This window comes from Ascaphus truei, chromosome 10 (assembly GCF_040206685.1).
Source record: "Ascaphus truei isolate aAscTru1 chromosome 10, aAscTru1.hap1, whole genome shotgun sequence".
In the NCBI taxonomy this organism is placed as follows: Eukaryota; Metazoa; Chordata; class Amphibia; order Anura; family Ascaphidae; genus Ascaphus; species Ascaphus truei.
In genome coordinates this window covers 37,963,666-38,250,115 of record NC_134492.1, presented here as the reverse complement: position 1 = coordinate 38,250,115, position 286,450 = coordinate 37,963,666, and the positions used below count along the sequence as shown (strand labels likewise).

Below are 286,450 nucleotides of genomic sequence, written 5' to 3'. Positions count from 1 at the left end.
ATGTTAATGCATCTGTATCTTTGTATCATTTATTAATATATAAGAATAATGGAACATAGAGGTATGAATATGTTCTTAATGCAACAAACACGCTTCATTTATTCCCTAAAGGGTCTCCTAGTGCAAGACTAAACACGTAGGTGCCCAAACATTTTGGTGGGTGGGTGGGTGTTTGTTACCTTTCTTCATGGCACATTATATTTATTTCTCTATGCAGGTCTTCCAGAGAAGGAGCAATGGGAAGGTTGATTTTTACCAGCGCTGGAGGAATTATGTGGAGGGCTTTGGAGACGCCAGTGAGGAGTACTGGCTCGGTGAGTGAAGCCCAATGAACAATGGCAATGTTAACTTTATGGGGACCCATCTGCAGGAAAATAGTAGGGGTCCCTTCAACCACTTGTCATCTCAACCATTAATTACACAAACACTCATCCCGTTATGGACTGAAATCAGTGACATTTAGGGGTTCCAGACAAAAATATGGGCATTTCAATGGAAAAGTACAGATTGTTATAACTGAGACCAGGGCCACTGATAGGTTTGGACAGCCAGTGCTGATGTCCCATGCCCGTTCAGTCAAGGGGCCCAGCCCCCTGCCAGCACCTCTACTGTATATGGTTTGCCTCTGCTCTGCTGGCCATCGCCTCTATAGGCCCGACCCCCTTCCCCTTTCCACGGGCCTCTGATAGGCCCAATCATTGGCCCTCCCCTTTGCTGACTGCCGTCCCTCCAACCTGAGGCCCCTTCCATAGGCCTCCAGAGGACCCACTCAAGAACTGCTGATAAGCCCACCTATGCTGCACATCTGTGCACTATGTTCTCTGCATTCCAGGCCCATTACCTCTTTATATCCCCCTCCAAGCCCATTACCCCTTATCATTCCTCCTCCAAGCACATTACCCCTTATAATTCCCCCTCCATCCCCAGTACCTCCTTATACCCACCCGCCCCCCTTCCAGGCCAAATACCTCCTTACACCCCCTTCCTGGCCCATTATCTCTTTATACCCCACCTTGGCCCATTGCCTCATTTTACCCCTTCCAGCCCTGTTACCTCATCATACCTTCCTCCCCCCAGGCCCATACCTCCTTGTACTCCACCTCCCCTAGGCCCATACTTCTGTATACCCTCACCCATACCTCTGTACACCCCCCTCCCCAGGCTCATACCTTCTATTCCTTCCCAACCCCCCTGCCCCCCAGTGCATGAGTGGGTGATCTGTCCTTTTCCCAATGATTTCTGTTGTTGGCCCTGGCTGTGGACTCCACTGACATTCAAGACCCCAATGTTAAAACCAGTGGCACCCACTCACAGAAAATCAGTAGTTGTCAGGTCTGCTGAACTTACAAATTAAAAAAAGGGAAATGTCAAAGATCTTGTGTTGTTCAGGGCTGGCTTACTTTAGGCACAATCAGGGCCTCTCCCCTCATTGTACCTTATAGCTCTCTTGGTCCATGAACTCAAGTGAGTGGGATTTGAGGTGCTGCTGGCCAAACATCAACTCCCTTGCTTCCAGAAAGCCCTACCATGCATTGCTGAGTATACTGATATATACTGCAAAGCAATGCATTGTTGGTTGTATATTGAATGAATCAGACAATCTACGGTTCGACATACCTGCAGTCGCCCCATTATTTGGGGTTAACAAGTCCTGCGTCTCAAATGGGTTAGCAGGGAGTTTACTGTGTTTGGACTGATAATTTGTTTCTAATGTATTTTTTTTTAATTATCATGCTGTGTGCCCGGACTGGATTGATATTCTAGAAACGTCCAGGTTTCAGCAATCATTTCCAGGCTTGGCAGCTCTTCAGCCCATAATACAGTAGAGTGAGAAGTTGGGTAGTGTATCATTTCCAATAAAGTAACTTCCATGAATGTAAGTCTATCAATTTCTGGACTGGTTAAGGATGTGTGCAAGGAGACAAGAGCTTAGCACCTCTTTGACTGGACAGTCCAAGCATTGGGTGCAAGGACACATACTCGATCACCTCCAGGAGTCAAGTGTAGCAACTTAGTGCTTCTAAGACTGGAGAGTTCAGGTAACCGGTGGAGTGTCACCGATTGTCACCTCTAGGACTGGAAATTTCACGTGACGACTACAGAGGCATACAGACTCTGTCAACTCTGCCGCTGAGCTCGCTCATGCTTGAGAGCAGTGACGTCACCAGCTCTCCAAGCATGAGCGCTCTGCGGTCCCGCAACATTTTTAGAGCAGGAGCGGAGGGGCGTGGCTATTACAGGAGGGGGCGTGTCATTGGCTGGATCGGGGCTGTGTTTGTATGTGTGTGTGTCTGTCTCTGTGTGTCTCTCTGTGTGTCTGTCTCTCTGTGTCTGTGTCTCTCTGTGTGTCCCTCCATTTTCTCTCTAAACCCTTCCCTCCCCCCCTTCCCTCCTCTCTCCCCCCCTTCCCTCCTCTCTCTCCCCCCCTTCCCTCCTCTCTCCCCCCCTTCCCTCCTCTCTCTCCCCCATTGCTTTCTCACCCCCTTGCTCTCTCTCCCCCCCCATTGCTCTCTCCCGGCCCCCCAGCCCCCCTCTCTCTTTCTCCCCCCCTCTCTCTCCCTTCCCCTACCTCTTCCTTCCCCTCTCTCTCTCCCCCCTTCTCTCGTTTCTCTCCCCCTTGCCTTCTCTCCCCCACTTCCCTTCTCTCTCCCCCCCTTCCCTCCTCTCCCCCCCCCTTCCCTCCTCTCCCCCCCCATTGCTCTCTCTCTCCTCCCCCTGCTCTCTCTCCTGCCCCACCTATGCTCTCTCTCCTGCCCCCGCCCTGCACTCTAAATCTCTCCCGGCCCCCCTCTCTCTCCCCCCCTCTCCCCCTTCTCTTGTTTCTCTCCTCCCCTTCCCTCCTCTCTATCCCCCTTCTCTCCTTTCTCTCCCCCCTCTCTCTCCCTTCCCCTCTCTCTCCCTCCCCTTCTCTCGTTTCTCTCCCCCCTTGATTTCTCTCCCCCCTTCCCTCCTCTCTCTCCCCCCTTCCCTCCTCTCTCTCCCCCTTCCCTCCTCTCTCTCCCCCTTCCCTCCTCTCTATCCCCCTTCCCTCCTCTCTATCACCCTTCCCTCCTCTCACTCCCCCATCCTCCTCTCCCCCCCTTCCCTCCCCTCTCCCCCCTTCCCTCCTCTCTCTTCCCCTTCCCTCCCCCTTCCCTCCCCCTTCCCTCCCCCTTCCCTCTATCCCCCCATTGCTCTCTCTCTCCCGCCCCCCTGTGCTCTCTCTCTCTCCCAGTCCCCTCTCTCTCCCGACACCCCTCTGTCTCTCTTCCCCCTTCTCTCGTTTTTCTCCCCCCTTTCTCTCCCCCCCCCTCCACCTCTTTCCGCCCCCCCCTTCCACTTCTCTCTGCTCCCCCCCTTCCTCTTCTCTCCGCTCCCCCTCTTCCACTTCTCTCCGCCCCCCCTTCCACTTCTCTCCGCTCCCCCCTTCCACTTCTCTCCGCTCCCCCCCCTACCACTTCTCTCCGCTCCCCCCCCTACCACTTCTCTCCGCTCCCCCCTTCCACTTCTCTCCGCTAAATTCCATGTTGTGTTTGCTTTGAAAGTGACAGCACATTAAAACACGCCTTCCCTCCTCTCTCTCCCCCCATTGCTTTCTCACCCCCCTTGCTCTCTCTCCCCCCCCCTTCGCTCTCTCCCGGCCCCCCAGCCCCCCTCTCTCTTTCTCCCCCCCTCTCTCTCCCTTCCCCTCTCTCTCTCCCCCCTTCTCTCGTTTCTCTCCCCCTTCCCTCCTCTCTATCACCCTTCCCTCCTCTCACTCCCCCATCCTCCTCTCCCCCCCTTCCCTCCCCTCTCCCCCCTTCCCTCCTCTCTCTTCCCCTTCCCTCCCCCTTCCCTCTATCCCCCCATTGCTCTCTCTCTCCCGCCCCCCTGCGCTCTCTCTCTCTCACAGTCCCCTCTCTCTCCCGACACCCCTCTGTCTCTCTTCCCCCTTCTCTCGTTTTTCTCCCCCCTTTCTCTCCCCCCCCCCTCCACCTCTTTCCGCCCCCCCCTTCCACTTCTCTCTGCTCCCCCCCTTCCTCTTCTCTCCGCTCCCCCTCTTCCACTTCTCTCCGCCCCCCCTTCCACTTCTCTCCGCTCCCCCCTTCCACTTCTCTCCGCTCCCCCCCCTACCACTTCTCTCCGCTCCCCCCCTTCCACTTCTCTCCGCTAAATTCCATGTTGTGTTTGCTTTGAAAGTGACAGCACATTAAAACACGCCTTCCCTCCTCTCTCTCCCCCCATTGCTTTCTCACCCCCCTTGCTCTCTCTCCCCCCCCCTTCGCTCTCTCCCGGCCCCCCAGCCCCCCTCTCTCTTTCTCCCCCCCTCTCTCTCCCTTCCCCTCTCTCTCTCCCCCCTTCTCTCGTTTCTCTCCCCCTTGCTTTCTCTCCCCCACTTCCCTTCTCTCTCCCCCCCTTCCCTCCTCTCTCCCCCCATTGCTCTCTCTCTCCTCCCCCTGCTCTCTCTCCTGCCCCACCTATGCTCTCTCTCCTGCCCCCCCCCTGCACTCTAAATCTCTCCCGGCCCCCCTCTCTCTCCCCCCTCTCTCTCCCCCCCTCTCCCCCTTCTCTCGTTTCTCTCCTCCCCTTCCCTCCTCTCTATCCCCCTTCTCTCCTTTCTCTCCCCCCTCTCTCTCCCTTCCCCTCTCTCCCCCCTTCCCTCCTCTCTCTCCCTCCTTCCCTCCTCTCTCTCCCCCTTCCCACCTCTCTCTCCCCCTTCCCTCCTCTCTCTCCCCCCTTCCCTCCTCTCTATCCCCCTTCCCTCCTCTCTATCACCCTTCCCTCCTCTCACTCCCCCATCCTCCTCTCCCCCCCTTCCCTCCCCTCTCCCCCATTCCCTCCTCTCTCTCCCCACTTCCTTCCTCTCTCTCCCCCTTCCCTCCCCCCTTCCCTCTATCCCCCCATTGCTCTCTCTCTCCCGCCCCCTGTGCTCTCTCTCTCTCCCAGTCCCCTCTCTCTCCCGACACCCCTCTGTCTCTCTTCCCCCTTCTCTCGTTTTTCTCCCCCTTTCTCTCTCCCCCTTCTCTCCTTTCTTTCCTTCCCCCCCTCCACCTCTTTCCGCTCCCCCCTTCCACTTCTCTCTGCTCTCCCCTTCCTCTTCTCTCCGCTCCCCCCCTTCCACTTCTCTACGCCCCCCCCTTCCACTTCTCTCCGCTCCCCCCCTTCCACTTCTCTCCACTCCCCCCTACCACTTCTCTCCGCTCCCCCCCCTTCCACTTCTCTCCGCTAAATTCCATGTTGTGTTTGCTTTGAAAGTGACAGCACATTAAAACACGCCCTCTCTCTTCCCATTGGTCAGAGCAGGGTCATGTGACCCTGCTCTGCGCTCAAAACTCAAACGGAGGTGTCTCCCCAAGCACCAAGCTTGGGAGAGCATACGTGCCCGCGCGCTCCGCGCGAGCGGGAACATCCACATTTAAATAGCGAGCATTTACCTCGTCAAGCACCGCGCGGTCAGCGGGAGCGTGGCCGCAGCCTTAGGCTGGGAAGCTCAGGAGATGTCTGCAGCAGCACAGCATCCACTAGGCAGAGCAGAACACATACGTGCAGCTTCACCCACTCAGCCACTGCCTATTTCCGTAGGTCTGGAGTGGCTTCACAAAATAACAGCCGCCCCAGCACAGTATGAGTTGCGTGTGGACCTTCGTACTGAAGATGAAGAAGCATATGCCAAGTACACCTCCTTCAGTGTGGGCTCATCTAGAGACAAGTACAAACTGGCTATCAGCAACTACACGGGCACAGCAGGTATGTCTGCCATTGTGTCACCTTAACCCTTTTGTCTCCTCCTGGATCTTGCAACTCATTACAACTGTCCAGGGGCCACAACAAATGTATTGATGTAGTGATGCTGCTGTTGTTTTTTGGCAGGGGATGCGCTTACCTATCACAATGGATGGAAGTTCACCACCTGGGACAGGGATAATGACATAGCGCTCACTAACTGTGCCCTCTCACACCGCGGAGCCTTTTGGTACAAGAACTGCCACCTCGCCAACCTCAATGGGCGATATGGAGACACCACTCACAGCCAGGTATGTGAGAACTGCACCTCAATACTGCACAGAACCCCTCATATAACACAAAGATACACTACATATAAGACACACAATCCCCTCATGTAAAACACAGCTACCCCTCATGTAACACACAGAACCCCCTCATGTAACACACAGAACCCCCTCATATAACACAGAACCCCTCATATAACACAGAACCCCCTCATGTAACACAAAATCCCTCATATAACACAGAACCCCCTCATATAACACACAGAACCCCCTCATGTAACACACAGAACCCCCTCATATAACATAGAACCCCTCATATAACACAGAACCCCCTCATATAACACACAGAACCCCCTCATGAAACATACAGCTACCGTGCATCCACACAAACATAGCAGAATCCTTTTGATAAAGGAATTTAATATAGATTTGCCGTTCACTTAATGGGCCCTCCTGAAATCAGCACAGCTACTTTTTACAATAGCAATCGACCTATAAATGTAGGCAGAGATATATACATACGGCCCCAGCACGCAACAATAGAAGCAATGAACAATAGCCAATTGGAATAAGTCAAAAGTGTATTTGAAAAATTATTTAAGCAGCTATACATGGAACCCAATAGCAGGGTATGGAGACAACCCCCTGCAATGCTACTGATACACAATGATATAACTAAATCGAGGCATGTCTCAGTATTAAAAGATATTGATAAAAATATAGATGGTTTGCAAATGATTCTATAATTGGAATTATACTAGGATTGTATAGCTCAATCTCTTAATACCTGTCTCGCTGTTTTAACAACCATACACACATCAGTGTTGATAATAACAGCCTCTCTGCTATCCACTACTGGGTCACAGCATTAGAATCATTTGCAAACCATCTATATTTTTATCAATATCTTTTAATACTGAGACATGCCTCGATTTAGTTATATCATTGTGTATCAGTAGCATTGCAGGGAATACCGGGTACGCTATCTATACAGTAAATAAGCGCAATCCTCCCAGTGAGCAATACCAAGTTCCTATTGGATAAATAGTTGCCATACCAATGGAGGACGCTATTTAAGATAGGCTCCCGGCACCCTTGTCAATTACTAGCCTCTGACGAAGCTCCTTTAGGGAGGGAAACGCGTAAGGCGGGACATGCGGTGACGTCATCGGACGTGGAACGTGGGACGTGGTGACGTCATCTCAGGGGGAGTGCCAGACTCTGTGTATCGAGGCTGTTGCTGCTGGAAGGTTGTATTTGGCTGATATGTAGCACCGCTGTGTGCAAGATTGTTACAAGTGCCTACCATTGTTACTTTTGTTAATCTTGGGTATGAGATGATGCAGCAAGTACTGGTTGTAACATATTAATGTTATTGAATACCTTATAACCCTCTGCTAGGGTGGTCTATTGAAGGGGAGCGCAAACTTTTTTCCCTGCGCCCCCCTGCTGGCTGTCCCCTCACTCCCGCGCCCCCACAACCCCAACTTACCCGCGCTCCGGCGTAACGACGTCACGTTGCCATAGCAACGTGACGTCACATGACCTTGCAGCGTCCTTTTGACGGCGCGTTGCCATGGCGACGCAGGGAGGAAGCCGCCGGAGCCACGGTAAGTTAGGTTTACAGAGGCCCTGCAGCTCCCCCGGCACTTAATTTAAGTGCCTTCGGGAAGCGCGCGGGGCCTCTGTAAACCCCGCGCCCCCGTCGGCAGTCTCGCGCCCCCCCTGGGGGTCGTGCCCCCCCAGTTTGCATACCGCTGGTCTATTGGCTGAATATTTTACCTAGTGATTTTATGGCATGATTGTGCTGTAACAGCTGTGTATCAGTGGGTCAGCAGCATAGGATCAATCCACTTACCTCTCACCATCTATTGTGTTGTGTAGTTCACTTTAATATAGGGCACGGTTTATTCCATCTATTGAAATTGGTAATCTTTATATTACAAGTAGGTGAGCGTACAATTATACAGTGATGCTAGAACTGTGCTATGATGTTCATGGCGTTTATATACAGTGAGGTTATTTGATAATAATAGAACTATATCAGTTACCACTAGCAGTAACACCCAATTGTGTATACACCTGTTGGTGCAATCTATGGTGAGTATTTAGGTATGCTGCGCTGCTGACCTACCTTCCATTTACCAGTGCCAAATGTCAAATAATCATGGTAACCAATTAGACATTACATACCCTTGATAAATAGCCACTTCATCTTACCGGTGGTATGGCAATTTTTGGGGGGAATTAACCCCTATCAGCCCAACCTCAGCATCTGCCTAGAGCAGGATACACTAACCCATCGTCGTGGGATTGTTATACATAAATATCACATGACAAACATAACCCTGATGGGTATGTGTTCATAGCACAGAGCCTACTATTTGCACCCCCCTACTATACAAAGTTTTTAAAGAATACGATACACACAGTTGATTTTTTGATGACAAATTTATTTCGTATGTGTACCATTATTTTCATCATGGCATAAATAAATGTTACGTTTTAACAGCCTACTGCACCGACACACTTTATTCGAGCAAATACCCAGTATGTACCTGGCAGATACCTGGAATGCGCCGCTCCTCACCTCTGACAAGCCCCGTTGCGTTTGCCTTCCCAGCCTGGGTTCATGCCTGGCTGACGGGCGGCTGATCTGTTAAATGATAATGATTAGGATTTAATAGGCTGCAATGCTTCGCGTGTCTACCAGATGGCATAAATTCATGAATGGTAATGCAGTATATATATATATATATATATATACTGTGCAGTATTGCAGCCAGCGGGAATAAAATGCTTCAATCCCTGCGTGGAAAATACCTCAATGCACTCGGGCAGAAAACAGTCACAAACCTCAATACACCCGGGTATACCCGAATTCGTGGGACTAGCCGAGCTCGAATAAAGTGTGTCGCCAGTGTAGGTGTGCACCATAAATGTGCTTCTTGCTGGAGAAAGGCTTTTCAACATAAAGCCTCTCTCTATTTTGAAAATACAAGAATAAATAGCACACTAAAAAAGATCCCTCCAAAACTCTTCCCTAACAAAGGTGTTTGCAGGAGCACAACATCTGCCTTTTACTGTATATTTGCATTATTGGGTGGCCCGCACCAGTCAGAAGTATGATTGTTTGTAGTACATAAAATAAACCCTATTCAAACATAGGATTAATGTCTGCATTGTCACTGAGGCCAGCAACAACTTGCAAATCAATGCGTTACAATCTACTCTCGGGCCTGTATGTGGTGAAGCTGCCTTCCACTTGCTAGGGTAAGTTTTAGCTCCATTCGGATGTTGAATACGGGGCTCTGCGAAAGAAGGGGTTACAAGCAAAAGTATTCAGGAGCGCTTGGATCACAACAATAGTGTTCTGGGGCCGGGGGGCTCAACTCCAGTCCTCAAGACCCCACAAGAGATCAGGTTTGAAAGATATCTCAGATTATGCACAGGTGGCTCCATCAGTCCCTGCTTCAGCACAGGTGGCTTAATCAGTGGCTCAGTCTTTGACTGAGTCACTGATTGAGCCACCTGTGCTGAAGCTGGGATATCCTTAAAACATGACCTGTTGGGGGGTCCTGAGGACTGGGGTTGAGCCCCCGTGCTCTAGGGAGAGTGAGACTCTTGGTCAGATTGTTCACTGTTACTTAATCTTCTGTCCCTCAGAGACACTGTCCAAATATGATAGTATTGCAAATTTTTTTGACTCATGTTCTCTCTTTGATATTTCCCAGGGAGTAAACTGGAAGCCATGGAAGGGTCATTTAATTTCTATTCCCTTCGTGGAAATGAAGATCCGGCCCATTGTGGCCCCAGGAGGCAATGTCTAAAATAATAATAATAATAATAAAATAAGTTCTCCAGTGAATATGGTGAAGAAGATGATGTGACCCAAGCTGTGTCCAATGGGTGCAGGCCAATTGGGAAATGAAGTTGGCTTGAAGTGTTAAAACCTATCACAATCCATGACATGATGATTCACTGATCCAGCACTGCAGTATCTCACAACCATGCTAGGATACCGTTATGCCAAAACACCACAGTCTCACCATGCCGTTCTGGTCTGGGTTCCAAATGCAAGGAAGTAACAGTCCAGTACATTGTTGCATTTCCAAAGTAATGTCTAGTGCGTCCAAGAATCCTATGCCAACTGTAGAAGCCACTGTGTTTTGGCTCTCATTATTGTATGCACCATGACAATGTATATGCTTGTATTTAACCATTGTTCTGTAGTGTTTATTTAAAGCAGCAATCTGCACGGCATGAATTATATCCATGTCTACTGGTGTATGAATGCACCAGTTTTACTCACTAGCACACCGGATGTGTACCGTAAACATAGTTTTTATAAAGCATCTTTCTTGATGGCAGGCGAACCACTAACCATAGTGTCATTCTTTCTGGTATATGTCTATTTTTACGCAGAACTTTACTTAACATGATTAGACAGAAGAATTGTAATACAATTCAGCGATAAATGTTCAAAACATAAAAATAAACATTTGAAGATTATAACTTCTGCTGATAGGATCTTAGAATCTTCTTGACTGTTTTCACATTTGAAGAACTATACAATTAAACAGAGTGAGGGCTTCAAAGGTAGTCTCTCACCTGATCACCATATTGACTAAGGATGGCCATGGTGTTGTCAGTCTTACTCTTGGCTTTAATTTTAGGCTATCAATCGTAGCTCAGAACTCTTAGAGATGTCAACATCTAAGGACCCAAATCAGGGGGACGAAAGTTTAGGACCAAAGAAGTAGAATTTTTACTGGAGACTATTAGACTGTAGTGACACTGACTTCAAAGCAGCGAGATACACAGACAATAAGAGACAGTTGACAGGTCTGAGTCCAATTTCAATAGAAGTATAGGACTGTTGAGAATCACAATGGTCTGGGCTTATACTGACATAGGAACATTGGTGATGCATCTAGGCAATATTGTGACTAAATAGTAACCCCTGGACAGTCCACCTTTTGACACTCGTATCCTGCGGTCCTGACAGTTGAGTGTGATTAGAAAAGAGTTCCGTGCTGAACTTGGGACCTTCCCATAGTTGTCCATCAGGGACACATTGAAGGCAGCGGCCTTTGTCTCTCATTCGCCTTCTAGACTTCATAACTTTAAGGGTTCAGTTATACTTTTATCGCCACGCTTGTTCTCTCTCTTAATAAAAAAAATTCTCTCAAAATCATATATAATCAAGAGTGTAGAAAAGATGAAAAATAAGGGATGCGCATACAAATATTAATCCAGATTACTGTATTCAGGTGTGCAGGTTTTTTATTTAGCACAAAACCAAGACAGGAAGCACATCGCAAAACTTTTTGGGGGGCGAAACCCCTTTTGTCAGGTGCCCACAAGTGTCCCCTGTGGGCACCTGACGCCTGTGGGTACCTGATGAAGAGGGTTACACCCCCCCCCCAAAATGTTGTGTGATAGGCTTCATGTCTTGATTTCTGCAAAATAAAAAATACCTATATTGGTATGTGCGGCAGAGTATCTCTTCTATTGGATATTACATGAAGTGGACAAGGGACCACTTCTAGCTCTGGTTCCTGCACTACTACGAAACACTATATCTACAGAACAGTGTTCTTATGATTATGCTTAAGGCAGTACAATTGATGTGTATAGAGGCTGGGGATTCCTGTGTACAGTATGTTTAAAGGTTATCAACCATTCAGAAAATACAAATGGTACAGTCTACTGTAATTTTAACAGGTTTGTTGACTCATTGTACTGTATGTAGATTGTAAACTGAAAATAGACAATAGACTGGAAAGTCTTAAACACGATAAATTCCCTATACCCCTTTGCTGCCAGAACTAATTCGCTGTAGGCACTTCTAACAGCAAAGGAGTTAATTAACTTTTATGAATGGTCTTCAGAAGTTGTGTGTGTGTAAGAGCTGAAGAAAAGTTACGCAAAGATTATTGGTCTAATTATCTAAACCAGTGTTTCTAAACGAGAGACAGAGAGAGACAGAGAGAGACAGAGAGAGACAGAAAGAGAGATCTTCATCTCAACATAGTGCAGGATGTGTCTGCTGAGATGTTTGAGGTGTGTATGTGTGTGTGGGGGGGCGGAGAGAGGGGAGGTGTTGGGGTTTTTGTGTGGGTAGAGCGAGGGAGCACAGTGCGTTTGGGAAGGTATGTAGTGTAAGTAAGAGAAGGGGGTTGTATGCGGGGGTGTATGATTAAGGAAAGTGAGGGGACTGTGTGAAAAGGGGGGGGATGTGTGTTGAGTATAAGGGTGACTATGATGTGTGAGGGTGAATGCGGAGTGTGTAAGAAGAGGGTGGGTGGGGATGTAGAAAGAGATGAGGGGATGAGTGAGGTGTGCAGAGAAAGATGCCCTGAGATTTTAAAAATCTTTCAGGGGTAACCCCAGTTCAAAAAAGGTTGAGAACCAACCACTGATATAGAGTGTGCAAAAGAGTGTGGGGGGTGAGTGCTTGTGAAAAAGGGGCTGGGTATATGCGTGTAAGCGAGGAGGGGATGAGTGAGGTCTGAAGAGCAGGGGGGGGGGGGGGGGCCCTGCAGGGGTTTAACCAGTATAATGAAATATGCAGAATAACGACTTGCAATACACACAGCTGCCACAAGATGTCTCTAACACTCCATGTATTATTTACAGACAGAAAATTAAGTTATGAATTTCCTTCTCATAAAATGCCAGGCCGAGTTTATGATGAGAACCATCTATGGCCATAAGTTAAGTCTTGAATGCTGCAGGCTAAGTTCTGGAGGGAAACAAAGTAGGAAAAGCTTCTGTTGATAATTGGCATTTGAGTGAGATGCCAAATGCTAATGACCCAAATCAATTCAATTTGAGTCATCTGAAGGAAATAAATTGCATTTTAATGGAAATGTACTGTCTTTAGTGCATGAGACTATTGAACTCTGTGAGACTGCTGATACTAGAAAATTAGTAACCCTAACACCAAATCAGGGAAGACCCAAAGAAAATCGATGAGACCTGACAGGTGCATTACTACAGTTTAAGTGGTCAAAGCAAGTTGCAGTGAAATAATAATTCCTATATTTGCCAAGACAAATGTTGATGATCAGCAAAGTGATGGCAGACCCATTCTCAAACCGGATCCAACCTATCATCATTTGTCTTTGGATGAATACTACTGCTCCTGCTCCTCTGGGGGAAAGAAAAGATGCAATGGCAATTTAAACATATGAGTAAATCTGTATCTGACTTGTAATAGAACTATGACAGTGGTTATCAACTTTTTTTTAGTTAATGAACCCTATAATTATATTGTTAAATTCTGCGGAACCCCAACCCTCTCTAATAGCGTGTCTGATATCAGAAGCATTGTAACTAACCCCAACCCTGTCTAATAGTGTGTCTGGGATCAGATGCATTGTAAGAACCCCCAGCCCTCTCTAATACTGTGTCTGAGATCAGATGCATTGTAAGGAACCCCAACCCTCTCTAATGCGCGTCTGAGATCAGATGCATTGTATGGAACTCCCAACCCTCTCTAATAGTGTGGCTGAGATCAGATGCATTGTAAAGAACCCTAACTCTCTCTAATAGTGTGTCTGAGATCAAAAGCATTGTAAGGAACCCCAACCCTCTCTAATAGCGCGTCTGAGATCAGATGCATTGTAAATTATTTTGTATTTAGTACCATTTTCAAATGGCCTCAAAATTGCAGGGAACCCACGGGTTCCTAGGAACCCATGTTGAAAAACACTGAAATAGAATGTGGAAAAAGAACTGTTAGTTTGGATTTCAGGAGAATGGGAGACATCACTGTTTGTTGGTACGGTAAGACAGGATGATAAGTTATTTGACATAACCGTCTTTAAGGATAATCATAGGAAAGATAATGGATAAATGTTGAGATTAACCTGTGTTTGCATAAAGCTGTTGAGCATTGGCTGAATCACTGAGTGGTAGTGTGGCTGGTTCAAGATGCTACATGGTTAGGCCTGTTTTGCTAGAAGCAGCACTGAAGTCTGTATGCGAACTAGAAGATGTGGATTTTTCATTACAAATGCTCTGAAAGCAAACTGGGCCCAAAGCCCTCTTTTTTTCATTGAGAGAGATGACTGAAGTGGAGGTGCCGTATTTACACATGGGATAGTATAGAGCGGCCTGCACATAAGGATGAGACTTCGCTACCAAGAAGAACAATAAACACATGAATGCGACTTCATGGAGAGGAAAGGCAGCATCATCAAGAGACACATTTTAGCAGACTTTTAACCATATTGGGGTCTACATACCAAGGCAATTTTGGCGCAAAATTGCGCACTTTTTATCCTGCCCCTATCATGTATCAAAGCATTTTGCTTCAATTTTGCTGCTTTTGCCCCAGCTTGCGACTTGGGGAGCGTCAGTGGGAGGAGATGGGGAGACGTGACACGGTGCAGATAAGATGCATCACATTCTGCGTCTCTGTGCACTATTCTTTTTCCCTTTTATTTGCCCAGATAACATTTTCCATATCTCATGTGGTGTAAGTCTATAATTCTGCATCAGATGTAAGAAACGGTTCTTACATATGTCACAACTCTCAAAAACAACAACAATACAGTGCGTCGAAACACGCTTCTCTACGGTGATACACAGACCCCAGAAACCCCCCCCCCCACTGAAACCACTGTGGTGTTTTTCATCACACCTGACAGAATTCAGCAATAGAACAGAAGGACGAACAGGCGTGACTTGACCAGAACTGATGTGACGTGGCCAGAATTGGCATGATTTGACGAGTTTTCCAAACACGACTCAGATACAACGTAAAATTATAATGTGGATCATCCGAGGCATATCCAATATCTCTGGGAATTTTCAATGATATGTTCACTTAATCAAATAAAGCAAGTGTAATAATAAATTGCGTTAATAAACTTTCTGATCATAGCGTCTGGCTGTTTGCCTAGTATAAAAATGAATCCCCTTGGTTGCAAATGGCAGAGATCCTAAGTTGCCACTCTCCAAACCACCCATAAAATACACTCGTGGGTGGATGAGTCACACATGAAAATGGTGCCTGTGAAGTCTACTGGTCCTTAAATCCCAGAATGGAGCAGGCAGAGGAAATCTCCCCAGTCTCGCCATGTTTGCAAACTCACTTAACAAAATGATTTCAAAGTACTAAATGCTATGAACAGCGCTGTGCGCCTATAAACACTACATGTAACAATTACTTTATTGATACTAATTGCTACACTGTAATGACAGCATGCTCCTATTGCAGCAGCAAAGCAGACTGGCACTTCCTGTTTTAAATAGGCCTGAAACCAGGAAGTAACTGGGTCGGACAACCAGTGCAAACCCTGGGAAAACAGAGCCGGCCAAAAGAGATGTCTCCAGGGAAAGCATACGAGGTCCTTGCGAAGTAGTAGTCGGGATATGACATATATGGAATGTCCCCACTTAGTAAAAATGCCACTTTGGATGATAGTCATGTAGTCACGGTGCAGGACGTCGCACCCAATTATGCGGTAACTGCCACTGACTTGAATGGCCGTTACAGTACCACCGGATCGGGCATGATGTCTCAAATTGCGGGTTCATGACTTCTGGCCTCTGTGTCACCATATCATCTGTGGCAGGGGTGGCCAACTCCAGTCCTCAAGGGCCACCAACAGGCAGTGGCAGATTAAGACCCTCTGGTGGCCTTAGGCACCGAGACTTTGGGGGCCTTTCCTCGAGCCAATCCTCCTCTTGCAGCGCACCATCATACTGTTGCTGCATCATGGGACATTTCGTTGTCATGGCATGGTAATGTGATGTCTGGTTACCATGACAACATGACACTGCAGGAGGAGGGTCGCTCCGGAGAAGGTAAGATACACCCCTCTCTCTATTACACACGCACACCTTACCTTGGGTGAGGTCCAGGGACTCTGCAGCTCCCTCCTCGAGCTCCCTTCTCCGGTTGGGCGGACGTTGGATCCCGGTGTCGTCAGGAGGAAGGAGAGACCCCTAGGCACTTGCCTAGTGGGTTATCCGGCTCTGCCAACAGGTCAGATATTAGGGATATCTCCAGCACAGGTGGCTCAGTCAGAATGACTCAGTCACTGACTCAGCCACCTGTGCTGATGCAGGAATACCCTGAAAACCTGACCTCTTTGGTGGCCCTTGAAGACTGGAGTTGGCCACCCCTGATCTATGGAGAGCTGAAAGGTTTGTAAAATGACACTGATGTCCTCAGGGCCGGGTGGGATGTTTGCGGGGCTCGGTGCAGGGACATGTGCAGTTCTTACCTTCTCTGGTGGCCTCTCCTCAGCATCCCATCATCATGGCTCCGCGACGTGAAATGGCGTTGCCATGACAACATGACGTCACGTGATGATGGGACCCTGCATGAGGAGATGCCGCAAAAGACTGTAAGAGTGTTACAGAGTAAGAGAGTTACAAAGTAAGAGAGTTACAAAGTAAGAGAGTTACAGATGCCCCGCACTGTCCCCCGGCAATCAGTTTAATTGTTGTGGGGGAGAGCGCGAGGTCTCTGTAAGCGCATGACTTGGTGTACAGGCACCGCCGGCAACGCCATCAAGTTGACCCTGTTATGACCATTGGAATTTCTGGTATCATAAATGACATTTCCAAAATGGCAACACATTAGCTCCCAGCTCTATCTTATTTAAACGTTTGGAATTGGAGAGTGCTTTCAAAAAAAAAAAATTAAAAAAGAGTTAAGTACAAATATATTTTTTTAATCATATACATCTCTATATTTAGGTCAAACAGAGCTGTTTTGCCAAATAAACATATTGTGGACGCATTGGATTACAAATACAAAACATCAAGCAACATTAGGCTGACAGCAGCACGGCTGTAAATGAGGAACCACTAAGATAATAATACATTGCTGAGTTGTTTCAGTGCAGATGAATAAATGTCGGAGTGTGTGTATTTAACTGACGTTACAAATGCCATTAGTATTCAGCTATTACTGTGGGGCTATGTATTAGATTCATTTAAAAATGTAATTTTCAAAGTAGAAAAGACTGAGTCGTAATGAGCGGTTGATTAAAAGCAGCAATCCACACTGCTCGTTAAAAAAAAAAGTATATATTTTCTACTCTAATTTATTCTCCTGCTCATTGAAACCATGATTTCACCTTGAATGGGTTATCTTGCGCTCAGGAGATATGAGGTGTGAAAATCAGCATTCGCATTACTTGTTAAGAAGATAGGTTGGTTCTAACCTTTAAAAAAATGTGTGTCCTGTTTCAAAGGTCTTTGCTTTACCCTTTCATGTTTCATTGCACTCGGGCAAATATAAGACCGTGAAAATTAGACTTTTGAGGAGTTAATGTCCTGGGAAACTTCTTGACCATTGAACCAGATTAGCCGCTGGTGTTGGTGGAAATGAAATACACTTGTGTTTCAGTAATCCTCAGACACTCCACAGATTAACTTGGAAGGAGAACTGGCTGAGTTATACACAAACAACTGTGTGGTGGGTCGGTGGGTACGACCTCCAACAGCTTCCAAGGTTATCATTGAGACATCCAATGTTCAACAGAAATAGCTCCTGTAATGTAACCTTCTACGACACTATATGAAGTATTGCTAATAACGCAAGTTCAATTCTACACGTGGATTGTCGCTGTTATTAATATACTGTACCATTCAGATCTGCACAGATTTTCGGGACAGTCTGGGCCACTCCTGGTTTTCAGTTCCCATCCTAAGATTTCTGAGATTTTTTAGTACGCCCTTTTCAGTATAAAAAGACTACAAATCCCTGAAGAGTTAGGGAAGGAGTCAACAGCTATAAAGTGGATGGGAATGTGGGTAGAAAAAAATCAGGAGTTTATTGTCCAGCAATAGGTACGGGGACCATCTGGATTTAAATCATCAGCGAGAGTCTTACCCAGCCCTGCTTTTAAATATCGAACATCAAAATAATTTGTCCTGGGCAAACTAGGGTAAGCGCTGTAAAAACTGGATTTCTACGTTCAAAGTTACAAGCAGTCAGTGTTACACTGTCAGAAATATCTACATTTCACTGCTACCATAAGAGCAGACACATACAATATTGCTAATCTCTCCCATCCCATGTTTGTCAGAGTTTAAGAACACAAACACTCGGGCGCCAGACCAATGATACTATAAAGTATTTGTGATGGAGGGAAAGAAATCATGATGGTAGCCTTAATAAATGCGACCTGCAGCCAGTTTCGCCTTCAGCTATTTTGGGGCCTGTTTTCTTGGTTCATGTAGGACCAACGGGTAAATTGTAGCTTCCACCAAGGCCACAGGGATTTCATGACAGTGATATGTTTAATGGGTTAACTGTTAAAAGGTCAGGCCCTTATAGGACTAAGGTGACCAAATGGTGCTGATGGGTTATAGGGTCAATGCCACATAGGACCAAAGTGACCAAACAACGATATGTTGAATGGCTAAAAGGCTCATTCTCACGTGTGACCAAGGTGACATTATGACAGTGATATGGATTGTGGTTAAACAGACAATCCCATATAGGACCAAAGTGATATAATTACAGGGATATGTTTAATATCTTAACAAACCAGTCCCAGTTAAGACCAAAGTGACCTAATGACATTGATCCCCCAGAAGTTCAAGGGATAGACGTGGGAAACCAGTCTGTCCCGCTAGTGTCCCATTTTACGGGAAACCTTTCAGGCACCAGCCTTGACCAGAGCAATGTAATATTTTATTTTATTTCCCGCAGCACCGTCACTTTCACTTTGAGCTGCAGCAATTTCTCACACTATAATGAGGGGACAGAGTATATTTATTTTTAAAAAAAAATGACTTTTTAACAAGAGTGAATGCACCAAGGAGCATTTTAATGGGATTGAAAAAACCTGAACAAGTGATGGATGAAAGCCATAAAGGGGCGTGGAGCCGTCCACATGGTGACTCTTTCTGACAGGAGAAAGCCGAGCGTCTGCGAGTTTACACTTTTAATATTCATTTATGGTTCTTCGTGACAGCATCCGTCATTTTAATGCCATATGGAAACACTAACTGAAATGTGACCTGTAATACTTTTTTTTTTTTTTACTCCATCAGTGCGCCGGAGCCATTGAGGAGCAATACCAAGCACCTATTAATAAGAAACTAGGAGGTTATCCTAAGGATGGTTAACTCCTTTATTCACAGAGGACACGCAACACGTTGGCCAATCAGTGGTAACGAGTTAATATTCCGGAACTGGCAAAGCAGGGGTTAGATAAGCATAGTTTGTAGGCAGCAGGAGCCATACATTGGCAGTGTAAGGGAGGTATGTATTAAAGTCTTGACTGCAAAACTGCAGCAGTAAAGTGCTCCATATTTATCAAAGCCCAAAATTGGGGTTTAAGTGTCAACATGGAGGGAAGGGGGGTTTGATGCACTGCTCCGTTGTTTGGAGCAGAGTTGCGTCATATGGAAGAACAGTTTCTGATGCTGAATTGTAGACACTTCAGATGTGGCAGCGTTTTGGGGGCAACATAAAAGGGAAAGAGAATGGTGCACAGAATGGCAGGACTTGGCAATTACAGAACATTAAAATCTGTGCACCATCTCCTCCCCAACTCCTCCTACTCGCACTCCTTAAGCCGCAAGCAATGGCACAGGGGTGAAATTGGAGCAAAATACTTGGGATACATAGGTGAAGGATGACAAGGACCCACAATTGCCTTCATCCACAGACCCTGTTGTATCCCATGAGGACTACATGGGGTGATGTTTTTGCTCCTGAAAAGGAATCCAACTGAAAGCGATAGGAGTTTTTGATAAATCTAAGATAATGTATTTGCACTGGTTTTGTCTCTGTTTTGCAGCTGGGAGAGCTTACTAAATAATTCCGTAAGCATTTCTAATGGTGAACGACTTAAGTTCTTTGCCAAGAAAGTATGATCTATTAATGCCAAAAAACTTAGGGCCACATTATCTAAGCAGTGCTTGCTTGAATGGGCCATGAGGAGCATTATGGCATAAGACCGCTAAGTAAATACAGTAGTAGGGTTTTTTGTATGAAAGTCTCCTGGCTGACAAACTAGGGGGGGGAGGGGGAATGGAGCAAATACATTGCATCAGATTTATCAAACAAAAAGGTCTCATGGGAAACAATGGGTTGTTTTCCTTTGATAAATATGGTGCATTTTGCCCCAATTTTCCAACCACGAGACTTTGATCCATAACCTGTAATGGTTTTAAGATTATTTTTCTTTAATAAATATGGGACTATTTTTGGCACTGGTTTTGTCCATCGATTTGCAGCCATAAATCTTTAGTAAAAAGACCTCTTATTCTTTAATAAATTCCTGAGATACCACTTGTGACTTATATAGTAACAAGGCACTGCGGAAGTTAGGCAGCCACTTAGTAGGCATCCATCTTTCAGGCACCTATGCAGCTGCATGGGGAGCAATTATATAATAGTCTTGCGCCCTCCACATTAGCTGGAAAATGAATCGGATGAGGAGATAATTTGGCACATTACTTGGCTGCACTGGACACCATGTCTCATGGCCAACGACAAGGCCAAAGATGGACAATCCTGAGCTGCGTCCTCAAGTTTTATTCATGACTCTTAAACCGCACAGTCCATGTTTGGTAACACAATCAGTAGTACACTGCAGAACACTTTATCTCCAGCTGGAGTCTCCATCCTTTCTTCACCTCCAATGGATTGAAGGTCCACATACTCTCATCTGTCTGTCTCCATAGTCACAAACATCATACAGAAAGTGAGGGCACCTTCTCCAGCAGAATGGACTTGGGTTGAGGGGCGGAAATCCAAAGATCCTCCTCTTCGTTTTTCTTTTTCTTCTTTTTCCCTGCCTCGTGTTTGATCGTTTTACTCTTTCTGGCCCCGCCGCAGCAGCAGTGACAGCAAATGATGCTAACGACCAGGAGCAGAAGCAGTGGGAGAGCCAACAGCACGCCCAAGCAGATGCTGTTGTAAATGCTCTCCTTATTTTTAGCTTCCACCATTTCAAAGATGGATTGGAAGAAAGCAGTTATTTGGTCCGTGACGGTCATGATGGGGTTGTAGGTTTGCTTTATAGCTGACCAGTTGCCCGCTCTGCTGATCGATCTGGTTCAGCACCTTCTCAGCACTGGGTGCACTGAAAATGCATTGAAGTAAGTTCATCTGAGCAGAGTCATTTCTGGACAGATACAGCTGCTGTGCCGTTTTCTTGCTCCCTGCAGGAATAAAGAAGAAATACAAGTTTTTTTTTGGAAGAAAACATGGGATATTAGAAAAATAAGCTGCACGAGACCCTTTGCATGTTCAGTATCTCTTTAATGCAATGGATTTTCCTTGTCATGCAAGAAAACAACTGTGCAATTGTTATCATGAGGGGAATACCTTGCATCGAAGCGCTATTAAGAACTAAGGAAATGGCATTTAAACTCTCAAGCACCACTAACTTTTTTCATGCAGAAGATTTGTGATAGAAATGCAGGAGATTTTGAAAATCTCCATTGATTTGCATTAGGACGAGGGAATTATTTTCAGGGAGACGGCAGAAAAATAACCCAATTTACAGCTAATAGTCGGCGGCCGGGTTTCCCTGATAACCAGAGAGCGTGCATTAAAGCAGTCGTTGATATGACTGCACATCTCGAGAAAATGTAATTTCTCAAAACACAAGACAGAAAACAAATTGAAGGTGGTGTTATTTCTCATTGGTTATTACTGCAGGTAAGATTAGGGCTCCTCAATTAAATATCAGAGGATTAAGTATCTCAGGAAATCTCTCATTTTGCTACCAAATCTCCCTGCAAATTTTGCCCACGTTGTACAGTAATATACATATGATTTACCTCACATGATTGATGTATTCTAAATCATTTTTAAATGATCATTGTTAAAGCACCCATACAGGTTTCATTTTTTTTAAATTAGAGGATTGAAGCAGGGTGTCTCCGGAGCTGGACTGTGTTAATGTCATCTCCGGGGAACCCCTGCTTCCAGAGATACGTGCCTCCATAGGGGGTGCCGGTATCTCTCTTTTCAGTTTAAATATCCCAGTCCCTCGGGAGAACAGGAAGCCGCAACGGATGATGTCACAGCTTCCTATTGGCCCACGTGATGCGGGTCATTTAAATGCTGCCATTATGTTAGGCACGCAATTTCTCTGACTGCAGAGATACCGCCACCCCCTACGGAGGAGGTATCTCTGGAAGTAAGGGGTTCCGGAGTTGAAATGAACACAGTTCAGCTCCAAAGACCCTCTGCTTCAATACAACAACAACAAGTGAATTCCATATTGCTACTTTAAGTCATATGGACCAGACAATTAGGCACATGGCTGGACAACTCCATTGAGTGAAGTCCTGAGTTCTTAATTCAAATGGTAAGAGGAGGGTGTAGCTGCTGAAGTTCTAGGTGATCCTTTTGGTTCCAGGTAAAGAGAGGATCCAAGCATGATCGGACACAACATAAAAGCAACATGAACTCCATCTGCAGTCTCTCTATATGGCAGGGGATGGCAATTATATTGGCTGTCGGGCCACTTCACCAGCTGCATACACTGACCGTAGATCAAGTCCTGCAAATTAGGTTAAATAAAAACAAATAATTGAGCAGAAATGTATTCGATATATGCAGTACATTTACATATAGGTGAGGATGTGAGAAGCTCGCTCAAAAGAAAGAATGAAAATGGCGATGTACACTTGAAAAAGACGTAAAATAACATTTGGTTAAATAAAAGGTAATGAAATAAAATAAAAATGAAAACTTGGCTAAATAAAAACAACTCATTGAGCAGACATTTATTATTAGTTATTCAATAACTCATCAAATATTGAATAAATATCTGCTCAATGCATAACTGTACCCTGTGGTCCAGATCCTTCCGTGGCGGTGACAGCGACAGCCCACCCAGGCGGTGATTGTGTAAGTTTGGCCTGACTTCCAGTAGGATCTAACTTCTGTGTTAGGACCACCTGGGTGGTCTCCCTCCGCTGCTGGGTAAGGACCCGCATGGGGGTGGAAAGAGCGAGGCCCTAGTTGGGGCAAGCCAAATAGAATCATTTGGCGGGCAGGATGTGGCTGCGAGCCCATATTTTGCCCACCCCTGTGTATGGGCCACTTTCAGATATATTATGTTTACGTAGAAAATACTGTTTAAGGAGTGGTGCTGCAATACACGTGAAGGAATGGATCTGTGAGACGTCGAAAGATCCGAATAATTCCATTTATGAAGAACTGTCAGGTTGGTCACTATAAAGGTATCACAACCCACAGCAAATCTCCAGGACCAATACAACCACTAGAACTTTGGATTATGTCTAGAAAGAACTCTGGGGACTGCAAGTTCTTAGTTTTGCCAGGTCTTCAGAAAACATAAGCATTTGCTGCAATAGTAAAAAAAAAAACATTGCATACGGAACATTTGGTTCATTTTTCTTTGAAAGCATTTGCTCTGAATGAGTGTTACACTTCTCTTTTAGAAGTAGACGCCATCGTCCCATATTACAAGTCTCCCCAGGCCAGCCTTCTTTTATCTCAGACTTCAGCTCTGAACGGCACACATCCTGTTTGTGTGAAACTTGGCAGCGACTGTAACAGCACGCTCAACTCCTGTTTACTTCTCAAGACAAGAAGGAAAAAAAAAACCCCAGCTGAAATGTGTTTTCCTGCATGTTTGCGTTAAGCCACACCTTGGGTGATTACTGAGTTATAGCTATTTTTAGCGGGATTTTTTTTTAAACTTTTCTGAAGTCTTTGGATTTCCTGGAACCAGATCGCTGCTTTCTTACAGCGGCCTTCCCGGTTCGGTTCGCAAAAATGTTGTGAATTTTGTAGGAAATATAAACCAGAAAAGTAACATACTTTTGCAAATGTTCCCTTATTGCTTATAAAATAGCAAAGTTCCTCCCATGTTTAACTTTTGCTACCATTGTTGTAAAAGTTGAATCAAATTCCACACATTCCATACCTTTCTTTTGAGAATGACACTTTGGTTACTGTTTCTCTGGCTATAAATATAACAATAATAATATCTTTTTTTTCTAGTGATGTCCCAGCACTATACACAGAATTTTGCAGGCCCTGCGATTCCTGCCCCAAGCTGTTTATAATCTAATTTGTGGTGCACGGGGCACACAGAGATAAAATTACTTTTCCAAGGTCACAAAGAAAGCCGACAACTGGGATTTCAACTGTGTTTACCTGGTGCCATGACAGAGTTATTTATTAGCACTAAGATACTCCTTCAACGTGGCCCCATATACAGTATGTGAATATATTTTACCTTTACCTCAAGGCATCATCTGCTTAAAGGCACAAATCAAAATGGCCACCAATGCCAAAATTACTAGCGAGCCAATGAATACGGGGAATGCTACTTTGATGTGGAGTGTTCCAGTTCCTCATTGTCCATTTGTGTACTGTACATGAAAAATGTGGGTCTTACTTAATGTTTATATTTGTATACGTATGTATATATTTGTATACATGTCTCTTTATTTTTCCATATTGCTACTGTACATGGAGCTTCAGCTAGCTCAAAACAGCAATCCCCTCAGAAACCCATGGGAGTTTAACTCATATAATGTTATGATCTTGCCCCTGAGCATGTCCTGCTCTGTAAAAATAATGTACTTTTCCCCTTAATCGCTGGATTTTAAGGTTACCATGGTAACCTCTCTGGGCAGAGCGCCATTTTGACCTCCTGAACACTTAATATTTCAAACGCTTAAATCTCCTGAACGGAGCATCAGATTATAAAAATAAAAACAGTGTTGCAAAGGGAAAGGACAGATTATCTTAACCCTCTGCTCCGGAGTGCCATGGCCCCTCCGGCGCAGTGTGCGGTCATGTGACCGCGGGGACCATTTTGTACGAAACATAAGAGGAGTCCTCCTCCGTTTCCTCACTGGGCAGATTGTGTCCTGAGCTCTATGGGAACGCAGGACGCGATCTAACTGGGAGAAAAACCCTCCGTTGGGCGTGACATAGTCACAACGTCATGGGACCCCCACAGGGTTAAATAAAATAAAAGGCCCCCACAGGGTTAAATAGAAAAAAACGACGATCAGCATGAACTGCCGCTCTAAAAATAAGTGAATAAATGAATGCATTCCTCCAAGTATGTGTGTGTTAATTGTGTGTTTTCCCCTGTATGTGTGTAAGGGAATTTGTCCATGTGTCTCAATATATTTTTTTAGCATGTTCTTGTATAGCGCTGCTAGTTTTACGTAGCACTTTTACAGAGACATTTTGCAGGCACAATTCCCTGCCCCGTGGAGCTTACAAATCTATGTTTTTGGTGCCTGAGACACAGGGAGATAAAGTGATTAGCCCAAGGTCACAAGGAGCCGACACCGGGAATTAGAACCAGGTTCCCCTGCTTCAAACTCAGTGCCAGTCAGTGTCTTTACTCACTGAGCCGCTCCTTCCCCATATGCATTATGGTGACCTCCCGACCTTCAGCACATTCTCATCCCAATACATCTTTCCTTGGGAGAAAACTGGCAATCAAGATCAGGCAGTGATCCAATTGCACATGCACTTGTTAATCACTTTACCACCGGAGGGATCAAAACGCTATTGATTTACAATGAAGGAGTTGAAGTATTTTTTGTATTTGTCTGCTCGGAAGAAACCTCTATACAGAGATGGCAACCTCCAAATCTTGGAATCAGTGAGATCTCAGGGTAAGATGCTAAAAAAAAAAAAAAAAAATCAGCAAGGCTGACTCCAAATCTGTGAGACTCACAGAAAAACAAAAAGAACGATTCCTGCGCTCCTACCAATTAGGCTAAAAATAAAATAGTAATCTCTTCTATAGGGTGGAGTGCGGTAATATGTACGGACTCAGAAAACCAGGGAGAATGGACATGTGTTTATATTACTAGTTGTGTGATAGACATGGCTTCTTTATTGATTCACTGCTATTTAAAGGTACAACTTCAGGAGCCACGCGGTTCATTTTTTACACACTTTAGACCAGGGGTGGCCAACTCCAGACCTCAAGGGGCCACTAACAGGTCATGTTTTCTGGATCTCCCTGCTTCAGCACTGGTGGCTCAATCACAATGATTGAGCCACCTGAGCTAAAGCAGTAATATCCTGAAAACCTGACCTGTTGGTGGCCCCTTGAGGTCTGGAGTTGGCCACTCCTGCTTTAGACCAACCCGCACTGTAGTTAGTGAAAAGCTCACATCACACAAAACCGATATTGCAAATCTGGAAAAAGTCTGTATATTGTGTGATTTGATGTAATAATTCCTCGATGAACAAGCACAGACATGAAAGCTTCATTTCTTAGCATCGGCAATACAAAACGTCATTGTTTCCTCAATTTTGGGGGGAAACTGTTTTTCTCTGTGTATTAAAGGAAGGGGACCCTTGCCTTGGTCCCCCCTTTTTTTTTACATGGGTGGTAAGCAGGGGGACCCTTAAACTGGATCGTGTTCATCTCAGCTCCAGGGACCCCATGATACTTATCAGGAGAGGTTACTTCCTGGTATTTAAATCCTTGCACCACGCAGGCCAAAAGGAGGATGCAACAGGTTACATGGGAGACATCACCGAGGAGATTCAAAGAACTCCCCCGGAGCAGGGGAGCGACAGAGTGATATGGAGGGGATTGAGTGAGTGAGAGGGGGGATTGGGATTGAGTGAGAAGGGATTGAGTGAGAGAGGGGGGATTAAGTGAGATGGAGGGGATTGAGCGAATGAGAGGGCGATTGAATGAGTTGGGATTGAGTTTGAGTGGGATTGAGGGGGATTGATTGAGGGGGATTGAGTGAGTGTGAGGGAGGATTGAGTGAGTGAGATGGGGGATTGAGTGAGTAAAAAGGGGGATTAAGTGAGTGAGATGGGGGATTGAGTGAGTGAGATGGGGGATTGAGTGAGAGGGGGGAGTGGGATTGAGTAGGATTGAATGAGAGGGAGGACTGAGTGAGAGGGGGCTGAATGAGTGAGAGGGGGGATTGAGTGAGTGAGAGGGAGTATTGAGTGAGTGAGAGGGGGATGGAGTGAGTGAGAGGGGGATGGAGTGAGTGAGAGGAGGGATTGAGTGAGGGCAGATTGAGTGAGAGTGTGATTAAGTAAAAGGGAGGGGATTGACTGAGTGAGATGGGGTATTGAGCGGGGTGGGGATTGAGTGAGAGAGGGGGATTGAGTGAGAGGGAGGGGATTGAGTGAGTGAGAAGGGGAATTGAGGGAGCGAGAGGGGGAAATTGAGTGAGATGGGCGAGTGAGTGAGGGGGATTGGGATTAAGTGAGGAAGATTAAGTGAGAGGGAGGATTGAGTGAGAGGGGGGTGAGTGAGTGGGCGGATTGCGTGAGTGAGAGGGGGGATTGAGTCAGAGGGAGTGGATTGAGTGAGTGAGAAAGGGAATTGAGGGAGTGAGATAGGAGATTGAGTGAGATGGGGGAATGAGTGAGATGGGGAATGAGTGAGATGGGGATTGAGTGAGGGGGATTGAGTGACTGAGAGGGAGGATTGAGTGAGTAAGGGGGGATTGAGTGAGGGGGGATTGCGTGAGAGGGATGGAGTGAAGGGGAGAATTGAGTGAGAGGATGAGTGAGATTGAGAGAAAGGGAGAGAGTGAGGAGGGCATGAGTGAGTCAGAGGAGGGGGGAGAGAGGAGGGGGTGGGAAGAGGGGGGGAGAGAGGAGGGGGTGGGAAGAGAGGGGGAGAGAGGAGGGGGTGGGAAGAGAGGGGGAGAGAGTGATTGGAGCTAGCAGCGAAGTGTTTAACGTGAGTGTGTCTAAATATTCATAGGTGTAACAGGGGCTTACTGTATGTTCACTGGGGAGCTGTTGCCACGAGGATTTCTCATCTAGAGGTATCTGTCTGAACGACGGCATTTCCAGACTATGGAGAAAGGCCCTTTTCAAACAGGATTGTAAAAAGTCAGTGTTACCATTGCAGGCAGTGTGAGCCAGAAGTGCAGTCAGCTGGTAAATAGCCTTGGCCTGATTCACAGCCACAACCCTGCACTGGAATGTGGTTTCTTCATCTGCACTCAGCACCTAAAAACAGCAACACCTTTTCACTTCAAGTCTACTGTTAAGCTGCTGTTTGAAGAAATCCTACCGCTATGCGTGACTGTGTGTACTGTATGTGCAAAGTGTCTCTCCCTCTCCCAGTGTGGATGGTTAACTGTATACATGGAAGTGTGTGCAGATTTGGCTCTGTAGATAGGTCTGTCTATTTGTGTGTATGTCTGTGTGACATTGTGGTCCATATACAGTACGTGAAGGTGTGGTTCCGCCTTGGGTGTTTTTTTTGGGTAGGGGGTGGTTTTCTTGTAGGTATGAAGCTGGGGGTCTCCAGTGCTGAACCCACATTAACTTCAGCTCTGGGGACTCCCTGCTTCCCAGGATACCTATCTCCAAAGGCCCCGGTAGCATTCCCGGCTGGATAAACTATACGGAGGTTTAAATCTCCCGCGGCACAGGAGCCAATAGGAAGCTGCAACGTCATCCGCCACGGCCTCCTAACGGCCCTCGTGCCACGGGAGATTTAGTGATCGTGGAGCGCCGGCAGCACAGACGCAGGTAAGTATCTCCGGAAGCAGGGGGTCCCCCTAGCTGAAATGCATGAGGTTCAGCTCCGGAGACCCCCTGCTTCATACCTATATAAAAATCTAATTGGTTGGAGTGCTGCTTTATCAGGGCTATGCCGAAGGACACGTTTTGGGCTGGAAGGCACATTACACACCATTCATATGAATAAGTTGTAAGGTGTCTTCTGGTTCTAAAACAAAGTCATGTTTTGGTTCTAGTTTTTGCAAAAACTTGGATTTGTTTGATTTGGGATTTAAAAAAACAACAAATTATATATATATATATATATATATATATATATATAAAACAAGATACAAACAGCGCAAATCTCAACAATATGTTAGCGCAGTAAATTGAAAACCACACTTATAGCCAAATCAGTCAATTAAAAGAGGTATAAACCCTTACAATCTACTAACCCTACAAACTGCAGCCACGTAGGTCTACGGCTCCACAATTGCCGGCTGGAAATGTATGGGAAAGAATGACCTAGGCGCAAATATGCAGGGAAAGAGAAAAAGAAAGGAACATCATAGGGCAATATATCTAAAAATCCAGATATTATAATGGTAAGATATGCACTTACACTAGTGGAACAAATAACAGCCTTTAATCCACTTAGGGACTCGGGAACTCAGCTCCTGAAGCTTGTCCTTTTCTGTATCTGGCCTCTGGTTCTTTGGGATCGTTGTTCACATGAAGCATCAACAGCAATCACGGTGTATCTGTTACACAGATTGTACCTGACAGACAGATCTCGCAAAGAGGATGGGTAGGGAATAAAAGGAGAAACAGGGATAGTGTAAAACCTTTTAATAAAAGTGTAGCTCAAAATAAAAAATGTAGGTAATAAACTCACATTCTGTGAGTTAAATATAGGCAGTAGAGAGTATTAGCGAGTCTCTCACACTCGTGGTTAGAAAACGCCGGTTACCAGCACTCTTCACTCCGGCGGTTACTTCCGCATCACGTGGCCCGGCTCTCGCGAGATTTGGTCTCTGATGTTTTGAGAATGCACTGCCTCGGCTCCGTTGGGATCAGTCTCTCCGCGTGTCTCTCACTGAACCTACAACGCTTGCCCTACGCGTTTCTCCAGAACGGCTTTGTCAAAGCGTTGTAGGTGCAGTGAGAGACACGCCGAGAGACTGATCCCAACGGAGCCGAGGCAGTGCATTCTCAAAACATCAGAGACCAAATCTCGCGAGAGCCGGGCCACGTGATGCGGAAGTAACCGCCGGAGTGAAGAGTGCTGGTAACCGGCGTTTTCTAACCACGAGTGTGAGAGACTCGCTAATACTCTCTACTGACTATATTTAACTCACAGAATGTGAGTTTATTACCTATATTTTTTATTTTGAGCTACACTTTTATTAAAAGGTTTTACACAATCCCTGTTTCTCCTTTTATTCCCTACCCATCCTCTTTGCGAGATCTATCTGTCAGGTACAATCTGTGTAACAGATACACCGTGATTGCTGTTGATGCTTCATGTGAACAACGATCCCAAAGAACCAGAGGCCAGATACAGAAAAGGACAAGCTTCAGGAGCTGAGTTCCCGAGTCCCTACGTGGATTAAAGGCTGTTATTTGCTCCACTAGTGTAAGTGCATATCTTACCATTATAATATCTGGATTTTTAGATATATTGCCCTATGATGTTCCTTTCTTTTTCTCTTTCCCTGCATATTTGCGCCTAGGTCATTCTTTCCCATATATATATATATAAAATAAACCTCAAAATAAGCAGGAGATTTCTCAAATAGCACAACAAATCATGAAAATCCTTTAAATAAGTATGAAATCCTAAAAGCAATTGGGAAACTAAAATAATAAAACTGAAGAACATAAAATAATTAAAAATGTATATGTTGACAAACCCCCCCAGTTCTAGTCTACCCTACTGTAGAGATGGGCACTTGTTATAATAGTAATGTTTGGGGATACCTTAGTAGATAAGCCCCTCTATGTTTACAGGTGTCAGCGGACCCCTTCCGTCAGAGGAGAAAGAGACCCCGTCTGACCTGACTTCAAAGGTCAGATAAGCCCCTTCCTCCACTAGCCCATGGCAGCTCTGTGAGTAACTATGTCTGTATGTGGTATTGTGTCTGCTTTTGTCACTGTGTGTGTGTGTGTCTGACTGTATATATATGTGTGGCTGTATTTTTAGGCCATGCTTATAGTGATGGCGACGTCGCCCGAAAACAAATACATTGCCGCCGTCGTGTGCGCTTATAGTGCGCGCGACAGCGACGGAGCAACGTCGCGAAAACTGGAAGCCGGCAAAATTTGATTTTTCAAGGGCTGTCGCGTCACGTGACGGCCCTTGAACAAATCAAATTGCCGGAATCCCGCGACCCCGCCGAAACATAACTTTCGCCGGTGGTGACGGCGACGGGTGACGTCACCCACCGTGTCGCCGTCGCCAACGACGGCACCATAGGCACGGCCATAGTTTGCATGTCTCTGTATGACTGTGTATACCTCCAGTAGTTGTGTAACTTTCTGTATGGACATATGTGACTGTCTGTGTTACTGTATATCTGAGGTGAGTGTACATCTGTGTATGAACATGTCTATCTGTATTTAAAGCTTGTGTACTCATGTCTGGCTTTGTGTAGGGGTGTGACTGTGTGTGTTTGTTTGGGTGTGTACAGTATTTGTTTAGAGAGCTTCTAACTAATGTTAGACCTAACCTCTGTCCGGACACAGATTTGAAATCAGTCCTGTTTGTCTGGTATTAAGTACAATCTATTTACAGAGGGAAAAATAAATAAGTACTCTGTTTCTTCACTCTAAACATACATGTTTATTTTGAGTTGCGTGCACTTTTGTTGCTCAAGATCAACCTGTTTGTTGTATTACCAAATATTTTAGATACATGTAATTTTTACCCATGGTTACATGACACTTGGTTACACAAGGTCATCAGTGATGTCATAAATGAGGATTAGCTAAATACTACTGTGCACATGAGTTAGCTATTGGCTATTTCTGCTGTTCTCTTGTTCCTTCCTTTGGTTTCCCCATTTTTTGGAAAAGTTTTGGCCATTTTTTGGCTTTTTCCAAAATTGTCATATTCCGTACTTCATTTAAAATACTCGTGGGATTATTTATTAAAGTCTCCTGGTTCTACAATTTGGGGGAAATTGTAGCAAAACCCAGCATCGGATTTATTAAAAACAGCACAAAGCAAAGCACCATATGTACCTAGGGTTGCCAGGTGGCTTCTCCCAAAATACTCAACACAATGGTGAAAGGTAAAAGGTGCTTGAGAGACACACACACACGTCTCGTCACTCCATGCTGTTTCTTCCTCTACTTGGCCCCACCCCCTGGCTCCGGACACCACCTCCTGATTGGCTGCATTACCCAGCAGCAGCCAATCAGGATGGAGGAAGCCGCCCATCCCCCTAGCAACAGTCCTGCTCTCTCCCTGCTTGGGGAAATCCCGCTGCCCCCCCAAGCCGGTCAGGTCACTATGTCCAGAGAAGTAATACCGAATGCATACAGTACATGTCCATTATTACTTCTAATGTTTTACTGGGCAGAGTGTCCAATTACAGGACAGTCCATTTCAATACTGGACACCTGGCAACCCTATTTGTACCTGCAAAACTGGGTCAATAAGTAGTGCACAAAATAGCCCCAGATCTATCAAGGGAAAAGAGCCCAATGAAAGCAACAGCAAGTTTCTTTTTGATAAACGTGGTGCTATTCTTTTTACTTAGGGTAAGGAACAAAGTTCATCAATAGTGCTCAAATGACCATAGAGGAAACAGTTTTCATAACATCCTTATAGGATTTCTTGATTGAAGATAGAGTGAAGCAGGCGTATAACACTTAAGTGAGTAATGGTATATAGGTGAGCGTAATGTATTGGACATATATATTGAAGTCCTAGGGGTGCTGTGAATGGAGAACGATTAGCTCCACCACATCACACCTAATAGGGACAATGTCACATACGCTTGCAACCACCTAATGTATACCTTCCAGTATAAATAAAGGGTAAAACTTACATGAAAAAAGCCTGTATTCTTCTTGTCTTGAGGCGTGCATCCGAAATGGCAGTAGATAGGTGAGGATCCGAAATGGCAGTAGATAGGTGAGGATATTTTTTTTACTTATGCAGCCGGAAGACTTGGATACATATCCGTATTGTATTTTTTAAATTTTGACTCCGGTTTAGTCGTCAAGGACTTCGATAAAATGGCACCAAAAATATCTATCTACTAATGTCTCCCGGCTGCAAAAGCAGAACAAACCCACTGCATAAAACACAGCCATACGGGTATTCGTCAGAGAAAAGTAAGGCCTTTGAAAGCACTGGGAGAGTTTCAGGGACACTAGCCCGTACCTAATGGGCTTTCCTGCCGGGCCAGAAGCCCTGAAACCCTAGTGTTACTAACTCCAAGTACTGTAGCTATTCTGTGTCAGTTCAGGAAATGCTTGTATTATACTTGCTATGTTGCTGTGATATTTAAATGTTCAATTTATATTCATATGAAACAAGACTTCTTTTTTGTAAACGTATTACATTCGTTTACTAGCTTTTTTTTTTGATTGATGATTATATTTGAGTGCAGATTTCTTCTGCACCCAGAGGGTGTGGGACTTCAACACCAAAGATAATGACATTTTCAAGACTGATGGGGAGTGCATGTTCTGAATAACTTTTGGTATATTACTAATAATAGCCGTACTGTAAAGATAATACAGCTATATTGAAACATCCGTGCTGCGTCCAATAATATTCTGGGTTGATACATGGCCACTTAATTCTGAGCTATTTGGAGTTTTTCTAGGGTTTGCGTCATGTTGAACGATTGCGACGCACGTGTCATTTATTTTTTGCGCAAAGAAATACAATTTTTTAGTATATACCATGGTATGGATGGCCGCCCGGACGTGTCCGCGATCAGACTGCCTCAAGGCAGTGATCGCGTCTGTACGGGCGCGTGCGCACGGAGGCAGGAGGGGGCACGCGCGATGCGCGAGAAATCAGTTAAATCTGATTTCTCGCACTATAGGGTGGTCACGTGAGCGGTTCGCCCAATGAGGGCAAACCAGCTCCGTGATGTCACTGGGAACGCCCCCAGGAACACCCCCCACGGCTCGAGTACTATGGACAGAGAAAGCACCCGCTTTCCCTCAGCCTCCGCGCGCCTCCGCTTTCCCTCAGCCTCTGCGCGCCTGCGCTTTCCCTCAGCCTCCGCGCGCCTCCTCTCTATGGACGCAGCCTAACTCATGGGACAAAGTTATTACCGAATTGGCCCGAATATAGTGAGAGGTTTTTTGCCGAAAATTGCCCTGCCAAAACCTGCACTCGCACTGTAATAACAGCCTAGCATTTAACATGGGGGGAAAAATCCAAGATGGCCGCACACGCCCCGAACAGAGCAGGGCACTGACCGGAGGAGGAGGTGAGAGTCCAGCAGGGAATCGCCTGACTGGAATCCGGTCACAGCGCTGTGGGAGGCTGACAGCCTGTGGAGCTGCAGCGGAGGGCCCACAAGACAGGCGGCCATTTAGTCCTGGCGCTTCACTGCAGGCTCGTTCCCCCCCTTCCCTCCCCCTGCTCATCAGCTGTTCGGCTGATCTTTGCCTGTTATTCTATTTCCTACAACTGTGAATTTCCAATCTGTTTTTTTCCCCTATCTTTGCAATAGTTTGTTGGCAAAACAGTGAGAGTCGGACCAAACCCTTACATTTGGTCAGGCAAAATCTAAGGAATAAAATAAATACAACAGAGGTAATTACAGTATATTGAATTGGAAGATTACTATGTTAAAATTAATGTCAATGTAGTTCATTAAAAGGGATTGCAAACAAAAAAGAGCGGGCGATTTCTAGGCCTGTGCATTGGTAACGTTTAACTGTGTTTTCATTTGACATCTCAGTCATATCAGAGCTCTCTTCTACATTGTGTCCATACATCAAACTGAATTATCATTAGTATGTAAGCATATGAAAATATACATACAATATATGTCTCGTGTGTAATGCTAATGAGAGGATTAATTCCAGTTTAATTGCAATTGCAGCCATTGCGATGTCTTCTCTCCACTTTCCGAGAAGATCGGAGGTGACTGGTATAGCGATGCGGATGTTTTTAGAGGCGTGTCTGTTAGGGCAGAAATGAGGTACATTGTCAGAACCGTGCATACGTACGATAGTAAGGAGTGCCGCGGGGCAGGAATGGGGTGCACTGGCACACCCGTGTGTGTCTAAGAGTTTATAGAGGAACAGTAAGGAGTGCCGCAGGGCAGGAACAAGGTGCATTGGCAGAGTGTGAGTTTGTACATTAATAAATAGTCATCATTGTTGCAGGAATGACATGCGCCGGCAGAGCGATGAGAGGGAGAGTTTATAGAGGTGCAGGACTCAGGTGAACTGGTGGAAATACAGGTGCGTGTGGCAGGTTATGAAGAAATAGCAAATCACATTGCTAGGGGGAAGAATGGGGGCTGAGGGAGCATTGGCAGCATCATATAGGGTGTTGGCTGACGATAATAATATTTTGACGGGAGAATAACCTGTCCTGCTAGTGACAGATCTTTGGGGACAGGTATATTTTGAAACATATAGTTTCGGCTTTTACAATTTCTTTTCCTGTAGCCTCTCTGTCTACAAGGCACTCTCCCTCCTTGGTTCATTAAAAAATATACATTTCTACTTTCTCTCTGTAAAAAAAAGCTCCCAAGTGCAATGCACGTCAATGAAGATATCTCCCCCGTTTTCCAAACAAATGTCCCGGAGAGGATTTTTTCATGTTGGTCAAGTGTGTTACAAATCCTTGTGTATCCGAATGATTTATTAGAATTCCAACTATTAGCAGAATTATTAAGTAGTCACGCACACGATCATTACACTTAAAACACGTCGGCCAATGGGAATGGCAGTGGGCAGCAGGGCATAGGAGAGAATGGCAAGGTGTACAGTAGTGTTAGAAAATGATGTATTGGCATTGGTGTTGTATGTATATAAGAGTTTTTGCAGCAATGTTAAAGGCAGGCAAAACTCTGAAAATTAAATGTTCTCCTTGTTCTTTTTATACTTTTCAAAAGCTTATTGAAATTGTAAAAAAAATTTTATATAAAAAGGAGACATGGGGGGTGCCATGATGGCTCTTTGGTGATGTGATTCATGGTACAGTAAGTCCATGTACCATAGACATCATTGTCATTTAATATACCTTTTAGCTCTCTGTATAGGATAGAAATATACAATGTTACTGAATTGTCTAGCATCAGACACCACGAAGGCCGAGTCCATAGAAGGACAGTCAGTGCTGAGCCGTGCGGACTCTCAGCGCTGAGCCCCTGTATCCTCAATGAGGATGCCTTGAGAGGGGGCTCACGCGAGTGTCCGCAGGCGTGCTGAGGCGCTGGATTTTTCAGCCGACAGCCAAGCGGATTTTCAGCGCGCTGTCGGCAGAAAACATCCAATCAGCCTGAAGCAGCGTCAACGTCACGGCGCCGTGACGTCGGCGCCATGACGTTGACGTCAGTGCGTCGCGGGCGATTGGCCCAGCGACATCACTGCCCCGCCTCCAACCACCCCCCCCCCCGGCTCCCTTCGCGCACGCTGGCTCGCCTGCAAGTCCGTGCAATCGCGCAGATTTCAGCAGGCGAGCCTCAGCGTCAGCGCGGCTCGGAACTCCTCACCCCTCTATGGCCCCAGCCTAACACTGGGGATACACTACTGCTAAATAAACTCATTCTGAAATGAACATTTTGTATTAAAGAAGCAACTCATGCGCTTTAAAAAAAAATATTATTATTATTTTAACATAGGATTGAAGCAGGGGGTCTCTGGAGCTGAATCCTATTCATTGTAGCTCTGGGGACCCCTGCTTTCCGAGATACTTATTTCCAAAGGGGGTGCTGGTATCTCGGCAAAGTTTAAAGCTCCCGCGTCACACGAGCCAATAGGAAGCCGAGCCTGATGACATCACGGCTTCCTGTTGGCTCACAGGGCGCGGGAGCTTTGAAACTCCGCCATTACGTAAAAACCTGCTAGCCGAGCTGAGCGGCTACCAGCGCCCCCTGCGGTGCCACAGCCCCTCCGGCACTTAGGAGCGATCACGTGATCACTGCATCGCTGCCTGCCTGCGTGCAGAGCGCGATCCTAGAACTTAAAAGTCATGACGTAGACACTACGTTATGGGGCCCCTGGGGTGACAGCCTCCTTGACGTGGTGGCTACGTCATGGGGCACTCAAGGGGTTAAATGAAACTGTTCTCCAATGAAACAGTCCCTGTCGCCGGCAGATTTATAGATGACGTCACGGAATATGGCAGTTGGACAGTTGGACAGTTGGACAGTTGGACAGTTGGACAGCAGAGAGATGGAGAGCACTGATCATGGCGGCACTCAGAGGGAAACCAGGAAGTACATTGCTTGTTTAATTTAGCTTGATTATTTGATTGATCTTTAGGCCTTTTTTAATGTATTAACACACAGTAATCCTCTTACATTAAAATGACAGTTTTACTTAATAGGGGTATAACCGGCCTTTAAATGGCATAGTAGATGATGTTATCACAGATCTCTGCACCTTTATACGTCTGTATGACCTCTGTACTCCTAATACTCATCTAGCTAGATGTAGCTTTCAAACATCTCAAACTCTCTGCCAGCATTAGGCCGCGCGTATAGTGCCCGCGACGAAGACGCATGACGTCACCCGTCGCCGCTAGCGAAGGTTATATTTCGCTTGGCGGCAGCGTCGCGGGCGACCAGGCCATTGCTTGGTGCAGGGGCTGTCACATGAGATGACAGCCCCTGAAAAATCAAATATTCCCGACTTCAAAAAATCTATTACAATAATTATTAGAAGCGCACGCGCCGGCGATGCATTTGTTTTCGGGCGACATCGCATCGCCCGCACTATAAGCGCAGCCTTACATGTGCAGTACGACTGTTTCACAATCGTTGCCTATCTGAGACTCTCTAGGTCAGGGGTGGCCAACTTTACCATTTGGAAAGGCCCACGTGATGATACTTGGGAATCAGCTCAGGGATCAGCCACTCCGCGGGGGTGGGAACACCACCGATTTCCTCCTTCAGCCCCCAGGGCCTAGCTGCAGGGTCCTAGTGCTCCTCAGCTGCGGGGCCCTGTCCAGCATATTCCCCCCCAGCTGGTGCAGGAAGTCAGGCCCAACTTCTGCATCTGTCCCGTGGGGCCCCAGCTCCCCTCTGCCGCGGGACAGGAGGTCTGCCCCCACCCCCCGTATTACATTTTTAGAGGGAGGGGTAGTTGAGTGAGAGGGAGAGGGGAGGAAATTGAGTCAAAGAAAGGCGGATTGAGTGAGAAAGGGGGAGGTTTGAGTGAGCGAGTGATGGGGAGTAATTGAGTGAGAAGAGAAGGGGATGGAATTCAGTCAGAGGAGGAGGTGGGAACTGAGTGAGAGGAGGAGGGGGGGGGGTTGAGTGAGAGAGGAGGAGGAGGTGCAATTGAGTGAGAGAGGAGGGGGTTGAGTGACAGAGGGTGGAGATTGAGTGAAAGGAGGGGGAGGACAGGAAGACAGCGGCCCGCCAAAAATATGTGCCCATTTATTGGCACACCTGAAAAAAAGGTTGCCCACCCCTGATCTAGGTCCTAAAGTACCTTCTTTACAGATCTTTGATGTCCGCTCTTTTTTACTGTTCCAGAACAGGTAACTGTAGTTATCTCTGAATGTCCATCAAAGAGAATAAGTCACTTTATATCACCTTATCATATCCATAGTTTCTGTTAAAAAAAAACCCATGTAAGAAGAGGCCTAGGGGTAAAAGCTCTATGTTTATAAAGAGAGAACTCGGTGAATATCTGGGACTGTGGGGAAATCCCTTTATTCGCCTGAACCTCAATTACCAAAAATTAGATTGCAAGGACTATGGGACAGGGACCCGATTTTGGCCAATATGTGAAAGGGCCTAACAGGGAGATTTTCAGGGTCAATGGGGAAGTTCTCTCCAAGTTCCATCACCTAACATTGGGACGAGGGAACTATTATGAGGGGGAAAACAGGAAGAGTATATTTTTCTGTTAGTTAATTATCAGGGAGTCTTTATTGTAAATAGGAGATGAAGTCTACTTTGTATAGCACTGTGTGTTCTGCCAGCACCATGGCACTGTGTGTACTGCCAGCACCATGGCACTGTGTGTACTGCCAGCACCATGGCACTGTGTGTACTGCCAGCACCATGGCACTGTGTGTACTGCCAGCACCATGGCACTGTGTGTACTGCCAGCACCATGGCACTGTGTGTTCTGCCAGCACCATGGCACTGTGTGTACTGCCAGCACCATGGCACTGTGTGTACTGCCAGCACCATGGCACTGTGTGTACTGCCAGCACCATGGCACTGTGTCTACTGCCAGCACCATGGCACTGTGTGTTCTGCCAGCACCATGGCACTGTGTCTACTGCCAGCACCATGGCACCGTGTGTAAAGCCAGCACCATGGCACCGTGTGTACTGCCAGCACCATGGCACCGTGTCTACTGCCAGCACCATAGCACTGTGTGTACTGCCAGCACCATAGCACTGTCTACTGCCAGCACCATAGCACTGTGTGTACTGCCAGCACCATAGCACTGTGTCTACTGCCAGCACCATAGCACTGTGTGTACTGCCAGCACCATGGCATCGTGTGTTCTGCCAGCACCATGGCACCGTGTCTACTGCCAGCACCATGTGTACTGTCAGCACCATGGCACTGTGTGTACTGCCAGCACCATGTGTACTGTCAGCACCATGGCACCGTGTGTACTGCCAGCACCACAGCACTGTGTCTACTGCCAGCACCATGGCACTGTGTGTACTGCCAGCACCATGGCACTGTGTGTATGGCCAGCACCATAGCACCATGTGTACTGCCAGCACCATAGCACCATGTGTACTGCCAGCACCACGGCACTGTGTGTACTGCCAGCACCATGGCACTGTGTGTACTGCCAGCACCACGGCACTGTGTGTACTGCCAGCACCACGGCACTGTGTGTACTGCCAGCACCACGGCACTGTGTGTACTGCCAGCACCATGGCACTGTGTGTATGGCCAGCACCATGGCACCGTGTGTACTGCCAGCACCATGGCACCGTGTGTACTGCCAGCACCATGGCACCGTGTGTACAGCCAGCACCATGGCACCGTGTGTACTGCCAGCACCATAGCACTGTGTCTACTGCCAGCACCATAGCACCGTGTGTACTGCCAGCACCATAGCACTGTGTGTACTGCCAGCACCATGGCACCGTGTGTACTGCCAGCACATAGCACCGTGTCTACTGCCAGCACCATGGCACTGTGTGTACTGTCAGCACCATGGCACCGTGTGTATGGCCAGCACCATAGCACCATGTGTACTGCCAGCACCACGGCACTGTGTATACTGCCAGCACCACGGCACTGTGTGTACTGCCAGCACCATGGCCCTGTGTATACTGTCAGCACCACGGCACTGTGTGCACTGCCAGCACCACGGCACTGTGTGTACTGCCAGCACCACGGCACTGTGTGTACTGCCAGCACCACGGCACTGTGTGTACTGCCAGCACCACGGCACTGTGTGTACTGCCAGCACCACGGCACAGTGTGTACTGCCAGCACCACGGCACAGTGTGTACTGCCAGCACCACGGCACAGTGTGTACTGCCAGCACCATGGCACCGTGTGTACTGCCAGCACCATGGCACCGTGTGTACTGCCAGCACCATGACACTGTGTGCACTGCCAGCACCATGGCACCGTGTGTACTGCCAGCACCATGACACTGTGTGCACTGCCAGCACCATGGCACTGTGTGCACTGCCAGCACCACGGCACAGTGTGTACTGCCAGCACCATGTGTACTGTCAGCACCACGGCACTGTGTGTACTGTCAGCACCATGTGTACTGCCAGCACCACGGCACTGTGTGTACTGCCAGCACCACGGCACTGTGTGTACTGCCAGCACCACGGCACTGTGTGTACTGCCAGCACCACGGCACTGTGTGTACTGTCAGCACCATGGCACTGTGTGTACTGCCAGCACCATAGCACTGTGTGTACTGTCAGCACCATAGCACTGTGTGTACTGCCAGCACCATGGCACCGTGTGTACTGTCAGCACCATGGCACCGTGTGTACTGTCAGCACCATAGCACTGTGTGTACTGCCAGCACCATAGCACTGTGTGTACTGTCAGCACCATAGCACCATGTGTACTGCCAGCACCATAGCACTGTGTGTACTGCCAGCACCATGGCACTGTGTGTACTGTCAGCACCATAGCACTGTGTGTACTGCCAGCACCATGGCACTGTGTGTACTGCCAGCACCATAGCACTGTGTGTACTGTCAGCACCATAGCACTGTGTGTACTGCCAGCACCATGACACTGTGTGTACTGTCAGCACCATGGCACTGTGTGTACTGTCAGCACCATAGCACCGTGTGTACTGCCAGCACCATGACACTGTGTGTATTGCCAGCACCATGACACTGTGTGTACTGCCAGCACCATGGCACCGTGTGTACTGTCAGCACCATAGCACTGTGTGTACTGCCAGCACCATAGCACTGTCTACTGCCAGCACCATGACACTGTGTGTACTGCCAGCACCATGGCACTGTGTGTACTGCCAGCACCCACTGTGTGTACTGTCGGCACCGTGTGCACAGCCAGCACCATAGCAGAATACATGGTTACTATTTATTATGTGCTCAGAACACCGTTTAACCCTTTCGCTGCCAGAAGCCAGCCGCGCATTAAAACCGTAATGACCCCAGAAACGTGCAGTGAAAGGGTTAACCCCATTCTTCTTCATCCCTAGGCGCAAGCAACCCATTTTATTTTGGTCCCAAGTACTCTCAGATTGTCCATATATGGGGTGGCCGGGCTGGGGTTTTTTGGCTTTATTGACTGGCGGCGGTACACATTTTTCCTATAAATTGTCATCCCAGGATTGTGCAAAAGCCCGAGGGAGAATAAACTCCACGTACTCCAGAGCCTGCCCCGGTGTAAGGGCGGTGGGGGGAGAAGAGTTGTTTACCCTGAAAGCTATTAGCGAAACAAACACAGGCGCCTGTGTAAAAGAGGAGAGGTACAGATTATACCAGGGGTAGCAGCCAACCCTATTCGACTGAGTCACTGATAGAGCCACCTGTGCTGAAGCAGGGATATCCTGAAAACCGGACTTGTTGGTAGCCCTTGAGGAGTGGAGTTGGCCACCCCTGAATTATTCCATACCGAGAGTCCGTATTGAAGAAGAGACCAACAAGGTTTTTAAAAGCGCTGCACACTACAATTTAATCTATGAAAAACTCTAACGCGGGTTCTTAATCATCTGCCATATAGAGCGGGAACCACACACATATGTGGTAGACTGCAGCATACTAAGAACCGCGACCCTCCTCACCAGTTGTATCCATGTGAATGCATGTTCCCATGTATGTATATATTATAACATGTTCTACCAGGAAGAAATCCATTGAGAGTTACCTCTCGTTTTCAATTATGTATATCTTTATTTATACGGCACCATGCATGTACATCGCGCGTCACGGCGGCGAAACACGTGACATAATAGGAAAAGGCGCTTCATACATAAAAGTAGAGATTCGCTGTGCTTACTGTATACTGCACAGCCCTGCATATTGGCTTCTTGTAATAAAATGCAGTTATTAACCCCTTTGCTGCCACGTTGCTGGAGGGTGGTGCGCACAGGGTGAAATGTGATGGAAGCCCTTTCTGTGACATAAAAAAGGGTAGTGGATGCATTGAACAGCCTTCCAGCCGCGAATGCAATCTCCTTACATCTGGACACTATCAGTGGCCAAAGTGGCTTAAAAAAAAGTAGTGGTAGTGGAGTCCGTACCCCCTAATGCCACCCCACACCAATCACTGGGCTGCATTGCCTCTATTTAACACAGTAAAAGAAGATTTGAGTCTTACCTGGGTCAGGTTAGATCCATGCAGCACTGCACAGCTTTTGCTTTGTAAAGTTTCGTTTTCGTTGCCCAAACCTTCCGATAAGTCAAGGAAACAGTAAGAAGCTGTTTTGCTCTGGGGCTGTCAGATCTCTCATAGGTTCCTTCTCTCCCCCTCCTTCGCCTCTCCCCCCCCCCCCTCCCCATGTACGTTTCCTCCCCGGCTCCCCTCCCCTTTACTCGCTGGTACCTGGAGGTTTTTGTGTGAGTCACAGCTCTGTGAAGCTTCCCTCTGTTCCCTGTGTTGTGTTTTCCTCATGCTGGTTCATGCCATTACATATTTGAGGGTGGAAGGGAGCCAGGGTTTAGGCTGATGTAACTGTGCTGGATTTGCAGGGCTTGGCTGAGTGCAGGCACACATGGGGTGTATTTACCAAGGCTGCCTCCCCGCTGGCGCCGAGCGCGCTCATGCTGGAGAGCGGTGACGTCACCAGCTCCCTAAGCATGAGCGCCGGGTGTCCTGTCTATTTCGCGAGCGCGGACGGGGACGGGGGGGCATTGGGGAAATGTTGAGAGCGCTTGAAAATCACTTTTTTTTTTTTTGTCTCAAGCACCAATCTTGGGAGAGCGTGCGTGCACGCGCATGAGCGCCGGCGCAACGCGTGAGCGGGGACGTCTACATTACAAGTACAAGAAGAAAAAGCGGCAAGCGCCGAGCGCACCGCACGCTCAGCGCCAGCGGGGACGCAGCCTTAAGTTTGCTGGCGGCCAAACTGGGTCAAAACCAACACAAAACAGCACCCGATTATCAAGGAAAACGAACCCTATTGAATGCGCGGGGATTTATTCCTGTGATAAAGCTGGTGCAATTCCATTGGCTTTGCTACAGTAAAAAATACTTGAAATAACTCCCTCTGGGCTTGAAACAGAACCATCCTGTGTCTCTATGGGGGCATCTTGACTGTAAGGGAAGTGGTTAGTTCAATTAGAGCTTAGTTTCACACCTTTTTGATGCATATTTCACAGGTTTACTTTGTTTTGAAGGTTTGAGATATGTAGGGTTGAGGTCCATCCAATAACCTAGCGGTGCGCAAATTGGGGGGCGTGAGACTGCCGGCGGGGGGGGCGCGGGGTTTACAGAGGCCCCACGAGCTTCCCGAAGGCACTTAAATTAAGTGCCGGGGGAGCTGCAGGGCCTCTGTAAACCTAACTTACCTAGGCTCCGGCGGCTTCCTTCCTGCGTCGCCATGGCAACGCGGCGTCAAAATGACGCCGCGAGGTCATGTGACGTCACGTTGCTATCGCAACGTGACGTCATGACGCCGGAGCGCAGGTGAGTGGAGGTTAGGGGGGGCGCGGGAGTGAGGGGACCGCCGGTAGGGGGGCGCAGGGAAAAAAGTTTGCGCCCCCCTGCAACCCATATTCAATGTTGATGACTTGTTTTGTAAAGCATACAGGGTTATTAGAATATCACCACATGCTTTATTCACTCTGTTGCCAGGTGTCCAGTAATGAACCGGACTGTCCTGTATTTGGACCCTCTGACCAGGAAAAATTAGAGATAATACTGGACATGTACAGTATGTGTCCGATATTACCTCTATGGACATAGTGACCTGACCGGCTTGGGGGGCAGCGGGATTTCCCTGAGCAGAGAGAGAGCAGTGCTGCTGCTAGGGGGCTGGGCAGCTTCCTCCATCCTGATTGGCTTCTGCTGGGTAATGCAGCCAGTCAGGAGCCTGGGGTGGGGAAAAGGAGAGGAGGAAACAGCATGGAGCAGAGAGAGGTGTGTGTGTGTGTGTGTGTGTGTGTGTGTGTGTGTGTGTGTGTGTGTGTGTGTGTGTGTGTGTGTGTGTGTGTGTGTGTGTGTGTGTGTGTGTGTGTGTGTGTGTGTGTGTGTGTGTGTGTGTGTGTGTGTCGAGCACGTCATACCTTTCACCATTGTGTCCAGTATTTTTGGAGAAGCCACCTGGCAACCCTACTAATAGTGCCAGATCCCCAGAGCTCTGTTAACTCAGGGCTCATAACGTCCCGTTACCTGAAGCAGACGTTATTTTACCGGAGGTTACCGCAGATCCACAAAGCTGATTATATGCAAAAACAACGGCCGTTGTATATCTCATTAGCATACAGTTAATTAGCACAAAAGTGCGTTAGTTTTAAATAAGGTGGCGTTAAACATGCCTCAGCTAAAGCTGGCGTTACTCTCATCCCGACCCTGAAATATAGGTTTTGCTGGAGAGGAGCTTTGTGGATAGGTGTTAGGGGGGAAAGCCTCTTGTGCATATAATTATTACTAATGTTCATTATAGTTAACGCAATGCTGTTTCTGGGAGGATTTAATGTTACCTTATTCTATCAGCTTTGGGGAAACACATTAAAGCACTGGGAGGCAACATGATATACCTCAAGGGCCACATGTGAGCCACTTCCTCAAGTCCTCAAAAAGGGCCGCGCATTACGTATTAAGAGATGGGCGTAACAGTCCAAATCCGTTTCCCGAAATTTCCTGAGTTTTCCATGCAGAATCCGTTCCGCGGTGTAAAATCCACCGACGGATTGCTACAGCTTCAATCCGCACGGATTCATCCAAAACCGCCATTGGATACAAACCACTAGCGAATTGTAACAATCCACGTGCGGATTGCTGAATCCACGGAATGTATTGTCAACAATACCAAAAATTCCGCAGAAGGCGATTTGCCCATTTTAGATTGATCCGCGGACCACAGGAAACCGGACGATTCACGGTGCATCAAAATCCACCCCCCAAAACAATCGCCCATCATATATATATATATATATTACAGTATACAGGTACAAGGCACATTCGAGCTGTGGGCAGAAGCTTCTTCTCGTCCCCTCCAATCAGTTCTTAATGCTGGTGCCCTACCTAGTGAATACTGTTCTGCTCTTCTTGTTACGCTGGGAACTAATGATTAGCACAGGAGAGGAGCGGGGCAGTGTTTACCAGCGTAATTAGGCAGCTGAGGGAGTTGCAAGAAGCTACAGCCTATACTCTCTCTGCACTGGAGGGAGAGGGAGAACGGATTGCCGGGGTTCTCAGCTGCTGGGGGTAGCAGGTGAAGCGCTCGGGCCGCCTGTTGCCCACCAATGCGTTAGGATAACACATCACATTAAATCACTTAACGGGAGTGTAGACGGACGTTCACAGAGGTACACACTTGGAGTCGTTTATAATGTGAAATTATAATAAGGCTTTATTGTGCCTTTTCCTTTTCATCAGGAAATTCATCCAAACACAGGGGGGGGGGGGGAACAAAGCTTCTATTCACTTGGGAGTATTTCTAGTGAAATCCTATGCAATAATTCACATCTCCCTTAGTCAAGCAGTTCTCGCAGCCCCAAAACATATAACATGAAATAAGCAGATATAAGCAGTCTCTTAAGAATAAAAGTCTTATCTGTTTCTTGGAGGGAAAATCTTGTCACTTCCTGGTTCAGCTTCAGGTGCAATAGTTTTCCCTGTGTCTTGAAATCAGCTCTGCTGGGCAGAGCTCAAGACTGGTCAGCTCCAAGGGTCAGCTCTCAGTCAGAGCTAAGGAGTCCCTTCCTGTCTGAATAGACAGGTTTTTGTAAACAATCTCAATCAGGCAGGTGGTGTTTAGTAATTAACTACCAGAGGTTAACCACCACACTGCTGGATTAAAGGCACATTACTGAACAGGGAGAAGTCCCCTGTTACAGGGAGCTCTGTGGATTTTAGTCTCATTCATTGAAATGGAGCTGAACTTTTATCCAGTGCTGGGAAGTGGTTTTACAACACATTGAATAGGAACCCTGTGAGGGAAGAGAGGAAGAGGCGACAAACACCATTTAATTGGGAGAGCTGAGATACTCAGCACTCTATGCAGGGAGAGAGCGAGACAGAGGAGAAGCAGGACTGCGAGGACACAGTATATGAATATTGTATTCCCTCTGAATTCCTCACCCCTCTAATTACACAATTGTGTAATTATAAATGTCTTCCGATTGCAAAACTGGATGCACAGCTATTGTTCTTTTCGCAGTAGATTTACAGCGAGATACCTGTGACCTTTGTGGATTACATCTCCTCTGAAGAGATTATTTACTAAAGCCACATACAGTGTCTTCATTACAGCAGCAAAACAGCAATGGGTTAATCAAACAAAAACTCGCTATGCTTTCAATGGAGGTTTTCTTCATTGCAAAAGCTGGAGCCGTTTTATTGCAGCTGGGAGACAGAATTGTTCGCCTGGCTTCATGTCCGCATGCTTCATCAGTGTTACTCTATACCGGTACGGTGCATTCTGGTTTATAAACAGTCCTGTATCTCTAGCGACAATGGTGAATTGGAAATACAGAACTATAGTTCAGTATCATGATTACCATGCCAATAAAAATATAACTTGTGAGCACATTCACACGTCTCAAACTGGTCCTCATCCCTGCTTTTCTCCATTTGCTCTTAGCATACAATGCTTCCACTGCAGCCAGGGATTCTGGGTAATGACATGCAAATGAACACCCCTACAAGTTTATGCCTGCAACATTACACAGCTTTTCAGCACAGTCTGGGTTAAAGAAGTGCAGAGCCACAGACAGCTGTTTTGACCTTTTGGGTCTCATCAGTGTGAGGTTGATTACTAGCATGATACCATATATGTAGGTTGGCAACACTTTAATAAAGAGTCCCCAGGCAGTGTTGCAGTGTCGCACTAAGGCATGAAGGGCTCAACAGGTGGAAACCAATTGTAGGGGCCCACTACGTGGGAAAACAAAATATTTAAAATATAATTATAATGTGAGGGGGGAGAGAGTGGGTGGCATGAACATGGGGGTCAGAAAGCAAGTGACATGGTGGAGGGAGAGAGTGAGACATGGAGTGGGTGACATGGGGGGCTGTACCTGTGCTGCTGGGGGCTCCTGATGCTGCCCGCTGTTGGACTGGGCCCTTATGCTTCCTCTGCCCCCTACACTGCTCCGCCTCATCACTCAGCCTCCAACAGCGCAGTGTGGCCTGCAGCCACGTGATCGTGATATTGTAAAGAATGTACCCCCCTCCCCCCCCCACACACACACAGCAACTTCTTTCTCCCTCCCAGTCCCTAACAGCGCATTACATTGGCTGCACTGCGGTTTGCACCTACGGGAATGTGGAGATGCAAGGGTTTTCCCAGTTGCCTGGCAGGCCAGTCCGAATCTGTCCCTAGGACTTGCTACATCTGTGTCTCCTGTCTCCTTCCCTCCTAACCTTTTACCTACCCAAGAAGCCCCATTAACGGTAATGCCAAACAATAATGTTACGTTATTTAGGTCATGCCGAAACTTGGCATTGCTCTGATCCAGACACTGAAATAGGGAAAAATCGGTAGATAAAACCCAATCTCAGCAGGTTTAGGTATGACCAGTGGCGGATTTCCCGATAGGCCTGGGCCTAAGGTGGCAACATTTTTGGCCGGCAGAATTTGGAGGCAGCATATGCGACCGGCGCTTGCCAGCTGCTCATGCGCATGTGTGATAGACACTTACCGTCTGCGCGTGCACGTGTGTTGATTGCGCATGCACGGCCGGCAACATGACATCACACGGCGTCATGTTGCCATGGCAATGAGACAGCGCGGCGCTGGAAGAGGAGGACGGCACCAGTTAAATGTCTAAGGGCGCCATGTTTTTTAATCCGCCAATGGGTCTGACCTAAATAACATAGTGTTACTTTCCTGCATTATTTCCCTCTCCTATCCTTTAAAAACCTTACTTCAGTTTCTGGCTGGAAGTAATGTGTCATGGAACAAGAACTGCATTTCTGATTCACCCCCCTCTTTCCTTCGCAGCTTCTGCCTGTCAGTTCTTATTTTCAGCTGCATGGAGTTTGCACACACATACTGTGCCTGTGTGATATGTAACAATGTTGCATTTCTTGCCTCTGGGCATGTAATCAGTGAAAGGCTACTGCAGCCTCTGAGATCCTCCAAGTTAATGGGCTTTCCCATTTCCCCCCCCCCTGTCCTTGCGGACAGTTAGTGCAGTCTCACTTCACTTTTAGTGTGACCCTTGCCCCTCTCTTCCTTTTCCACTTTCACCACCGGCTGAGTAAGTACCCTGCTGTAACTGCTCTAGTGGTAGTATTACCCTTTTCACCTGCCCTTAACTACAAGGCACCCACAGAGAGACACTATCTAAACACCAACATCTCTTCACAAGTGCCTGTCTTTTATGCTACTTTCCCCAAATAAAGTAAAGAAAAGAAACAGAACTTGTTGTGCTTTGAAAAGAGGGCCGAGTTGAAACTATCTGGGCTAATCATCTTACACATGACCCTGGCCTCCAGAATATAATGCCAAGACTTAAACAATGTCACGTTATTTGAAGATAACATAGCGATGTACTGAAATAACATCCTGTTAACTAGCTAGTGCTAATGCGCTCCAGTACGGATGTTATTTTCCCATATATTTTGTGAGTACGGGGTAAAACATAGACCAAATAATGTCCATTCCTGATTTAGGTAACACCATATTTTCCCTGATTTAGGGAGTATACCGAGTCGGTGCCTTATACTGCACGTTATTTGGGGGAAGGGTTCCTTATTCCCATTGTTAACTATTATGTTTTGTGCATGTATCTATGTTATAATTCCTTTGTGTCTGCTTTGTGAAGCTCTGTGTATTTGGTTGGCACTTCCTCAATACAAGTACATGCATACAGTACAGTACATACATACACAGAGTATTGGTTCTCACTGCATCACAAGGGCCAGAATAAATGACACACTTGGCCATCCAGCTGCAGACAGACACACGCTCCCTCTGTTTCCCCAGATGTGGCTTGGGATTGTACAGCTGCAGGAACTGGCTGCAGTGACAGGGAGGCTGACTCATGGAAAGTCTGTCCTGCTCAGACGGCTGTTACATTCCCAAGTTCTGGGAGCCAAAAGGGGGTTTAACTTCAAGTGCAGCCTAAAAATAGAAAGCTGTCTTGTTACTCTTTTAAAGGATAACATTGAAGTGGATAAGGGAGGGATGGAAATGAATCAAAAGTGGATCTGCAGGGCAGAACTAAGATGCAGTAGCACAGCTGTGAGAAGGAACGATTATTACAGGACTATTTAAGGGTTCTGCAGGGACAGAGGCCCATATTCACTAAAGGGTGCTAAGCTTTAGCACGACCTACTGTAACTCCCATTCATGTGAATGGGAGTTTAGGCGTGCTAAAACGTAGCACCCTTTAGTGAATACGGGCCAGAGATTCCGTGGCTTTATATGGTTGCGTGTAATACTTCTGCTTGTAGTAAAGTCGTGTTTCTCTGCAGGTACAACACTATTTGGTCTATTTACAAAAGTCTCCTGACTGCAACACTGGGGCAAAACCCAGTGACAAATACTTACACCAAATTTCGCAAATTAAAAACGCTGCTCGATTCATTTTCTTTTATAAAGGTGGGGCTGTAATTTGCATTGGTTTTGCTCTAGTAGCTAGGAGCCCTTAGTAAACAGAGCCCTATTCATTAATCTATGGGAAGCACCATTGCAAGCCGTTACAGCAGGGGTTCCCAACTCCAGTCTTCCAGGTTTTCAGTATATCCCTGCTTCAACGCAGCTGGCCCCATCAGTGGCTCCCTGCTTCAGCACAGGTGGCTCAATCAGTGACTTCTATGGCCTAAAATAGTAACTGACGATATTTCCTCTAAAGTCAACACTTATTTACAGAGCTATATATATGAAAACAACGGCTGCTGTACATCTCATGAGCGGAGCTTAACGTCATGTTATTGTAGCCTAATGCAGAGCTAGCTTCCAATAACATGATGTTTAATATGTCTTGGGTACAAGGTACAATTTCCTGTATCAGAATCCCGGGGTAAGAAGTTCCGGACAGCTGCGGAGACACTAACTTTTGGGTTTTATTGGACTTGATACTTCTAGGGTAGAAATTGTAAGGGCAGGTGCTGGAATATCTTTGTACTGTATATATGTTGCTATATATCTTTATTTCTATAGCGCTATCTATGTATATAGCACTTTATAGCAGTAATACACAGGACATAATAATATAACACAGAATGGGAATAAGCGCTTTAATAAACATTACCTCTAGAACAGGATATCTTGAAGTATAGGTGTAGGAATGTCAAGGCAAGGCCACCTGGATGCCCGCGTCCTGTAGCCACCATTGGACGTCCCTTGTTCTGTATTCCTTCTTGTACATGCGCATTATCGCCATGCTAGTTACTTTGGTAATTTTTGGGGTTATTGCTGCTTTTCCGATGGACTGAACCACTAATGAATGTGTATTCAATGTGAATCTTCGTTCTATGCTGTATTGTACAGGTAAAGCAACAGGTACAGGCATACACCTACGTTTGACACCTTGCAACAGTAGACAACCAATCACTAATGTATCCCCGCCCAACATTAACACCTAGTGCTGGATGCTGGCCCTGTGGTGTCAGTGATACTGTACATAAATTCTCACAGAAATTGCATTGCCACACTCACTGATCTAGATCAGAACTAAGGCCGAGTCCACAGAAGGACAGGCCACGCTGAGCCGTGCGGACGCTCAGAGCTGAGCCCCTGCATCCTCAATGAGGATGCCTTGAGAGGGGTCTCACGCGAGCGTCCGCAGGCGTGCGGAGGCTTTGGAATTTTCAGCCGAGCGCCAAGCTGTTTTTCAGCGCGCTGCTGGCTGAAAACATCCAATCAGCCTGAAGCAGCGTCAACGTCACAGCGCCGTGACGTTGACGTCAGTGCGTCACGGGCGATTGGCCCAGCGACATCACTGCCCCGCCTCCAACCACCTCCCCCCCCGGCTCCCTTCGCGCACGCTGGCTCGCCTGCAAGTCCGTGCAATCGCGCTGACTAAAGCAGGCGAGCCTCAGCGTTAGCGCGCCTCCGCTCTCCTGAAGCCTCTATGGCCCGGGCCTTACTCTTGTTCTCTTGTGCTTTCAGATATCTCTTTAGTTTGAACGATGGATCGATGCAGCTTCTATGGATGCAAGAACCTGCTTGCTGCTGTTCCAGTGTAAATCCTCAGAAAGCAAAAGATGCCAGCTGTACCCGAGATCCCCAAAAGACAAAAAGGCTAAAGTGGGGAAAGAAAACTGAGCAGCGCCCAAAAGCTCCAAAGGTGAAGAATCCGGGACTAACGTGGAAAAAGAAGTGTAACGATGCTCGTCTCAAGCAGGAAGGGGACCCGCCGGGCTGAGGTAGGAAGGTGAAAAAACCGACCTAAGCCGAGGGACAGGGTCCTGATAGAGTAGTGAGTAGTAGGCCGAAGGTCAGGGCTGGCAGCAGAGTTGCAAAGTAAGTGTCGATGCAGAGGACGAGGCAGGCTGAAGACAAGGACAAACATAGTCCAATCTATTTGGATTTCCACCCTGTAGGGGTGTTATTATGGCAACATAAATTTACTCCATGGTGTTAGAATAAAATGCTGCGGGCCAATAGAATCCTGCGAGCCAATAGAAAGCCGCAACATCACCAGGTTCGGCTTCCTATTGGCCTGCGTGACGCGGGAGCTTTAAACTTTAAAGCTCAGATAGCTTAGTCGGAGCAGCTACTGGTGGCTACTGTGGAAGTAAGTATCTCCGGAAGCAGGGGGCCCCTGGACCTGAAATTAATGGGGGTTAGCTCCAGACAGCCCCTGCTTTAATTCTGGGTAAAACAAATAAAAAAAAAATATATATATATTATTTTTTAAAAGGTGGTTGGATTTATCCTTTAAGTTGCAAGCTGATGCAGAAGGCATGTTGAAAATGCATCAATATAATAGCAACGGCCCATTTTTGAGTTTGATAGATGACCTCTGATATATTTTAGGGTATAGATAGGTAAAGGTGTCACCTCCATAGCTAAATATCTGTGCGCTCATTTTTAGAATACAGAATGTGTGAACTTTAGGAAGATTTATCTTAAATCTGCAGTTCAAGCTGTCGTTTTGTTTAAAAAAACAAAAAACTTTTATTCAATATGTGCATCAATACAATCTGCACAAGTGATTAGCTAAGTTGCCGATCAATCCGCGAAGATTTGGCTTGAGGTTCACTAAATGCATTTTTGGTCCTCTTCTGCTGCGCTGACAGCCAAAGTTCTGTGAGGAAGATCATGTGACCAGGCAGGCACTAGATTCAATTGGTTCACTGCTAGAGAGAGGACAGGGCTCAAAAAGGTGATGCTGTTTCAGAAGGGGAAGGGGATGTGACTTTGTAAATGGTTGCTATAGGAACAAAAAGGCTTGTTACATTAGAATACATTAAAAATGTCTTTAAAATTGTTTTATTTTTTTAAATGCTACAAGTATTTTCTCTTAAGTACAGAACTGATTTATTAAAAAAAAAAAACACACGTAGAAAATTGCTTGAACAGCACCTTTAAGTTAAGACTAAGACTTGAGTAATGACAAGGCTGGCTGTGAAGATGGTATGAAAAGCAGAAGTGAGTATTGTAATAAGTCGGGTTGGGTAGATTGGGAGCTCTGTGACAGGATGCATGCAAGGGCTCAGCAGGATGAGTGTGGTACACAGAGGAGAGGTGTGTGAAAAGCAGGTGCGGAAGCTGATGTGTGGGCTTTTGTGGTTGTGTGCCTTCTGTTTTCTGTGCATGAGTTACCCTCATTAGCTGCTGGGCTGGTACTGTAATGGCTTCCCACAAACCTTCAGCCCAAACAAAGAATACACAAATGGGTCAATCATATGAACAGGAAAACAAAACAAAAAAAATACCAACCTTGTGACATTTAATGCAGCTTCACAGCCTGCAATACAAATACAATGAACCATTTCTTATCTCTTAATTCTATTCGACATGCTGCATGAAAGCGAAATATTTATTGATAGCGTAGGACCTAATATTTGAGGGTTGCTTTGCCGGAGGAAGTAGGCCTATCGGCGGGCTACATATGTATCAATGCATAAATGGTGTCATACTGGAGCAAATCAAACTGCACTAGATGTATCAATAAAAAAAAATGTCACAGTGCTAAAAGAGAGGATGTTTGGGTGGAACGGGCTGGTGGGAGGGGATCCCAAGAGAGATGCTATTTTGGGGAACAGTGAAGAAATGCAGATGGGTGTAGTGAACCATGAAGAATCAGGGTATTATTATTATGTTCTGTAGGCACCCCTTATTAGGGCCGCTGACAGCTTTCCTGGGGCCAGGGTCTAGAGTTTGCACAGGGCCCGTTGTCGGTGGCTTTGCAAGCCCCCCTCGAACACCTCCTCGCTCTCTCCCTGATGAAGTCACCACCAGTGACGAAACACGTCAGGACGCTACGTTGTGCGTAGTGATGTCACTCCGGTCCGCATGCACGCTATCACGGAAGCACAGACACGAGTGTAGCTGGAACCTGCAGGCGATTCATGGACATCTTACCAACGGGGGAAGGCAGGGAGCTCCCTAAGTACAGCACCGCTGGAGTCCGGTGGGTGAGGAGTTGCTCAGGAACGTGTTTACTACTCTCTACGGTTGAGCTCTCAGGTACCTCCCAGTATCATGACATTGGTATTGTGCATGCCTCTCTGCTTCCACCACACATCAGACTAGTGATTATTCTACTGCTGGCAAACAGACTGCTGTATACCCTAATAGTGACGTCACTACGATTCAGATTTTATCTTACAAATGCTGGTTATATTTGTTCTTTTGTGAGTGCGGGTCTAAGAGACCTTCTTTTTTGTTTTTTATACATTAATAAATTTCCCATACAGTATCACGCTATGGAGCTTGCGCTTCTTTTTCTCTTTTAGGTATTCTTGGTGTGGTAACACCACTACTGAAGCCATAGCCTGCTCCTGTCTGGATTTACCACTATATCTGACATTGGACTATTTCACATCATTTCGTCGTTTGGTTTGAATACATTTTACGATTTGTATTACGTCTGTCATTAAGTTTTTTTTATATGTGTTGTACTATCTAGGCTATTTTATAATTATTTGGGCACATTTATACGTGGCCCTGACTGTCTGTCTATCTCTCATATACTGGGTACACCACCCTACAGCCTTATTTTATTTCACACATATTTAGGAAGTACATCTTAGCGCTACTTTATTGTCTATCTATCTACCTATCAAGCTAGATATGTCTGAAGTAAAATGTGATTTCTCCAAAGTGGAGTAGGTTTTTCTTTTATGTTTATGTTTTCAGTGTTTGCAGTGTTTAAAGGAACAGGTTCAATAAAGCCTTATTTTAATTTCACCTTAAAAACGGTCTCCATTGCATACCTCTGCACACATCTCTTACAGAGTCTAACCTGGTACTGAACAAAAAAGCATAGCGAATGTTTAAGACTCATTGTCTGTGTAGATTTATCAAGCGCCGTTACTGACTTGACGAATCTGTTGCATTGACGTCTATTTATGAAACCTGGTCCAAAAATTACGCTAAATATATGAAATAAAAATATCCCCAGTATAAACAATAAGATTTGTTTCTTTGATAATTCTGCTGCGTTTTTTTCTCTCTACTTTTGCTGCTCAGAGACTTTTGATATATGATTCCCCCCTCCATTGTATATAAAATCAATTCGTGCTGATATACTTAATTTATTCTATGCATTCTAAAAATGTTAAATAAAAACTCTTTGCAAAGTGAGTAATACGTACGTGGTTAATTCTACATTATAAAACATATTTCTACAAGGTACGTAATTGACGAGGTTGTAGAGGTGTCTGTGAGCATTCCGAGCAGGTTCTGAATATTCCATAACTAGGATTCAGATGTTTTTGCAACATTCTAAAGCTTGTTCTGCGCATTCGGTAATTAGAATTGCAGTTGTTCTCTACATACTAAAACATGCTAAACATTATGTAATTAGATTTCACCAAGGTGATCTCTAAGACTTCTCAGCCGCAGGCAATGTACAGTAAGTAGCAATCGACTCACACATCTACAAATTATACAGGTTACGCCCTATTTTGAAATGTAGCCTCAAAGTGTAAAAATTAATTATCTCACCTTCTCATATATAATATAAACACATTTACATATATATACATAATATGTATACATAAATACACTTAGGCCCAGATTAACTAAGATCCATTAGCCTACTGAATGTGATATTAGCCTAAGTTAATGCATGTCAATAGCAACGCTGTATTTACTAAGGGCGTACAGAGGTGCAACTAAGTATCTTTCTTCCCGGGACAAGGTCCTACTGCTGTGCCTCCCACCCACCCACCCTTATTTATAGAACCAAAGCAAAAAAAATCTGTCATTTTTAACTGTAGTTGTGAACCTTTTGTATTTTGGTTAGACACATTGCCGGTTAATTTTGTTGTCGGTGAGGATCACCATTGCTTCCATCAGAGAGAGGTGGATCTCTGATATGCCCATATGCCCACGAAAAATCTGTGAGTGGAACTAATACATTCTCATAGTTAGGATTTCACTTTTGAAATTATTTGTATTTTTTATTCCACATATCTACCACGTGGTTTCCTATCCGCTTCCCTTACCTGAAAGAAGTATGGAGTTCCCTTATTAATATCTGCTGTAAAACCCAGACCTTATTTCTTTTGTATTTATGACAGCCAAATGTCTATCCCAAGCAGAGACAGCTTGAAATTTAGCGGGGCTCGGTGCCATGGGAGAGCACAGGGCACCTTACTTACTCCGCCATCTTCTGATGCTCTTCAACTCAGTGACGCTGCGGTGTCATATAATGTAGCGTAACGGGATGCTGCGATGTCGCAGACATGAGGAGCAGGAGGAGATGCCCGAGAGGAGAAGCCGTATAGAAGGTAAGAGACAGTTACAGAGGCCCTTCGCTCTCCCTCGGTAATCAGTTTAACTGTTGTGGGGAAGAGCGCAGGGGCTCCGTAAGCACAGGGATCAGTGCGATTGCACCGTTGGAACCGCTATCAAGCCGGCCCTGATCCCAAGCATGTGAAATATAGTTGGTGGGTGGTCACAGCCTCAGGAACTCAGCCGGATACAAAATGAATAAAAGCAATTTTATTGCACTGTAGTGCTGCACATCACATCACAAAGAACACCTCTGACGCGTTTCGTTCCGTTCAGGAACTTTATCAAAGAGTACTCTTTGATAAAGTTCCTGAACGGAACGAAACGCGTCAGAGGTGTTCTTTGTGATGTGATGTGCAGCACTACAGTGCAATAAAATTGCTTTTATTCATTTTGTATCCGGCTTAGTTCCTGAAGCTGTGACCACCCACCAACTATATTTCACATTCTTGCAACTATCGGTGTGGAGCACGCAGGCTACTACGCAGAGCTGGGAGCTGACCCTCAAGATTTCCCTCCCCCTGGTGAGCAGACTCCTATCTTCAATTCTGCCTGCTCACGGAGACACAGGATCGCTGAGACGCAGCATTTTTCTCCACACGTCCGTCGCATAGCTGTCGGCCCTCGGTGATGACGTCAGACGCCAGCGCGACGCCCGAGGAGACGGGACCAGCCAGGCACAGGCGTTGAAGAGACCGGGTCGGGTAAGGGCAGCAGGCATCTCCAGCGTGAGTACTCGAGAGGGGTAGCCTGCGGTTGCCCCTTCTCTGGTCTCGGATTTCCCCTGTGCACTAGCCCCCCACCCAGGTTGCACCTGATATCGTTATCTGCCAGAGCCTGGCTGTTGTTTCCCCTCTGTGCAGGATATTCATGCTTGCCTAGTAGCCATTCGTTTTGCATACACATCAGAGATTTTCTACTAAACCAGTCCTATTGTGGACATTTGGAGCACCGGACATTTGGGGTTCATTCCCCCATATACTACCAACTGATCCCAAGCATGTTTGAAATCCCTTAATGTATTGTCTCCAACACATCTGTTGGTGCATACTCCACGAATTTACCATCCTTTCCATGAAGAATCTCCAATCTCTCTTCTCCCAATACTATCCAAAGTCATGGAAATATATGTCCACTCGCAATTAAGAGATTACTATACCAAGACAAATTTCCTTAGCCAACTCCAATCTGGCTTTCGCCCCAAACACTCCATGGTAACTACCTTGCTAAAAGTTTGCAATGAGATCCAGTGTGGAATGGAACTGGGACAACTCACTGGTGCAATATTCCTAGACTTTGCAAAGGCTTTTGAGACTGTTGATCAGATTATCTTGCTTAACAAACTCCAGTGCTCTGGAATAGGGAAGCATGCTTTCAACTGGTTTCATTCCTACCTATGAGGTAGATCCCAACATGTATCAATCTCAGGCACTAACTCCAGCCCCTTGGATATCACCTGTGGTGTCCCGCAAGGCTCTGTTCTGGGGCCCCTACTCTTCTCAGTGTTCATCAATGATCTTCCTACACCTTGTAAGTGTAAGGAATCGGGGAACGCGTCCCCCGCGGCGTGTTCCCTCCTTACCTGATGCTACACACACCTCCGTGCCACTTACAGAGCGCGCGCGCGCACACAGAACTCCTTGTACCCAGCCACGGAGGTTGGCTTCGCCCCTCTCCCGCGATGTGCATCTGTCACGCGCAGCGCATACATGTGATGTCGTGCACCACTCCTCAGCTGCGAGGCAAATCTCTGCCACCTGTCCCCTGCACCTTGCAGCCAATCTCTGCTTCCGCGGAGGCCGCGCCTCCGCTCCTCTCCTCTGTCTGATTCGCCCAGCTCTCCTATATATGCTCAGCTGTCTCACTCCAACATTGCTGAGCATAGTTTCTGGTAGCCTTGTGCTTTCCACGTCCTGTTCCTACCCTCTGCCTTGCCTTGTCCCTCTGCTGTTTGTTTTCTTGTTTACCGACCCGGCTTGACTTAGGACCTTTCTCTGGATAACGACCCCGGCTTGCCTCTGACTACGTGTACCTCTCAATCCCAGACCTCGGCTGTTGGACAATCTACTACCCTACTGGCTCCAACCCTTCACCTCGGCATTACGGACACTGACCATCCCACTGGCTCCTCTCTACGACCTCGGCAAGTATCGCAACTAACTCGCTCTCTCCAACCCAGACCCGGCAACGTGCCTCCGCTGCTGTGGGTGCGCAGTTTTACACTTTCCCACCTCTGTACCGGTGTCCCGCCTAATTTATGGTGTGCGCAAGAGTTACAGTAAGGGAGCTTCAATACACATGTATGTAGATGACACAATCTTATATGAACACAGCCCTAGCCTCTCTGACCTTGAACATATACTTCAATCTGACTTTTTGAGACTTGAAAATTGGATTTCCCAAAACAAACTGTTTTTAAACACTGACAAAACTGTAACAATGGTATTTGGGACCTAGGCTACATTTTTAAAGCTTCCAATGACTGAGCTCCAAATCTGAACCAACACTAATACTACAATAACTTCTGTTACTATTTTTAAATACTTGGGCATATGGTTTGACTCCCATTTAACATTTGGGATGTGCATTGATATCCTGACTTCCAAGACCTATGCCAAACTAGGTGCACTTTACAGGAACAAATCCTCCCTAAGTCTCCTGGTCAGAAAGCGTATTGCACAGCAAATGCTAATGCCAATTATCGACTATGGGGACATAGTATACAGCTCTGCACCCCAAACTCACCTTAGCAAACTTGACACACTTCTACAATTCAATATGCGGTTTTGTTCTCCAATGCAACTACAACACACATCACTTCGAAATGCTCAAAGAACTATATTGGTCATCACTTGAGTCTAGGTGCAAAGTTCACCTTTCCTGTCTTGCCTTCAAATACTTTCTGGGCAAGCTACCCATCTATCTGAACAAGCTCCTCACCCCTACCACATGCAGCACTTATCATCTAAGATCTGACTCCAAAAGACTGTTCATGGTCCTGAGGTTCAGCAAAGTATCCGGCTGCTCCTCCTTCTCTTACCGTGCACCCCAAAATGGGAACAATCTACCGGAGACTCTCACAGCCACTACCAGTCTAAGTTATTTCAAAACTAAAGCTGGCTCACATTTTAATCTGGTCTGTAACTGTTACATACGCCTTTAATATATATATATATTATCTCCAACTGTGCATGCAATGTCTTGTATATAATGTACTGTATATGAAGTGTTGATCATTGGGAAGAGCAAACATGTGGAAATAAAAGAAATATTCTGATGGTGCAATATTTTTGTGATAACAGTGTAACTGTTTTCTTAAAATCTTTAGGTAAAATACTCACAAGTGTGAGATGGAATAAATACACGTAATGGTATCTTTGGCTGCGATGGTATGGATGTAAACCTCAGTATGCCCACGGGTACTTTATATGACCAAAAGAAAACCGGACATAGTGCAGACTGTATGCAAACATTTATATGTGTAGCCGGGACCCCGTTTTCACCCCCCAATTGTTGTTGTGGGGTGGGAGATGTTGCACCTAGAGAACGCTCCGATAACGGAGGTTCCGCGTAGAGGGAGCCGCCATGTTTAGGTTGGCGCCGGCGCAGACCTGGTCCGGCAGGAGGTTGCACATGCGCAGAGAAGGGTAACAAAACCCGCAGCTCTTTTCTCTAGAAAGCACGTCAGAAGAAGATGTCCGCCAAGGATATCGGCTAGTACCAGAATTCCGGGATTGGCCGACCGCCATTCCCCGTCGAATTTATGTGATGGTCCAAAATCTTTCGCAATTTCCCATGGCCATCGACGCGGGACAGAGGATAGGGGGGATCTACCCCGTCAGCTTGGTGGATGAGGCCGTACAAGTACAAACTGCCCGAGTGGAAGATCCCGGATCGCCGTTAGACTTCGACTTTGGCTCGTCCGGACTGTCGGATACCTGGAAGGAGTGGTTGCGAGTACAGCTGGAAGAGAGACAACCAGTATTCTCTACAGGGGAGATGGATGTGGGGTGTAGCCGACACGCCCAACACACCATTCGGATGACTGATACCAAGCCCTTCAGGGAACGTTCCCGTCGGCTCACTCCTAGGGACATGGAAGATGTATGAGCGGCCCTCCAGGAGATGGAAGAAGCCGGAATCGTCACGGAATCACGAAGCTCTTACGCCTCACCCATAGTGGTAGTGCGAAAGAAGAATGGGACGGTGAGGTTATGTGTAGACTACAGGACTCTCAACAATCGAACCTTACCCGACCAGTACAATCTCCCCCGCATAGAAGAAATCCTGGACGCTCTACATGGAAGCAAATGGTTCAGTGTACCAGGTACCTATGAGTCATGAGGACCAAGAGAAAACGGCGTTCATTTGCCCATTGGGGTTCTACCAATTCACCTGTATGCCCCAAGGCATATGTGGTGCCCCCGCCACTTTCCAGCATCTAATGGAGAAGACTTTAGGGGACCTGAACCCCCGAGAATGCCTTGTGTATTTGGATGACATCATAGTCTTCGGGAAGACCCTGAGGAACACGAGGCTCGACTCCTGAAGGTACGGTACTTGACCGATTAGCTCAAGAAGGACTCAAGCTCTCCTTAGATAAATGCCGGTTCTGCTGGATATCGGTGACTTACGTGGGACACATAGTGTCCGCTGAGGGAATCGCCACGGATCCAGCCAAAATAGAAGCCGTCGTCAATTCAATTGGCCCCGACCTGACAACGTGGGGGAGTTGCGATCGTTCCTGGGGTTCTGCGGATACTATTGCAGGTTTGTGGAGGGGTACTCCTGACGGGCCAAAGCCCTCAACGGCCTCCTCAAAATATACCCAGAAGACACAGGCCGGAAGGCTACGCCTGCCCGACAACCCTTTGGGGACAAATGGACGACAGAGTGCGAACAAGCATTCAGGACCTAAAACAGAGTTTAACCGCGGCCCCCGTGTTGGCCTATGCAAACCCCGAACAACCATATATATTACATGTGGATGCTAGCCTGAGTGGACTAGGGGCGGTGTTACATCAAAAATATCCAGAGGGACTACGACCCGTAGCTTATATCAGCCACAGCCTTACTGTCAGTGAACAGAACTACCCCGTGCACAAACTGGAGTTCTTGGCCCTCAAGTGGGCCATTGTCGACAAGCTTCGTGATTACTTGTACGGTGTGTCGTTTGAGGTACGGACCGACAACAATCCACTTACCTATATTATGACCTCAGCCAAACTCGACGAGGCCGGCCATCGCTGGCTGGCCGTCCTGTTCAATTACAATTTCACCCTGAAATATAAGCCTGGCCCCTTGAACATTGGAGCTGACGCCCTGTCTAGGCGACCGGGGCTGGCCGCTACCCCCGATGAAGACCAATGGGAAGAAATTCTGGGACCCGGAATAAGAGCGCTATGTTGTACCGCTGCCATAGTCAATGATCAAGTGGCATTCTCGGAATTAAGGGTGGCTGACTCTCTAGGATGCGCATCCAATGCTATCCCGGAGGCTTATCGGGACCCCAAGTGGCATGCATGTTACTCTCGACAAGATCATAGCCTGGAAAGATATGGTACACTACCAAGAGCAAGACCCGGTCGCGGGGGCCATTCGCTATGCTATCCGGCAAAATCACCCGGCCCTCCTCAGACAGGCTCCGGGGGATGTAGGAGGTATACTAATGCGGGAAGCCGACAAGTTCGAAATAAGAGACAATCTGCTGTACCGAGTGGTAGAGTATCATAACCACCCGAACAGGAGACAATTAGTACTGCCCAAAAGACTACAGTACTTGGTACTGAGGGCTCTACACGATGAACATGGTCATTTGGGGGTTGACAAGACTTTCGGCCTAGTGAGAGATTGATTTTTCTGGCCCAAAATGAGAGAAGCAGTAGAGCATCACTGTCGACGGTGTGTGCGGTGTATTCAGCGAAAGACATTGCCCACCAGGGCCACCCCAATGGGCCACTTAAAAAGCACCGGGCCTATGGACTTAGTGTGTATGGACTTCTTATGTATTGAACCTGACAGCCGCGGCACAGGCAATGTGCTGGTCATCACGGATCATTACACCCGCTACGCCCAGGCCTTCCCGACCAAAGATCAAAAAGCCATTACGGTGGCCAAGGTGCTCTGGGAAAAGTACTTTATGCATTACGGGCTCCGTAACGACTTCATTCCGATCAAGGAAGAGACTTTGAAAGCAACTTAATAAAAGAACTGCTGAAAATCTTGCACATCGCTAAGTCCCGAACTACCCCATACCACCCCGAAGGGGATGCATTGACGGAACGATTCAACCGCACGTTACTGGACATGCTAGGCACATTAACGGGGGTCGAAAAGACTGAATGGAGTCGACACGTGGAAACACTAGTGCATGCCTACAATTGCACCCGACATGACTCCACGGGATTCTCTCCGTACTTCCTCATGTTTGGGCGAGAAGCACGACTGCCGGTGGATATACGGTTGAGAGTCTCCACCGATGGAGTGCATAATACTACTCATTTCCGATATGAACAGCGATTGCAAGAGAATCTGCAACGAGCCTACATGCAAGCTGAGAAATCTACCGAAAAAATGAACGCCGGTAATAAACGGCGGTACGATGATAAAGTTAAACACAGAGACATTAAACCAGGCGACGCAGTACTCCTCCGTAACCTGGGAGTGCGAGGGAAACATAAATTGGCTGACCGATGGAGGGAGTGTACGAGGTAGCCTCACAAATGCCCGGCCTTCCGGTCTACCGCATTAAGGACTCTGAGGGTCGGGTGAAGACATGGCACCGAAATCATTTGCTCCCTATTCCCCGAGTGGAGGAAGGGGATTTGGAGTGGTCTGCATCCTCCTTGGATGGGGAGACGACAAGGGAGGAAGACGAGCCAGGGAACTCAGTATGTCAGGAAGGTCCACAAGAGGGAACCTCTCAAAGGGGCCCTCAACAGAGAGCACCTCCCGGCGGAGCTACGGGTAAAGGGCTCGGGGAGCGCTCGCCCCATGGGGTGGCTCCGGAAAATTCGTCACTGGACCTGCTGAGTCCGTGCTTTGTACCAAGTCGTGATCAATTAGAGACTGTAAACCCCTCAAGGGAAGAACTCGAGATTCAAGACCAAGATAGTCACTCTCCCAAGGGAGTGACCGAGCAACAGTTAAGGCGAAGTCAAAGGAGTGGGCAACCTCCAATGAGGATGGCCTATGATCAGTTTGGGGCACCCCATTATGAGGCTCAGCAGTGGGCCCGCAGCCGCGTGAAATCAGTGATTGTGATGTTTAGCGAAATGTACAATCTGATTTAGAAGAGAGAAATGTCGTATGTTATGCAATTTTTCATTATATAAACGTTGTACCAGTTTAAAGGTATTGTCCAAGCGGGGCGTTGGAATCCACAGGGGGGAGGATATAGCTGGGACCCCGTTTTCTCCCCCCAATTGTTGTTGTGAGGTGGGAGATGTTGCACCTAGGGAACGCTCCGATAACGGAGGTTCCGCGTAGAGGGAGCCGCCATGTTTAGGTTGGCGCCGGCGCAGACCTGGTCCGGCAGGAGGTTGCGCATGCGTAGAGCAGGGTAACAAAACCCGCGAAGGAGGAGAGCTCGGGGAGGAGGGGAGTTAGGGGACTAAGGGTCCCAGCAGCCCCCGCGGTCCCCCCGTGACACGCCAGAACCAATCAGGTACGAGGATAGGGAGGAAAACGAAGTGGTGGGGCGCACGAGGAGTCAGAGCTAGCTGTCGGAGGAAGGAGAAGGAGCTCCTGTGTAGGGAGGCCATCCGCCCCTACCTAGGCCGCATGCCCCAGGCCCAGTTAGGCCCTGAGCCCCAGTAACGTGCAGCTGAGCTAGGGACTGGCCATAGTCAGGTTCCGGATCCCCTTAGGTGATACGATCGCTACCGGGACAATTCTAAATCAGCGGGAGGCCTGGGATCAGGCCCCGCTACTAAGTCGAAGCGTGTCTTGGTGGGATCGCCCCGAACACCTACGGGTGACGTTATCTACGCCCACGCCGATCCTTTGTGAAGATAGTTGCAGAACCGGGTACAGGAGTGCCCGGCAGGTAAACTTCAAGTGCACCAACGGTACCATTTTCACTCCGGGACATGGTGGCTGCGCAGTCACACACTTATACATCCACTGACTCACTTGGGGGTGGGGGAACGTATTCCAAGCGGGAACTGGACACAGGGTGGGATCACCCGGTGAAGGGAAAGGGAGAGTGAGCGTTCAGCAGGACGCTGGTAGTAGTGTCTCCTCTAGGGAGGGACACCTGTTAATTAAGCTGTTGGTTGCTGCAAGTAAAGTATATTGGTTAAGGTATATCGCTGTGTGTGTGTTCATGTACATAAGTTCCTGCGAAGACTCACTTCCCCTAGGGCGGAAGCTGTCGCAGGTGGAGGCGCTGCACCAAGTTATAAATATTGTGAGCACCCCAGGCTCTCCGTGGCAGAGGCTTAGGCCCTGTGAGCCTACAGGTTATACAGCATATGGTGGTGGCCTGTGTTCGATAGGAACCAGGGCTACATATGGAATAGGTAAGATGCATTGCACTCACATGATAAAAGAATTAAACAGGCATTTAGATCTCACAACTGGATCTCGGCTGCAGGATAGATTGATTCTCTGCTTCCCCTGTGCTCTGCTTCCTTGTGTCGTGTGCGTCTCACGGATGCGTTTCAGCGATACCAGAAGTGACGTCAGCAGGATCCAAGGTTCCGGTCAGCTGTGAGATACGTTTGCTAGCGACACTCTACGCGTTTCACCTTCCTTGGTTTCTTCAGGAGTCTCTGAAGAAACCAAGGAAGGTGAAACGCGTAGTGTCACTAGCAAACGTATCTCACAGCTGACCGGAACCTTGGATACTGCTGACGTCACTTCCGGTATCGCTGAAACGTATCAGTGAGACGCACGCCACACAAGGACGCAGAGCACAGGGGAAGCAGAGAATCAATCTATCCTGCAGCCCAGATCCAGTTGTGAGATCTAAATGCCTGTTTAATTCTTTTATCATGTGAGTGCAATGCATCTTACCTATTCCATATAAATGTTTGCATACCGTCTGCACTATGTCCGGTTTCATATAAGGTACCCGTGGGCATACTGAGGTTTACATCCATACCATCGCAGCCAAAGATACCATTACGTGTATTTATTCCATCTCACACTTGTGAGTATTTTACCTAAAGATTTTAAGAAGACATTTCCACTGTTATCACAACAATATTGCACCATCAGAATATTTCTTCTATTTCCACATGTTTGCGCTTCCCAACGATCAACACTTCATCTACTTCACATGGGATTGTGAGAGAAATCCCTCCACCGGAGCACAGCAGCAATCAGCATATGTGTTTGTATATAAATGTGTTGTTTTCACACCACTGCACTGATTTTTGTTGCACATAGATAACTAGAGCGCCACTGTTGATATATTCACTTTTCACTTGTATATAATGTATACCCTGTTCACTTATGTAACTATGTATTGTAACCATGTATTATTTCAGGAGCGCACAAACTTTCTGTGCAGGGCCCCCCCTGCCTGCCAGCCCCTATGCTCGCACCCCCCCCCCCTACCCAATATCCAGCGTCAAATGACGTGCGGGGTCACGTTGCTATGGCGCGGCGTCATTTGAGGATAGGTATGTGAAGTGCGCGCCCCACCAAAATAATCTTGCACCCCCCTAGGGGGCCCCTTGTATTATTTGCCATCTTAACTCTATGCCCAGGACATACTTGAAAACGAGAGGTAACTCTCAATGTATTACTTCCTGGTAAAACATTTTATAAATAAATAAGCACTTCCTCACATTCCTCCTTTGCCTGCCAGCGCTCCTCTTTCTCTGAAACATCCTTCCCTTTGGTACTTTGTTGAAATGCTTTATGTATTTGACATTTTCAATCAAATCCCCCCTCTCTCTTCTATCCTAAAAGCTGTACATTTTAATGTCCTTTAGTTTTCCCTGATAACTTTTATGCTATAGATCATGCAACATTGTAGCAGTCCTCCTTTGCACAAATCTCCAATTAATTGATGTCCTCCCGGAGATTCGGTTTCCAGAACTGAACACCGGACTCTAGGTGAGGTCTTACCAATGATTTATAAAGTGGAATCACTGCCTCTCTCTTTCTGCTGCTAATACTATACCTCTCCCTAGCATCCTGCTGGCTGTCCCCATTACTTTGTTACATTGCTTGCTACTAGACTTTTAAATCCGCACATTTTAGTGCTTTAAATCCTGTATTCTGACTCAGGATTTTTGTGAGCCAAGTGCATTATGCCAATAAATTGTAGTTGCCACACTCTTGACCATTCCTGCAATCTACCTAAATCATTCGTCATTTTGTTTAACACCCCCTTGGAGTGTCAATCCTGTTGACGATTTTAGTGTCCTCTGCAAAAGTCCCTCCCAGACCGTTTGTAATGTCACTAATAAATATATTGAAGAGCACCGTTTCCCAGTACAGACCCATGAGGTACTCCACTGGTCAACTTCCCCTCCTCTAAATAAACACCATTACATTAAAAAATAAAATAAAAAGCTCTGTTTGCCTATCCTCCAACCAATGTTTTATCTATTTAATCACTCTAGAATCTAGTCCCAAGCACTGAAACTGAATCAGTGTCAATGACCTAAGATCTAGGTAAGCTACATCTACTGCGTCACCCTGATCTATTAAATTACTAACCCAGCCACAAAATCAATTAGCTTTACTTGACATAATGTCCCCCCAGGCAACCCATGCTGCCTGGGATCTAGTAAATTGCTGGACTTTAGATACTCAACAATCCTTTCCATTAATTTTCCCACTACTGACGTCAGACTCACTGGCCTGTAGTTACCTGCCTCCTCCCTATTTCCACTCTTTTGAAGTGGGACCACACTTGCTCTTTTCCAGTCGTCTGGAACTACACCTGTCAATAGTGGCTGGTTAAATAGTTATCAAATGGGGTTACCAGCACACCCACAAGCCCCTTAATATGCTTATAATTATCCCATCTGGCTCCATTGACTTGCCCACTTTAAGTTTTGAACGTTCCAGCAGAACTTTCTCTTCCGTAAATGCACTTACGTCCTAACTACTTTAGTAAGGGGTCAATATATCAAGAAACTGATCTGCATAAAAAAAAAGTAGAAAGCTTTTTTTTTTTGTCTGAAACGTGACATGTATTAAGGGTATTTCTACTGTTGTAGAATTTGCTATGTGTCACGCTAAAGAAAAGACTTACAGCCCCTTTAAGACAACAGAGAGAACCGGCAACAAAAGCCGTACGTTTCTTAGCATAGACCCGCGCCAAAATGCAAATGTTACTCCGCCCTAAATCTTCCCACTTACTCCAAAAATCCCTCATCTCATCGCAGAAAGATGCAGATACCCCAAAATGGCTAATATTATTACATAGACGCAGCCAGGCGAAGGCATTTTACAGCGTGACTTGCGACAAAATAATGGCTTTGCCCCTAAATGTTACCTTTCCTACACAGGGGCAATTCTATGTACGCCGAAGTGGCCTTCGTGCTGTTTTGACGGGAAATTCCCGTTAAACTTTACAGGGATTTTATTTAGACCAATAAAGGCCCAAACGGCTGCGTTGTGCATGTTTGGCACATTAGAATAAGACCCGCAGTGCCCTGTCATCACCAATTGCTTGAGAGGTGCCCCTTGCAAGCACTTTCGGATGTCCCGACTTCTCCTTCTTCCTTATCTCTGTAACATGGTGTCGGTCTGGGGATTCCCGGTCTGGTGATGCCACACACCACAGTAAACTGCATTGAAACCCATATTGGAAGAATGGGAGTGCAGGGCAAGTATTACCCCTTTCATTTAGATTGTAAGCTCTTCTGAAGCACTTATTCCCATTATGTGTTATATTATTAGGTCCCGTATACAGTATTACTGCTGCGAAGCGCTATGTACCTGGATGGCACTATATAAAGATATAAATACATTTAATGCCACAGTTAAATAATGCTGCGTTATTTGAAGCTTATGCAGCGTCATCGTCAATCCCTTTGTGCTAATCCTATACTTCTGAGCTCCATTGTGGTATTTATTTTTGCATATACTGTACTTACCTTAGTGTAAGTATATGACAGCCATTCCAGTTTCACATAATGTCAAGTCATTTACCCTAATTTAATGGAGCGCAGAGAATCTCTCGGCCTTTATGCCTTTGCTGCCAGAGAACTTTATGTCCCGCGGAGCCCTAGGGCAGTGAAGGTGTTGAGGGCGTTACACGCTATTATGTATAAAATAAAACGATTATTCTACACAAGGTTCTAGCAGGCACAATTAGATGCTTAATATAAAAGTATCTGAAATACTGAATGAAACCACCGCCCCCAGGATGAAGAGTGAAACCTCAGCCAGTTCAGTCTTTTTAAATAATTTTTTTTAAAAAGAAGGGAAAAGGAACGTGGAAGAGTAAAGGTATATAGGGTACACTATATATTCAGAACCCAAAACTATACATTATACTGCAACGTAGTTTATATCGAGAAAAAAATTCAAATGTAGTAAGCCAGGAATAAATGGATATATTCGGAGTGATTCTGTCCAAGTGCATACCATAAAAACATCATTAGTCATGTCACTTCATCTTATACACATAATTTAAACATATGGATGAGGTGTCGCTCATCTCACATCACTAGCCGGTGCCATATCAAATATATATCATGGTCACAGGCCAGCCTTTAAATCTGCAGACCAAGCAATATTCTACATGTGTTTTTTTTGTTTTTTTAAAATATATCAGTTCTGTACTATGAGAAAATACTTGTAGCGTGTTTTTTATTTTAAAAACCACTCTGAAAGACATTTTTTATGTATTATAATGTAACAAGCATTTTTTGTTTCTATAGCAACCATTTACAAAGTCACATCCCCTTCCTCTTCTGAAACAGGCTCTGCACACCCCCTTTTTAGCCCTGCCCTCTTTAGCATGCACCAGTTGTATCTAGTGACTGCTTGGTCACATGATCTTCCCTACAGAACTTTGCATCTTGGGTCTTCTTCTGCAGCACTTTATTGAACCCCCGAGCCGAATCCTCGCTGATCGATCACAGGAGAACGGATCGATCAGCAACTTAGCTAATTACTTGTCGGTGTGTAGATTGTATTGATGCACATATTAAAGGGGGGGGGGAAACGCCAGTTTGGTCTGCTGCTTTGCTGCTTTACGTCAATATGAATCAGAATAATCATGTTACAATCACCTACAGTGGCGGCCGCCTTTAACCTAATGCGGCTTTCTCCGCAGGAATTTTTAAACCTCGTGCAGACGCGGGCTTTTTTTTTTTTACTTTCGGTGCTAGTTTCGGCGCCGCAGGCGCTCCATTGTTCAGCGCGCCTGCTCCATTGTTCAGCGCGCCTGCTCCATTGTTAAGTGCGCCTGCTTCATTGTTCAGCACCATTAGCGGTGAACGGGAGATGGGCTGGCGTGCGGCCGAGATTCAGCTGGCGAGCGGCCAAGTTCGGCTGCAAAAGAAAACAGCCCCGAACAATTCCGGCTAAGTGGTAGATTAAACGTGGCTGCAACAGCAGATATATCCCTGAGATATGAAAGGAGACTATTCCATTCTCCATATACTGTAGTTACTGTTGACGAGATAATAGTCCACAATACTGAGAACACATTCAAAGTCAGCTTGATAATACTTATCCTCCTTGGGATGAAGGGTGATCTCAATGGTACTACACCTCCTGCTTAGATGCCTTTGCTCAACTGTAATGTAATACCTTTGGCAACCTGCAGTGTGTCGTTTCTAATTTGCTTGTTCAGGTTCTTTTACTGGATCACCGTTAGGGACATTTTCCCCCCCTCGTTTCTTACTCCTTATGATCTCAACGTTTCTTTCCCTCCATGTCACGGAAGTCAGTGCTGGACATCCATCACTCGTCCTAATCTGAGGGATCACAGCATAACCTGCCAACACACTTGTTGCCTTTCACATAAAACGGGGCTTCATTCGGGGCACTGCCCTATTATCTCGCCAACAGAAACTATAAGGAGAATGGAATACACTCATTTCATTTCTCAGGGATTGTCACGTACGGCACACCTGTGAGTACGTGACCTGCATACAGGACAAGGGTTAATACACAGCTCTCTAGTTGGACCACTTTTCGCCTTTGCAAAGGTCCCTCAAATTAACAATAACTCCCCTCAATCCATCCCCATATACCATCTATCACGAACAGCACACAGGTGAGCGTGTGACTTAGATATGCAACATGGGTTAATACACACGGCTACTCTTGCCAACTAGCCTTTCTCCTACACAAGGTACTTTCAATTAGTTAATATTAACCCCTTACTCGATTGCAATCATAGCTATACGCTGCCACCACCCAAGAAGTATCAAATAAATTTGCAGTCTCGGGTCCCTGTTTATTATAGAAAAATCTATGCACTTAACAAACAAAAATCTGCTCTAGCAAAATGTGTTTGAAAATGTAAATACTCTCTACAAAGCGTGCAACAGTTAATTCAGAGCCCCAAAGCATTACTTATTAAAGATTGTTTTTATATATAAAGATACAATGCTTTAGATTACAGTAACAGATTATTACAAGAACATACAATAACAATAAATTAAGAACAGTTTCTTAAACTAAAATGATAAAACAGAAATCCCTATACATTACATTACCATATGTCACAATGGTCTTTCGCAGAAAGGTCACTGGAGTAGAAGATGAAAATTCACATGTCTGATCCCAAAACACACGTCTTGTTGAATTCCAACTTATAATAAAAAATAGGGCTTTTTATTCTAACTTCCCTTCTTTGAGAACACCATATGCCCACCCCTGTTGTAAATCAGTTACAGATACAGTTTATGACTTAGAAAAATAGAAAAAAATCTGTCTAAATATATGAAAGACCTCATAGCTTAATTTCTCTAATACGTAGAAACGTGAATAATATCAATAGATTCAGGTGAGTTTTCTGAATATAATGAGACTAATTTTGACAGACTTGAACCCTAAGTTTGAGCAACAAATATCTATCCCTTATCACCTCCAAGAATAGATATTAAGGGTTTAGCCTCATTTGATTTGTTTAATTTCAATATTTACAAATATCTATCTGGTATACTTCAGAATAGATGTCATCACATGATATCTTCATTTTTTAATAAAGTCCTCCAACTTAGTGGCAACCTGGTTGTCACCTCTCTCTGTGATGAACAGGGGGTATCTCAGGAATGATAGTTTCTTTTGGGGCTGACAGCCCAGGATCAGGCCATCACATGTCACTATTGGTGGGCCAACAGTGATAGTCCTCCCAATTAAGCCCTCTTCGTAGATCAGCACAGACCCAGAAAGATCCACGAAGAGTCTTGACCTGTCATAAACCTGATATGTTGTATTTTTAAGACAACTGGTAATCACAGAAAACCCTGAAGAACCAGACCGATTAACATACTTAATATCGCATGATATTATCGTGACAGGGATAAATTTAGGTGTTTTAACAGGACTGTTGTGATATATATTATGTGATATGTTTAGAATATGTATATAGGATGAAGGGACATCACTAATTATGTTTTTTATGGTATGCAGTTGAACAGACTCACAATATGTATTTATTACTGGATTCATCAATTAGATTATTTTCAATAAACTATGTAAACAAATGATTAAAATCATAGTCTTGAGTTCCGAATAGTTAGTGTTCCCTAGCTACCTTTACTCTTATTTTTTTCTTCTTGTTCTTGGTTTTAAACCAATTGGTCCACTTTCAAATAGTAGCTTGGATGGACAGAGTGATCAGCAGACAAGATGATTGGCCCTTTCCGTGGTTGGGAGGCCTACATACACTGCACGGAAGGAGTTGCAAACCAATTGATGGAAACACAGTCTCACTGTTTGCGGACAGCATTATTGTCTATCCCAGGCAGTGTGGTGGACAATAGAGAGCTGGGAACCCCGGGCCCCTTCATTCTGTAGAGTTTGCATTCAGTTTTTCCATTTTATAACCGTATCATTTTGTAGCTCTTTTTTTGGCTTATGACTTCGGGTATGTGGGGGTGAGATCTTTGGGTATATGTGTGTGCTGCACTGGTGGTTTTGTTTGTAGGAAGAAGCACACAGGCTCAATCAAAAAGTGATTTATTAAGCACAAAAACATCCAAGGTTTCGACTGCCACACAGTCTTTGTCAAGGTGAGGGTCCTCACCTATTCAGACCGTGTGCCTGGATACCTGCTTCTTCCTTCGCGACTTGCTGGGGTACAACCGGATTCTCCCCATTTCCATGAGCACCGGCAGTTTACCTTCAAGTTGATTATTGCGGAGACTTGTGCTTTGCTATTGCTGTTGAGGAGTCATCTGAATATCAAGGGCACAGCCGTAATACTGCGACCCATATTTACCAGGTAGCCTCCTGCCCAAAGACACTGTCCGGTGCTGGAAAACAGCTGAAAGCCCATGGACTTGAAGGCGGCTTAGTATATATGGCCCTGCAGCTCTATTAAGAGTCACAAAAATACATGTATTTTGTTTCCTGTTTAATAACGAAAATACTAGATTGTGTTAAGTGTGTGTTCTCACTTAATTGGACCTCCAACTTTTAGTGAACCACTTAACTAAAGTAAATGAACATAGAGACACTTCTACATATAAAACTAAAATAATATTTGGCTTGTGCTTTAACATGTGTCTTTCTCCTTGCATTCACCACTCCCAGAGCAGGTTGTCATCTTAAGCACAGACCTGTAGTTCTCCTAACGAGACTGCCATCTCGTTATGCAAATTGCCCAATTTACTGCTGGCAAGTGGCTCAGCCTGACTGTGTCCCAAGCTAATATTATTCTCGCTATTCATTACACTCTGGTTCCCGCCTGAAGACTGCACGCTAATTATGGTAATGAGCATATCTGTGACACTTCAATTAAAAAGTAATTATAAATAGCACTTATCTCTCACTTGCACCCACCTGTGGTTCTACCTGGCAGCAAAAAGGTTAAGAAAGTAGCGTGACTGATAGCACTGCCAACAGTATCCAAGTTTGCAGAACATATTGATTTTTTTGTTCTAAAAAAAAAATTGTGATTTAGTAACCTCTTTCCCTATTAAAAAGGAAGCACCAGAAAAATATCAATATGTCCTCAGGTTTATGAAGCCTCACTAAGTCCGTCTCTCTCGTTCCCATCATTATTGACTTAGGAGGTGACTCACTAATCGCCTGCGTTATTAACTCCCATTAACTTGACTAGCAGTAAACGATGGATTAGCCATGATAACCACTAACAGATTTTAGTGAGTCACGTCCTTCAATTGTAATGGATTGTCCGTCCTTAAATTTTGATGTATTCCATTAAAAAGGACATTTTGGGGGATCCAAAAAACCCAACACTGTGACAGTAGGGGTAAATATGGCTGCTGTTAATAAAGGTTAAGTCTGCCATTACCACAACCTGTCAGTATTACATTGGTATTGTATTAAATGTTATGTATATATGTATGTCTTTGCTTGGTTCCAGCACGTCAGGAATCAGGGGTTAATATGTGTTGCAGGAGAATTGTTGCAACTTGGTTTGTGACCTTTCCCTGTATCCAGGTTATGTTGCAAATGTTATGTTGCAGTTCTACCCACCAATCAGGGCCTGGGCATGTAGGCAGCACCTGGCCCTGAGTGTTGCAATATTATGTTTTCAGTGTATAAAAAGGTGGGGAGGGAGACCCCTAGCAGACAGAGCCTGCAGAGCGTTACAGAGGTTTTGCTGTGACAGGGAGAAACTGCAGTGTCCACTCTAGTGCTGGTCTCAGGCCTGAAAAATAGTCCTGTAGGCACTGGGCAAGAAGAGAGAACAGGGGAAATCTCTGCAAGGAGGTTCCTGCATACCTTGGGTGTCCCCCAGTTGGGTATGTGTGATGTTTGTGTGTTTTGTATATACTTTTCGAATAAATAAATTTGATAAACTCTCGTGTTCTGTCTGGCGATATTGATCCCTGGAAGTAGTCCCGGTCTCCCATGACACTCACTCATTTCTGGCCTAGTGGTTCTTGAGAGCTGCGAAACCTCTTGCGCTGAAGACTCATGTTCCTAATGTTCGGATGGATCCAGATTATGCATTCACCAGACTTTTCTGTATTCAGTATCAATATACTGTAGAATTCCCTTAAGTGAAACCGCATTGAATGCTGCTAAGCAGGACTGTCACACTTCAATAGAGTGAATGATCAAACTATCTATCACTGTTACTAAGGGACTTTCGATATTGTGAAAGCAGCAATGTTCCCTACAAACCAAACCATAATACAATTATTACCCCCTTCTTATATCTTATTTTCTAAGCTCTGCACGTGTTGTTTTCAGCTCTCTTTTGCCATCCATCTCTATTTAATCCCCATGAGTTCCTCCCCTTCACAGTGTCAGGGGGTCACATTAATTTCCCCATTGTTAACCAAAAGAGAGCAAGACTGCCTAAATAACAATTAGGAAATTATCTTTAAAAACGCCAGGTATTAAAATCAGAATTCAATGTGCTCCACCTGTGTATTGGTGTGTAGCGGGGCTGTCACACGGGTGGCCCACATAGTGTCACCATAACCCCAATAGTCAGACAGACAGACAGACGCTGCGCTGAAAAGCTGCAGAGTGCGAGCAGATGAGTCCATCCACCCGATCACCCCCATATCCGATCTCTCTGATCAGCACCCCGCCCCAGAGTAGAAGGAGGGAGAGAAATTGGTTATGGGGAGAGAGAGAAAGAGAGGTGATGGGTGGTAGAGAGAGGATGGAGGGAGATAGAAGGGATGGGGACAGAGGGGGATGGGGACAGAGGGGGGGGAAAGAGAGAGGGGATGGGGAGAGAGAAAGAGAGGGGATGGGAAGAAAGAACGGGAGAGGATGGGGAGAAACATTTCCTGTATATCATACCGTATACAACATTTCCCCTTAGTTTTTTTTTTTCAACCAAAAAAGTTTTTATTGAGTGCACGGTACGATCATCACATACGCTACCAACCTATTGTCATACATAATGGTACCCATAACAGCTCATTTTGTATTTGGGGTCACAAAAGACATACCGGGGATACGCACAGACCCACCAGACTTACGGCCAGACTACACCGGGAAAAAGGTGGGGAGGGGGGGTGGGGGGAAAGGGTGGGGCTGTCCCAGCCCGGCTCCGAATCAGCTGGGCTCGTCCTGGCAATCACAGCCACAGAGAGGCTCCGGATCATTTGGGTTTTGGAGGCTTCAGGTTCGTCGGATCTCGGGCTCGCTGCTATCTTATTGTTTGCGGACGTTGCGAATATGTACACTAGACCCTGTTCACTCACTTTGCTACCAAGTTTAGTTGTTCCTCTTTGTTGACTGTATTCTATGTCTCCCCGTCAGCTACACTCGTCCAAGGAGAACGCGCCCAGAGCTATTAAAGCAGTATGTTGGAGGCATTGATCCCTGGGATATCGTTCAGGGCTAACCATGGAGCCCAGACTTTTAGAAAGTTTGTGCCGGTGTCGTTAACCAGACTCGTTAACTGTTCCATCCGGCAAACGTGCCAAATTCGATTTCTGATTTTTGGGATATTTGGTATTTCGGGCTGCTTCCACAATGCTGCGATTTCGCACCTCAGGGCAGTTGCAAAATGTGCAATTAATTTGTGCTCCGACCTGTTTAACCCCGGGGTGCGTCTGGCCAGCAGAAACAACCAGGGGTCCAAAGGGATCGAGCAGTCGAGAATTCTCTGGAGCCAATTTCTGATATCTTCCCATATTGGGAGTATCTTGGTGCAACCCCACAGCATGTGCAGCAAGTCTGCCTGCTCCCCACATTGTTTAGGGCACAATGGAGGGTAGCCCCTGACAAACTTTGATAATCGTAGTGGGGTCAAATACCACCGCATCAGGACCTTATACGCGTTCTCCTTCAACGTCGTGCAGATTGAGCTCTTAGCTGCCGCCAAGACAATATAGTCCCAGTCTTCGTCCTCTAGTGTGTCCCCTAAGTCTCTTTCCCATCTATTCTTATATTTTAACGTCACGTCGGCGTCGGGAGTCGGACAGACCACCGCTTTGTACATTGTAGAGATAAGTCCCTTGGTTCCTGTTCCAGTAGAACAGAGCTGTTCAAAATTAGTGCGTTTAGCGCGAATGGGAAATTTGTCATAGAAAGCTCTTAGCTGGAGGTATCTAAAGAATTCTGAATTTGGAATTGACTTTTCAGACTTAATTTGCTCAAACGATTTAATCGATATTCTACCCTCCAGGTGTCGAAGGCGAGTATAGCCCTTCTGCGTCCATATAATAAAATCTTTCTTCTGCAGGCCTGGAGCGAAATCAGGGTTTCCCAAAATTGGGGTCATCAAAGAGTGTTGTCTCATCAGGACGTGTTTATATTTGCATTTGTCCCATACTGCCAAAGAGCTGACAACCGCGGGGAGCGGGTGTGTGAAGTCCTTGCGGACCTTATTTGGGAGCCAGATCAGGTCCTGCAGTGCCACCGGGGCACAGCAGGCCGCCTCCAGTTCCACCCATCGCCTCCGAATAGGATGGGTGTGCCACTGGATAATTTGGGTTAATTGGGCCGCTCTGAAGTATGATAACAGGCAAGGTACCGCTAATCCTCCTCTTGTTGTGGGTCGAATTAGTGTGCTAGTTTTGATGCGGGGGGTTTTATTACCCCAGATAAACTTCACCATTGCGGACTGTAACCGAAGGATATCTTCCCTGATTATAGGGACCGGAAGAGTCTGAAATAGGTACAGAATTCTGGGAAGGAGATTCATTTTTAGAGATTGAATCCTGCCAATCCAGGATATGTTGTACCCTGCCCATTTCCGTAGATCTTCCTTCAGTGTCCGTATTAGTCTGGGGTAATTTGCCTTATACAGGGTGCCTGATTGCTTCGTGATATTTATCCCTAAATATTTTATGGAGGAGGTTTGCCATTTGAATTCAAAGTTCACCGTGATCAGTTTCTCGGTGACCTTAGGTAAGTTGATACTTAGGGCTTCTGATTTTGCTTGGTTAATTTTGAACCCAGATATCGCATTAAATTCCCCTAATAATTGGAAGACGTTTGGCAGAGAGGTGAGGGGCTGTGATAGCGTGAGTATCACGTCATCAGCGTACAGGGCCACCTTATGTGGCTGATCACTAATTTGGATTCCTACTATATTCGGGCTGAGGCGGATGTGCGCCGCTAGGGGTTCGATGCATAGCGCAAAGAGAAGGGGTGACAGAGGACAGCCTTGCCTGGTGCCGCTCTTGATCTGGAATTCTTCCGAGGGGAAGCCCTGGTGTCTGACCTTTGCCGTCGGTCCCTGATATAGAGCGAGAATTGCCTCTACCATTCTCCCACCTAGGCCAAACGCCCCCAACGTCTCTCTCAAGTAGGGCCAGTCAATTCTGTCGAACGCTTTTTCTGCATCTAAACTAAGCACCATAGACGGGATATTCTTTCTTTGCGCCAGATCAATCAAATCTATAATCCGTCTGGTGTTATCAGCTGCTTGTCAACCACATATGAACCCCACTTGGTCAGGATGGACCAACTTGGACAACACCTGGTTAAGGCGGTTAGCTAAAAGTTTGGAAAAGATTTTTGTATCCGAGTTTATTAACGAAATGGGCCTGTAGCTTTTACAGTCCGCTGGGTCCTTTCCTTGTTTGTGGATTACTGAGATAGACGCCTGGAGCATCGAGCCCGGGATGGGGGCACCATCCAGGAAGGAATTACATAGTTTTAGTAGATGAGGAGCTAGTAGTTTACGAAATTTCTTATAATAGAGATTGGAAAAGCCATCTGGGCCTGGGGCCTTGGCTGCTTTTAATGACTTCATTACCTCTAGGAGTTCCTCGATAGTAAAGTCTGCCTGTAGTGCGTCCCTCTCCTCTCTGGTCACTTTAGGCAAATGAGCCTCTGCTAAGAACGTCTTTAGTCGTGTTTTTGTGGTTGGCGTGTGTGCCACCTTCGCCCCATCGTAAAGGGTTTCATAATATGTTTTAAATTCCTGAACTATTTTTTTGGGGTCAGAGGTCAGATCCCCCTGCTTTGTCCGAATTGTCTGAATTTGGGAGACTTGGTTTTTGTCTCGTAATTTGTTGGCAAGTAGGGTATCTGGCCTGTTTGCTTTCTCAAAAAATTTCCGTTTCGACCATGTCAGCTCCTTTTCAGCACGGGAGGTCAGCAAGATATTAAGTCTGGTTTTAGTGTCTAGCAACTCCTTAAGGGTCATTGCATCTTTACTATTTTTATGTCGAGCTGAGAGGACTGCCAATTCTTCTCGCAACTGATTGATTTTTTTGTCCTTCTCCCTCTTTCGCTTGCTTGCAATCCTTATGAGCTCTCCTCTCAGAGTTGCCTTATGGGCCTCCCATAGGGTAGCCTGCGAAGTCACGCTTCCCATATTCTCTTGAAAATATTCCCTGATTCTATCCCCTACCTTTTGTGCAATATCGGGGATTTTTATTAAAACTTCATTAAGTTTCCAGTTCGCTCCTGGTCTGTCTAGAATAAAATCGGAGCACCGCAGCTCTATCGGCGCGTGATCTGACCACGAAATATCGTGGATGCCCGAGTGGGAGATCTGCGAAACCATTCTATTGGATACAAAGAGGTAATCTATCCTACTATATCTGTCATGTGGGTGGGAGTAAAATGTAAATCCTTTGTCCTGGCGGTGTTGTTCCCGCCATATATCTAACAAATTATTAGCTCTCAGCCCTCCATTCCAGGTTTGTCTAACCTTTGATTGAGCTTTGCCATCCGGGGTGCATCTATCCATTACTGGATCTAATGTCTGATTAAAATCGCCCCCTAGTAGTATGCATCCCTGTGCTATCCTCTGGAGAACTGAGAAAAACCTTGCCAGGAAAGCTTCTGTGCCTTCAGTTGGTGCATAAACGTTTGCCAGTGTGATCGGCTGACCTCTTATTTCGCCGATTATAATTAAAAATCGGCCGTTGTAGTCTTTTTTAATGGTCTTAATCGCAAAGGGCAAACGGTTATGCAGTAAAATAGCTACTCCTCTTTTTTTTTTGGTGGCTGAGGCTGAGTACCAATTCCTAAATCTATGATCTATATATTTTGGTGAGCTAGTTTTGGAAAAATGCGTTTCTTGTAACAGAATTATATCAGGGTCCGTTTTTTTATAGTCCGCTATAGCTAATCTGCGTTTCCCTGGATTGTTAAAGCCTTTCACATTGTGTGAAATAATAGTGATCCCGTTACTCATGAGTGCATTGCCTAACCTTTTCGCTAGTGTAATCAACCGTCCGAGCCCATGGTGTGACGAAGGCTGGGGCGCTTATCCAGGATCCCTCAGACGTCTGCTGGTATTGAAGACTCTTAGTGTTGTCATGAACTCTGCTGGCCCAGTTGTGGGGCTTGGTCCTCAGATCTATCTCCGGGTTCTGTTCCTTGATCTTGTTTCTGGACTCGCGGTCTGCATGTGGGAAAAACAGAGGGACACACACCGGGGAAACATGGGGAACACGACATAGACAAATAGAACCTTTGGTGTACAGACGGGGTCGACCCCCCGCTGTCACTCTGGTTGCCCCTCCTGGGTGTCCGGTCAGGTCTCTAGCCCGGGTGGTTTTCCTCCCGTCTCTAGAGCCCCCTCCCACCGGCCCAGTGGGGTCTTGCATGGGCTCCCTGAGGGATAGCCCCCAGGTGTCCACGTGGAGTCCCATGACGATGGTAGGCGTGAGCTCTCCTCCCTCTCCTTCCCGCCAAGTAATGCTATATAAAACAAAAACAGTAACCACTTCCTCCTCCCCCCCCCTTTCCTTTTGTCTTCTCCCCCCTTTTTGTGTTTTTTTTTTTTTTTTTTTTTTTTTTTTTTTTCCCCTTTTTTTTTTTTTTTTTGTAAACCGGAACTATTGGTAACTGTAACTCTCTCTGCTTATGTCTGTATTCTGTATTCTGGGATGTGTCCTATATCTATAGAGCTATGGACCTCCTTACTTTCCCCCCCTTACCTCTAGGGCCCGGGAAGCCCTATTAATTCTCTTAGTGTTTCTGAATTACGCTCTGTATATAGTGAGCTGTGTGTGACTTTATTTTTATGTGGACTGGTGTTGATGTGACTGAGTTTAGACTGTGTTTAGACTGTAGTTCATGGCCTCGGTGGGTGCTTGGACTACTCGCGACATTGTCCGTCGCGGGTCTATGACGTATGTCCGCTTTTGGCCTCTTGCCTTTAGTCTGTACCATCTCTGCCTCTACCAAGATGGCCACCGGGCCATATCCTGTTACGTCCTTCCGGTCGGCGCCATTTGCTCTTCGGCTGGTCACAGAGATGGATGCCTTCCCGCGTTGTCTTCCCGCCATTGGTCCTTCTTCTTCCGGTGCTGATTTCTCCAACTGCCATGGCCAGGAACGCCTCCATCTTGGTCAGCTTGCGTTTCACCGCCATCCACTTTGACCCGCTTCTCTTCTTTCAGCCGCCCGGCAAGGTAAGTGTATCGTTGATCTTCTTTTTCAGCTCCTCGGACAGTGTGCAGCCGCTGCCACGTATTTTTAGGGGGATATTTTTGACCCATTGCTGGGCCTCTGGTGGGGGCTGTCTCTTCACTGCTTAGGTTGAAAGTGTATATTAACAGCGCCATTTTGGCACAAACTGGGTCCGCAACTGCGGAAACTTTAGGTTGGTTTAAACTGAGTTACTTGAAGTAAAACGCCTTGCAGTGTCCACTGTTTAATCGGTATCGCCCCTCTGCGGCTCCCGCCTCTGTTTGGGGCTAGCCACTCTCTGCCATTCCACCTCTCGTGCTGGCTCCTCTTGAGGCCTGTTGATCGGGGCCTCTTTCACTCCCAGTTTGTGGAGGAAATCGTCTCCCTCCTCTGGTTCTCTCATGGAGATGGCCCTCCCGTTCTTTATGACAAGTAGGCCGAACGGGAAGGTCCATCTGTATCTAATGGCTCTGTCCCGGAGGAGCCTCGTGACCGGCTGCAGTTTCTGCCGTCTAGCCAGTGTGAGAGGGGAGAGATCCTGAAACAATTGGAGGGTAGTTTCCTCGAACTTGCAGGCATTTTGGGTGCGTGTCTTCTGGAAGAGTGATTCTCTGGTACGGAAGTAATGCAGTCTTGCTATTACATCGCGTGGCTGTTGATTAGCCACAGGTCTGCTCCTGAGAGCTCGATGGCAGCGGTCCATCAGGAGCTCCTGTGTAGGGGTGTCGGGCAGCAGGGACGCCATCCAGCGAGAAACAAAGTCTTCTATCTCTGTAATCTCTTCAGGGATGCCGCGGATCCGTATGTTATTGCGGCGATCCCTGTTCTCTGCATCTTCCTGCCGCTCTGCTAATTCCGTGATTTGGGCTTGTAAGTGTGAGGATCTCTTGTCAGATTTTCGTATGGCTTTTGAAGTTGCCGCCATTTTCTCCTCCAGCGCCCCTGTGCGCTCCCCTACTCCCTGAACCTCCTTGCGCAGTTCCTGTATTTCTGCCCGAAACAGTTTATGCATGTCATTATAGAGCCGGTCAAAATCACAGCGCCTTACCGGCAGCTGTTCAGGCTCCTCCACTGCTTCCTCCTCGCGGTCGGAGTCCGACCCCGCGGCTGATCTCGCCGCCATTTCGGCTCCGGAGCCCTTTGCTGCAGATCTGTTGAGGTATCTGCGAAGATCGCCCGTGGCTTTCTTTTTATTAGGTTGCGGGGCCATCGCTGAGTGCTCTTTATTTACTGAGTATAAGTGCCGGGGATTAAAGATCGCAAAAAAGTGGTTTTTTCAGCTTTTATGAGTTGGCGGGGGACGGAGCTCTAGGCTTAAGCAGCCATCTGCCTTTCCATCGCGCATGCGCCTCCATTTCCCCTTAGTTTTAATGAGTTGACTAACTAATGCAAATTTAAATGTAAAAATTGTGCTTGTTTTCTGTTTAACTGTTTTCTGGCTATTTATGCACTTATTCCCTCACTTGCTATCTCTGTAAGTTTCCCAAACATGCCACTTAGATTGTAAGCTCTCCGGGACAGGGATTCCCTTTCCTATTATCTGACGTCGTTGCGCTTATTGTATTATAATTCCCTGTACTTTATTGTCTTTGTAAAGCGCTGAGAACACTGCGAGTGCTATATAAATAAAGCTATATACAGGTGCAGTCAGGTGTATTGTCACTCTGCCCCGCACATGAGCTGGGGAACCGCGGACCAGGTGCAGGCTGATCACTGCCAAGTGCAGAGCAGGCTGGAATTGCCCATCAGGTTTAACACATCGGGCGTCTCTGCTTCTGAATGGGACTTCTGCTGTGTTAATCCTACCGGGTCGCATCAGACTGGAAGAGCTGCCTAGTGAGAGCAGACAGAAGCGGTCCCTCTCTCTGCACAGCTTTAACAGGCGATTGCAAGTTTTTATTTATTTATTTTAATTACATGGTATTGAAGCATGGGGTCTCTGAAGCTGAACCACATTCATTTCAGCCCTGGGGACCCCCTGCTTCCTGATTTACATGCCCCGTTATGGGGTGCCGATATCTCCTGCAAGTTTAATTCTCCTGCGTAATGGCCTACGTGACAGGGGCATTTAGACTTGCAGGAGATACCGGCACCTAATTCAAGGGTCTGTATCTTGGGAAGCAGGGGTCCCTAGAGCTGAAATAAATGCATTCCAGCTCCGGAGAGAGCCCCCACTTCAATACTATGTAATTAAAATAATAAAAGTAGCTTCATTATCTTAGTGGCTATCCGCTAAGGTAATGAAGGGGTTAAACAGAAACACCTGGTTTGTTGGGGATAGAAGGGGTGGGTGAAGAAGAGGGTATTTGCCTCAACGGTGCGTAGTTAGGCCTCCTATGTGGGTAGCAAGAGAGGTTAACACCTGAATTACCTTAGCGGTAGTAACCGCTTAGATTGAATGATAGTTATAGAGATCATCAACATCTAGACATACTTTCCTCAACAAGGCATAGAACAGCGCCTTTTCAAGTCCACCAGCAATGTGAGGGATCATCTATTGATGAGCTCCACCAACCACAGAATGACTGCATCAATGGTCTCTTTCAGAAGCCATGATAGACAGGGATCCAGGTCACAAGTGGTCCAGTTCATCCCAGACGTGATTTAGCGGAAATACGGGATTGAGATGATGATGAACTCTTCCAAGACAAGTTTTGGCTGCAGGGCGAGGCAGGCCACGGAGTCCATCGGGGGATGAATAGTGGCACGCATGCATGCAATCTTATCGTCAAAGAATTACAGAAGTTCACCACATCACTCCACAGTTGGACAAACTATGATGCAGGAGCAGTCTAGGTAAACAATGCTGCACACCATCCTGAAGAGGTCCACTGGATGACTCCTTGCAGAGTCGATCCTCAGAGTGACTTAGGTTTTCTTCGCCCTAAAGACCACACACTTATACCCCCGTTGACATACCTTTAAGGCTGTCTGTTTAGCATCCTGGCAGGTTCTCAACCATTGGCACTGTTTCGTTCAGAGAGCCTGTCGCAGGTCCTGGAGGTTGTGAGAATACCACTGCGCACTTATGGATCTGCGAGCAGGCATTCTCTGAAGAGGTCCAGTGCAAATGGGTTAGTGCAACGCACAGCACTAACCCATGCTGTGCGTTGCACTAACCCATTTGCACTGGATTTCTCCCTACTGGCAACTGCACGCAGATTGAGAAGGACTACTGGTGACACAATCGTGAGTAATTACCTGGGGCCAGCCCAATGAGGTTAGGGGGGGGTGTCTTTGTGCATTTACCCCTGCCTTCAGGGCAACTGGAGCTCTTTGAAGGTTTTATATCTCATGTCCCAGAAGTGTCCCCCTCATATACTCAGAACAATGGGATTCCATGCTTGAGCACCAAATCACCTTTACTGTATATTCTCTGAAGAGGGGCCACTACGTCCATAGTTGCATGGAGAGCTAAGTTGTACTTCTCGATGCAGAGATGTTGTCGTACGGTGCAAATGAGGATATATGGGCTCCAAGGGCAGCCCTAAACCTAATGGGCTCAAGCAGCCTCCTAGGCCATACGCAAGCTGCCTCGGGCCCACCACTCCATTTAAGGGGTGGTGGGGCACCTCCAATCTGATCCGGGATCACTTGATAATCTGTCAATAGAGGAGAGGACAAATTCACCTCCCCAAGTCATACCCCCAGCGCGAATATCAAGTCAAGTAGATGACCATGCTCATGTGTCAGGCCATGCACAAATTGACTAAATCCCATAGATTCCATCGTATCCAAAGATCCCTAACCTCAGCATTGTCTGGAACATCGACCCGCATGTTTAGGTCCCCAAATACCACAGAGGAAGGGAACTCCATTAAATTGGGAATGACCACATCCGACAACTGAGACATAAAATCACCCCTGTGTCCTGGTGGCTTATACACCAGGGTGAAATACAAAGCTTGATTGTCATGCATGGCACAGTAAATGGTCATATACTCAAAATACTTGACCCTGGGCTTAGGGTGGGAGGTGCAGATAAGGTTGGATTGAAATATCACGGCTACTCCTTCCTCCCTCTCCTTACCCTCCCTAGGAACATGCAATGTTTATGTGAAACACAGAGTATCCGTCAGGGTCTAGGTCACCTAAAGGAATGTCAATCCCAGCAGTTAGCCAGGTCTTTGTGATAAATACTAGATGCGATTGACCCAAGACAATCGTCTCATGCGGATGTGGATGAGGGTGCGCAACTTGGCGCAGCGCATGCTCGCCTGCAGCAGGAGAGATTTCCTGTCCTGCAGGCAGAGGCGACAGGGAGGTGTGTCGGGGGCATGTGGGGCGGGGGGGCAGCTGTGACGTCATGGAGCTGGTTCGCCCTCATTAGGTGAACCGCCCACGTGACCCAGCCGCTGCCGATAAATTCAAACTTGTTTATAGCGCGAGGCGCCGGTCTTCCCGTCGTGCATGTGATTGCACACATGCGCACTATACACAAAGACATTGTCGTCATAGTGTTTGTTTTTGGCGCGAGCTACGTAGCTCGCGCCTTCTCCTGCACTATGGATGCAGTCTAAGCATGATATCCAGATCGGGCTCCTTTAGTTTGTCGACAGCTGATATCTGGACTCCTGTTCCCGGCTGGTGGGGGTTGATTTCAGGACCTCAGGCCACCAGTCTTCAGTTACAGACAACCTCCACCTGGGGAGACCAATGAGGGCAATGGACTGTCTCAATTCTCTAAATGAGGGCAGAGGATGAAGGTACTCCTCCCCCTCAGCCCAAATACCTGCTTCCTACCTCCACCCTCTCACTGAGGAGTGGGAAGCACACAGCCAGGTTGGCAACCGAATACCCCATACCACAGACTGGCAGCACGACCCCTTACACACACATGTCCTAGGGCAACAAGACATACAGTTCTCCTAAAACAGAGACAATAGATAAAAGGAGACGAGTGATCACTTAAAACAGGCAATACTTGTGGATACATATACTAGGCGATAGCTGGGTGCCCCAGCCTTGACCCACCCGTCCCAAGCAAGTAACATCTATAGACAGCACCCTAGAGATTTTGCACAAGTCTTGTTCTGCAGCTGTTTGCAGAAGGCTTGGAGTGCTTGCATGGATGGAGTAGTCATGGGAGGAATGTACAAGTGGACGAGGAGAAGTTTTGGGGAGACTGCTATAGGTAAGGGGGGGGAGGATGGGGATAACATGGAGCAGGCTACAGTTGTAGAACATGAGTGTAGAATAGCAAGCTCAGCAAAAGCTGGCCATTAGTATGAATTTGCAGATAAAGTTGTTAGCAGATCCAGAGAGACGTCCACCTCTTGTCTAAATCCTGTATAACTCTATCAGTCCCTTATTAATGTTCCCATTGAAACAGGCCCACGTGAAATACAATGCTATACTCTCTATCTCAATTTGAAGTGGGTATTGTGCCACAAAACTATATTATAACTGTGCAGAATTTGAGTGCATACAAGTAGGGGCTTTTTTTAGACTATCATCTCCTTCTCTCTGGGCTGTTATCTTATATGTTTCGTGTACAGGTATATATTACTCCCCTAGTGCACCTTCCTTACGTACTACGAAGACTGAGCAGACACCACACCCAGTTGTGTCTTAATAGAGTAATGCTCTGGAGATCTTTATATGAGGTAAGTATTAATGGATCGATTGATTGCAGGCTCTCTCTAAGAAAAGATGCAAATTAATATTGCTTTGCAGGATAAAGGAAGGGAAGAGTTAACAGAAAAATTCTCTTCTTCTCTATATAAGGGAAAAGTCAACAGATCAAAATAAATCAATGGAGCAGTGCTCCAAATGTCTTCTTAGCAGTGAAAGCTCAAGGGAGCAGGCTCTCTGAATAGAAGCTTGTTATGAAATGATGTTCTGTAGTTAGTAATGGAGTTAGGTGACACTCTACTGCCCTCCAATGAAAGAGACTCAAACACACAGACATCATCCCATAGGAGTCTTTTATTAACGTATAGAAAATGCATTAAAAAAAGGATCTATACATCAGCTAACAGCATCCAGGACTAGCGATAGAAGTTTAAAGAGGGCAGTTAACCCTTATATAGGGACCTCTCTCAGGAGTCTTATATATGGCAGTTAGTACCCGCTTCCCAAAACCCTTCTGCACATGAAAGTAATCATTCATTATAGGTGTTGGGATATATCAATGGGTAATAACTTCTGGGATTATGCAAATATTACCACAACTAATGTAGTGCCTCATCACCAAGATTTTATAACCAGTCTACTTAACCTGAGGGAGAATGTTATTACTGAGACCAAAGAGGACACAATGGTGAGTGGTGGGAAATGGGGACACAAAAACAAACAACACAAAAAACAAACAACACAAGAGATTTGGGTATTGATAGGAAGGGCAATTGGAAGTCCCAGGATCATCCTTATTAAACCCCTAGGCTGTAAGGCAAGAAGGCAACTTTGTGCCTTATTGACCAATTCAAGTAACTGGTGACAATCCAACATCTTATGTTTCTGTACAGAGATTCTGGGCCGATACTATGGATGCTGGCAGGGAAGGGGTTTATGGGTCCTGGGTTGCTGTGGCTTCAGTGCTACTTGGGTAAGGAAGCCCCCTCCCTTTGCAGTAGTCATTTAACTATACAAAGGGAACTCCATTGTTCAAAAGGATTTGGAGCTGCAATAGGGAGAGAGGCTAGAGTTTGGCACACCACATGTTAGAGAGCCCATTATTCCCCAGACAGCAGAGCATATTAGAGCTCTTGGGCAGTAACAGGGCAAGGGGGTTGCTGGTTCCACAGAGGGCTATTTAAAAAGGAGTTAATACTGCACCAAACCAATTTGGAGAAGGTAGAGACCCGAGCTGGGCAGGTGAGGATAGGACAGTGCTGGATAGGGGAGGAGAAGACAGGTCAGTGCTGGACAAGGGAGAAGATGAGTCAGCGCTGCACAAGGGAGGAAAGGATGAACAGAGAATGAAAGGTAAGTGCTGGATAAGTGGGGAGCAGTACGATTTTGAAGGAATAGTGCTAGGTATGGGACTGTTGTAGAAGGACTTTGCTGGACCAGAGTGTGTTGCAGGAAGTTAATGTTGTACAGATGAGTGTTAGGAGGTCAGTTTCAGCCAGATGAGTGGTAGCAGGTCAGTGCTGTATAGCTGTGTGGGAGAAGGTCGATGTTGCACAGGTACGTGTGGGAGGAGGTCAGTTCTGGAAAGGTGTGTGTGGGAAAAGGTAATTGCTGAATAATAGGTGTGTTTAGGAGGTCATGTGTATGTTGTGGAAGAGGGCAGTGCTAGACAGATTTGTGTGGAGGAGCTCTGTGCAGGGCAGGTGTGGTGAGCTCAGAGCTTGAGGGACCTCCTTTTCATGGTGCGGTGATTATATGGCCTCATCTTCATCTCCACAAATGGGATGGAAAACTCATGACCCTTCCAGTGATACCAGTTTATTCCCTAGGGAAGAAAGAACAAGATAGAGATAGAAAAGCAGAGAGAGAGAGGAAGAAAGAAAAGAAAAAGAGATAAGAAGAAGAAACATGTAGACAAAAAAAATGAATGTATCATAATTATTTTGGTGGTCTCTCTCTATAAGCATTCACAACGGCAGTACAACCCTAGCCAGTTTTTACAGGGTTGAGGACATGGGCACTGGGAGTTTTACAAGAGCTTCGGTTTGGTTCATTTTAATAACAAATCCTAATTTCCACCACAAATACAGTACAATTGACCTCTTCACTGACGGGCATGCAATGCTTGTGCAGAAGAACGAGTTAATGGCCCCTCCAGCGCCAATGCTACAGAATTGGAGTATAACCTCATAAGTCCGGTGACTCTATGCTTTCGAACCCCAGACCAGCCTCCCTCTTACCTGGCTGTGTCTGGACTCTCCGTACTTGCCATTCAGGTTGGTGCGGTGGCAGTTCTTAAACCACCACGCTCCTTTATACGACAGGGCACAGTTTGTAACGGCCACATCATTGTCTCTGTCCTTGGTAGAGAAAGGGCGTCCCTGGTGGTAGGTGAGGGAATCCCCTGCAGGAAACCAGATACCCCCAGTTTAGTAGACAGACATGGATCATTTCACAACAGCACAACGACTGCATTACATTTTGCAGTAATTAGTGGCACAGAAACTTATAACTGATTCATTCAGTGTTCAATGTTAAAGTGTTAAATTGTGCAATGTTAAAATATGAATGTGTTCAACTCCTTCAATGTTAAGGAGCCTTTTAAAACTCTCAACTACAATACTACAGTACGTGTTCTTTAAAACTCATTGTACAATTTCAATGCAATGAAAGTCCTGGATCAGAGGATCAGCTGGAAATCTCTTTGGTCCTTTTTTGTATTTTAAAGCAACAAATAAATATACAAGACAATGGACAGACTTGCTCAAACTGTTAGAGGAAAAATAGGGTGCTACCCAGGATTGAGTTTACAGAGGCGCTGGATTAATGCAACACATAGAAAGAGTAGAGAGAATAATCCTTTTAGATAGGAGCACACCTATAAATGAATGATGTAAATCTACTGATTCGGAACTATTCACAGCCAGTTAAGCTCAGATGGGCACACCTATACCCTGAAACTTCAAGCAGACACTTACTGTGATGGACATATATGATACCTTTGAAAATATAGAGTATCGGTGATGGATAAAGATGACTGTGATTAAAAGGGGGTAGTTTAATAACAAATATGATGTATGTATGTATGTCTTTATTTATATAGCGCCATTAATGTACATAGCGCTTCAAAGTACTAATACACGTGGTAATCATATAAATAACAAATAACTACAAATAACAGATCATGGGAATAAGTGCATCAGACATAAAAGTAACATTGTGGAAGAGGAGTCCCTGCTCCAAAGAGCTTACAACCTACTGTAATTGGTGGGGAGAACGTACAAAGACAGTAGGAGGGCATCCAGGTAAGTGCATCTGCAGGGGGCCAAGCTTTATGTATCGTGTATAGTATTAGCCATGGTGCTACTCATATGCTTCTTTAAGCAAGTGTGTCTTAAGGTGGGTCTTAAAGGTGGATAGAGAGGGTGCTAGTCTGGTATTGAGGGAAAGGGCATTCCAGAGGTGTGGGGCAGCCAGTGAGAAACGTTTAAGGTCGGGAGAGGGCTTTAGATACAAAATGGGTAGAGAGAAGACATCCTTGAGCAGAATGCAGGAGTCGGGATGGTGCATAGCGAGAAATTAGGGCTGAGATGTAAGGAGGAGCAGAAAAGTGTAAAGCTTTAAAAATGACAAAATAATGATAAACATGAGCTGAGGGTCACAGGCATGGGCTAGACAGGTAGAGTCTAGATAAGTGGTAGGAAATACAGAGATCCACCGCTATAGTCGCTGTTGTGTCTTCGGATACATGGAGAACCAGGATAGAAAATAAGAAAGTACTTAGATGTAAATAAACAGACAACCCCTAATAAGAGTATCTGCAGATGAGCACAACATGATTGGCACATAATGCATACATATACCAGTGACTTTGTATCTATTATTAGGGTGTGCTGGATTTTCTTCAGTACTTTATAATGCATACATAGACAGCTATGTCAGTAGGTGCCCCACAAATAAGTGTACTGCTGGACTAATGTACAGTATGTAGTGCTCAAGGTGTTCTCTTGGAGGAGAGAGGGGGATAAACAAACTCCCTCAACTGGCTATATGCTGCCTGTCTATATTTAAGCAGTAAGGGCTGCATATAAGCACATACTGAAGCAGACCCTATTCCAGACAGACACCATGTTTAACCAAACCAAATACCTCTAGGCACACTCCGGATACTAAGTATTGGTCTACTGAGTCGTAGGTAATACAGAGATCTATCTCTATAGTCCTTGTTGTATTTTGGGGTACAAGGAGTAGCTGATGAGAAAATTGTATCTACTTAGATGTAAATATACAGACAACCCAAATAGAGTGTCTGCAGACGAACACTACAGGTTCAACACACAAAGCATACAGCTATATCAGCAGGTACCCCACACAGAGGTGTACAGGGATTAACTGCTAGACTAGTGTATGTAGTGCTAAAGTGATCTCTTGGATGTTGGGGAGGGAAGGGTTTAACAAACACCTTTAACTGGCTATGTGGTGCCTGTCTATACTTAAGTAGCAAGGGGTGTATATAAGCACATACTGGAGAAGACCCTATTACAGACAGACACCATACCTGTCCAAACCATGTCCCTTGTAGGCACAATCCGGATACTAAGTGTTTGGTCTACTGAGACTACTTTCAAAGGTATCATATATGTCCATCACAGTAAGGGGCCTATTCCAGTAGATTCGATAAGTGAATTATCGAGCATTTTGGGCACTTCTCGAATGAGTTTGCAAGTGTAACTATTCAGAAAGCTTCGACAACATGGAAAATTCTCTCGAGAAGTGCTTCTCCCCGATCGGTAGCGCTCCCGCACAGACAAATCGTGAGGGAGCTCAACAAATGCTCAAACTTCATTTTTTTTAAATATCGAGCAGTTCTAGTAGTTCCAAGATTCACATCGTGGCTGCAACTCGCAGGTTCTGATCTCACCACCTCAAGGTGAAGAATTTCTGAAGAAATGTTTTATTTTTACTGCATCGGATTGAAGCCGAGAGCCTCCGGAGCTGACACGCATTAATACCAGCTCTAGTGACCCCCTGCTTCCATCCGATGTAATGAACATACATTTACATGCAGCTTCATTATCTTGGTGGCTAACCGCTAAGGTAATGAAGGGGTTACATACCAGTGCCTGGTTTATTGGGGATAGAGGGGGTGGGTTAAGGTGGTATTTGGCCGTGGTGGGTATTTATGCCTATTGGGAGTGTTACAGGAGGAGTTAACCCCTTCATTACCTTAGCGGGTTCTACTGCTAAGGTAATGAAGGGGTTACCCCCTCCTGCTACCCACCCGGTAGGCATAAGCAATCACCATGGGCCAAATACTGCCTTCACCCACCCCCTCTACCCCCAATAAACATTAAAATACAATACAAACACCAATACTAGCCAATATACCCATTGATTGCCAATGATGTTACCTATGCCCTCAATGGGAGCAAAACCCCCAATAGCAATGAATGGGCACCCTACTACCAACCCCTCTACCCCCAACAACCCCCCCCCCCTAAAACATACATTACAGTAATGGGTAAAACGCCTATTATACAGATCTGGATAATAGTGTAAGGAATCGGGAACACGTCCTCTGCAGCGTGTTTCCTCCTTACCTGCTGCAGCGTGCTTCCCCGCTCTGTTTACAGAGCGTGCGCGCACCCGCAGCTCTTCACTCCGTGCCACGGAGCTTGGCTCACGTCTCTTCAATCAACAGAAGATCATGAACTACTGCGCATCAGGCTGATGAGGAGCATTGCATCATGGGTCAAGAGTTGGTGCCATAGTAGGATGATGAGGGTGATCCCGGCAAAGGTAAGAAACACATTAATTGTATTTTTTTCATTGTGTTTTATTTTTTAGGATGCCCATTGACTGCCAATGTGTTTATCTATGCCCCTTTCTGGGTATAGAGAAGCACAGTGACAATCAATGCTTTTTTGGCAAATGCTTGTTTTTATTTAATTGTTATGTATTGTATGTTTTGTTATTTTTTTTTTTTAGGTTGTCCATTCATTGCCATTGGGGCTATCCATGCCCATATTGTGGGCATGGTTTACCACAGTGACAATCATGGGTAGGGGTGGGGGTAATTGCCCCGGGGAGGTTGGTTAGGCCTCCCGGGTGGGTAGCGGGGGATGGAGGTTAACCCCTTAATTACCATTGTTGTTAGTAACGGCTAAGGTAATTAAGGGGTTAGTGGCCAGCAGTTAGTTTTTTTTAATTTTAATGTTGCTGTCCACGGAAGACGCAGAGGATGTGGAGGAAGATGAGGATGAGGATTTTAATGTTTTTTGGGGGTAGAGGGGGTGGGTGAAATGGGCGGGGCCTGTAACTCGGGAATCAGGAAGTCCCAGAGGCTGAAATTAATGCGGTTCAGCTCCGGAGGCCCCCTGCCACAATACTGTGTTATTAAAATCAAATAAAAACAGTGCGATTGCCTGTAAGAGCTATGCAGGGAGATGCAGCTCTCTCCATGCAGTTCTTACAGACTGCAGACCGATTACACGGGCAGAACGTAGAAAAAGGCTGAGATAAGGACACTGCTATCCCGAGCGGTATTGGCATTTTCCTATCTCACGGTTTCTGACTTGCGATAACTCTTTCTAAATACCGTGATAACACAAATGGCAGACCGTGAGGTAGGGTCATGCCAAACCGTTCGATTTAGCAGGGATAACATCGAATCTACTAGAATAGGCCCCTAAGTGTCTGTTTGAAGTTACAGGTTATAGGTGTGTCTATCCGAACTTAATTGGCTGTGGAGAGTTCCTAATCAGTAGATTTACATCTTTCACTTACAGGTGTACTCCTATCTAAAAGGATTATTCTCTCTACTCTTTCTATGTGTTGCAACAAAAAATATCTTAAAAAGTAAACACCATTTTTAGTGAATTGTCTGGGTGAGGGATTGCATCTTTAAGATCACAATGCACTGTACAATTCCCACCCATAATGGTCTGAAGTCTTAAGGTACGTTATGACCATTCCACTAATATATCTCACATGTAAGTTGGATTGGGCTGTGATTCCTCTAGCATTGAAGGGAAGAGGAACAACAAGATAAGAGTATACCTGCGGTGCCATTGTACTCCCCGATGCGCAGCTTGTACATACTGCGTGCGTCCCCCACAGAGAACGTGTTGTAATATGCATACACAGCCTCCTGTCCATCACGCATGTCAATCCTCATCTCATAGCGGCCCTGAGAGGTCAGCTGATGCAGGGTGTCCAGTCCTGTGGTGGGACGGCATTAAAACAGAAAAGTCAGATCATTGTGCTACCAACTTTTAAACAGGGGTGGTGATTATTGATGGCACTGTTAAAATAACACTTGACTATAGCTGATTCAGGGGTGACTGGTACAGTAGCTAGTTTTTTCTTCTTCTTGGTATTACCACTGAGCTTCCTCTTTATAGACTAATAACCAGATGACCTGCCTTCCCTTCTCTATCTCTTTCCTTGTATTCCTCCTTCATTGCATCTACAGCCCGTGGGGCCTATTACGGAACTCAAGGACCAAACCCTATTATACAGAACTCTGAACAATCCCTACAAGTGCATATACACACCCTATTATATTAGAACTTCGAACAATTACTACAAATTCAGGACAACCCCACTAAATGCATGAGAGCTAACAACTCTACATTGTGAATACCACTCATATCTTTAATTGGGTAGCTCCTGTAACTCTGTTCTTAATCCTAGCTTGGCTGGGCAAGATTCTTACTGCAATAGGCTTAAGCTTTAAGGATAATTGTGAAATAGTAAGAAGCAAGAAGTGACACATGACATTCAGTATGGCTACTACCAAGTTTGGGAACTTAGTACACACCCCTCTTTGTGTGTCTGCTTGTGTAATCATGGTATATTTCATATATGAAATTATGTGACTCAGCCTCACCCAGCCAAAACTCGTCCTCGAGGTTACCGAAGCCCACACCGTAATCTGCCCACTTGCGGAAGAAATCTGTCAGCCCGTTCTGACGTCTCTGAAACACCTTGAAGGACAAAAGTAGATTGCAGACTAGCACCCTGTAGCAAGAGGGGAGTGGAGTGATACATGAACAGCTGGATTAAAATAAACTGTGCCCTACAGATCTTTTTAAAGATCAGAGGGTAATAGAGCTCTGCAGGTCTCTGTAGCTGCACAGGGGTTAAGACGCTGTGCAGAAAAAAAGCAGGAGACCTTTTCTTTACAGCACTCTGTAGGGAAGAGATTAAGGCCCATATTTACTAAGTGGTGCTATGCCATAAAACACCTTCTGCCGCTGGAAGACACCTTACACTTCAACACTTGAATGGTCTGTAAGAGGTCTTCCAGTGCCAGAAGATGTCTTGTGGAACAGCACTGCTCAGTAAATATGGGCCTTTATGTGGTCCATTAAGTCAGGGGAGCGCAAACTTTTTCCCCTGCCCCCCGCTGCCGGCAGATCCCCTCTCTCCGCGCCCCTTCCCCCCCTCTTACCTCGGCTCCGACGTCAGCGTCATGATGTCCCGTTGCCATGGTAATGTGACATCACATGACCTTGCGGCGTCATTTTACGCCGCCTTGCCATGGCGACGCGTCTAAGAAGCCGCTGGAGCCACGGTAAGTGACGTGTACAGAGGCCTTCGCTGCTTCCCCGTCACTTAATATAAGTGCCTTCGGGAAGCGCGTGGGGCCCCTGTAAACCCTGCGACCCCCCGCAGTCAGTCTCGGGGGCATGCGCCCCCCAGTTTGCGCACCGCTGCATTAAGTAATACAAGTTATATGGGGGGGGGGGGGTTTAGGCTCTATATTTATAGCCTGCATGAGGTTCACAGCGTGGCTCAGTTTGATACAGTAAAAGCCAAACCCCACATTTGACATGCCAGAGGCATGGATAATGTTGGTCACATGTGTGTTGAAGGATTAAGGATCTCATGTTCTGCAGACCTCCAAAGCGTGGAAGAGAGCAATGCTGGGATACACTGCAGGACTCGAGCACTATAGCGGGTAATGGTAGCACGCACTGCAGGCGGCTGTAGTAGGGACATGATTCATTATGACAGATGCTGTGCATGCCCTGCAGCACAAAATAGGTTAATAGTGTGATTCTCTCCGAGGCCCCTATATAATAAGCAGTAAAATCACTTCCCAGGGCTGCAGAAGAGATCAACTCCATTTAAATGAATGGGACTACAGTGTTCTCCTGCACGGGGGGCGGGGGGAAGACTCTGCAGTACAGTATATTCAATAAATCTCTACAACAAAGATGGGTTTACGGATATGAAAGGACTAAAGACAAGCAAGTGGAAGGGACTCCTGATGGTATGACCTGGAAGTCTCTACAACAAGGAAAGGATTAATGATGTGATGCTCTGCCAGCGCCCCCCCCCCTCCCCTCCCAAACTCACGATCCAGCCTCCCCCGTCAGTTCTCATGTCACAGTACACTGGCACGCTCTGGCTCTGCTCCCCGTTGATATAGACGGTGTACACTCCACCCTGTGTGTCTCCATTCAGCAAGTGCTGGGCACAGTCTTGGGGATGGGAAAACACCCTCCCTCCTGTCCAGAGAAAGAGGGATAGAGGAACTATTAAAGCAGCGGTGACACTTTTGAAATAGTGTGAAGCAGGGGGTCTCCGGAGCTGAACCACATTGATTTCAGCTCTGGCGACCCCCTGGTTCCCGAGATACTTGCCCCTGTAGGGGGTGCTGTTGGCAGTTCCGGCTGGGCTATGTGGGGATATCAAAATGGTGGCTTTACATTTCATGCGGGACAACAGGAAGCCGTGACGTTATCCCTGGCGGCTTCCTATAGGCCAACATGGCCAGGACATTTAACCCTGCAGAGAGATCCAGGCACCCCCTTCCAAGGTAAATATCTATGGAAGCAGGGGGTCCACGGAGCTGAAATCAACACGGTTCAGCTCCAGAGACCCCCTGCTTACAACCTAGGGGGCGGGACATTTGTTTTAGGAGCAGGTTCTCCTTTATGAACAAGGCCCAGGGTCACAGAGCTTGGGGGATTGTGCAAGGTACACTTACGTTCAGATGGCACATGGATGTGATACCTGGGACCACTGGGGCAGGAGGGTTCTGGTACATACTGAGCAAATATTGAGATTAAGAGATCACCCACAATTCTTCTTATCTCCAAGAGAAAAGTTTCCACATGTAACAACTAAGCACCAACACTCTACATGAGTATTATACTTACCCAGGGGCACCATATATCTGCTGATTCCTGTAGGTGTCCCCCACCCCTGTATCAGCCGCCGATACTATACACGAGATGGCACGAATCTAGTGCATGCGCAGCTCATGTCCATAAGGTCTCTCTAAGGACGTTTAGAGCAGCGCACAAGACACATGCGCAGTATACAAACCACACTCTTGATAGGCTCTTTTGACACAGTACAAGTGCTTCACTGAGCTACCAGTACCGTAGAACATAGCATTGTCAGCACCTCTCTATTTATGTTTATTTAGGAGCAAGCACTCACCCATACATCTATAGGGAGCCACAAGATAGGCCCACAACACTTACAACATCACCAAGAACCACCAAGATGTGTCCCCCCAGTGTGGACACAGGTACAACACAAGTATAATATAGATCGCATACACCATTACTGACAGTATACACCAATCTGAGACTAAAGGGGAGTTTAAAAGCGATCACACTGTGTGTACTAACACCAGTACCTTACTATATGTACCCACCTCATACATAGACAAGGTGATGTGACGGACGATAAATATCTTGTTTGGCCAGGATACCTCATAGACCAGCACACTAGAGCTCAGTGTGATTTCTGGCGGAGTTCTAATAGACGTTAGCTGTCTATCTTTTATTTAAGTATATGGGACTCTACTATTTACTGTATACTGTTTTATCACACGCTTGCACAGCAATTTAATAAAGTTCACTACATTCACTACATCCACCCCTGACCGTCTATACTATAAAGGTCTGCGGTGCGCCTAAAAAGGGACTCTGTAGTGCACCTTCTTTGGTACACTTTTCTGGTCTTTAGTCAATATGACCCTAAAATCCAATTTTAGTGAATGAGATCTAATGTGTCTTTTAACACAGAAAAGGCCTGATTTAGAGTTATTATTGTGACAGTAGGGGCAATGCGGCTACTATAATAAAGGTTAAGCCTGGCCATTGCCCCTAACTGTCTGAAGGGATACTCAAGGGTTAACTCAGTATCCCTGTGTATAATGCGATTTAGTTTCGCTATGTCACTGTATAGGTTAGGATGAATATTTTTTTGATGTTGCCTTTGTTTGCAGGGCTGGTAATTCACGCAGACAGCCTTTGCACAAAGAGATAGGGTTCGGCTATCCAGAATGGGGAAGGTGGAGTGCTTCGGACATTGTTAGGAATGGGGAGGGGTGCTGACTCAGATCAGGGGGGAGGGGGGGGAAACAAGTGGTGCCATTGTTTAGTCCAGACTATGAGGAGCCTATCTCTGCGGGAGATATTGGGCTGGCTGTGGGAACCATTGCTGGTTATGACTCCTGTAGGAACGAATCTCATTGGCCAGTTTGAATGTTCCACTCCTCGTCAAGCCTATCTCTGTGGGCTGTCTTAGAGGCAAGGTTGCCTCCCACATCCTAGATTGGCTCATCACAGACGAGCCTCTGCTTGGTGATTGGTCCGTTGCAGCATCCGCAGATTACATAGGCTCCCCGTCTCCATAGAAAAGCATGGGAACCGCGGTGCCGACCAAAGAGCTGCCGACTTCAGTTCCACAGACTATTCTGGTCCTAGCGTAGTAGGTGTCATCCGAGGTTTGTGCCGGAGACACCGAAGCGAAGCTCATAGTGTAAACGAGCGGGTTATTTGAACTTGCTATAGTGCAAATAGCATCCAGGCACCACTCCAGTACCCAAAGCGGACGGAGAGTGGAAGCTGCCCGGGTAAGACTTGGAAGCGACGCCCGGCACCTAGTTGAGTTAGGATTCACCCCGTATTCCCTGTTTTGGATGAGTTTGTACCGAACTGTGTGAAGTGCTGTGTCTGTCGACTACGGTCGAAATAAACTTGTTTTATGTAACCTCCTGCTCTGTCTGGTGTCTGCGATCCCGGTGTGAAGTGCCCTGGTCTCCCATGACAATTGTTATTATCGCTTATTTGTAAAGTGCCAACATATGCCGCCACGTGGTACAGTGAGGGTACAGAGTGACATCAGTTAAATAAACAGAATGACATGCAAATACAAATAACGGCAAACAAGTTGTGTTAGAAACGCAAAAATAGCATTGACATAAAATCATGACACAATTATACGAGATGTGTGTAACAATGGTGCTTTTCAGCACGAAAGGTGTCTTATGAGGTAGCACTGCTTAGTAAATATGGCCCAGAGAGCATGGTACTGCTAAAGCTGGAGGGATACTGGACTGTCGCATCATATCACAGCAATGTGGTCTGATATAAGATTACAGAGGCAACTGGAGCTGGGCGACAACAGATGTGGGATAATCAACCTATCTCCACTGCCAGACAGGCCGGAAACACATCAATCAGGGTGTAATTAACTCCTTCCCTGCAGGGCTTTTTGGTCATTGCATGCTTTGCTCAGTGACCGAAAAATGGCAACATACAGGTGCTAAAGAACACATCAAAATGTAATCTGCATCAGTACTACTGGAAAACAGCCCTTTGCATTGCTAAAAACACGTGTCAAATGGATTCTACTTCTGCAGTCTACAGTGTCATTAAGGCCCCGCTCACACAGCGCGCTACACGACGTGCGTTCGCTTACGTGCGCGTGCGTTCGTCACAGACTCCTGGCGGCAAATGGTAGTGTTCAGTATTGAAACTACCATTGGCTGCAAAGTGCGGCGTCGACGCTGCTGCAGAAGCGGGAGTCTTTTGAATCAGTGATTTCCGGCTGCAGCAGCGCGACGTCAATTTCAGCAGCCAATCAATGCCCAGACGTTTTACATTGATTGGCTGCTGAAATTGACCAGAGACTCGGCGAGGGAGCGAGACAAGCTGTTACCTTTCTGAATTGGGACATTTTTAATGGGCCATCTCAAGCTTGAATGAAACAAAGACACAGAAAGCAGTTCCGGGCAGTGACATCGGAGCGTTCTGCTCTTTTGCACACTGTGAGATGCTGGAATTGCTTTGCACAGTGACTGTATAGTGATCCTTCTATAAATCCGCGACTGTGTGAGGCGTTTAAAGTGAAACAAACATTATTTTATAAAACCAAAGTATAGAAGATATAAGAAATGGCTAATTTAGTCGAAGATATTTTATTTAGCGCTTTAATTATTTTGTATTGCTTTTCTTATCAAATTGAAAGTACAAGGTGGCACTTGTTTCCTTCCTGGATGTCGCCTTGTGCCGGATCATTCTGTCTGCTGGGGATGATCACACATCGCCCAGCAGAGGGAGGCGCGCACTCTGCGTCGCGAAGCCCCCTGTGTGAACGCGGCCTAAAGCAGCAGCCCATGCTGATTGGAGTTGATTTGCATGTTATACAGTATTACTACATGCGTGTATGTATGTATATTTTTATTTATATAGCACTATTTATGTGCATAGCGCTTCACAGTAGTAATACACGTGATATATAATAATATAACTCTTAAGAGGAAAAGCGTTTCAGACATAAAAATAACAATAGGAAGGGGGGTCCCTGCCCCGAAGAGTTTACAATCTAAGGCTGAGGACCCGCTGCACGTGTCCGCACGGTCGCTTTGCTTGCTGGCGGCGCGTGCAAGTCACTGCACCGCGATCTGCGGTCTGCAGCTGACTTTTTTCGGCGTGGGGAGGTGGGGGGGGGGGGGGGGGCGTGGCCAAACGAGTCAGGGGGGACACAGCCATTGAGCCCAGGGAGAGGGGTGGAGGAGGTTGTGGGTCTGCAGGAAGGGGGGTTGTGGGTCCGGGAGGAGAGGGTTAGAGTGGGCCATGTACTTTGCACACACAGGCACACTTCCCTCCCGTAGCTCCTCTCCCTCCCGTAGCTCCCCTCCTTCCCTCCTCATTGGCTGACTCGTGCACCACGTGACGCATCAGCGCTTCTGATCACCAGAAGCTTGCAGCTCCGGCCGGCTGACGCGTCACAGCACGCAGTCAGCCATGTCTGAAGGAGCCAGCGGGGACCTCTAGACTGGAGGTAAGGGGCTGGTGGCCCGCGCGCGCCGACCACAGCGGGTCCTTAGGCTAAGTACTTACTTACAGAGATCTCTTCTTGCCTTTTCTAACACTGTTTTTATTTTTACAATCTCATTCTCCATTCAGGAGATTAAAGGCGGTTGAAATATTAAGTGTACAGGATGTTAAAATGGAGCTTTCCCCAGAGCCCAGTGCAGTCTAAAGGTTAGCAAGGTAACCTCCAAAACTAGAGAAGAAGAAAATCGGGATTTTTTTTTAACGTTTCTTTGTTTATCTTAAAGAGCAGGAGATGCTCGGGGTAAGCTACATTATGTGGGTTGAACTCACATAGGATTATGAGGGGCGTAGCTGCTTTAAAACTAATGATGCTAAAATGCTCCACATTATTGGGGTGAATTGGGACAATCTCTGCTTTTTTTTTTTTGCATCCACTTTTTAGAAAAGGTCAAACATGGTCACCAGTGCAAGAATGGTTTGAGCCACTGATTGAGCCACCTGTGCTGAAGCAGGGATATCCCTAATACCTGGCCTGTCGGTGGCCCTTGAGGACTGGAGTTGGCCACCCCTGCTGTAGGAAGTGTAGAAGAATACTAGGGTAGAGCGGTATTCTGCACACACGGAGAGTTATATGAATGTCAGTGCGTGTGTATGAAAGACACTGACCTGTAGAGAACACTGTGTGAGTGACGGAGCTCCTCTCCCCATCCTGCACAGACAGCAGTGTCACTGTGTATTCAGTACTCTCCAGAAGACCCTCCAGGCGGATCCACGTGTCCTCAGCATCCACAATCAGCTCCTTCGAGGGAGACAACCAAACATCCCAACGAACCACATGACAGACAAGGAACCCTAAACCTCCGGCAACAGGCAACCTGATATACAGGGTCTGTATTCACATCTGATCTGTATACCTGCGGTGCACTGTGTCTGTCTGTGTCATTCATAGAGGTGACAGGGTCTGTATACATGCACTGGTTGTCCGAGGAGCACCTGCATCTCTGCACCTGTACTCTGTTCTGCACATCCCTATGAATATCTCTGCACCTCAAGCAGTCCACTAGCAAATATTTATTTACTTAGAAAATGGTTTACTAGGAAGCAGGGCCGCCAACAGCGGGGGAGAAAGGGCACTGGTGTCCCGGGGCCCCGTGGGTCACGGGGGCCTGGCCGTCCGGGCCCCCTGCACAGCCGGGCGCCAGTTAAAGCAATAAAGTTCAGTCAATATCCTGCATGTGTGTTTTTTTTAATAAATCAGTTCTGTAGTAAGAAAAAATACTTTTAGCATTTTCTGTTTTAAAAAAAACAACTTTGAAAGACCAATTTTCTTGTATTCTATTTTAACAACCATTTACTAAGGCACTGACCCTTCATGTCCTGTCACAAGCCCTGGCACACCCCTTTGTCAGCCCTGGCACACCCCTTTCTCAGCCCTGCCCTCCCTCTAGCACATGTCAGTACAGGAGTGCTCAGGAATATTCATGAGCTTCCACTGAGTGACAGAAACAGAGGAAATACATCCCCCATATTTAAATATGTCGCCAAACTTTGCCGATCAATAGACGGAGAACGAATTGACCGGCAGCTATGCAGTTCTTTAGGTAAGTAGAGATTGCCCACATGAAACTATTGAAGTAAAAAAAAAACTATAATTTTTTTTTTAAAAAGCCTGAACTGTAATTAAATAAATAATAATAAAAAAAAGTTTAAAAAAAATGGCGGCAATTCCCCGCAGTCCCGGCACGCATGCGCAGGGCAAGCAGGGAGCGCATGCGCAGGGCCCGCTCCCCCCCCACACACGCTCCCAACGTGGGACGGAGGGGGAAGGACCAGCTCCTCGTGCGGCCCGCATCTCCCCCACCCGCTCCCAACGTGGGATGGAGGGGGAAGGACCAGCTCCTCCTGCGGCCTGCTTCCCCCCCGCTTACCCTCGCGGCCAGCTTCCTGCGTTCCCCCCGAGCCCACCTCCCGCGCCCCCCCTGAGCCCACCTCCCGCGCCCCAAAGCCCACCTCCCGTCTCGGGCAGCTGCCGCGGGGATATCGGGGGCAGGAGAGGAAAGCGTCCGGCAGCAAGCTGCACCGACCCGGTAAAGGTAAGTCATCCCACCCAGTCACTGTCACCCACTGTCACTGTCACTGTCATCCTCTGTCACTGTCACCCACCCAGTCACTGTCTCACTGTCACTGTCTCACTGTCACCCACCCAGTCACTATCTCACTGTCACCCAGTCACTCTCTCCCACCCAGTCACTCTCTCCCACCCACCCACTGTCACCCAGTCACTGTCACCCACCCAGTCACTGTCACCCAGTCACTCTCTCCCACCCAGTCACTCTCTCCCACTCAGCCACTGTTACCCAGTCACTGTCTCCCACCCACCCAGTCACTGTCTAAACCGTCATTCACCCACCCACCCACCCACCCACATTCAACATTAACCCACCCACATTCAACATTAACCCACCAACCGTCATTCACCCACCAACCCACCCACTGTCATTCACCCAACCCATTGTCACCCAGTCACTCTCTCCCACCCAGTCACTCTCTCCCACCCAGTCACTGTCACCCAGTCACTGTCTCCCATCCAGTCACTGTCTCCCAGCCAATCACTGTCTCCCACCCGTCACTGTCAAAGTCACTGTCTCCCACCCACCCACCGTCATTCACCCACCCACCCACATTCAACATTCAACATTAACCCACCAACCGTCATTCACCCACCCACCCACTGTCATTCACCCACCCACCCACTGTCACCCAGTCACTCTCTCCCACTCAGTCACTGTCACCCAGTCACTGTCTCCCACCCACCCAGTCACTGTCTAAACCGTCATTCACCCAACCCACATTCAACATTAACCCACCCACCGTCATTCACCCACCCACCCACATTCAACATTAACCCACCAACCGTCATTCACCCACCAACCCACCCACCCACTGTCATTCACCCAACCCATTGTCACCCAGTCACTCTCTCCCACCCAGTCACTCTCTCCCACCCAGTCACTGTCTATGTCACTGTCTCCCACCCACCCAGTCACTGTCACCCACCCAGTCACTGTCAAAGTCACTGTCTCCCACCCACCGTCATTCACCCACCCACCCACCCACATTCAACATTAAACCACCAACCGTCATTCACCCACCCTCCCACCCACTGTCATTCACCCACCCTCCCACCCACTGTCATTCATACTGTCATTCAACCAACTGTCATTCAACCGTCATTCAACCCATCCACCCACTGTCATTCAAAACTGGTATTCACCCACCCACTGTCATTCACCCATCCACCCACTGTCATTCACCCCCCACCCACTGTCATTCACCCACCCACTGTCATTCAAATGTCATTCACCCACCCAACTGTCATTCAACTGTCATACACCCACTATCATTCACCCACCCACCCACTGTCATTCACCCACCCACCCACTGTCATTCACCCACCCACCCACTGTCATTCACCCACCCACTGTCATTCACCCACCCTCCCACCCACTGTCATTCACCCACCCACCCTCTGTCATTCACCCACCCACCCTCTGTCATTCACCCACCCACCCACTGTCATTCACCCACCCACTCACTGTCATTCACCCACCCACCCACTGTCATTCAACCACCCACCCACCCACAGTCATTCAACCCACTGTCATTCACCCACCCACCGTCATTCACCCACCCACCGTCATTCACCCACCCACCGTCATTCACCCACCCACCCACCGTCATTCACCCACCCACCCACTGTCATTCAACTGTCATTCACCCACCCACCCACTGTCATTCACCCACCCACCCACTGTCATTCACCCACCCACCCATTGTCATTTACCCACCCACCCACTGTCATTCACCCACCCACTGTCATTCACCCACCCACTGTCATTCACCCACCCACTGTCATTCAAGTGTCATACACCCACTGTCATTCACCCACCCACCCACTGTCATTCACCCACCCACCCACTGTCATTCACCCACCCACCCACTGTCATTCACCCACCTACTGTCATTTACCCACCCACCCACCCATTGTCATTCAGCCACCCACCCAACCACCCACCCACCATCATTCACCCACCCACCCACTGTCATTCAACCACCCACCCACCCACAATCATTCAACCCACTGTCATTCACCCACCCACCGTCATTCACCCACCCACCGTCATTCACCCACCCACCCACCGTCATTCACCCACCCACCCACCGTCATTCACCCACCCACCCACCGTCATTCACCCACCCACCCACTGTCATTCAACTGTCATTCACCCACCCACCCACTGTCATTCACCCACCCACCCACTGTCATTCACCCACCCACCCATTGTCATTTACCCACCCACCCACTGTCATTCACCCACTCACTGTCATTCACCCACCCACTGTCATTCACCCACCCACTGTCATTCAAGTGTCATACACCCACTGTCATTCACCCACCCACCCACTGTCATTCACCCACCCACCCACTGTCATTCACCCACCCACCCACTGTCATTCACCCACCCACTGTCATTTACCCACCCACCCACCCATTGTCATTCAGCCACCCACCCAACCACCCACCCACCATCATTCACCCACCCACTGTCATTCACCCACCCACCCACTGTCATTCAACTGTCATACACCCACTGTCATTCACCCACCCACCCACCCACCCACCGTCATTCACCCACCCACCCACCCACTGTCATTCACCCACCCACCCACTGTCATTCACCCACCCACCGTCATTCACCCACCCACCCACCCACTGTCATTCACCCACCCACCCACTGTCATTCACCCACCCACTGTCATTCAAGTGTCATACACCCACTGTCATTCACCCACCCACCCACTGTCATTCACCCACCCACCCACTGTCATTCACCCACCCACCCACTGTCATTCACCCACCCACTGTCATTTACCCACCCACCCATTGTCATTCAGCCACCCACCCACCCAACCACCCACCCACCATCATTCACCCACCCACTGTCATTCACCCACCCACCCACTGTCATTCAACTGTCATACACCCACTGTCATTCAAACCGTCATTCACCCACCCACCAACTCACTGTCATTCACCCACCCACCCACTGTCATTCACCCACCCACTGTCATTTACCCACCAACCCACCCATTGTCATTCAGCCACCCACCCAACCACCCACCCACCATCATTCAGCCACCCACCCACTGTCATTCACCCACCCACCCACCCACTGTCATTCACCCACCCAGCCACCCACTGTCATTCACCCACCCACCCACTGTCATTCACCCACCCATCCACTGTCATTCACCCACCCACCCACTGTCATTCACCCACCCACCCACTGTCATTCACCCACCCACCCACCCACCATCATTCACCCACCCACCCACCGTCATTCACCCACCCATCCACTGTCATTCACCCACCCACCCACCCACTGTCATTCAACTGTCATTCACCCACCCACTATCATTCACCCACCCACTGTCATTCACCCACCCACCATCATTCACCCACCCACTCAATGTCATTCACCAACCCACTCACTGTCATTCACCCACTCACCCACCCAGGCAGGCAGTCACATGTCTTTTGTTGAAAATATAAAAATAAACAGGTTGCATTGTAATGTTTTTTTCTGTATCACAATAAGAAAACAGTTAAGTAAAAATTGCGCGCTAAAAGATATTTTTTTGTGGTAGGTGCGCTATGGGTTCTGGGGGGGGGTGCGTTATGGGTTCTGGGGGGGGGTGCGCTATGGGTTCGGGGGGGGGGGGAGCCCTGCTCCTTTCATTTGTCCCGGGCCCCATGATTTCTGTTGGCGGCCCTGCTAGGAAGTAATACACTGAGAGTCACTTCTCGTTTAAAATAACCCAAACCAGTCAGTTTTTTTTGGGGGGGGGGGGTTCTGGACCAAATGTACTTTCTTCAGTTAGTGAGACTCCATTAAAGTCTATGAGACGGCAGGTGCTGAAAATCAGTGCCACTGATTCTATAATCAGTGACACTCACAATCGCAGCCAGTGAGCGCCGACTGCAATCCTAGAGATGCGGTGCGTCTTTGCACCCATAACCGAGATATTTCCACCTCTCACCTTGCGGGTCCCATTAGTAGTTTTATATGTTAGGACGTAGTTTTCAATAGTAGTGATGGGCGGCTGCCAGGACACCGTGGTGCTGGTCCTCGTCACCTCCGTGGCTGTCAGATTCATGGGTGGATCCAGCACTGCAATAATGGAACAGGGGGGTAAGTAACTCTTCAGTAATGAAACCTTCTGAGGTTCAAACCAAAGAGATTCACTTTAAAGTATAGGGTTATTTGTAGCTGATTTAAACCCAAAGTAGTTTAGTCTACTCCAGGAACCTGGAGCCATTTCACAGCATTAGCTTCTATGCTACTCTATGGTGCAGTAACAGTCACAATCATGTAATAGGGTCTTGTATGCAGAGGCGCCAAATGTCATTTTGCTGGAAAATTGATGCTGAGAGGCATTTTAAATGTGTCTCTTATCAAGAATGTATCAAGCTATGGTGCAATTATTTTCTAAGTTACACGGCAGTCTGTCCAACGGTGTCAGCTGGAGGAATTCTGCATATAGGGCAATTGTTCGTTTCCCCATTTCTTGGCTACAGAAAGCATGGAGAGGACAATGTAGAGTAAAACTCTGATAACCAGACCAGTGTCTAATATAAGAAACTTTATGAACTCAATTCTTGGCACGTCTCTTGGAATATCTCCTATGGCAGATTGCGCACGGCTCCTGTATTTCCTTATGTTAAAGTTTTCTGCTCACTAATAGGGAGTTTTCTGATGAGAAACTAACCCCTGAACTGCCTTATTGACACTATAATTGCAATAGGCTGTGATAATGGATTAACAATAGGGCTTAATCGATGTGATAGTAGATGTATGTAATCGTGTATGTAGGGTCTCTGAAACGTCACAGGTGTCTTCTTAATGTGCATTGTACACACTGGTCCATCGATCTAAAACTCTTTCGTTGATCCATGCAAAGGTATCACAACCTACAACAAATCTTCAATTCTCCAGGATCAATACAGCTAGAATTCTGCATGTACATCTTATGAGTGAAGTTTCAGTCTCAGTTGCTCCAAAAAGGTTTTGTTCTTCACAATTGACCGTTATCCAGTATAAAATTAAATATCTGAAACCAGAACATATGGTGTCCAACCTTTTTACAACACGAACATTCCTAATTCAGGGATTTGTTGTAGTGGGACCTGAACCGAAATTAAATGAACTACTTCCTCTAGTGCTGCTTCTTCCAAAAAAAAAAGTGCTTGCTATTTTTACCCCAGGTAGCACAATACATACTTTTATTATGTAGCATATTACCAAGTTCCTACCGGACTCAATACAAGTGTTGGTCCCAAAAATCATAACATCACAGAGTAAACAATGAAGCCTGCTACATCTGTATAGTGTGATGGGGGGTTTCTATACTGTGCATGTACATGGCTCCAGGACGGTTTAAAACCAGCACTGTCTGTGCATTGTAACCAGACTAAGGCTGCGTCCATAGGACTGCAGCCGTGCTGAGGCGCGCGGAGGCTGAGGGAAAGCAGGTGCCTGGCCTTGGTCCGCGCGCCGTCCGGGGGCGTGACGGGGGGGGGGGGGGAAGGGGGCCTGTGACGTCACGGAGCTGGTTCGCCCTCATTGGGCGAACCGCTCACGTGACCGGCCCTGCGCTCCCTTGAGCGCTTGAATTTAAAATTTTGCTAAGACTTACGCTTCCGCACGCTTGCGTAGGCGTAAGCGAGCCCCTGCTAAAGCCGCTCTCATTGCGGCTGCAGGGGCTCAGTGCCGAGCAGCAGCGCGCCTCAGCAGGGGTCAGCGCATAAGCGCTGACCATGCCCGAGGCCTAAGGTATGGCAAGCATGTGCTTTCGTAGTGTGATATAACTCAACTCGTACTGTAATTGTGCAATGGAATTAACAAGTCAGAGTGTATTACGGTTGTCTGGAGTTGTGCTGCTCTCTATGCAGACACATACTCCAAAGTGGAAAAGTGCAGAAGTGTTTGGCACATCACTAGCTGAATCCAGGCGTATTTATAGCCTCAGATTTTGCATTTGCTAATTACCGTTTCTCAACTTGCCAAGGAGCGAAATAGTCAAATGAAGGCGAGTGCAATATGCTCAGTGATCAGAAGGTGGTGCAGTTGAGCTATGTCACACTCCTGCCATGACAGGTTTATAACGGTGATGGACTCCTGCAGTTCCTCATTGCTTTGAGGCACGCATACTGTATCTCAACAGCTTGTAAAAGCCCAGGGTTCACAGATTGTCACAGACCATCTGCAAATCACAAAAGACTCTCCTGGGGCATGAGATAAAAGTGGAACTCTCACGCAAACATCAGTGAGGCTTATTTTTAACTCCGGAGCCATACAAGCTCCTTCCACCTTTCTATTCTACCAAAAAAGGTATTTAATTTATACTGGGAACCTAAAAGTAACAGTGCTATATAAGCGGTTCTGCTGTGGAAAGGTAGGGAAGTTTTACACTATAATACCAGCAAGACTAATCTTATATGTATTTAATGGATCGAAGTAAAAAAGCATAGCTGTATGTAGCCTGGTCACCTGATGGCTACTATTCTGCCCTTGGGCTGGCAGTAAACCCTGGTACAATCAAGTTGCCAGTAGTTGATATGGGGTGAGCCAGACCTGGTGCCCTCCTCCTGGATGTACTTAATTGCAGAACCACCCCTCTGCTAGGGAGGTGGGGAAGAGCTAGGACAGCTGCGGGTGCCCTTGGCCTGTAGTGGCGGTCCAGGGACCATCGTTCAGTGACAGCTGAGAGTACTTCATCGGGCAGTAGCCTGCCGTGTAACCGTGCTGTACAGAAGACAATAAACCGTTCCAGTTGTTATATACCTCCTGCCTGGTGCGTGACCTTAATGGGGGGAGAGGTAATAGTTCAACCGTGGGAGATCACCTTCAGCTCCTGGAGCCTACGGCAGATGGAGGCGCTGCACTGCTAAAGAGATACTGTATGTGGGGTATGAACCCCAGAAGCCTAGTCCTGCGTCCCGACTACCCCCGGCGGACGACTCAGCCCTCCTGTTACCAGCAGCTATCATGCACCACATGACCAGTAATGGCCAAATCTCCCACCGGGTGGGAGAAACACCGTTACATGTATAACAGGCTTTCACTATATATTTGACCATTCCCTGTTCAGCTATAGAATGAAACAAAAATAGATGTTTCTGCATTCAATCAGAAATAATGGGTTGGTCTCGTATACAGTAGGACAGAACTGAACTCATTGCTGACATTTGAGGCGCACAAAGCAAATATTGGGTAAAGCACAAATTCTAACCGCGTTGCAGCCGTTCTGTCAGCGAAGGGGTTAATGGGGCCTCTGCCATTTATAGCTGGCGAGGCTGAAGCTCTTAAGCTCCACTGCACACAATCACTATCCTAGTCCAACACAAGCACCATACATTCACGACAACACACATAGACACTGATACACACAGATGTCAACGCTCACTGATTTTCTGCGAGTCTCCCTGACTTGGAGATCAAGGAAGTAGTTTGTAGAATTGGAGCACAGCGAAAATAAAAATAGCCAGAGAAAAAATAAGGGTATCCAGGGCAACTCCAAATAAAGATCATTTATTGTGCAGCTCAAAAATGGATTGCAGATAGAAACCGCATGGGGGTATTTGGAGTTGCCCTGGATACCCTTATTTCTTTCTCTGGCTATTTTCGCTGTAGACCGATTCTACAAACGACTTCCTGGATCTTCTGCACAACGGAATGCCCGGATAAGCTGGACTGTCCTGAGAGGGAGGCTAACAGGGAATGGGCTTTAGCGCAGGGGTAAGTTACCCTGCCCTAATACTATTTAGTATACTGTATGCCATATAGAGGGTATCATTGTGTTCCATATTTTGTGGTTACCTGATGGACTCCGCTAGGCGCTTACTCCTCTTTAGTACAAACATACATGGACTGTTTCATTGTGGACAATCATTACAGCATCCTGGATTTATATGGATACTTATAAAACGTTTTCTATGGAGTTCACGTGATTTACAGCACCATTATATACAATTTTCACTGATTTGGAGTCTGTCTCGCCGAGTTGGAGTCCGTCTCGCCGAGTTGGAGTCCGTCTCGCCGAGTTGGAGTCCGTATCGCCGAGTTGGCGTCCGTCTCGCCGAGTTGGAGTCCGTCTCGCAGAGTTGGAGTCCGTATCGCCGAGTTGGAGTCCGTCTCGCAGAGTTGGAGTCTGTCTCGCAGAGTTGGAGTCCGTATCGCCGAGTTGGAGTCCGTATCGCTGAGTTGGAGTCCGTCTCGCCGAGTTGGAGTCCGTATCGCCGAGTTGGAGTCCGTATCGCCGAGTTGGAGTCCGTCTCGCCGAGTTGGAGCCCGTCTCGCCGAGTTGGAGCCCGTCTCGCCGAGTTGGAGTCCGTCTCGCCGAGTTGGAGTCCGTCTCGCCGAGTTGGAGTCCGTCTCGCCGAGTTGCAGTACGTCTCGCCGAGTTGGAGCCCGTCTCGCCGAGTTGGAGTCCGTCTCGCCGAGTTGGAGTCCGTCTCGCCGAGTTGGAGCCCGTCTCGCCGAGTTGGAGCCCGTCTCGCCGAGTTGGAGCCCGTCTCGCAGAGTTGGAGTCCGTCTCGCAGAGTTGGAGTCCGTATCGCCGAGTTGCAGTATGTATCGCCGAGTTGGAGTCCGTATCGCCGAGTTGGAGTCCGTATCGCCGAGTTGGAGTCCATCTCGCCGAGTTGGAGTCCGTCTCGCCGAGTTGGAGTCCGTCTCGCCGAGTTGGAGTCCGTCTCGCCGAGTTGGAGTCCGTCTCGCCGAGTTGGAGTCCGTCTCGCCGAGTTGGAGTCCGTCTCGCCGAGTTGGAGTCCGTCTCGCCGAGTTGGAGGCAGTCTCGCCGAGTGGGAGGCAGTCTCGCCGAGTTGGAGGCAGTCTCGCTGAGTTGGTGGCAGTCTCGCTGATTTTTAATTACAACAGTCTGACAGAATTAAATGACAATAAATCAGCACCATGATATGCCATTTTTTTCGGGGCAGGGACCCGTGATTTTGTTCCTTGGAGGTTGTACAACTATTGAAAACACTGACACATTGATATCTACTGTGACACAAATGTACAGTACACATTTACAAAGATACACACTTATATACTGTTACATACTGCTATAATTGCAAATCTATGCTTCTGTGTACAGTACGTGGGTTGAACACATGCGGTGAAATGTTTTATAGCGATTGATTCCATTTTTGAAAAATAAAATATCATCTAATTATAAAAAATATACATAATTATTTTTAAATCATTATTGAAAGTTTATTTTGACAACGCTTGCAAACATTTCCACCCCATTCAACATACCACACAGTTCACCTTGTTCACCCGAAACTGTATATTGGTCAGTTGTTGCTTTGATTCACTACTAACAAAAGGCAACAATTCAGTGACAGAAAAATGAAGAAAAATGTGAAGTGGAATAATACTAATTTGCTTTGAATATGGCTCACACAAAAGGACAGGCAAGAAACCTCCTATTTCCTGTGCTTCTGGTTACGTGGCACAGTCTTGGCCACTGACAAGGGGGCAAGTGTCCCACCTAAGCTGGCCAATCTTGGAAGTCGGGCCTGGCTTGAAGTCAGGTGCAACTTCTGTGGTCAGCCAGTCGGGCCCCTTGTTCTGCCAGGCCCACATGGAACCCACCCCCAGAGGCTCGATAGGAGGTCCCCACTGGTCCACTAAACATACCACCCCTTCTCCTCTGAGCAACATGAGGCTCAGGTCAAGGCTTCGGTCCTGTACCCCTGAAAGCTGTGCCCACTAAAACCAGTCTTTTTTGTGTGCCACGTTCACAATGAATGAATATTCTGCTTTATAATTTTCTGTCATTTTTCGCTCTCTTATTTTTTTGGGGGGGGGGGGGGGGAATAACTTCTCCTGAAGTATATGAAGAGTTTTAGGGTCCATATTTACCTTCTGGCACCAGAAAACATCTTGAGTAGCCTATAGTTTGTCTTCTAGGACGGGAAGGTGTATTATGGAATAGCACTACTTGGTATATATGACCCATAATCTCTTCTATCTCATTTGTGCCCTGTCCTCCAAGTCATAACATATATTACCTTGTTATTGTAATCCTCCCTGCCCGGCTTCTAGGGAGATTACATTGGTGTGTATTGTATGGCTACTCCGCATGGATTACCTTGACTCTGCTGGATTCAGGCGGCTGGGCGATGAGGTAACAGGGTTGGAGAATAATGGGCGCCAGGAACTTTTATAGTACAACAGTCATTTATTCGTGTCCCAATGGACAGGGACCGCTCATAGACCTATTAATAACGTTTAACTGTATTTTGAAATGTACTGGACCCCCTTGTTGCCTCGGAACCATCATCGTTATCAATCCGATGATTTGGATCCCCTACAGGACTGATCAGGAATATTAGTGCCGATCCGTGGTTAGAGCTGATCTTCTGGTACCTGGGAGCCCTCTTTTCTGAGGCCCTCTATGGCATGTCATATTACTTTTTATTACTTATTCAGGACTCCAGTCTGTCGTTAGGGGATCCTAACTTAATGGGGACTGTCCCTATCTACACATATTAAACAGAGGGGCCTGGTCTATACTATTTCTTTATAAACATTACTTATCTACTCTCCCCGAGGCTCCTCTACTCATGTTCTCCTGGAACCTAACCTTCTAGAATAGTCCCTCCTCCTTAAATACCCCTGCTTGATATCTGTATCCTCCTAGCAACCCAGGGTGGGGCCTAGCATACAACAGTAAGGCTAGTAACCCGTTAGGGAGGGAGTTACATTCTCTCCTAACTAAACCCAATGTTGCACCCAACATTGCATAGGTACACATTAACATTGTTAGAATACACATACAGAATACTGTATAAATTTAGTTACACACATCCTGTAATAATATTTCGTATACTTACACATTCTGACTTACACATAAAAGAAGTGAGGAAGAAGTGGACACCCTATCTGGCCCTGATTCCTGCATTTGAACTACGCTGGAAAGGAGGATATCATCAATACCAGACTGCATCATTACTGCTGTGATGCTGCCTTTACCATTTATATTTGCTGTGACTTCACTTCTTCTCAAATTATGCACTTCTTTTTACCAGCCTCAGTATGTCTCTAACTCTATTCATATATCTCCATCTCTCCTTCCTTCACCACTTCTCTTTTCACATGAACTCCTTTCTTACCTGCGTCCTCTGACACCACACAGCTATATCCCCTGCACTAAAAAACACCCCTACAAATCATCCTCACACATCCTTTTTCTATCCATGCTTCTCCTCCTTGCTTCTGGGGATATCTCTCCCAATCCTGGTCCCTGTCTTATTCCTACATGCGCTCGTCCTCGCCTGCCAACTGCAACCTCTACTCCTTCTGGTGTCAACCACTCCAACCTCATACCCATCCCCTGCCACCCTCCCTCCTCTCTCCCTTTCTCCTGTGCTCTTTGGAATGCTCCCTTTCTAACAAGTTCCTCTCTGTGCATGACTTCTTTCTCTCTCACTCCCTGCTTCTCTTTGCTATAACTGAGACCTGGCTCACTCAGTCTGACTCTGCTCTGGAAGCTGCCCTCTCCTATGGTGGCCTTTCCTTCTCCCACACTCCGCGCACTGATGGCAGGGGTGGAGGCGTGGGGCTCCTGCTCTCCTCTCTCTGTCGTTAACGAACCCTTCCTATTCCTCCCTCTCTTGCTTTTCCCTCCTTTGAGGCTCACACTGTCCAGATTTTCTCTCCTCTCCCTGTTCATGTGGCGGTCATCTATCGCCCACCTACCTCTACTCATCCCCCTTCTGCCTTTCTCTCTCACTTTGAATCCTGGCTCTCTTTCTTCCTCTCCTCAGACTCCCCTGTTCTTCTCCTTGGGGACTTCAATTGCCACATTGATGACCCCTCTCTACCTTGGGCTTCCCGCTTTCTTTCTCTAACCTCTTCTTTTGGCCTTCAACAGTGGACTGCAGCCAGCACCCACAAGGATGGCCACTACTTAGACCTGGTTTTCACTAAGAACTTCTCTCTCTCCGATTTCTCCATTTCCCCTTTTCCTCTCTCTGACCATCATCTCATCTTATTCTCTCTATCTCGCTTCTCCCCTTCTCCACCTCCGTCTACACCCCGGTTCTGCAGAAACCTGCGCTCTATTCACTTACCTGACTTTGAGTCCACTTTACGCTCCTCCCTCTCCTCTCTCAGCTCTGCTACAGACCCCGACAACCTGGTCAGGAACTACAACTCTGTCTTGTCCTCCTCTCTTGATCTACATGCCCCACTTTCTCTCTGCCGCACTCGCCTTTCTAACCCTAGACCCTGGCTAAATTCCCACACACGCATGCTGCGTTCCTCCACTCGTTCCTCTAAACGCCTCTGGAGGATGTCTCACACTCTCGCAGACTTCCTTCACTACAAATTTATGCTATCCTGTTTCAACTCTGCCCTCTCGCAAGCTAAACAAGCCTACTTTTCTGCACTAATCAACATGCACAAGTCTAACCCACGCCGACTGTTCTCTGTCTTTGATACTCTACTCAAACCACCCTCAGCTGCCTCTCCTTCCTCCATCTCCGCTCAGGACTTTGCTGACTATTTTAAGGAAAAGGTGGAATCCATACATCAGAACATCCCCTCTGTTTCTTCTTCTCATCCTACACCTCTTCCTAACTCTCCTCCTGCCTTCCTTGACTCTTTTTCCACTGTCTCAGAGGAGGATGTGTCGCTGTTGATCGCCACTTCTCCCTCTACCACTTGCCCTCTTGACCCCATTCCCTCCCATCTCCTAAAACCTCTTGCTCCTACTATAATCCCTACGCTCACACACATTTTTAACTCCTCCCTCTGCTCTGGAACCTTTCCATCCTCCTTCAAACATGCAACAGTCATACCATTACTCAAAAACACCAAGCTTGACCCTACCTGTCTTTCTAACTATCGACCTGTCTCCCTCCTGCCTTTTGCCTCTAAACTCCTTGAACGTCTTGTATTCTCTCGCTTACTCCATTTTCTCAACACCTATTCTCTCCTAGACCCTCTACAATCTGGCTTCCGCACTGCTCACTCCACGGAAACAGCCCTCACTAAAATAACTGACGACCTCCATGCTGCCAAAGACAGAGGTCATTACACTCTGCTCATATTACTCGACCTCTCTGCGGCATTTGATACTGTGGATCACCCTCTTCTCCTTCACATTCTCCATACTCTTGGTATTCGGATCAAAGCTCTATCCTGGATCTCATCCTACCTCTCCCATCGTACTTTCAGTGTCTCTCTGCTAACACCTCCTCCTCTATTGATCTCTCTGTGGGGGTACCCCAGGGCTCTGTCCTGGGACCTCTTCTCTTTTCTCTGTACACACGCTCTCTAGGTGACCTAATAACATCTTTTGCGTACCACATGCTATATTATAATGGGTGTGTGGGACATGACAGTAAGAGCAGAACACAACATCTCTCCGGTACCAGAGAGGGTAGTACACATGAAACCATAGTGAGCATAATCATTACTGCAGTAACATCTGACCCAGACGGGAGCAGACACTCACTAGCACATAGGTAACACACAGACTATCAATAATTGTCTGGATTGGGCTTTCTAACCATACCACCCTTGCCATAGGGTACTTCTACATAGTGAACCCGTTTAACCCCTTTTTCATCTGCATACTCCACCTGGTCTTTGTAAATGCTTTGACCAATGTGCCATAGTCTCACTATTTTATGTACTCTATCCTGATTTTCTTCAAGCAGGGCATGCCTACACTGGGAAATGTGAGCATTACCTTTACATTGTAACCAATGTTTTCTGAACATATCTACTATATCCATAGTATCCCCAAGCACATATGGGTACTCATAACCCAAGGTCTCCTTGACCCAATCCCGGATCATTCGATCAGCCCGATTTAGCAGCGTTAGTTTACGGCCCAGCAAAGCACCAGGTAAGGTAGAACTCAGACTAATGGCTTCTTTGGGAAGCTCAGCCATAACCATGTCCCACTGTACATCATCACTGAAAAATAAACGGTCATCTAGTTCTTTAGTGTGCCATATATAGGCTTCGTTTTCCTCCTCAGAGTTCATAGGGCCCCCTTGCCCGCCATTGTTCTACCTTACCCTGTCAGCCAAACACCATTCATGTCATACCAATTTCTGGGCAACATCCTGCAGAAAATCTGCACTTCCGTGGGACTTCCTCTGTGAGGGTTTTGCCAGACTCTGGAGCGGCTGGGTGAGTGGTGCAATCCGGCAGCACAGCAGCAACCGGGCATTTCCCCATAGAGGGGAGAGGCGGCGCTTCATTGTTGGAATTACTGGAGGCCACACAAACTCCGATAGCAATGGAGCAAGCTGCATCAGTCAGGCCCACAGGTTCCGTCACGTGCGAAACCTCAGGTGGATCCTCGATCACTTCCAGGATATCGTGGCCCTCTGGTAGTCCCACAAAAGAGACTCCAGAGGCATCTCAGCAACCGTAGGGATAGGTACGGCATCACTCCTCCCTTCTGGGGTGAAACTCACGGGTTTGCGTACTCCTGCCAATCCAGGTCTATTGGTATAGGGCGGAGGCGCTTCTAGTTCTGCCAGAAACTCAGGGACGGGAGGAGGAGCCTCATTCAGATCACTATTCTCTCAAGCAGCGTTGATCCATGACTCGGTCATCTGAGGGACATGTGGCTGCAGGTAAGGTGATTCACACTCCACAAACCTGGCAGTACTAGACAAGGCCCCTCCTGGACATCGACATCCAAAACAAGCAGCGTGTAGGAATTCTGTGTCTCCTACAGTAATGACAAAATCCCTGCTGGGGTTGTCGAAATGCACTAGCTTTGGACTAGTAGCAGCCGCCAACTCACCAAAACCACAGTGAAAGAGTCCAATATACACAATCACGAAAGTGAGTGATATGGTCACTCCCCGTTTCACGTGCTTCTGTCTCTCTGCAACACTCAGTCCCTCCCCTAACAAACTGGCCGGATCAGGGCATGGCCCATAGTGATTTGTATCCCCAGACTATCGCTGGAGAGTCCGGAAGGGAGGACGTTGCCGCACACTTCGCGTCACTAGGCAACAGACTGCGCACATCGTTGCCACCATGCATCCTTGCATCTTTGCTGAGAAACTCCATCCCTCTTAACTTGGTAGGAAACTCTGTCCATCTTGACTTGACCAAAAATGTTTTTCTGGTAGCAAAGGGTTTGGCTCACCACGATTTTGCTGTATTTTGCTGTATCGAGGCTCTCAGACCTAAGTGCTCTTCGTTTTGATCAACAGTCACTTATGTCCCCATGTACACTCATAATTTTGTCAAGGATGCCATTTTGGCTCTGCAGTAGGCTAGTACCATTGGGCACAGACCACCACCATTTTGGATGTACCACTCCTCTAATCAGGATTGATGCAATTGTAACTTTCGTGTATCGGGAAAGCTTTGCAATACAAAGTCCACATAAAACAAACTCTTCGCCCTAAAAGTTCCAAAATGGGCAAAACACAAACATTCATCTTTTCTCTTGCTAGCCCAGACCCACGTTCTGGGGAGATTACATCGGTGTGTATTATATGGCTACTCCACATTGGGTTACCTTGACTCAGGGGCTGAATTCAGGCAGCTGGGCGATGAGGTAGCAAGGTTGTAGAATAATAGACGCCAAGAACTTTTATAGTACAACAGCCATTTATTCATGTTCCCATGGACAGGGACCGCTCATACACATATTGATAACATTGTACTGTATTTTATAACAGACATACATGAATACAGTTCTTCCATCAGTGCCCACTTTTAACCTCCTCCGATGAAGGTACTTTGACTTAGTTGTTCTGAATGAATGTGAGACCTGGCCCCCCTTGTTGCTTCAGAACCATCATCTGTATTAATCCGATTATTCAGAGCCCCTGCGGGAATCCTGGCAAGCCTTTATTACTTGACCCAGTACTTGGTGCCTTATTGAGAACTGCCACTTCCACTCAGACTGATCATGAATATTAGTGCCGATCCGTGGTTAGAGCTGATCCGCAGGTACCTTGGAGACCTCTTTTCTGAGGCCCTGTATGGCGTGCCCTATTCCTTTTTTATTATGTATTCAGAACTCCATTCCATCTTTAGGGGATCCTAACTTGATGGGGACTGTCCCTAGCTACAACATAATAAGCAGAGGGGCCTGGTCTATACTATTTCTTTATAAACATAACTTATCTACTCTCCCCGAGGCTCCTCTCCTCATATCCTCCTGGAAACTAACCTTCTAGAATAGTCCCTCCTCCTTAAATACCCCTGCGTGACGTCTGGATTCCCATAGCAACCCAGGGTGGGGCCTACGATACAGCAGTCAGGTTAGAAACCCGTTATGATGGGGGTTACATTATAATCTCTGAGCTGGTGAAGTTTACAGATATAGACAGGCCTAATGTGCCTGACATGGCCAAGTTCTGTGTCATCAGTGCATTTTTTCCCCACAATGTGCAAGAGCTTCATCAGATTTTTCTGTTTTATAAAGAAATTAGGCAATTTATGTGCGTTTCGGGAACAATTGACTAGTATGGCAGCTAATGCCAGAACTGGGGCACTTACCTCCAACAGACCTCTCCTCATTTGTATGCAATTTGCACAGCCACAAAGCCGTACTGCCCCCCTTAAATCACATTAAACAGAATGGAAATGGCACAAACATATAATACTACCACGCCACATGCAAAGTATGGAGTGATCATACTATACGGAATGTACGTAGCATAAACACATCCATAATGCTACTTACATTCCATACACTTTCATTCTGATTACGGGGTCAGTATGACAAGCTCCACAAAGGATTTATTTATTTATAAAATGTTTTACCAGGAAGTAAGATAGATGATCCAAGGCACTACGGATTTTCTAAAGATTTATTGCGTCCAGACTGCAAGTGCTATTTGGACGCAATAAATCTTTTGAGAATCCGTAGTGCCTTGGATCATCTATCTTGTCTCTATGCTCAGGATTTCTTTACACAGCTTTTCCCTGAACCGGGAGCACCGGTACAAAATCGCAAGTATCTTGCCCCTTTTTGATTTCTATTTGATGCACAGCGCTGTTATATCTTTTTGTATTACCAGGAAGTAATACATTAAGTTACCTCTCGTTTTCAAGTACGTCCTGGGCACAGAGTTATAACAATACATGGTTACATTAAATGAACTGGGTTATACATTATATTAGTCCCTCAGAGTCCCTATTCTCGAATAGAAGTTATGTAAAATGTGGCAGAAACAGCCTAACTTTCACCCAAAACTTTAAAAAGAAATCAAAATGGCTTTTTAAAGCCATAATAAACCAGGCCAAACTATAACAGCTTTTCAGCTCACTATGGGTATGGTTAGAGTGGCTACATCGGTAATATTTTGTTAGTCCATTGAACAGGTATTACAAACACGAGAGGTGCTGACACTATCTTTTTCTATAGAAGAAAGAAAAGAAAGACATGCAATTTGAACTGGATTAACGTGTCCAGCCAAAATCAGTTTAGTTGGTAACCCAAGATGTACATACTGTATATATTATCAGGTTCAGTTGATATTTGATAGCATTACCCGTATTTAACCTGTCTCTAAAGAGAAACTGAATAGTGATCAGAACCATGAAGACTGGCCAAGAATATAGATATTAAATGTCCTGGCTGTATATACACCCACAGCACTGGCGGCGCGTCTAACACGTACGTACATGTAGTGAAGTTGACACTGATGGTTCGGCTGGTTAGGGGTCCGATGCTGGCAGACAGGGTGGCTGAGTAGTTGGTGCGAGGGAGAAGGTTCCACAGCTGAAACTCCTGGCTCTCCCCATCCACAAGAATCGTCTCCCCTGAAACTGAGGTCACGACACTCATACAGACATTGACAAGGTATATAGTGCAGTTGACCAGACATGCAGACATTATGACAGTATATAGTACAGGCATGCAGATATAAAGGTATATAGCTGTACAGACATTACATACTGTAGGTATATAGCTGTACAGACATAGAGACATTATGCAGGGATGTAGCTGTGCAGACATTCAGATATTATGCATGTATATAGCTCTACAGACATTAAGAAAGTATAGTGCTGTACAGACATACAGACATTATGCAGGTATCTAGCTACTGTATATCAATATTCAGACATTATACAGGTACAGAATATACATGTACGTATAGACAGGTATACAGCTGGGCACACACAGGCATTTTTCAGGCATACAACTGAGCAGAGACATTATCTACAGTAGGTATATAGCTGGGCAGGCATACAGAGATTATTTAGGTATCCAACTGTGCAGACAGGCACTTATGGACGTATGCAGCTGTAAAGACATGACAAAGTTTTGCAAAGGGATAGAAATGATGCAGCATGTGGGCAAGAAGCATATGCAGGTAGGCTGCAGCATACATATACTCACCACCCACAGTATATTGGTAGATACAAAGTCTCAACAAAAACAAACATGCACCTAATTTAATGACGTCACCTTCATAATATTAGTATATGCACATTGTGTGTGCGTGTGTGTGATTCCCTCTGACCTGTGTGGTGTGTCAGTGTGATAATGTAGCTCTGCACGTCTGTCCGTGACGGCTCCCAGCGCAGCACAGCTCCAGTGGCGGTGATATTACTGGCGCTCAGACCAAGTGGCGGATCCAATGCTGCAACAGAAATAAGGATTACAGGTGAACACAGGAAAGGAAAAACTGATAATAGATCCAGTTACTGTTAGGAGAGGCCCAGTATAGTGCGAGAGGAGCACACAAGTGGTACTGATCTCAGTATAGTGCGAGAGGAGCACACAAGTGGTACTGATCTCAGTATAGTGCGAGAGGAGCACACAAGTGGTACTGATCTCAGTATAGTGTGCGAGGAGCACACAAGTGGTACTGGTCTCAGTATAGTGCGAGAGGAGCACACAAGTGGTACTGGTCTCAGTATAGTGCGAGAGGAGCACACAAGTGGTACTGGTCTCAGTATAGTGCGAGAGGAGCACACAAGTGGTACTGACCTCAGTATAGTGCGAGAGGAGCACACAAGTGGTACTGATCTCAGTATAGTGCGAGAGGAGCACACAAGTGGTACTGACCTCAGTATAGTGTGAGAGGAGCACACAAGTGGTACTGTATCAGTATAGTGCGAGGAGCACACAAGTGGTACTGATCTCAGTATAGTGCGAGAGGAGCACACAACTGGTACTGACCTCAGTATAATGCGAGAGGAGCACACAAGTGGTACTGATCTCAGTATAGTGTGAGAGGAGCACACAAGTGGTACTGGTCTCAGTATAGTGCGAGAGGAGCACACAAGTGGTACTGATCTCAGTATAGTGCGAGAGGAGCACACAAGTGGTACTGATCTCAGTATAGTGCGAGAGGAGCACACAAGTGGTACTGATCTCAGTATAGTGCGAGAGCAGCACACAAGTGGTACTGGTCTCAGTATAGTGCGAGAGGAGCACACAAGTGGTACTGGTCTCAGTATAGTGCGAGAGGAGCACACAAGTGGTATTGGTCTCAGTATAGTGCGAGAGGAGCACACAAGTGGTACTGATCTCAGTATAGTGCGAGAGGAGCACACAAGTGGTACTGGTCTCAGTATAGTGTGCGAGGAGCACACAAGTGGTACTGGTCTCAGTATAGTGCAAGAGGAGCACACAAGTGGTACTGGTCTCAGTATAGTGCGAGAGGAGCACACAAGTGGTACTGGTCTCAGTATAGTGTGCGAGGAGCACACAACTGGTACTGGTCTCAGTATAGTGCGAGAGGAGCACACAACTGGTACTGGTCTCAGTATAGTGCGAGAGGAGCACACAAGTGGTACTAGTCTCAGGATAGTGTGCGAGGAGCACACAAGTGGCACTTACCTCAGTATAATGTGAGGGGAGTGTGACGATAGAGAGGATTTGGCCCGAGATTAAAGGGGTTACACCCCCATTTGGCCACCCTCTACTCTCATCAGGGAAGCAAGGGGTTAACTGGACTGAGGTCCAGTAATGTGTTTTGCCTTGCTTCAATATCCAAATGTTTATTCCCCTGTGTAAATGTATTGGTTCTGGGCCAGTGTCTGTACCACACACACACTGGGGCTTGAGGGGTTAATGAGCTACAGTTTTAGGAAAATACAAAGTCACCGTGACAGGGAGCTCTGAGCTGGTACTGACCTTAATATAGTGTGAGGGGTGCTCTGAAGTATTACTGACCTCAGTATATTGTGAGCGGTGCTCTGAAGTATTACTGACCTCAGTATAGTGTGAGGGTGGCTCTGAAGTATTACTGACCTCAGTATAGTGTGAGGGTGGCTGTGAAGTATTACTGACCTCAGTATAGTGTGAGGGGGTACTGAAGTATTACTGACCTCAGTATAGTGTGAGAGGAGCACTGAAGTATTACTGACCTCAGTATAGTGTGAGAGGAGCACACAAGTGGTACTGACCTCAGTATAGTGCGAGAGGAGCACACAAGTGGTACTGATCTCAGTATAGTGCGAGAGGAGCGCACAACTGGTACTGGTCTCAGTATAGTGTGAGAGGAGCACACAAGTGATACTGGTCTCAGAATAGTGCGAGAGGAGCCCACAAGTGGCACTTACCTCAGTATAATGTGAGGGGAGCTCTGAGCTGGTACTGACCTTAATATAGTGTGAGGGGTGCTCTGAAGTATTACTGACCTCAGTATAGTGTGAGGGTGGTTCTGAAGTATTACTGACCTCAGTATAGTGTGAGGGGGCACTGAAGTATTACTGACCTCAGTATTGTGTGAGAGGAGCACTGAAGTATTACTGACCTCAGTATAGTGTGAGAGGAGCACTGAAGTATTACTGACCTCAGTATTGTGTGAGAGGAGCACTGAAGTATTACTGACCTCAGTATAGTGTGAGAGGAGCACTGAAGTATTACTGACCTCAGTATAGTGTGAGAGGAGCACTGAAGTATTACTGACCTCAGTATAGTGTGAGGGGGCACTGAAGTATTACTGACCTCAGTATTGTGTGAGAGGAGCACTGAAGTATTACTGACCTCAGTATAGTGTGAGGGGGCACTGAAGTATTACTGACCTCAGTATTGTGTGAGAGGAGCACTGAAGTATTACTGACCTCAGTATAGTGTGAGAGGAGCACTGAAGTATTACTGACCTCAGTATTGTGTGAGAGGAGCACTGAAGTATTACTGACCTCAGTATAGTGTGAGAGGAGCACTGAAGTATTACTGACCTCAGTATAGTGTGAGAGGAGCACTGAAGTATTACTGACCTCAGTATAGTGTGAGAGGAGCACTGAAGTATTACTGACCTCAGTATAGTGTGAGGGGGCACTGAGCTGCCAGTGGTTCTCAGGATGGAGTGAGAAGAGCTCTGAGTTGCTGCTGCTATGAGAATGGGGAATACCTGTGCCAGCACTCACCTGTCTGTGCGATTATGTTGACCCTCTCACTCTCCTCACGCCCCCACACGCTGCTCAGGCTGATCCTGTACTCCGTGGTTGGCAGAAGATTTGTCAGGGCGTACCGAGTCTGATCACTTCCAATGACCACGCTGTCCATTCTCCCTGCATATAACAAGCACATAGCTTGACACATTGCAACTGCATCTCCCTGAATGTCTTCCTTCCTCATGTAACTTAACTGCATAGGGCCGAAGGGGCCGCTCCCTCTGCTGGAAAAGATTGTGTTCCACTCATTTGAACCGAGCAGATCTCTCCTCCGGTGCTAGGAAGCGGCTTCACAGCGTATTGCGTAAGGCAGATTGCCCAAGTTAATTCCCACAAACCTACCATGTTAGTGATAATTACCGCTGGGGTAACTGGTTATGTATGTGTTAATTCTGGAATAGCTGGCCTATTGATAGCCCTGGAAGACTGAGCATGAGTTCTCTAGGAATTAGAGAGACCAAGAAGAGCCTCAGTGAGCAAAAGCAGAGGGAATATACAGTTTGCAGAAGAATGGAGACACAGGACAGTCATGGAAGTATAAGCAGCATTAATTGTGAGGGCTTCAGATAACTCTGAGGTGTTGCCATGTCCTAAGCCACCCACCCTATAAACATGTCTTTGTTAAAGAAGCAAGCTAGGAATCTTTCAACAGCATTAATTTGATCTGCATTAATAGAAGGGGTGAATAAATACCAAATATCATCTCAACCAGGAGAAGCTGGATTGAGGACCAGTCTCAGTATCTTGTAACTCTGGGGCAAGTCACTGTAGAACATTATCTTATGGTCTTTAGATTTTATGGGCTTTAATCCATTACATTTTATGCCAATAGTTGTATAAAACATTTAAATATATTTTGTATCCATTGAGTCTCAAGTGCATTTTATGGACCACTTTCTGTTTCTTCTCTGTTTTGCTTATAGAGATTAATTTTGCATCAAAATATTATTTTCCGTACAATGCCATCACTATTTTGCCAGAAGGGAATAGCCCAAGATAAACCTGACAATGTACCATTTGTTTTAGTTATTTCAAAAGACGTAAAGTCTTCCCAAAGTTGCCAGTTTTGGGACTGGAAGCCAATATAATGGTGACGGTCTGATGGTAACCCCACTCTTGTGTTCATAAGATCCCATGATGAAATAATTTAATAAGAAGAAACAAGACACTGACATAACTCTGAAAAGTGGTGGAAGATGCATGGAAATGGATTCTTTGACCCACTCCCATGTTGCCTACCTTTAGTAGACTGGTAGGAGATCCGATAATGATGGAAGGAGGAGGGAGGTGGTTTCCACACCACGGTCAATGAGTCTTCAGTCACATTCGCCACTGATACATTCCCCGGGGGAGCCACTCCTGGGGAGGGAGAGAAGTGAGATTCCTGGGGTGGCAGAGAAGTGGCATTGTTGTGGAGGAAAAGAAGTGAGACTACTGGAGAGGGAGAGAAGTGATACATCTAGGAATAGAGAGAAGTGAGAATTCTGGGGGGAAGAGAAATAAGACCCCTGAGCAGAGAAAGTTGAGGATCTTGGGCCCTACGAGGAAAGGAATAAGGGAGACTCCAGGATTTGAAATCCAGTTCCACCTCAATGTGACCTTGATTTTGATATCTTTGGGACAATGGGTTCTATGCATCAGCTAAGGATGGGCCCTGTCACTGGTGTTTTGTTTTTTATTCTAAAATATGTTCATGTTTTGTTTTGATAAAATTCGATTGGTTGTGGTTTTTCAATATTTAAAAAATGATGGAAGAAAAAAAACTTTTTTTCTTCTTCAAAAGTTGGTTTAAATTTCATTTTTTTGCAGGTCTTTGTGAAAAGTTTGACCATGTTATTAAAAAAACAAAAGCAAAAAAAATAGTTTTGCTTGGATTCGAAAATCTGTTCCGAAGTTCAACTCGGACTTCGAACCAAATGTCGAGTTCTCAAACTGCATGACTTGGAATGTGAATTGAACACGGAATCTGCGAAGTTTAGATTTAGAATCGGTAAATGTACTAATCCTTAGTACCAACACACAGAAACCTGGTTTTCATGCATTGCCTTTTTTTGGTTCCAAACTGCCTCAAATGTAACAAGTTTGTTGCTCCAGTTTCTAACATCTGGCACAGATTTCGAAACGAGATGGTTTATGTCACTTCAGACCTGGCAGATTGTTTGATGCAGAAAGAAGGAAGAAATACTGATGTGGAGAGGCGTAGAATTTAATACATTTTATTATAATCTGTGTGTCATGTAACTCCTCCCCAACTCCTCCTCTCGACACTCTACGAATCACAAGCTGATGCACATGGGGCATACAATGGAACACATTATAGCTGTATTGTTCTACTATTTATTACTGTGTAAACACTAGCAACACTATGCAAGAATGAATTATTTATAAGTAACCTTTTTCTCTCATTATACCAGACAATTGCTTTCCCCCTATTTCACCTCTCTCACCAGTAGTGACGGTTCCCTCCACTGGCTCTGCTCTGAGTGTCCCATGGACGGTTTGAAAGGTGACCAGGTACTCTGTGCTGGGCTGCAGGTCAGAGAGACTGGTTTGTCGCAGTGAAGGGTCCAGAGAGATCTGAATGGGGTCTGTGCCCCCGATAGGCGTGTAGCTCAGGGTGAATCGGTCAGCTGGGGGCGAAGGGTCAGTCCATGACACGTTCACACTGGATGCTGTTATCCCAGAGAAATGAAGCTGTGTAATTGGTTGGAAACCTGCCGATCAAAGAGACTGTTGGCATCAACAACATGGAAATAATACTTTGAGGGTGAAACCACATTGTGGGAATTAGGACGACATTTCTTTGTGGTGCTAATATTGGGTTTAAACAGTAGGGTGGTGTTTACACAACTAGGCGATTTAGAGGGGCAGTCCTCTAGGAGCAAAGTTAAATAATAATATTAATAGTGCCAAGTTTAATTGGTTAAATTAAATATAAGTGATTTCCAGTCTTTAAAAAAATCAGATACATGTAAATATTTATAAATACATTTTTAAACATTTGTCTTATATTTACTAAGCGGTGTTATTCCATAATCCACATCTTCTGGCATTGGAAGACACCTTATGTCCCATTATTTAAGTGAATAATGTATAAGGTGCCTTCCTTTGCTGGAGGTGTATTTTGGAATAGCACCATGTGGCTCAGTATGTTTCCTTAGTAACTACTTTTGCCCTTATACAGAGACTCATTAGTGTTCCGAGAAAGAGAGAGAGAGACAGACAGACAGACAGAGTTATCTCATGGATCTATGGGAATTACTTGATGAACAAGAATCAACATATTTGGGTTAAACTCATGCAGCATCTTTTTTTTAAGGCCAAAGTAAATGTAATCCTACTATTCCATAGTAGGTAGTAGAGTAGATATCTTCAGGAAATGTTTAAAAAAAACAAGTTCTAGAAGTGTATGATAAGAACAAAAAAATTGGTTTAATCTCACATAATCCAGTGTTTTCCAACTCCAGTCCTCAGGGAACCTCTACAGGTCAGGTTTTAAGGATATCCCTGCTCCAGCCCAGGTGGGTCAATCAGCGGCTCAGTCATTTTGACAGAGCCACCTGTGCTGGAGCAGGGATATCCTTAAGACCTGACGGGGTTCCCTGACGACTGGAGTTGGGAAACACTGGCATAATCTAAAGTGATCAGAAAAATAATCCAACTAAACAGTATGAAAATGATCTTAAAACACTTAATAGAGGCCTCTCAAATGGGTTTGTTGTCAATGGAAGAAGATAACATTTTATATCCTCTGTTTCCTAGGTCTCCTGTGTGGTATTTCTCACCCAAGATATAGAAGAATCCTGATACGCCACCTGGCAGGCCAGTTCTGTCAGGAGTAGGTACAGTAGCTTAGCCAAAGCCCCTTTCTAAGTTCTTGGATGCACACTTCAGACAATTTGTTTATGAATTGCCATCTTTTTTCAAGGACACTATGGATGCCTTTAACATTTTAAACAAATTCAACTGGATGAGTAATTATCGTTTTGCAAGTACCAACATGGTCTCTTTCTATAGCAACATTTGATGTGAGAATGGCCTCAAGGCAATAGAATATTTTTTGGAGAAGTCAAATTGTAGCAATGAATGGACTTATTTGTTGAAGAGTCTTGAATTTGTGCTGACACATAGGGGCGTATGCTATAAGCCTCGATAAGCCACTTATCAAGGCATTTTCACCAAAAAGGCCTACTGCTATTAAGTAATCCTCGATAAGTGGCCAATAAAAGCCTTTTTCGGCACTTATCGGCAGGTTGTCACATTCTTGCAATTCTAGTAGCCACGAGTAGGTTATCGGGGCTAGTCAAGGCTCTAGAATGGCGATTTCCTCTCAATATCCTCCCACCAGGAAAAGAGCGGGGGTGGGTAAAGGTGGTATTTGGCCCTTGGTGGGTGTTTAGGCCTTGCACGGGGGTTGCAGGTGGCATTAACCCCTTCATTACCTTAGCAGTTAATAGCGCTAAGGTAATGAAGCGGTTAACCCCTCCTGCTACTCACCCGGTAGGTATAAACACCCACCAAGGGTCAAATGCCAACTTCACTCATCCTCGCTATGCACAATAAATATTTTAAAACACAACAACCCTACTACCCACCTCCTCTACCCCCAACAAAACACATATAGTACAGTAATGGGCAAAATTACTATTATCCACATATGGATAATAGTGCATTTGCCCATTATAAAATTAAACATTAGCCAGCCAGCATTAATAAAGTAAATAAAATGTTCAACTTACCCCTGCCATCATGAAGGGCATCCTCATCAGCATACTCCAGGTCCATGTCTTCCGATGCCAGCAAGAATACAAAAAAACCCCAATCTAATGGCCCCAAACCCCTTAATCACTGTAGCGTTAATAACCGCTATAGTAATTAAGGTGTTAACAACCCCCGCTACCCTCCCGGGAGGATAACTACCCACACTGACCCCACTATACCTACCGTGTACCAATTGATTGGCACAGCAATATATCATACCCATATAATATGGGTATAATAAGCCACTATATCACTCAATGGTCAACCTAATAAAAATAATTAAGGCCAAAAATACACAATAATCAAAGAAATACACAAGCACCTAAACACCCCAACAATAAAAGAACTAAAAAGCCTCATTTACACATTAATTACATTTATCTATCACTAAAACAGCAAAATAATTACAATTATGTTATTCCAAAACATAAGTATACAAATAAATAAACATCCATCTAACCAATCAATTAAATAAATAAAACCAGTAGCCAACAAAGCAAATAATGAATTTAAAACGCTAACCAATCTTAAAAAGTACTAAAAACAAGCCATCCAAATTCAAAATAATTTAATCCAAACAATAAGCAGAAACCGAAAAAATAACAATCAATAGAAAACAAGCATTTGCCAAAAAATGCATTGGCTGTCACTGTATTTATCAGTACCCTAAAGGGGCACAGATTAACACAATATCAGTCAATGGGCAAGCAAAAACATGAAAAATAAATAAATACAATGAATAAACCTGAAAAAAGACATTTACAGATATTCAATATTTTACTTACCTTTAGAAGTCTACACACTCCGAATCCTGGCATATCTGCAAGCTCTCGTACAGTGACATCATCACCCACAATCCAACGCCATCCACCTTGAAGACCAGCATCAGGTAAAAAAATAAATCATCTTTTATCTTCTATCACCGTCTTCTATCTTCATCTGTAATTATTTTCTTTAATGTTCTTTCTTCATCTGCCAATCCAAAGTGCCCCATGTTAAATCCCCAATGGATGTTGTCTCGTCGTCTTCTTGAGGTAAAAGGAGATGGAACAGGCCTTATATAGGGCCTGTGACGTCTAATTTTAGGGTCAGGTGGTACAGCTCCAATCCAATTGGATGCTGTATCGTGTGCCCGCCTCTTTCCCCCCCCCCCCACCCCACCATCTCCAAGGGAGGTACGTCACATCTTTAAAACTACATGGCTAGATCACATGGTATTACAGCCAATGGGATTGAAGACCTGTACCATGTGATTGGCTACATTAGTTCAAAAGGATGTGACATCATCCCTTAAAGTGATGAGAGGAACAAGGTTGGGAATTAAGATATCGTTCATGGCATGATCCGACCATGTAATGTTAGAAACGGCAGCCTGCGAGCTCTGAGATTATCAGGCAGGCACCAATAAGGGAAAAATTCACGTGGGAGTAGAAGTTGTGTGAGGCTGAAAAGAATGTGTAGTCCCTGGCCGAGGGTTCTCCAAAGGTCCACCAGCTGGAGATCTTTCATATGTTCTAAATGGATATTCACATCTTTAGGCATCCTTGCACTAGGGAGGGAGCCCCTGTACCCGGTTTATCTCACGCTACATACACTGTTACAGTATTTACCTCAAAGGTCTCGATTATACCAGATGCCACTAACCCGGCAGCGCGATCCGGTGACGTCACCCTCACGCTACCTCCGAGCAGCATCTTGATTATACCAGGGAAACTGAAAAGCGGACACAGGGAGGCGTGGCCGTGAGAAATTCGCCCTCATTGGCTGGAACCGTTCACGTGACGCAGCGTCACCAGCCAGGAACAAATTTGAGGATCACGCGAGGAGACAGCCGCCCTGCAGTTCCACGCTGCGCGCACGCCGCAACAGGTGTAAGTGCGGCTATTGTTTTTTTATGTTGTTTTTCAGGCACGCAGCGCCGCTGCACACGGCACCGTGCGCGTTTTGCTGTATAATCACGGCCTAAGCCTTGGAATCGTGCTTCATTTGTTGGACCCTTTGTAGTTCCCCGCCGGCAAGCATGCAGGCATCCATTTATTTTGGAGGGGACTTCATGTTACCCCTCCATTATTTAATGAATTCCTGTTATTTTGAATCCTGCTCCATGTTTGTGTATGTGTAATTGCTATACTTACCTGTTATATTCATACACCGCCTTTATTTAACACTTCAGGAACCTTACAGCACTCAACTGTACCACGGATACATTCACAGGCCACTCGGGCACGGTTGTTTATATGTTTTTAATTTCTTTTTTATGTATATGTTTCTCATCATTATGGGCATTTAATACATTTGATACTTTTTTGCCCCTCTGTATGGAGTTTCTGCAGCTCCTGCCTATAGGAGTTGCACTTTGCTTTTGTTACATATAAACCTACGCTGCCTGTCCTTCTTGATCACGTTAGGTTGGAAGGGAATAGCGCTATTAATAAAAATTGCCACGCTGAGAATTCTTTGCGGGAAAATGTGTGTGGACAAATTGCCCGCTGAAGTGTGTCTCCTGTATAAATATTATGTCAGCTGCCTCCCTCTTATATTTATCAAAGGCAAGCCTGCAATTCGGCCGGCTATTAAAGCCCTTAACGTTATGATAAATTACCTTAATAGAAGAGGTGAGGGGGGTAGGAGAGAGAGAGGTGAAGGGGGGAGGAGGGAGAGGTGAAGGGGGGAGGAGAGAGAAGTGAAGGGAGGAGGAGAGAGAGAGGTGAGGGGGGAGAGAGGTGGAGGAGGGGGAGAGAGAGGTGAAGGGGGGAGGAGAGAGAGGTGAGGGGGGAGAGAGGTGGAGGAGGGGGAGAGAGAGGTGGAGGAGGGTAGAAAAGAGAGAGGTGAAGGGGGAAGAGGGAGGTGAGGGAGAGACAGGAGGGGGGAGAGAGGTGGGGGAGAGAGAGGTGAGGGGGAGGGAGAGAGGTAAGGGGGGAGAGAGAGGTGAGAGGGGGAGAGAGGTGAGGGGGGAGAGAGGGGTGGGGGGTGAGGGAGAGGGGGGGGAGGTGAGGGGGGAGAGGTGAGGGGAGATGGGAAGAGAAGTGGGGGGACAGTGATTTTTAACTACAAACTAAATAAAAAACAAATATTGGCCTGCACAACTCCAGTCCTCGAGGGCCACAAACAGGCCAGGTTTTCAGGTTATCCCTACTTCAGCACAGCTGGCTCAATTAGTGGCTCACTCATACTGAGCCACTAGTTGAGCCAGCTGTTCTGAAGTAGCGATATCCTGAAAACCTGGCCTGTTGTGCAGGCCTAAGAAACATTACTTTGTTGCAAGTAACAAAGTTACTTGTTGGGACCCACCAGCTTCTGACAGCACTCGCAGCTGTGAGAGAGAGAGGGAGAGAGAGATAGACTGCATATGCTGCTGTGCTGTGAGAGAGAGAGAGGGAGAGAGATAGACTGCATATGCTGCTGTGCTGTGAGAGAGAGAGGGAGAGAGATAGACTGCATATGCTGCTGTGCTGTGAGAGAGAGGGAGAGAGAGATAGACTGCATATGCTGCTGTGCTGTGAGAGGAACGAAGGTGCAGCTGGAGCTTGGACCAGGAGAGGTACTTACTGCTAGTTTTAAATTTGGCAGTTTTTTTTATTTCAAATTCTCAGCGCTCCCCCTGCATCTGTGAAAGGTGAACTGGCAAGTTGCCCAAAATTCTGGGCATTACTGAATGAATAATGCCCGGAATTTTAACCAATCAGAGAGCAGGGATTTCAATAATGGACGGAATTTTGCAACTTTAGCCTATAAAACATCAATATCACAGGCTGACACGGCGCACCCACCGGCACTCTGGCCTCCATCCTGGGGTGCTATGCGCCATCCCTCAGTACAATCAGATGGTAGGGAAAGCCCCATCAGTACCGGACATTTCCCTCCCGGAGGGCATTGTCACCCCCCCCTGAGATCTCTGCACCTCTGCAGGGTCACCGTGGACCGGTCAGCCAAGATCTGCAGCCTGGCCCCGTCAACATCTATCTGCCATAATGGATTAATTGATGTGGAAATAGTGAAGACGTAGGATAACATCCCTCGAAGCCCACGTGATGGGTGCCCAGGGTCAGAGAGGCCTATGCATTATTTCAAGAAGAAGCTATGACTGTGAAATGTTGGGCAGAGAAGCAGGAAGAGGCGCTGCGGGTATTAAGGTAGTGGTCCTGGGGACTCCACGGTTGCGCAAATTCTTTCTGCAAGACTGATTATCTAGGTCTTCCTGGCACTGCTCGATCTTGGCCAGCCTCGAACCGAGACGGTAAAGCACCTGGGTGGCAACCACTTCAACCATTTTGTTTTTCACGCTCCTGTAACTGGACCACATCTCCTTGGAGGTCCATCACAGCTTCCTGGACCTCTTCCTTGATGGTGTTTTTGAAGTTTGAGTATAGCACAACCTTTCCCTCCCCCCCCCCCCCTCCTCGGGGTGCTAAAATTGCATATATCTGGCATTAAAATCCTCCTGGAATCGAAGCGGCACTATCAATCGTCAATTCACCTTTGCGCCAAGTCTCACCCCCCACTGGTTGTTATTTTTTTGTTACCTATTCATATATATAATATATATATATATATATATATATATTTTTTTTTAATGTTCTCTCTTTTTGGGGGGGTGTTATTTTTGCACTAAGGGTTAATTCAGTGATGTTTAACCAGAAACTGTGATATGGTGAGGCGTGTGTTGACTATAAAACGAATGGGGTGTAGTCAGCTTACAGGTAGTCCTCGTTATCCAACGTTTCACTGTACAACGAATGGCATATCCAACGCTTTACAATGCCTCCCTATGGGCTGTTTTTCGATGCCGGAATGCGTTATCCAGCGCTCACCGCCACTGATTAACATGGGACTCACTTTACAACGGTTTCACCATCCAACGCTACTTCCAGAACGGATTCCATGGGATAACCGAGGACTGCCTGTACTCTCTTCCACCCTGATGAAACATTTGGTTAAACCCAAAACGACCATCAGCTTTCCTATTAGATCTGTCTCCCATACCTTTTCTGGCCCATGGAGGCGGGTGTATATGTAACTTTTCTATGATACTGATGAAAGTGTGATTTTAATCGTTGGATATTAAACAGACTGTTTTTAGTGCATCCAGCCTCTTTTCTTCTTTCTTGGTATCTATCTAGATATACAGTATATACACACAAGCAAAAACTGTTGAAAAAGCAGATTATTCATCTACCTTTGTTCCATTTGTTCTTTATAGCATGTTATTATAGTACTATTGATTAGTCAGATGGCAAAGGTGAAGGATAATTATAACCTAATGAGGTTATTATTTCACAGAACACACTACAACTGATTCATTTATCACAGGATAAAAATAAGTCAAATATACTACACTATATTTTATCCCTTTGTCTCGGTTTTTTTTCTTCTCCAATATTGTAAAAAGGTTCCAATAGATGACAAGAAGATCCTGAGATGGTGAACTACACAGATGATATAATAATCTGAAAAGCATGAATATTTCATTTGAATGTGAGTGCATACAGATAGTTTTTTTTCACCCCACAAGTGTTTTGAACTACACGATATTTTACATCTCCTTTACTATTTCACATGGTGGCACTCCAATGTCTGAAGAAAATATTAACCAATAGGCCCAATACTACAGTAAGTAGGACTTATCTCTCTGTCTCCCCCCTCAATTTGCTAAATGTTTTGCTATTTTAGATAGTAAGCTCTTCGGGGCAGGGACTCCTTTTCCTAAATGTCACTTTTATGTTCTTGCCATTATGTGTTATCTGTATTATTTGTTATTTATATGATTGTCACCTGTATTACTGCTGGGAAGCGCTATGTACATTAATGGCGCTATATAGATAAAGATATACATACATACATTTTTCAAGCAATGGGGCGTTTTTGTGAACATTTCGCAAAATGTATGGAAAATTGATACTTTTGAAGACATTCGCACATCTCTACTTATTTACATACCAAAGTTGCGTATCTCAAGCAGTTTTTGAATGGTTTGGATATGCGATAACTCCCTAATATAGTCTATAATATAATAAGGCGAGATGCAAATCTATGAGAAAATGACCTTAGTATAATGAATAGGCACCCAAGGGTGTGTTTAGTGCTACAAATGTGCAGTGATCTTTAAGGGATATTTATTAACCAAGCTTAGCACCGGGGCTGCTGTAAAGCAGGAATCTGATGCACTGAGCACGTACAGTAGTATGTGGAAGCAGGTAGTAGACTGACATTTCTGCATGGCATGATTAATGTACATTGTCAGTGCTGTATGTGTGTTTGGGGGAAATAATAGAATAGTAGGGGAAGCTGTAGGGCCTTATGGGAGTATAATAAGTGAGCTAATAGCATGAGTGGAGCTTTACCAGTGAACGCGTCCACTGTTGTCTCCCTGCTCTGCTGCCTCCCTCTCTCTGCAGTAACGGAGATAGTATATTCTGTCCCGGGGTCCAGGTCAGAGAGATCATACTGTGAGGTGTCCTGTGGGACCGTGACCTCAGAAGCCATGCCGGAGGAGGGGGTAAAGGTGATGCGGTAATGGTCAATAGGACCTTGGGCCTTTGTCCAGAGAAGAGAGATGCTTCGGTCTGTGGAGCCTGTCACCATCAGATCCCTTGGATTATCCAGATCTAAGAAGGGACACAAACAGTGCATTGTAAATCAGTGGCCCTCACTCAATACGCAGAAGAAGATGGCTGATATTGAAGAGGGGCTTGTGTTTTTCCACTTGGCGTCCCAAAGGTGCCTCAGACTAACCTATAGGGTTCCCCATGGGTAAAAACATTTTTTTTTTAAATAGTGTGTTATTCCTTAACCATATTGAATGACATTTGAAAGAACAGAATGATCAGGATGTAGATCTGCATTTACAAACGCCGTCACTATAAGAATATGAACTGGGAACCCAGCTGGAAATGTAACAGTAAATATGTATTTCCTTTAGTATCTCTAACCAGTTTTATAGGCTCTTCAACGTAATCATCAATTAATGTGATGGCAAATGTTAGCAAGTGGATCATATCAAGAGGAAATCCTGGTGGATAATAAAATAAGAGAAATCACTGTGTCAATTCTACTGGGCTGGACTCCCATTGCCTTATTTACTTATTTTTTTTTATCTCCATCGCGCTCTCTCTCGCACTGTATGTTTGTGCTGTGTTTCAAATTGCATGCATGGCTGATGCTATATAAAAATACAATAAATGTTATAATAATTATAAAGCAGAATAATAATTGAAGCCAAATTCTCAAAGAAGTGGCCATCTGTGCTTGGCACTGGTATGAGTGCTATTAAAAATGAAGCAGTATTCTACTCACATGTACGACAATATGTGACACTGTTATAACTTCTATAATTAGCAAGAAAGCAGCAAATAGGAAGTATTCTGTTGGAAAGCAATAGCTTAGACAAGATTCAACGTGAGTTTAGTCCTGTTACTCCATACTATAGACCAGTGCTTCACAACCAGGGCAAATACTCTGCTTACTGCTTAGTGGGGTGGAGTTTATCTCCAGACAGGGCAGGATGCGCCCACTGAGGAGCTGACATGTTTGAGGTGTGTGGGAGAAAAGAGGGAAGGAGTGAGGGCTTTGTGTGCGCAGGAGAGTGTAGTGGCTTTATGTGTTGGGGTGTGCGATGACTTTGTGTGGGGCACGTGAAGGAGGCTAGTGCTTTTGTGTGTATTGGGGGAAGGTGTGTGGTGTAAGTAAGAGAACCAGGGGGGGGGGAGGGTGTGTTTCTGAGTGAGTGTGCTGTGTGAGAAGGGGATTAAGTGTGGAGTATGTGTTTAGTAAAAGGGTAAGGGTGAATGCGGAGTGTGTAAGAAGAGAGTGGGTGAGTGTGCTGGGTGTGTGCTTGTGGAAAGGAGGGTGAGTGCATATGCATGTAAGTGAGGAGGGGATGAGTGAGGTCTGAAGAGCAGGGGGGGCCCCAGGATATTTTAAATCCTTCATAAGTGCCTCTGCTCAAAAAAGCCCTGCAATAGACAGTTCATACAAAACGATTATGTATTCATCTCGTCATAAACTTTAATGGTCTCTGTTATTAGAATTGTATCCACATTACAGAATAAGGGCAGTCACATACTTTACACAGGTTTAATGGGTCTACAAATAGATCACAAATATGTTCTAGGGGACGACTGGACACAAATTGCTCACTATTGGGCTATGTTGTAGGTTGTTTATTTTAGCTTGGAATGTAGATAACTGAAGAGCGATATGATGGAAGAGTAAAAAAAATCAAGAATGGTCTAATCAAAAGTGAATAAGGAACTGTTATCTACTACAAGATGTCCACACAAGCGGGCTAACCACGGAAATGATCACATGTCGCATGACATATATTAAACAAATTATAAAAATAGAGAAATGAAAAACATCTTACCTGTGACTGAAAAAAGTAGTTACAGATTGGACACACTCATGGAGGACAAGTCTATAAATGTCTATTAGCAAGGTGGAGGAAAAGGTTTTGGGCCTAAGACTTCCTCCTAGTCCTGCAGGGATTACGTAATTGGTGGTATCAAGCCCTGGTGTTCCCACTGCTGGAGATGGGATGCTGGCGTGATGGGGCAGTTGGTCTGCACACGCACTGTTTCAACTGCAGATGCAATGACATCACTCACCAGTACGAGCATTCATGGTCGCAGGGACGCTCTGAAGGTTATCCCGGGTGGCAGAAATTCCCACGCCATATTCTGTTCCTGGAATCAAATCTGGGACAAACAGAGAAGCAGAGTGGTTATACGGACAAGAGCCCATCCATTGGGCATTGTGCCAGAAAGCTATTTGCACTATCGTTTTGTTTTTGACTTTATACATCTATATTTCAAAAACTGAGACTTTACATACATTAAAGCTGCAACCTCCGTTTTTAATATTGATTTTTTTTAAACAGAATTCGACCCGACGGAGCTACTGAGCGATACCGCTTTACTTTTAGCCGCGGGACCCTCTGGTTCCTGAGATACGTACCGTTTTAGTTGGCAGCATTCTCCCTGGCAGTTTACAGATGGTCACCGGGGTCATCTAATAGGAAGCCACAACGTTATCCCCCAATGACTTTGCGGCTTCCTATAGGCTGAAGGCCAATTTGGCAGCCATTTTGATTTCCAGAATGGGAGCGAAAACACCACCAACCTGATAGGTAATTATCTTAAGCCCCGGGAGTTAAAAATAGCTAGTTAAGCTCTGGAGGGCCCCTAGTTTGATTTCTGTAAAAAAAAACGAGGGGGGCTCGGGGGTGGGGGGCAAGTATCATTTTTCTCTTCATAGCTCGTTAAATGGATGACACTTGTTAATCAAGTTTCTGGCGGCTTGATCCTTGGCAGATCTTTTTTCAAGTATATAAAATGAGAACAATGACAGCCCCAGACAAATAAATGAATATATACATTTTATTATCTGTATCATTTAACTCCAGATGCAAGAGAGACAATATAGGTGCAAAGTACCTTGGTACACAGAAGCTAAGAGATTCATGTTTCTCTCAGTTCCAACTTACCGAACATGTTTGAGCTGCATCTAAAGCCCTCACCTGTAATGTTGTTTACTTTTTGGTACCTCCAAAGCAGGTGAATTAATAATAAAATAATATAATACTGATGATTTATATTATATTTAATATTTATATAATAATATCATTTATATTATAATGGTAGGGTGAAGGAGCAGCTCAGTGAGTAAAGACACTGACTGCCACTGAGGGGAACCTGGTTCAATTCCCGGTGTCGGCTCCTTGTGACCTTGGGCAAGTCACTTTATCTCCCTGTGCCTCAGGTACCACCTCCTCCACCCCCACATAGAGTGTAAGCTCTACGGGGCAGGGACTGTGCCTGCAAAATGTCTCTGTACAGCAGTACGTAAAACTAGCAGCGCTATACAAGAACAAACCATTATTATTATTATGATTTAATTATTAGAATAATGTGTTTGAAAGGTGAAGTGCAAATAGGTGGTTTAATACATTGATAATACAGCAATATATGGAAACTGCAAATGTGATCTCAGTGAATAAAATAAAATGCCACTGACAAATATCATTTATTTAACACTTGTTGAAGAGATCTCTAAATATTAGTTGTGTAAAGGCCTCTAGCACCTAAAGAAGAAAGGTATAGTTGAAAAACAAAAAAACAAAGCTGTGTAGGGTTATGAGGTCTACGCTATGTCTGACAGTGTGGGTTAACTGCATTTTATTACACCATCATTCATCATATCAAAGAAAAGCCACAGTGTCACAATGTGAGCACTATACTGCATACTGCTACATCGTGTTTGTTTCGGAGCCCTGAAAAATGGGCTAGAGTGTGTGCTTGGATAGATCTATCTCTCTCTTTGGGATGCACAAATCACTCTATAAAGAAAATTTACACCCACCTCCACATTGCCTCCAATAATATTCCATCAAGCCAAATCACCGCTGTCAGGAATACTATTATCTATCGTGTAACCAGGTCATCGGTACTTGCTTCCCTGTAATATACCATTAAGCCAGATCACAGTTGTCTGAAATGCTATAAATCAGAGATTCTTAAATCTCACCTCCGGGACAACTGGCCACCCCAGGTTTTAGGACTAACCAAGGCATTTACACACAGGTAAATGGACCTCATTTGTCTATTAATATTATATTGGTGGTTTGTCCTAAAAATCTGGTCTGGCTAAAGGTCTAGAGGAAGGGTTTGAGAATTACTGCTATAATGTATCATATATCACTCTTATAATGTATCATATAACCGCTTCATAGGTATCTGCCTTCCAATACATACAAAAAAAGAGGTCATATCCACCTTCCATACCATGACATACCATATAGCTCACCTATGGCCACCTTACGTACCATAATATAAACTGCAGCCAGCCGATGGCCAACCTCATTCCACAACATACAGTACAGTGCAAACATGGTCACCTTACAGTACATCTCGTCATGCACCATGTCACCAAATAGACAATTGATGGTAACCTTCCCTGTCATTCCCAGCTCCTGGGCACCTGCCATCTATCTGTGTCTTGTGTGGTCCATTTACCTCCGTAACACAGCCGGCGCTTGAAAGTCTTCCATCCTATAATACACCATACTGTATATAGTACCTTGTGGGACTGAAACACAGACTGTGTGTATGTTTGCAGGAAGTTGCAGAATGCAAGTGTTCCAGTATGTGGGAGGTTAACTCCTCCAGCTAAGCAATCTTCAGGTGCACCTAATTAACCCAGACTGACCTGGTTAAAAAGGAAGAGGGAAAGCTTTGTGATTTGTTTTGCCTAAATGGGACGGTGTTCCTAATTTCTGTATGTTGATGTGGAAAAGAAACCACCCAAAGTATTATTACACCGAAAGAATTGCATCGACTACTCACTGACCACGTCCATCCAGCCACACAAGATAATACCGATAATCCCTGCTCTTCTGACCTGTCTGTCTCTGTTATTATCCACATGCATCACAGATATACTATACGTTTCTTATGTGTCCCCTCTTCTTGTCGTTTCCATTATTTTTGATGGTGCGCCATTCTCACAGTCACTGAAGCGTGCAAACATACGAGAATCCTATAAGCAATCTCTCTTTTCTTGCCTTGCCATCAGCGGCCTTCTGCCAGCCTGTCGCCAACATACACTCCTTTCTTCTTCAATTGATTAAAAACATTGCTGCTAATATATTCCCTTCTTATAAAAGCTTCTGAACCTTCACTATCCATCTATCCTTCCTTAACTAACTGTATTACTTACAGTACACCCAACACTTGGCTTGTGTTGGTAGTGTCTGCATACGTCCAGCCACAGTACACGTGTGTTGCATGGTACCTGCATGAGGTTTATTCATTAAAGTGTGATATTGCCAATCGGGGCAAAAAACCCCCAAACCTTATGTGTAATGTTAAAGTATTTGTTCCTTCAAGAACACAGGAAATTAAAGCATTCATAAAGTACCACTGCAAAAATCTGAGAACACCAGTTTGCAATTCTGCAATAATTAATCAAAACACAGCATTTCAATAATTACACCTGCTGACCCTGCTATCCACCACTAGGGTTCCACCAGCCCAAAACCCCTTTAAAAACAGAGAAAGCCCAGTGTGAGAAAGCACTTTGCTATTAATAATAATAGCATGTTCTTGTAGTGCTTTACAGAGACATTTTGCAGGCACATGTCCCTGCCCCGTGGAGATAACAATCTATGTTTTGGTGCCTGAGGCACAGGGAGGTAAGGTGACTTGCCAAGGTGCCTGTCAGTGTCTTTACTCATTGAGCCACTCCTTCTCCCTATTGATTATTGCTATGGATTGGACGGCAGTGGTAGTATTCACTGAGATGAAAGCGCTTGAAAAAGCTACAAATGTTTAGCAATGCTCATCCCAATTATACTGTTATATTCATTTTAAAAACGTTGTATGGTCAATGTGCATGGAGCCAAAAATATATCACTAACCCCTAGATCTTGTATCCCTCAGCATATACCTGAGTGATTTAAAGCTCCCAAAATGAGCATCTTGGCGCTAGTCTGAATTTTAGCATCCGACTCAGATTTACATTTTTATTTGGCACAAATCTATTAGTTCAGACCTTGAGAATTTCAGTGAATTGGGAAGAAGGGAATAAAATGAGACGTGGTACATGCCATTATTATGTCAGGTAACGTATCCCTACTTCTGTTGCTTCATATAACCCGCTCTGTATAACTCTCAAGAGGTGCAAATAGTGGCAAAGTACAGGTGTAGCGACTTTTTGCCTTTTTTATCCGCAACTATGGAAACAGTTCCGGCTCCGACATCGCCGCCGAGGGTTCCATGCTTCCAAACCAGACCTTCCACAGCATTAATCCTCCGGCGCCGTGACCGCTACAGCCGCGTTACTGCAGCTTGTCCTGGTGCTAGAGACAGTTTGGCTACATCTGTACCTTGATGCTTTAGGGTCTACGTTTTGAGGTTGCACCATTTTCCTCTAGGGGCTGCATCAGTGTTAATGAATTTTCGTACATTGGTAGACTTGGGTTTATGCTGCCTCTCAGAAAGTACAGTAGGACAAAAATGATGCACAGAGACACAAAATTTGATTACAAAATGTGCATCATGTAACTCCTCCCCAACTCTTCCTACTGACAGTCACAACAACGGAAACTGATGCACATGTGGAAAAATGGATTGAAGCATCTTGAGATATTGACGTGTAGAGATGTTAGATGAAAAAGCCTCTCCTTGTATTAATTTAGCTCGAAATCGCTTGTTCACACTATGCATGATTAGAATAACACTTAGCATCACCTTAACAACAGAACAATTATTTGTTTCGGTTTAATATATATGATCTTCTGTGTGCAAGTACCAGAATGTTGGGTTTATTGACTTTGCACCAATGGCTCACCAGTCATCGTCGCTCTGGTTGTCTGGCCATTGTTTCTTGGCACCCTGAGCTCATGGTACTGGTCCCCAGCCAGTGTGCTGTAGACAACACGGTACCCCTCACCCTCTGCCTCACTGTTATCCCACTCCAGTTCCAGAGTGGATGAGGCCCGAGATATTACTCGCAGATTCTTTGGGGCGTCCAGCTCTGGATGGGGGAAGAGATGGAAAAACATACACACGATTGGATTTTGGTTTTAAGAAGGTAGAGTAAGCTTTCCCAGGTGCATTAAACCTCATGTACTGTATGACCTTTGATGCTGGAGGTACCAACAGCAAACTGCCCTGCAATGACTTGCTGGTCCTTGTTGTGGCTTAACATTAGAGTGGTTGAAATTTGGATGAACTTTGGAAGTTTTTCTAAAAGTTTTCCCCGTTTATTAAACCCCCCCACCCCCCAAAAATGAATCCAAGCATGAGCCTTTCTCAAGTTTTGGCTCAATTTAATTTTTTTTTTGAAGTTTAGGTCTCTAACACACGAAGCTGCCCATCCATAGTTGACACTGTTTAAACTGTAGACCAATGACGTACCAATGACCAGCGGAGTACCGTGCAATACACGTGAGCTATTAAATGAGGTTTAGAATAGATGACAATGTCAGTGTTCGAAGGGCAGACGGTACAAATGGACCTCCTGCCCATTCTATCATGTGTTATTTCTTCCCTCACAGATGTTGTGCAGATCACAGATGGGACCTAAGATACATTATTTTGTGGGTCCATTACCATACCTCTAAAACCCAGTGGATGCTGTGATCTTGGGTACGTACCTGTAGTGAAGATGGCAGTGACTGGGTCACTCTGGGTGTCTCCGCGGACTCCTCTAACTGACACCTCATACTGTGAGCCTGGCCGTAGGACCTGCATGGAGTATTGGCTCAGAGGAGGCTGCAGGCGGAAGGTGGTCTTTCCCCCTTCCCCATTGACTGGTCCATATTGCAGCTGGATGAAGTCGAGTTTTGCTCTGGCTGGAGTCCACTCTACAAATGCTAGTGTGTCTAAAACATCACGAACTAGGACATGGGAAGGGCCATCTATGACTTAAAGTGGAACAAAATGAAGTTAATTACAGTTTCCATATTGATCGTCCTCTTTTAAATCTCAGTGCACCTCAGCCTACACCCTGTTCTCCTAATATACACCTTCACACATCACTCTTCCAGTGAATTTAGCTTGATTCTTCCATGCTTTTGCTGTGCCTAACCCACTTGTGTCATAAAGTGGCTCCACTCCTTTTATCCTTCTAACACCAGTGGCTACGGCCTACATACTTACAGCTCAACCTACATTCCCTCTTTGCCATATCCTTTATTGCTACTTCTATTGTAAATCTCAATCCCAGCTCTGCAAAAGCGGCTATATTCTTTGCCGTTTGCAATTCCTGCACTGAATTCATATCCCTTAAAGCTTTGCCAATGCATATCTTCTTTAGATACAGTATGCCCCTGTTTCTGTTCCAAACCGATCCTCCTTCTGCATCTCTATACTTAACAGCTGCTCACCTAATCATTTTGTTCTCTCCTATTACTGCCTCCGCTCCTTCCTCCTTTACAGATATATTTCAGAACTGGTCACTAGTCTGTGTCCTTCAAACACAGCCCCAAAGTTTAACTGTCTTTACTGTGTGTGTAGCTATCTCTTCTCTCTTACCAGTTGACACGCTGCCAGAGGTTGGGGGGCTCCTTGCCTGCTCCTTCAGAGAGATGATGCTGACTGTGTACTCCTCTCCTGGCTTCAGCCCCGTCTGGTTAAAGGAGGTGACACTGCTGGGGAGCTGTGCTGTCAGCCCCCCCTCATTATTCTGACAAGGCAAAAAAAAAGGAGGTCTGTTTAGGAAATATACACTAATAACCCCATAGCATACGAAATGCCTATCTTCTATCCCATAACACTTTAGCCCATTCGAATCTGCCATCCCATAATTGGCCACACCTGCAATTCCACAATATACTGTTCCAGACCATGCCAATGTACACTGTACTTACTACTTTATGATGCAGTATATCCTCACAAGCGCATTTAATATTATATGTGCACCCATAAATGTATTGTATCTCGTGAATGATGTTACTCTACACAACCATATGACAGACCATACAAATACTCCATCCTATAATACCACCACATGCATCCATAAAACACCATAAATCATGTTTTTTTGAGAATATATTACATTTGACCATATAACTGCTTACAGCTAGCTGCCTGGTATTCCTAAGAACAGTATATAATATTATCATGTTGTACCAAGATCCATCTCTCTTCTCTGAGCTGACATAATTGAGTGACTATTATCCCACAAATGTATCTCTGCTGCTTAGAGCCGAAGAAAATGAAATCCGAGCTCCTTATCTTGCATCCCTGCCCCTAGTTGTTCCATTATGGTTGATGGTGCCTCCATTCAGCCAGTCACTGAAGCGTGCAGCTCATGAGCACTCGGTGACATCCAATCACTCACCAACATGTGACAATTCTTTCCCTCTAACACACAAAACACTGATCCATTCAATCCTTGAGCAAGGTGTCCTGCCTCGGTAACTGCGACTCATCTGTTTCCCACATACCGTACACTCCTCTCTCCCAACAACTGACTCGGAGAATCACTGCTAAAATGATATTTTCTCATTAGAGCCAACTCCTGTCTCCCCCCTCCTGTTTAGCAGCATATGCCTGTCCATCACTGTTACAAGATCAATTATATAGGTCATGACTTCCGACTATCTTTTTAAGCCCGGTGACTGACTTACCAGGAGGAAGCTGAAAAGGACACAGTCCCATCTATTGTGGAGTGATTAAGCAAAATAATAGCAATGCTAAGTAGCTCTCGGTGGCAAAACAGGATTCAAATTTGACAGGGGCACAATAAAACTGCACCCCTATTTGTACAGCTGAGAGGTATATAATGTGACATTGTCTAAATATTTAGTGCCAGAGCAGCCGTAGCATATTGTATTGAAGGGTTTCAAATATCCATTACCAAATAGTGGCTCTTCTCACCTTGCCTTATGCTCTCAGATAATCACTGCATATTCATCTACTCACACTGACCTTCTCCACCTCCCTTTGCATACCCCTTTCCTAGCCCAGACTCGTGCGAGACAATAACGTGTTGGGGAGATAGGTTGATTTGAAGGAATCATGTTTTGGAGTATTCGTGGGTGAGGTCTATGGGATGTGTAACATTAGCTGAATGGGGCTTCAGTATGTGTGGGAGTATTGTTGAGTTTGAAGATATGGAATGTTGGGCAATTAGATATGTGATACTGAGCTGTGAGAGTACTGTATGCAAGGTTGGGATGCTGAGAAGTTGAGAGGTGTGGTCCAAAAAGGGACATGTATATGAAGACAAGAACTAGGAGACGTATGTGTGCGGTACAAGGTTTGTTTTAAAGCGCACCTTAGGGGTGAAGCTAATCTCCCAACCATCCAGAGGGAAAGTTGGGGGTTCCCACTGCACCTCCACTGAGGTCTGTGTTGCTTTCTTAAATTGCAGGCCTCGCGGTGGGGAGATATCTGAAAATAAAAGAAGACATGGTAATAACAATAGACAGTAAGAGCGTCCATGTTCCAAGGTCAGTGTGTACATGTTAGAGGACATGAAGAGAGACACAAGTAGAAAGTGTGTGCCAATGTGTACAGTATGAGCTAGAGGCCATAACATACATCTTACAGATAGAGGCACTGTGTGCGTCTTACAGTACATGCTTAACCCATTTGATGCCAGAGGGGTGTTAACATGAGTTCTACTGGTTATAAAACATGACGGGGATTGAGGTCCTGAAATAAGAGAAGCTATAAAACGAAAACTGGACAAAGAGACACTGAAATTAGCCAAAAAGCAGATTAATGTGTGTTTAAATTAGAGTCATTAATATAAAATATTATAAACATTAACAGTATAGTCAAAACCTGGCTTTTCTAAATATAAAATACAGGAGTACAAATCCTAGAATGACAAGGGGTGTGGGAAGTGCTATGTGCTCATTCAAACCCAGGACTGTAAACTGTCCTTTCAATTTGGAAACAGTCCTTTCAATTTGGAGTAAGTTGGATGCAATAGTTAAGGAGTATTTATTTATACATATATATTTATATATACACATCTGTGTGTGTGTGTGTGTGTGTGTGTGTGTGTGTGTGTATGTGTGTGTGTGTATATATATATATTATATATATATATATATATATATATATATATATATATATATATATATACATTTTCTAATATGTATATATGCAGTACGTCTCTAAATATCAAAGATTGAAAAGAGGGGGAGGAAATGAAGGAATGGGGGAGGGGGTACAGAACAGAAGGAGTTGTTACTCACGAGTGGACACAGCAATGCTGGCTGGCTCACTGGTGATGTCACTGATGACGGAGCAGACGCTGATATTGTAGGTGATTCCTGGCTCCAGCTCCTTGAGGGTGACTGTACTCCAGTCTCCTGGGACCCTCTGCTGGAGCTGCTGCAGGGCTCCCCACTCCGCTGGGACTGCTGGCTGGTATGAGATTACATACTCTGTCACAGCGGCGGGTCCGTCCCATTCTAAGTCCATCCAGTGGTCACCCACAGCAGTCACACTTAAGTCCACTGGAGGGGCAACTAGGGAAGGATAGCGGGATAAGTGACGAGCATAACATTGAAGACATAAGAACAACGGCTTCTCACCCCCACTACCATAGGCCAGGTTGAAAAGCACTGGTTTACTCTACTGAAATAAGTTATCTTGTGGACTTCTAGTCAGTTGTCGGCTCACTTCTTACAATGAAGCAAACTCCTTCTGATGGCTGGATTTACATCCACATTTCTACTACTAAAATTGGCACTGAAGGAGAGGAGACATACAGAGGGCACTATAAGAGGGGAAATAGTAACACCATGAAAATACAAGATAAAAACCATTAACTAAGGCCGCTGCTAGAGGGAGAGTGTCACAGTTATAGCACCTTCAATCCAACACCAAAAGTCCCTCTTTATTGAAAGACGGGGGCGTGGCAATGACATCACCCGGCAGGTTAGCCCTCATCGGCTGAACCACCGGGGGGCGTGCCCTGCGCTCGTCGCCAGTTCTGAAGACAGTTTTCCTGTCTTCAGAAAAATCTGGCCGTGAGGCGGCAAAGGCATGTATCGGGCCCGGGCCCATTGAGGGGCGGTTCTTGTCATAGCGCGCGCTGCAGGAGGCAGTGGGGACCTAGCCTTAGGCCCGGGCCATGGTGCCTTCACCCGTGCGGAGGCTGCGGGTGCTTTCCCTGACGATGGTGGACGAGCCGTGGGGGGCGTTCCTAGGGGCGTTACGGAGCTGGTTTGCCTTCATTGGGCGAACCGCTCACGTGACCTGTGTGTCGCGCCAAAAAATCAATTTCAACTGATTTCTTCCGCAATGCGCGCCCCCTCCTTCCTCCGCCCACGTGCGCCAGCGCGGTCTATGGACGCGATCAATGCCTTAAGGCAATCTGATCGCGCCCCGCGTGGATGCCTCCGTGGGGCCTCCCACACCATGGACTCAGCCTAACAGATGCTTGTGCTCACAGCTTGATGGGTTATTTGTGGGATAAGGGAGAACTCCTGCATCTCTGACCATCCCGTTCTTCAATTTTATTAGCGTCAAAAGGGGCCTGTGACTGTGAGGTCCATTCATTCTTTCAGCTGCGAAACTAAAGTGAAATCAGTGCATATAAACGGCACCGCACCATATTTATCAAAGAAAAGGAATCCCAGCCAGGGAGAGGGAGGGGGCATTCACTACAACCAGATGTAACTCTCCCTGCCCGACCCCGAGGGAGTCTACATCAAACGTCTGTTGAATTGGCTTATTCGGTGTTGGTTACCTTGTCAGGGTGCTGGATTCGTGCAGACTGGGCGTTGGTAACACCATGATGGGCGCCAGGAACTTTATTCATTCAAACAGCAGCTTTATTAATCACCGTTGGCAAAGTCATTTACATAGTATGCATCACTTCTTGTATATTCTCAGTACTTTATCTGCTTGTGCTGTCTGTATTCTCTTCCCTAGCGTCCCCTCAATCTCGGCCCGCTTGGGAGGCACTGAAGCGTTACTGCTTATGGTACCTAAGTTACCCCTCTGCTGTGTAGTGACGATAGTGCTCCATCTCCTTTGAGCCCCTGCTGGGCTTTGTTCTACTCTCTCTCTCTGTCTGTCTGCTGCCAGTACTGTATTCCCATCTCGGGTACAGAATTCCGTATCATGGCATTCTGAGTGAGCCAGCTATGGGCCCTCCGATTGGGCTGATCCAGATATGCGTCGGGGCTGCAGCTTGGGGAATCCCTTGGAGGCATCGGCTTCCTCTATGTGAATTGTGAGAGTAGTGTGAAGCCATTTCTGGGGACGCTATCTAAGTAGGGCACTGTCCCTAACAATAAAACCCTAAAAGGCATCCCTACACTATATCCTACCTAGGCTCATCTATCTTATAACCTATATACACTATTCACAATGAAGCCCCTCTCCACTATATACACTATTCACTATCACCAGGCAGAAGTGGGCACGGCTATGATTCTGCCTAGTCACCCAGCACCATGTGATGGGGAAAGGGTGTTATATCAGTGGGGCCCACACAGTTACCGTAATTCCATAGTAACCGCAATGGGGAGTTACACAGAGAAGGGGTATCCATGGCAGTTAATGCCAAACCCAGCTTCAATACCCCTATCTGAACTCAATGAATACCAGATTTTCCTTTATAAATGTGATGCATTCCTGGTTTTGCTTCAGTTTTACAGCCAGGAGTCATTGCTACACACACCCCATAGTCCTGCTCAAAGAGCCATTTAGAATATGCATGTTGTTGAGTCAATGGGAGCTTGGGAGTTTATGGGAGTTACATACTGAAGTCTCCTTGCTGAGGACGGGGGCAAAGATACATGGTGGCGATTGTTACTCAAAGAGGTTTAAGCCTCCTGAGATTTGGCAGAATGATTTGACATAGAAAAAAATAGAGAAATTGCATCATTTAATTGAAATTGAATGATTCAAAAAGGCGCCTAATTGGTTACATCCCATTATTACAAGCGCATCATGTAATTCCTCTCTGTTATTAAAGATGTGTAAAATCGCAGCATTTCACTCAAACTTCTCAAAAAGTTCTAGCATTTGCAAAATGTGCCCTCGAATTCTTTGGGCCAAAAAGTTTTGAAAAGTTCCCTGGAACTTGTGTAAGTTTAGCGAAAATGGCTCAAGCCCGTCTAGCTTCTAGCAAGATTGCCACATTTCGCCACAGAATCTACTGTATATTCAAATATCATTTAGGCCCAGATCTACTAAAAGGTGCTAACCTTTAGCACGTCTTTACTCCCACTCAAGGGAATGTGGGAGCCAACGTTTAGCACCCTTTTGGGGCTCTGGACCTGCCATGGTTCACAAACTCGGGCTAAAAGTTCACACATCTCTACTGTATCTCTATCTATAAAGATAAACCAAATTGCAGGCTGACAGACAGGATGCATAATTACAGCAAACAATTTCGATGTATTGATGATAAGAGGTGATGAGGAAAATGACACTCTTTGCATTGATTTTTCCCCAAAATTGCTTTGATAGTTTAGGTCCCCTAGCTATGAATCTGGGGCAACACAAAATGCCCACATGTATCAAATCACTAAAATTCCATTTCTTTTAATGGGATTCTCATTGTTTACTACATCTGGCGCTCAATTTGGCATCTGCAAGACTTTGATAAATGACCCCAATAGACATCAAAGTTTTCATTCAAAAGTAACTACCTTCCATTGCACAACCCTTGGGCCTCTGAAAAAGTATTTGCCAATATATGCATGCGGGTATGGAGAGAGAGATACTGAGGCTATGATGCAAGCAACAGATGTTCCACATGTTCGCGACATATGGTATACATGCCCTACACCTCTGGAATGCCCTTCCTTTTAATATCCGACTGGCACCCTCTTTCCCCACTTTTAATAATAGCATGTTCTTGTATAGCGCTGCTAGTTGTACACAGCGCTTTACAGAGACATTTTGCAGGCACAGGTCCCTGCCCCGTGGAGCTTATAATCTATGTTTTTGGTGCCTGAGGCACAGGGAGATAAGGTGACTTGCCCAAGGTCACAAGGAGCCGACACCGGGAATTGAACCAGACTCCCCTGCTTCAAACTCTCAGTGCCAGTCAGTGTCGTTACTCACCGAGCCGCTCCCTCTCCTAGACCGTTTCTTAAAACACACCTCTTTAACGAAGTATATGGGGAGCTCTGCTGGCTGATAATACACATCTCATACACTGATCTTGGTGCCTTGCAGACGCACTTACCAGAACGCCCTCCTACTGTCTCTGTAAGTTCTCTCCACTTACCACTTAGATTGTAAGCTCTTCGGGGCAGCGACTCTTTTTCCTTTTGTTTTATATCTGAAGCGCTTATTCCCACTGTGTTATAATAGTATGCCACGTGTATTGTAAAGCGCTGAGTACCTGGATGGCGTTATATAAATGAAGATATACGTACACGTTTGTAGCAATGAAGAGTTAAACAAGGGATACAACCCCCTCACTCTTTGCTACAGCAGGAGATCCATAATGCGCACTCAAATAATAAACCCACACATTGGATGCTCTTTATTAGTTCTGAACCGAAGACATAATTATCTTAATTACTGGAAAACACCCCTTTAATTTGCAGTCATCAAAAGCAGAACGAGAGAGAATGTGATGGGCGTGGGAAGCAGCAAAGAATCAGAGAGGGAAGGGGCTTGTTTGTGAGAGGGAAAGATAAAGAGAGGATACTGTATAAAAAAGACACGAGAAGTGGAAAGGGTCATTTTTACAGAGCCGCAGAGTGAACAGAAGCATACATGATTCATTTGTGCTTGTTAACATCTGTGAGGTCAGTGCTCAAAGTCTACGAAACAACTCTTTGTTTGTCAGAAAAACAAATGCGATTGAAGGCCAGGGTTTTTTTTTTTTGCAGTCCCAAAGAGAGGTGTCAATAGTTATTGGTTATGGTTATTCATCAGTCTCCCAGCTGCAAAACTGGGGCAAAAAAATACTGCACCAGAGAAAAATCCCATTGATATTAATGGGGAAATGTTTTACTGATAAATTCAGTGCCGTTTTTCTGCCCCAGTTTTGCAGCTAAGAGACATTAATAAATCCCCCTAACGTCTGTAGGGTAAACTCACGCACGTCTCCCAGGTGCAAGACTGGGGCAAAACCAATGCAGAAAGCCTGCACCAAATCTCTTAATATCGCTTTCAGACCAACTCATGTTGTGTTGAGACTGGTACCTTTACTTGTATCCCTACTTCACCCGTTCTGCAGCGCACAGACTTTGATGAATCACTCTCTCCGCTAGTAATTTGGTTACTTCAGCTATCTTGTGGTGTTAATTCTTCATTATTCCCTCTGACAGCATCTGCACAACATGTTTTTCTTTACTAATTCTTTTTTTTCCCCTTCTTTTTCTAAGTGTGAATAATTTGCTGCGGGAATCTTAGGCACACACAGATAATACATAATACTAACTCAGACTTGGACGTTTCAAAGTGCCTACGTAGGACCCAGCTGAACTGTGGATAAATGTATTGGCTTAAAACCAGTGCCCCTATTCCATATGTTGTAAAGCCGTCTTCCCCGTGCTTGGGAAGGTTTAAGCTCCATTCATATCTTCCAGAGCAATGGAAAACAGCCACGCAGTATATTGAATAAATATTGACCCAGCCTTAAAAAGTCAGAATTATTAGCAGGGCTATTTTTTTCCAGCCATACTTCTTTATTTAAGGCTGAATTATAAGTACTGTAATTTAGATGTACGTTAATCTTCTTCTGTTTAGGGTTAGAGGACATTATGATTTGCAAAAACACAGCTGATTACGTGTATTTCTAAATAACTAATTACTAAGAGCAATTCACAGTGAATACAAAGCACTTCTTTTGTGCTCGTTAAGAGAAGTTCACTCTTCCCTTTCAGGTGCCCACTGATTAATTGAACGGGCAGAGGGACCTAGTGACAGTGACTTCAAAGGGAATTTATGGCATGGAGGACATGTTCAATAGCTTTACCCATGTACCGCCAGCGAGGCATGCAATGCTTGCTAACCCCTCTGGCAGGGAAAGTGTTAAATTGGTGCCTTCCACAAAAGCAAAAAAACAAGTACTAATATTTCCATAGTAACCATATCTTTTGAAGGGCTTTTATGATATCTGTCTTTTGATTACAAAAAAACATTGGAAGATATTCTCTCATTCTCTGTCTCTGTCTCTGTCTCTGTCTCTGTCTCTGTCTCTGTCTCTGTCTGTCTCTCTGTCTGTCTCTCGGGGGTCGCTGACCAAAGTTTCCCAAATGCAAAACTAGTACAAAAACACTGTACAGACTTGTCAATCAAGAAAAGCACGCTGGTTTAAACAGGACTGGTTTTCTATAATAGATCTTGTGTCGTTTTTTCGCCCCAAGTAGAATTAAATAAATAGTTCCAACCCTCCCATTCTCCTTAATTGTCTCTAGGGCACTTTTGTAATTGCTGCAATGAATAAACTTAAGTATCCCAGATATGTGATGTATAAATACGGATGTAGCAATGCTGCACATATTCCACATTACTTACACCTTTGCCCCCAGCATAACTATACTTCAATATGTTATATACAGTATGTTAAAGCACTTCCCAGCCGGGGGGGGGGGGGGTTCCCCAGGGGGGGGGGGGTTCCCCAGGGGGGGGGGGGGTTCCCCAGCAGCAAAGGTTTGTTTTTTAGATGCCATGGGTTTGCTTCCTTACCTTCGGAGCAATCTTGCCCGCTGTACCCCTCTTCGCAGTCACAGACGCCACCCAGGCACTGCCCTCGCCCGGTGCAGGCATTCACACACCACATCCGCCCGCAGTCCTCCCCGGCATAGCCATCCTGGCACACACAGGTCCCGTTGGCACAGCGCCCTTTTCCCAAGCAGTCACTCGGGCACCGCATCTCAGTGCAGCCTAGGCCGGTGTAGGGATCCTGGCACACACATTGCCCATCCTGGCACTGCCCACGTGGGCTGCATTCCTCTGGGCACAGCAGCTCTGTACACCATTCCCCTGTGTAATCCGGCTCACAGACGCAGAGTCCGTCTACGCAGGTGCCTCGTCCAGAGCAGCCCAGCGGGCACAGTGGCTCGGAGCAGTTCTCTCCACCCCAGCCCTGGCTGCACACGCACGAGTCCAGGCTGAAATTTCCATGCCCGCTGCAGGGGGGTGCGAACTCGGTGAGACCTGTGGAAATTGGAGGTGAGTGTTCAACCCAGTGGTTCCAACTTTTTTCAACCCCCTCCCCCCCTGAAAAAGCAATTATTTTGCTTATGGGATCTCTTATCCTGCGTTTGGTGCACAAAGCAAGTTGAACATCATTGGATGATATGTCACTGGGGTGTTTTGTTTGCCTTCTCCTGGATCAATGTACTGTCAATACAAATATGGGATAAGTATGTCTACATTTAACATAGGTTGAACTCGATGTACATATGTATTTTTTTCAACCTCATCTACTATGTAACTAGGTAGCGATGTATTTAAAAGTGCAATCCAAGCCCCATTAATTTCGGCTGCGGGGACGCCCTGCTTCCGGAGATACTACCTCTGAAGAAGGAGTCAGTTGCCGCTCCAGGTTGAGCGAGCTGGGATTTAACGTTTAAAGCACCCGCATCTCACGGACCAATAGGAAGCCGCACCGATGACATCACTGCTTCCTACTGGCCTGCAGGGCACGGGATCTTTGAACAGCGGCCGTTACGAGATCCCTGGCAGCCGACGAGAGGGCCCACCGGAACCTACTTCAGAGGTAAATATCTCCGGAAACAGGAGGTTCCTGGAGCTGAAATTAACGGGGTTCAGCTCCGGAGACGCCCTGCTTCAATCCTATATAAACATATTTTAAAAATAAAGAATTCGCAAACAATTTTGCCGGCTTGGATTGCCGCTTTAAAGCAATAAGTATTACATTGAATTATTGGTGCAGGGGTTGTGAACCTTACAGGGCCTGCCCCCCAGGTTGGGAAACACCTATAAGGAATCATGATAATTGCTTGTACCACTTTGTCTTGCAGTGCATTTTTATAGATCACTGACCCTGAGAACAAGACTGCATGTGCAATCACATTCCCTGTCTCCATCTTTCCCTCCATCTCTCTCTCTCTCTCTCCCTCCCTCTCCATCTCTCTCTCCCTCTCCATCTCTCTCACTCAATCTCACTCAATCTCCCTCTCTCTCACTCAATCTCCCTCTCTCTCACTCAATCTCCGTCTCTATTTCCCTCTCTCCCTCTCCATCTCTCTCTCCCTCCCTCTCCATCTCTCTCTCCCTCTCCATCTCTCTCACTCAATCTCCCTGTCTCTATTTCTCTCTCCCCCTCTCCATCTCTCTCTTCCTCTCCATCTCTTTCACTCAATCTCCCTCTCTCTGTCTCTATTTCTCTCTCTCTCTCTCTCTCTCTCTCTCTCTCTCTCTCTCTCTCTCTCTCTCTCTCTCTCTCTCTCTCTCCACCCCTTTACCTCGTCCCTCCACCCTTGCTCTCCTTCAATTAGTCTGACTCTGTCAATCTGCCTGCTTTGCTTCTAATCTCCAGCAGCAGCACCTCAACAGTCTACTTTTCCCCTAACAGTAGAGTGGTCCATCCTCCTGTTTTGCTCAGCCACAGCTACGGTTTGCATGGGATGAGACTGTGAAACCCATAACTTCTATAATAAGGTAGAGAAATAAATGCATAACTGGTTGGTACAGTATTAATTAACCAGTCTAATCCTTCATATTTCCCTGTTTACTTTGTACAGCAAATAAAAATGCCACGTGTGAGCACATTCACGTCTCAGACAGGTCTGCCACCCTGCCTTTTCCCATTATCTCTTAGCATAAAATTCTTACACTGCCGCCAGGGATTCTGGGTAATGACACGCACATGAGCACACAGTGTTTACTTTGAAACCAGTTTCATTCCCCATGTCCTAAACGTGTCTGGTCTACTTGTGTGTTTTGTAAGCATTTTTTAGTCTGTTTCTGCCTTCTACTTTTACTATTATTTATTCCCTATTTTTGGTCTATTAGTTAGGTTATTTAGTTGATCATTGGCCTTCCTCCGTTTTCTGTTTTCTGCCTTTGCTTATGTAACTCCTGCTGAGCGTCTGCTTCGTGCATCTATTACACTTTCATTAACGATGTATTTAGTGTGACTGCAGAGCTTGACCCCATGCGCTACCTCTACCTTCCTGTACCTTGCAGAATTTATCTACTATCATAGAGCTTGTTGGATAGATCCCAGTCTTACTGTACAGTAGTAAATTGTATTACCTTGTATGGAGGGAAGATAAATACAGTAGACTGGGGGAAAGGGGAGAGGTAACTCCTTCCGTGCAATAACCTCAGTAGAAAATACTCGTATATTAAGCTTGTGTTAGGGCTTGTACTTTAAAGAAGTTACTGGGTGGATTTCTGACCTCTGAATGCAGGTATTTCCGGGTACCCTCTGTCCTGTACAAAAAAGGAATACACACAGACAAAGGGCGACAATTCTCTCATCCCTGGTACTTGCGTGAAGTGTGTTTTGTTAAAATGTGGCTCTTATGACAAGAATACATTGAATGGTATAGTCACATACTGGAGCTAGCTATAGACATCACATAGAATAGTGGATTCTGTATGACACTCAACTGATATGAATTCATCTCTTCTTAGGCTTCACATATAAGCTTTGGGGATGGAAAAATATCTCAGATTGCCTGTAAGAGCTTTTCACTTGAATCTATGTATGCACCGAAAAGGCTCTCAACAGACAGGTGGATGTAATAAGCTGCATTAGCGGCTTTACCCCTTCTATTATCATTGAAGTGAACATCAGTAGTGCAAGCAGAAGTACTTGTGCAGCTTAGTGATTCTGACTGAGAGCTGGCTGAAGAAATATATTATCTTGGCATAGGGACAAGTGATGTCTGTGGAGCTGAAATCTAAGACAACTATTCAAAGGATCCAGAGTAGGCAGGGAAACAGCCACGTTGTCCTTATATGCTGTTAATGCTATAAACTGACCACTAACCTATGTCTACAATCCCCCCCCCTCTGTTTCTTTGTCTTTCCTTTACATACTATCCTATAGAAAATTACTTTCTTGCCATGATCCAACCTTGAGCTCCCTGTCACATCGAGCCTTGGTCTTGCATGGTAGAGAGATGCCTAGGGACATATCTTGCTCACTTCCCACCTCCATACCTGTGGCCTCTGCATCCTGACATTCCCTGTCACTGCAATGCTCCCTGAGCAGTGTCACCTCCTTCTCCAGGGCTTCAATCCTGCTCAGAAGATGCTGCACAACCTGTGGGGCGGTGTAGCACTGGCACAGCCTCTGTGGGACTCGGATGCTGTGCGTGAAGGTTATATGGCTCCCAGCGTCCGCTGTATTCTCTGTGTGCTGCGACACCCAGCTCCCTTCCTCTGGAGCCTCTGGTTCCAGCATGCAGGGGAAGCCCAGGGGAACATTGAAGTTGTAGACATGGTTAAAGACCAGCGGCTGCTGTTTGTCACCAGACCCATGCTTCGTCAGGTTCCCTCCTGCCTCGGCTGGAAGGTCCAGTCTTGGTGTGTGGTCTGCGGTCACTTCAGCTCGGCACTGTGGGTGCCTAAGGAGACAACCGAGCAAGATGAGGTGTACTCCCACCTGCACAGGTCCTAGGGTACTGCTTGCTCCCTTGCTCCCCATCTTCTACGGATGATGGGGGCACCTGTAGAATAGCCGGATCGCAGTGGTCTGTAGAGAGAGGGTGGGAGTGTTGTGGATTAATTATACCATAATGATCCAAAACTCTGAAAATGTACATGCTGGCACATGAAGCAATCTAATAACGTGTGGTCTGTTCAGACAAAAAACTATTATTGGAGCTTACATCAGACCTGGTGGATTCTGTTTACCACCCACTATCATACATTAGAAGTATCTGTCAACTCATCCTTATCTCCTCCTATTTACACCCCCTACAGTATGTTGCAAGCTGTTGCAAATGGAGCAACATGATGTAATAAGAGCACTGATCTGCAGTGAAGGTATATTAATGATAAGCTTGCTATAGTAAGGTATGCCTTCCTCAGCATCCTGTCATATATAATGCACAGCTAGACTCTGATACAGTGCAAGCAGCAACAGTGCAAGATCTCCTACTGAGCCACAAAGGGGGTTATGGTCTCACGTGCGTTCGTATGGAAACTCCCATGGACTTAAATGGGAATTTCTGTGTGTGAGTGGCAGATCAGCACAAAAGCCCTTTAGAGCATAACCCCCTGTGCCCTGACAATTCCTCCTTATATAGAGAAAGGGGCACAAGAAAGTGCAGCTCTCACGTAGACTCCTCGCTCTCCCCATCACTAGAGCAGGGTAGGATACAGCTAGCGGACATACTGTAGCAGTTGGGTCAGCCATTTCTTTCTGGTACTGAAGCCAGATGGTTCAATTCGACAGGTGTTAAATGTCAGAAACGTAAAAAAATTCATCAAACAATAGAGATTCCGAATGGAAGGTTTCTCAGACATCCCCACTCTAGTACAACCCCGGTGATTTCAGAGATGCATTCTATGCAGTACCAGTATACGCAAATCACAGGATACTCCTCCGGTTCAACTGGAAGGCACGTGTCTATCAGTGGACAGTGATGGTTTTTGGCCTGTGCAACGCTCCATAGAATCATGAAGTCAGTAATGGCTCACCAGTGACAGAGAAGTTTTATTTGCTGCCAGTGTATCTTTACTTGGAACTGCAGGAGCAATACTGGCAGCAAAGCGGCTTTAACTGGTGCTGCAGCTTCAGAGTTTACAGTTCCTCTCTCTCCTAAAGAGCACATCACACATACACACAGAGGCCTATGTACTAAGCGTTGCAAACGGCTTTTTTTGGTGCAAAATTGGTGCGCTGAAATCTCATTTTAAACTGCGCTTCTGTGTGCCTATGTACTAACCTGAAATGTCTCCATCTGCACTATTAGAGGCAATAATATATATATATATATATATATATATATATATATATATATATATATATATTTGTATTGCTTTAGCACACAAACAGTTTGTTCTAGGTGTGCAGATGTAAATGGTATGTAATCAAAACAAATATTTCTGTGCGCCAAGAAATAAAAGGAGAAAGAAGTGTCAAAAGTCCGCAAACTTCAATTTGGTGTAAACCCTAAAAAGTCTGTTATATATACACAATATATTATTGTTATATTATATAATGACAAAGGTAGTCAGATATTATATATATATTATATATTTTTCAGGCAGCTGTCCATCACTTATTTAGCAAGCACACAGTCCTTCTGTGTGCATCAAGACATAATTTTTTCCTCAGGTCAGCCCAGTTGTGGGCTAAGGAAATCTCTGGTCTGTTCTCCTCCTCCTTATTTCAGCCCAAATGTGAGCTAAGGAATCTCTCTCCTGTTTCTCACATCGGGCTTTTCTCAGAGTCCTAGTCAGCCAGGTGGAGTCTGGTGGATTGCGTGTGTGCAATTGTATTTAGAGGCAGTTTCTCTCAAACAGTGACAAGTCCCTGTTACAAGGTTAAACAAAATGTCATATTTTCACCATATGTCTATTATAAATATTGTTACACTAATAACTGATCTTTACCAACACTAGCTATGGATGAAAAAAATATTCACATCATTGTATTTTAATTTAAATTGTATCAATCTGGTATTCAACATGGTGCAATGTGTCACATGTATGAAGCCTTCTTACATACAGCACACACTTTTATTAAGGTTTGTATAACTTTTTTGCACTAATATTTTGACATACAAAACATTTCTAATGTGATCTGTGTACAAAGACCCCACAGACCTCCACAAGTGTCAACAAGCCAGCTACATACTGACAATGCTAGCTGGTGCTGAGAATAACAGAGGAGTAGAGATTCTCATTACAAGCTGCCCGGGGGAGGATGCTCTGCTGCTAAATATAATTAGCTCTCTCTAATCTCCAGAGTATCCGCTCTACAGGAAGGGACCAGGGGCGAAGCAGGGCTAATGAGAAGGGAGTTTTTGGAGATATTGAGAAGAGGATAGATGCACAGAGAGATGTGCATGAAAGAAGAAGAAAGTAATGAATGAGGCTCGAACGCAGCCAGATATCTCCCACATGGAACAGATATGTGATGCGTTCGCAGACCAGGCACTGCAAGGTGTGACAGAGCTGTGACCGGTGTGAAAGACGCTGCAATGTTTGTCTCACAACAAACACGCGTGAGAAGCCGTGAGCAGTGATAGACGCTGTAAGTTGGTACACAGCTGGAGCAAAAGTGGAAGACAATGACAGACATCAAGTTCTGGGACACATATGTGAAGATGTGACATAGCTAGAACATGTGCGAAGCAGTGAGAGCCACTGCAAGGTGTGACATAGCTAGAACATGTGCAAAGCAGTGAGAGCCACTGCAAGGTGTGACATAGCTAGAGCAGATGTGGGAAGCAGTGAGAGCCACTGCAAGGTGTGACATAGCTAGAACAGATGTGAGTAGCAGTGAGAGCCACTGCAAGGTGTGACATAGCTAGAACAGATGTGAGTAGCAGTGAGAGCCACTGCAAGGTGTGACATAGCTAGAACAGATGTGAGAAGCAGTGACAGCCACTGCAAGGTGTGACATAGCTAGAGAACATATGTGAGAAGCAGTGACAGACACTGCAAGGTGTGACAAAGCTAGAACAGATGTGAGAAGCAGTGACAGCCACTGCAAGGTGTGACATAGCTAGAACAGGTGTGAGAAGCAGTGACAGCCACTGCAAGGTGTGACACAGCTAGAACTGATGTGAGAAGCAGTGACAGACACTGCAAGGTGTGACATAGCTAGAGAACATATGTGAGTAGCAGTGGCAGACACTGCAAGGTGTGACATAGCTAGAGAACATATGTGAGTAGCAGTGACAGACACTGCAATGTGTGATATAGCTAGAACAGATGTGAGAAGCAGTGACAGCCACTGCAAGGTATAACATAGCTAGAACTGATGTGAGAAGCAGTGACAGCCACTGCAAGGTGTGACATAGCTAGAACAGATGTGAGAAGCAGTGAGAGCCACTGCAAGGTGTGACACAGCTAGAACTGATGTGAGAAGCAGTGAGAGCCACTGCAAGGTGTGACACAGCTAGAACTGATGTGAGAAGCAGTGACAGACACTGCAAGGTGTGACACAGCTAGAACTGATGTGAGAAGCAGTGACAGCCACTGCAAGGTGTGACACAGCTAGAACTGATGTGAGAAGCAGTGACAGACACTGCAAGGTGTGGCACAGCTAGAACTGATGTGAGAAGCAGTGACAGCCACTGCAAGGTGTGACATAGCTAGAGAACATATGTGAGAAGCAGTGACAGACACTGCAAGGTGTGACATAGCTAGAACATATGTGAGAAGCAGTGAGAGCCACTGCAAGGTGTGGCACAGCTAGAACTGATGTGAGAAGCAGTGACAGCCACTGCAAGGTGTGACATAGCTAGAGAACATATGTGAGAAGCAGTGACAGACACTGCAAGGTGTGAGATAGCTAGAACATATGTGAGAAGCAGTGAGAGCCACTGCAAGGTGTGGCACAGCTAGAACTGATGTGAGAAGCAGTGACAGCCACTGCAAGGTGTGACATAGCTAGAGAACATATGTGAGAAGCAGTGACAGACACTGCAAGGTGTGACATAGCTAGAACATATGTGAGAAGCAGTGAGAGCCACTGCAAGGTGTGGCACAGCTAGAACTGATGTGAGAAGCAGTGAGAGCCACTGCAAGGGATTATGAAGCTAGTCAGACACTAAAGTGATACACAGTTACAGAAAATGGCTGCAAGGCATGACACACATAAGGACAGACACTACTAGAAGCAACATTTCGCAGTGCCTGAGATGTGCGATACAGTAACAGAAATGCAGCACAGCCTTAGGTCTGTATTATAGCAAGTGCTTGCGCGTGTGCATGATGTTGCGCATACGTGTCGCGCGTTTTGTGCATATAGGTCAAACGATGACGCGCGCGACTAGGAGGCATGGCCATGACATCACGAACATAGGCCTCACTGTGATTGACTCACAATGTCACGTGGCATGGCAGCCACTCGAAAATACAAATGTCTTTGTATGCACTGTCATAGGGAGACAGGTATTTATCATTGATGCGCGCACGCGCTTACTGTAATACAGGCCTCTGGTCGCGCTCATGGTGACGGCACGGGCGCGCATTACCGTGCGCGCCCCCGTGTGCACTCCTGCAGCCCCAGCTATCTGTGCACTTGGCTGCAGGAGATTGGGGAGGCGATCGGAGGCGTGACGGAGGCGAGGCAAACATGTCACGGACGCGTCACAGAACTGGTTCGCCCTCATTGGCTGAAACCCTTTCACGTGACACTGTCACACGACTGCAGCCTGAAAAGACAAATTTACTTGTCTCGACGCACTACATCGCCGCCAGTACCTACCTTCAATAAGAAAGCATAGACGAGACCTGAATGTGCGTGCGCCTCGCACGGACGCCCCCACCATGAGCGCGGCTTTAGAATTCGTCACCAGTGAAACACTGCTTCAACCACTGTATTAATCTCCCTCTAGTGTTAGAGTAGAGAACTGCGGCTCATGAACAGATGTGTGAAACTTTTGATGGATTTTGCAAACCAGACAAAAAGCCTGGTTAGAGTTTCCAAGCGATTCACCAATCATTAAGTCAATGTGCATTGCATTTTCACTTAACATGCAAATGTGTACTTTCTTTTAAAGCCGAGACTGTAAACTAGGCACACACCACTATCTGGCAATATTATGCTGAAAGCTTTAACCTGACAACATGATTAGCCCATTGGCACATCTCAACTCACAATAGCAGCCCCTGCTGCCTGGGCAGGAGGAAGTCTGTTCCATAAGCAGAAACCCTTTAGCTCACAGTGGGGATGGGGGAGGGAGGGGGGGGGTCATTCATCAAGAAACTGCACTCCATTTATTAAGGGAAAGCATTCCCATTGAAACCAAAGAGCTTTTCTTGATTGCTAAAGGTAGGGCACTGTTTTTTCACCAGTATTTCCCTGGTTTGCAGCCAGGAGACTTTTATAAATGATCCCCGGGGTGTATAAACTCAAATACTTGAATAGATACCCGAGCACGTACAGCGGTACCCAGTCTGTCAATACAGCAATCCCAGCATGCATTTCACATGGAGGCAGCATGTGGTATCCATGCTCAGAGGCAGCTTGTCGCGGCCTGTTCTCTACCAGAGAGATTCGCTCCCAACGTAGATTCCACATGTTGCAGCGTGGCCAGCAAAGGGGTCAACTTGACATTTATTAAGATCACATTTCAAGCTAAACAAGAGAGTGATGTGACGCATAGAGCTTCACTCAGCTCCCATCCAAGCCCTTCTCAACGCCCATTATAACCAGGCTGCAGATGTAATCTGTGCCACTGGCCAAGCTGCTATCCCAGCTATTAAAGGTTTGCTACACTACTCACAAATGATGGGTTTATCACAGCATGAATGGGCCACAGACCAAAGTCTCAAAGCTGCAAAACTGAAGCAGCAAACGGCAACAGATTTCTAGAAACAAAAATCCTATTGAAAGTAATGGGGTTTTGTTTCTTTTCAGTGCTATTTTATGAGCTCCATTTTATACCAGCTATGCAGCTGGGAGAGTCTGCTACATAGCCCCATTATACAGTTAGACCAATGGTACCAGTTGAATCTGATCTGAATGGGAGTCTCTTACATTCAGTGGATTAAGCCATTCATTCTGTTGCTGGCCCATTCGACACTCAAGGGGTTAAAGCGACTTGACAAAAATTGCTAGGATCTTCAATGGCAGACAGAGCATTACAATGGGAGAAGGGGTGTTAAAATGTACAGGGTGTACAGTATCTGTGCGTACCCCTTTTTAACTCCTCTAAGCACTTTATTAAGGAAAGGATATCTTTTCATCTTATTTAATATTCTAAGAAATCTCAGCCCCTCTCTCATTCTATTTACTAGGGAACCCCACCCCCCCCAAAAAAACTAATGGTAACATTGTTAAGGAGTTAAATCTTGGTTCATTGTGCTTTCCAAAACATCTAAAGTATTGTAAACCATCTTGAACGTTTAAAAGTTTTTATTTACAGTACATTTTGTTTCCTCCCCTACAATGATAATGCAATCAAAGACGGGCCAGCTCAGGAAGGACACTTCTCAAACCAGCAGGCAGAACATAAAGGAGCAACTCCCGCGCCTCACCTTACATTGTTCACAAACACATACAGGACAATTTTCAAAATTGATTTAAACGCTTTTATTGTATGATTTTTTTTTTTACATCAATCACTAGGATTTAATAAATGAAACATAGCGCTGTCATTAGTTCATGACCCGGGAGACTGCGAGGGAGCTCCCCTCCCCCCTCTATACCCAGTAACACAAACCCCACATACATAATACATAAATAACGTCAAGGCAAGGTCTGGGGGTACAAGGCCGCGGCTTTTTATTTAAACATTAAATAACCTGGTAAGTGCTACCCCTGCCAGAGCGCCCGCTCATAGGGGAAAGGCCAAAGGTACTTGAACCGATGGCCCGTAACTCTCAATCTTGGCCCACTTGGCCGCCCTGTTGATGCGATTGGCCCCCGGAACTCGCGTTTAAATGAGCCCCGCCCACTCACCACTTCCAGCCCCACCGTGCTTTCCCAAGCATGGAGCACTGTCTGGCAAGGATAACCACACTAAGCCCCCAACTGCTTCCACCTACAAGGATTTTTAACCCCCTTAAACTAGCCCTGTACTGCCAGACCCTCTTAAGCCTTTCTTGCATGGTATTGTTAAATAAATCAGACCCAATGATTGATAAACGTACCCCATCGGCCCTAAACAAACCGCTAGTAACGGAATCAAAGTCAGGATGGCTTAGTACCCAAACCCTGAACTGTGACATGAAACTTCCCATCACCCTATTAATCTTCTAACTTGTGCACTCGAAGGCCTATGCAACCCGGGCCCCCTGCATATTTCCCTGTGAACGAATGTCAGCCCAAACGATCTGCACCACTCACCAGCCCACATGGATTTGGGCCAAATCCCTTTTCATTGCCCATACCAGATCCACCGAACGCACCGCCGCCAAGTCATTACTCCAGACATGGAGAATCAAGATCTGCGGAGGTCTCCTGTCCTGTGCCAAAATGAGCAACTGGGGTAGCAGTTGTACCCACCACAGACTCCTGCCTCCCCACCAAAATACCTCTACCTGGTCCCTGCGCAATCCCAGGCTTCTCCCGTATGGACGCACGGCTGCTCGCTTCTCTGCCCAGTGAACAAGCGAATCCCTGACGATCCATACGTCTCTAGCTGTGAAACCTGGAATGGTATAACAAGGATCAGCCTGCCCCCCTATACCACTGCGGCCTTGACATAAGATTGATACCAGTCTGACTCCCAGCACCCGATTCTATGTATTACCTCGGCTTTGGCGACATCAGTGCCCTCACTGTAGCCACATTGTCCATCTTGTTCCCTGGCAGTCCTTTATTCCCTTCCGACCACACTGAGGCTGCAGGGGCCATCTTGGTCACTGGTGTCCTGCCTAGAAAGAGACAGAACTTCCTTCAGGATGTCACCAGAACATTGTTCCTGTTTGTTCCTGTCTGGTCCCTGTGGGTCTTCACCATGCCTAGTTTCCATACTGTGACCCCGACCTTGCTCGTTTGCCACCTGTCTCGACTCCAGCCTGTGACCCTGACTATTCTATTCTCGATTCAGGACTCTATCTCTTGGTTCAGGTCGGTGATCTATATCCTATCTCAGCCTTGTGGGTGGCTTCCTGTTTAGAGACGAGCATGGTTACCCTTTTTCCTTTAGAGTACGGACATACATTAATTAGGCCCTTTCCTCTGAAACGTCTAGCCCCAACTTCCATGACAACTCCTGATACTCGTGCCAATCAGCCACATATACACCCCACGTACTCGGAGCCATGGAAGCTTGCACCAAGCCCATCATGGGACCTTCCCCAAGTCCCACAACTCTACTGTGCATCGCAGGCCGATTAGCTCTGCCTCTGGTGCCAACCGCCACAATTCTGGCAGCTGTAACCGGGACAAAACATCAGCAATGGTTTTAGCAACATCCAGGACATGCCGCGCTTTAAATGCTTAAGGCAAGCCAGTACAAAGCTGCGAAACAGAACCAACATGGGAAGGGGGGGGGATGGAGGAGCGGGGGGGTGAGGATTACGGACGCACGCCTACCCCGCGCTTCCTCTCGCGCAGCTCTGCGCACGCATGGGGCACCTTCAGCCCATACTCCTCTCCTGACACGCACAGCGGGCATGCACGCAGCAGTGACGTCACCTGACACCGCAGACTCGGGTTCCGCCTCCAGATTGTGCCGCATGCTCCCAGTGCGCAGCGCGCGCACATGACATGTGCACCTCGCCCCCAAGCTCCGTGGCAACTACATCATCAGCTGATACTAACAGCTGTACCTGCTCATAGGCTGGAACCTATCACAGGCTTCTGTGGAGGCCACGCCTCTGCTCCACCCCCCATGGGGATTGGCTAATGAGCCACTGGCACTTTGGCTGAGCATAGATTGTGTTACTCTGTGTTGGCCTCTGCTGATCCTGTCTTGTCCTTGTCCTGTTGCCTTGCTTCCTAGATTAACCCCTCGTGTACTGACCTGGCTTGCCTTTGACCACCCGCTTATCTGGAATCCTGAACTCGGCTTTGAACTTCAACTACCCTGCTCTCTCCAACTCTGACCTTGGCATAGTACCTTCCACGCTCCGGACCTCTCCTGCACTGAACCTGGCAAGTATACAACTACCCTGGCCTCTCCACTCCAGACTCTGCTACAAAGACTATCCTACACTCCGGACGTGGTCTCTGTGTCTGTGGCTGGTGTTTACCTATTCCCATCTCAGTACCGGGGTCTTGTCCTGTTTGTGATGAGCACAGCGTAACGGGGGGGAACACGACCCAAAGTTATTCACTGCCTCCACTACCCCCATGTTCTCTTACCAGAAAATGACCTCCTTGTTGGTAAATAGATGACCCCACGACCTCACTGCCATCAACAAAGGAAATAATTCCAAGAACGTCAGGTTCTTGATCAACTGGGTTTCGGCCCATCAAACAGGCCATCACTCGGCACACCACGTCACGTTGAAATATGCCCCAAAGCCTACCGACCCTGCTGCATCAGTGAAAAATTGCAACTCTGCTTTAGATGATGGCGGGCCCCTCCAAAGACTCCGCCCGTTGTATGTTTTTAGCAATTCAAGCCAATCTGTGCAGATTTCAGTGGGGACCCGAATAAAGTGTTTCAGGTGTCTCACCCCCACCGTCACCGCTGCCAATTGTCTTGAAAACAACCGGCTGTATTCCAAACGGACCGAGTAGATCTCGATCCCCAGAAAGTTGAAGACACTCGTCGAACCTACGTTTTTCTCATCCACCAATGGGACTCAGAATTCCCGTGCCATTGCCAAAAGCTCAATCAGCCATCTGGCGCACAAATCGAGCCACCTGTTTCCACAAACAGGAAGTCGTCCAAGTAATGCATGACTCCCGCCACCTGCAACCTGTTGCACACCACCCACTTGAGAAAAGTGCTAAATGTCATGAAATAGAAAAAAGACAATGCACAGCTCATAGGCAGACGTAGGTCAACAAAATATTGCCTGTCCACCATGCAACCTAACAGGTGGAAGCACTGTGGGTGCAACAGTAACAAACAAAAGGCGGGTTTAATATCCAACCTCTCCAGCAATGCCCCTCACCCCATCCCGCCAACCAATGCTGCCACCTGATCAAAGTTTGCATAACTGACTGAGCAGAGCTGCCGGTCAATTCACGGATGAACCCTCAAGGTAGGACATGTGATGAATCAATCTAAAATCCATGCCACTTTCTTGGGAACAACTCCTAATGAGGAAATCCTCAAGCCAGCAGAGGGTGAATGGAAAGGGGCCCGCCATCCTCACTGATTCGACTTCCTTCAGCACTGTCTCCCTGGCTATGTTCCCATGCTCCCTAACCGGTTTTTGGTTCCGTTCCCACTTGTGATCCCTTCTGTACGTCAAATAGAATCCAGAACCCCTCCAAGAACACGGGCAGTAGTAGCCGGGCCGCCTCCCTATTGGGGTACTTGACCAGCCACGACGCCATCGTTTTAATGCTCACTTGAGAAGCTGCCCTTCTGACCAGCCTGCTTTGCTGCTCTCCCAGCCCCATGCCTCTAGAAACACCCCACAGGAGAAACAGTCATGCTGAAATTGGTAGCCCTAAAATTTACATTGGTCTTCATTGAAGGCCAATAAGCTCCATTTTTACTATCTACTGGCATGCTGGTGCTATCCCTGCTGACGGCCACTCCACAAACAGGATGCTGGCCTGTCTGTTATGATTAACTCAATTCAGAGATCCATTTCCTTCGTGTCACACGACATCTGTTTCCGTAACACCATTTTTTATGGAACTGTTCACCATAGGCCCTCCAGCCGCTATGATTACTGTATGCAAAACCAATCATATCTTGGTATTTAAATAAGGCAGAGGATAAGTGGGGTGACTTTTCACCGATCACACTCGCGAAGATCGAAAAGACCTGCAGCCAATTCTAAACATTTTGTGGAAAGAGGTGTCCCTCCACATCCTTTTATTGGCTTCTCCCTTCTTGGAAGATCTCACTAGTGCTTCTCTATAGCCTGGCAGCAGAGATGCAGTAGCAACTCGACATATTCTCCCACCCAAAATTTTTTCTTCGTCTCCGTTAGCAGATGCATTCCCAGAGGACTGGCGTGGCACGTGTACATGTCCTTAAAAGACACATCCACCACCTTGGTGTGTCTGCCGCTCCTGCCAGCACAACCAGCTGCACACTCCCTATTGCTAGCAGCAGTGTTGCTGCTGCCCCTGCAGGAGCCAGACTTGATATAACTAATTGCACCACGAGGGCTTGAAGCACGTCCCTCAGAATTGTGGCCAGGCTCAATGCCCCTGCCACATTAACCTCCTCAGACCACACCCCTTGCTGGACTTGCACAGACCCCCCAAAGCCCACCATGTCAGGGGCCACCTGCATCTATGATGTCACAGCCTGTGCCACTTGGCCCCTTGCTTGACCTGGACCACCGAGGCCCTGAGCCAGCCATTCCATCCTTACTGTGGGTTAATGCAGCCCAGACCCAGCACCCACCTCCTGCGGACCAGCCCCAGGGGAAAGGGGGAAGCTTGGGGGAGCTGGGGGAGAAACCGGCCTCAAAGCCCTCCTCTTACCCCCATCCATTGTTTGTCCTGCTACGCTCCTCTGTAGCCCCGTCTAGGCTCTCCTGCTAATTGCCGGCAACTTCAGAGCAGCTCTCGTGCCAGCTGTCTGCTCCAACGTGACCCGAACCTCAGGTGGTGTCACGTAAGGCCCACAATGCCTCCCCTCCTCCGTAACCTCCAACAGCCATGCAGGGCGGCATCGCCAGCCTTCCCAACTACATACTATCCTTTGCGCCTTTTCACCTGGCTTTGCCCCGCTTACTCCTCTGCTCCCGCCGTTTAACCGGCGGTGTCGTGGCTGCTCGATCCACTTTCCTCCAGTACATCTGCGCCCAGCAGCCTGGATAGCTGGCGCTGGAGTCACCCTTCCTCGTGGCTCAGTGCTTCAGCCTGTAGGCTGTTGACTAATTCCGCGATGGACATCCTGGATTACTGGAAGGGCACAGACTGACCTCTCGCCCTTGCCCTGCTCCAGTATAACCTCCCTGGGAGGCAGGCCAGGGAGGATGCTGTCGAACTGTAAGAGGGGAACCTAGTCCCCTGGTGATGATGACCTGCACTGAAGGCTCAAGGGTGCTTTTTGGTCCTAGGTATAACGTTTGAGTCCCCCTCTTGTTTTCTGAGTTATCTGTTAAAAGAGATCACTTTCTAATGGTGATGTAAAGTATCAATGTAATTATGGAGCAAAACTGACAAATATAACATGTTCATCTTGTGTCTCTTAGCTTCAATATATCAAGACACTTTCGCAGAGGTTCACCAAGCTCTGATAAAGGGTATCAGATTTTGATCTGGCAGGTAATGCAGGGATTAACATGGATGCCCATTTTCGGAGATCAGTGAACCCTCCGCCACACTTTTTGTTTCAATTTTGCTCTGTGCGCATATGGTTGCATGTTCCGCAGTGTCAACAGGAAGAAATAGGGAGCAGTTACATGACGCGCCATTATGAGATGTAGAACATTTTTTATTCACAATGCATTATTTTGTATCTTTTACTAGCCTGGTCTGAAGTGGAGTAGACTTCCATGGCTCTGATTTGGCATCAGAGGCAGGAAAATGTTCTTATACTTAACGCAGATGCAAGCACAATATAATACAATGTGTCAAAGCAATCTTTTCTTTATGAATTCTTTATGTGGATACTTCATCTATGTTCAGCTTAATGCAGCATTAGAGGATTATACCATTAGATGTCCAATTATTAAATTTTTATTATACACCAACTATTAAGGGATTGCTTACATTTAATTGGTTTGTTGTACAATAAAATTAACTAGTGGAAGTATGTATTGCGGCTAGTATGTGACAGACATATCCAGGATAGCCACAGGTGACTGGAATTGTACTATGTGCAGAAGACGACTGCACTCTGGGACCACATTCAGTTCTAGAGCTATCAAGGGAAGCAAGGGATGTTTTGGGAACTTGACTAAGGGGTTTTGAGGCTGTCTTAGGACTGGCTCCCACATGGCTTACTCTGGATGCGTTTTTATTCACAGATTTCTAATGGGAAAGAGAAGTCGTTGAAAGTAATTTACACAGAGAGCAGGAGGGAGGCTCCTCTCACCAGCACTGCTGCTGAAATTCGGGGAGGGGAGCTGCAACACCCCTGCTCCCCTACCTGCAGCCCCAGGTCTAAGACTTATACTTGAACAATTAGTCACCAACCATAAAGACAAGTCCAACTGTGGTCACATGTGATGCTGACTAATTGCTGCTGTAAGACTTGAGCGATGGCTCAGTTTCACTGTTCAGGGTCAAAAATGAAACCGTAGAGGAGACGTGTTTAATGGGTTTATACCTTTACTGTAAGAGTGGCCAGAGCAGGACGTTGCTGTCTGTTCTGGCAGCAAAGGGGTTAAATCCATGTGACTGATAGCTTTAAAAATAATTTCCCATACATATTTACAAATATTTTTTCCCCTGGGTTTTGTACACGTTACCCCACTTTTACTACAACCCCACTATGTGTCTCTGCTTGTTGAGCCACACCTGACCTTTGCTTCAGCAGATAAAGGACCATCTCCTTCTCGTGTGTGGTCCTTGAACAGACTCACTCACTGGAAGACATCCACACCCACTTTAGTATCAGTGGCATCTACCCATTAAGATGTCATTTTCGCCCCAAATTTGTTTCTTTATCGATGGTAACAACTTTGCTTCTCCTGTCAGATTAAAACAAACTGTTTTAAAGAAATATATAAGATGACAGCTAACTCAATCTGAAAACCGGTAAAGGGACTTCACAAGGGTCTGTACGATGTTTGGGAGACACTATCTGTAGGGAGATTACTTTGTGTCTTTGAAGAACTGTCTTTCACTAAAACCTAAATGTTACACAGAATGAAACGTTGGGGCCTATGTACTAAGCGTCGCAAACCACTTTTGGGGCTCACCATTGGCTACTCCATCAGAATACAAATTTGTTTTTTCCCCCATTTTTTGGGGCGACGCAGAAATGGACTGAGATGGTCATACAGATGCAAGTGTTATGTGCTAACAGAGAATGTTTCTCTGCATCCAAGAAAAGGGTGAAGGGTGTCAAGAGTCCACCAAGTTTCAACTTGGCATAAACCCTAAAAAGTGTTTTTATATAGTTAGCGCAGAATTTCATTGCTCTGTACCAACCAAAAATGTCTTTGGAGCAGCACGGATGTTTCATCATATAGGTTAACAAAATATATTATGTATACTATACTATATATATAGTGGTCTTTTTTATATGTATTTGTTTTTTTATATGTATTCAGGGTTTTTTATATCTATTTTTTTATATGTATTCAGGTTTTTTTTATATGTATTTGTTTTTTTATATGTTTTTAGGTTGGTTTTATATGTATTGGGGTTTTTTTTTTATTGATTGTATTTTTATATATGTATTTGTTTTTTTTATATGTACTGGGGAGGTTATATGTTGGGGTTTATATATATATATATATATATATATATATATATATATATATATATATATATATATATATATATATATATATTGGGGCATCTATATATATTGTTTTTTATATATGTATTGAGGGGGTTTATATGTATTGGGTAGGTGTTTTTTGTATTTGTTTTAAAATATATATATTTGGGGGGTTGTATATATTTGGGGGGTGGGGATTTTTTTATGTATTTGGGGTGGGGTTTTTTGTATTTATTTTGTGGAGGGGATTGTGTGAGGGGGGAATGAGTGTTAGGAGGGGGATTGAGTGAGAGTGGGGTAATTGAAGAAAGGGGGGATGAGTGAGGAATGAGGGAGTAAGAGTGAGACGCAGGGGAGAGAAATACATGTAAGGAGGGGCAGGGCAGGGATTGAATGAGAGTGGGGTAATTGATTGAGTGGGGAGAGTGAGAAGTGAGACAGAGGGCAGAGAAATACATGGGAAGAGGGAGGGAAATAGAGGGGGCTTGCGAGGCGTGAAATGGGGGGGGGGGGGCTCGCGAGGCGTGAAATGGGGGGGGGGGGGGCTTGCGAGGTGTGAAATGGGGGGGGGGGGGCTCGCGAGGTGTGAAATGGGGTTCGCAACTCTCTCCTGCCGGGTGGCCCAGTCAAAACTGTAGTCCTTGTCCCCGGGAAATGTGTCTGCGGCCCTGGCAGTCAGTGCGGCCGTCCTCCTGGTATGGACACCCTGCCTCTCCACCAGCCTGCAATGCATTTTATCTGCACTATATGGACATGGCGTCCCCTTTTATTTTACTATGTCTACTAGACCGAATCAAATTGTGTATTTTAACATATACTCATCTCTCCATTGCTATTTACCCTCAGGGCACCGATCGTAGACTGTCCAGGACAATAATGATTTATTTAATCTACATCACTCATTTCTCATGATTTTGGTGTTCCATCGCCCAATTTCACCTCACCAGGATTGACTAGCGAGTGCACGCAACTGGGGGGCTTCTCTACTGCCTACACTCTCTGTAGAGGCTTCTTTGGCATTGAACCCTGCTTTATTGTACCCCACAAGTGTATTATAGACTTGAGCAGCATGGCTGGAGGTTTTAACCCATGCAAAGCAATGCATTACAGGCTCATCTGGCTGTGAATGGGTTAACACCCCCCCCCCCCCACCTCCATCATATCTATCCCTAGGTTTCAAGAGAACTTGCACATTCTTTCTCCTTCTTCTTGGGATGATTTACTTGACTAGTTCAAAGTCACTGGATCCCTGTGAAAATTCAAGCTCCCTGCGCTGTCTCACTTTAGTCTTCTGTTGTTTCTGTTGTTTATTTTAATAGCTCTGCCAGTCTCTTTGTACTGTATCCCCCGGATATGCTTGAAAAACAAAATTTGCATATCAATGTATCATTCCCGCGAACAAATCCTAATTAAATAATAAGTAAAATAAATAAATATACAGTGTCTCCTGCCTCTCTGCAACGACCTGTGTAATCATTTACTTTCACTCCACTTAATTGCTCTGCCAGAAGAATTAAATTACAATACTTACTTCTGTAAGGGTGGATGCCAATTTAATTTTGTAAGAGGACCATAGGTTCCTTTTTTATAAGCTGCTGACATCCTTCTTTACATACTAGTGCCCTGAAATAACAAGCACTTCATCCGAGGGTGAGAATATATAATGAATCCGAATATAAATATTGCGTCCCCATACACAGGGCTGGAGTGGAATGTCTCCTATCGTTATCAATGACAATGTCGTCCATTATTGTTGTCAAGGGGAGTTGATCCCTCAACAAGCCTAGGCTGCGGCCCCAGTGGTCACGCCTGCATGTGCGCCGGAGCATCTGGCGGCGCGTGCACCCGTTTCAGCCACGACCTGTTGCCTGCGGTTGTGCCTGGGAGAGCAGGAGATCCGACACAGGGAGGCGGGGGCGACGAGGCGGGGGTGTACCGCCATGATGTCACACAGCTGGTTTGCCATTATTGGCTGAACCGCCGCCGTGACCTGGCCAATGCTCGGCCGCCGCGCCAAAAATCTTGTATTTTGGCCAAGGCGGTCGCGCATCACGCCTTGTGCGCACGCATACGCCGACCGGGGCCTGCCCCATAGAGGGCTGTGCCTTGTGTGCGGCGAGCACGCCGTCGCGGTCACTGGGGACGAAGCCTTACAGCACTGGCCCCACTCTCTCGGCTTGTGCATTGTTTATTAGAACCTCTAGGGGACTGATTGAGCCACCACTGCTGAAGCAGTTTGGGGGACGGTGGAGGGGGGCTTGAGGACTGGAGTGGAGCCCCCCTGGGATAGGGGATAAAACTATTAGAGCGTTTGAGACCCCCTCCTCTGTGTTTTAATCTGCAGTGGGAGTAAGTGAAGCAAGTAATCCGATATATTACAAGCTACCTCCCTTTTCTATATTCCTTGTGCTCTCTCTCCCCCTCCTTTTATCTACCATCTCTATATACAATTAGGGGTGCCCGTCACATATCCTCGCCACTATATAAAAACAAGGGAAGGTGTCCCACCTGCAGAAGTGGTCCCACCCAAAACAAAAGGGAATGACATTTAACAAACGAGAGATGCTGTGTAGCACACAATGAATTTTATGAGAAGAGAGCCACACTGTCTATAATATGGACCAGTGTTGAAGGAGACCATCCTATAAACTATGCAATGTTCTCACCGTTTTCCTCTCCTTATATAAACTCATTAGCCATGTGGAGCTCCAGATAAATAGTGAATGGGCATGTTTTAAGAACATTCATGTAGGAAAATAATGAACCTATTTCATGGTTTCTTTCATTTCCAGTGCCTCACTTTTATAACTAACGGACATTCATGCAGCCACCTTTGGTCTACGCAGCAGTCTCCATCTCTAGTGAAGTGAGAGGTGCAATGAATAGTGTTATCCTCACCCAGTTACAGGAGGGGTATGCTGGGTCAACAGGAAGTAAGGTGATGGCTGGGATGCCAAAGCGTGCAAATGACTGAGAGGGAAAGTGAGCCAGGAGCACAGTGGGGTGATCTCTGATGGCATTGAATATAGATGAGCATCTCCATCTTCTAGAGTGATTTATAGGATCCAGGTTTACAATTTGTGCTGTATATGCAGCTCTCCCAGGACAACACAGAGTGCGGCCAAGAACAGTGCGGCTGTACATCTGCTGAGCTGTTTACCTGCTGAGAAGAGCCGTGATCTTGTTTTATGAAGAAGCACTGACTTACTTATGCTAGGATATACTTTTTTTTTTTATACAACAATTACAGCCCACAGGAAGCTCTATGTGCTCCATCCACAGAGGATGCTACAGTACCATTAGAAGGACCATCTCTCTGGCAGAAATAACCTGGAAGAAAATTATACACATTGTTTCAAAGAGCAGTGACAGTAACCTGATTGTCTCATTCAGCTGGGACTTGATTGTCTTCCTGTGGAGGACTGTGACAATGACTTAATTCCCTTCAATGCAGGTCTGTGACTGGCCTGATTCTCTCTCAGATAGAAAGCTGTGGCAAGATCTGATTTTCTCTCTGCACATGACATTTACACCAACTTGACACTGTCTCTCCATGGATGGTCTATCTTGACACTGATTTGATTCTGTTTCTGCAAAGCGCTTGACACTCATTCTGATTCTCTCTCTTGGCAGGATGCCCCACACTCTTTTGGTTCTCTTTCTGCAGAGGACTGTGACACTGACCTAATTATCTTTGGCTGTGGAGGAATGTACTGTATCACTGGCTCAATGCTTTCTACGTGACTGCAGAAGGTTGTGTCACTGACCTGCTTCTCTTTGGTCCTCATACAATATGCTGAGGAGCTACTTTCCAGTGGTGAAGAAGAGTTTATTCTCTTTATTAGAATGCAGATGATATCGTTCTGCTGCTGGAAAAGAGCTCCATCCTAGGGAACACCACCCCCACCCCAAAGGGTTACAAGAATGGTTAGTATGTATCGGGCCCCACTCTGTGTGTCATGGGATCATAATGTACACAATGGGTTATGCAGCACAGCAAATAGAAACAAATAATACATACAGTTTACCAGAGCTGCTGGTTCAAGGAGTACCTGTCAGGATATTCCAAGGCAATGATCAGGGTAAAATGGGTGATCCAACACACTACGGATTTGATGCCTAGTCACTTGAGAAAAACCTATCTAGGTCGAAACGTTGTGTGGCACTAATAAATTATCTTGATATCAAATCCGTAGAGCGTTGGATCACCCTTTTTTCCTGTCATGGGATCATAACATCAAGGAGAGTATAAGGGGAGGGCAAAGATGGAGAAGGTTAGGTTCCAGGAGGACTAGAGGAATCTCAGGGAAAGTAGATAAGTAATGTTTATAAAGTAACAGCACAGGCCAGGCCCCCTTTTTATTATGTTGTAGATAGAAAGACCTGCCAAGACTTCCAAAGGGACCTAGTAAAATATGATTAATACCGATGATACCCAAAGCAACACGGGGAGCCGAGTCTCACATATATGTAGAGCAACTATGTAAATGTATCTCCATTCGAGGGCTAAGAGTGGGCACTAATGGAAGAACCATATTCATGTATGTCTGATAAAATACAGTGCAACATTGTCAAAATGTGTATGAGCGGTCCCTGTGCTTGGGGACACGAATAAATTACAGTTGTACTACAAAAGTTCCTGGCGCCCATTATTCTACAACCGTGCTACCTCATCTTGCAGCTGCCGGAGTCAAGGTAACCCATGCTGAGTAGCCATACATAACACACCGATCTAATCTCCCTACAGACCGGGCAGGGAGGGTTAAAATAGTATATTGAATAGGGACATTTATGCCAGCGGAACACTGTGCCACGGACTTGATTCTCGCTGTATCTGCAGAATATTGTCTGACCTGATTCTCTCCCTGTATCTGCAGAGCATTGTGTCACTGATCTGATTCTCTCTCTGTATCTGCAGAGCATTGTGTCACTGACCTGATTCTCTCCCTGTATCTGCAGAGCATTGTGTCACTGACCTGATTCTCTCCCTGTATCTGCAGAGCATTGTGTCACTGACCTGATTCTCTCCCTGTATCTGCAGAGCATTGTGTCACTGACCTGATTCTCTCCCTGTGTCTGCAGAACCCTGTGTCACTGACCTGATTCTCTCCCTGTAACTGCAGAACCCTGTGTCACTGACCTGATTCTCTCTCTGTGTCTGCAGAACCCTGTCACTGACCTGATTCTCTCTCTGTAACTGCAGAACCCTGTGTCACTGACCTGATTCTCTCTCTGTGTCTGCAGAACCCTGTGTCACTGACCTGATTCTCTCCCTGTATCTGCAGAGCATTGTGTCACTGACCTGATTCTCTCTCTGTGTCTGCAGAACCCTGTGTCACTGACCTGATTCTCTCCCTGTATCTGCAGAGCATTGTGTCACTGACCTGATTCTCTCTCTGTATCTGCAGAGCATTGTGTCACTGACCTGATTCTCTCTCTGTATCTGCAGAGCATTGTGTCACTGACCTGATTCTCTCTCTGTATCTGCAGAGCATTGTGTCACTGACCTGATTCTCTCCCTGTATCTGCAGAGCATTGTGTCACTGACCTGATTCTCTCCCTGTATCTGCAGAGCATTGTGTCACAGACCTGATTCTCTCCCTGTATCTGCAGAGCATTGTGTCACTGACCTGATTCTCTCCCTGTGTCTGCAGAACCCTGTGTCACTGACCTGATTCTCTCCCTGTAACTGCAGAACTCTGTGTCACTGACCTGATTCTCTCTCTGTGTCTGCAGAACCCTCTGTCACTGACCTGATTCTCTCCCTGTATCTGCAGAGCATTGTGTCACTGACCTGATTCTCTCTCTGTATCTGCAGAACCCTGTGTCACTGACCTGATTCTCTCCCTGTATCTGCAGAGCATTGTGTCACTGACCTGATTCTCTCTCTGTATCTGCAGAGCATTGTGTCACTGACCTGATTCTCTCTCTGTATCTGCAGAGCATTGTGTCACTGACCTGATTCTCTCTCTGTATCTGCAGAGCATTGTGTCACTGACCTGATTCTCTCCCTGTATCTGCAGAGCATTGTGTCACTGACCTGATTCTCTCCCTGTATCTGCAGAGCATTGTGTCACTGACCTGATTCTCTCCCTGTATCTGCAGAGCATTGTGTCACTGACCTGATTCCCTGTGTCTGCAGAACCCTGTGTCACTGACCTGATTCTCTCCCTGTAACTGCAGAACTCTGTGTCACTGACCTGATTCTCTCTCTGTGTCTGCAGAACCCTGTGTCACTGACCTGATTCTCTCCCTGTATCTGCAGAGCATTGTGTCACTGACCTGATTCTCTCTCTGTGTCTGCAGAACCCTGTGTCACTGACCTGATTCTCTCTCTGTATCTGCAGAACCCTGTGTCACTGACCTGATTCTCTCCCTGTATCTGCAGAGCATTGTGTCACTGACCTGATTCTCTCCCTGTATCTGCAGAGCATTGTGTCACTGACCTGATTCTCTCTCTGTATCTGCAGAGCATTGTGTCACTGACCTGATTCTCTCCCTGTATCTGCAGAGCATTGTGTCACTGACCTGATTCTCTCTCTCTATCTGCAGAGCATTGTGTCACTGACCTGATTCTCTCTCTGTGTCTGCAGAACCCTGTGTCACTGACCTGATTCTCTCTCTGTAACTGCAGAACCCTGTGTCACTGACCTGATTCTCTCCCTGTATCTGCAGAACACTGTGCCACTGACCTGATTCTCTCCCTGTATCTGCAGAACACTGTGCCACTGATCTGATTCTCTCCCTGTAATTGCAGAACCCTGTGCCACTGATCTGATTCTCTCCCTGTATCTGCAGAACACTGTGTCACTGACCTGATTCTCTCTCTGTTACTGCAGAACCCTGTGTCACTGACCTGATTCTCTCCCTGTATCTGCAGAACCCTGTGTCACTGACCTGATTCTCTCTCTGTTACTGCAGAACCCTGTGTCACTGACCTGATTCTCTCTGTGTCTGCAGAACCCTGTGTCACTGACCTGATTCTCTCTCTGTGTCTGCAGAACCCTGTGTCACTGACCTGATTCTCTCTCTGTTACTGCAGAACCCTGTGTCACTGACCTGATTCTCTCTCTGTGTCTGCAGAACTCTGTGTCACTGACCTGATTCTCTCTCTGTTACTGCAGAACCCTGTGTCACTGACCTGATTCTCTCTCTGTTACTGCAGAACCCTGTGTCACTGACCTGATTCTCTCTCTGTTACTGCAGAACCCTGTGTCACTGACCTGATTCTCTCTCTGTTACTGCAGAACCCTGTGTCACTGACCTGATTCTCTCCCTGTATCTGCAGAACCCTGTGTCACTGACCTGATATTCTCTCTCTGTTACTGCAGAACCCTGTGTCACTGACCTGATTCTCTCTCTGTTACTGCAGAACCCTGTGTCACTGACCTGATTCTCACTCTGTTACTGCAGAACCCTGTGTCACTGACCTGATTCTCTCTCTGTTACTGCAGAACCCTGTGTCACTGACCTGATTCTCTCTCTGTTACGGCAGAACCCTGTGTCACTGACCTGATTCTCTCCCTGTAACTGCAGAACCCTGTGTCACTGACCTGATTCTCTCTCTGTTACTGCAGAACCCTGTGTCACTGACCTGATTCTCTCTCTGTGTCTGCAGAACCCTGTGTCACTGACCTGATTCTCTCTCTGTGTCTGCAGAACCCTGTGTCACTGACCTGATTCTCTCCCTGTATCTGCAGTACCCTGTGTCACTGACCTGATATTCTCTCTCTGTTACTGCAGAACCCTGTGTCACTGACCTGATTCTCTCTCTGTTACTGCAGAACCCTGTGTCACTGACCTGATTCTCTCTCTGTTACTGCAGAACCCTGTGTCACTGACCTGATTCTCTCTCTGTTACTGCAGAACCCTGTGTCACTGACCTGATTCTCTCCCTGTATCTGCAGAACCCTGTGTCACTGACCTGATATTCTCTCTCTGTTACTGCAGAACCCTGTGTCACTGACCTGATTCTCTCTCTGTTACTGCAGAACCCTGTGTCACTGACCTGATTCTCTCTCTGTTACTGCAGAACCCTGTGTCACTGACCTGATTCTCTCTCTGTTACTGCAGAACCCTGTGTCACTGACCTGATTCTCTCCCTGTTACTGCAGAACCCTGTGTCACTGACCTGATTCTCTCTCTGTTACTGCAGAACCCTGTGTCACTGACCTGATTCTCTCTCTGTGTCTGCAGAACCCTGTGTCACTGACCTGCTTCAGTCTTTTTGCACTGGCAGAACATCTTGTTATGGAGTGAATTCTCTCTTTCTCACTCCTTTAATATTGTAAAAACTAGGGTAATATATTGTGATGGTGGGGGTAGCTGGCCTTCCAAATAAAGGTCCAATCCAGGCTGGCTGCCCCTAGGACCCGTGGGTAATGAGCCAAGAGGGTTAGCTCTTGGGCCCAGTATGATAATACACTGTGTTTCCATGTGACCATGTTCCCATATACGGTCCCCTGCAGGGTTATGGGCTAGGGATACCATGTGTGGATAAATACAAAAAAGACACAGCGCACAACGCTCATAGTGCATTAAAAATTATATTCACATATACAAAAAATGGGTGAGTATTGTGCGTACATCAAATGCAGTAACAACAAGCAGTTTTGGGATATGTTACCCAACGCCTCTGGAGACCGGAATAGGTGTCCTCACAGGGGTGGAAACGCTGATCTCTGGTGCAGGGTCCTAGTGGGGTAGATGCACAACCTCTGCTGGTCCTTGCTCCCCAGAGCACGAGTGGAACAGGAGCTGTTGGCCCATGCAGTGCTTTTGCAAAGCAAAACTGAGCATCAGCTGGGCGCTGGCACTCTCCTCCGTTTGAAACACTTCCTGGTTGATGACGTCACCAAGGTCACGTCACGTTTATAATAGTTGCGCACTTTAATTCTCTTTATTCACCTCATACCATGTGTGGGTATGATTCCCCATAGCAGATAGCTGCAGTAGAAAGGGACTTTGGGAGCGGGAGTGGAAGGGTGGATGTTGGGGAACACATACAGTTAGCCCCATGTGTATTTGGGCAGCACTCCACTGCCCCAGAATGTATTACCAGTATTTGTTGTGATTTTCCCTTTCCGGGCATGCATTTAACCAGGGAGTTTGGGTGCATGACTTTTAAGGGGGATTTTGCGGGGAAACTGTTGTCAGAATGTGCATACAGGGTCGGGGACCAAAAGTTACCGGTTCCCCGGTAAATGTATCCGACAATCAGGCATAATTTGCGGATACATGTGTGCACATTGGCCCCATCAATATCTCCCCTTAAAAATGTAACCGTGAATCACCACTAGGGTACCCTGCTTCAGCAAAGCCCGGGAAGGAGAGTGAGCCATGGTGAAATGTGTGCTAGTATACTTAGAAAAGGAGGTCCCTGGTTTGGGGGGTTACCCCAGGTACCGTTATGGCTCCCCGCAAACAGTGTAGGCTTTGCGGGTACCCTTCTGTACAGAAGGACGTGGTGGGGTATGGAAGTCCCATGTAAAGTATAGCAAAATCCTGCCCTGTTTTGGGGCTTTTGGTGTTCCCTGTGTCCTAGAGACATAATATTTTGGGAGTGTAAGTTTTAGGTGGGATATTTGGGTGAAAATTTGTTTTGTTTGCAGGAGTTCAGGGGGCTGAGTTATTGGTAGTCCCCTGATTCTCCCCGACGTGCAGGCACTATTTGTGGGTACGCAGGGTGAATTACATTGGGGCTGCACAGTGTTCCCCAGATTCCTGGTTTTCGAGCCCAGATATCTCAGACTAATTTCCCACACATATAGAAGGTTCCCCAAGGTTTATACTTTATTAAAGTATGGTTTATAGTGTGTTATACTGTATGTATACATATCTCTGCAGTCAGCCTGAGCATTTACATAGGTGCCAGGGTGTCTGCATAGACATATGATCTCAAAGGAGAACATGGGTGTCCAGAGGTGTCGGGCCATTTGGTTGAGCAGGGAAAGGCTAAGTGTCAGCTCCAGAGAATAAAGGGCACCCCGCTGGGCACCTTTTGTACTGCCGGACCTGGGGGAGCCTGCCCCCCAGGTGACAATAAATTGGCTGGGGGAAGATGCTGTTTGGCCCGCCCCTTCCTATGACATCAGCAGCCAGATGAGCCCCGCTCTGATTTGCTGGTGGGAAATGTTCCCACGCTCTGATTGGCCACTAGTCCCTGTTCCATGTTAGTCATAGGACACAGAGGTCTATGTAAGGGACTACCCAATCAGAAATCCCTCTCTGACTTCAGACTTACTGTGCAGGTAACTTTGGAACTTGGTCCAGTGAAGCGCCGGTAGGGGTTCCCAATGCACTAGGCATTGAGGTGCCAGGGAATCCTAAGACTAGCTGAGGGCTGGTTCTGTGGAATAATGTGGCTTGTTCCAGGCTTATTCCATGACGTGGAGTGAACAGGGCAAGCATTTTGCTGAAGCATGCGCCCTGCAACTAGGAAAGTCTAGTTTTCAACCCCCAGACCTCAGTAAGTGTGCATATTCCGTCTGTATTTTGTATTTCATTGTGTGTATGCGGGTTTACCAGAATAAACCTCATTTTATTCATCTCGTTTTGCCTAGTGAATGATTAAAAAAAAATATAAATGTGTTAGAAGTCCAAAGGACAAAGTGAGCATGTAGATTACAAGCACTCAAAACAAGTGGTGTCGGAAAACACATTATACAAAATCAGGAATCACACTTTTTTTCGTGTCACTCAGTTTAGTGCCACAAGGCGAAAATGGCTGCTCGTTCAGGACAGTATCGGTCCTGGGATCGTGCAGCGGTAGCTGGCAAGTGTGAAACCTTCTGTCTGCAAACGGAGGGCCGCAGCAAAGCTGAGCTGGAAACAATACTGGAGGAACATGAAGATGCCCTTGCCAGTGCTAATCCGGCGGGAGCTGTTGCCTTTGTGGAGCGCTGAGGATAGGAGCCCGGGGAACTGGTCCAGGTCGCCCCGTTGGCTCAGAGAGTACCCGTGGTCTCTGGGACACCGGTTCATTCTCCAGACGATCTTCTGGCTTGAGTCGATGAAGCTAAGGCGGGCTTTTCAAAGTTGCTCTGTCCCAAATAACAGAGCAACCGGCTCAGTTTTGAAGCTAGGAAAGTCTGCCCTGCAGAGACTAAGTTAGACGCGAGGACCAAGTTCTCATCTGAGAACGTAGCGGTCGCGGGCAGGGGTTCCTGCCGAAAATAGTTCCAGGACTAGGTACCAGTTAGGAGTTTTTGCTGAATCTCGGTCCAGGACGTCCGGAACAAGGTTCCGATCAGGGTAAGCCCTTGCAAGCATGCGCCCTGCACCTACGAAAGGCTGGATCTCATACCCCAGGAAGTGTGTATATTTCTGTATTTTGTTGTATTTCCGAGGTTTTATCCAAATGAACCCCATTGTATTTCACTGCCTTGTTTTTCCTATTGACTGATCCCTGAAATCTAAATGTGTTAAGAGACCTGGTCTACCGTGACATACATGCTTAGCGATACATTCACTTCCATTCACTAAAAAAGAGAAGTCACTGAATTGTTAACCGGCATTGCAGAAAATTGCGTCACTGACCCAATTCTCTGCTCCTCAGCTAGCAAAAATGTTACATAGTTACATAGTAGATGAGGTTGAAAAAAGACGTACGTCCATCAAGTTCAAACTATGCTAAATTTAGACAACAGATACTTTATCCTATATCTATACTTATTGATCCAGAGGAAGGCAAACAAAAAACCCCATTAAGGGGAAAAATAAATTCCTTCCTGACTCCAAGAATTGGCAATCGGATTAATCCCTGGATCAACATTCTTCCCATGTTTACTTATTTGGTATATCCCTGTATACCTTTCCTTTCTAAAAAGATGTCCAACCTTTTTTTTAACAAATTTATTGTATCTGCCATCAGTCTCCATAGGTAAGGAATTACACATTTTAACTGCCCTTACACCTTGCTGGTGAAATCTCCTTTCCTCCAAGCTTAATTGATAACCCCGAGTCCTTTGTACTGCCCTTGGGATGAATAGTTCTTTTGAAAGCTCCTTGTACTGTCCCCAAATATATTTGTATATAGTTATCATATCCCCTCTTAGACGCCTCTTTTCTAATGTAAATAAATCTAACTTAGCTGGCCTCTCCTCATAAGATAGATTGTCCATCCCCTTTATTAATTTGGTGTAACTGGCTTGCTTTGCTCTCTGTGCTAGCTGAGCGTGGTATTACTGACCCAGTCCTTTCTCTGCGTGTTCTTCCTCTTCTAACAAGCAAATCACTGTGTCATTGACATCCTTTTATCACAGAGCTTTCAATGCTCAATTTCAGATGTGCAAATCATTCATTTTTTTGCGATGGAAGATTAAGCCGCCGCATCGCTACTTGTTCAATCACGGAGGTTTTTACGAGTTAGTTGAAGATCGCCAGCAAATCATAAACTCTACCCTGGGATGTGCTAAGTGATTATAATAATCCCCTTTTCCTGAACTATCTATACTAATGATTGCGCGTAGCAGGACATAACACGTTTACCACCCAGCAAACAAGAACCTACAATCTCCTTTTTGCTGCCTGATGCACGAGGAAATAAAGTGACATGCCCTATGTCCGTAGCCGTTATGCTTGAAGCCACTTCCCCGTTCTGGAGAAGACTTTGGCTGCATTTCAAGGAATAAGAAAAAAATAATCATTTTTCAGCCCACGGCAGCAGCTTTACAGTGTATTAAAACAACAGTCTAGTTTAATAGATATCTTCGTGCTCCTTCCAAAGCGGGGGTTTCATTCTTTTAAATCTGATGCTTCATTCAGGAGAAATCCGCGTTTGAAATATTAAGTTAAAACCAAGCTCTCTCCAGAGCCCAATGCCGCATAAAAGGTTACCATGGTAACCCCCTGAAGCTAGAAATTAAAACCATGTCTAGAAAATCAGCACTAGTAAAACTTTATTATTATTTTATTTAAGAGCAGGACATGCTCAGGGGGCGAGAGACTGACATGCACAAGTAACCCTCATTTAGGATTCTAAGGTGGATTGCTGCTTTAAAGGTGCAGTTCTCCCCAAAAATGACCAGTCTTGAAGGTGAGCTGTTTTTGATGCTCATTGCAGCTGATTGTGAACCTTAGTTTTATTTTTATTTTTACTTAGCTCAGAATAATACAAAAAATGGTGTTGTTTTATTTTCATTTAAAAGGCCCAAGGCCTGCTGTAGAGTGTTCACATGACAACCAGTGCTAATTACCCTCACGTGCTCCTCCAGGCAGGGCAGGGCTGTTTTCCATGCAGTCTTCAAAGAGACCCATCTAAGAAATGGTTTTATCCTGAGCCTCTCTGAAAGGGCTCTCGAAATTTAAAGATGTCACAAAGCAGGAGGGGCTAAGCAGCCATTTTAATTTGGGTTATGGGCTCATTTTCTAATAAAACACACAGGTGCCTATTCTAGTAGCTCTGAGTTGTGCCACTCCACACAGACAGATCCCTTTCCGATCGGATTTGGCTGCTTTGCTATTCCCCAAGCCCTTTTTCGCATGTCCAAACCGTGCGGAAAAGGATTTTTTAGAAGCGGTTTCGTTCTGGGTCTTCAAATCCAGGCGGAATGAACAAAAAGGCTGAAGCTCTCATTTTTAACAACTAACTAAATTCTAGTAGCTCTATTAAATGCAAAAGGATAAATCGTTTCAAACAACTCATATTTTTTCTTGCCACCTCGAAGAGGGAAGTCTTCAATAGTAGTGCCTCAAGATTATATATATATATATATATATATATATATATATATATATATATATATATATATATATATATATATATATATATATATATCCTTATTAAACCTCCTTCCAAATGGGTGGTGGTTATTATGGTGATGGATGTGGTGGTGATGATGACAATAAAGTCAAATCCGTTAAAGGTGGTGCTGCTGGTGCGCCTACTACTTCACAGCTGTCACAGCAAGAATCTGCTGATGGACAATGACACCAAACTGAGAATAGGAGTTCAAGTCAGTCGGGCTAGTACTACGGACGTTGAGAACGGGAATGAAACCGTCAGTTCTAGGGAAAGTGATCCCAAAGTCACTTTTCTGATTTAAAATGTAAACTTGAATTTTGGCAAACTCAGATAGGCTGTAGACTAGGGAGGAAACAGAGACCTAGGAATCAGGAGAAGTCAGGACAGAATTGTAATGTAGAGAGAGGACAAGAGAACTAGACAAGCCACAAATCAGCAAACAGTCAGTCAATCAACCAACGATTAACAAAGAATAAATGACAATCGAAGGTACCAACCTCCCCCCCCGCCCCCACTCGTCTACATCTATATGTATGTGTATTTTAATTTTCGATGTATAAGATCGGCTGAATATTCTGGACACCACGGTGCCCTTATACAAGGTTCTGTAAACATAGACAAAGATTAAATAAAATTATTTGTATTAAAAATAATACACTCACGCCGTTCTGTAGATATAGTTGTCTTCAGTAGTGGTGCAGGAACCAGAGCTGTAAGAGGTCCCTTGCCCGATTCATGTCATATCTAATAGAAGAGATGCTCTGCCGCACATACAGAGATGACTCCAGAATAATGTTTTCCGGAGTGCATGTTTTTTTTATTTGACAGAAAACCAAGACAGGAAGCACATTGCAGTGCATTCCTCCTCGAAAAAATAGCAGTTGATCTGCAGCCTAATGGGGACAATGAGTATGAGGAGGAGGATGACGATGTTTAAATGGTGCACACATTTCTTGGATGCCTGAAAAATGACCCCGCTGTTGTCATTATGAAACAGGGAGACGAACAACTCCAGGCTACACTTTTAGACCCTTGCTTGAAAGACAGAATTAAATACTTTTTTGCCCATGGTGAAGAGACAGTGGAAAGGTAGACGTGCAGTGGAGAAGCTAATTGATTGTGTGCAAGCAGAGATGGAAAAGGAGGAAAGGCACAGAGAGAAGGGTAATTAAGTAATAGGTTCACACAGGGTGGCATCAGTGGGGGTACATTTCACACAGACAGCAACCTGGTGGTCCTCATCACCATCTACAACCTTTTCTCCCTCCCAGGCCTCAAGGAGCTTTCAGTAGTGTGGTGGTGGCAGTAACAGCAGCAGAAGTCGTGGCCCCCGTCACTATAGCAAATGCTCCATCACTGTGGCGGGGTTCACAATAGCACAGAAGCAGAAGACACGTCCAATGCGACTAGTGCTATGGACATGGTGGAGGCATATATTAATAATAGTTATTCCTGCCTTCTGACTGACCCTCTTAAATACTGGGCTGCTAAAACAGAAGCATGGCCTGCTCTTGCAAGGGTAGCAGTGGAGTGGCAGTGGTGTGGCAGTGGTGTGGCAGTGGTGTGGCAGTGGTGTGGCCGAGTTGTCCTTCTGCACCTGTGTTGTCAGAGTGTTTAGTGCAGATGGTGCAATCATAAGTCACCGCCAGACTAAACATGCAGGTGCGGGAAGGCTCACTTTTATCAAGATTAATCAACATCTGATTCCTCAGAAATATACGGCCCCTGCACCCAGCATTTAAGAGGCTCAGGAGCGGGCTAATTACCAAGATTACAACACTACCAGTGCCACCCCGCTATCACTACTATAGCACTTAAAAAAGACAATGAAACAATAAGTGCCCACAGCAGGGATGTTGTCAATTAGCACAACTAGTACCAGTGGCGCTAGTCATTGTGGTCACCGACCACCACACCATCCATTGTAGAAACATGGAAATATGACTCATTTTATTTATATTAAATTTTTAAACCAACTAGTGGGGGCTCAAACAAGCCAGCACCCAGACTGCTGTGCTATGCCAGGCAGTGCCACCCGGTACATCATCTAGGTTAGAATTGGCACCTGGCACTGCAGGTTGGCCATCTCCCAGCCACCAATTTCGTTACATCCAGGTTGGCAATGGCACACTCAGTCAGCACTCTTTTGAGTGTTATTCTATCTGTGTGAATCAATGTATTGCCCACTGCCACAAGTCCAGTAGCAATGAGTGACTGCCTCTGAATGAGTAATTCTGTAACAACAATAAGTAAATAACACAACCGGTCAGAGAGGCTAACTGTCTGAGATAAACTCAACTTAGATTGCTGCGGCTACATAATTAGCCATGGACTGATTGACTTTCCAATTGCCACTGTCACTGCTGTCAGTGGCTTTTTGTGTGTCCACTAACCACGCCACCACCATCATCATCAGTATCTCATTGCTAAAAAACAAAATATAAATAATATGATGCCATATTTTCACATTTTATTGGTGGGGGCCCAAACTGCTGTGCTATGCCAGGCAGTGCCACACCATAATATCTAGGTTGGAATTGACACCTAACAGGCACTGCAGGCCGGCCCACCAGCCACCAATTACATAACATCTAGGTTGGCAAACTTGGCAAATTTGGCACAGTGCATGGCTTGGTGAATGTATGTAGTATCACAGAACCAGTAATAACTACTAGTTAATGTTCCAGCAACGCATAGGTGAAAGGGACAAGATCCGGTATAACTTAGAGATGATACAGCAGAAAGCAGGAGTAGATGGCAAGCTTGTCTAATTAACTTGTAAAAGTTTAGCCATGTGCATGTAGGCACACCCATGGTTTAGTTGTGAAAACCTTACACCTGGTGACAAGTTGCCATCTATTTGTTGCAACATCTGCTGCTGTTTCATTTTAAATACGCAATACACAATAACACTGGCTACTACTGGCACTGCAGTGACTCACAAGGCAGGGATACGCGAGGTGGTGTATGGCAGACACACCCCGTGATTTACATGTGAAACATTAAAACCTGGTGACAAGTTGCCATCTTTTTTAAGCAACATCTGCTGCGTGTTGTTTCATTTGAAAATACATCATCGATAAAACAAGAGAAATTGATGATCAACTAGAGTACTGCACCAAAATGACCTCGTTGATAAATGGATAATCCTAGTGATAGGAGGTGGGTGCAAAGCTGTGAATTGTTTAAGTGAATATCAGAACAAAATACTGTTCTGAAAATGCATAACACACAAACACTGGCTAGTGATCGTGGCTAGCTAGGGCAGAGTTGGGCGAAGGTAGGAAGGTAGGAAGGCAGGCACGCCTAGGCCAGACAGGCAGCCGCCCGGCAGGCACTAATCCCCAAGTCCAGATATAACATGAGTTGAGACCGAGTTGAGATAATACGCAGCAGCAGCAGCGCTTTACAAAGACAGGACTCCGTCTTTCAGCACAGGCAGAGAGATAGAGAGGAATCAATATCAAACCCCAATGTAATTCTTCATTATGAATCTGATGTGAGACTTATATATAATACGATTTCACCAAGAAGAGTGAGGGGTCAACTGGCAGATTATCATTAATTATCACTTCAAATCATTCATTATTTAAATGAACTTGCAGGTTTTTGTTTCTTCTTTCAACTGAATCTACTAGTACCACAGTATGTAATAAGTAACTGGTAGTAATGATTAAATGTGTCTATGATTTCATTCATTAATTAAAATAAATTTGAAATATTACATATTAATTTGAAAATAATGGCAATTAAAAACAGCCTTGAAGCAGACAAACAAGATTAATCTACCAAAGCAATGTAAATGTAACAAACATTTATAGACATAATTAACTTTTCAACAAAATGTTTTCAGTTTTTTTTTTTGTTTTGCCATTTTCTCTACAATTTTAAAAGAGAAAAAAGAGACCTGGGAAGGAGGGTGATAGGCTCAGTAACAGCAACACTGCGATGCAGCAAAAACAGCAGTGATTAAGCCGTTTCAGAGAAAGAGGCCACTTAGGAAGCAGCAGAAGCAAACAGAATGAGGATTTCCTTGTTGAAGATGAGAATAATAGTACCGGGTCGTGTAACATCCAACACCATCATTACAAATAAATTGTGGTGCACCACAATACAAACTTTAAAAATGGCCAAGACGCAACTAGTGTCAGAAGCTGGTACAACTTTAGTACATCTTTGTTGTGATGACTGTCAAATAAGTCTGTGTTCTATATAGTGACAGACCCCAACAGTAAAGGATGAGGCCAAGGAGTGAGGTGGAGTGAATTGGGACTCAGCTAATTGCTTTCAAGATGAGGATGGAGAGGACAAAGGATCCTCAATGCCACGTAATTGATGAGGCACAACTATATGGACAGAATCAACAGCACGCTCTGAGTCTGACCACAACTGCTCCAAAAGAACAGTAATGCCAGGGATGGTACAGCCTCAAATGCTTGCTGATGGTCTGTGTCTGCACCTCTTCAAGTGCCTCACCCCTATAAACAATGTGCTCACAGTACATGCATTGCACCCTCAGAATGGCCACAAGAAGGGATACAATAGGTGTTCTGTGGAACCAGACACTGTCCTACTCTGAAGCCTATTACTTATCAATCTCACTCCTTGGCCCAATTGTCTCTGGGGTAGTGGTGGTGTATGTGGGGGAGATGGAGGAGGTTCCACAGGCGGGGAGATGGGTGGAGAAGCAACAGACTCACTTCTTGCAGAAGGGGCTGACCATGGAGCTCACCTGGTGTGCTGTAGAGGAGTGGGTGACTGCCTCCTTCAGGGGGTAGTGGTGGTGGCTATTCTACGCTGACCTGGAGAATGATCATCATCTCTGGTGACACATAAGGATGCAATGGTTCACTGACGCCACCTCACCTAGAGGTCAATGTGACTGTTCTGCATATGTGGCTGCAAAGCAGTTGTCCCCAGGCAGCATCCACTCCTGCCCCAAGGAATGCCACAAATGGCAACCTTGGGACTACCACCATGACGTTTTTGCGAGGCACGTCCTCCGCACTGTGACAGTTCAGGGGATTCCTGCTTCTCAATGTGTCCCCGTCACCCCTGTTCTGCCTGCCTCTGACCTTCCTCCTCCACCTCCTCGTTCATCTCTCCCTTCCTCCTCCCGCACCCGTTCCTTTGCGCCCTGTCCGGACGCACGCCCAGCTGTCACACGCATTCCCCGCATTCCCCGCAAGGTGCGTGCTTATCCCCAAACTCCCGATTCCACCCGCGGCACTCATCGCTCGTGGCGCCCCTCGATTCCCTCACCTGCCACGTTACTTCCTTCAGCTGCTCCTGCTGCCCCGTCGCCATCCTTGGCGAGCGCCCCCGCGGCGCGATGCTCCTCACGCATCCAGCCCTTACAGAAGGCTCGCGCACCCGCTCCACTTTAGGTCTTCCCTGAGTCCTGGTTCCGCCCCTCATAGTGTGCAAGCTATTTCCCTCTCTGATTTACCTGTCTCCTCAATTTCTCCTTCTGACCTATCTCTGCAACCCCTCACTCCACCCTCTGCTCCTCCTCTCTCTCTCCCATTGGTGCTCCCTCCTTTATAATCCTTGTCTGTCCTCTAGCTCATTGCTCTGCATAGCTTCTTGTGACCCCTGTGTGTGCAGTCTCTATGCTTGGCTCTCCTGTCTCTTTCAGTGCTGGTTCCTGTCCCTGTTTACCTTTGGATCTCCCTGAATTTTGAATTGGATTACCCTGTTTTCTCCTGCCCTTGGACCCTGCATTCGGATATGTTTACGCTGCCTTCTCCTATCCTCGAACACTGGCTTATGGACTTGATTACGCTGCTCTCTATTACCCCTGAACTCTGGCACACGGACATTACTATCCAAACTCTCATACCCAGGACATTGCAAGTATCTGCTAACCTTTTCTCAACAGGCCCGGCAACGCACTACCACACTCCGGGCACGCCCTCACTGCTGTGGGTGCGTGTTATAACCTTACCCACCTCAGTACTGGGGACTGGCCAGGTCTACGGGCATACAGGCGTTACACGCACACAGAGGAAATAGCTGCTGACAAAGGTGGTCGTGACATAGGGTGGTCATATTTTTCCTGGGACAAACCAAATGCTCGTGTGTGTGAACGGCAAACACCCATTGCTCATTGTGCATGAGCGCGAGCGGCTGCAATTTGCCGACTGTGTATGTGCAATGGGTGCACGCGCGGTCGCCACTTGGCAGCCGCTCATGCACGATCGGCACCAGCTCATGCACGATCGGCACATGACAGCTGCTCATGTGCGATCGCAACTTGCGTGATCGGTACTTTCATTGCTGCTTGTTCACATGCACGATCGGCGCAAGCCAGCCGCACATACGTGATCAGCCATTGCCAGCCACTCGTGCGCATGTGTGATGGTAACTAGCCAGCCACGCATGCGCAATGGCCACTTGCAAGCCACTCTTGCGCACAAACACCGATTACACATGCGCGGCCGGAAAGCGCCAAACGCGCATGAGCGGCTGGCAAACCCCGATCGCGCATTCGCGGCTGGCAAGTGCCGATAAAAAACATAACCCAGGACAATGTAAAAAAAAAACGGGACTGTCCCAGCTATACCGGGACATCTGATCACCCTACCCTGACAGAAACTAACTCTCCAACAAATAGGCAATAGTCCTCCAAATTCTTGGTACTACCTGCTTCCTCTAAGACAGAGCTGCTTCCAAAGTGCGAGATTGAAGAAGGTGGAACTATTACCTCCCCAAGCACAACTCAGACACAGCCTGTTCCTTTATTCAGAGTTGGTTCCCAGTCCCGCCGGGGATTTGAGTTGGAGAGTCCCCCACGGTGCACTGAGCACGGGAGAGTACGTGGCCCACTTCACGGGCTCCCCCGCCACCTGCCCCTTCTGTGGCGAGCGGGAGTCCGTGTACCATATTTATTTTAGCTGCGCCAGACCGCAGTCCCTCTTATCCACCTTGAGGAGCCTTCTCCTGCAGTTCTGGCTGCACGTTTCCCCTCACCTTTTTATTTTTGGGTGCCCAGTGTCCCGGGACAATAAGCCTAGGGATCTCCTCGTCAACCTGCTCCTGGCATTGGCTAAGGCCTTGCCCCCGCTGCATACTACAGCGTCCGCCGCACGCACGAGAGCCCTCCCCTCAATGGCGCCGGGCCCGCTGCGAGGGGGGGCCGCAGCACTCGCGCGAGAGCTGCTCCTGCTCTCAATAGAATTAGGCACACCCCCCGGCGGTTCAGCCAATGAGGGTGAACCTGCCGGGTGACGTCATGGCCGCGCCCCCGTCACTCCCCCGCCACGCCCCCCCCCCCCGGTCTCTCCTCCTGCAGTGAGCTGCAGACCGGGGAATCGGCTGAACGCGCCGCCAATATCGCGGGCGCGCGTTACAGCGGCGTGACCGGGGCCTTAGCCTAAGCTAGCCATTTATAAGACCAGGAAGCAGTGTTTGGAGAGGGAGGTCCCAACAAACATCGTGGCCATGTTCCGGGCGCTGGTGCACTCCCGTATCTGGGCAGGGTACACGTACGCCGAGTCCACTGGGACGGTTTCAGAGTTTGCCTCCCAGTGGGCGTCAGGTGGGGTGCTCTGCTCTGTATTCCCCCATTTGGATTTTTTTACATTAACTCTCCTATTCTAGTGCACATTAATTTAATTTACTGTTGCACTTGATACCGGGCTATCTTATATTTCTGTTATTCTGGTATTTTTTTCTCACTGCATCCTTAGGACCAGTGAGTTACCTGTTGATCTGATTGGATAACTACCAGATTAAATAGTCCTCTCGCACAGGCTGAACAATAGTAAGAGCAGCAGGTTCCTGAGGCATGCACACAACAGGGGGTGCAGTTACAGTACTACTGGTATATATACTGCTAGTACCAGAAAAAGCAACTGTTACAGCTACTGCTGTTCTACCTGCCCTGCTAACTGAGCCTAAAGAAAAATCTCTCCTCAGTTTTAGAGGAGGGAGACCACCAGAGGCTCTCATTCCCCTGCCACCACTCTACATAACAATAATAAACATGAAACAAACATCCCTTCTCCCCTTCCCCTACCAAGCCAAAAAAATGTCTCACAATGCCTGCTGTCCCACTTCCTGTCTGTCACTTCCTGTGCCTGCCAGTGATAAAGTGGGAGGAGCTTAGCATATGTGCGCTCAAAATGAGTTTTTTAAATTCTAAAAAAAAAGGTCATATAAAACTTTGTCGGAAGGGTTAATGAAATTCGCACAGTGGGGGTGGGGGGGAGGAGAAGGGAAAAGGATGGCGGTTTCAGGAGCATTCGTCCGAATTTGTTACTATCAAAACCGCCGACCAATTATCCATCTGCAGTTCAAATTTTGATTAAAATCCTGTGAAGAATTTGCGGCTTGAAATTTTGACACATTTGCCCATCTCTACTCCTGAGCATTTTTATGCTGAAAAATGATGCATAAAATTAGAAAACTAATGAGCAGAATGTTACAAATCTTTAACTGTGCAAACCTGATTCTCTCTGTGCTCCGTGAGTTTTAAATTAAACAGCTGATTCTCCCTGTACTAGCAGAGCAATGTAGCGCTTCTCACCAAGTGGCCTTCTATCAAAACATGATGTTTTACCCTTTTCAGCGGCAGAAAAAAACATGGGAAAACCTCCTCCTGGGTGGATACGTGCAGGCTGGTGTGAACATGATGACAAGTGAGAGGGAGAATAACAATACTAGACTAGTACATACATCAATAATTAGCACTGGAGGGGACAGGCAAAGGTGTCAGCTTCTATTCGCGCGCACGCACCTTCCAAACTTTTCGCCAAAGTTCACAAGTATTTTTGTTCGCAAGCTCAAATGTGCTCAGTTTATTAAAATATATTTTTAAAGAACCGAAAAAAAAGAAATAAATTGAGGTGTCATGATATCATGAGATATGAGTAATTTATTCAATCTGGTACTTCAGGGGTTAACATTGGTTACAAATTGTGTTAAAAAATACAAGAATTGTTTTTATGGTCTGTTGAGCCAGGTCTGGGTTGTATAGGAGAATGTCTCCAGGCGCATAGAACCAGGGATTTTGCAATTGGGGCTGGGGGGGATGAAAAAAACACTGTATAACAATATGCGAATGACTTCGAACCAATGGTAAGAGATAGTCACATTCATCTCCTGACTCAAATTGCTTTAAATGCAGATTTAATCACAGTATCTTTAATTTTGTCTTTAAAGCAGCAGTCCAAGCTGATGTTTTTTTTACATTGTATTTTTTCCCCCTTTAATATGTGCATCAATACAATCCCCCCAATGATAAGTAATTAGCTAAGTTGCCGATCGATAGGCGAAAATTCGGCTCGGGGGTTCACTAAATGGCTGTCAGTGCAACAGAAGAGGACCAAAGATGTAAAGTTCTGTGAGGAAGATCATGTGACCAGGCAGTCACTATATACAATTGATACACTACTAGAGAAAGGGCAGGGCTCACAAAGGGGTGTGCCAGAGCCTGTTTCAGAAGAGGAAGGGGATGTGACTTTGTAAATGGTTGCTATGGAAACAAAAAAGGCTTGTTACATTATAATACATTACAAATGTTATTCAGAGTGGTTTAAAAAAAATGCTACAAGTATTTTCTTATACTGATATAAGAGCTGATTCATTTAAAAAAAAAAACCACATGTAGGATATTGCTTGGTCTACAGCTTTAACTGCTCCCATATACTTTGTGCATCGCAGACACGGCTTTATCTAGGAGAGTTGATTTCCCATATAGGAAAAAACTGCTATCTCATATGATAATGGTTTAATGAACAATATACAAATATGTTTAAAAGCAATCACGGCATAAATACACTGAAAAGATTCCTTATTTCAAATATATTGAAGTGTCCACCGTCACAGTCCCCACAGTTTTTCCATATATTATATTATGATATTGATAATATCCTATCTTGGTAAAAACAAAGTGCACTTAAACCTCTGTCCTCAAGCGGTTATCCTGATAGTTCATAGCATTCCATTCCAGTACACCAGGGATGTGTATTACTAAAGGGGTACTGCATACAAACTTGTATTCCCCCCCTGCCCCCCAACCCCCAAATACCACCCTCTACCTTATTGATACCGGAAGATCCTGGGGTCTTTCTCTCTCCCTCCTTTCGGGGTCTGGCCGTGGCACCCTCTGGTGATCTGCTTCTCGTTCCAGGCCGAGGCTAAAACACGCTTCTCACTACCTCCTACTCGGCTACAGTTCAGTACAGACAATTCACGTCACGGGGCTCCGACACCAAACGGTATACCACTGATGAAGTCGATTCGTTGGCGGTATGCGTTTATTGTTGGTGTTGGATCAGAAGTTTGAGACATCGGAGGCGACGTACACAACCCCGTGGAGTAGGATGTATATTTACATGGATTTTATAGTTTTTTTTTGGGGGGGGGGACATTGCACAGTGACTATTTAAATATTTTGTTCACTAATTAGTGATCTTTGAGCATTTCACTCTTATACTTTAATTGTTTGTGCCACACTATTTGATCTTTTTCACTGGGTTGTATAGGACTGAGGTTATTTTTAAGTTCATATTTGTGTTGCAAGAGATGGGATTGGCTTAATGACACGAGAAAAAGGCAAAAGGTTTAAAGGCCACTTCAAAGACATTCTCTAGAGGGTTCTGCAAAGTTTAGGACGTGTGGCTAAGAAGGTATTCCACAAATGAGTAAATATATTGAATATAAGAGATCATTGGCCTGACACCTATTTGCATAAATAACAAATACATATTTGTAACCATTGAAAGGAGACGAACCAAATGATGCCAAACACTTGATGTTTATGTGGCGGCAAGGAACAGATATCCATTTGTTGCTAAAATTGGTATTGTTACATTCAGCAGATTCGCCTGAACCTATTGATGTGACTCACGTGTGTCTAAAGATAATGGCTACAAAGTTATGAGGCCTTTTATATATTGAGTCAGACTTTAAACTCACAAGAAAGCTTTGTTTTCTTCCAAGTATAGCCATGGCTGGTCCAGCTAGCTCTCTACCTTCCTCTGTCATGTAAGTTCTAATAAGATGTAGACAATGACAGGCTATCCTATGGGGTTTTTCCCCCTCCTCATGCTGAATTCCTGAGTGACAGGAGTGGAGATGACACAGGGATCTGTGATAGCCAATTGTGGTAGAGATACTGGGCCCTCCCTATTTGAGCTGCAGGAAGGAAGTGCCTAAATTAGAGATTGAATTTCAGCCCCTTAGGGGTGAGACCTTCAGGTTGTCCCAGCCTGCCCCATGTGTGGGGTAGGATGTGTTGGAAACGTCTCTTTCCAGCCAAGACTGAGACATGTGCTCAGCCCCTCATGGGTTGAACACATAACCTAATCCAGCTAGGCCTCATCATTACCCACAGGCGAGTACCATCCAGAAGTCAGGGATCTACCCTATCAATTTGAGCATACGCTGCAACAACACCAGCAGTGGCTGCTGTAATAAAGGACATGCTCATTTGCACTGCTGGCTCCGCTGCAGTCTGTGTGAAGAGAGGTAGTGATATTAAGGACTGTCATAGCGGGACCGCCTTCAGCCTTGCTGAAGCCCCCTATGTCTGGAGGCACTGACACCAAGAAGAAAAAGAACCAGAAGGATCCCTAAAAGTCTGCCCTGTACCCCCACACCATTGTGGGAAACTCATCTCTCCTGTTCCCTTGCAGGTAACCAGCACTACACCAATCAGTCGAATAGCTATAATGTCCCAGAGAGGAGTGGGGGTGAGGGGGGGGGGGCGAGAAGGGGACATGTGCTACACAAGTCATAAAAATATCAGATGGGCTGATTGATGGAGGGGTGGGTGTATGTGTGTTTCACAGCAGAAGGTCTGGGCATAAAAGTTGGCATGTTTGAATACTATAGAAAAGTAGAATTCAACAGAGGTGTGTTTTAGGATTAGACACGTGAATTTTAATCTTTTCTACATTAGTGACATCTCTGGGAAGAACATATGACATATGGTAACGTCTATAGGGAATTCTGATATATGTATCCTTTTATTTTAAGAAACTGGTCTACATTTCTGATAACTGTATGTTCTTGTAATAATTTTTTTCTGTAATCTAATCACTGTATTTTATAATTTTAAACTTTTTAGCAAGTAATGTTTTGGGCTTGGATTGAACTATTGCACCCTTTGTAGAGTAAAGTATATTTTCGGACACATTTTGCTAGAATAGATTTTTCTGTGTTAAGTGCATAGTTTTCTTTAATAAACAGGGACCAAAGACCCTGGCAGATATTTTGTTGATAGATATTTTATCTGAGTTTTATCTTTGGTGGTGGCAGTGGATAGATATAGATGGCAATCAAGTAAGATGTAAATACCAACTAATTTTAAGTACCTTGCAGAGGCAAAAGGTGAGTTGACTAGAGTAGCCGTGTGTATTAACCCTGGTTGCATATCTAAGTCACGTGCTCACAAGTGTGCTGTTTGTGACAGATAGTATATTGGAACGGAGTGAGGGGAGATATTGTTAATTTGAGGGAACTTTGCGGAAGGTGAAAAGTGGGTCAGCTAAATAGCTGTGCATTAACCCTTGTCCCGTATGCAGGTCATGTGTTCACAGGTGTGCTGTACGTTAAATGAGGATTTGAAAGTTTGTTCACAAGTTTAACTTGAACTTCTGAACAAACTTTGGATTTCGAACCTGCAAACTTGCCCAACCTAAGCATTGAAAATCAACCAACCCAGTGTAAATCTGCATTGCCCCAAAGGAGGACAGCCTTTGGCGCTGCCGAAGGGCAGCCAAAGGGTGTGAGCCGTTTGCTGCTGTTTGGTAGTTAAAGTGATGTTAAAGCTCCTATATTTCAATCGGAAAATCACAAGTCCTTTATCCCGTGTACCCAATTTTCCAACTCTATCTGTCCATGAAGGGTCTGAATTGACTGTTTAACCCTCTGATCTTTTAATGTAACCATGTATGTTTGTAACTCTGTGCCCAGGACATACTTGAAAACGAGAGGTAACTTTCAATGTATTACTTCCTGGTAAAACATTTTTGTAAATAAATAAATATACATTTATATTAAATAATTTATCAATGCAAGTTGATGTATTAGGAAGATTGGATATTAACGTGAATATTTTACACGTGTCCTGTGGAAATGAATACATGTTTATTTTCACTGGGTGGGGGATTTCACAGGGTTAAATTTGATCTTATCAAATACTTTTTTCTTCACTTGTCAATGGTTGGTCAGTTATGGCCTCATAATTACCCTATTCTAAGAAATAATTCAACATTCTTGTAGGTTTCTTGTGGGTTGTGAGACCTTTTAAAAAGACCATTAAGCATTCTACATATATTAAATTATAGTGAACAGAGCTTTTAAACCGCACAGAAGACACCGCTGAGGTTTGTAAATATCACTATAATTTAATCTGTGAAGAACTCTAATGGCGTTTCATTAAAAGGTATCAAATCTTTACAAGAATAACAAAAGGAAAACATGGTGACTAACAATTTTGCCAGCATTTGAAAGACTTCAGTAAAAATCTCCTATATGTTTCTCATAAAACATATCACAGCCATTACTTCAGTTGGTCCTATGACCCTTTACAATAGAGTTGAAAGACAATGACATTGTTAATGTGCAATTACACTTAGGAAGAGGAGAATGAAAAGTAGTTGAAATCTTAGGAGTGGAAACAGTGTCTGTTATTCCCGATTGTATCTTTCTTGATTAGACTCCAAAAGACTTTTCATGGTCCCAAGGTTCAAAAAAGTATCTGTCCGCTCCTCCTCTTACCCTGCACCCCACAACTGGAGCAGTCTGCTGGAGACTCTCACAGCCGCCACCAGTCTAAGTTCTTTCAAAACTAAAGCTATCTCACATTTTAATCTGGTCGGTAACTGTTACTGTACATACACCTATAACATATATTATCTCTTACAGTGCATGCAATGTCTTGTATATAATGTAATGTATAACCCTCTTCACTTATTGTAACTACGGGTAGTCCTCGCTATCCAACGTTTCACTTTACAACGAATGGCATATCCAACGCAACCCTATGGGCGGAATGCGTTATCAGACGCCTGAATGCGTTATCCAGCGCTCACCGCCACTGATTAACATGGGACTCACTTTACAACGGTTTCACCATCCAACGCTACTCCCAGAACGGATTCCGTTGGATAACCGAGGACTGCCTGTATATATTTGTAACCATGTATCTGTCATTATAACTCTGTGCCCAGGACATACATGAAAACGAGAGGTAATTCTCAATGTATTATAAATAAATAGTCTAGATCAGGGGTAACCAACTCCAGTCCTCATGAGCCACCAACAGGTCAGGGGTTTCAGGATATCCCTGATTCAGCACAGGTGGCTCAATCAGTGGCTCAGTCAGACTGCACCACCTGTGCTGAAGCAGGGATATTCTGAAAACCTGACCTGTTGGTGGCTCTTGAGGAATGGAGTTGGCCACCCCAGTTCTACATCATCCAAAGTAGCTGATCGGGCCGTTTTTTGAACGAACTTCCCCATTGATTTCAATAGGGAATTTCGTTCGAAAATGGCCCGGTCACCCGCTTCAGTTAATATAGATAGCGCCAATCCGGCTGTACCACACGGAAAGTCCCAGTGAAGTCAATGGGGGCATCCATATAATAGGGTTAATCTGCGCCATCACACTTTATAGAATAAGCGCTTTGGAGAGGATGCATATGGGACATGTAAAGTGCCCTACTCACAATGAGACACAAAATCTATGACAATCTCATAAGATCCTCTTGAACTGCAGAGAACACATCTCGGTTTCCGTGGTGACTCCCGTTATACAATAATGCTTTCATCGAAGCAACGATTTTCACTAAAGTAAATAAACATGTCTGGTATAGTTATGGGTATGCGTAAGGCTCGTTATATAGTGTGTGCAGCTGTGCGCGCACGCGTGTGCCTGTGCGAAGGCGAGTGCACGTGCCGCACAATTCTTGTGTCTATACGGTGAGCGACAGGCAAGTGGTCTGTGTGTGTGTGTGTGTGTGTGTGTGTGTGTGTGTGTATATATGACTTAATAATGTATTACATAATATTTTTCAAATAAAAAAAACATTGCACAATAAAAATAATTTGTATTTATTCAACTTGACACACACACACACACACACACACACACACACACACACACACACACACACACACACACACACACACACACACACACACACACACACACACACACATATATATACACACACACATACATTTTCAGTGGCGGTAGCAGCACAAATTCTTTATTTTCCTCATCTTCCCCCCTGTCGGCCGGTTCCACGCTCCCTGCTGTGCGCGCGGCACCATTATAGAACGGCTGACTAACCATAGCCAACTAAAAGTGCCACGCGCCCGCGCACTATAGAACAGCCCTAAGAGTCCGCAGGGCCTATTCTCGTAGCTCCGAGGTTGTCACTGACAAGCCACGCAGTTTGGCAGGTTCTGAAGTCACAGGAGGAAATATGAGAGAGAAAAAATCTCTATTCTCTATTACAAATAGCAACTTAAAAAAATGCCAAACCGTGCGATATAGCAGCTGCGGGTTGTTCTTTTGTTCGTTTTTTGAAGCAGAGTGAACATAATGAAGGTTTGATGCAACATTTTGAGCTGGCATACTTTGTTACCACATACATTCTTATTAGGTTCATGAATACAAATACATCAAAATGAACCATTAATGCTGCAAAACAAATACATCACAAAACGAGTCCAACGATATGTGGGTAACCATTGTGTTCATTCTCCCAAATGAGGAGCAATTCAAATAAGTGACGTATTGGCCATTCAATTATTTAAACGTTAACTATGAAGATGTTTTCCCTTTATGTATAAACAGAGCGGGCACCATTTGTATTGTGTTTAAAGATATGAGAAATCTTCTAACATATTGTACAACCTGCAGAATAGCACACGTCACTATACTGAACATGTATGCACCGATTGTTACCGATGGTTCAAATCTCGAGCTGGGCGAATCCGCTCAACCACGTTTTCTCGCATTTCCCTCCCCCCACCCCCCCAAAATCTGATTTGGGGTGCAACATTCGCCAAACCGATTTGGTCGGTTTTAATCCAATCAGATTCATCAGAAACCGCCATTGGATACCACCCAAGGATGGATTTGTAAAATCCGAATCCGCCGATTCTTAAGAATCCGTTAACGGATCGCTGAATCCGCGGATTGGATTCCACAAATCCGACCGCGGGTTGCGGAATCCGCGGAGTGTATGGGTAACAATAAAAAAAAATCTGCAAAAACACGAAAATCGCCCTTTTTGAGATCGATCCGCCGAAATCCGCGGACCAAAGGGACCGGCCGATGCGCTGCGGATCCAAATCCACCCAATTTGCCGATCTCTACTCAAATCCCGCTGGGATCCCCTTGTAACTTTGGGTAAGTCACTTCATCTAACCCCAAATAAATGAAAGCTTCTATGGTGCAGGGGCTAGTGCTTGAAAAGATTATATATACACACGGCACGTCATACACTCAGTGCTATACAAAATAAATATTGTAATTTCTGATATTATTAATTATAATAATTGACATTAGTAATATTAGTGGGGATGATTGCTTCTTTGTACTGTTTCGTGGTGTGTTAATATTTCTATAGGGGATCTATTTATTTATACAATGTACATCAGTTCAACTTAACTGGAAAATGGCTAAACCATGTCATTTAGAATATTTAATAACACGTATACAGTAAGTCAGTGCATGTGCTGCAGGCCAAAAATTGCTTTTGTGGCTTGTAAGGATGAAGAACCGTGTCTATTAAGGCTATCTTGCTGCACACGAGGTGGCGTAATTCACATGTGAGTTTTTAGAAGCAGTTTTGATTACGGAGCTGCCAGAATTCCAAGTTGTCATCAAAAAATGCGAGTTGGAGGCTTTTTGGACATATCACCCGGATTGGCAGAGCTGGAGTGTAACCGCGTCTAAAAAAAGGCCTTTTCTGCATGGATTGGACACGCAAGAAGGGTTTTACAAGAATAGCAACGCAAGCCAATCGGAAAGTGCACCTTAGACCCGGATTGACACAACTCGCAGTGACCAGAATAGGCCCCTATCCACTGCCTATTCAGAGTCTGGTTTGAGATCCAGTGCGAATTCATTGTAACCTTCTTAATTTACTTTATCTACTTGTGTCCATTCATCAGCCTCAGGAATTAGATTACATGTCCTTCATTGCAGTGATTCAGTGTAAATTCCATTACGCACCATCCTGGGAACCGTGTCAGTTCTATACAGGGATAGAGATGTGCGTAAATAGTCAGACTGCCATTGCAACATTTCTAGCACCCCACCCTCATTTCGATTCTTTGTGACACATTTTGCCGGCCTGAAAAGGCTAATTATGTTGCAAAATCAGTCTCAGATGTTGCAATTTCACCATCTTTTAGCAAAAAATCATCAGACAGTGAGCAAAACACGGTGAAAGAGCCCGATTATAGTCTCCGCATTTAAGGAAATCTAGTGACGTCAGAGAATTTAGCAAACTAGCACATTAAGCAAAATTTGAGGCGAATCGCTTGTGAACGCAGACTCCGCTGCGGCTTTTTTCCGTCCTGCACATCTATGTACAAGAAAACGTATTCAATATATAGAGAAAAACTACACACAGGAATTCTTTCTATTTCACCCGTGCCTGTTTGTGATTGTAATTAGTTACACAGGATCGCAGATGTACCGAACCATTAACCACACAAAATATCACAGTATAACGGAGAATATCCCAGATGTTCCAAATGATTCAATGTTGCCATAGTGTATTGCAGTGCATTAAAAGATTTCACGCCTGAGCAGCCAGTGGCACAGGCTACATGTGTACTTTGGGCCGCGAGAGAGTAGAGCGCCCCCCCCCTTAGCTCAGCGGTTACATCAAACCCCTTAGCTCAGTCAACCATGAAAGAGGATGTTTGCAACCCCGAGTCCGTCAGGTTATAAGCGGGAATCAATTAAGCAGTTTGTAGTTAAATCATTTAATTAGCCGGTTCCTGGTAATCGGAGCTGATTCAATCAAGCATCAACTCAAGTCATTACATTCAGAAATGTTATCAAGTTAGCAAATGCAAACAAGCTCATTTGCATGAGAAGCAGCTAAATCAGAAGCAGGTTTGATTAAGAACATACTGGGAAAGCTGGGTACAAAGCCTGTCTCCTCTAATGCTACATATCTTACCAGAGATTGCGACTCGGGGTAGGAGAGAAATAAATTGCAATGAGAGCCTGCAGGTTTGGAAGGTGGTGGAAGCAAATACTGTTGAGCTTTCACAAAAGAGCCGTTTGTCTGTCTCTGTATGTGTGCGATTTTCTGTGTCTATTTTTCTGTGAATAAATCGACTATGTCCCGCAGACAATATCATGATACCTTTCAGCATGTGATTCCTTTGTAGCAAGGGACACAGGTAGCAACTTCCTGGGTTTTGGGCACATAGCCACACCATGGCCCTTATTCTGTAGACCAGAAGATTTTTTTGGGGGGGGGGCGCGGCGGTTACAGAGGCCCTGCGCTCTTCCCCAAGGTATTTAAATGCCAGGGGACCACGCGAGGCCTCTGTAACTCACTTACCTTGCTTCAGCCGGCTTCGGGCGATGCATCGCCATGGCAACGCAGACTCATATGACGCAGCGGAGTCATGTGATGTGACGTCACAAGACCCCGCTGCGTCATGTTACGCCTGTCGCCATGGCAACGTGGTGTCAAATGACGCCGCGGGGGTCACGTGACCCTGCGGCGTCATTTGACTCCAACACAAAAGTAAGGGTGGCGCGAGCACTGGGGGAGAGCAGGCAGGGGGGCTCAGCACCAAAAGTTTGCGCACCCCTGCTGTATACACTGGGCGGCAGTATTGTACAGAAAACAATACCTCCAGATCAGCAGCATCGTAACTTACAAAATAAGGACCCTTGTGTCTATTTTTGCCCGTGTGTGCTTCGTTGTCTTTTGATGTTTAAGAGTCTCTGGGCCTCATTCACTAAAGACTAGCGCCCTTTCATGAATGAGATGAGAATGAGGGATGGTCCTCACAGGCAACTCTTTCTCTGGTCTCAGAAATCACACCATGGGCAGTACAACAGATCTTTATTTGGTACCACACAGTATGACATTCTCCATTCCTTCTGAAGGCAGTACCCAGGGCTTGAGGCCCTACACACCCCTTCTCCGCTTCCTTACCCCCTAACAGGGTAAGGATTCCGCCCGCTCCTATCCAGGAGAAGCTTTGACATTCTCCCTCCAAGCAGGGAGAGGAACACAGGACTGCCTCCCAGAACCACTTAGGCCGCGCTTATAGTCCCGGCGACGTCACCGAAAAAAATCTAATTGAAGTGACTTCCAGAGATCGTGACCAAGCCGTCGTGCTGCCCCTACTATAAGCACACATGACGGAGTCAATACATTTGTTTTCACGCGATGTTGCAGTCGCCAGGACTATAAGCGCGGCCTTACGCTAAACTAGAGGAACCCACCCCTCCCGAGGGGAGTGGCTGGTAACCCGGCCTCTTACCAGGCAAAAGCCCTTGCAGTACCAGGCTAATCCGGAACTGTATTAATTAGCATCCGATGCAATTACATAACCAGGCCTGGCCTGGGGGCGTGGCCATGACATCACGGAGCTGATTTGCCCTCATTGGGCGAACCGCTCACGTGACGCGCTTGCGAGCAGCAAAATCAAATTTGCTTGCTCTAAGCGCCGAGCGAGCGCAGGTGCTTTCTCACGCTGGCCACACACATTGCCGCAATGTGTTTCATCGCAGCCAGCGTGAGCGCACCCGCTCAGCGCCACCCTGGCCGAGGCCATAGAGCGAGGCTCATCGCTTTGGACTGTGTCCATGAAGTTACCTGGGGGAAGGTGGGTTGGGGGTGGGGGGGCAGATATCACGCTCTATGATCTATCCTCTAGGACACAAAAAGATGAGTACCGTATATACTAGATTTATGGCGGTCTTCTGTTTAAAAACGTTCTACCTTCTGAAATATTCTACCCTTGTAATGTTGGCATTTTATTGCGAAACTATCAACTATTTATTGAAACCAGGTTTTACCTTTGTAATGTTGCCATTTATTGCTAAACTATCAAGTATTTCTCAGAATGCATGATTGGCATATATTGCTCTAAACCGTTTCATTCTCTTGAAAAGTTCTATCTTTGTAATGTTGGCATTTTATTGCTCGACTATTAAGTATTTTTATTCTAGTGCCAGATTGGCACATGCTGATTTAAATGGTATGATTCTCCTGACACAACGTTAGTATGAACTGCTAGATTATTGAATGTTGTTAACACCACCGTGATGCAGAGGATTTAAGTGTTAAGCATTTCTCGCAGTATAAAGTGGCAGACTAGTATTGACTGGCAGACATTGCTAAATCTATTCTACTTCTTTGTACAGCATAAGGCAACTATGATATAGCTTTAGGATGACTCACCACTATAAACAGCTAGATTGTCATACAGTGTAATTTGTTATAGTATACTTGATCCATTCTAATGTCACTGTCATAATAAGGCCTTGAAAATATTCTGTATTTGAATAAACAGGCACACAAACAGTTAACTTGAGTTACAAGTGCGGCTTAAAAATACATGTATTATTTTTATTGAGGTCAGTGGTCTGGCCTGGTTTTCTGTGTTTGTCTTGAAGTAGGGTTATCTGGGGCCAAAGCCTGTGTTGGAAAGTGGGGTGGTGGAAACCGGCACCACAGCTCTTTCTGAGAGTAGAAATAAGAAAAACATTTTAATATAACTTAAAAGGAATTCCTTTGTGTTCCCAGAGAACGCTAGAGGGTGTGGCCAGGAAGACAGTCCATGTCTGTGTAAATATACTAAATATAAAGATATTGGGGATCTGACAACTATTCACGGACAAAGCGGGGGTAGCAAAACGTACGTCAGGGCTGTGTCTGTACTCCCCTGGAACTCCTCAATCAGGCTCAGGACTCTTAGTGGACACTGATCTCTACAGACTTTGCTATCACTCCATCCTTTCTACAGGACATCTACACTTACTATCCAGTGGTGACTATTGTACTCATATAGTATGGTTCCTGTATTGTGTTTACTTTATACACAATCTTACTTTGGTTGTTGAGTAGTACTATTCATATACACAGATTCAGTGTCCAATTTTACTAACCCTCTTTTTTGACTGGCCGGTCTTGGGTTATATGAGTAGGTTATTCACACTTTCTGGCGCCATTTAAGTATGCACTCAATCTAATTGTAGGGTGCATTTACCAGAATTCATGTTTTTTTGGGGGTTCTGAGGGGACTGTTTTAATTTTATATTGTATAATCTATGTGTATTTCTATTGAATACATTCTATTATTATTTATTGTTGCTAGAGTGCTTTTGATGGGATTCTTTTTTTCATATACTATTTTGTCCCTAGCACCATCATCAGGTCATTATTACTATTTATTTGATCTTACTTTTTGATTATAGCAATTTAAGTCATTTAGTCTAGTTAGTTGCAGGTTTTTTTTGTGTGTATTGGATATATAAATATATATATATATATATATATATATGTATATCTTTGTGACATTTGCGATCATAAGAATTAAATGATGCTACACAATACACAATTGTGAGGGTGCAAATGTCAGATTTATTTATCTCTCAAATTTAGCATTAACCACATTAAGTTTGATATGCACACGTGTAGTGTAATTATATCAATGCAACCGTGAAAGTGGCATCCTTCCAAATATGATAGAAAGGAAGTTATGCTGTATTTCCTATATTCAGGCATCTTTTGATTCAAAAGGAAAGCTAATTTCCCCCTTCAAGCCATAAGGGTATAATTGCAGATTGATGAGGGGAGGGGGATAAGGACACACACAGAAGGTGGGCTTATCCTGTCCTTAAGGCAGAGGGTTTTTAGGATACAAACCACGCATTTAGAATATGAATTTAGATTTCAACTAAGGGAGTGTCAAAGCTATGACACATGAAATAGCATACCTTCAACTCAAGACCCTTTGAGGAATCTGATGGTGTTATGCAGTAAGGTAAATGAGATTTTCTTTGTGTATCCCATTATTTTGATAAAACTGTCTGCATACTGCATGTTTTTGTAATAATCTTTTCTCTGTGACCTCAGCACTGTACTACTTTTGCAATCTAGAAAAAAAGCACAACAGAAAGCCACCTCATGGCGTAGTATATTTAATAAACAGAGTGGCAGCAGACATTAAAGATTAAAAACACTCACACTGTGTAAGAATTAAAACAGCTTATCTGAAGGTGGAGCTGGATACAGCTCAATAGCTCATGCAGAGGGATCCCGTGCAGTTTTCTGCGCTTCTGCTGACGCGCACTGTGGAGACCAGTGGTGGTCAGAGTTGATTTCGATTGCTTCTGTGATTGAAGCTAGCTGTCAACTTCAGCCGCTGTTCACTGTTGCACAAGGTCAGAAGGATTGTGCTGGCTGGGCTGAGAGACTCGTGGAGGTTTCCGACAGTGCACCTGTGCAGTACAGTGTAGATCGATTTTGTAGTAGCGCGGGGAAACCTCCGTTCAAGCCGGCAGCCTGGATCCTTACAGGACACTGAAGATAGACATCCGTCCTAAGCGTTTCGTGCTTAGCTCAATTCATCAAGGGATGATGTATGGTAGTTCATTATTGTTTATATAGGTCAAGGACAGACCTGAACGATCGATCGATACATATGTGAAACGAATAATGCGCTCCATACTATTTGTGAAGTGTTAAATAGAAACAACTACTGTTGTAGTGTTGAGGGGAAAAGCCCTACATATATAAGTGATAAACCAACTGGTGTTTAATGAGTTAATGAGGGAGACCCTAAGACAAGTTGATGATTGCAGCTAGTCTAAAGGGATGGCTCAAACATCAAGAGATAGATTAGGGTAGACAAGACAAGCGCAAAAAAAATACATAGACTTTCGTAGAAAAAAATATATATTTTTTCTATCAAAGTCTATTCTCATGAGTTTTTTTTGCTTGTCTTGTCTATCCTAATCTTAACAAAATCGATAGACTATCCAAATGAGGCTAATATTTTAAAAGTTCTGGGATTTTGATCAGTGCATTGAATAATGAAGAAAATTCATGTATATAGGTATAAGAGTCATGCTCACTAAGAATTTACATTTACACATAAAAACACATATGCCTATATAATGCTAATAAGGTGAAAAGAGAACATCGCAGAGCAAAGAAAAAACAGAGGTATCTGTCATGTGTGCGTATTGATATGTGCAACGGGAAAAAAGAGGCTGGTGAAGAGAATGACAAATAATAAAGGTGGGATAACATGGGACTGGATGTTGGCTTGAGAAGTATCTACTTAGAACTTCACAGACATAACAAATGGCTATTGTCACACATTGGGGAGAATATGAGTGTGTCTATTTGGACCATATTGGAAAGAACTATAATTAGTCCCCAAAAAAAACAGCTAATAAAATATATTTAGAGATATAAGGTTTGTGTGGGTGGTAAAAAGTCAAATCTAAAAAAAGTGCTACATTTGTATATGAAATATATAATGTAATAAGTAATAACTTTGGGCCCTAACTGAACTTTGCACGTCTTGAAGAGTGATTGCATTGTCAGACACATTTTGCTACAGTAGATTGTTGTGTGCTAATTACATATTTTTCTTGGTAAACGAGGACCAAGGACCCCAGCGATGAGACTTTTCGTTATCCCTGGTGGTGGCAGCGTTTTAAGGGGATATTTGTGATGGATTGGGGTGGATATTACTCATTTCAGGGACCCTGCGGGCGTGAAAAGCAGGTCAGCTAGATAGCTGTGGGTATTAACCCTCGTCACACATACAAGTCACGTGCTCACAGGTGTGCCGTTTACGACAATCACACTGCTTTGTGATAGTTTACATATTGAACACGACTATGCTCTTAATACCTTTTGATTCTTTTTGCATGAATTTTGTCACACAATCCTTTTGAGTAAAAAAAATTATTTTATGATAAATCAAGTATCTCACTCCTGCTTTTGTGCTGGGAACCATTGGTAAAATTGTGCAGTGTGTGTCAGTGTGTGTTTCTGTCACTGTGTGTGAGCATGTGTGTTACTGTGTGTGAGCGTGCCACAGACACACTGATCGGAGGGGGAGGGGCAGGGTGGCCAGAACAACCCCCTGATGGCCCAGGGTTTAAAATGCGGACTCCTAAACATTCTGTCTGGCTCCTAAGTATTGTATATTTTCGTCCACCCCTGCGTTAAACTACAGAGGAGCAGGAATTATTTTCCCTGAGTTAACACCAGATTCACAGATTCAGCTAACTATATTCAGAGATAACTCCAGTTAATTCATCTTATTAGAATATGGTTAATGTGAGGAAAATGGTTAGCAGGAGATATTTTTAAATAGCACCTACAGTATGTGTGATAATAGTAATAGTGTTAATAGTAGTCTATATGCAAAACACTGTCACATTAACAGAAAGCTATTTTAGAAAGCCGTAGCCTTCTTCCCTGCCTATGTAAAGATATTAATGCTATTTATACTTCTTTGACATTGATAATAGGTAGCACCTACATTAATAGGATTTTGATTATTTTTAGATGTGGCTTTCTGGGCACCATGTAAACACAGTGATTTTAAGTGATGATACTGAATGGAGATGTGTATTTTTCTGACTTTGCAATAATTGCTTTGGATGAATTATTCATAATCTGGTGAATCCCTGAGAGGTTTCTTTACAATTTACAACACATCTACATTTCTCCTGGACCAATATGTCTACCAGGACTGTGTACATTTTTTCAATAATGTCAAACTTAAGAAAAACCTTTGTTTGCCAGCGTTAACCATAACACTGCTTTGCAAATCTTGGATGAATATTATTTAAGGTCCAATTAAATCAGCTGTTCCCATGGTGGCTCAGTGAGTACTGACAGGCAATGAGGAGAACCTGGTTCAATTCCCGGTGTCGGCTCCTTGTGACCTTGGGCAAGTCACCTTATCTCACTGTGCCTCAGGCACCAAAAACATAGATTGTAAGCTCCACGGGGCAGGGACATGTGCCTGCAAAATGTCTCTGTAAAGCGCTACGTAAAACTAGCAGCGCTATACAAGAACATGTTATTATTATTTAAAATAATGGGAGGAACAAATATCACCAACTGGAGTAAAGATGGCTTAATGTTATGTTACTTGTATTTGCTTTAAAGGAATAATATGTTAATTGTAACATGGGTTTAACGTCACATTAAATAGGCTAACGCTGTTTAGTGATCTGGGCCTGTGTCGCCGATACCTGTGCTTTTCTACAGTATATAAAAGGAGGAAATTCACCAATGTCTGTTGCGGCTTAACATACCCGATCCGCCATTCAAGTCAATAGTCATTAACTCCGGATCGGGTGGATTACCCTGCGACGGATCTTACTGAAGCTCCCCCCCCCCCCCGAAGTTGTCAGCTTCAACCAATAGGTGGGCCATATATGCAGACCTTCAATTATGGGCCACAACTGTCCTTTAATCTGAGACCTCAGTCAAGAGGTGTAGGAAGAGGTTGCACAAAGCAGACTGATGTCCAGAATGGCAGGGCTCTTAATTCTGCATCCTACAAACAAATGTTCCCAATACAATGGCCAATGCACATCAAACGGAATATGCAATGCAGATGGCTCTGTTGCTACACCTTAATACTTTGCCAGCTATGAATCCCCTGCCCCCACATGTAACTCTGCCATTGAACCTTGCTTCTGCCATCTGGACCCTCAAATATTACTCTTCTAACACTACTAGGCTTTACCACCTTGCAGTAAAGCCTACATCTCCATGCCACCACCAACCCTGCTATTCTGGTATTGACCTTACACACAGCTCTTCCACTGTACATTCATGCAGCCTGACATTAGACACGGCTTTTCTGGTCTAGATTCATATACAGTTTGGCCTGTGAGACCATTAATATAGCCTGCATCTTCCCTTTCTATGCCAGTTCCACACACACACCACTACACCTTAATGGGCAGTTCAGTATAAGAAAATGATGGGTGCTCCAACAGTCCTGGAATATTATATGTATTCATCAATGATGTGAAAACAGTGCAGACTCAGTCGTGGAGTGGGTAAACTACTGGGTGAGTGAATTGAAACAATAGAAGTATAAATCTCCTGAAGGCAACAGAAAAAATATGTAAAACACACTTCGTTGTACCTCATTGGAAATAAGTATGTAATAAAGTCCAGAACTCACCCCAGAATGTAGTAATATTGATGATCCGTATGAATAAATCTTTGAAGATCTTACCCACTCCTAGAGCCCACTGGATTCCTTGGGGCGTGTCCAGCCGCAGATTTCAGTTCCAAACGATCCAAAAATGCAAAAGAATGCATGAAGCAGTGCACTGCCCAGGGACACAGGTGTATCAAAAAATATAAATGAGTTTATTGTCAATCTAGGAGGATTACTGCTCCTGACGAAGCTGTGAGTAACAGCGAAACGTGTAGAGCCTTGCTGCAGCTGCCTTCATGAGAAGACGCCAGACGCTGGAACTCCCCTACAGACCTCCCTCCGGCACGCCACAATCCATTCCCAGCTGATGCGATCGATCGCGAAAGGGAAGTGACGTCAGACGCCACTGCCGACAGCGCGGCTGGACACACAGGAGGACCGGGAGAGAATAAACAACACTACAAACACCTATACTATACACCGAAAGATACCTTTATGTGTACAATGTATATGTACAAAGTGTGAGTACAACCATTTACACGTTACTTTTATAAAAGCCATTGTTTTTGCAATCTGCACCATTGGGTTTTTATATCTTTTCACTTACATATTGCTACATGGGATTCTGAGTCCATTCAACTCTGGAACAGCCCAAACTGCGGGAGAAAATTCTGGGGAATAATTGATAGCACCAATATCAACAATCTACACATCTTCTGACCAAGTCAGATACAGGCTTTAAATACTCTTTATTGCTGTAAGTAGAATTGCCCCAAGAGCCAAGAACTGCATCCGATCAACATTTGAATTAACATACTGCACAATTATTGTTTTTTATGTTTTTTATTTACATGATGTGTCCCTGACTGGAGCGCTCCCTTTCCACTCCAAACCAAGACTTCTATCGTGGGAAATCTTAGTACATTTCCAGGAGAGGCTGAGAAGTATCCGGTTGGGTAATCACTTCATGGTTATTATATCTTGTTTATATTGTTTTATCACTGTTATTGTCTAAGGAAACGGTGGCGCCAGCACAAATCATTTAAATACTTTATTGTCAATCAGACATAACAAACAGGGAGGTAAAGACCCTCCCAGCGCGATTCACACAACAAGGTGCTTTGATAAAGCACCTTGTTGTGTGAAACACGTTGGAGTGTCTTTACTTCCCTGTTTGTTATGTCTGATTGACAATAAACTCATTTATATTTTTTGATACACCTGTGTCCCTGGGCAGTGCGCTGCTTTGTGCATTCTTTTGCATTTTTGGATCGTTTACACCTTAATGGGACCTGTATAAACCACTGTTATCCCTCTTCCGAACCCATCCCACTATAGCTACAGTATGTCAGTGCATTCACTGTCTTTGTATAAGTAAAAAAGTTAAAAGGGTTGACTGATTGTGATGTATCACAAACACGTATGACTGATATCATATATAAATAAAAGGAACGGTCAGAAAGATCTATTCCGTCTTGATGTCATTACATCTTTCTCACTGCTCTTTTGGTTCTCTCTCTCTCTCTCTCTTTTGGTTCTCTCTCTCTCTCTCTCTCTCTTTTGGTTCTCTCTCTCTCTCTCTCTTTTGGTTCTCTCTCTTTTGTCTCTCTCTCTCTCTCTCTCTCTCCCTCTCTCCCTCTCCCATGTGTCTCTGATATCTCTTTCTGGCCCCTATTCCTTATGTTATGAAAATGCCTCATGAATATTTCATCTCCAATTCATCTAGCAAAAAAAAAAAAAAAAAAAAAAGAATATCAGCAACTTGGGATGCCCCTAAGTGGGGTCTGGAGAGGTAAAAGGTAAAACAGCTGGGTGCTAAGACAAAAAGATCTGGTTAAGATACACTGGCCATAAAACAGCTGGGCAAGAACACCAAAAAGTAAAGTTCAATAGATTGCAAAAAAAGGTAATTTTAATGACTTAGAGAAATCATAGTAACATCCAACATCTGCATTCATTTCCCAGGAGAAAATACATTCACAGCTCTCATACTGGGCCCTCTCTTTCTTCCTCTCTCCTCCAGTTTGTATAATACTTAGCAACACACTTGTCTGAGCTATGACACAGTGCCGACAGCTCAGATCGATCCCTTAGATCTCTGTGGTTGTTGTGAGCTTAATATGGCAACCTGTGCTCCACCCCAATCAATAGAGACTCACTGGAGATGTGTGGTTCTTTCCTCACACTTAAACACCACAAGACCTTCACTTCTCCCAAACACAAAAAATCACACACACACACACACACACACACACACACACACACACACACACACACAAAAACACACACACAAAAACACACACACAAAAACACACACACAAAAACACACACACACACACACACACACACACACACACACACACACACAATTAGTTTGCTAGGACAATTGCTTTGTCCCCATCCACCTAAGCCACGATTCCTCTCTTTTAGGAGTTCATACACATATATACCTATATTCAATATGGATAGAACTTAAATTAAAGGTAATTCATTGTTGACTGTGCATTACTTTGTATATACTGTACTATATAGAATAATGGCTATAGTTATTAAAAGAAAATCACATATTTGAGATGTGGGCTCTCAGAAGACTCAAAATGAATTTTCTCTCTTATGTATTTCGTATGATATATACATGTATTGTTATAAAAAAAACATTATTATTTGTACATAAAAATCCCTCTTTAATGTCTTGCAGGCATAATGCTGTACAAAGCAATTAAAACACATCTATAAATAATACTTTATAATACTAAATAAATAAGGTCTCTCTCTCAATAATAAATTGTTAAGGGGTAATCAATGTTTTGGACCATTGTCGGGATATTATTTATTTTGCATTAGAGCAGAGATGGTTCTATGCTTATTTACATTAGCCTCCCAGCTGTACCTTGCACCTACCTATAGCCAATGTTAGAGTACATTTTCTACATGGACTATATATATATATATTCATTTTTTGTATTATTATTATTTAAATGTATACAGTTGTAGTGCATGTTCCCTCACCCCTTGGGCGATATGGTGGCTACTGCGTATGTGCTGCTGTACCTGTGGCTCACAGGAGGCCCGAGCCTCCGCTGCTTGGAGCCTGGGGTGTATCCGAGTAATCACTTGGTAGCGCCTCCACCTGTACGGGATCCTACTATGTGGGATAACCCCGTTACAGGAACCCCATGCAATATAAACACACACTTGTACGTATAACAGTTTTACTGCAGGCAAACGAATACTGAACATATATATACACAGTTCCACGCACCAGATCACGCACGACCGTGCCCTCCAACAACCCCCAACCCGGTGTGTACTGGTGATATAGTCCTCCCTCTTTCCTCCACAGTCCTGAGGGGCCCTTGGGCACCCAACCATCCTGTGTCCACAAGAAGCCACTCCCGACCAAATGTGTGACATAGCACTGCCCACTAATGTGTGCACAGTTGGTGAAGCCGACGGTAGATAGAGGCCTTCGGTCCCACGCCGTCAGCAACGAGTCAGTCTCCGCATTGGGTGGTGTCCGGTAGGAGAGTCTCACCTTGGATAGTGTTTCTTCATATGGTGGCCTGGTCCGAGACCGCCGCAGCATCAATCCGCAGCCGCGTCTTGACTGTATCCCTAACTGAGATGCTAAGCAGGCAATGACCCTATCTAAGGGCACGTCCCTAGCGCAGCCACAATCTATGTGGGAATCGGGGCCTAGCTGGGTCCTAGCGGGTCTCTGGCCTAGGGCAGGGGTCACTGACTCCCTGCACATCCACACCCTACCCCTTCCTTGTCCCAGCTCCGAATGGAGTGCTCCAAGTGCGCGAATAGTATCAATCTGTGTGCAGGGGGAAGGTTGTAGCCCCATTGGCTGTGCTGATTCACATGGTCTCTGACCCTTGGCATGCTGGGGGCTGTAGTCCCCACAGGTACCTTCCCTGGGACGCCCGCCTACTCTGCGCATGCGCGATCACTCTATACATTGCGGCGCCCTGCAAGGGGAGCCACCGGCGACTCAGTCACCTCCGCAAACTCCCAAAGGTAAGGGGGCCCAGGGTGGGACCCTGCTATACAGTATTTATTTATGCATTTTTGAAAGACAGAAAAATATTCTGGCACATGAATGAAAAAATCTACTGTAAATACATTTTTTTCCTGTCTTTCACTCTGTTTATAAGGGACTCAAGCCCCTACATTCTGGCTACAGAATGATAATTTTCTCAATAATTCACCATTTTTAAAGGTATTATTTAATCCTTCATCTGTTCTTTTACACAATTTGATATCTCACTTTTTTTTCACCACCATCATATGTGCATCTTTACTTTCCCTTGCATGACCTTAGACCAATAACAGTACTTTTGAACTGAGTTCTGTGAAGGGAAATGGATATCTAAAATCTCATGAATTTGATCAAATTAGTGTAATTCGAAGAGAGATCAATTTCATGTATTGCACATAATGGTGCAAGACACCTGATGGCTACATTACGGAGTGATATACAGATGGACCAATGCTCTCTGAAATGTTTCAACCATGTACAGAGGGTAATTTCCATGGTAATACATCGAAAAACAATCATCTGTTATTTACAGGAGCTCAGACTCAGACCATCTTCTATCACTCTGCTGCCCATTTTCATCTGTTTCTGATCAGCAATCATCCTACTTTTCCCCCCCAAAATACGCTGATTTAAAAATATATATATATCTACTGTATATAGTGCTGACTCTGTATGCAGAACGAGTCCCTGCCCTATAAAGCTTATAATCTAACTTTTTATACCTGAGGCACAGGGAGTTGAGGTAACTTGCCCAAGGTCACACTAGGATTTGAACCAAGTTCCTCTGCTTCAAGCTCGGTGTAATCTGCTCATCTTTAATATACAGTATATAAAGCAAGTGGGTGATTAAGTGCTAGGCCTTCATTTGTGTAGGCTGCAGCCGCACCTAGGAGTAGAGATGAGCGAATGTGGAAAAATTCGGCCTGCATGTATTTCACTGAATGTTTTTTAATATTTGCACCGACGCCAAATGAGAGAGAGGAAAATATGCCAATCTGGATATGTAAAGTGTATTCATCTGTGCTAGATTAGCATATCTCCCAGGTATCTTAGGTGAGCTTCTTTTTGAGCACAGGCGTCTCTCCACGTGTTGTTGAAAGGTGTGTTTAATGGGATATATATACAGTATACTACGTACGTACGTAGCACTTGGGACTCTAGCAAGGCTGCGTCCATACTGCGTGTAACCGTGCGCGCGGTGCCAACAACAGGCGCACCTCTATGAGGCAGGCCATAGAGCGCCCGACGAAGAGCGACAGCACCACAGCGTTTTCAAAGGACAAAAACAATTTGATTTTGTTGCGCAATGGCCGGGTCATGAGAGCAGTTCAGCCAATGAGGGCGAACCGCTCATGTGACGACACGGCCACGCCTCTGCGTCCCCATCGCGCACATCATAGACATCCCAAAGGCCACTGATCGCTCAAACTACAGGTGTGCGCCACGCACTCCGTCTCGCGCCTATGATATCCGAGGCCTAAAACAGCACTTCTCTCGATCAGACCACTGTACCCATGGAAACGCTGTAGCACTCAGATAAGAGACACAAACGAGACCCCAATGAAAGCAGTATGCAGACACGTCAACTCTTCATTTCTACGCACGCTACCCGCTGATCTGAACAAGCTCCTCACCCCTACCACACACAACACCACCTGAGATCTGACTCCAAAAGACTGGTCACGGTCTCAAGGTTCAACAAAGTATCGGGACACTCCTCCTTCTCTTAGGCTAGGACCCCAGTACATGCTGCAGCGCGCGCTATGGCGTACGCTGCAGGAACAAGAGCCGCCACTCACTTTTCTTTCAGCCCGGAACCCTGAGGTCTCACAGATGTTGGACCTTTCCCTTCATGGATCCCGTGATATTTAACACTGTGTTCTTTGCAGTTTGGTTTTCACTTCAGGCCTAAATAGGCAGTCAAACATTTTTCAAGCTATGAGAAACAGGCAATATATTAATGTAGAGAAGGTGTTATAGGGCTGAGTGTTATCAGTACTATATTGTAAATCCAGAATATGATGCAAAGTGAGGTAGGAGTTTAAATCACACCAGCTGTATAGGAAGTCGTTAAGCTGCCAAAATCCTCCAGCAGAAACCTTTTTATAGAAGGACATATAAAAAAACATAAAAAAATATAAAAAAACAGCAATAAAGAGAATAAAAAAAAAAGTCTAAAAGAAACAAGGGAAAATGACCCTAAAAATGTCACCATGGTATTAATTCATTGGAGATATATATATATATAAATATATATATATATATATATATATATATATATATATATATATATATATATATATCTATATCTCTATATCTCTATATACTTAGTAAAGTTATGGTGGGTAAACAAAGTGACAAAAACCCTCCACAGTAAAGCATATAGCAAATGGAAATATTACTGTATGCTCATTTGCATGTCTTAGACAAGTCTGCAAGCCCACCTTTCACCATTATCACCCAGCACACAGCACTTCCACTGCAGCAAGGGATTCTGGGAAATTATATATATTTTTTTGCATATACCCTGAGTGCTGTTTTTCTGTTTCCCTTTGGGTAACACTGTCTCTCTCACACTGTCTCTCTCACACTGTCTCTCTCACACTGTCTCTCTCACACTGTCTCTCTCACACTGTCTCTCTCTCCGTGTCACAGCAGTTGTGCATCCAATGAATTGTCAAATTGAAACAACCACAAAGATCCATATTAATGCTTCTCACAAGTGAAGCCAACCGCACCAGCCAATCACAAGCAGTATTCCCAAGCAAAGCCAATCAAGAAAAATATCTGAACTCAGTCAACCAATCACATTGCAACTGATAAAAACCGCACAGTGAGGCTGCAAAGAAGCACGTAGAAAAACAAAAACAAACGATAGGGTTTGATGCAAACATTTAAACATGAAATAACGTGCACAAAACTAAGAAGCCCAATTCTGTTACATACGTGAAATACGGGGATGAATAAAGACTGAATAAGTGATGTCTTTTTACAACCTCCTACCTCAAACAGGTCGCTCTTGACTCTGCCATTAGAGAAGCAGTGTCAACTCTTGCTGATTTTCTGTGAGTCTCACTGATTTGGAGTCAGTAATCAACATCTCACTGAAAAAACTCATTACTTTTCCATTTTGAGGGTCTAAACTCCTTACATCTCACGGATGTGTGTCCTTAGAGCTTTATTTAATGGCCAAGCTTAAAAGCTTCACATGTACACAAACAGATTCCTGTATTGGCCCGAATATAGAACGGCCTCGCACATGATACGGCCCTAAAGTTTTTGAAGGTGTTCTACATGAAAAATAAAAGGTGTTAGGCAGGGCCGCCAACAGAAATCATGGGGCCCAGGACAAATGAAAGGAGCAGGGCTCCCCCGCCCCGTCCCCCAAACCCATAGCGCACCTACCACGACAAAATATTTTGTAGCACGCAATTTTTACTTAAGTGTTTTCTTCTTATTTTAATACGGAAAAAAACATTACAATGCAATCTGTTTATTTTTATATTTTCAGAAAAGACAAGTGACTGACTGAGTGACTGAGTGGGTGACTGAGTGGGTGACTGAGTGGGTGACTGAGTGGGTGACTGAGTGGGTGACTGAGTGGGTGACTGAGTGGGTGACTGAGTGAGTGACTGAGTGAGTGACTGGGTGGGTGACTGAGTGACTGGGTGGGTGACTGACTGTGTGGGTGACTGAGTGACTGGGTGGGTGACTGAGTGACTGGGTTGACTGAGTGTCTATGTGGGTGTGTTGGTGACTGAGTGACTGGGTGGGTGACTGAGTGACTTGGTTGGGGGATTGAGTGACTGGGTGGGTGACTGAGTGGGTTACTGGGCTGGTGGGTGGCTGACTGGGGGGGGGAGCGCGGGAGGTGGGTGGCAGGGGGGGGGCCGAGACTGCGGACTCCGCGGCTGGAGGCGCGCGCGTGGGGAAAGCTGGGTTGGCGCGTGTGGGGAAAGCTGGGTTGGCAGGCACTCCTATATTCAAAAAAAGGTGAAATGTATTGACTCAACATTTCGGTCCCCACCTTTTTTGAATATAGTAATGCCTGTCCTGTTTCCCTTTTAAAAAAAAATAAATTAATTATATATCATATTATATATCATCATCAACGTAGGCCCCTGTCGATTCCCTATATATATATATATATATATATATATATATTGTGACAGAAACCAGGGGATGGTAATAAATTCCGTATATAGGGCTCCCAGGATACTAGACAGTTTCTATCCTGTTTGGCCTGGGAGTGCAGCCTTATAATACATACACTCCATCCCACAGTTTGGCAAGCGCTGGAACTGAGGGATGAGAGATCCAGACCAGAGTTTTTCTGCTGCCTGATTTCTGTCACCTGTCATGCTAATTAGGAATCAGGTATGAAAGACTGATTTCCTGTTTGCTCTGGTCTCCCCACAAGAGCCAGGAGGCTGGAAGGCTGCTGAACTACAGAGGGGAGAAGCCTCTTCCCCAAACAGGTTCAATCTTTCTGTTCATTTGTGTAAGACTGCAAAAGTACCGTGTTTTGATGTTGGAAGTGGAAAAGCCACGTCCAACCCTGAGTCAGGGATATCTAAGTTAAGTTATCGCTCAGGTGAGCAGCTTTTGTTTTGATCTGTTTTCTGTTGTATGCACTGTGGCAGTCTCAGTGCCTGGGACTGAATAAACCAGGCATAGCCTGTTTAAAGGAACAGTACGTGACGCCTCATCATTTAACCTACCCTAAAAGACCGTGTTCTAAACAGTCCCGGACAAACAACGGAGTCCCGGAGTAAGCCGTTTGTCACATATGGTGGAGAATGCGGGCAGAGCACTAGGGGGTCTGCGGGTTGAAGAACTTTGAAAGAAAAAAAAAAAAAAAAAGTTTTTTTCATCCTCTGCAAACAAGATGGAAGACGTGGTGGGTGCGCTGGTACGCAATGTCGCTGCCCAGAAAGACGCGAATGAAACCCAGCAACAGCTGTTAATAGCCCAGCAAGAAACTAATGCAAACCAGCAGCAGACGAATGCAGCCCAGCAACAGCTGCTAATAGCCCAGCAAGAGATTAATGCAAACCAGCAACAGGCGAATGCAAACCAGCAACAGGCGAATGCAAACCAGCAACAGACGAATGAAGCCCTGCAAAACGCGATTGCAAACCAGCAAGAGACAAACCGCTTGCTGAGAGAGGAGCAACAGCGGTTCGCTCAGGGCTTACAGCAGGAACTCGAGATCCTGAGGGGGACTATCAGTAACCTTCCACTGGCAGCGGCAGCCCCAGTTCCGAAAATGACCAGGGCAAGCCACTACCTTCAGAAGATGGGACCCTCGGATGATGTGGAAGCCTATCTTCTCACGTTTGAACGCACGGCACAGAGAGAGGGATGGCCAGAAGCTGAGTGGGCTGGTCTAATCGCACCCTTCCTAAGCGGCGAACCCCAGAAGGCTTACTTTGATCTAGAGCCAGCCGAAGCTAACGTCTATGCAAAATTGAAGTTCGAGATCCTCGCCCGCCTCGGCGTAACCACGGCTGTTCGCGCCCAAAGGTTTCACGCATGGTCCTTCACGATGGATAAAGCCACCCGAAGCCAGATGTATGACCTCATCCACCTCGCCCGGAAGTGGCTACAACCCGAGATCAACTCAGCCAGCCACATCGTGGAACGGTTGGTCATGGACCAGTTCTTGAGGAAACTTCCCTCTGCCTTACGCCGTTGGGTCAGTCGGAGTGACCCCCACAATGCGGATGAGCTTGTGGCCCTCGTAGAAAGGTACAATGCAGCAGAAGAGCACCCGCAACCCACAGTCGTGGAGCAACCCCACTACCCGAGGTTCCAGGACTCTTCCAGAGATGGTAAAAGGGTACCGGGGTTAAGGGGCGCTGAAGAGCGGCGACCACCTTCACGCAGCACCAGCAACAGTGGTTCGCACACTAAGGGCAATAGCCAACATGGGGAGCCGGGAAAAGGCTCTAAGTGGGACACAGACTATGTACCTAAATGTGTAAATTGTCATGAGAGGGGCCACACAGCAAAAATCTGCCCACTAAATGATGAGCCCATGCAATGCAACAGCGTGGAACCTTATTCGCTGTTGTCCCAATGTATGGGCCCTAGCCCAGAGGACCCCTTGAATAACCATCTGTGGGCATTTGTAAAGGTTAATGGTAAGAGGGTTCGGGCACTTCTTGACTCTGGGAGCATGGTCACACTAGTGTCCGAATACCTCTTGCCCATTAAGAAGAAACAGGGAAACAGTTCACAAAGAGTGGCAATTTGTTGTATACATGGGGATAATCATGAATATTCCACTGTTGATGTTTTTTTTGAAACAGAGTTTGGTTCTTTAGATTTCAAGGTGGGTATTGTACCCAAACTGGCACATGATGTGTTAATAGGGACCGACTTTCCCCATTTTCTAAAAATGTGGTCCCCCGCTCAGAATAGCGCCCAGAGTTCAATAGCGGACCATAACGAAGTATTAGAAGAAACAAATCCTTTCCCTTTTTCAGAAATGGAGGTTGACGAGGGCCCAAATAAGAAGGGGGAAAAGGAGGAGTGCTGTAAAATTCCCTTCCCCATCACTACTTTGGTAGGGAATACCCCAAATCAAGATGTTGAGCAGACACTTACCACCCCAGAACCGGATAAGACCCTCGCTGACCTAGAGGTCAGTCCTGGGAGTTTTAAGAAGGCCCAGTGGGAAGACCCCACATTAGCGGTAGCAAGGGGAAATATACGGGACCAGAATAGTACTCCTGGCCAACCAGATAGGTCACTTGCTTACCCCTACTTCGAGGTAGAGAACGACCTAGTATATCGGGTTGATAAAAGGAAATCAGTTACAACTAAACAATTGTTGGTACCACGGACATTCCGTAACGTAGTATTACACCTCGCACATAGTCATCCATTGGGGGGACACCTAGGGGTGGAAAAGACAAAAGAAAAGGTTCTCCGAAGCTTCTATTGGCCTGGGGTTCTGGCAGAAATTACGAATTATTGTTCCTCATGCCCAGAATGTCAGATCAACGCCCCGTTCAAGGCGTACCGCAGCCCATTGGTACCCCTTCCCATAATAGAGGTACCATTTGACCGGATTGCTATGGATCTAGTAGGACCCCTAATAAAGTCTGCTAGGGGACATCAGCATATATTGGTAATATTAGATTATGCCACCCGATATCCGGAGGCAGTTCCCCTACGTAGCACCTCAGCTAAAAACATAGCAAAAGAGTTAGTAGTTCTGTTTTCCCGGGTCGGGATTCCTAAAGAGATTCTATCTGACCAGGGAACACCATTTATGTCCCAAGTAACAAAAGAGCTATGTAAACTCCTAAAAATCAAGCATCTCAGAACCTCAGTCTATCATCCACAAACAGATGGTTTAGTGGAAAGGTTCAATAAAACCTTAAAGAGCATGTTACGGCGGGCGGTTGATAAAGATGGGAAAAACTGGGATTGTTTGTTACCGTACCTGTTATTTGCCATTAGGGAAGTTCCCCAATCATCCACAGGCTTCTCCCCGTTTGAACTATTGTATGGCCGACACCCAAGGGGCTTACTGGATATAGCCAAAGAGACTTGGGAACACGAGGTTACCCCTTACAGAAGTGTAATAGAGCATGTTGCCCAGATGCAGGACCGCATTGCTGCAGTCCTACCCATAGTGAGGGAACACATGGAGAAAGCTCAAGAAGCACAGAGGAATACGTATAATAAGGGTGCTAGGGTCAGAATTTTTTTTCCAGGTGATAGGGTACTAGTTCTGGTTCCCACCGTGGAGAGTAAATTCCTTGCTAAATGGCATGGGCCATATGAGGTCTTGGAAAGAGTGGGAGAAGTAAATTATAAGGTAAGACAGCCAGGTAGGAGGAAACCTGAGCAAATTTACCATATAAACCTACTCAAGCCCTGGAAAGATAGAGAAGTCTTGTTAACCCTAGTACCCCCAGGTCCGTCAGAGAATCAAGAAACTGACCCAGAGGTTAGCATAGCTGAAACCCTGTCTGTTCATCAGAAACGAGAGGTTCAGAATTTAGTGAGAAGAAACAAAGAAATCTTCTCTATACGGCCAGGTAGAACTAGCGTAATTGAACATGACCTAGTCTCTGAACCAGGGGTCCGAGTTAACCTTAAACCGTACCGAATCCCAGAGGCCAAAAGAAAGGCTATAAGTTTAGAGGTTAAAAAAATGCTAAAACTAGGTGTAATTGAGGAATCCCAAAGTGGGTGGAACAGCCCTATAGTCTTAGTCCCAAAGCCAGATGGTACAACAAGGTTTTGTAATGACTACCGGAAACTAAACGCGGTGTCAAAATTTGATACTTATCCTATGCCCAGGGTAGATGAACTTGTAGAGAGACTGGGCAAAGCCCGATATCTCACAACCCTAGACCTAACAAAAGGGTACTGGCAGGTTCCCCTCACAGAAAGGGCAAAAGAAAAGACAGCCTTCTCAACCCCAGACGGCCTCTTTCAGTATAAGGTGTTGCCTTTTGGCTTACATGGAGCTCCCGCCACATTCCAAAGTGCCTTTTGGCTTACATGGAGCTCCCGCCACATTCCAAAGAATGATGGATAAAATTTTAAAACCACATGCTCGGTATGCTGCCGCCTACCTGGATGATGTGGTAATCCATAGTGAAGATTGGCAATCCCACCTTCCAAAGGTCCAAGCTGTGCTTGACGCAGTCCGGTCTGCTGGACTAACTGCTAACCCCGCTAAATGCACTATTGGTCTGGAGGAGGCCAAGTATCTGGGATATTCTATTGGCAGAGGTTTACTCAAACCCCAAACACTCAAAGTGGAGGCGATACAAAATTGGCCAAGACCAGTTACAAAAAAACAAGTAAGGACTTTTTTGGGGTTAATTGGGTACTATAGAAGGTTTATTCCCAATTTTGCAACTAAGGCAACCCCACTAACTGACCTCACAAAAGCAAGAGGACCGCTAATGGTAAAGTGGTCCCCCGAAACCGAACAGGCCTTTAGAAGCCTGAAAGAAGCTCTCTGTGCCCAACCAGTGTTGGTCACACCTGACTTCTCCAAAGAGTTCGTAGTCCAAACCGACGCATCTGAGGTTGGGCTGGGGGCGGTACTCTCCCAGGAGTCTCAAGGTGAGGAGCACCCCATCCTTTATTTAAGTAGGAAACTAAATCCCCAGGAGAAAAATTACTCCATAGTAGAGAAAGAGTGTCTCGCAATAAAGTGGGCTGTAGAGACGCTCAAATACTACCTGTTGGGGAGAAAATTCCGGTTGGTCACAGATCATGCACCCCTTACCTGGATGTGTCAAAACAGGGAAAAGAATGCTAGAGTGACCAGGTGGTTCCTAAGCCTACAACCCTTTAAATTTTCTGTGGAACACAGGTCAGGGCACAAACATGGCAATGCTGACGGGTTGTCAAGGATGCACTCCCTAATATCCATGGTCGCTCATCCCTCGAGGTCTGAGCTGGGGGGGAGGATATGTGACAGAAACCAGGGGATGGTAATAAATTCCGTATATAGGGCTCCCAGGATACTAGACAGTTTCTATCCTGTTTGGCCTGGGAGTGCAGCCTTATAATACATACACTCCATCCCACAGTTTGGCAAGCGCTGGAACTGAGGGATGAGAGATCCAGACCAGAGTTTTTCTGCTGCCTGATTTCTGTCACCTGTCATGCTAATTAGGAATCAGGTATGAAAGACTGATTTCCTGTTTGCTCTGGTCTCCCCACAAGAGCCAGGAGGCTGGAAGGCTGCTGAACTACAGAGGGGAGAAGCCTCTTCCCCAAACAGGTTCAATCTTTCTGTTCATTTGTGTAAGACTGCAAAAGTACCGTGTTTTGATGTTGGAAGTGGAAAAGCCACGTCCAACCCTGAGTCAGGGATATCTAAGTTAAGTTATCGCTCAGGTGAGCAGCTTTTGTTTTGATCTGTTTTCTGTTGTATGCACTGTGGCAGTCTCAGTGCCTGGGACTGAATAAACCAGGCATAGCCTGTTTAAAGGAACAGTACGTGACGCCTCATCATTTAACCTACCCTAAAAGACCGTGTTCTAAACAGTCCCGGACAAACGACGGAGTCCCGGAGTAAGCCGTTTGTCACAATATACATACATACATACATACATACATACATACATACATACATATATATATATATATATATAGTGAATAAATGAGAACAAGGCACTCCGTCGGGTAGAATATAAATCAAATAGGCTATACGATACCGTTTGAGCGAATATCAGAGGCAGCACTCCAGAAGGTGGTCAAAAAAAATTGTATTTAGTGTGACATATAAACCAACGTTTCGGTCCTCCACACGGGACCTTTCTCAAGGTGATATATATATATATATATACAACTGTATGCTCATCTGCATGTCTTAGGCAGGTCTGCAACCCCGCCTTTCCCCATTATCACCCAGCACATAGCACTTCCACTGCAGCAAGGGATTCTGGGAAATGACATGCAAATGAGCACACAGTGCCACTTTTTGCTTCAAAAACCATTTTTAACATGGTTCCCTATAGGCTTAAGCTTGCTGCATGGTCACAGCTTTGAGCATAGCCAGGGTTAAGGTGCATACCCAGAAAACCACCCACAGACAGTATGGTGAGTAAAAAAAGTGACAAAAACCCTCCACAGCAAAGCAAATATGCAAATGTAAATACAACAATTCCAGAATCCCTTGCTGCAGTAGAAGTGCTGTGTGCTGGGTGATAATGGGGAAAGGCGGGGTTGCAGACCTGCCTAAGACATGCAGATGAGCATACAGTTGTATTTACATTTGCATATTTGCTTTTCTGTGGAGGGTTTTTGTCACTTTTTTACTCACCATAACTTAACTCAGTATTATGGTTGGCCTATCCTTTAGCTTCTTTGCATACCTAGTTAATCAACCCCACACTGATGAGACCCATTAAGGTCGAAACAGCTGTCTGTGGGTGGTTCTCGGCCTTTTGGCTAAGATCAAGTGTAGTGTCTGTCCTGTGAAGGACAGATTCTCCAGACTACACCTGGTCCTCTGGTCATGGCCTGAGAATGCGGATGCAAAGTAGCCCGGGCTTATTTTCTTTGCACCCCAGGAGTGGTTAACCTGGGGCAGTACCACTTGCTGCACCTTCGGGTTGTGGAGGTTGAGGATTTGCAACCTCCACTTCGAGAGCACTTGGCACGAGCACCGATTATTTGCACCCCTATTTTTCCTGCACTTGGCCCCCCTTATTGCCTTCCGCTGAGGGGACAAGCCATTATTTTTGTCACCGCCTGGCCTTGCACGGGGCCGGGCATGCACTCGTGCACACCTTTTTGTGTTTGTACGTCTGAGCACCTCCTGCACTGCATCACACAGAGCACTGGAGCACTCGCACCATGGATTTTGTTTCGGTTTCGTGTTGGGTTATCGTCACCCCTCTCTCCGGAGAGCAAAGACTGAGTGCTGGCTAGTAGTCGCCATCCCTTCGGGGGAAGATTTCGGTGGGTTAGTAGGCGTCAGCCGAACACCCTAAAGACTTGGACCCTCCTGCGGCGCCAGCTGCACTAGGAGGGAACAGGATGGACGTCGGATTCCTCGGATGACGACGTCGATGTAACAGCAGGACTCAAAGGCTTCGGCTGGAGAGGACTGTCTATGGCACGGACTGGCCTACTCTCCGGAGCGGACTTAGTCACAAGTTTTGAGCACCTGGTCTCACTGGACCATGAGCACGGATTCAGAGGTGGATCACTTTTTTTCACCGCCCCGGGCTACAAAAAAAGAAAAATAAGCTGTCTGTGGGTGGTTTTCTGGGTATGCACCTTAACCCTGGCTGGGCTCAAAGCTGTGACCATACAGCAAGCTTAAGCCTATAGGGAACCATGTTAAAAATGGTTTTTGAAGCAAAAAGTGGCACTGTGTGCTCATTTGCATGTAATTTCCCAGAATCCCTTGCTGCAGTGGAAGTGCTGGGTGATCATGGGGAAAGGCGGGGTTGCAGACCTGCCTAAGACATGCAGATGAGCATACAGTTATATTTACATTTGCATATTTGCTTTGCTGTGGAGGGTTTTTGTCACTTTTTTTACTCACCATAACTTAACTCAACACACACACACACACACACACACACACACACACACACACACACACACACACACACACACACACACACACACACACACACACACACACACACACACACACACACACACACACATTACTAAATATATATATTCACACCTGTCGATTTATATTTATGTATACTCGTATACGCAAACACTACACAAGATCACAAAAGTTTGCTAACACAGAGTTATGGATTTCCCACCCATAATGGTGTCTCAGATTTATGAATAAATCAGAAATCATAGCACGAAAACCTCCTGGCTCGGAGATCCCAACGATATGCAAACGTACACTTATTCACAGTAACATAAGGAAAAACAGCTAGACATAATCATGTAAATATAAGTACACTCTTCCAACAGTATCCTTTCTACCCGGAGAGCAGAACAAGGCATCCACGTGCAATATTTGGATAAACCTACTCTGCTGTGATGGATTTTTTAATTGGATTGTGACAAACATTTAATACCTAATAGAGCTGGTAGCACTCATCCAATTATACATGTGACTAAACATTGCACAGCAAGACAGTGAGAACTGAGGAACAGGAGAGGAAGGAGGAGGAATAAGGGAATGAAGACGTTGGGAGGGGTGGTTTAAGAGAAGAGTAGAGATGGGTGTGCAGTTATGGAGACAGAACACAGAAAAGGTGGATGGAGATAAAGGTCAGGAAAGAAACCTGTGGAAGACAGCTGTGGAATGTCATTTCACTAACCGCTCTCCTCTACAAGATAGACATATATATCATTACTCCACTGCCATTTACCCATGATAGACATCTGCAGTGTGTTGTAATCTCCTGAACATTACTGGACTACCAAGTCTACCATGCTACTCTCCAGAACAGTGGTTTCCAACCTTTTTTGGTTGAAGAACCCTGTAGTCATATTGTGAAATTCTGCAGAACCCCAGCCCTCTCTAATAGCGCGTCTGAGATCAGATGCATTATAAGGAACCCCAACCCTCTCTAATAGCGCGTCTGAGATCAGATGCATTGTAAGGAAACCCAACCCTCTCTAATAACGCGTCTGAGATCAGGTGCATTGTAAGGAACCCCAACCCTCTCTAATAGCGCGTCTGAGATCAGATGCATTGTAAGGGACCCCAACCCTCTCTAATAGCACGTCTGAGATCAGATGCATTGTAAGGAACCCCAACCCTCTCTAATAGCATGCCTGAGATCAGATGCATTGTAAGGAACCCCAACCCTCTCTAATAGCGCGTCTGAGATTAGATGCATTGTAAGGAACCCCAACCCTCTCTAATAACGCGTCTGAGATCAGGTGCATTGTAAGGAACCCCAACCCTCTCTAATAGCGCGTCTGAGATCAGATGCATTGTAAGGGACCCCAACCCTCTCTAATAGCGCGTCTGAGATCAGATGCATTGTAAGGAACCCCAACCCTCTCTAATAGCATGCCTGAGATCAGATGCATTGTAAGGAACCCCAACCCTCCCTAATAGCGCGTCTGAGATCAGATGCATTGTAAGGAACCCCAACCCTCTCTAATAGCGCGTCTGAGATCAGATACATTGTAAGGAACCCCAACCCTCTCTAATAGCGCGTCTGAGATCAGATGCATTGTAAGGAACCCCAACCCTCTCTAATAGCGCGTCTGAGATCAGATGCATTGTAAGGAACCCCAACCCTCTCTAATAGCGCGTCTGAGATCAGACGCATTTCAAATTCTTCTGTATTTGGTACAATTTTTAAATGACCTAAAAATTGCAGGGAACCTTAGGCTTCCTAATAACCCCTGTTGAAAAACACTGCTCCAGAGCATTGCTCCATAAACCCCTGTTCTGCTTAAAAGATCTGCACTCCTCTCTAAAAAAAAAAAAAGCCTCTAAAAATCCAATTACCCATTTCACCTAGAAAGCCATACTAAAAACAATCTGCAGGGCATTGCTCCATTGAGCCTTACTACAAAGATATGTAGAGCATTGTTCCCTGAACCCTTTCCCAAGTATAATAATAATAATATTTTTTTTTAAAAAGAGATCTGCAGAGCATTGCTCCACTAATCCCCTTCTTTCTAGAGGACAGCAGTTCATTAATGACGTCTTTTTTTTCTCTTCCAGTTTTTTTTAGCGAGCATGGCTTTGACAAACACTTCTACGCTAAAGAAACCCGCAGAGTATTGCTCCATGAATCTTCTTCTTTTTTTTATTATAAGAATCTGCAGAATATTTTTCCATTGGCCATTTTTTTTTTAAATTAGTGAGAACTGCGGAGTTTTGCTCCGTTTAACCATTTGCTTCGAATCCTGCTCGAGACACATGCAAAGCGTTGCTGCCAGGGCCCGCAAAGCAGGGAGCGGGTTAATAAGGGCACAGCAGTAAGGCTGACAAACACCTCTGAATTCAGAGTATGAATATCGGCCACAGCATTTGTATTCCCCTCACTCCCCACTGGATGGTATAAAAACAAACAAGAACAGGGGCTGAGAGACATGGAGATTTTTCCTCAGTCCCTCCTCCCTCTCTGTACCTTTTTCCTGTCCATTTCACTCACCCTGCCTGGTTCCATTTCGTTGCTCTCCCTCCTCCTGATCTCCCCCCCTCTCACTATGAACAATCCGCCCACTAACCCTCATTTAGCCTCCATCTCTCTCGTGTCCCTTTCTCACCTTTTATTACTCTCTCCTCTTCCGTTCTTTTTCTCACCCCGCCACTCCTCTCGTACTTTCCAATTGTTTGGTTTTTTATACACCCGTCTCTTCATTCCCCCCCCCCCTCGCTCTGTCCCCTTTCCCTGTATCTCCCATATTTACCTAATTTCTATCTTTCCAATTCTCCTTTTTCTATTATCTCCTTTTCATTGTTTCTTTAGCTCTCACTTCACTACTGTCCACTAACTCTCCTGTCCACTAACTCTCCTGTCCACTAACTCTCCTGTCCACTAACTCTCCTGTCCACTAACTCTCCTGTCCACTAACTCTCCTGTCCACTAACTCTCCTGCCCACTAACTCTCCTGCCCACTAACTCTCCTGTCCACTAACTCTCCTGTCCACTAACTCTCTCCTTCGATGTCTCACACTCCCCTCTCCCCCCCTTCATTCTCTTTATTGATAATCTACCATCCCGCTTCCCCCTTTCCCTCTCTGTTCGCCCCCCTCCTTCTCGCATTCTCTCTCTCCTTTCTCGCCCACCGACTCCCTGCCTCGCCTTCCATCGGCTTATTCATGTCCTATTATATCACTCTCACCTGTTGTCACTCTGCCTGCCTATTTCTATTTTTGCACCCTCTCTCTCTTTCTTATTATTCAAGTCTATGTTTAGAGCAGGGGCTGCCAACACCAGTCTTCCAGGACCAACAACAGGTCAGGTTTTCAGGATAACCCTGCTTCAGCGTAGGCGGCTCAGTCATTATGACCGAGCCACTTTTGCTGAAGCAGGGATATCCTGAAAACCTGACCTGTTTGTGGCCCTTGAGGACTGGAGTTGGCCACTGGAGTTAGACTGGGACCCATTGCAACATAATGTGCTGTTGTGATATTGAACCTGTTTGTCCAGCATCCCCCAACAAGAAACTGCTCAATATCCAAGCAATATTGGCGTTAAGCTGATGCTTAAACAGACATTTTCCATTTCTCCAGCGTCTCTTAGCACCAATGTACTTTTCATCTATTTTGCCTGATGTATGTCAGCTCTTGATGTTACATGCGGGAGTCAATACAAGGAGTAATAAACAGTCTCAGTTAGGACCAAACATGAGCTAATGAAAGTGAGATGTTCCATGGCTAAATCTTGCTGATTGATTGAAAAAATAAATAAAAAGAATTGGACAAGTATGAGAATTTTCCATCATGTTTGAATGTTGTTCTGCAGCCGTTTTTGTAAAAAAATGATACTTAAGAACGGTTTTAGTTCCTTCATACTCTGTCTTTTGCACGTCCCTCTCTTGTAGCTGATCCACTTATACTGTAGAGTGAGTTCGAGCAGAAATGTGAAAACATTAATATTAGGGAGTGTGGAAGCACAAAATGATACCACCAACCTCTCTGAAAGCCCCATCAGTCCATGAAAACGTTCAAGGCTGATGTAAAATACTTATACAGAAATAACTAATAAAATAAAAACATCCGTAAGCATCATTCAATCCATTTAACCAATCGCTGCCATTAGTTTATTTGGGGAACCTCCTCTATAAGAGATGAATAGCGCTGCGGGAACATTTTCGCATGAGGTCGAGATTCGCAAAACCGTGTGAAATTGGCCCTTTATTAGGCGTGAACATTTTTTTTTATTTGCCTCAGGTCAATGTGCGTTGCAATTACAGTGGCTGTGTGAAATTCTCTAAACTCGCTGGATGCTGTTACTGCTGAGTATATGAATAGGGAAAACACCGCGTTTCGCTCACCGTCTGGCGATATTTGACTTTGAGGATTGGTGGAACGTTTCGCAGGGAATCAAATTTGGGGGAAAGAAAATGGGGAATGCATTTTTTAGACAGTCCCATACATCCCTGCTATAATAAGATGTCCTAATTCCTGCTCCATCATCCATTTTATTCCATCGTATTGGAAAAAAACCTCCTCCTGATGGGAAATAGTAGTATAAAGCTCACTGGCTAATGATCTGCATCAAGTACATGAAGTTGGTTAACAAGCTGCTTACAGCTGACGCAGCCCTAAGCATAAAATTGAACTAAATGATCATGTGTAAATGCACACACACTCTTCCACTGTCTGCATATACTCGTATCCTTTCTCTAGCTTCTTGATCCCTTGGGTTCACTCATGTTTCTGGTTGGATTTATTGGTATGCAGTGACCGAGAGCTGGGACTGAACGTAATAAGGAAACCTCCAATAGAGGGAGACGGGGAGAGAGGGAACAGAATAAGGCCTCGGCCATGTTATCTGCTTGCTTGCTGAAGCGTGCTGAGGCGCGCTCCCGCTCAGCACTGAGCCCCTACAGCCACAATTAGAGCGGCTTTAGTATGGGCTCGCCTATGCTTCCGCAAGCGCGCGGAAGCGTAGGTCTTAGCAGACTTTAACATTCCCCCGCTTTCCCTGAGCCTCAGCACGCAAGCGAAGAGCCTGGACGAGGCCTAAGAGAAAGGTAGAAGAGACAAAGAATGAGAGGAGGATTGGGAAGGAAGGAAAGGAAGGAAGGGAAGGAAAGGAAGGAAGGAAGGAAGGAAAGGAAGGGAAGGAAGGGAAGGAAGGAAGGAAGGAAAGGAAGGAAAGGAAGAAAAGGAAGGAAGGGAAGGAAAGAAGGAAAGGAAGGAAAGGAACGAAAGGAAGGAAGGGAAGGAAGGAAGGGAAGGAAATTAAGGAAAGGAAGGAAAGGAAGGAAAGGAAGGAAGGCAGGAAGGAAGGAAAGAAGGGAAGAAGGAAGGGAAGAAGGGAAGGAAGGAAGGATGGAAGGATGGAAGGAAGGAAGGAAGGAAGGAAGGAAGGAAGGAAGGAGGAAGGAAGGAATGAGGGAAGGAAGGAAGGAAGGGAGAAAGAGAGAAAGAGAGAAAGAAAGGTAGGAAGGTAAGCAGAAGTAAGTGAAGACAATTGAGAAAGAAAAGGAAGATGAAGATGAGGAGCTGGAAGGATGTTGAGAAAAATTAAGGTAAAGCTGGGTCAAAATGCCCTCTTACTAATTAACTATATGCCAAGGACATACTTGGAAACGAGAGGTAACTCAATGTATTACTTCCTGGTAAACCATTTTTATAGATAAATAAATGGGACAACGAGAATGTGTGAGGGAAACATGAAAGGGAGGTGGGTGTGAGTGAAACATGAAAGGAAGGTGGGTGTGAGGGAAACATGACAGGAAGGTGGGTGTGAGGGAAACATGACAGGAAGGTGGGTGCGAGGGAAACATGACAGGAAGGTGGGTGCGAGGGAAAAATGACAGGAAGGTGGGTGCGAGGGAAACATGACAGGAAGGTGGGTGTTAGGGAAACATGACAGGAAGTGGGTGTGAGAGAAACATGACAGGAAGGTGGGTGCGAGGGAAACATGACAGGAAGGTGGGTGCGAGGGAAACATGACAGGAAGGTGGGTGTGAGGGAAATATGACAGGAAGGTGGGTGTGAGAGAAACATGACAGGAAGGTGGGTGTGAGGGAAACATGACAGGAAGGTGTGTGCGTGAGGGAAACATGACAGGAAGGTGGGTGTGTGAGGGAAACATGACAGGAAGGTGGGTGTGAGGGAAACATGACAGGAAGGTGGGTGTGAGGGAAATATGACAGGAAGGTGGGTGCGAGGGAAACATGACAGGAAGGTGGGTGCGAGGGAAACATGACAGGAAGGTGGGTGTGGGGGAAACATGACAGGAAGGTGGGTGTGAGGGAAACATGACAGGTAGGTGGGTGCGAGGGAAACATGACAGGAAGGTGGGTGCGAGGGAAACATGACAGGAAGGTGGGTGCGAGGGAAACATGACAGGAAGTTGGGTGCGAGGGAAACATGACAGGAAGGTGGGTGTGAGGGAAACATGACAGGAAGGTGGGTGTGGGGGAAACATGACAGGTAGGTGGGTGTGAGGGAAACATGACAGGTAGGTGGGTGTGAGGGAAACATGACAAGAAGGTGGGAGTGAGGGAAACATGACAGGAAGGTGGGTGTGAGGGAAACATGACAGGAAGGTGGGTGTGAGGGAAACATGACAGGAAGGTGGGTGTGAGGGAAACATGACAGGAAGGTGGGTGTGAGGGAAACATGACAGTAAGGTGGGTGTGAGGGAAACATAACAGTAAGGTGGGTGTGTGGGAAACATGACAGGAAGGTGGGTGTGAGGGAAATATGACAGGAAGGTGGGTGCGAGGGAAACATGACAGGAAGGTGGGTGTGGGGGAAACATGACAGGAAGGTGGGTGTGAGGGAAACATGACAGGTAGGTGGGTGTGAGGGAAACATGACAAGAAGGTGGGAGTGAGGGAAACATGACAGGAAGGTGGGTGTGAGGGAAACATGACAGGAAGGTGGGTGTGAGGGAAACATGACAGGAAGGTGGGTGTGAGGGAAACATGACAGGAAGGTGGGTGTGAGGGAAACATGACAGTAAGGTGGGTGTGAGGGAAACATAACAGTAAGGTGGGTGTGTGGGAAACATGACAGGAAGGTGGGTGTGAGGGAAATATGACAGGAAGGTGGGTGCGAGGGAAACATGACAGGAAGGTGGGTGTGGGGGAAACATGACAGGAAGGTGGGTGTGAGGGAAACATGACAGGTAGGTGGGTGTGAGGGAAACATGACAGGTAGGTGGGTGCGAGGGAAACATGACAGGAAGGTGGGTGCGAGGGAAACATGACAGGAAGGTGGGTGCGAGGGAAACATGACAGGAAGTTGGGTGCGAGGGAAACATGACAGGAAGGTGGGTGTGAGGGAAACATGACAGGAAGGTGGGTGTGGGGGAAACATGACAGGTAGGTGGGTGTGAGGGAAACATGACAGGTAGGTGGGTGTGAGGGAAACATGACAGGAAGGTGGGAGTGAGGGAAACATGACAGGAAGGTGGGTGTGAGGGAAACATGACAGGAAGGTGGGAGTGAGGGAAACATGACAGGAAGGTGGGTGTGAGGGAAACATGACAGGAAGGTGGGTGTGGGGGAAACATGACAGGTAGGTGGGTGTGAGGGAAACATGACAGGAAGGTGGGTGTGGGGGAAACATGACAGGAAGGTGGGTGTGAGGGAAACATGACAGGTAGGTGGGTGTGAGGGAAACATGACAGGTAGGTGGGTGTGAGGGAAACATGACAGGAAGGTGGGAGTGAGGGAAACATGACAGGTAGGTGGGTGTGAGGGAAACATGACAGGAAGGTGGGTGTGAGGGAAACATGACAGGAAGGTGGGTGCGAGGGAAACATGACAGGAAGGTGGGTGCGAGGGAAACATGACAGGAAGGTGGGAGTGAGGGAAACATGACAGGAAGGTGGGTGTGAGGGAAACATGACAGGAAGGTGTGTGCGTGAGGGAAACATGACAGGAAGGTGGGTGTGAGGGAAACATGACAGGAAGGTGGGTGTGAGGGAAACATGACAGGAAGGTGGGTGTGAGGGAAACATGACAGGAAGGTGGGTGTGAGGGAAACATGACAGGAAGGTGGGTGTGAGGGAAACATGACAGGAAGGTGGGTGTGAGGGAAACATGACAGGAAGGTGGGTGTGAGGGAAACATGACAGGAAGGTGGGTGTGAGGGAAACATGACAGGAAGGTGGGTGTGGGGGAAACATGACAGGAAGGTGGGTGTGAGAGAAACATGACAGGAAGGTGGGTGTGAGGGAAACATGACAGGAAGGTGGGTGCGAGGGAAACATGACAGGAAGGTGGGTGTGAGGGAAACATGACAGGAAGGTGTGTGCGTGAGGGAAACATGACAGGAAGGTGGGTGCGTGAGGGAAACATGACAGGAAGGTGGGTGTGAGGGAAACATGACAGGAAGGTGGGTGTGAGAGAATTGAAGACGGGAAGATAAACTCCTTCAGTGACAGAGCAATGCACTGAGGAGCAATACAATACATGTCCCTGGCTGTTATACACAAGCTGATGCACTGCAGGCTGCTCTGGTGGAGGATTAGTTAAATTATATTTGGAACAATTATTAGATTAATATATTCATATTATATTAATGATATAATAAAGGTCAGAAAACTGATAGAAGAAAAATATTTCGCCATTAATCTTCCAGCGTTGGAAGGTGTTTTATGATGTAGCACTGCTTAGTAAATATGGCCCATAATACTCTACATGGGTTATTCATGAAACTGTGATAGTGCAAATCGAGGCACTACCGCACTAAAACCCCAATGGGAGTTTCCATGTGATAGTTCCCCAATTGGCACCATTGCAGTTTAATGAATAACCCCCTATACATTGGCAATGATGTACGCACAAATAAAGTCACACAATATAATTATATACACAACATTTGCTTATAGCAAGCCCCCAATCTAATGAAGCCAAGTTCCCTATGGATTTGTGTCTTACGGCTGATTGAATTGCTAACTGGATTATTCAACGAATTTCCTGTATTACTGACTTCATTGACAATGCATTAATCAGAACTCTGACATGAACCAATCAGAATGCTCCACTCTGCTGCTCGCAGACACCGTTTTTTTGCCAAGACATGCATCTCATGCACAGTCCACAGACATTGGAACGTAATTGAGTCAGACATTTATCATGGACACACACAACCAGTTCCCCTATTTGCTGCCTAGACAGCTCTCTGGGACGTTCAACTCGGAAACAATTTGTGGATGAATTCAATTTATATTTTAATTTAGACACACACACAATTTATGAGTTTCTCTAAACTAACAACCTGATTAAGTGCAGGTTATGCGTTAAGTGAATACCCAATCATGGGCTCCCTTCTTCTCACATAAGTCTTTAATCAACTCCTGCAAATGATATACTAAAGACATTTTGGGTTTTCTTTTCAACATGCACATACTTTAGGATTACCATTTACTGCTTAACTCCTTTGCTGCAGGGGTTGGTTCAATGCATTTTTTGCTGGGATTTGCCCTTTTGGCAGAGCAAGCGTTATCAACGGCATATGACAAATGACTTCAATGAGACCCTAGCATAGGTCATGAAACGCGTAGGGTGCGTTTCTTTCGCCACTCCAGACTAATTTTGGATCTATGAACTTCGTACTCTGATGCCAGGGGGTTTAAACATTGAATTTGACCTTCAAAAAACAGACAAAGATGCCCAAAGCTACTTCCAATGGGACAAAAATATGCAGTGCAATACCTATATATTCACTTGAAAAAAGGGTAATTTAGTTTAACCCTTTGGCCAAAGCGTCTTAAGCCTGCTGCCACTTTCAAGACATGACCGTAGCAGGTCCTAACACTCCCTGGGTTAAAATTCTTATTAACCTGTATAATTACAGGAAGAATGATCAGAGCTTGTTGGGTATCTGTGTGTTTATTGAATTTGACCTTACTGCTTTCTTGAAAGAAGACTGATGTCTTCTCTGGCTCCCATTGAGAAGTATGATCAGACCCACTTCATTGTTGTATATCCATTCTTTTTTTTTTTTACCTTTTTTGAGATTTCTGTATTTCTCTAATGCGATTTTAGTACAAGGCGCTGAGTGTATTGCCTGTTGTTTTGGTACAGTGTTTTTGCTGTAGTTTATGTCACGGTAGCTTATGACAAGATATAATAAACACCAAATATCTGGGTTGAACTGAACGAGGCTTAGATATAATAAAATATATTTATTCCTTAAAAAGGTGAACACAGCAATATAGTACAATTAACAGACAAGAAGGTAACACTTACTTAGGGTTGGGGGATGGAGAAGTATCAGCTAGCAATTCTCCAGCAATCCGGTGACATTAAAGATGGTATCAGAAGAAGAACAACTAAAAACTGTAGGGTTGACACAGTTTATATACCTGTGTAACCCTATTCTTAACATTGAATACAGACTATTGGTGAACAATTATCTGTATCCAATCCCTAACGTGGAGACACAGATTAACCCATGCCCCCCAGCTAATTAGCCCATTTGTACTGGGACTCTATGGGTAGCCCCATAATTAAATCAGGGGTGACGACCAGTCTATCAAATGAAGTATCTGCATTGTTTGTAGGTGTAGACATAACACTTACAAACCACTCCAGTTTGATGATTCTCCACCCTCAGGTAACAATTAGAGTGTCAGAGTGTGTTGATTAGTACTTGATCTGTTGATTAGTACTTAGTGTAAACAATCCGGGCAGTTAACTTTTGATCACAGTGCTTAGGCTCAATCAGCCGGCTGCCCTTCATGACCTATTAGCATAGCAGATGGAGTCTGCATTTTCAGGGCAGATCCAAAATACCATACATATATACTTTAATATCTACACATATTAATAAGTTCCATTCTGGTGGGCTCAGTGGGTCGAAATTTGCCAGTTCTTAATGCCTACAGTGACTCCACATATTGGCCAAATATCAACTCTCTGCGACCTCCAGAACTGGAGATACAGAAATGCACTTTAAAACATCTTTAAAATACAGGATTATAATGAAACATGGGAACAGGGGAACATACATTTTCATGACATGACAAGGTGTAAACCACCTTCCTGGACCGCAGTCCAGTTAACCCCTTGCCTCCCTGGGGAGGTCACGGGGTGGCCATATGGAGTGCAACCCCTTTAATACCGGGCCAACCCCCTCTCCCTCTACAGTTTAGCAGTAGGGAGCCTTTGGTAAATGACCCCCATGTATAGTGGCAAACAATTGTGCAATTATGAGACATACAATTGCACCAGATGCATCAAAGAAAAACAACCCAGCAGTTTCTTTGCCCCACAATTGCTTTTGCTTTCATACATGAGGGTTTATGTATCCAGGTCTCCCGGCTGCAATAACTGCACAATATTTATCAAACAAAAAAAGGCCCCATAGAAAGTAATGGGATGTTTTGGTTTGATACATGTGCACTTTTTTTGCCCTGGTTTTGCGGCCGGGAGACTTTGATACATAAACCGCCACTGACTCCATTTTACTTTGTTTTGCTTAGTGTCTGCTTTTTGTGTTAATGACATCATAAAAATAATCAATCAGTGTGCAGCTCATTTTCATGTATTAATGGTGTGGGATCCTGCACGAGTCTAGGACAGTTAGCTGCAGCCTTTTAGCCACCGGACAGTTCACCATCAAGGATAACCCAGGGGGCCTGGTGAATTCCAGGCCATTTTGGGCACTGCCGATAACTGCAATTTAGGACCTTAACCCCTAAATCCTAACCCTAAACCCTAACCTCAATCCCTAACCCCTGAACCTAATATTCCTAACCTTGGCCATAACCGTAATACTAACGTTAACCCATAAATCCTAAAAACCCTCAATCATAACCTTAACCCCTAACCACAATATTCCTAACCTTAACACTTATCCCTAATACTAACTTCAACCCCTAAACAACCAAAACCGTAAAAAGCCTAAAACCTGCGGCAAAACAGCAGGGGCGAATTGTCCCATTCCTTCAGCATTCACTTCAGCATGCTCTCTCCTGCAGTCTGCGCATCTTCTATCCTCAATAAAGGCCGATTTTTAGATACAGGTCCAGCATATTTTAAATTTATGTTATACAGTACATGTAAAAAAAAGATATTATTAAAGCAAAGGCGGTCCTCCAACAATTGCTAACATTGAAGTGCCTTTGTACACCGTCATCCTTATGTTCAGAAATATAATACTGTAATTCTTCATGGGTTTATGTACAACTGTATGTAATCTAAAAGGGCGCAGTACAATTCTACAGTAGATCATAGATGTGTAAAATAATTCAGGAGACTCAATTCCCCAAATCTCAATAAAAAAAAACCCTTTGGCAATTTCAAAGACTCTACTGTGCTCTCTGCGACAGCAGGATCTGAGACCAAGTAAGGGCACAGACCCAGCATCACAATCAGCTTTCGTAGCGACAGCCAAGGAGATGTCATGTGTACCATATAAGTGTACCTTACCCCATAAAGGCCCTGGTTCCAACCATGGAAAGGCACGTGCAGCTGTAAGCGTGAATGCACAGAGAGAGGGTTGACAACAAATACAGCTGCACCTGTGTAGGAGCTATTTTCAGAGTCGAAATTCTAAAAAAATAGCATAATTTTATATCTTGAATTTAACAGATGGCACAAAGAGCCCTACGTGAAGACCGTAATGGAACGGGAAGTATGGGGAGGGGGGAAATGCCTTTTTTTTTCTAAGATGAGTTTAAAAAGGTACAGTATTACTTAATAAATCAGTATTTACCCCCTAATTCCCTTTCAAAATGTACAGCTACTTTTTCACGGACATTTTCAGAAACTTGGACTCCAATCTAAATTGCCATTTTTTTATTATCCCATTTCTGAATCCCGTGGAATTATAGATTTACCATAAAACACCTGGTTGATTCATAGCAATGTCTATGCAATTGTGCTGACTTAATATTGTTATGATACATACATGACAAATACAGCACCTTGACTTAGCGATACTACAAATATATGTAGAGCAGAGATTACATTGTGGGTATGGAACAAAGCTACCCTACACAAGAGCTTTCTTCCGCAGAAATAGCTTGCTCTCTTTTATTGCCTCCAGCGCCAGAAATTCAAATGGGGACATTTTTTATATGTCTTCAGAGCACTTAATAAAAATGTAAATCACCCGTAGAAGAGACAGCGAGGGAGACATAGAAAGAGAACACAAAAAAAAAAAAAAAAAGCACACATATTTATATATACTGTATGTGTGTGTGTATATATATATATATATATATATATATATATATATATATATATATATATATATATATATATATACACACACACACACACACATATACATGCTTTACATATGTATATATATATGTACACACACACACACACACACACACACACACACACATGCTTTACATATGTCTGGGCGCTCTCTTGTATTTCGCTCTATTCAAAATCACATGCACAAACATGTGTGTGTATACACATATATATATATATATATGTTCTTCAGTATTAGGTGATACCTTTTTTATTTGGACTAACACTTTATGTCATAGGACAAACTTTCGAGAGTTCTCCTCTCTTCCTCAGGTCGGCAATATTGATTTGCAAAGGAATCTATGGCTAAAACAGTGTAAGGGACACACACAAACACACACACACACAGACACACACACACACACACACACACAGAGAGGTGAGGAGGAATAAGCAACATGGACAGAGAGGTGGAAAAGAGACAAAGCCTGGCAGATGAAAACAGAAAAGGACTGACCAACCCCGTTATTCAATAAGGTGAGAGGCACAGTTACAAATACATCTACGTCTATTCATTTGAATAAACGTTCGTATATCATGATCATCCCACTTTTAACCACTTTGCATATGGATCCACAGAGGGGGGGAAAGAGTTGGCTGATCCTGCTCGCAGAGAGTGGCTTACTCAGTCATTGGTTTACTGCCCATAATCCCAATACATTTTCCCAGGCAGGAGCGTAGTTACATCATACACAGAATGAGAACTACAGATCCAGTACTGGGAGAGTACACCTTTCCATGCGAATTCTGAGCAAGCGGCCACTCTATCAGAGAACGAGAGAGAGAGAGGGACATTTGTATGGATGACAAGGGACAGAAAAGGAACAGCCTGAGAGCTGGGGTCATATTGTGAATGTCAGAGACATTAGGATGTATAACCCTTACAGTGAGAACACGTAATGGGAAAGAAGGCTTGGATAAGAAAAGGCAAAGCAACAACAACAAAATAAGACCGAGGAATTCAGGAACAATGAAAGCAGACGGTACGAGGAGAAATAGAGCGTAATTTAACAAAATAAAAATAAAAGGAGAATGAGAGAGACATATGATGAAGGATATAGGATAGCAAATAATATTAACATTGAACAGTCACCATTCACCCTCCCCCCACCCTCTTGCTTCACTCCCCCCTGTCAGCTTGCTTTCAACCTGTTCAGAACATTTCTCACTCTCTGTGTAAAAATTGTGAAAATATCAGACTCCTGCTGCTTCGGTCAGATAAATTCTCATGGATTCATCTGCTGGCTGATTACTGAGCCAGATCCCCCCAGGTGCACTCTCATTGAGTATCCTAATGACAAGCTGAATACTGGAGCGCTTCTCTCTTTCTTGATTCCACTCTGTGTGGTCCCCCCCCCCTTGTCTCCCTTAGTCCATACTCTCCTTTTTCTCTCTCGTTCCTCACTGTAGCTCCCTCCCTGCTTTCTCAGGTGCAGAGAACATTGTGTTTAGATGTACCTCTCCCTTGCAGCATATGTGGGAATAGTTTCTTACACTTGATGCAGAATTTTAGACTTACGCCCAGTGGCAGATTTCCCACCTAAGGTGGCAACATTTTGGGGCTGCACAATTTGGAAGCGGTACGCGCAAACCGGTGCTTGCCGCCCGTGCATGCGCGATCGCTGCTTGCCAGCCGCTCATGCGCAATCGTCGCTTGCTGGATGCGCGTGTGCATACGCAATCAGCACTTGCCGGACACGCATAAGCATGTGCAGCCGGAAAGTACCGATCAAACATACGTGGCCGGCAATGTGATGTCACATGGTGTCACGTTGCCATGGGATGGCGCGGCGCTGATAGAGGAGGGCGGCACCAGGTAAGTGCCATTTGGTGCTATTTTTTTTAATCCGCCACTGCTTACGCCACTTGAGATGTGGAGGCTTTTGGGGGGCAAATACAAGGGGAAAAGAATGATGCAGAGAGATGCAGACTGTGATACATCTCATTATAATGTGTGCCCCATGTAACTCCTCCCCACCACCTCCCACTGACTCTCCCCAAGGTGCAAGCTCGGATAGGTGGGGAAAAATTGGAGCAAAATACTATGATACATAGGGGTAGGATGAAAATGTCTTGTTGTGCAAAAATTGCCTTGAAACATAGACCCTAGAGCAGGGGTGACCAACCTTTTTTCATTGTCCAACTGCCCCCTCCTATCTCACTCTTTCCCCCCTCCTCTTCTCTCACTCTTTCCCCACTCTCCTCTCTCACCCCCCATTGCTTTCTCACTCAATTCCCCCTCCCACCACCCCCTGCTCAAAGAATTTTACCTTGGGGGGTTGAGGGAAGACTCTGGTCACGTGGCAGAGGAGTGCTGGGGCCCCACGGGCCAATGTGCAAGTTGGACCGACTTCCGCGTGGGCCAAATCTCTGGCACCAGCCAGGTGCACCAGCGGGGAGGGCATGGCAGGACCCTACTGCTGAGGAGAGCTGGGGCCACACAGCGCACAGAGGTTTCCTCCCCGCCGACCGGAGGAGGAAACTGGTGGTGCTCCCGCCCCGCGAATTGGCTGATCCCCGAGTATCGTCATACGGGCCATTCCAAATGCCATCGCCACCGCTGCCCTAGAGTGTTTAGGTTGTGGAGATGACACATTAGCATTATCTCTGTGTGTACGCCAGGGATCCAGTAATGGAATAACAGGGGTAATTGCAACATGATAGGGTAAGTTATCCAGATTCAACAGGGTGTTCCTCTATGACCCTATTGTGATGACACATTTAAGCGGCTAAAGGCAGAAGATAGTATGTAAACATGGAAAGCCGATTCAAAATGCAATGTGGAGGGGTCCCCCACAAGGAAACCTTGACGTGTTTGGTGACGCATGGTTGCCTCTCATCAAGTCATCAGAGGGATATTTGGTCATAGACCCTACGAAGATAGAAGATTGATTGACATCCAGAGTCTCTCTTCGAAACAGTTTAACTTTGAAGGCAATCAGAACCTCCAAATGTTTGCACTCGCCATGAATACGTTGTTTAAGGAAGCCGATTACATTAGCAAGTTGATAGCATGTTTTTTTGTGAGCTAAGAAGAAAATCCTCTTGAACAGTGGGTTCTCCTGGATTAACAGCTTACTTTCCTGGTAGAGCTCAGTGCAGTTTGACTTTAAGAACATCTATTGGGAAACGAGTGATAAAACACGTATTAGAGGAAGCTTTTTCTCCAATACACCAAAAAGCAAGTTAACTTTGGTGTTCATTCCCTGGAAGGTCAGACCACTAAGCCATTGATTCATAAACTGTTTTTGCAAAGCTACACTCCTAGCTGATGGAATATATGACACAATATGCTATTTTAATGCAGTTTCTTACACTTATTTTTCTTTATACTTAATCTCACATACTGATTACATTTTCTTTCATTTTTAACTTAAAGGTTTTTTGGGGCATCCTGCTACAGCTCTTTTTTTCTTGTACTATAAATTCAAGTGACACTTGGATTAAGGTTCATACACCAGCGTGTCACCAACAAAGCAAACCTTAGGTTATGGCCCAGCTGCCTGCCCTGCACACGTGTGTCTGCGAGGCTGGCGTCGCGTGCAGCCGAGTCCCCCGGTCTGCAGTGAGCTGCAGGGGGAAAGACGGGGGTGGCGTGATGGGGGAGTGACCGGAGCGCGGTCGTGATGTCACCCGCCGGGGGGCATGGCCTAGCGCTCCGTCACGAGTCCTGATCTCAATTCTCTTGAGAGCAGGAGAAACTGTCGGCGCGGCGGCCCCTCCTCGCAGCGGGTCCGGACCCATTTTGGGGCAGCTCTTGTCCCTGCAGCGTTTGTCACAGCGGGTGCTGCAGTAGCCAGCGTGGACCTGGCCTAAGACTCACCCAGGACCCAATGGTCCTTGGTGGGATCTTACTGTAGATTAGGGATGTGATTGGAAAATTATCTTTGTACAGAACTTTTGATATCTGTGCATTAAAGCAGCAGTGCAAGCTGCCGGGGCTTTCCCCCCCCCCCCCCCCCCCACTTTAATATGTGCATCAATACAATCCACACAATGATAAGTAATTGGCAACGTTGCTGATCGATCGGCGAAGATTCAGCTCGGGGGTTCACTAAATAGCTGTCAGTGCAGCAGATGAGAACCAAAGATGCAAAGTCTGTGGGGAAGATCATGTGACCAGGCAGTCACTACATACAATTGGTGCACTGCTGGAGAGAGGGCAGGGCTCAAAAAGAGTTCTGTCAGAGCATGTTTCAGAAGACTGAAGGGGATAACTTGTAAATTGTTGCTATAGAAACAAAAAATGCTTGTTACATTATAATACATTAAAAATGTCATTCAGAGAATAACTACAGTGCACCCGCACCGAGCCGGAATCCCAAGATGGTTCCGGCTGGTGTGTGAGGTGCTGGGAAAGGCACATAAACTTGCAGCCGCAGCGGAGCCAGTGCAGGTGATTCCCCTCGTGGCACGGGGACCCGCGAGCTCCGGAGGGGAGAGGGAGATCCATCCCGGGGGAAGGAGGTTGCCAGTAATTGCAGCCCTGTTGCAGGGAGGCTGTCGGCCATCTTGGTCCACCCTCCCTGCTCACATTTGCTGAACTAAAAAGAAACAGATAAAGGCTGCAAATAAAAACCTGCAAAAGAACACAAATAAAGAACTCCCCTTCTCCCTCCCCTCCAAGTAATCCCTACCTTGAGCCCCACTACCTCCTTTTAATTGACCACTGGGCTCAGTACAGGGTCAGCCCAGATGAGACAGAAGGGTCTAAACTACCAAGATATAAAGGCTCAACCAAAATCAAATAAAGAAATGTAAACAATGTGTATGTGATCAGGACATCTTAGGAATGAGGGGGCTCATCTCAATTTGAAATCCTTCTGTTTACATCACTCAAACACACCCAGCTCTACTTTCAGCAAAAATTGACTGACTAACAATAAATATGCCGTCCACTAAACAACCAAAAAAAAACAGCGGTCCAACGCGAGGCTTCCCTCTTCTTTAAAAAACAAAGCTCAAAAGACCAAGAAGCGTCCACCGCAGGCGGAGACGCAGATTCACATCCAGACTCTGGAGAAGAGATGGACGCTCCGCTTACCCGCAAAGAAATGATGGTGTTTGTACAAGAAATAAAAAGCTCTTTCCACTCCGAGATGCAGAGCTTCCGCCACAGCATCAGAGCGGAGATTGCGTCTATAGGAGACCACATTGTGGACCTGGAAGAGAAAGTGGATAACACCACCCTGGCACAAGAGACCCAAGCGCAAGAAATCGAGGAATTAAAAACCCAAGCCAAAACAATTTTAGAAAAACTGGAAGACACGGACAACCGGTCACGATGCAATAACCTGCAGATCAGAGGCGTCCCGGAAGAAGTGGACAACGCCCAATTGGACGCATATCTCACCCGGCTTTTCATGTCCCTGTTACCCGAAACATTGGATGAAAAACTTCAGATGGACAGAGCACATAGGCTTCCTAGACCGAAAGGCCTAGACCCAGCGAAGCCACGGGACGTGATCACACGCCTATACTATTTCCGTATTAAAGAGGAAATATTGAGAGCCGCTAGAACCACCCCAAAGATAGCGCAAGATAACGTTCCACTCCTCATCTTTCCGGACTTGGCTCAAATCACGCTGAATAAGCGGAGAATGTTTGCGCAGATCACCAACTCACTGCGGAACAACAAAATCTGCTACCGCTGGGGTTTCCCGTGCAAACTACTATTCACCTGTCAAGAAACGATGTACATTCTACTCTCGCCAGAAGAAGGTGAGGAAAAACTACGATCATTGGGACTACTCGAACCAGAGGATCCGGAGGCCTCTCAAAGACCTCGTCATTCACCTAAGACACAACACCAGGCATGGGTGAAAACTCCAACCTCTAGACGAGCAAAGACCCAACCCACTTGAAAAACTAGTGCTAGATACTTACCTAACACCTAACACCCATTTAAGATGGCAGGCAAGCCAAAACGTGGTCTGGACATAAGGTACAAATGGAGACGTGGTTCACTCCAGCAACCTATCTAAAATCTAATCAACGGTCGCGATATCTAGAGCACATCGACCAATTTGATCTAACAACAACGACAACGACAACCTGCACATCAAGAAGTTACCGAGTTTAGCTTCTTAGTCTATAAAACATGCAAGTTCCAAAACTCAGGTTATTTCTTTGTTCTCCCAAGTTACTCACACTTTCGAGACATTTAAAGTTTGACAGTCAGTTTGAACTAATCTGAACACTCAGAGGGACTGATATACAATGGTCTAGTTTGGAACTGTTTTCTAGATAGAAGTGTATTTGGAATATAGGTTTTAGACCGATATGTTGTCTATAATAGTATTGGTCTCCCAAAGTTCAGCCACTAAATCTTTATTAGAGACTAAAATATTAAAGGTTATGTTTTGTGTAATTTTTTCCATGTTTTTTGTCCCTCCCCCTATAGACTATAAATGCAGAGCCTGCCAAACTATAGCTGCCAGCCAACCCTACTTAATGCTTTTAAAATGGAGAAAGGATATGTTGCTGTAAACAGTTATAACGTGCAATGCCCTCCATTCTTGTTTTTATTCCCCTGATGTGTAAGATCACACACACACAACCCACCCCGTACTCTTTGGGGTGATTTTGTTTTTCCTTCTCGAAGGCTTAGCTCCTAAACAAAGGAGCACTGCGGCGTCGAGCCGCTGGGCCACTACCCGCCCCCCTCATGTTCATTTAATCTGTGAGTGCGAGAGACTCACACCACGGGTTCCACTATGGCTGGCCCCCCCAAACAATGTTTGGAAGCCGGGGTCCTCGGTTTACACCTCCTTACCTTCTCTACCCCTCCCCTCCTCCAAGTTTTGCAAGCATTTGTCACTATTATGTAATAATATGTATATCTCTCGATGTATATGTTCACTTTCCAGATTGTTTCCGAAGACGGATGTACCGACTCTTCAACTATATGTAAGTTATCACTCTGTTCATTTGTATTATATCACTCTAAACCACCACCATGCCGATTAATATAATATCCCAAAACACCAAGGGCTTAAACACCCCCCGAAAGAGACGTATTGCTCTCTCGGAAGCCAAAAGACTAGCAGGAGATATCATTTTGTTACAAGAAACTCATCTGAAAAAAGAGGATCAATCGCTGCTGTCCAGCAGTGATTACCCTCTAGTCTACCACTCATCAGCTCCCACAAAAAAGAATGGCGTAGCTACACTTCTCCATAAAAATGTAAATTTCAAAGTAGACAAAATTAAAAGTGATCTCGCTGGGAGAATTCTAATCATTACAGGGTCACTTGACTCTACTGATAGAACAATAGTCAACACTTATGCCCCTAACGAAAACCAAGAATCTTTTATCCAGGAACTAACAAATTTAATTCACTCTGTCCAGAAAGGCCTTTTAATCTTCGCAGGAGATTTAAATCCAAATATGGACCCAAATTTAGATAAATCCCCCAGTCTCCCACAAAAAATAGTTCCCTCTACTCGGGGACTTGTATCTATGACCAAGGAGCTGTTCTTGGTAGACTGCTGGAGATTAATAAATAACAAGGTAAAGGATTTCTCCTTTTTTTCTCACCCCCATAACAGCTATTCTCGAATTGATTATATCCTAATAGACCAACAAATTAGCGATAATATTTCCTCAGCAGTTATTGTCCCCTCTGCTTGGTCAGACCACTCTACACTTATAACCAGATTAGTAGGCCTCACTATTCAAAAATAAAACAAGGTTGTGGTCCTTAAATGAATCCCTACTATTGAACCCACAAAATGTCCAATCAATAGAAAAAGAAGTGGCCCAATACTTTGAAATAAACAATACCCCAGAAGTTTCCTCTTTTACCCTTTGGGAGGCCCACAAATCAGTGATAAGAGTCAAATTGATTGCCCTGGCTTCTCGGAAAAAAAAAAGAAAAAACAAACAAATTGAAATACTAACACAAAAATTATCAGAGCTAGAATTTATTCACAAGTCAAACCCCTCCCGGAAAAATTACAGGCAGATAATCTCAGTGAGGGGCGAACTAAACCTTTTGTTAGTGTCAAACGCAGAAAGAGCTATAAGATGGACTCAACAGAAATATTACGGATAAAGTAATAAAGCAGATAGAATGTTGGCACGCAAACTAAAGCAAAAACAAGCTAAAGCTAAAATTCATAACATCTACACTAAACATGGCTTAGTATCCCACAACCCCAAAATGATAAGTGACGCATTTAAAGACTACTATACATCCCTTTACAACCTACCAGGCCCAGTGGGAGACTTGGCTAAAAATAAAAGAGCAATAAAGATTCTAAATTATCTAACAGAATTCCGACTCCCCACTCTAGATCCGAATGATATCATAAGCCTTGAAAAAACTATAGAGCCCCTGGAAATTACGGAAGCAATAAAATCCCTGAAAATTGGGAAGGCCCCTGGTCCGGATGGATTTTCTCATCTTTATTATAAGAAATATTCTACAACGCTCCTCCCATTTCTTTCCAAAATATTTAATGAGATGCTACTAGGCCTTCCCCCTCGTAGAGATATGCTTCGTGCTACCATATTGTTAATCCCAAAAGAGGGGAAAGATCCTCTGCTGTGCTCTAGCTACAGACCTATTTCACTGTTAAATACAGATCTAAAACTATATGCAAAGATCTTAGCTAACAGATTGAATAGTATTCTCCCTAAATTGGTTCATCCGGACCAGGTGGGGTTTGTCCTGGGCAGACAAGCCCTTGACAACACAAGGAGGACGGTGAATCTAATACATGTAGCAAAACACACAAAGTGCCCATCTCTATTACTCTCTCTAGACGCAGAAAAAGCGTTCGATCGATTAGAGGGCAGTTTATGTCAGCTACGCTTTCGCAGATGGGATTCACATCCAAAATTTTAAATAGCATAAACACACTATACTCCACACCAACGGCCATTGTGAGAACGAACAACTCTTTGTCTGATCCCTTTTCAATATTAAATGGAACTAGACAAGGATGTCCGCTGTCACCCTTGTTGTTTGCCTTAGCCATAGAACTATTAGCATGCCGGATAAGGATGAATCCCAATATTGCAGGTATTTATGTTGGCCAGGAAGAATTCAAGATAGCTCTATTTGCGGATGATATGCTATTGACGCTCTCAAAACCTCTCACATCCCTCCCTAACCTTTTCCACGTTTTATCAGAATTTGGCTCCCTTTCAGGTTATAAAATTAATAATTCCAAATCCATGGCCCTTAGTTTAAATCTCCCCAAAGAATTAGTAAAATTACTCCAACTAAACTTCGACTTCAAATGGAATACGAACCATATTAAATATCTAGGGGTCCAATTAACAAAAGATTATTCAACTTTATACAACGCAAACTTTAAACCCTTTTTCGACCAGATAGTCAAGGATTTAACCACTTGGAATCCATATATAATATCCTGGTTTGGGCGGATAACCACTATTAAAATGAATATTTTACCTAGACTCCTCTATCTCTTCCAAACTCTCCCGGTTAAAATCTGTCAGAAAGACCTAAATAATATTCAGAAGAAAATTTTGAAGTTTGTCTGGCAAAATAGGCGACCCAGAGTTCGCAAAGATATTCTTTATAAGTCCAAATCAGAAGGAGGCTTAGCTCTCCCGAACTTACAAAACTACTATAGAGCTGCACAACTAGGGCAACTTATTAGCTGGCATTCAAACCCAACCGAAAGGAGGTGGGTCGAGATAGAGGATTTGATTTGTTACCCATGTAAAATAAAAAGTCTTCTCTGGATCAATAAAAAGTCTAGACCAACCAAGATTTACAAGAATCCGGTGATATCCTTTGCCTGTAATCTCTGGGATTCCCTTAAATCCAGGATCCAACTAAGTGGTACCCCTTTCCTCATGCAACCCCTATTCTCGGACCCCTCTTTCCTTTTTACACAAGAAACCTGCACTCCAATACCTGGGTTCAAAAAGGACTTACAAGAGTTAAGGATATTCTCAAGGGAAAGTCCCCCCATTCGCTTCGCTACAAACAAACCATGATATCCCCTCTTCCGAATTCTTCAGATTTCTCCAGGTTAGGCATTATATTCAATCAGTCTACAAACAAGGTCAACCCCATGCTTTAACTTTGTATGAGGACTGGTGTCTACACCAGCCCCACACAAAGGGCATTATCTCCAGAATATATCAGAGTTTATCCTCTATCAAGAGCAACCAAACCCCCGATAACTATATGGTATCCTGGGAAAAGGATCTTAATGCCTGTACAGATCTCGATATCTGGAAAGACATTTGGGAAGCTGCTTCCAAAAACTCATCGTGCGTTGTGATTAAGGAGAATATTTACAAGTTAATATTCAGATGGTATATGACTCCTGCCAGGTTGCACTCTTTTCTCCCAGGTGTTTCCCCCTTGTGCTGGCGTTGCTGTGGTGAAATGGGGAATATACTGAATATATTCTGGTCCTGTCCCAAAATCCAACAAACATGGACGGAAGTGTTCACATTAATACACAAGATCCTAGAAATCACTGTCCCACACGACCCAGTATATATATATTGCTAAGAAAACCAATGGCCAATATCTCCAAAAAAAAAAGCTAGAGTAATATTCCAAATTTTAAATGCTACAGGGTGTACAATTGCCAAAAATTGGAAACAACCTGCCCACCCATCCTTAAACAACAAAAATAACAACATTTGGCATATAGTCTATATGGAAAAACTCTCAGCCTACCTGAACGGCTCTACCTCGCAATTCTCTGAGATTTGGGCTCCTTGGTTCCGCCATGCAGGTTTATCCCCATATATAGATTAGAATACTTGGAACAGAGTGATACATGTGATATTTACATTGTTATGTACAGTGCTATATTGTTACAAATGCTACCCCTTCCCCACTCCCTGATCTCCCTCTCCTTTATTGTTCCACAACCAGATTATTTGTATTATTGTATCCCCCATTTTTTGTGTTGTATGTTTTGTTTACCTTATTTTGTATGTATAAAAAATGCTCAATAAAAATTTAAGTAAAAAAAAAAAATGTCATTCAGAGTTGCTGTTTTTTTACATTTTTTTAAAGAAATGCTACAAGTATTTTCTCAAAAAAATTAAAAAAAACACATGTAGGATATTTCTTGATCTGCAGCTTTAAGAGGTATCACACTTTGTTAAATTTGCACTTCTTCAGGTCTATTACAGACAAATATTCACACCTCTAAACCCTATGACTTGGTTTAGACCAGTGGTTTTCAACAAACATCCTTTTAACCTGGTCCTCCAGTTCTGCCTTTGGGTCCCTATTCTGTATTTTGTATTTGGTACACATCGAAAAATGTCCAAGATTTGGGGGGTGGTCCCCAAAAAAAAAACATATTTAAAAGAATGATTCCACATATTTAAATATATTTATTGGGTCATTGATGCCAAAACTGTCATTCTTACTATCTGTGACTATTTTGAGTCCACCCCCCCCCCTTTTTTTATATTTGTCACTCAATATCCTCATTTATTTGCCACATTTTATATATCTCACAGATTTATGTCTCTCCTTTCACTCTGTGTCTCTCTTGACAGGTCTCCCTGTTTGGGAAACACTGCTTTAAACAATGATTGGGAGGTAGATTTTGGTACTGGATTATTCACCCATTTCCAGATCCAACCAGTCCATATTGTTTAATTAGGCCCATCGATGTATTGTCTGTAATTGTTCAGCATGTATGTACTATTTGAATAGCATCATTCACTGTACTGTACAGCACTTTCTTGGCAGAAATATAGCAAAACCCAGTAGGGTTACTGGATACAGTACCTTTGAAGAAAATCCCTGTGATGTCTTGAAAGCTTCTGTACATATCATCTCTTTGTAGCACACTGTGCCACATAACCAATACTGATGGCTGGTGTGGCTGGTACAACAATGCAGGAATCTGTTAAGAGTGATGTGTTACCAACCGAGCAATAACAAAGATTAATTGAGTCATTAGGGAATGAGAGCCTTCCAAATACAGTTGTCACCGATCTTTTAAAATCTAAAAGATTCCCATAGGTAGCACAGAAAGCATTTTCAGAGCTATATTGGTGGAGATGGGCAAATGTCCAGTTACTTGTCCTTAGGAATGTAGTGGGGTTTTCCTGCCCCTCCTCATTGTGCATAGAGCTCCCTGTTGGCCTGAGGCACGTTGTACTTTCCAGTATCCAACAATTTCTGCACCAGCACTAATTGATTGCTGATTAAATTAAATTAGCAAAGTGACTCATTGATCACCTTGATCAATCAGAGATGCAGATGCAGGCCTTAGTTAACTTCAACCCAAATGCTGCAGGGTTAATGGGAGGGAGTGGCAGCAGCTATGGTTTAGAATACAATGTAGACCACGCTTTTGTTTAAATTAAGGTCTGTTAGCCTCTATCTGTAGGACACTGTACCAGCATCTATCTGCCATTAATCTCTATCCAGAGAGAAAAGTATAAAGAGCAATTTACCATTAACATCCTATGTTCTAGAGAGACCTGCAGAGAATTTCTCAATAAATCCCTTCCCACTAAGAGAGATTCATATATCATTGTTGTATCAGAGGGCTACATGTCATTGCTCCATAACCCCATTCACTGCTGTGGATGTGCAGATAATTGCTCTATGAATACCCTCCTAACATAACAGATCTGCAGAGAATTCGAGAGATACAATTCCTTGCTTTACAGCACCATTCTATAAATCCTTTCATAGGTCTAGAGATCTAAAGAGTATATCCACACTTCTTCCATGCTATATATCTGCAGAGCATTGCTGCATATCTTTGTTATTATACAACAATCACACACATAACAATCACGTACACAAATCTATTTTGGTTGATTGCTACTGATGGCATGATGAATAACCCCCATTCTCAATATCTGAGACATTCCTTCCTCTTACCCACATCCCATCCAAAGAAGAGAGGTATTTTAAATGGTAATGATTGCTGGGACTTGATATTTTAGAGTTCCAGTTCACAGCATAATATTTATTCCAAATTTAAGAGCCTGCAGTTAACACAAAAATAAATCTGTAAAGGCGAGAAAAAGGAGCTTGTAACTATATTATTTTATGCTCTTAATCTACTCTGAAATTAATGAACTGTGCCCAGTGTGAAGAAAGAAAGTTCAGCACATCCCAGTGTAAAGCTTAGGCATTTCTATTGATTCACCTAAATATATGATTTATCAATACAGTATAAGTTAACCTCTTGTATTTTGGGGGAGACATTTAAGGTTTGGTTTGGAAATGATGCTTCGTGAAAAGTATGAGCTGGAAGATTGTGTGGGGTCTCAGAGGGCAGTCTGACACTACCCTGGGTGGGGACATCAGAGATTACACCTATGGGTGCTACTGGACCATAGAAGAGAGGTTAACTTATTAGATGGTCACCTATGCATGAAATGCACCAAAGCTATTAAACTCAGGGATAAAAAAAAGCTTATGTTTCCTCTGGCTTCTTCTGTGTTAGGAATAATTGGTTTATTAATCTTTACCCAAGGATCAAACTGCAGGTTATTAGCACATTTTCAATATCCAGAAAGGAAAGTTACTCTGCCTCCCCCAGGGTAATAACAAGGCTGACATTTTAGATGGACTTGGACAATAATTGAATCGTTGTCAGTCTCCACCCCCACTCTGTTCAGATATGTGATGCTATAAACCTCTGATCTTTACTTGTAACAAGACATTTTATTAGATGTTGCATTGTCATTACAAGCAGCACCAAAGCAATTGAGGAGCTTGTCCGCTATCATAGGAGATCAGAGAATGTCTAGGAAAATTATGGGGAGTTAATGCCATGATTAACCCCTTTGCTGCCAAATAGGTTAGTATCACATGGATTAAGAAGTTGTTACTTCTATGGCCGGGTAGCTCAAAGGGCTAGAACAGGGGCCACCTCTAGAATTAGGCCTCTGGTATAATGGGTGACCATCTCTACTGCTTAAAGGATGATTAGGGACCTCTAGAGCTTGATATTAAAATACAAGCATACGGATATGGTGTTTGTAACCTCTAGGAAATTGGTGAAAGTAGTCAAAATGTGTATACTTTAGCACTGGGGAACCTAGAATGTGCAGATATACAGACCTGTCAGTTTTATGAGACAGACTATACAGAGGACAAACGTAGAGATAAAGATGTCCCTTCTGAGGTTGGAAAGCTCAGAGCATGATAACAGAGATTCAGACTCAATGAGCTAAAGTGGGACAGCACAGAAGGTGGAAGTAGGGCTGTAGAGTGTGTAAGGTGTAGTGGGGCAGATCAGATCAGATGATTGGTTGGGATACAAATCTAGCAGCTTAAAGGGTTAGTTTAGGAAAGCTCAAAAGCATGTTAGCTCAAAAGTTGGATAGCATATGGGTTGGGTGTAAAGATTTCAAGTTTATCAACTCTTGGTTTCAGCTCAGAGGATCGGATATAGAGCCTGTTATCTGGAAAGTGTCAATGCAATGTTTAAACAACTAGAAGAATGGACTCGGGGACATGTCCAGTGTTGTAGTAACAATGACTCATTCCCTACCCTCATCCATTCAACTATCTAATTGAAAGGCTTGATATTCATGTGCTATCTGTACAGAAGTGACAAGTCCTTAGGATAGTTGCAGGGAGGGCTACAATACCCTGTTAACCCCACACAGACACAACTTGTCACTAGTAGAAATTAACAGCTCCGTTGATTGACGCAAGGATACAGTCCATTCTATCTAGGGATTTCAGTTTTAGTCTGTAACTGAAAAACACAGAAAAAACAGTGATTGATCATCTTGCACTTCCAGGTAAAACTGATAAAAAATGGAAAGAAGCAGAATTTCTTATTGAATTAGACCTCTTGTTGCAACCCAGCCACACATAGGTTACAAAGGCAAACCAAAGGAATTATGGAAACTATAAAAAGGGCACAGATGAACACCAAATTCAAATGTGACCATTTTATTTAGTTTTTAATATGGATAAACACAGATTTTGCTTTAATAAGTTCAAAACACTGTAAAAACAAAACCAAAAAAAAAAGAAACACAGATCTCACACTAGAACCCCCCATCCCCCTTTATAAAAAACAGAATCCCTACAGAATTTCTATAAAAGACAAGAATAGGTAGAGTACAGAAATTTTTAATATATGTTCATGAGAATATGGGGTAGTGCAATGCACAGCATAATTGATTAGCCAATTAGTTCGTTATTGCCAACCGAATTATTAGCAATATATGGTTAAACAAAGTGAGTCAATAACTGTGCAGGAAGCAACCATAGAATTGTCTGTGCATAGACATATAGAGGTTTATGTATAAAACTCTCCCGGGTGAAAAAGAAAAGGCAGCGAAACTAAAACAAAAAAAATACACCAGGTTTTAGCAAAGCAAAGAATAAAAAATCCCATTACTGTCAATCGGATTTTTTTTTTAAATATATCAATCTGGTGCTATTATTTGCCCTATTTCTGCAGCCAGGATTCTTTAATGCATATTCGCCCATGGTGTATAAGTATAGTAAGCAGTGTAATCTTATGCTGGTCTCTTGCATACATTTGCTGGCCCCTCTAGCACTGAAGAGGTTAATTGCCGAGTGGTTAATGAAGCCAGGTCTGTATATCAGAGAAAGGGACTGTGGAGTAATTTTCTGCGGCTATGCAATGGTTGGTCTGTTTCGGTGACTAAGAACAACTCTATTTAAAAAGATGTATAATAATGGGAGCAGAGACGCACAGAGAAGCTTCAGTATTGTGAACTGGAAGGAGTTCTTTTTTTCCCCCTTTATCAGTGGCTCAATCAGGATAGCATTTTGTAGAGGACTGGATCAATATTTAACACTCCTTCAAATGCTGCTGTAAGCTGTCTCTACATTAAAGTGCTTGCATTTTTGTTCCACCCATATATGCTATTAGCTGACAGAAACTTAACTGCTGATTGTCTCACTGCATTTAATATTAGGCATTGTGGAGGGGGAACCAGCGCTATCCACAAATCATAAACTTCCATAAATCATGTATGGTCGACCGCTCTAGAAAAAAAGAAACCTCTATAAGAAGGGTAAATTCTACCATGAATGCCACCTCTCACTACACAAGTGCACTGCTGGCTTCTAGGTTAATTCCCGAATTGACAGACATTTCTTAATATAACCGAGTGCAGGTCCACATTATATTTGTGGGTTCTGTTCACTGCTGACAAGACTCACAGAACAAACAATGTTTTTCAATGTGATGCTGGCCGTTCAGCTGGATAGGTGTTAAAATCAGGTGTTCGGGTCTGTCCCTCTCAAACCAGCAACAATGCAGTAAACTCCCACCTCCTCCACCACCAATGCAACTACTTTTCCACCACTCTCCATCCATAAATATACATTGAATTCTCCCCAACCCAGCCTCAAATAATAGAGTAACATGCTTACAATCTCTGCATGTTCATTTAAACACCCCTCAAAGCGTCAGTCCCATTCATAAAAGGTTTCTAGTGCTAGGTGACCAGTAGTCAGCATCAGCACGGCAGCACATACTACCCCGTGTCAACTGTCCATGGTGCTGAAACAGACTCAGCTCAACAGAGACATAGAACTGCTACAGAAACTCACCAGGCTGAAGAAGCTGGACTGGGATGGAAAGAGGTTGCCTGCGCTGATTCAGGTTTCGGGGTGGAGAAATGTTGGCTCCTCAGCAGCTGCTTCAACACAATCCACCAGCAAAAGGTTCTCCCATCCGTCTCCTCTGCTGTGGACAACCTCAGTTCTTTGTGTGTGTGTGTGTGTGTGTGTCACCGGGTATCTGTTGCAGGCTCTCCCGTATCAGTCTCTTTAGCACACTGTGCACCCGTTGCCGATCCTGCTGGGGTTTATTAGAGTGCAAAAACCCTGTGCTGTCATATTCCCTCTCAGCACTTGTCAGTTGTGCGCAGTCTACCGTGGCCCCCTAGTGGACAGAGAGAGATGAAAGAGTGCGGTGCATGCAGCTGGTAGTATTAAATACATGACCCCCGAGAACAAATCTAGTGGCACCATATTCACATAATAGGTAGTTACAAAACTCTGGGTTGGTCTAACCTCTACAGGTATCGCATACAGCTATTAATAATGATATATTGCAGTACTTGGTTTAGCAGAGGATTACTGTCTGTATTGGTTTCATGTATTAAGTAATGTACAACACAAGTAGCCTAATTAGGGAATTAGCTGATCTTCCATTTCTCTATCTCCCCTTTCCTTATTGGGTGTTTTTATTGCCACCCCTACCCTACCTGCCTAACCTCAACAGTCACATAAATAATCTACATGGAGGAATCTAAATAGAAGGTGCACTAGCGACAACGTGGAAGTGTTGTGTGGTGTGGATGTAGAATGGTCGCTCAACCTGTGCATTGGGCTTCTTATTACTATCACTACAAGGCTTACACCATTTAACCCTCTCTTTATAGAGTTTCATTACCTCTTGTACTGCAGCAGCTGGAATACCAATAGAAAATCTTCAGCTTTAGTGCTGGGTATCTATAACACTGTCAATTTTCGAGCTGATCAATCACCTCATGTAGTGATTTGAAGCCACTTGTAGTCCCCACCACAGCACAGTGTACAATGGATGGTACAGTGCCGATTGTCCATGAATGTGACTGGTGTCGGCTTTCCTATCCTAAAAAAAAATGATTTTACAAGAGTAGCATCCTACATCTATATTTGGGGTGATATATTTCTTTGATGACTTTATTAAATTGTACTTAATTTTTTTCATTTGCATATTTCCCAGCTTCATATAATCAAGTGCATGCGATTGAAATGTTAGTCCTTCCCATCCACTCACCCTTCACTGTCTCCCTCTATTCTCAATCACATTTATTTTGCCTTTATTTGGCTTTACTCTCCAATGTGTTTCCCCCATTTCTGCACTTACCATCCGTTCCCTATAGTCGGAGGGAACCTCACATGCTGGGTTTATGGGTCAGAGAATCTGATTTGGGGGAATGGGATAGGACTCTGTGTGAATACACAAAGCCACAGGGGTCTGCAACGCACCCCTCTGGTACTGAAGGAGTTAAACAATGAGGGTTCACTCCAACCTGGCAACCTTTGGGGTTCAGTATAAAATATAACGGTGGGGTGTTACTTTGTTCCCCTCTCCCTGTCTCTTTCATTGCTGTCCCAGCTTCCTCTTTCCTTCACACACTGCTGCCTCTATTTTATCCTCTCTTACCGGCCGTTATGTACATGCTGTGAACCCGTCTCCCAACTGCTCAGGAAGATGTAAGCTCAATGCAAAGCCTCATTTAAGCATGGTGAAGAGTCAGACCCATTCACAACATATTGAACAGGAGTCACTGTCTCTCGCTGATTCCTGTTTCCCTCTCCCTCTAGTCTTCACATGCCTCATAATACACACGCTTATCTTTAACTGCTTTCCTTTATCCCCTCTTCCAATTAATCCCTTCCCTGTCTGTCTCCCTCACATTGTCTCCCCCTCTTTAAAGCTTCTATAATCTTGTCTATGTCATTTTATTACCTGGCATATCTTTTTTTCCCCCCCATTCATAATTTCTCTCTTTCCACCCCTCCTTCCCTCTATGTATTCCTCTCCCTTCACCCTCTACACATACTTTCTCTGCTCTCGCATCTACCCTCCACTCCTCTCCCCTCTATCCATTCTCTACACTACAGTATCTGCTCTCTGAGCTTGCCTCTTCTTTCTTCATCTCCCCTCCCTCCTCTAGCATATTTGTCTCATTTTGCTCCTGTCTGTGAGGTGCTTTATTATTTTGCAGGGCTGTGGCAGTAGCAGCAGTTTTCTGACAGGTGGATGTGAGACAGATGGGGGTTTGTGAATTATGCCTCTCCTTCTCCACTCAAACTGACACCCTTAAATGCAGGGTGTCAGTGCCAAAGCTGCCCCGGCTTTGCAATCCGAACAGGCAACTGTAGAAAACTGCACAGCAATTAACTCCTTTAGTAATTTGCAGCTTTCTACAGCTCTACAGCCAACCCATTGCCTGCAAAGGTCGTTTATAGCGTGGGGCAGCATTTGGTGCCTAACAGCCCTCATTTGTAATTAGTTCGTAAACAACTGATTAGTGGGGCCATAACATTTCAGAAGCTGCTAGTGGAACAGTGCATCAACCATCAATGGCATCTATTTTTCATTAGGCAATAAAGGGTTAAGCCTACAACCAGAAAGCGCTGGACGACCAAGGCGTCCTATCTGTTCTTTCCTAAGGAGACTTGGAGATCATTTTCTAAATTAATATATTGCCTGCAAGGGAGACGTTCAGGGGAGTGTGTGTCATTTAACCAATTCTACTATAAAAGACCCGCAGGCACTGCCATTCCAATCTTATTGCAATGCAATAAAAGTATTACAATAGCCAGTTTACTGCTAAATAAACCCGCATAGTGGCAGTGAAGAGAATAAATAAACAGGTGCAAAACCAAAAAGGAAAGAAAGAGGAAGGTACGATGACTACATCAGAAGGAATAATGGAGGAAAGGTGGTGTGTGGTTGGGTGCCAAAGATATGGACTTGGCATCAAGAGTCTGTAGAAAGAACACGGAAACTATAGAGAGAATGATGGGATGTAGAGAGAGGGAGAGAAATATGTTGTTGGAAGTGTAGGCTGAAAAGATTGTGGGCAGTGGATATTCGCAGTTGATTGTAAATAGCCGCACGGCTATTCCCATGTGAATATCCACTGCCAAGATTGTGTCCTTAACTCTGAGTATTAGGGGACTATGTATATGCACGTGTCGTGTACTGTTGAACCTAATAAAATCAGTAATCAGAACAAACTGCGTGTAGAATCTTGATTTATGCGTGACTAATGTCACACACATATGTCTACTTGTAGAAAAAAATGTCATCACCTCCCCCAGAGTTAATATGGAATTCTATTTCATAAGCAGAACCTCCACTTCTCCCTTGGTGCAGCAGCTTGAGATAGCAGAATATTTATATATAGAAGCAGACCCTGTCTCTTGCTCTAAATTCAGTGAACATCTCCCACTTCGGTCCAGGAGACAAGAGTGAGTAGTTGCAGCTAAGCCTCTTGGTGGGCAGGTGAAATTATATATTGTCACAGCCACAGTTAATTGATCGTGAGAAGAACAAGCTCGTCTTACAATATTTTATACTACCAATGTTTGGTGGCTTGCCTGCAGTCATCTATTCAGACATTGTCAGAGTTGGGTCAAGGGAATGTGCAGGTTGATAGTAGCATCATGATGTAGCATCATAGAGGAAGTAGGCTACAAAACAAGCTGAAAAGATACTGAAGGCGTCCATTGGACATAATTCAGTTTCTAAAAGATTTTGCGTACTAAGCCCTATTCTAAAGCAGTAGAGCCACATACTTGTATGAACCAATTGATTTTTTGGGTAGTGGAACTACGGTCATTTAAACTACGATATAGTCAGGGGTTGTTTATTACATATCCTCAAAATTATCCTTTGGGTGGCACCGTGCAGTTATCCTGATGACCAAGGATACATGCATAGGAAGCCTTCTGCAGGTTGCTATGTGCCTTTTTGTGTTGGTGGTGGAGGGGGACATTTATCTGTGTTCTCGTTAGGAATACTGTTACATCTTTTATCTATAACACTTTGTAAATGTATTTTCTGCTAATGCACTGGACCCATAAAGCTTCCCTTGGTATATATCCGTCAGCTCTTTTAGTGGGTTTATTTGCATGTCCATGCTTAGAATCTGAATATCGGTTTTAGAAACTGGAAGTCTTGGGCTAGAAACAGTCTTTTAGAGACTGACTGCAAATCAGCTGTCTCTATTAAATAGATGTTTTTTTTAGAAAAGGGCTATAATGAGAATCTCATTGATCAAATCCTTTCTTAATGCTGGGTCACTAGATTGCAATTTTAGGTCATTCACATCATGTTAACAATATCGCTGAAACATTAAATTCAAACACACAGAAGAACAAATCAAGTCATGTTTGTATGTCTATTTATATACTGTAATGCCATTTATGTACATAGCGCTTCACAGCAGTAATACACGTGACATAATAATATAACACATAATGGGAATAGGTGCTTCAGACATAAAAGTAACTTTAGGAAAAATGAGTCCCTGCCCCAAAAAAATTACAATCTAATTGGTATGTAGGAAGAATGTACAGAGACAGTAGGAGGGTGTTCTGGTAAGTGCATCTGCAAGGGGCCAATGTGATGTATGAGGTGTTTATTATTCAACACCACCAGTCAGCATTTTAAATTAAGAATCCTCTAAAGAGACATTGACATTTAACCCGTGACCCTATTGTCTAAATCTTTACCTTCTGGCAATTATAAATGTGGCAAAAATACCTGTACACTCGGTCATTATACTTTAAGCATAGTCCAAACTGATCAATAGTATTTTTTTTTCTACTTACTTTAAGAAATCTCTTCTTGTCCTTTCCTGTTTTTATTTTTAAAAGCTGATGCTCCGTTCAGTATATATAAATGTTTGAAATATTAAGTGTCCGGGAGGTTAAAAATAAACTCTTCCCAGAGCCCCTTGCAGTATAAAGGTTACCATGGTAACTTCAGAAGCTAGATAACTTTTTTTTTTTTTTTTTTTTAACACTACAAATATTAAAATAAAAAAAGACAAGGACATGCTCTGGGAATAGGATATTAACATATCAGTTAACCTCATATAGGTTTTTATATTTTTTTTTAGATCACCATATTAAAGATCCCAGTCAGATTACAACCATTGGACTTCAACATATCCTATACAACAGGCCTGCCCAACTCGTAAAGTGAGAAGGGCTGAACTGCTCCAAGGAAAAAAATTTTGAGCCGCACGGGTTAAATCATCATCATCTCTCCTCCAGCACCTCTCATCATCATCATCATCATCCTCATATCTCCCCCAGAACCACTCACTATCAATCTTTACGATACTCCCCATCTATCTCTCATACCCCCATCTCTCCCCCTCACCCACACAATACCCCCCTCCACATCAAACACACAATACCCCCCTCCACATCAAACACACAATACCACCCTCCGCATCAAACATACAATACCCCCCCTCCACATCCCCCCAGCCCATTCCATGTCAGCATCCCTCCCACAAGTCAGCATCCCCCCCATGTCTCTCTTCCCTCAATATGACACTCTCTCCCCCTCCCCTTAATGACACTCTCTCCCCCTCCCCTCAATATGACACACTCTCCCCCTCCCCTCAATATGACTCTCCCCCTCCCCTCAATATGACACTCTTCCCCTCCCCTCAATATGACTCTCCCCCTCCCCTCAATTTGACACTCTTTCCCCCTCCCCTCAATATGACACTCTCTCCCCCCTGCAACTCACATCACACGCTCCCCCTGCAACTCACATCACTCTTTCCCCCCCTGCAACTCACATCAGTATCTCCCCCCCCTGCACCTCACATCCCTCTCTCCCCCCCCTGCACCTCACATCACTCTCTCCCCCCCCGCACCTCACATCACTCTCTCCCCCCCTGCACATCACATAACTCTCTCCCCCCCTGCACCTCACATCACTTCCCCCCACATGTCAGCAGCCCAGCCCCCCCCTCACATGTCAGCAACCCACCCCATCACATGTCACCAGCCCACCCCCCCACCTCACATGTCAGCAGCCCACCCCCCCCTCACATGTCAGCAGCCCACCCCCCCCTCACATGTCAGCAGCCCACCCCCCCACCAGCCCCCCCCCCACACACACACACACACACACACACACACACACGACCTCCCCGGCATCTCCTGCTATTGAAGAAAAAAAAACACACGGCTGCTGCTGCCCCCGCGCACCGCAAAACCTGGGGGCTGGGAGGGAGAGGGAGGGGGCTGAGAGGGAGGGGGCTGGGAGGGGGCTGGGAGGGAGAGGGAGGGGGCTAGGAGGGGGCTGGGAGGGGGCTGGGAGGGGGCTGGGAGGGGGCTGGGAGGGAGAGGAAGGGAGGAGGGATGAATCACCGCCATTTTTTTAAACTTTTTTTTTTTTTAATTTATTTAATTAACTGGCGCCCGGCCAGAGTCATCGCGGGCCGCACAGAGAGGCCAGACGGGCCGCATGTTGTGCAAGCCTGCTATACAACATATCATATAGGAATTAGAGTGGAGATATATTTCTACTGTATACATATGTACATATCAGTGGTGTAGCTAGATATGCACAGGCCCCTGGGCAAACATTTTTTCAGGGCCCCATTAATATTAATACTGGCTGCAATATTTTTTCTACCTCCCCGATCCTCTCTCATCATCATCAGCTCTCCCCCCATCCCCATCATAAGATCTCCCCATCATCATCATCACCCTCTCCCTGTGCTGTGAGCTCACCTGATGGTCTTACAGAAGGCCTGAGGGCTCCGCTGATGTATGGGAGCAGCAACAGGACCGGCTTTTCTCCTTAGGGTGCAGCGCCTCCATCCCATGAGGATCCTGGAAGGCAGGGTGGTCCCCATAGGCAACTCTTTCTTTTCCAAAGACTACACAGTATAGTTGGTACAACTGCATCTTTATTCTGTACACCGCATGGCATTCTACGCAATCCCTGGAGCAGCCACCAAGGGCTTGAGGCCCTAAGAGTCCCTCCTAAGCTCCTCTACCCCAGGACGGGGCAAAGTGAATCCATCCCACTCCCCTGAGGGAGGGGAGACACACCACAACCACCACACAATTTAGTAGAGTGTCAGCTTTTATACTCAGGGGGAGGGGATTGTAACCCTGCCCCATAATAGGGCAGGTCCAGGAACTGACAGGCATCACATCATATACATGTGACTCAGTCAGTACCCTCCCCGGGTATGACACTCCAAGTGCCGGTGTATGCCTGCCTCTGGACATGGCAACACAGTAACCATCCAGGCTGCAACTGCAGGCCAGGCCCTGCGCAGGTGTTTAATCCCAACAATACCTGTTCTTATCAGGATTTATAGTGTTGAGGCCAGTGGAAGGCTATAGCCAGGGGCACTAAGAGATTATTATATATGTAACGGGTTTCCCCCCCCCCCAATCGCAGATATAGTGTGGGGGTGCAGGAAACATATAGTGTTACTTGGTGTTGTGCATTACCTGTTGGCTCACAGGAGGGCTGAGCTTCCGCCACGGGGAACCTGGGGCAATATACTAGCATATACAATTACAATGATACAGCGCCTCCACCTGCGATGGCTCCCACCAGAGGGGGAGTGGTTCCTCGCAGGACAATACCCAATAACCACATACAACTGATTGGATAAGAACAAATACCTTTTACTGCTGTGCCTAGAAACATGCAATTTCAACAGGTAACAACAGGTGTCCCTTTCCAAAGGCAACCTGACTCAACGTCTCCCTGATGCTAACGCTAACGGACACCACGGAGGGTGTCCACACTTTATGCGTCACGGCGGACACTACTGTCCCAACACAATGATCCCACCCCCAAGTCCAGTGAATCCCACCCAAAGTCTCGCACTCCCAACTCATAGACCAGCGTGTGTGTGTATGTGTTTGACTGCGCAGCCACTATGTCTGATGATAGGCCTTGTTGGTGCATGTGAGTTGGTGAGTTACCTGCCCGGGCTCCAGCCACGGGTACTGCTATACCACGGGGGAATCGCTGGGGTGTCCTCCGAAGTTGGGGTGAATTCCGGCGTGGATAATATCACCGCTTCTCCCCGCCGTCTGTACCTTGACGAGAACCGGGCTGATATCCACAGGCCGCAGTCAATCCATACTGGGCCTCCGCAATTATAGTCTAGTAGTCTCTTAGAGGCCAAGCTTAAGCCCAAGCCTCGAGGCGGAAAGCACAGTGTCCGCTGGATTCCTAACTAGCGTATAGATAATGGGGCAGGGTCCCTAACCTAGGGCCTGTCCTTATCACACTCCGCTAGGGTGACTCAGGGCTATCTGGGGCTTAAGGGAGTACTGGCCTAGTGCCGGGAGTCACTGACTCCAGCACCCTACCTCCTTCCCCTAGCTGCTCCGGTCACCAACTGCTAACGTGGTCCCTGCGCACGAAATGTATCTCTATGTTGCCAACAGAGCTCCTCCAGCCCTATTGGCTCCCTGGCGTCATGGGGCCGTTCCAGAGGCTCATGGGACTTGAAGTCCTCTTACAGAGCCCTCCTCTCATAGGCTAGTCCTTCGCGGGCTTTCTGGGCCTCCACTGCGCAGGCGCGAGCTCCCTGCAGTCCTCCCGGTGCTCCTAGCCCTTGCGCATGCGCAACGCCCCTAACAATGGCGGCGCCCTGCTCCGCGAACCGACGGAACCGCAGCAACGCGATCGCGGCCTTAACGACGGCCCGATCGCGTCCCCGGCAACCGGCCCGATCGCGTCCCTGGCAACCGGCCGCAACCATTAGTAACGCGCGGCTCGCGCACCAGCAGAAGGGGGGTTAATACGGCAAGGGGGACCTGGCTACATATACACCATTTTTTTTTTGTGGTATAGGTTTGTTACTATTCATAATGGAATCGTAGTACAAATAAGCTCATATTTATTACTAGCTGAAAGTACCCAGTGTTGCTCAGGAATTCTAAGAAACCAACAATTACTGAGATTTATAAATGCATAATTTAATTTTTTTGCTTCTTAATGTGAAGTCCCCTGCTAAAACGACAACTCCACCCATAATAGTTTCATTGCCTCTGAGGTCCTGAAGTGTTCAACCGATGGCTTCTAATGCGTGTTTGTGCAACATTGTACGCTTGTCCCAAACAATGATTTTGCATCTTGAACTTTGGCTGCTCCTGTATTATTGCTAATGTTGCAAATTGGATTTTCAGAGTGACCAAGATTAAGTGGTGGCTTGAGAGTTGTGTGATGGGATGATGTTATTTGTGAATTGTAAACAATTTCTTCAAAGTGCAGGTCTCTTCAAAGACAGAGATAAAGTAGAGCTCTACCCACACATTCGTAATGCAATTCTCCATTTAATGTGACGGCCAAGAACAATGGAATAATAAGGTTTCAGGTCCCATATGGCCTTTCACCTGATGGACCAACTAACATCTGTATCACTAAGAAGTTGGTTTTTACTAATAATTATTTTACAGTATGTTTGAAACATTTTAATTCTCTTAAATATTTACCTAGAATAATATGTCTTAATATACCACGTACACTTCTCTAATTTAACCTTGGGGGAACCTGTGTGAAATAGGTCTGTGCCCTCCTATAGTATTTGGCTTGGATACTGTACAGTAGAGGCTTTGCAAGATTATCAGCGACTGCAGATTTATTGTGTGTCTAATTTGTAACCTACCACAAGATTAACACCAAGTAAGCAATTCAGCTCTAACTGACCCCAAACAGACAAATAATTATATACCCTTCACTGGGGTACTGGCTCTGCCATTAACCTAGGCTTGGCAGCACTGGCCAAATTTGCTGGACGGTTTGGTCCATTCCTAGTTTAACTCTCACCCTTTAGAATATTGGGATTTTAAGCCCTGCTGTTACAAAACAGGACTAGACCAACCAATCTGTGAAGATCCGGATCCATATATGGTTTAAGAAAACCAGTATTGGAAGGGTTATAATAATAATTAATAAGTAATAGTTACTCAATACCACCATGTACTATATCAATTTGATTACTACAAATAACCTGTGAATCTGAAAACATGCGAGTTTTGCATCCAGGCAAAATAAACAAAATGTTAAGAGGATTGTGTCTTTCCTGCATCTCCTAAAATCAATGTATCTATGCATTTGTGCTCAACATACTTTAGCTTTGACAAATGTCAGTCATTTGTTTAATTTTCTTAGTGTCCAATAAATACTCCAAGCCAGAGATGAGACACTCGTCGCGTACAATTTGCGTAAAACTCAAGTTAATTAACAAGCTTTATACACAACGTAATATTTTTTTTGCAGTGCACCAAAACAGTTTTCTTTGCCTTAAAACACCAAATATAAATTCCCTAAAGTGAATGGGTGTCAACAATTGATAACTGCTGTCGCACTGCAGTGAATATACAGCATTGATCCCCCAAGTGCATCCATAACATTTGGTCCAACTAGATATTAACCCCTAACATTAAACCCTTCATTGTCAGTGGAAAGGGATGTTAAAGAATAAACCATTTACTAGTGATGCACAATATGTACAAGCTGGTTTTTCATTTTCTGTAGTATTATGTCTGTTTTTAATCACGTCACAGTCGGGCTTTTCCATTTTCTTTCCGCTAGCAAAATATAGCTTCCATTTCCTCTCCTAGATAGAACAGCAACGAGGGTTACGAGATTCAAATATTGGTTTGTGATCCCCCAAGGAGAACAGAAGGATGTTGAATGTCGTTATGACTTCTCTAGTTTGTCTTATAACACCAAAGCGGCCCTTTTGGGGGCGAGGCGTTGAGAGCAGGCAGGGGTGCGCACAGGCAAACGTTTGCACACCCCAGATCTATAGTATGTCCTAGGCCTCACCAACAGTGCAAAAGTTAAACCCTTTACTGCCAGGTAGTCCTGTAGTGCATTACCGACCCTGGCAGCAAAGGAGTTAAAAAAAGGAACACATTAAAATAATGTGAGGGTAGCAAATGCACACACTGGGAGGATAGACATGTGCATTGAAGTTTACCAAAGAGATTGAAGTACATGTGTGTGAATGAGATCTCCGGTAATAGGCAAGCTTCTTACTCCCTGAACTGCTACCCTTTCGGTTTGTTGTCCCTGGGCAAATTCCCTAGCACTGCCTACACGCCAGCAGCCATCACACTGAGACCGTGGAACAGAGAGGGGGTGTATATATCATTTACTGTACTTCACTTCCATGTAGGAGCCCAGCAACAGATTTCTTTGTATAGATTATTGGCCACTTAAGGTGTCATGGTTGTAATATGTACATTTTCCAGAGCAAAAAAAAAAAGCTTTTAAATATATATATATATATATATATATATATTTATTATATATATGCAGGGGTGTTTCTCACAGCAGTGGTGCAGCCGCAGCAACGCAGTAAGAACGAGGCAGTACTCAGAGGTAATTTTCCAAAAAATTGTATTGCGTAGGTGGCACAAATGCCAACGTTTCAGTCCTCACAGGGGGACCTTTCTCAAGGCATTTCCTTGAAAATTACCTCTGAGTGCTGTCTCGTTCTTACTGCGTTGCTGCGGCTGCACCACTGCTGTGAGGAACACTCATGCCTGTTAACTACTGCTAAGGGACATGCACCTACCTTTTACTGCATACACGTGAGTGCCAACTACTCTCCATTGAGATTATATATATATATATATATATATATGTAGCCCTGGTCTCCAGCAGCTCCTAGAGACCCCCTTCCCTTGGAGCAGCGTGGTCGCGGGTGCCGCCGGAGCCAGCGACGGACCCGACGGCTGCTTCCAAAGGTGGGGGCCGGAGCAGGGAGTAGCGCGCTATCTTCGCGAGCAGGCCGGTTGCCGGGGACGCGATCGGGCCGTTGCTAAGGCCGCGATCACGTCGTGAGGGTCCCGGCGGCTCGGGAAGCAGGGCACCGCCATAGTGATTGTTGTTGCGCATGCGCAGGAGCCAGCTAGCGCGGGAGGCCCCCGAACAGCTCGCGCATGCGCAGTGAAAGGTAGTCAGCCCCCAGGGTGCATAGGGGCAGAGCCACATGACCCCAGGGAGCCAATTGGGCTGGAGGATGACTTTGCAGAAACAAAGAGATACATAGTTTGGGTTTGTGGCTACGCAGTTAGTCAGAGCCAGGCGCAGCCAAGGGAAGGAGGTAGGGTACAGGAGTCAGTGACTCCCTGTACTAGGCCAGCAACCCCCAAGGCCCGAGATAGCCTTGACTCACCCATTAGAGTGAGTGTTGCCAGGGACAGCCCTCAGGTTAGGGACCCTGTCACTTACATTAGTTGGAGCTGGGGAGCTGTAGGGGAAGGAAGGGTGTAGGGAGTGAGTGAAGTTCCTGCACCGCGTAAGGTCCCCTCTATCCCAGGTAGGCTCCAACTCACTCTCAGGCTAGTGGGTAATTGACCAGGGACGGCCCTAGGTTAGGGATGCTGCCCGAAGTGTCGTGAGGTGCCTTATTGTCCGGTCACAGTGGTCAGTGCTGTGAGGGCGGACAGGCGGGCCTAGTGTTAGGTTGCAGTGCGTTGCTGCAGGCGCTGCTAGTTATCAGTTAGAGTGAGGACTGGGAAGAGCTAGGGGAGCGGAGCAGGCTATTAACCCCTTAGGTCCCAGAGAGGTCCTCACTCCCCAGTTTGTGGTGCTACAGGGACAGGCCCTAGGTTAGGGATCCTGTCACAGTAGCGCTAGAGTTAGATAGGGACTCAGCAGATGCTGCGGTTCCTGTGAAGAGGTTCGGGCTCAAGTCGGGGCCCACAGAGACCATCTCCAGGGTGGGATCGCCCCTGGGGTCCGTGTGCAAGGAACCAGTTTGGGATCAGACGGAATCCCCAAGCGGCGGATCCTTTGTGAAGCCAGTTGCAGATCCGAGCACGGGAGTGCTCGGGCAGGTACTTTAAATCCACAGGTGCACCAGCTGGCCATTAGGTTAATAGTGACTGCGTAGTCACCCATATCCTCTCTCTGCAAGAGTGTGGGACATTGGGTGGGGATCCTATGGACACGGGGTGGGATCATCCTGTGTTGGGGAAGCGTCCTGCGCAACGCTGTAGTCAGTGTCGCCTCTAGAGAGGGACACCTGTTTATATTCTATGTTGACAGTATTTGTTTCTTATGTTCCCAAGTAAAAGTATTAGTTATTATACATTACGGTGTGCGAGTATTTGTATGTGTCCTGCGAGGAACAATTCCTGCTCTGCTAGGAACCATCGCAGGTGGAGGCGCTGCACCGAGTACAAGGTTACTCTTACTCCTCATATAATTGTCCCAGGTTCCCCGTGGCGGAAGCTCAGCCCTCTTGTGAACCTACAGGTATATGCACCACACCCGGTAACACATAGGTTTCCACCCACACACAATGTATCTGTGATTGGGACAGAGGGAATACCCGTTACATTTGGAGGCGCTGCTGAGATAGACCTGGGGTGCCCTGTTTCAATTTTTTCCAAATTGTCCAATTCATATTTTTCACCATGTTTGGGCCCGCAAGCCATGAGGCCCATGAACGGGCCAAGAGAACAAAAGTATCCCCGCGACATGTGATAGTAGTAGGGAATGTTCCCAGTAGTGCGGTGAAGTTGAAGGAAATTTGTGAGGCCCTAGGGGGACTCCTGGGCATAGACCAAAGGTGGAAGAGGATAGATCTCCGGTACGACCCCACTGACCAGTGTAGTAGACTATGGCTGGTAGCGGATCAGGAAATATGCCAGGAAAATGTTCCTCTGATTTTACATTTCCCAGAAGCCCCACCAGAAGGCTACCCTCTTACATACGCAGAGAGCCCTAGTGAGATTAACAGGACTGTGATCAAAATGGAGGCTCCCTCATCCAGTGAGTCACACCTAAAATGGCGTCTCCCGCCAAAGCAGGAGAGCACATGTGCTGCTGACTGCAAGCCTGCACTAACTTGTGTTGCAAAAATCTGTCTGGGACTAGCGGGAAAACCAGAGCTCCGCCCCCGCAATGTGAGTGACTCAGTACAGAGCCCAAACCAATCCGTGATAGAGCTTGCCCCTCCTTTAAATTCCACCAGGGGGAGCAAGCACAGTGAACAGCAATCAGCAACCGCTGTTCCCAATAAAGTACAGAATGCAGAGTAACACACCCTCAGTTGTATGGAGCCTGGCGGTCAAAAGGAGGGAAAATATCCTTTCTTGTGTGCCCGTGCCTACAAAAGGACTTGAATCTATCTGGTGGTATGGACTTTAACCATTTTAGACTACCAATAGAATACCGGGTGGCAGTGGTGGATAACGAGGGGTGTATAAGATGTGTTTGTAACCAGTGTGACTTCCCAGGTGGCAAACAGACCTGGGGTCCCAAGTGTGCCTGCTGCGGGGCACAGTTCCTAAAACCCGTGCTGCTCTGTGCTACGGAACCCGCAGAGGAAGATGCGGCTAACCAGCCCACCTCAGTTACAGAGGGCCCGCGCGCCCTAACCACGGTTCCAGATTCGGTTTCACACTCAGGACCGCAGATTCCGGAATCAAAGGGTAAGGTGTCTCTACGCCCATCCCCTCATTGTGATTCTAGCGACCAACAACCAGCGGTGGTGATGCGCCAGCCGGCGGACCACACCAGTGAAGCTGGAGATAAAGAACCAACTACCTCAGTTGCATTGAATCCTGATATAGGCCTGTGTGCCCTACAACGGCCAGTCCGGCCTAAGATGATGGTACCGTCGGTCCTAGGCTTGGGATCAGTACCTAACAACGACAAGGGTGAGTTGACTGCCCCAGGGGTGTTGGGTGTGAGCCTCCAGGTGACCGCAGAGCACGATAGCTCCTTAAGTCTGGCCACCAGGGCGAATGGCTCCACTCGGCATCGCGTCCTGGCGGAGGTGTCCCCCTTAGAAGATTTCTATCCAGTGGTGCGAGTGGATCAGTACCCACCGCCTATTATCCAGGTGAGGAGGAAAGACAGCAGCCAACCAGTCGTGGTGATGCGCCAGCCGGCGGACCACCCCAGTGAATCTGAAGCATCTGCTGCGGACCCTGCTGTGGGCCCGCTGCACATCGACATCCCTCGGCAGCAAGCGCTGGTGCGGCCGGAGCCGCGGAAGAGTCCCACGGCCGTGGCGACTCCCAGTGTGTCGGAGGGACATCCAGAGACGTGACCGGAGGAAGAGGAACCCATCGCAAGCCAGCAGAGTGGTGAGGAACCTCCTTACTCCCCACAGGCTCCGATGGAGGCGGCCGTGGAAAAGGCCCCAACTAAGGCTCCTGACCTGCGTGTGAGCCCGTGCACTCCGACCCAAATGATCCCAGGACTGGGATCCCACGCTCCCGAGTTTCCAGCGAGTAAGTGGACTGCCCCAGAAGTGCCGGGGGCAGGTCCCAAGACAGCCGAGGTGGGAACTGACAGCGTCCCCGAGGACCTGTTGGCCACGTGTATCACCGCAGTGGTAAGGTATCTACCCTTTACTCCCTGCCGGGTGAAACAGAGACTTTGCCGAAAGAGACATGGCCCATTGCTCGCTTCCCAGTGGAAGCCTCACCAGTATGTAGGGACAAGGACTGTGTAGCGAGGGATTTAGTGAAAATTGCCTCCTTGGAGCCCAAGAAGGAGCGCTCCCTTCACCATGTGGTGGACCGCGGAAAAGGTCACGACCTCCTGGCCTACTGCATCCATGCCACGGATGGCCGGGTAAAGGTCTGGCCCAGAGACACTGTGCTATTCCTTCCACCAGGGGGAGGAAGTAGTACTGAACCAGTGACTGTAACCCCAGAGCGTGCTCTCCGAGAGATTTTTCTGGGGGAGGCTTACGGACGCAAAAGTGAGGTACCCCCACCTGATCAGTTAGGGGCACCCCACAAATGGTCTCAGCAAGCAGCTGACGCTCAGCTGGCCTCGGGTATCGTATGTGAATTTCATTGTACCCTAATGTTTAGAGTCAAGAGTGATAAGTTATACATATCATGCACTGCATTTTTATTGTGTAAACTTATGCCGATTGACGTCGTTCCCCAAGCGAGGACGTTGGGTTTTTCACCAGGGGAAGAGTGTAGCCCTGGTCTCCAGCAGCTCCTAAAGACCCCCCTCCCTTGGAGCAGCGTGGTCGTGGGTGCCGCCGGAGCCAGCGACGGACCCGACGGCTGCTTCCAAAGGTGGGGGCCAGAGCAGGGAGTAGCGCGCTATCTTCACGAGCAGGCCAGTTACTGGGGACGCGATCGGCCCGTTGCTAAGGCTGCGATCGCGTCGCGAGGGTCCCAGCAGCTAGGCAAGCAGGGCGCTGCCATAGTGATTGTTGTTGCGCATGCGCAGGAGCCAGCTAGCGCGGGAGGCCCCCGAACAGCTTGCGCATGCACAGTGAAAGGTAGTCAGCCCCCAGGGTGCATAGGGGCAGAGCCACATGACCCCAGGGAGCCAATTGGGCTGGAGGATGACTTTGCAGAAACAAAGAGATACATAGTTTGGGTTTGTGGCTACGCAGTTAGTCAGAGCCAGGCGCAGCCAAGGGAAGGAGGTAGGGTAAGTGACTCCCTGTACTAGGCCAGCAACCCCCAAGGCCCGAGATAGCCCTGACTCACCCATTAGAGTGAGTGTTGCCAGGGACAGCCCTCAGGTTAGGGACCCTGTCACTTACGTTAGTTGGAGCTGGGGAGCTGTAGGGGAAGGAAGGGTGTAGGGAGTGAGTGATGTTCCTGCACCGCGTAAGGTCCCCTCTATCTCAGGTAGGCCCCAACTCACTCTCAGGCTAGTGGGTAATTGACCAGGGACGGCCCTAGGTTAGGGACGCTGCCCGAAGTGTCGTGAGGTGCCTTATTATCCTGTCACAGTGGTCAGTGCTGTGAGGGCGGACAGGCGGGCCTAGTGTTAGGTTGCAGTGCGTTGCTGCAGGCGCTGCTAGTTATCAGTTAGAGTGAGGACTGGGAAGAGCTAGGGGAGCGGAGCAGGCTATTAACCCCTTAGGTCCCAGAGAGGTCCTCACTCCCCAGTTTGTGGTGCTACAGGGACAGGCCCTAGGTTAGGGATCCTGTCACAGTAGCGCTAGAGTTAGATAGGGACTCAGCGGATGCTGCGGTTCCTGTGAAGAGGTTCGGGCTCAAGTCGGGGCCCACAGAGACCATCTCCAGGATGGGATCGCCCCTGGGGTCCGTGTGCAAGGAACCAGTTTGGGATCAGACGGAATCACCAAGCGGCGGATCCTTTGTGAAGCCAGTTGCAGATCCGAGCACGGGAGTGCTCGGGCAGGTACTCTAAATCCACAGGTGCACCAACTGGCCATTAGATTAATAGTGACTGCGTAGTCACCCATATCCTCTCTCTGCAAGAGTGTGGGACATTGGGTGGGGATCCTATGGACACGGGGTGGGATCATCCTGTGTTGGGGAAGCGTCCTGCGCGACGCCGTAGTCAGTGTCGCCTCTAGAGAGGGACACCTGTTTATATTCTATGTTGACAGTATTTGTTTCTTATGTTCCCAAGTAAAAGTATTAGTTATTATACATTACGGTGTGCGAGTATTTGTATGTGTCCTGCGAGGAACAATTCCTGCTCTGCTAGGAACCATCGCAGGTGGAGGCGCTGCACCGAGTACAAGGTTACTTTTACTCCTCATATAATTGGCCCAGGTTCCCCATGGCGGAAGCTCAGCCCTCTTGTGAACCTACAGGTATATGCACCACACCCGGTAACACATAGGTTTCCACCCACACACACTGTATCTGTGATTGGGACAGAGGGAATACCCATTACACACAATATATATATATATATATATATATATATATATATATATATATATATATATATTTATGTATATATATATATATATATATATATATATATATATATATATATATATATATATATATTATACCAGATGGGCGTCCAGTAATGAGACAGCACACCATGTTGTAATCCCCAAAAAAAAATTGTATTGAAACAAATAGGGCACTACAACAAACGTTTCGGTCAGCACAGAGGGACCTTCATCAGGGTTATGCCGAAACTGCGTTAGCGCACACGTACCTCTTGGTACATAAGAGCCCTGTGTGGTTTCAAGAACACAATTCTCTAAGAAGCTTAAGTTGTAGAATTGGAAACAAGGGGAAGGAATTGTGCTTTTTAGCACCAAATGTCATTATACACCACCCTCGAAGGAAATTAACAACTCAACACTTGGCACATACAGTATCACACACCAGAAAATCTTCTTGATATGCACAAGTTGAACAGGGATCCTGCACATTATTCATTTTCTTACCGGATTCTCATTTTTAACCGTTCACTTGATCCCGTCAAATCTGGACAACTCTAGTACAATTAGCAATGGCGCTCGGCTGTTCTTTAGCGACAGCTGTTATTGTCGGGGCCTTTTATCTCAAGCTCTGCATCGTTATCTGTTGTTTTTCAAGGGAAAGGGATAACGGAATCTGAAACAAAGAAAAATGAATATATTGCTAAAACTACAATAAATAGGTCTGCTTTAAATAAAGAAATGTGATAGAAAAGGGATCTATCCCACTCCGTATTCCAACACCATCCCTAATAATGTCAAACACTATATGGGACCAAGACTCCCTTCCCCAATACATTTTTTTTTATCCCATTGTGATAGTGTTAAATGTTAATTTTTTTTATAGATTACGCCAGCAGAACCGAACTCTGCGTTCTCGCCTTCGCACCCGAAAAAACCCTGTTAATTTTGAATAATATTTACTTGCATACATATATAGTAAGAATGGCGATGACGTAGGTTAGGATATTGTCACTGTCATTGATGATTGAGAAGATTGTGCAATCTTACGATAAAAACGTATCTTTCCTTCATCTTGCTTTTAACCTGTCTCCTCTTCTTGATGGAGACGTGGTACAGACGTGCTTCTCCGCCTGTCTCCTCTTCTTGATGGAGACGTGGTACAGACGTGCTTCTCCGCCTGTCTCCTCTTCACACACCTCTCTCCTGCTACATCATGGTGATATTAAGATGTACTTCTATCTCAGCTTAACTGCTGTCTATTTATCCAGATAATACCACCCAGTCAGCCATCTTAACTTTAAGTATTGTCCTAACATGGTATTTTCATACAGTATCTTATAACACTGATGTCACAATATCTCCTTGTGAACATGTAAGGAACTCAAGCTTCTTGTCTGAAATTATTACCTCAACTTATCATCAATTGTTAATGGCAACTGTCTGTCTCTCGCTGTCCTTTCCCCCAACATCTCAAAACAGCCATATGCCTCTTCTCTCAGCTTGGACCTATAGTTGTCAATAACAACTCAGTGTCAACCTAGGCAGGGCAGTCCAAGCCACTTAAAACCATAGTATGACCTTTGTGTCAATTCTGGTTGTTAGAATAGGTTAACCACACCTCTTACTTAAAACACTTCACATTTAACTGAATCTAGGAAGATTTGACATTATAAGTTCTAAAAGGACCTTCAAACTCATTCCAGTGTTTAAACTTTTCTCCTTATTTTTGCAAGACATCTTTTCAACAATTATCCTGTAATCATTCATTCGCTTGAATGTTTAGAGGAAAAGACAATTTCTTACAGATCGTATGTCAGAAAGAATATAAATCAAGAATATCCTTGTTTATACATAATTAGATATTCACCTTGGGTATCTTGGCTGGTAAAATATTTTAATAAAATACATAAATAAAATATTAGTTGGGAAATGTACTCCCCCCCACTCGTTTAGATGACTTGTTTAGCTCCTTTGCTACCAGCTTTGCAATGCGTAGCTAGTCCCTCTTGCAGCGAATGTCGATTACCTTGATGAAGGCAATATACTAATCATTTGTAAGGAAATGTCGGCTAGAAAGTGGTCTCATTGTATAAGATATGCCTAGCTACAGTAGCAAGGATGGAATGTTGCTGTGGAAGCTGCAGTCAGAATGAATATATATTGATGCTGATACTAATCTTTTCTAACAGGTAAACATAGCACGGAATCATTATTTCAAGTCTTCTGGTTTCACATAGCATCTTCCCTGTGTGTTCAGACTGATTCTGGAGATCAAAAACGTTTTACCCCAGGATCCACCAAGGAAGATAAATGTACTAGGTTTGTCCATAGTTGCAACCCTGCCCACAAACATTCAGCAACATCTCTCTCCAAGTAAATGTCATGTAATCTTATGAGAAACATTAAGGGGCTGATTCAAGAAAGACCAAGGTGGCCGTTCTGGCCAAACATTGTAATGGACGTCAATAGGTATTTTCTGCAAAACCTTTGTGTAGGGTGGTTACATTTGTGCTTGCGGACTTCATTTGGACTCTATAGCTCATTCCCCCGTGGAGCTGTGATCAGTCACTCGAGTGGCAGAGCTTTCCCGGCTGTATTGGCTTCCAGGATCTTTTGGCGCCTTCGCGCTGTTTAGTGACGTCATCCGCTCTCCGCGTGACCAGCGGGTCTTTGAGCGCGGCGGTGCTCGTCTGAGCAGCACGGAGCTGCGGAGGACTCGTGTGACGTTTCCCATAGAGGTGTACACACCCGAGAAGGAAGGAGATTCGTTCTATGAGCTTGTTTATTCAGCATAGCTGTAAGTAGGATTTTAATTTTACTCCTACCGGATGAACTTGTTCTATTCTTGTCCCAAGCCCTACTAGGCAATTGTTTGTCCTTTATATACATTTACATTGTTTTATTAAATTGTAATAGCTAGTTGGTTATTCTTTGTATGTGTTTGAAGTTTTATTTTTAGGGTTACACTATGATTTTTTTCTTTGTCTTTTTTTTGTCTTTCATAAAACATAAATATACTAATGCAGCGCACACCAACTAAGACCCATACATACACAGACATAGGCGACAGGCTCTCCCTGCAGCGACACTCAAACCCAGGGTGCACCCTAGATTTTTCTCAGTCATTCTGGACGACGTGGCCAGTCTGGTCCCTGATGTTCCACCTGTTAAATGGGAGCCTGGCACAAAAAGGGGAGGGGGGGGGGAATGGTTTTCACTCAAGTTCAAGGTGACCAATGACACCATTGCTTATTAGTATGTTCCATTTATAGAGTACATATTTTCAGCTATGAATTTCTTGTAGTTCTTGTTCTCTGGACGAGGGGGTAAGATTGATGATTCACTTACTAAATACATAACATTTTGATGACATACTTACAGTATATATAAATCAGATTTCCACATACTGAAGGTCTTATGTTTTCAGTAGGGATTCATCACACCTACTGCATAAATAGACTATACATGTAATGGATATGGTGATAACCTGCATTTTCCTAAGCTACTTCATGTATAAATTTGATATATAAATACAGTCTATCAGAATGTATACATATAGCAAGATAGTCATTAATCTTCCAGCTGCTCTAAACAACTTACAGATCTAAGCTTCAACCAATAGGAGCCTAAGGAGACTACAGACCTCTCAGCTCTGAACATATGCTGATAACCAGCAGAGGAAAAAAAATGTATATGTAAAATACAATGGAGAGGCCATAATATAAACCATTACATCTGCACTCATCACATTGACCTTCGGTAAAGAACTGATGGATCAGCTTTACTATGCAATACATGATGTGTTGTAGGTCACGGGAGACTTCAGTTAAATTGGTAATGCATCAGCTCACTAAGGCATACCCCTTAAACATACTCATTTATACAATGGGTTTATTTGCCTATGGACTGCCCTGGCTGGTCTCACTCTAAATTCCAAAAGCATTGGTTGTGGTAGCAAGATTCAGCACATTACTGCCCTCCATGCCCCATCAGGATGTCTACAGTATACTTCATTCTAGAAGTATGTTTAAAAAAATAAATAGAGAAATTTGGACCAAATTTTAGTATTGTTTTTTCAAGGCCCGCTTTACACTTCACAAGAGAAAGCAGGCAGCCAGCGCTTTGTTTTTATGATATCCAACATCAGAAACCAAACCCGGTCTTGTGCAGACTAAAGATCCCCTCCCGCAAAACCCTTTATGTCCCATACAAACACAAAGCCCTTTTCTCTCCTACACATCCAAAGAGCATTACTCCTTCACACCAGCTTTAAGAGCTCTAGAAATTAAGCAGTGCTACTACTGTTTAAAGAGATAGTCACTCATGGGTGAAAACGGATTACTCTTGCAAGAGACCAATACCATTTACCCATCTCTTATAAAACATACCTTTCTTTCTCTGCCTTTTCTACACACATCTGATTTCATATCCCCCTCCAACCTACCCTACCGAGTAACTCTTTCATAACATCTTAAGGTCTCATGTTCTCTCTCTATCACTTTATCTATAAGAAGACAAAGCTATAAATATTATTTCAGACAGAGCAGTGAATTAACCATTTGCTGCAGAATCATGCAGAGATGAGAATATGTGCAGAGGAATATGTAATTTCCTAATCAACTTATTTATTAAAGAAAAAGGGGCATTATATTAAAAGGGATGTGCCAATCTATTTTCTTACAACAAATAGAGCATGGCTCTTCAACTAGTTTTCCAAAGGGGTTGGATCAGAACAAAATTTAGCAATAGAAGAGCCACAATCTTATTGCAATTTAATTTGATACATTGCAGGACTTCTAAATGCTTTAAAAATGTTGAATAGAAACAAACTAAAACACTTTGCTACTTAAGCAACTGGTATGAAATTAGCAAGTAAGAAAGTCCAAGGGCCAAATCAAGGCACTTCGTTGGCCGGTTAAAGAGCCCTAGCTCTTCGAAAATGTAGGACAAACGTTGTTCAATAGGAGTTGACTCTGTACACTACTAAAGGGTGTATTTGCACCCTGAAAGATGTGGCTATAACCCTGGAACAATAAATGAGGTTTAAGGTCTTCAAGCTACAAGAAACAAAAAAGGTTTATTACCTAAATCAGGGGTGAGCAAACTTTTTATGTCGAGCGCCCCTTTTCATCCATGAAATTTCTCGGGGCCCCCCCCGCCTGATGTAATCAAAATCACATGACGTCAGCGCACGTGAGCGGGTTCAGCCAATGAGGGCGAACCAGCTTTGTGACGCGTCCGCCACGCGTCTACAATCTCCTGCAGCCAAGTTCACAAATCGCTTGGGCTACAGGCGTGCGCGCAGGCGTATACTAGTATTAGATCACTGTTTATTTTATTGTTTGCTGGCATCTGGTAATATGTTTTTTTTCTGGTGCACAAAGGCAGTCCATTTGAGGGGGCATTCATCCACCTCTATGCTACATCCCTTCCCCCTCCCGCCCCCCTTTTTTTCCTTCTCCCATTTGCTTTCCCCAGTGTCATACACTCCTACCTACCAGTTTAATGTATTATTTATTCCCGTTTTAAATGCTGCCCAGGGATCAGGAACCCCCATAACCAAACTCAAGGGGGGTACTGATGAATCTCCCCTGCTGATCAATAGTCCGAAGTGACCACCCTGACCAAAAGAACCCTCAGCCCCCCCAAAACTCATCCTCCCAAGCCCCTCAATTCTGCCATCTCTGCCTGACCTTCACCCCTCCGTTTATCCATTGTCTCACCTTCCCCCCAGTGTCTCTCTCACCTCCCCCCGTGTCTCTCTCACCTCCCCCCGTGTCTCTCTCACCTCCCCCCGTGTCTCTCTCACCTCCCCCCGTGTCTCTCTCACCTCCCCCCGTGTCTCTCTCACCTCCCCCCGTGTCTCTCTCACCTCCCCCCGTGTCTCTCTCACCTCCCCCCCGTGTCTCTCTCTCACCTCCCCCCCGTGTCTCTCTCACCTCCCCCCGTGTCTCTCTCACCTACCCCCGTGTCTCTCTCACCTACCCCCGTGTCTCTCTCACCTACCCCCGTGTCTCTCTCACCTCCCCGTGTCCCTCTCACCTCCCCCCGTGTCTCTCACCTACCCCCGTGTCTCTCTCACCTACCCCCGTGTCTCTCTCACCTACCCCCGTGTCTCTCTCACCTCCCCGTGTCCCTCTCACCTCCCCCCGTGTCTGTCTCTCTGTGTCCCTCTCTCTCTGTGTCCCTCTCTCCTTCCCCCCAGTGTCTCTCTCTCACCTTCCCCGTGTCTCTCTCACCTTCCCCCCAGTGTCTCTCTCACCTTCCCCCCAGTGTCTCTCTCTCACCTTCCCCCCAGTGTCTCTCTCTCTCACCTTCCCCCCAGTGTCTCTCTCACCTTCCCCCTAGTCTCTCCCCCTCCCCCAATATGTCTCCCACCTCTCCATGTCTCTCCCTCCCCCTCCCCTCAATACAGTATGACACACACACACACTTTCACTATTAAGCCTGCTCCAGTCCCCCATGTCCGCTGAAAACTGGGACAGGAGGAGGGGCTGTCTGTGTGCAGGGAAGGCCCCGCCCCCGTTGCAGGCAGACTTCACACAGCAGCAGAGCTTGTGAGCTGCTGCCCGTGCAAAGCTCTGCCCGCCCCCAGGCTTCGGCCTCGTTCAGGGTGCAGGCTTCGGGAGGGAGGGCGTGCTTACGTGAGGGCGGCATTCCGAAACAATGTATGTAAAGTGAATTGTGGTTGTCAGGGTAGCAGCTGCCCTGTCTCCGAAGTACGGAGTTGACGCTGGCTACAGTTTCAATAAACAACCCAAGTTGTTTATTCAAGCTGCAGCAGCGTCACTGGTACTTTGGCAGCCAATGAAATCATTCTTGAGAATGATTTCAAAGACAGCAACACCGATCCTTAAACTGATGTCTGTAGCTCTGCCTCCTCAACTCTTGAAAATGTCTGCTGGGGTTGATGTGCACACATCGCCCAGCAGACTGACGCTCGCACACGCGAACACCCGCCCTCCAACTCCTGTCTCTGGCACCCTGAATGAGGCCTTCCCCGCACGCAGCCTGCGCCCCCCTAAATAATCTTGCGCCCCCCAGTTTGCGCACCGCTGACCTAAATCATCATGGATAGAAAAGGACTCCACAGGAATACCATGACCTAACACTCCTCACTCTACAGGAACCTAAGCCCTGCACCTGACAATGGAGAATTTCATGGACTCTCAGAAGTCTTTTGGCCCATTTCCCTCTACCATTGGAAATTCACAATCCTGCATTCCAGCCCCTTATACAAAGTATCTCAAAGCACAGTACCCTCTCTTAGATAGCACTTACAGAACAACATCCCTTGCCAAGAGGCACCTGCAGCCAGGCCTTCATGACCAATGGGACCTTAACACATCATTCACTTAACTGCATACTCTCCTTACTCCACATATACCTTAGAACTATAACAGCACTGCAGACATTAGCCACAGGGTTCCCTGTAACCATGCTATGGTACTACAAAATGTATGCACTTCATGTTAATATTCAGGTTATTGATTTGCTCACCATATGTACTAGAACTTTTGAAGTTACCAAAATGTGACTGTTCTCAATTTCCTAGCTCCGTCAGATTAATAGGAATCGTTGATTTTGAAATTGCTACTCCAAATCAACAGAATACCAGGAGAAAATGTTAAAAATTAGTTTATTGCATGTGCCCAGAGCGAGAGAGGAATGATTCAGAGTAGCTGATTATCAGTAACAGGTTTGACCCTATTAAGGCCCCCATGTATGAAAACTGTGCTGCTGTTCAAAGAGGAGCGTGAAGGTGGGAAATGGGGTGTTGGTTTCAATCCTTGCATGTAGACTTATAGATCATCTGTTTTCTAGAAGCAATCTGAACAGGTGGGTTTTTTTTGGATTGAAATAAAACAGATCTCCCCTATCACAATATAGTATGTACAGGTACAGCCTTTAAATGGCTAAAAGAAAAAAAAAACATTAAAAAGCAATGATTTATATAAAACAATGCTGCCACCAACACAAACCATTTCAGCTCCTTCCATTAGTTTTGTTATCACCTGAACAGTTTTGACATTATTTTACCAAAGCCAGACATATACTCATTCATGAGTGAATGATTTGTAAGGCGATTTTGCCGCCATATGGGCAAGAGTGATTTTCTGAGAGATTCTTCGCTCCCCTGTTGGGAATTGAAGTTAGTACAATGGTAAACTGCATTAAGCACATTTTTTTAAGCTCAAATTGAGCAGCTAAAAGCAAAAAAAACAAACAAAAACCCAGCAAGTGCTATTCTACAACTTCTGCCACTTGTTTAAGAATCTAATCCTAATTCAATGGTTTTTGTAGCAAATGTGTGGTTGAAATCTGCATATATGTACAATATACAAACTAGAAAAATAGCTTAATTTTACATTGTATACATAGAGCAACATTATGAATAACTAGCATAATCCAGAGGCTATGCCCAATTATGAATCTGTGCATTAATACATATATTTATTAACACCAAAACCACTTCCTTAAAGGGAATATTTGTGATGGAACCCAAAGGAAATAGGTTTGAGTCAATGTGTTGTGAAGCCATTTCCACGTGCCCCAGTAGATTTCAGTTCCATTCATTTGAACGAAGCTCGTTGATCTCTCCAGCACACCCTTTGTATTAACTAATGGAAAAGTAGGAGTTACTGAACCATAATTGCCACAAAGACCTGAGACCCCCAATTCATTTCATTACACATCCAATTTATTTTCATGACACTAACCATGATTACGAAAAATAAGCAGAGGCTGGTGTACTGCTCCCAGTAATGAGTTGCAGGAGCAGTTAGTTATGATTCAGTAGTTCCCACCTCTTGGCCATTCAATACATCATCCTTTTATGGTTCTATGGCAAACACAATAAATTCTCGATTTAATCAACATGGGCGGAGCTAGGGTGACAAAGCGTTAAACCAATTGTTCATTTGCCTTCATTCCTAGACATTGTAAACATGCCCAATTAAAACTCCAAAAATATTGCATGATCATTTACTTTTTTTTGTAATTGAGACTTGTTTAAATTTGTAAAAATGTAGTGGATTTGCTCAGAAAGACACAGCGACTTTCCTCTCCCCCTCCCCCAATAAAGTTAAGTGGGAAAGTACACACCTTAGAAACGGGCCAAGCCAATCAGCAGTCAGATGTATGAGGGTAAAACGGAGTAAGCGGCACTTGGGGGTCTGAAGCAGCCATGTTACATGTGGCAGGAAGCTTAAACAGAGACTGAGCGAGTACTTCTCTCCCCCCCCCCCCCCCCATCTACTACTGAAACTAGGTGGTTGCCTTAAACGCTGGGTCACCCTATAAAAATTGGGCAAAGTCGGTGGGGGGTGGTGTGTATTTTAGCCAGCCAACTGTATTCCATGCCTTTTTCACCAATAAAACGTATTTTTTGTATATCAAGGATACTAGAAGTAAATCGGACATGAACTTTGATTGGGTAATCTATAAACATTTCATGGGTCCATTGATAGATGTTTTACTGAGTAAATACCGTATCTGAATATTTTTTGCTGCATAAGCTTCATCACTTGGGTTTTAAGTACCAGTGGGGTCAATTAAATACTGTACTTTAATTATTCCTGGAAAGCAAGGTGGACTAGATCAATGGAGTGATACTCTGCAGAGGTGTAGTAAAGAAATGCTCTGTCCGCCTCCAGTATCAGAAGGTTAATGGAGCAATACTCTGTACATTTCTAGAGACAGGATTAATGGAGCAATGCTTTGTAAGCATTTAGAAGCAGAGGTTACATTTGCAATGATCTGCTGGTCTTGCTAATAGAGATGCATTTTTAAGAGAAGCAGGCGACCTTTTGATTTCCGCAGTGATATTTCTGCCTCCCCAAGTCTTGGGGTCCTGTTTAAAGGTCGTTCAGTTTATTGATCAGTCCATACCCCGTAGGAAGCATGTGCAACTGTGCAGGCGGAATGGAATCAATACAAAAACGTCAAAACGCAGTGATTGCCGCATCACTGCGGTGCCCAGGGCTGTCAATAGGCATTCATTTTCTACAGGAACCATTCATATTATTGAGGAAATACCATTGACTAAACCCCCAATATGAAAATGGTAAGTGAAAGCGCTAGAAAGCATACACCATACAAATGCATTACACAGCAAGCAGACTCTGCCCTACTGCTAATAACAAGATGACCTCTGTACTCAGGCAAGACCAGAAAGTCTATTCAATGACCATTAAGCATATGCCAGACTGCTTGTGACAAAGGCATACATACATCAGTTGTATATAATTTTCGTAATTCTATTCCAAGTATGTCATATGTACATGTGAAACAAAATAAGAATCTTGAAAACCTCAAACCCCCGGATCCTCAAACCCCCAGGTCCAGAAGCACTACAAAAAAGGGTGCCAAACCTTAGCATGCACCAGCACCTATTATATGAATGGGAGTAAAGGCATGAAAAAGCTTAGCTCCCTTTAGGGGCCCTGGACGTACCGAACAAATTAAAACAATTAGAACTGGCCCTTTCCCAAGAAATATGTGCAATGGTACAATTACAAATCGGCGTAGGGCATATCCCACTGTTCCCTGCGTTAATGTCATGCACCTTCCAGGTAACTCAAACTTTGAATAATCATTTGTAAAACAGGCCACTGCACAAACATTACACTGCAATTCATATGGATTTAAAATATTGCAGGGGGCTACAAGGTGGAGTCAATTTATTTGAACCCATGAACATCAGCAGTGAACACAATATAGGTGTTTTAAACAGCAAGGCCATTTCATCAGCTCATTTATATGCAATGTAAAGCAGTCCGGAATAGAAAAGCCTGTTTAGTAATGAAACTGGATCATCATTGTTAGAAAACCGAAACAGTTAACACTTCAACTCACCATACTAAACAATCGTATATGCACCCCTTCGCCACAGCTGAATTAATGCAGTACGAACAATAGGCTTCTGCTTGACATATGTCGACTATGCAGTTCTTGAATGAAACAAAGAAAATGCAGGCATGTGTTGAATAGGCCTCCTTGAAAGTATGCTTTTAAGGAACTTTTGAATGTATGTATGGTAGGCGAGTGTGTTAGTCTGTGGTAGAGAAGAACTTTGTTTAGGGTGATCAGCTCGGGAGAAGTCTTGAAGGCGGGAGTGACGTAAAGGGGGCTGGAGGGTGTAGTTATGAGCCAAGTGCAGATTGCGTATGGTAGATTAGATCAGAAGTATAGAGAGGATTGATGCATGTAATCCCACCATAGATATTTACTCAAGAGTAGCTGCCTGTCCAGTGCAGCATTTACAATAGGACAGACATCTGCAGAAAAGGGACCGCAGTTGAAAGCAACTTTCATGGAGCCCACTGTACCAGCCATACCCAGGCTACGTTCTGTAGATGTGTCAGATCAGAGGTAGGAAACTTATCCAAGGGCCACCAAAAGGTCAGGTTTTCGATTGAGCCACCTGTGCTGAAGCAGGGATATCCTGAAAACCTGACCTGTTGGTGACACTTGAGCACTGGAGTTGCCCAACCCCCATCATAAATGCTGCTGAAGCCTCTTTACACACAATCAGGATATGGAGAAAGAAGGCATTGTTTATTGAAATGTAGCCAGATGCCGTTTCTTTTTTTTCCTGCGGCTGCAAATAATAAATCTAGGTAATAAACGAGATGGTTAATAATAAATTAGTGTTTAAAGCCAGAGGAGCTGCTAGCCGCAGGAAACATGCTCAGGCGACGTGCTTGCTTAGCACAACCCAAAAAACCCATCCGGCTGCAATGCAATGTGTACAAGACCCACTTTTGCGGCTTTTTACTCCCTGGGTGCAGTGAAAGTAGCGCCAGCAGGTATCAGATAATAAAATAGTGGGGGTAACAAGGCAGAATAGATCGTAACAAAGACCAAGCTTAACCGGGCAGCGACCCTATACCATTTCTACTTTGGTTCTCCGGATATGGTCAGTGCTCTAATAAAAATGTACACCATTAACATGCTTATCATATTAGAAAATGACACGCCTGCAGATTCATGCTTTGGCTGTGTGGGATAATTTTATACAAAATGGG

General features: G+C 45.5%; 3 protein-coding genes and 1 long non-coding RNA gene across 8 annotated transcripts in view; 2 read left to right on the top strand and 2 right to left on the bottom strand.

Moving 5' to 3' along the window:
- The window catches only part of LOC142503851 (tenascin-N-like), a 48,151-nt gene extending 37,806 nt beyond the window's left edge, over nt 1-10,345 (top strand). The window contains exons 12-15 of the mRNA XM_075616657.1: nt 218-314; nt 5,542-5,706; nt 5,830-5,993; nt 9,704-10,345. Coding sequence (XP_075472772.1) covers nt 218-314; nt 5,542-5,706; nt 5,830-5,993; nt 9,704-9,799 — 522 coding nt within the window. The 3' untranslated portion in view covers nt 9,800-10,345. The remainder of the gene's footprint in view (nt 1-217; nt 315-5,541; nt 5,707-5,829; nt 5,994-9,703) is intronic.
- Nucleotides 10,346-16,645: 6,300 nt separating this feature from the next.
- On the bottom strand, nt 16,646-42,626 carry KIAA0040 (KIAA0040 ortholog). 2 transcript variants are annotated; one of them, XM_075616654.1, is made up of 3 exons: nt 42,609-42,626; nt 42,384-42,454; nt 16,646-21,122 (listed from the first exon to the last, which is right to left on the bottom strand). In XM_075616654.1, exon 3 carries the CDS (start codon nt 20,955-20,957, stop codon nt 20,652-20,654), a length of 306 nt encoding a protein of 101 aa, XP_075472769.1. In that variant the 5' UTR covers nt 20,958-21,122; nt 42,384-42,454; nt 42,609-42,626; the 3' UTR covers nt 16,646-20,651. The 2 variants fall into 2 exon arrangements, with proteins under 2 accessions (XP_075472769.1, XP_075472771.1); XM_075616656.1 differs by lacking the exon at nt 42,609-42,626 and adding an exon at nt 38,068-38,190 and having other exon boundaries at nt 42,384-42,532.
- LOC142503850 (uncharacterized) lies at nt 41,520-54,427 on the top strand. Its single transcript, XR_012804103.1, has 3 exons — nt 41,520-41,710; nt 51,292-51,548; nt 54,087-54,427. It is a non-coding gene; the product is annotated as an uncharacterized LOC142503850 (long non-coding RNA).
- A 31,986-nt stretch (nt 54,428-86,413) lies between these two features.
- Nucleotides 86,414-257,816, bottom strand: TNR (tenascin R). Of its 4 annotated transcripts, none has more exons than XM_075616652.1 (25): nt 257,639-257,815; nt 256,792-257,125; nt 164,217-164,340; nt 163,999-164,114; nt 155,995-156,529; nt 152,542-153,012; nt 146,124-146,399; nt 145,193-145,308; nt 143,446-143,596; nt 142,566-142,835; nt 141,758-141,943; nt 137,017-137,106; nt 134,755-135,018; nt 126,100-126,366; nt 124,892-125,011; nt 123,626-123,769; nt 120,766-120,885; nt 119,924-120,067; nt 106,275-106,405; nt 100,839-100,971; nt 95,446-95,597; nt 93,971-94,067; nt 93,139-93,300; nt 88,320-88,483; nt 86,414-87,904 (listed from the first exon to the last, which is right to left on the bottom strand). In XM_075616652.1, the coding sequence occupies exons 5-25, from the start codon at nt 156,479-156,481 to the stop codon at nt 87,794-87,796; spliced, it is 4,056 nt and encodes a 1,351-aa protein (XP_075472767.1). In that variant the 5' UTR covers nt 156,482-156,529; nt 163,999-164,114; nt 164,217-164,340; nt 256,792-257,125; nt 257,639-257,815; the 3' UTR covers nt 86,414-87,793. The 4 variants fall into 4 exon arrangements, with proteins under 4 accessions (XP_075472767.1, XP_075472766.1, XP_075472768.1 ...); XM_075616651.1 differs by having other exon boundaries at nt 164,005-164,114; XM_075616653.1 differs by lacking the exons at nt 163,999-164,114; nt 164,217-164,340 and having other exon boundaries at nt 119,924-120,061; nt 257,639-257,816.
- Between the last annotated feature and the right edge of the window lie 28,634 nt (nt 257,817-286,450).

Bases quoted from the DNA above. Each gene is read 5' to 3' on its own strand.
- KIAA0040 (XM_075616654.1), bottom strand. From the start codon at position 20,957: ATGACCGTCACGGACCAAATAACTGCTTTCTTCCAATCCATCTTTGAA.
- TNR (XM_075616652.1), bottom strand. From the start codon at position 156,481: ATGGGGAGCAAGGGAGCAAGCAGTACCCTAGGACCTGTGCAGGTGGGA. The intron at 100,972-106,274 runs GTGAGAGGTGGA...TCTCCCTCGAAG, and splicing joins CTACTAATGGGACCCGCAAG to GAGCTGATTGTGGATGCTGA. The intron at 94,068-95,445 runs GTGAGTTTGGGA...TTGTCCTTCAAG, and splicing joins CTGACGGGGGAGGCTGGATC to GTGTTTCAGAGACGTCAGAA.